Raw genomic sequence first — 288,358 nt, 5'->3', positions numbered from 1 at the left:
AAGACAGTGGTACAACTGTCTTTAAAGTACAGAATGTAAAAAACAAAATCAAACCAAACCCATTAATCTATAATTCTATACACAGTGAAAATATATTTAAAAACAAAGGTAAAATAAAGACTTTTTCCAAAATGAAAAAAACTGAAATAATTAATCACTAGCAGACCTGCACTATAAGAAATATTATAGGAAGCCCTGAGACAAAAGGAAATATGATACCAGAGTGAAATCTGGATCTTTTTTTTTCTTTCTTCTATATTTTATTGCATTTTATTTAATTTGATGTTTTTAATAGATATTACATTTACATAAAGAAGCAAAACAATATAAAAGTTATATACTGAGAGTATGGTTCCCACCCTCTTCTCTCCTCCCTTTTAAAACACTTTATTAGATTTTAAAATTTACCTTTCCAAGGTTTCTTTATGCAAATATGAATATTTTTGTTCCTCTTCATTTCTGCCACAGAGGTAACATCCCAGATACATTGTTCCATTTAAGGTCATGGGTTTAAATACACATTGTTCAGTCTTTACTTTGAAAAATTTCAAAACAATGGGAAACACAAAAGAATAAAGACCTCTGGAAATTGTAACGTTGTGGGAAAATACTTTTTTCTTATTTAAAATAATCTTTAAAAGATAATTTATTGGTTAAAACAAAAAAAGTATTTTGGGTTTATAACATATAATGTAAAATATGTGACAAAAAGAGCATAAAGGCTGGGAGGGGGAAAATGGAGGCATAGTGTTGTAAAGTTCTTATTCCAAACATGAAGTGATATAATACTACTTGAAGGTAGACTGGGATAAGTTAAAGATGTATACTATAAACCCTAAAGTAACTACTTAAAAATACAGCTAATTAAGCCAATAAGGGAGATAAAATGAAATTTAAAAAAAAATACTCAATCAGAAAAAGAGGGGAAAGGGATCAAAGAACACATGGGACAAATAGAAAACAAATAACAAGAAGATAGATTTAAACTCAATCATATCAAGAATGACACTAAATGTAAATGGTCTAAAAAACACAATTAAGAGGCCAAGATTGTCAGATTGTTTATTCAAAGCAAGATTCAACTACATATTGCCCGCAGAAACCCATTTGTAAATTTAAATAAAATATAAATTCTATCAAAAACTTATAGATTTGCAAGGATAAATAGGAAAATACACAATTATATTTGGAAATATTTTAATATCCTTTTCTCAATAATCAATAGAACAAGCAGGCAGAAAATCAGCAGGATATAGTAGACTAGAATAACCAATTTAGTTTAGCTGACATTTGTAAAACACTTCACCCAACAACAGTAGAGTACATGTTTTTAAAGTGCACAAAAAACATTTACCAAGATAGGCCACATTCTGACTATACAATAAATTTCAATAAATTTACTGTTAGTCAAAGTATGTCTTCTGACTACAATGGAATTAAATTAAAGATCAATAAACAAAAAGACACCTGGAAAACCCCCTCAAATATTTAGAAATTCAGTAAGATATTTCTAAATAACCCATGTTTCAAAGAAGAAATTAGAAGGGACATTAGTATATTGAACTAAATGAAAACGAAAATACAACATATCAGAATTTGTGGAATGACACTAAAACAGTAGTTAGAGGGAAATTTATAGGACTAAGTACCTATAATTAGAAAAAGAGAAAGATTTCAAATCAGTGTCATCAGCTTCTACCTTAAGAACCAGAAAAAGAAGAGTAAATTAACCCCAAATCAGCAGAAGAAAAGAAATAACAAGAACAGAGCATAAGTCAATGAAATAGAAAACAGAAAAATAATGGGGAAAATCTATACAATCAAAAGCTGGTGCTGTTGTTGTTGTTAGAAGATCATTTTTCCAAATGACTGTTGGAAAAATACCAAATGAATAGGATGCAACAGAGTACAAACTTTGGAGTCTGACAGTCCAAACTTCAGTTACAGCTTGGATATTATTAATTATGTGATTTTATATATGTTTCCTCATGTATAAAGTAGAGTTAATAGTACCTGTCTTGCACTTTCATATCCAAGTACACCTTGTTTCATTGTGCTCTGATTTATTTCATTTTTTTTACAAGTTGAGATTTGTGGCAATGCTGCATCGAGTGAGTCTACAGGCACCATTTTTCCAACAGCATTTGCTCGTTTCATGTTTCTGTGTCATATTTTGGTAATTCTCACAATACTTCAAAGCCTCCACCAACAAAAACTGTTATGACTTAATGAAGGCTCAGATAATGGTTAGCAATAAAGTATTTTTTAATTAAGGCATGTATATTGTTATTTTAGACATAATGTTATTGCACACTTCATAGACTACATTATAGTGTAAACATAACTTTTATATGCACTGGGAAACCAAAAAAATTCATGTGACTTGCTTTATTTCAATATTCACTTCACTGTGGTTATCTGTAACCAAACCTGCAATATCTCCAAGGTATGCCTGTATTGCTAGTGGTGGTGAAAATGTAATACAGTTGGCCCTTTGTATCCATGGGTTCCAATCCACAGATTAAACTAACTGCAGAGCATGTCTCATGTTTACAGTCTGTGGTTGGTTGAACGCACGAATGCAGAACCTATGGATAAGGAGGGTCGACTATAGGACTTGAGAATCATCGGATATTTGTATCTGAGGGGGTTCCTGGGGTCAATCCCCCACCTATACCAAGGAACGACTACAACCCCTTAGAGCCAAATTTGTCAATATTTATCAAAAATTTAAATGCATTTACCCTTTTGTCCAACAGTCCCAGTTCTGGGACTTTATTTTTTCAATAGCTCTTTTGAGATGTAATTCCCCTAATACACAATTCACCCATTTAACATGTAAAATTCAATGACTTTTAGTTTATTCACAGAGTTGTACAACCATTACCACAATCTATTTTGAGAGATTTCTATCCCCCCCCAAAAGGAAACTCCATGACTATTAGCAGTCACTCCCATTTCCTACCAATTCCCTCAGCCCTAGACAACCACTAATTTAATTTCTCTCTCTATAGATTTGCCTGTTCTGAACATTTCATATAAATGGAATCATACAATAGATAAGCATCTGTGACTGGCTTCTTTCACTTACCATAATGCTTTCAGTTTTCATCTATGCTATAACATGTATCGGTACTCTATTACTGTTTATTGCTGAATAATATTCCATGGTATGGATATATTACATATTTATCCATTATCAGTTGATGGACATTTGGATTGTTTCTAATTTAGGGCTATTAAAACAACACTGCTATGAACATTAATGTAACAAGTTTTTGTGTAGACATATGTTTTCATTTCTCTTTAGTATATGTGTAGCAGTAGAATTTCTGGGTCAAATGATAATTCCATTTCTAGCATTTTGAAGAGCTTCCAAACTGTTTTCCAAAGTGGCTGTACCATTTTACATTCCCACCAGCAATATATGAGAACTCCAATTTATCCACATTCTCACCAACTGTTAGGGATTGAATGTTTGTGTCCCACCCCCCTAAATTCATATGTTGAAGCCCTAACCCCCAGTATGGCTATATTTGGAGATAGGGCCTGTGAGGAGGCAAAAGGTTAAATGAGGTCATAAGGGTGGGGCACTAACTCTATAGGACTGGTACTCTTAGAAGAAGAAGAAGAGACACCAGAGCATCCTCTGTGTGTGTGTGTCTGCACAAAGAGTCCATGTGAGCACACATCAAGATGGCAGTGATCTACAAGCCAGGAAGAGAGGTCTCACCAGAAACCAAATGACCTGACACCTTGATCTTGGACTTCACAGCCTCTAGAACCCTGAGAAATAATTTCTATTGTTAAACCAACCAGTCTGCAGTATTCTGTTACAATAGCCTGAGCAGACTAAAACACCAACACTTGTTATTGTCTGTCTTTTTTATTATACTATCCTAGTGAATGTGAAGTGGTATCTCATTGTGGTTTTGATAGCTAGTGATGGTAAACATCTTTTCAGGTGCTTATCAGCCATTTGTATATCTTCTTTAGAGAAATGTCTGTTCAAATACTTTGCCCATTTTTTCAATTTGGTTGTCATTTTATTGTTAAACCTACAAATACTCTTATACTCATATAAAATGATGCATATGAAGTCTGTTTGTTGTAACAAATTGGAAATAACCTGGGTGTCCATCATTGGGAACTGTGTAGTTCGTCCACACTATGGAATATTATGCAGCTGTAGAAAAGAAAGAGAAGGTCACAGAGTAATTTATGAAAAGTACCCTAGGATATATTGTTAAATGAAAATAAACAAGATGTAGAAAATAAACAAAATGTAAAAATAAAAAATATATATTAAAATATGTATAGTATTCTTCCTTTTTTAAAGAAAGAGGGAGAAATAAGAATATATATATGTATATTATTAGCTTATATTGCAATAAAGAACCGTTGGAAGGATCCACAAGGAATTTTTTTAAGTGATTACTAATGTGGTAGAAGGTAGGTAATGAGGTTGACAACAACAGGGATAAAACTGAGACTTATTGTATAGTTTTATGTAGTATTTTGATTTTTGAAGCATTTAAATGTGTTACTTATCCCAAACACTCAAGATTGAAATACGAAGAGTTTAAAATTTCAGTGAAGTATAGCAGGTGTTTCCCCGAGATGTAGGCCTCATTCTGTTCCCTACAGATGGATGTCCATCATAAACGGGAGGAGGGTAGGGCATGGCCACACAAGGTTCCTGGCTTACATCATTCTGGATCCCAGAAGAAAAAGAAGCATTTTCTCACCCAGCATTTTTAGATAAAAATCTCAAGGAAGGACCCGGTTTGGTTCTGCTTGAGTCACATGCTCATCCCTGTGGCAAGAAGCAGGAACTGCAGTTTGATACCCCATCAGTACCACAAGGAGTGGAAGTGCAGTGAGAATGTCATTTCTTCAAAGTAAGAAAGATTCTATTAACAGAGGGGGCAAGGGACACTGTACAGATCAAAGCAGCAGGCATCTACCTGAGCAGGGGAGACAGGCAATATAAAAAGACAATTCTTAGAATGTGGTGCATGCCATGACATAGGTGGGTACAGTGTGCTGTGAGAGCCCAGAGGAGGCAGCAGTCTAGCCAGGAAGACTTCTCAGAGGCGGTGATGCTCTGGCTGAGTTTTAGATGAGGAGCAGGATGTCTTCAGGGAAGGGGAAGAAAGGAAGGGGAAGAAAGAATATGGACAGTGTTCCAGGCAGAGGGAAGGGCAACATGAGCAAAGACCAAAGAAGGAAGATGGTATTATGAGCTGAACTGTGTGCCCCCCAAATTTATATGTTGAAGCCCTAAACCTCAGTACCTCAGAATGTGGCTATATTTGGAGATAGGGCTTTAAAAGAGGTAATTAAGTTAAAATGAGGCCATTAGGATGGGCCCTAATCCAATCTGACTGGTTTCTTTAAAAGAAGAGGAAATTTGGACATACAAAGAGACACCAGGGATGGGTGCACAAACAGAGGAAAGACCATGTGAGGACACAACAAGAAGGCAGCTGTCTGCAAGCTAAGGAAAGAGGTCTCAGGAGAAACCAAATCTGCTAACACCTATTGCTTATCTTGGACTTCTAGCCTCTGGACTGTGAGAAAATTAATTTTCAATGTTAAGCCCCCAAGCCTGCAATCTTTGTTATGTCAGTATGAACTGATCAATGCAGGCAGCATGATGCATTTAGGAATTTCTGGCTGCTCTGCCTTCCTGGGCCACAAGGTGTGAGGCAGGAGTGACAGGTTCTTAAGCAGGACAGTTACAAGCACAACTCTGATCTGGGAAGCATGTAGATTAGTGGATATAAAAACAGCTTATGTTTCCTGAGTGTCTATTTTGCCAGACATTGTGCCCAGTTCTTTACATGCATTCACTGGTTGAATTCTCACTACAGTCCTCTAAGTGCTGCTATCACCCCTTGGTACAGTAAAGAAACTCAGGCACAGAGAGGTTAAGTGATTTGTCCAAGATCACACAGCCAACAAGTGATGAAGCTGGGATTAGAACCCAGGTTGATCTGACTCCAGCCCTAAGGAGGAAGGATACTTAGAATTTGGTGCCTGCCTGAAGTGGCGGGTAGTGGAGGAGGATGCAGACAATGATGGGTTTTGAGCCCAAGTGCCCAGTGGATGGTAGTGCCACGGGCTTCTGAGACCCGGGGGAGGGTGGGCTTGAGACTTGGGAGGTAGTGTAACATGAATAGGTCAGTACATGAGACTTGAAGCCAAAAACCTGGGTTCAAATCCCAGTGCTGCTTTTACATGTGGCCTTGGCCTTTCTGAACCTCGATTTCCTCATGTGGGAATAATAGTGTATCTATCTCAAAATACTCTATAAATGATATCTACCATTCGTGTTTTCTGAAAATTCTCAATAATCATAGCTACTGTTGCCATTATAATCACAGGGAGCATGTGGGAAGTGCTGTGCGCTCTTCGGCGGTGCATTTGACCTCCAGACATACTTGCTGCTTCCTGGAGCTCTCCCCACCCCACCCCACTGTGGCAACCCTTCTGTGCTTCAGGGCCCAGGCCCGCTTCCTCCTGGAAGCCCTCCCCACTGCTACTGCTCAGGGCCCTCTGACACTTCAATAACTTGTCTCCAAGTAACTGTTCTGCCCTGGTTCGTTGCTGAGGAAGGACTCCATCAATGTCCATGGTCTCCCTCCCTCCGTCCCTTCCTTCTCTCCTTCTTTGTCACTCTTCCTCTAGAAACCTGAGGCATCCTTGCCATCAGGCCCTGCAATGTGATCATCTGGGTGACAAGAAACCCCAGTCTCACTTTTAAACACCTTTGCTTTCCTAAAACCCAGTCACAAATTGGAGTGATGTAAAGCAAAGAGTGTCAGAGGTGGGCCTCTGAGACTTGGGTGGAGCACAGGAGCCCCACTCCCTCACAGGTAATGGCCCGGTTAGCTGTCTCAGCCTTAGCTCGGCCCCCTTCAGACACTGTATCCTTCATTTCTGGGGCCTGGCTTCTGACCCATAGGGGCTCTCATTTCCTCCATGTGAGCTTTACAGAGTAAGAATTGGCTGATCCAAAGCAGATCTCCTAGGGTCTGCCTTGCTCTCTGCTAAGGAACAGGGACTGATCAAGCACCTACGGAATGCTGGGCCCTGTACTAAGCACAGCCAAGAAAAAAGAAAAGAATCAGAGAAACAGCTCATCCCTGGGGGCTGAGGGCAGGGCAGGGAAATGGGCTGGAGAGCAGGGGAATAGCCCCCAACTCCCACACCCCCTACTTCCAACAGTCTCCACGGGGTAAGAGGCCCAGGGGGCCTTCTGTCGGGGTGGGTGAGGGTGAGGGAACACTCTTCCAGGCAGCAGCCTCCCAAACACTCACGCTTCTGCGCCCCTCCTCCCTCACCCTCTCCCATGCTGTCACACTTTTTTTTAATATAAATTTATTTATTATTTATTTTGGTTGCATTGGGTCTTTGTTGCTGCACGCAAGCTTTCTCTAGTTGCGGCGAACAGGGGCTATTCTTCGTTGCGGTGCGCAGGCTTCTCATTGCATTGGCTTCTCTTGCTGCAGAGCACGGGCTCTAGGTGCACGGGCTTCAGTAGTTGTGGCACACAGGCTCAGTAGTTGTGGCGCTCAGGCTTAGTTGCTCTGCGGCATGTGGGATCTTCCAGGACCAGGGATGGAGCACATGTTCCCTGCATTGGCAGGCAGATTCTTAAGCACTGCGCCACCAGGGAAGTCCCTGTCACACTTATTAAATGAGATAATCTGAGCAAAGCACTTAGCATCCTGCCTGGCTAACAGGGAGCTCTTGATAAATGCCTGTAGTCACACCCCGTTCCCCACATACTGTCACACTTTCAGGCGCTTGGACTCCCGCGTGCTGTTCGCTTTCCGATACACCTCTCATCCTCCAGCTACACACGCACACACACACACACACTCACACACAGGTGCACTCATGTCACACACATACACACCCTCCCACCCCACCCCATTTTCTCTCTGTCCTGAACTCCCCCTGGAGGCGCGTGGGCCAAGAGGCCAAGTGGCCAGCACAGGGCGGTGGGAACAAGCTCGCTCCCGTGGCCAGTCCCATCACAGAGACCTGAGTGTGGAGAAGCCTGGAGAAGGGGACCGGAGGCTGGCAGGAAGGGTGGGAAAGGAGGCGGGCGATGAGGAGGGCTGGGCCAGGCTCACCTCAGTCTTTTCAAGTGAGAAGTCTGAGCCTGAGACCAGCCTTTGAAAGCAACACTGGGGGTGGGGGACAGAGGACGTGGCACGAGGCATATTGAGCCTCCACAGGACAAACCTAAGCTGGGAGCTCGGGTTTGGAAGGGCCATCGCTGACCCACAAGGCCTCTCCTACCTCAGGTCAGCACCAGGACCCTGCGCCTGATGGGTCTCAAGGCTGACAAGGGCCTGGGAGGGTGAGAGGGGAGGAGATCAATGACTTTGCCCTCCTCCCAGCTCCACCCCCAAGTGTCACGTGCAAGAACCGTGATCCTTGGACAGAGTCAGAGACAGACAGGCCTGGGACAGACAGACAACCTATGGAAATAAACAGGAATGGCGACCTGGGTACCGGAAGAGCAGGAAGGGGAAGGGAGGGGCTGAGCTCCGGGCCCCAACACATACTCAATACCCTCCGTGGACACTCAACATGGACACCCGACACAGATATATAGACACACAGCACAGAGACATAACCCAGCTCAACAAACGCAACGGATACACCGCACTTAGCCACACTGTGCAGACACCTCTCACCCAGCTCACACACCCACATACACACAGTACACTCAGACACAGCAGTGCACTGAGCATCCCGAGATTCACTGGACACACACCCCAGCCAAAGCCCCACACAGCGAGCAGGGATGTTCCCTCCACCCACACTGACAACCAGGCGCACACTATTTAGGACACAAAGGCATAGGCACACAGACATATATCAGCTCAGGGACACACACACATGTCCAGACATGTCGACACTGCTCCCCCTGCTCCGCTAGTTCTGGGGTTCTCCTTCCTTTCTCCTCACTGCTTTTGCTGGTCTCTGTTTCCATCCTGTGTGTCTCTTCAAGACTTATTAGGCCAGAACCCTTCAGTCCTTAACACTTCCCCATTCCTGGCCTCCTTTCTGTGCCAAGGATTCATGGATGCGTGCACACCGTGAGGTCATGGGGTGCCCTGGGGAGCAGTCTCGGGCCAGAGGGCGTTCCCCTGTCACTTTCGTCATCTGCAAGGCTGAGGGTAGGGATTTCAGCAGGTGGCTGCCCCTCACCCCAGATCTTGGCCTCCTGGTTCCTTGATCAGCCCACTGGAAACCTCCCCCACCCCCCCATCTGCTCCTCTGGCCGCCTGCTTGCAGTTCCAGAACACACTGTGCTTTCCCCGCACCTTTGTCTTGGTACAAGCAGCTCGCTCCGCCTGGAGCGCCCTCCCGACTCCAGCTGCCAGTACGTCTCATATTTTTGAATTTCATGGACCAGTTAAAAACTTCAAAAGGAAGTTTGGGAAATGACAGAAGGTTGCCAAGTTTTCATTTCATTAGGAAGGATATTTAATATATAACTACCATCCTCGATCCACCATCGTTTCATAAAAAGAACGCTTTAATACCAACAAAGTAGGAAGGCCCTAATCTCAGAATAAAGGGTCATCCTTTACCTTGAACACATTAGCTTTACGTAAAACCCACAGCATTGTCCTTCTTCTTCTCATTTCGCCCACGAAGCACTGGAAACTTCATCACAGATCATGTTTGGAACCACCAAGTCCTCAGCTCACGGGGCACCTCCCCCAGGAGGCCTGCCCCACCCGACCCCTCTCCCACCCCTCCCCCAGAGTTGGTCTCACTGCCCAGCAGGCTCTCTTGTGTTCTGTCACTATAGCCACATTGTCATGGTTTCCCAAGGGCCGACACAGTTAAGCACTACCAGGTGCTTAACATGGATTATCTCATTTTATCCTCATAACCCTGCAAGGTGAATATTTCGTAAGCATCTTCCCCCAATCCTGCACACCGTGTTGGAGAAGCTGATAGGAGGTAGCAGTTCTTTCTTTGGAAAGAACCGCAAACACAGGTCTGGGCTGCAAATCCAGGCTCTCCGCTTCCTGGTTTTATGATTGGGGCAAGTCACTTCACCACTCTGAGTCTCAGTCCTTATCATCGATGAAAGAGAAGCAACAATCCCTACTTCACAATGTTGTCCTGAGGGAGTGCACGTGGAGCTCCTAAGACAGCACCTGGCACGTGGAAGACACCGGGCAATGTGAGTTACTCCCCTCCCACGTCCCCAGGCTCCCCCCACACCCCAATCCCGTGACTTTCCCTATACCTCATTCTCCCGACTGCCTTCCCACATTTCTTTCCAGGCTCCTGTGTTAGACTCTACTGCTTTTCTTCCCTCTAAAAGTAGGTCAGCTCCAGGGAACAGTCTTTGGCCCTCCTCCCTCTTCTGTCTCCTCTCCCTCGCTGGGTGATCTCATGCAGTCCCATGGCTTTATGTATCGTCTAGACACTGACTCCAAATTTTATATCTACAGTCCTCATCTCTCCCCAGACCTCCAAACCTGTATGTTCAACAGACACCTCCCCATATAGACCTCATGGGTCTCTTGGAGTTTATACATATAAAACAGAGACTTGATTCTTCTCATCCTAAACCATTCCTCCACCAATTTTCTCATCTCAGTAAGTCACACCATTATTACCCAGTTGCTCAAGCCAAAAGCACATTTGGTTCTTCTCTCTCACCCCTCACCTACAATCATCAGCAAATCTCACTGCCTCTTATCTCCAAAGTATAGCCCAAACTTTTCATTTCTCTCCAGCTCCACTACTCTCACTGGAGTCTGATTTCTCATCATCTCTCATCTGGTTCACACCAGTAACATCCTGACTGGTGTGTCTGCACTTACTTTCACTCCTTTAAAAGACTGCTTTTAAAGTACATCTTTAGATCAGTTAGGGTGAGCCCTTCAGCTTGGTTCTTTTTAAAAATTTCCTTGGCTATTCTAATTCCTTTGTATGTTCCCATAACTTTTGGAATGAGCTTGTCATTTTAAAAACAAACAAACAAAAACCTGCTGGAGCTCTGACTGAGATTACTTTGAATATATAGATCAATTTAGGCATAACAGACATCTTAACAATATTAAGTGTTCCAGTCCATGAATATATCCTATCAGTCCTTTGATTTAGGTCTTCTTTACTTAAATACTGGATAATAGTGTTCAGTACAGAGGTTTTGCATGTCTTTTTCTAAATCTATTTCTAAGTATTTTATGCTTTTTTACTATTATAAAAAGCTTTTAAAATTTCTCTCTTCCAGGTGCTTACTGGTAAGATACAGAAATACAACTGGTTTTTGTATATTGACTTTGTAACCTGCAGATATGTTAAATTCTCTTATTAGCTTTGGTAGTTGTTTTGAGAATCCCTTAGGATCTACAAATAAAAATAGTTTTACTTCTTCCTTTCCAGTCTTTATACCTTTTATTTCCTTTTCTTACCTTATTGCACTCACTAGGGTTTCCAGTACAATGCTGGATAGAAGTAATGAGAGCAAGCATCTTTGCCTTACTCCTGCAGAGGAGAAAAACATTAATTCTTTCACTGTTAGGTATAGTATTAACTGTAGGTTTATCATAGATGTCCTTTATCAGGCTGAGAAAGTTACCTTCTATTCCCAGTTTGCAGAGAGGTGTTTTTGCTTTTTAAATCATGAATGGGTGTTGAATTTTGTCAAATGATCTTTTTCCTGTATCTTTCAAGATAATGTTATGGTTTTTCTACTTTATTCTGTTAATGTGGTGAATTAAACTGATTGGTTTTTTAAATATTAAACTTTGCATTCCTAGAATAAACCTCACTTAGTAATGATGTATTCTCTTTTTTATGTGTTGCTAGGCTTGATTTGATAATATTTTGTTAAGGTTTTTTCATCTTTGTTTATGAGTGATATTGAACAATAATTTCCTGCTCTTGTAATGTCTTTGTCAGGTTTTTGCATCAGAGTTGTATCAGATAAGACTGCTACAAACTCTTTGCAACTTTCCTTTGAGAGGTAGAGTCTGATTCTCTTCTTTTTGAATATGGACTACCTTAATGACTTACTTGACCAAGAGACGTGCCTTCCAAAGCTAAGTCATAGAAGCTTTGCAGCTTCTTCCCAAGTCTCCTGAAATACTCACACTTAGAGCTTCAAGCTGCCATGTAGGAAATCCAACCACCCTGAGGCCACCATGCTGTGGCGAAACATAAGCTAACCAGGGGGCCACGTGGAGAGGGAGAGAAAGATGTCCAGCAATTTCCAGTTGTTACAGCCACCAGACATTTGAGTCACCTGAGCTGAGACCCCAGATATTGTGGAACATAGAATAAGCCAACCCACTGTGGCCTGTCCAAATTCCTCACCCTAGAATCATGAGATATAATAATAATAAATTATTGTTTGAAGCCACTACCTCTGGGATAGTTGTGCAGAAATAAATAACTAGCAGAATCATTTATGCTGGGCTCATAAATGAATGGGGGTATGTTCCCTTGTCTTCTAGTTTCTGAAAGAGTTTGTGTACAGTTGGTATTATTAATTCCTTAAATATTTGATAGAATTTATCAGTGAAACCATCTAGGTGGGAAATTTTTATATTATGAATTCAATTTCTTTACTAGATATAGAGCTATCCAGATTTTCTGGGTTTTCTTATAGAATGATCTTTTTAAATGCCAATAAATAACATCACTCCCCTTATGGAAACCTCCAATGGCTTCTCCTTGCACTAAGAATAAAATCCAAAGTCACTTTCATAATCTCTAAGGCTCTGTATTATCTGGCTCCTGCCTGCTTTACAGATCCCACCTGGATCCACATTCCTGCTATCTACCGGGCTGATTCCTTAATGCCGTTTAGATTTCAGCCCAGGTGTCACCTCCTTAGGGAGGTCTTTTTGAACAACAAATCAAAATAATCTCAATCATTCTATATCATATTATCCATTAAAAATGTATAGCATTCGTCACTATCTGACATTATTATTACTTATTATTACTTATTATTATTAATAATTACTTATTACTACTTATCATTATTTCTACATGGTCTCTACCATGTAGAATTTCAGGTTTTTGTGGCAGTGACCTTGTTGGACTTATTCACAGCTGTGTCCTTAGAGTCTAGGACACCTTGTCATAGAAGATGGTAAATACATACTTACGAAATTGTTGACTTGTTGCCCTGGAATCCCCAGTCCTGACCTGGGTGTATGGTGTTGAGAAGATGCTGGAAATGGGGGTTTGAAGAGTCTTGGCCTCTACCCTGATTGGTCCCTGGAAATGGCCAGCATCAGATGCAAGAACAAGCAGTTTTCAGGGGCCACACTTTGCCCACAGGCTTTTTTTTTTTTTCTCCTACCAGGGTCTGACTCCAACCTGGTTCCCTCTTCCATCACCAGCAGCTGGAAGGTAGCTTAGAGGCCATTTAGGAGAACGATCCAAGTACAGCACCTGGGCTCAAAGACGTGGCTACTAGTTCTAGTTTAGAAGCTCCTCAGTCCACGTGTCTTTGAAAAAAACACTTCCTCCCTCTGGCTTTCACCCGACACACTGTAGACACTCGATCATTTCTGAATAATGATCCACTTCATGCCTACATTTCTACAATCCCATCTTACCCCGTGCCCTTGTTACAGATGAGGAAACTGAGACATGGAGAGGTTAAATGGCCCTACCAGTGCCACAGAGTAAGTTCCTGGAGGTGCTGAAGCTCATAGATTTCCCCCTCGATTTATGATCTTACCAACAAGGGCATCAATTTCAGAGATTAACAGCTGCAAATGATGGCATCAAGTCAGCTGCCCCAGCAGCTCTCCGAAGTGCATCTCCAATTCAGGTTTATCTTCATTAAGCAAGTAATTCATTACCAGGCGGTAAGCATTCACATCAGAGTGAGAATATTAAAAAAGTAATTATATTTTTCACAGTGCGGCTTTCTGGGTAAATTGTATGCAAATTGCTGTCTAAATCAGGCTGGCAGCGCCTGGGCAGGTCTCGGCGCTCTTTGAGGGGATATTTTGGAGGCTGGACCAGTCACCTTCTGCTCACCTCAATGAGTGTCCAGCACAGGATCTTGCATTCAGTCAAGGAAAGCTCAAAAATAGTATTAATTATTACTTCTTAACTCCGTCAAGCCTCAGTTTCCTCATCGGTAAAATGGGGCTCCTAGGAGGACTAAACGAAAGAATGGAGAAGACAATCTCTAGCATAGTATCTGCCTGGCATGGACATGAGAGGCACACGACCTCAGGAAATGGCAAAACAGCTTCAGGGAGAGGGAGCTGTATCAATGAGGCACTGAAACCTACAGGCCCAGAGAGAGGGTGGGGGCAGCTGCTGGGGGGACGAGGGACACCGGTGAGGGGTCAGGAGGCCTACCTTCCTTCTCATCCTGGCTCTGCCACCAATTCACTGTGTGACCCCAAATTCACCGCTTCTCCTCTCTGGGCCGTACTCAATACACAGACATAATTAAACCCTGAGTAATCATCACCCAGCAGGTACCCACAATCCCCCAGATAGCACTGACCTCCAACCTCCGGGAGTGAGAAGGTTCATGCTGGAATAGGGTGCTTGAAGTGCAAAGACATCAATTCTCTCAGTTTACAGGTGAGAAAAAGAAGCCCAAAGAAGGGTGTGAATGACCCAAGGTCACACATCAGGTAAGTGATAAAGTCAGGACCAGGATCCCAGGCCAGGGCAGTTCTAATACGTACTGTTAGTACCCACCTGTCAAATGGGCACTTGAAGGCCTGCACTGGAAACTGTAAAATGTGGTGTGCACATAGGTATCATCAATTTTATCTCAGGGTTGGAATACAGTCCTGGGATGTGATCCAGGGCAGGTTACTTCCTGTCTGAACCTCAGTTTCTCCGTTTGTCAAATGAGGCTGTTGGAAGAGATATCACTATGGGCTCCTCCAATGAAACTCAGAAGGGAGGATTTTAATGACATCTTTTCTATTCCCTCCCTCTGAGAGAAGCTCTGGGTCTTCCCAGGGACTTAAAGGCAGAAGTGTCCGGGCCTACCCAAGGGGGTCTTGGGGCCAGTTCCCAGCCTCCCCTGCCCACACACTGGAAACCTGCTGGTGGTGATAGTTTGGGAAAATGCACTGTACCCTTGTGATGGGGGACCACCTGCTGAACAGCCCAGAAACCCAGAGCCCCAGGCCATAGGGCCAAGGCTACCCCAGAGACAGTCTCAAATTGGCCACACAATTCCATGCAAATGTGGCTACAATGGGGCACAGCGCTATGTTGGGGGCCAAGGCACTGCCTGGAGCTCAATTCACTAACACAGAGCTACACCCAGACACACACTCAGGCTGGCACACACAGCTACACGCACGGGTGCTCAGACAGGAAGATACAGCCAGATACGGCTACACCTGGTAACACCTTCACACACTGTTAGGGGCACCTAACAATAGCTAGCCACAACTAAGTCCTGGGTAGTGGTCACCCAGCAGTGACATCTAGACACAGACACTCTGGGAGAATGCATGGCTCCTTTCTGACCCAGCTCCTATTCACAAACCCTCACCTGTGCAGACCCTCAATCTCACACCCATGGGGCTACTGAAAAGTCTTATCGCCACCTGGAGACAGCAGGTTCCAGGAGGCACAGGTGAGCACCTGCCTCTGCCCATGCGCAGACACACATCGCTGCGGCTCCTGTATCTGTGAGGTCCTGCTGTTCTCACGTCTTCCTCAGGCATCACTTCAGAGATCCAGGATTTTCGAGAAAGGCCAAGCCATGGCTCCTGCCTCCTCGCCACCTTGACATCTCTGAGACACAGCCCAGGCAGCAGCCAAGCTCAGACTGAGCCAGTCAGGGATCCTATGTCCTTCACAGAGGCTGCGGTTGGGGGGGTTAAGGCCTGGCGTGGACTTTCAGAGCTTTCTCCGGGCTGTGAAAATCCTCCCTGGCTTTGGGCATTTCCTCTTTGGCTGGCCTTTCTTTTTTTTTTTTTTTTTTTTTTTTTTTGCAGTAAGCGGGCCTCTCACTGTTGTGGCCTCTCCCGTTGCAGAGCACAGGCTCCGGACGCGCAGGCTCAGCGACCATGGCTCACGGGCCCAGCCACTCTGCGGCACGTGAGATCTTCCCGGACCGGGGCACGAACCCACGTCCCCTGCATCTGCGGGTGGACTCTCAACCACTGCGCCACCAGGGAAGCCCTGGCTGGCCTTTCTTTAACTCATCTTTCTGGAAGAAACTCAAGTCTCCCCCAGAAACCTTTCATGACCGTGCTTGGCATCGTCAAGCCTTGCTTGACCCAGGAGTCAGGAGCCCAGGTTCACAGTCCTGGCTCCTGTGCTTACACACTGAATGACCCTGAGCCCATCTGTTGCCTCTAGGCCTCAGTTTCTCCTTCTGCACCAAGAGGGTGGATGGGGTGGGGTGGGATGAGGAGGACAGCATTGAATAGAGCTTCAAAGGCCCTCTCTCGTCTCAGATTTCTTGAGCTCTGCTTTCCCCAAGGGCCAGGGCTGGTGACTGAAGCAACCAGGACTGGACCCTAATCTCCTGCCACCTGCTCTAGTGTTCTCACCACACGGCAGGCTTCTGACCCCAGGCCCCTAGCAAAGGCAGAGCGGAAAGAGAATGAGAGAGAAAGCTGTGGGCACACACTGTGCCTGAGGGCAGGGATTTCCACTGGATCTGAAGTTTCCGCAGGGTGTGGTATACAGGACTCACTTAACAACGTTTGCTAAAACCAATCCAATCCACTCCTTCCTAGCTCTGTAGCCTTGGGCAGGCAACTTGGTGTCTCTGAGTTTTCTCTAAGTGTCTTCCACTATAAGATGGGGATAACCGCTCGCTCCTGGTTACAGGTAGTCATGAGGACACTGCAAGGCCCTGCACGAGAAGGGACAGCACCTGCCCTAGAGGGGCCCCACCAACAAGCATCCCCACCCCCTTCCCCTCCTAGCCTCTACCAGGAGTGAGCCTTCCTGGAGCCCTCCCGGCTTAGAGAGGAAGGCTCGCCACAGGAATGCGGTGGGGAGAGTGCTCAGAGGAGGGGCTGTGCTCGCCAGCATCCTGACAGAGCTTGGGCTGACCGGAGCATCTTACTTCTCAGCCTTGCCACACCGAGGGAGCAGCAAAGTCCTGAGCAGGCAGCTGGTCTGGGGGGAAACGGGAGGGAGATGCACACTCACTGGCTCACCCACAGATACAGGCATTCCAAGTCCCAGAGGTCATAAGCCGTAAAGCATCCATCAACGAAAGGGATGCCCTCCCTATCAGCCCTGGCAGGCTTCCCCCGGAACAGGTTGCTCACTGCCTCCCAGGGCTGCCCGTTCTGTGGCCTGGCACGTGCTGAGCTAAGCCTGCCTCCCTGGAGATTCCCTCTCTTGGTCCCAGCTCTGCCCTCCATGGCTGCATGAATGCATCCGCTCCTTCTGCCTCATGATAGTCCCAGGACCTGCAGACCAACCCGGTGCCCCACCACTGCCCTTCACCTCCCGGACCTTCTTCGCAGGCCAGACAGCAATTTGGCTGGTGCTTCTGTAGCAGGGGTCTGAATCCTCTCAGCTGCTCAGACATGTCCCTCTGTATCTAGGCACGTGCTCACGTGCAAACACACATATGTGCATCTCCACTGGGCCCCTTTCCCAGATACAGTCCAGCCCAGAAGGGCACGTCAACCGTCTCCTGCACAGAGCTGCTGTCCCTCCTCTCCCGAGTCCCCGCTGTGGCTGGAACTGCCCTGGAAGACGAGGGGCAGGGAGACACGGAAGCAGCCTGAGAGGACACATCTCCCACCGGGAGCCCTTCCTCTTCCCCCACCCCCTGCCTTCTGCCACTTCCCTATGTCAGGGCCATGCTGATGACACCAGAGAATCCATCAAACGCCACCCCCGTGTCAGGTCATGTCACAACATAATTAAAGCATTAGATCTTCGTGATGAAGCCGTTGCCATCAATTCTGAGAGTGACTGATCCAATCTACAGAAAGGGGAAATTTCTCTCCACCCGCCACAACTGCCACAGCTGCCTTCCCCCCCAAGAAGGGAGACAGAATTGCTGGTGTTATTTAGGGCTCTGGACCTCGGGCTGGGAGTCAGGAGCCGAGCTACGAGGGAGGACGGTCTGGCCTTGTGGTGTGTGCCCCTCCTGCCTGTGGGTCTGCTGGGGACAGCAGAGCCTGGAGACCTGGGGACTCCTCCGAGCTCAGTCACTGAGTCTGTCTGTGACCTTGGGAAAGACAGTGCCCACCTCTAGGTTTCAGTGCCCCCTTCTGTAAATGGGATGTGAGGGGTTGGGAGGGTTAGGGAGGAAGATGACTTGATCTCTAAGGATAGTGGAGGGAAAAGAAGCAGGAGCCCAGGAGTCAGAGGACTTAGGTTCAAATACTGACTAGTTGTGCAGCCGTGGTCAAGTAAGTTCTCTTTTCTCATTCTCCTCACCCCTAGGAAGGGGAAATTATTCATGCCTCACAGGATTACTGTGAAGATGAAATGAGAAGGGGAACGTAAGGGCCTAGCACAAAAGAAATGTTTCAGCTTCTCAGTGCACCCATCCCTATGCTCTTGGATTCAAGGTATTGGTCAAGGGACTGGATTTAGGACTGGTCTTTCTTTGCTCAGGACTGCTAAGTGGGGGCACAAGAAAGCTGGGACTGCAGCGCTGGAATGCAAACAGAAAAGACGGAGCAGGCGGGAACAGAAGAGTGGTCTCTGTCTCAGCTCAGATGATGTCACCATACAGAAGTTGGACACAGGAGGAAGAGGAGCCAGGCCAGTGCTAACGAGGGGTCGGGGATGACACAAGGGAGAGAGGGAGAGGCACTGATGGGTTAAGGCCATCACCCTATGGTTGGCATGTCAGGAGAGGAAGTAAGTAAGAACCAGGCAGATGGCCAGAGCCTTGGGAGGTGGTGGCAAAGGCAGAAGCAGTGAGACGAGTCTGAGGCCATTGCAGTGATCCAGGCAAGAGATGAGGGTGCTCGGTCTGCGTTTAAGCAGGAGTTGAGGGGTGACTCCAGGATCCTTGGTCTGAGCAACCAGAAGTGACCATTTATGGAGTTACCGTTTATCAAGTTTGAGTAACTGTCTGGGAAGAAGCTCGAAAGTGGTAATTAGGAGATTGTTTAAAGTTGAAGATGCCTAATAGATATCCAGGTGGAAACGTTGAGCAAAGTGGGTGGATACACAAGTCTGGAGTTCAGGGCAGAGATGTGGGCTGAAGAAATACACTTGAGACTTGAGAGTTATCAGCAGATAGATAGTACCTAAAGCCAGGAGCTTGGTGGAGATCCCCTGGGAAAGAGAAGAGGTACAAGGACTAACCTTGGAGAACTGCAATGTTAAGAAGTTGAGGAGATGCAGGGAACAAACACTGGAGACTGAGTAGGGGAGATCAGTCTGGGAAGAGGAAAGCCAGGCCAGCGTGGTACCCTGGAAGACGAATGAAGAAGGAAGGAGGAGGAAGTGATCACCTGCATTGAGGGTAAGATGAAGACTGAGAACTGGCCAATGACAATGTGGCGTAAATATTTTTGGGATGAATAAACTGGGGTGCTGGTTGGGTTCTGGGATGGAACCTGGCCTCATGGATAGTGAACGAGGTGATGATACCAATTGAGCAGTAGTCAAGGAGGCTTGGGGTCAAGCATACAAAAACCAGGTTGGAAGCCCTAAACTCTCCCAGCCTCAAGTCAGACAGGATTGGTCCTGCAAACCGGGAGGGGATCCACTGCAGGTAAATCAGGTGATGGCAGCTATCGGGGGAGGGAGGCCTCAGAGGCCAGCCAGGGCCTGAAGGTCAAGTGCAGACCACAGACTCAGTGGCAGAGGCAGAATTCAAATGCCACAAAAGCCTGCTGAGAATGTGTTACGTGCCAGGCACTGTGCAAAGCACAGTGGGGAGAACCCAAAGGCATAAAACATGGTCTTTCCTGGAGACATTTCCCAACTAATGGGGGAGAGAGACAAGTAGACAGATGACCCAGGTGCATGATAGATAGTGCCAACCTTTCATGACTCCTTTTAGGGCCCAGACAAGCTCCTGGAACTTAGATCTTACCAGACCCCATGAAAAGAACATCTCCTTTCTTCTGAAAGGCTCTTCTGAGCCATCTAGGTTTTGAGTTTCTGATTTCGGACATTACTTCTTCATTCTCTTGTTTTTGGCATCACCCTCTGGAGTTGACCTGTGGGGTCTGCTTAAGCCCTGATCCTTTAAGGCAGTCATTCATATAGGCACCTAAAGGTGGGCCGCAGACCCCGAAAGAGCTCCTGACCAGCCTCCTGGACACCCCTGGCTTGTTCTGAACCTGCCTGCACACCAGTCCCATTGCAGTCGTGCTCTCTTTATGTAGATGACTCAGGATTTTGACTTTCTGGGTCACATACAAGCTCCTTCACTTCAGGCAACTTCAGCTAATGGGCCCCACTCTAGCCAAGCCCCTTCAGGCCCAACTCCCAGGCCCCCAAATCATACCATGGTTGAGTCTGAGCATCGTTTTCCCAACTATGCCCTTGGCTCTGCTCACCAAGGAACTGATTCTCCTTCCTGGCTATGAGGTGTGTCCACTCAGCTCTGGGCCCTCCTGGCCTCCACCCCTTTGAGCAGCACACCCACTCTGCCGAACCCCGTCCCTCGGGTGGAAGGCAGGTGGTACAGGAGAAAAACAATGGCTGCGGGAGCACAGAAGGGGAGCAGACTTGATTCTAGCCCAGGGGTTCTGAGGCCTTTCCTGAATACGGCACACTGAGGCTGGCTGGGTGGGTTTTGGGCAGTGCAGTTATCGCTGTGGGGTCTGTGGGAAGGCATCCCGGATGGAGGGTTGAGCACGAGCAAAGCATGAGGTATGAGGGAATGGTCTTCTTGGGGAAAAGGTAGAGTGAGATACTGCCCTGGGTAGAGATGGGTGCCCAGGGAGAGGAGGCTGGAAGGTGGGTGGGCTACAGCCACCTTCTACAGCCTGGAGGCTGCCAAGTGCAGCGTAGGCAGAAAGTCCTCTGATTTTTCTAAAGCCTGCCCTGACACTGGTCAGCTGCCTAAGATCCTCCAAGCTGCCCAGACCTGCTGTTCCTGGCTCTGTGACCCAGCACCTTCCATCCAGGAGACACCCAAGTCAGGCTCCAAAGGCCCTGCCGGGTCCCTTGGGGTAAGATGGAGGCTGAGTCTCTGAATAACTCCCCAGCTTACTGTACCTGCATCTCCCCTGGAGCCTAGAGTCAGGGTGTCAGAGTTTTAAAGAAGGAGATTGAAATCATATCTCAGAAGAGAAATCATGTAAAGGGAGAGAAGCAGAAGGTCCTATTTGGAGAGCTGGGTAGAGGAAAGGAGTCACTGATGAGACAGGGGTTGGGGGAAGAAGACACGCAGAAACTCGGGGCACAGAATTAGGATTGGGATGGACCTTCAGAGCATCCTGTTCACCCCTGTGCAATGCAGGAGTCCCTCCTCATCATCCTGGCCTACGCCCACATGCACATCTCTACTGACAGAGCACTCACTACCTCCTGAAGTAGCCATTTTTTCCTTGGTCAGCTCTGAGTTTTCCTGAGTCTAAATCCTCAGTTCCACTCAAGGTCAGAGTTCTATGTCTTAGATGCCATGGAAATGATTCCATTTCTCCCTTCACGCTGCAGCCCTGCAGGGATGGGGGAAGGCAGAACCTGGCGACTGCCCCCTGCGAATTTTCTTTCTCATGAGGTTGCTGAACCAGCTTGGGAGGCAGCCTGTGGGCTTGTAGTCAAGTCTTGCATCTTAGGTCACTATCTGGAGTGTGCAGAACAGCATCTATGCCTGAGTGTGCGCCCGGATGTATATGTGACTAGTACTATGTGTACACTTATGGCTGGGGGTTTGCAAGGGTGCAAACCAGCTCTGCAACTGTGTGTAAGGAAAAGCATCCCTTCATACGTGCCTGGGCTAGGGTCGTGTGTGAGCACCTGACCACGTGTGAGTATTTATGACCGTGGCTGTATGTAGGTAGGAGGGCTCGTGGCCATCTGCCCATGAAGGGTTGGGTGTGTATGACTAACTGTGATCACAAGTGTGATTCTGCACACGGAGGACTCGCTAGCGCTCTATGTAGACATGTCCAGCCAGGTATTTGTGGGTCCATGGCTCTGGTTAGATTGTCTCTGACTGTCTGGTTGTGACTCTGTGTGTGCAGAGCATGTGTGCGACAAATTGGAATTTAATGCATATGTGAGACTATGTTCGTGACAGATTGTAATTTAATGTGTTTGAGAGACTGGCTGGGGCTGTGAGCATGTGAGACTGTTCCATGTGCGCCTGTGCACGAGGATGTGGTTGTGTGTGTACGTGCTTGGATGCCTCCATGTAGCTGTGTGTCAGCATCGGTGGCTGTGTGTGCAACTGTGGCTCAGTGTGTGTGTGTGATGCTGCAGTGTGTGTCTGTGAGTCTCTTCTGCGAGTCTGTGTGTCTCTGAATGGTGGTGGCTAAGTGCAAATGAAGGTGCCTATGCGTGAGGGTGAAGGTGGGAAGGGTGAGGACAGTGCAGGATAAAAAGGGGACTTGCTCAAAAAGGTCTCCCCAACCCCATTTTAATCAGAAATGGAGCAGCTGTTAGTCTGAATAGACACTGCACAACGGCAGACGTCTTAATCTCTTCTGCATTGTGATTCACTCGGAGAAGCCCTATTACTCAGCTTTTGATAGGAGCTTACTTGTCTCAAGTGTTTTCATTATTGCCCTAATACTATCTATTAACATACTGGAGGGAGCGCGCTGCTGTCTGGAGATGGCATCACTGGGCTTTTAAAGATTATGGGCCTTGCAAATACATAACATTTTACTGTCTTGCAGACGTAATTCACTGGGAAAAAAAAAAGTCTCACGTAAATAGATAGGTAAATAGATAACCAAGTGGGGAAGAGAGGGAGCTGGAGGGGGAAGGAGGATGTATGACCCAAAGGCACTGTCATCTCCAGCTCAAATAATCGCCTTTCTGAAGGGAGGAGCCAGACAGACATCTGTCTCATTTGGGGCACCTCTAGCCTCAAATCCTTCATCTTTGGGTATCCTGGGGTGGAGGGACCTCCTGGGCTTCTCTGAGGGGTGCAAGATTGGGGCAAGATGCAGGGAAGTGTGTGGTGGAAAGACTGTAGGATTAAGTGCCAGGGGGCCCAGGTTCAAACCCCCGTTCTGCTGCTGATCTGTGGGGTGAACTTTGGTCCCATCTCTGTGCTTTGTTTCCTTAACTGCAAAACAGGAGTCTGAACTAGATCATCTAGAAAGCCAGCTCCAAGGTCTCAGTTCGAGCCCCAGCAGGGGCTTGAATCACAGCAATCAGCATTAACTCATCAACCTGGATTCCTGAGGAAGAAAAGGCTGACGTATCTCCAACATCTCAGACCTGGCAAAAAGCAAAATGGTCATGTAATCCAACCACCACTTCTCTTCCTGTCGTGTGAGTGCACACCCATAGTGATAGGAATCTCACTACTTTCTTTTCCTTTTTTGCTTGTTCTTGTGGTCCAAGATGGTGTTTGAAGCACATGCAAACCTTCCCCTTCTTCTTCAAGTTTCATTGAAATAATAGAAAGATATGTAAAAAGAATACATCCCAACACAGCCCAAGAAAACTAGAAATTATGGCATCATAGGAGATCAACAAGTTTGAAGGCTTTCTGGAAGATAAAAAGCAGACAGAATCAGATTTATGGAGAAAAACAGAGTGGTTAAATCAGCACAGAAGGAACTGACTAAAGAGATGTAAACTATTCTTTCCAACAGAGCCTTGGAGAGACTCCAAGTAGAGGGGGCAGGGAGCAGACCACAGTGCAAACAAAAGGTAAAGAACTGTTGAATTAACAAGTGGCCAGACAGCCCCTTCCTCTCTCTCTATATACTGATAGAATGATTGGCTGTGGAATTTGCCTCTGATATGGAAGCCTGGTGGACTGCTTTCTAAACAACATGAAAGATCTACCTTAGGAGGTATGATAAACTGTTATACTGGTGGCAATGAGCCATCCATCTCAGTAGTCACATCCTTGTGGAGTTCCCTGTACATTGACTTTGGACTTGGCAAGGTAACTTGCCTCCATCAATGGGATATCAGCAAGCATGATGCAATTATTGGGGCTTGTCTGCTTGGAATACTCTCTCTTGGACTCTTGCCACCATTCTGTAAGGAAGTCCACCCTATCCTCCTGGAAAAAGAGGTTCTGGAGGATAAAAAAACACTTGGAGAAAGAGGCCACCTGCTGGAGAAACTAGGTGCTTCAGCAGACAACCAGCACAGCACCAAGGCCCCAGACATGAGAGGAAAGTCTTCTTAGTCTTAACCCAGCCCAGCTGCCGGCTGAATGCAGCAATATGAGTGGATCCAGTCAATGCCATGTGGAGTAGAAGAATGATCCCAAGCAACTCATAGAATCACGAGGAATAACAAATCGTTGTTGTTTTAAGGCACTAAGTTGTGGGATGTTTTGTTATGTGGCACTAGATAACTGATACAGGAGGGATGACTATGTTGGTGTTGAGGCCAGAGAAGCAGAACAGAGTTGAATCTCTGCAATGGACATGGGAAGGAGAAAAGAAAGAAAAGACAATGAGGCAGTCATGCTCAACAATAAAGTCTGTTAAAGTACTTCGCGCAGAGAATAAAGTCTTCCTTACTTCAGTAACCAGAGGGTCCCCAGCCTGTCTGTGCGTGGTCTCCTCACTCTTCCTAAAGGGAATCCAACAGCGTGCAAGCCTCTCCCACTCTCTCACATACACAGAGCTGCAGACAGTCTCCCTTTTAGGAAAGGCCCATCCTGGAAGCAAGACTACACAGCCAAAAGAAACTCACACTAGTCTCCTGAATATATATATATATATATATATATATATATATATATATATATATATATATATATACTTTTTTTGTGTGTGTGTGGTACGCGGACCTCTCACTGTTGTGGCCTCTCCCATGGCAGAGCACAGGCTCCGGACGCGCAGGCTCAGTGGCCATGGCTTACGGGCCCAGCCGCTCCACAGCATGTGGGATCTTCCCGGACTGGGGCACGAACCCGCGTCCCCTGCATCAGCAGGCAGACTCTCAACCACTGCGCCACCAGGGAAGCCCCTCCTGAATATATTAATCAACCTAATTTTAAATTTACAAATCTGAAATAACCATCATGAATCACCTTTGAGGCAAACCAAGAGCATGAGGAAGAACAAAATGAAAAACACAAATAATTCATCCTAGAGGAATTTGAGATAATGTAGGAGACAGAGGGGAACTTTAAAAGACTTCTAGGTTGTATCCTCAGAGAGATCCAAAAGAATTTGCATTTGTAAAATAAGACTAGATTTTGATAGAAAACAAGTAATCAAATAAAAAGAAATAATCCTTGAAAATTAAAAACATGAAGATAAAGTCAAGGAAATTTCCTGGAAGATAGAGTGAAAACACAAAGAGATAAAGAAAAATATGAGGAAAATAATAGATCTAATATTTATCTCATAAGAGTTTTAGACTGAGATAACAGAGAGATTAGAGATGATGTAATCACTAATGGTATAATTTTTAAATATTTTAGATTACAGAAAAATTGAGATCTGAGTCCTCAAACTATAAAAGACCCACCAAGTGGTAAGGAGAAAACACACATCCTGGTGACTTTTCTAAATTACAAAATAAAAAGAAAATTCTCTATGCTTCTATATTATTTTGAACCTGCAATTCTACACCAGCCAAATTATGAAGAATGAAAGCAAATCTAAGATATTTTCTGATAATAAAGGACAAAGGAAATTTACTATCCATTCACTCCTTCTGAAGAAATAATTATACACTACAGAAGAACAAAAAAAGGAACTCAAAAAAGAAAATGTTAGAAGTTTTTTTTTGTAATTTTAGAGAAGAGAAACCAGTAAATGTCTGAGTCTGAATAATAAATGAAAATGAATCTATAAAACTTCATACAATTTTTAAGAAATGATTTACTTTAAAAGTATAGAAATAAAATAAACTAATAACACTTGGAACTAAAATTTCAACAAAATATGAAAGATAGGCAGAGGTTTAAAATACTATTGGAAGAAAAAGTGCTTAAATAAATTTATTAAAAATTTAGAACACTAGAAAAACAGAAATAGTACTTATAACTTGCAAAGAACAGAGAAAAAATAGAAATAAAGGAAAGTTGATCAATCAAACAGAAAGCAGGGGAGAAATCCAAACATATCAAAACCACAATAAATATGAATAGGTTAAACTCCCCTGTTAAATGACAGAGACTCTCAAAATGGGTGAAAGAAATCTCAACAACATACACACATAAATGTATATACACACATGTTCACACATAATGCAGTTATTTTAAAGAGTCACATTTAAAAAATATAATACCAAAAAGATTAAAATAAAGTAATAGAAAATGAATATATGCTAATAAAACAAAACAAAAATGAAGGCACAGAAATATTAGTATCAGATTAATTCGAATTTAAAATAAAAGCACTCACAAAGGGTATACTCTACCAAGAAGGTATGACAATCAAGTAAATTTTGTACTAAATAATTGAGTATCAAAATATAAAAAGAAAAAATTCAATACTACACAGAGAAACTGTCAAACTTGTAATGATACTTGATTTTTACATGCCTCTTCAAAAATTGATAGATCAGGGCTTCCCTGGTGGCGCAGTGGTTGAGGGTCCACCTGCCGATGCAGGGGACACAGGTTCGTGTCCCGGTTCGGGAAGATCCCACATGCTGCGGAGTGGCTGGGCCCGTGAGCCATGGCCGCTGAGCCTGCACGTCCGGAGCCTGTGCTCCACAACAGGAGAGGCCACAGCAGTGAGAGGCCCACGTACCGCAAAAAAAAAAAAAAAAAATTGATAGATCAAGTAAAAATAAGTGAAGCTATAAGAGAATCTGAATAATGTAATTTAAATTTTGACTTGAGAGTTATTTAAGAAAATTTACTGAGCTGAGATTTTGATTTGAGAATTATATAAGAAAATTTTCTGAACTGAGAATACACATTTACACATTCGTTTTTTGGTACATTTTTTATGGTACATTTACAAAAATTGACCATTCATTAAAATTGGCTTAGAAGCAAAATCTTAATTCCAAAAAGTGGAAATCATTTGGGCTACATTTTCTGACTACAATGTCAAAAAAACAAGAGGCAAAGACAAAAGGGTAGCAAAACAATATAACAATAACTCAACAACTTGGAAATTTTAAAACACTGTTATATATAACTCCTGGATTAAAGAGAAACTCAAAATTGAAATGAGTGATTTGTTATAAATTAATGACACTGAGAGCATCATATAACGAAATGAATTCTCAAGGCCAATGCAGTATTTATAGAAAAATGTATAGCCTTGAAAACGTTTATTGGAAAACAAGAAAGAGAATTGAATCCAAGCAGCTGGGAAAAGGAAAACTAGGGGGGAAAAAAATAAAACCTCTATAGGAATAAGGAATTAATAGAGATAAAAGCAGAAATTAATGAAATGAGAAACAAATGTAGACTTGGTAAATAAAGCCAAATGCTGTGTCTTTCATTTATTTATTCCCTTAATGGCTCAAGAAGAGGTAAAAATGCTAATATTCATGGATGAAATCAGATCATCAAAGATATACTTCTAAAAATGGCATCAGGCCCAGAATGGATTTAACAATGAGATATATCAAACCTTCAAGGAACAAATAACTTCTGTTATTTAAATGATTATAAAGCATAAAACAAAGATGGAAAACTTCCCGATACATTTTGTTGCGCTAGCACGACAAATAGAGTAGGCATCTGTTGTTTTTACTCCTCAGAATTCATTCATCCTTCTAATAACCACATCCTGATTTTCCTCAGAGGGAGCCCTCTCCACTCTACTCTAAATCCATGTATTTCCAGGGAAGGTGACATCATCCCTAATTCCAGGGCTGGGCCCACAAGCCATCAAGCTTTGCTTTTCCCTAACTGCTGTGAACGACTCGGGGATAGCCACGTGACCCAGTCAAGGACAAGGAAACAACAAGAGATTTTTTCAGTGACTTCTGGGAAGAGGTTGTGTTTGGCACTAAGGCTATAGATCCTGGAGTGGACATATGCCTGCGATGCGGACCCTGAGATTAAAGCTGAGGCAAAGAGAAAGCAGAACCAAGAGATGGAGAGAAAAGGAGCATTGATTATAGCATTTAAGCCCTGAATGCAGCTGTGTCTTCAGGTACACCCTCCCCCTGTACCCTTCAGCTCTCTGGACCAATGTTTCAATCAGCTAGAGCTGAATTTTCTATCAATTTTAGCTGATCTTACGAACCCTGACATACCAAAACTGAATGAAGACAACACACACAAGAAAGTATAGCCCAATCACAATTACACAGATGTAAAACCCATACATTAAATGGTAGCAAATTTAATCTAGCTATATATTAAAGACCAGTATCTTATAAGAGCAATAAATCATGACCAAATAAGTTTTACCCCAAGAATCAAGCATAGATTTTAACATTGTAAACTAAACTTTAGTTTTTAATTCACTATAGTGGTACATTAAAGAAAGAAAATTAATGATCTTCTCCATAAGGTAATAAAAATTTGTAGTAAGCTGCCTTAACCAGATAAAGAATCCTGCAATGGTCAGTTTTATGGGTCTGATTGGCTAGGCTATGGTCCCCAGTTATTTCCAATACTAATCTAGGTGTTGCTGTGAAGGTATTTTGTAGGATGACTAAACACCATAATCAAGTGACTTTAAGGGAGATTGTCCTAGATAATCTGGGTGGGACTGATTCAACCACCTGAAAGGCTTTAAGAGCAGAACTGAGACTTTCCAGAAGAAATTCCACCTGTTCACTACAACTTTTGTTCATGTCCGGCAGTTCCAGCCTGCCCTTCCTGACAGCCTGCCCTATAGATTTTGGCCTTGCCTAGCCAGCTCCCACAATCACATAAGCCAATTCCTTGCAATAAATTTCTTAAAATTTATATGCCTCTTAGTAGTTCTGTTTCTCTGGTAGAACCCTGACTGATACAGGTTTCTAACTGAAGCAAACATCATACATACCTGTGGACCACAAGAAATATTCCTTCTCAAGGAGGGACAAGACAAGGTGCCCACTATGCACAACATTTTAAAAGGATGATCAGAGAAGGTCTTACTGGGAAGATGTTGTATGCAGAACAATGTCCCTTCCCCCTAAAGATATCCATGCCCTAACGCCAGAACCTGTGAGTATGGTATGTTACATGGCAAAAGGGACTTTGCTGGTATGATTATGTTAAGGGTCTTGAGAGAGGTGATGATTCTGGATTATCCAAGGGTGTCCGATGTAATCACAAGGCTGCTTATAAGGAAAAAGAAAGAGGCAGGAGATTCAGAGTCAGAGAAGGAGACGTGAGTGATGGAACCATGAGCCTCGGAATGTGGATGGCCTCTGGAAACTGTAGAAGCCCAGAAAATGAATTCTTCCCTAGAGCCTTCATAAGGAATGCAACCCTGCCTACCTGTTTCGGACTTTTGACCTCCAGAATAGTAAGATAATAAATCTGTGGTTTTTTTGTTTTTTGTTTTTTTTTTTTTTGCGGTACGTGGGCCTCTCACTGTTGTGGCCTCTCCCGCTGCGGAGCACAGGCTCCGGACGCGCAGGCTCAGCGGCCATGGCTCGCGGGCCCAGCCGCTCCGCGGCATGTGGGATTCTCCCGGACCGGGGCACGAACCCATGTCCCCTGCATCGGCAGGCGGCCTCTCAACCACTGCGCCACTAGGGAAGCCCTAAATCTGTGTTTTTTTAAGCCACTAAGTTTGCGGTCATTTGTTACAACCACAATAGGAAACTAATAGGAAGGTAATATTTGAACAAAGACCTGAGGGAAGAGAGGAGGTAAAACAAGCATGTATCTGGGAGAACTGAGTTGCAGTTAGAGGGAAGGCAAGAGCAGAGGCCCTGTGGTGGGAATGCTCGAGGAAATTAAAAAAAACCAGGATGCTCTGGGCAGCAGAAGCCACAGGGAGGGGGCCAGGAGACAGGGTCAGTGAGGAGTTGAGTTAGCGAGGATGGGGCCTTGGATTGTAAGGACTTCAGCTTTTACTCTGATTGACACGTAGAACCTCTTGAGTGCCTAGATCAGAGGGGTCCACGATTCAACTTACACTTTAAAATGACCAGTCTGTCTGCTATGGGTGACCAGGAATGTGGTCCAGGTGACCAGCTTTATCATAAAGCTAGTGAGCTCAAACTTCAGAACTCTACACTCTGTGCACGGGCCCCTTCCAAGACCCCAGCAATGCATCCCATGGTCATATGCTTTGTAAATTCACAAAAGTGAGATATTGTAACCACAATGGTGGTGGAGACCACTTGATCTCTTTCTTGATTTTTCTACCGTATCAATTCTCAGTGCTAGGATGGCCACGGGAATTTTGGGGAGCCAGCTAGGGAAAATTGAGTTGGGAATACCTTTAGTTTGAGTTTAGCGGAATATGTTTGTGTGTTTCACAGTTCTTTCCATGTTACTGGGAGTTATTGCCAGCTGTCCTGGAGTGACAATGGCTTCTAGGAATCAGATTACCACCCGCTGTGTTGACTTACCCAGATCGTGATGTGAGCACTTCAACTGAGTGTTGTCAGCTCACAGAATTTTTAAAAATTAGTTACTGCACAAGAAAACTTGAAAGACCCAGAAATCTTAGAGTTCATACATAAAAGACACTTGGTAGAGCTTTCTCTAATTTGACAATTCTAAAAATTTACTCTGTTTTACCAATAACAAGTTATGAAAAGTGGAGGAAGCTTTTCCAAACTACTGATAATAATTTTAAAAAATAATTAACTGTAGTAGAGAAGACTTTTGCAGTCTTTCTATGAAAAAATCTTGTCATATGAAAAGATATGACGAAGAATATGACGCCAAAACATATAGGGGAAAAGGTAATATAGAGGTATGCCAGGCAATTAATTAATAAAAAAGATTGTGTTATTTTTTCAGAATTATGTCAGATGTTTGTGGTATTTATCTGCCTTTTAAAAGTTTGTAATTTGATGTGATTTTTTCATTTCAATAAAGATTTACTTTCATTCCTCATTTAGAGTTTTTCATCTTTTAATTTTCTTCTTAATGAAGACCCCTCAGATTACGTATGCCTTAGCCCCCCCCCCCCCCCCCCCCCCCCCCGCAGGACCTGGATCTGCCCTGGGGGTGAGTAGGCCAAGGGGGCGGGGCTGTGCTAGTCCTTGGCATCTTTGTCTCAGATCCTTTTCTCCTCTCCGCCCTGCTATGCTCTGCAGGGAGTGACCCTGCAGACTGTCTCCAAGGATCCTGAGTCAGCTGCCTTGTGGCAGGATCCAGCCTAGGAAAGGTCTGGTGGGAGATGAGTGGGCTGGAAGAAGGGAGAAACCAAGTCTTCCTCCCGCCTTTGGAAGCATCACTAGCCTCTGCTTTGTACCTCTACCACCTGACAAACAAGCCTACATTGGTTGCAGCTTCTTTCAAGGTAACTCTTGACCCTGGGTGTGGATACCACCATTTCCTGTCTTCCCTAACAGTCTGCAGGTGGTCACAGCTTCCTGCCGTTGACGGTCTCAGGGCTGCCTCCCAATGCCCTATTTGCCTTCTCAGCTTTTTCTTCATAGAGCATGCTAACTTTTTGTTAAAGTATAGCATACGTTAAAAGTGGTGTACAAATCATGAGTGTAAAACTCAGTGGATAGTCACGAGTTTATTTATCCATAGATTAGGAAAGAGAACACTGCCAGCACCCCGAAGGCACCTCATGCCCTGTCATCACTCACTCCTTCCTCTCCAAGGTAACCACTATTCTAACCATAACTTTGTTCTGCTGTTTTTGAAATTTATACACTAGAATCACATAGTATGGCTTCTTTCACTCAACATTGTTGGCAAGACGTTGAATGTAGCAACAGCTGATTCATTTTCATTGACATAGAGTATGCCCTTGTATGACTAGTCCACAATTTCTGTATCTATTCTATTCTTGATGGGTGGGCATTTGGATTGTTTAATGTTACTGTGAACACGTTTGCGCATGTCTTTTGGTGCACAAGTGTAAGCATTTCTGTTTGCTATATACAGTAGGTGTGGAATTGCTGGATCATAGGGTAAGTGTATGCTCAGCTGTAGTAGCTATTGCCAAGTGGTTTTCCAAAGTGGTTGTACCAGTTTGCATTCCCACCAGCAGGGCAACCCTGTTGTCCCATATCCTTGTCAATGCCTAGTACTGTCATAGGTCTTTTTTTTTTTTTAATGTTTATTTATTTATTTTCTTATTAGTCATCCATTTTATACACATCAGTGTATACATGTCAATCCCAATCGCCCAATTCATCACACCACCACCACCCCCACCACCACTTTCCCCCCTTGATGTCCATACGTTTGTTCTCTACATCTGTGTCTCAATTTCTGCCCTGCAAACTGGTTCATCTGTACCATTTTCTAGGTTCCACATATATGCGTTAATATACAATATTTGTTTTTCTCTTTCTGACTTACTTCACTCTGTATGACAGTCTCTAGATGCATCCATGTCTCTACAAATGACCCAATTTCGTTCCTTTTTATGGTTGAGTAATATTCCATTGTATATATATATACCACATCTTCTTTATCCATTTGTCTGTCGATGGGCATTTAGGTTGCTTCCATGACCTGGCTATTGTAAATAGTGCTGCAATGAACACTGGGGCGTATGTGTCTTTTTGAATTATGGTTTTCTCTGGGTATATGCCCAGTAGTGGGATTGCTGGGTCATATGGTAATTCTATTTTTAGTTTTTTGAGGAGCCTACATACTGTTCTCCATAGTGGCTGTATCAATTTACATTCCCACCAACAGTGCAAGAGGGTTCCCTTTTCTCCACACCCTCTTCAGCATTTGTTGTTTGTAGATTTTCTGATGATGCCCATTCTAACTGGTGTGAGGTGATACCTCATTGTAGTTTTGATTTGCATTTCTCTAATAATTAGTGATGTTGAGCAGCTTTTCATGTGCTTCTTGGCCATCTGTATGTCTTCTTTGGAGAAATGTCTATTTAGGTCTTCTGCCCATTTTTGGATTGGGTTGTTTGTTTTTTTTAATATTGAGCTGCATGAGCTGTTTATATATTTTGGAGATTAACCCTTTGTCCGATGATTCATTTGCAAATATTTTCTCCCATTCTGAGGGTTGTCTTTCCATCTTGTTTATGGTGTCCTTTGCTGTGCAAAAGCTTTGAAGTTTAATTAGTTCCCATTTGTTTTTTTTGTTTGTTTGTTTTTATTTCCATTACTCTAGGAGATGGATCAAAAAAGATCTTGCTGTGATTTATGTCAAAGAGTGTTCTTCCTATGTTTTCCTCTAAGAGTTTTATAGTGCCTGGTCTTACATTTAGGTCTCTAATCCATTTTGAGTTTAGTTTTGTGTATGGTGTTAGGGAGTGTTCTAATTTCATTCTTTTACATGTAGCTGTCCAGTTTTCTCAGCACCACTTATTGAAGAGGCTGTTTTTTCTTCATTGTATATTCATGCCTCCTTTATGAAAGATAAGGTGACCATATGTGTGTGGGTTTATCTCTGGGCTTTCTATCCTGTTCCACTGATTTATATTTCTGTTTTTGTGCCAGTACCATATTGTCTTGATTACTGTAGCTTTGTAGTATAGTCTGAAGTCCAGGAGTCTGATTCCTCCAGCTCCGTTTTTTTCCCTCAAGACTGCTTTGGCTATTTGGGGTCTTTTGTGTCCCCATACAAATTTTAAGATTTTTTGTTCTAGCTCTGTAAAAAATGCCATTGGTGATAGGGATTGCATTGAATCTGTAGATTGCTTTGGGTAGTATAGTCATTTTCACAGTATTGATTCTTCCAATCCAAGAACATGGTATGTCTCTCCATCTGTTGGTATCATCTTTAATTTCTTTCATCAGTGTCTTATACTTTTCTGCATGCAGGTCTTTTGTCTCCTTAGGTAGGTTTATTCCTAGGTATTTTATTCTTTTTGTTGCAATGGTAAGTGGGAGTGTTTCCTTAATTTCTCTTTCAGATTTTTCATCATTAGCATATAGGAATGCAAGAGATTTCTGTGCATTAATTTTGTATCCTGCAACTTTACCATTTCATTGATTAGCTCTAGTAGTTTTCTGGTGACATCTTCAGGATTCTCTATGTATAGTATCATGGCATCTGCAAACAGTGACAGTTTTACTTCTTCTTTTCCAATTTGTATTCCTTTTATTTCTTATTCTTCTCTGATTGCCATGGCTAGGGCTTCCAAAACTATGTTGAATAATAGTGGTGAGAGTGGACATCCTTGTCCTGTTCCTGATCTTAGAGGAAATGCTTTCAGGTTTTCACCATTGAGAATGTTTGCTGTGGGTTTGTTGTATACAGCCTTTATTACGTTGAAGTAGGTTCGCTCTATGCCCACTTTCTGGAGAGTTTTTATCATAAATCGGTGTTGAATTTTGTCAAAAGCTTTTTCTGCATCTATTGAGATGATCATATGGTTTTTATTCTTCAATTTGTTAATATGGTGTATCACAGTGATTGATTTGCATATACTGAAGAAAGCTTGCATCTCTGGGATAAATCCCACTTGATCATGGTGTATGATCCTTTTAATGTGCTGTTGGATTCTATTTTCTAGTATTTTGTTGAGGATTTTTGCATCTATATTCATCGGTGATATTGGTCTGTAATTTTCTTTCTTTGTAGTATCTTTGTCTGGTTTTGGTATCAGGGTGATGGTGGCCTCCCAGAATGAGTTTAGGAGTGTTCCTTCCTCTTCAATTTTTTGGAAGAGTTTGAGAAGGATGGGTGTTAGCTCTTCTCTAAGTGAATTCACCTGTGAAGCCATCTGGTCCTGGACTTTTGTTTGTTGGAAGATTTTTAATCACAGTTTCAATTTCATTACTTGTGAATGGTCTGTTCACATTTTCTGTTTCTCCTAGTTCAGTCTTGGAAGGTTATACCTTTCTAAGAATTTGTCCATTTCTTCCAGGTTGTCCATTTTATTGGCATAGAGTTGCTTGTAGTAGTCTCTTAGGGTGCTTTGTATTTCTGCGGTGTCTGTTGTAACTTCTCCTTTTTCGTTTCTAATTTTACTGATTTGAGTCCTCTCCCTCTTTTTCTTGATGAGTCTGGCTAATGGTTTATCGGTTTTGTTTATCTTCTCAAAGAACCAGCTTTTAGTTTTATTGATGTTTGTTATTGTTTTCTTTGTTTCTATTTCATTTATTTCTGCTCTGATCTTTGTGATTTCTTTCCTTCTACTAACTTTGGGTTTTGTTTGTTCTTCTTTCTCTAGTTCCTTTAGGTGTAAGGTTAGATTGTTTATTTGAGATTTTTCTTGTTTCTTGAGGTAGACTTGTATAGCTATAAACTTCCCTCTTAGAACTGCTTTTGCTGCATCCCATAAGTTTTGGATCATTGTGTTTTCACTGTCATTTGTCTCTAGGTATTTTTTGATTTCCTCTTTGATTTTTTCAGTGATCTCTTGGTTATTTAGTAACGTATTGTTTAGCCTCCATGTGTTTGTGCTTTTACATTTTTTTCCCTGTAATTGATTTCTAATCTCACAGCGTTGTGGTCAGAAAAGATGCTTGATATGATTTCAGTTTTCTTAAATTTACTGAGGCTTGATTTGTGACCCAAGATGTGATATATCCTGGTGAATGTTCCATGTGCACTTGAGAAGAAAGTGTAATCTGCTGCTTTGGGATGGCATGTCCTATAAATATCAATTAAATCTATCTGGTTTATTGTGTCATTTAAAGCTTGTGTTTCCTTATTAATTTTCTGTTTGGATGATCTGTCCATTGGTGTAAGTGAGGTGTTAAAAATCCCCCACTATTATTGTGTTACTGTCGATTTCCTCTTTTAGAGCTGTTAGCAATTGCCTTATGTATTGAAGTGTTCCTATGTTGGGTGCATATATATTTATAATTTTTATATCTTCTTCTTGGATTGATCCCTTGATCATTACACAGTGTCCTTCCTTGTGTCTTGTAACATTCTGTATTTTAAAGTCTATTTTATCTGATATGAGTATTGCTACTCCAGCTTTCATTTGATTTCCATTTTCATGGAATATCTTTTTCCATCCCCTCGCTTTCAGTCTGTATGTGTCCCTAATCTGAAGTGGGTCTCTTGTAGATAGCATATATATGGGTCTTGTTTTTGTATCCATTCAGCAATCCCGTGTCTTTTGGTTGGAACATTTAATCCATTCACGTTTACGGTAATTATTGATATGTATGTTCCTATTACTATTTTCTCAATTTGGGGAGGGTTTGTTTTTGTAGGTCCTTTTCTTCTCTTGTGTTTCCCACTTAGAGAATTTCCTTTAGCATTTGCTGTAGAACTGGTTTGGTGGTGCTGAATTCTCTTAGCTTTTGTTTGTCTGTAAAGCTTTTGATTTTTCCATCAAATCTGAATGAGATCCTTGCTGGGTAGAGTAATCTTGGTTTTAGGTTCTTCCCTTTTCATCACTTTGTGTATATCATGTCACTCTCTTCTGGCTTGTAGAGTTTCTGATGAGAAATCAGCTGTTAACCTTATGGGAGTTCCCTTGTATGTTATTTGTCATTTTTCCCTTGCTGCTTTCTATAATTTTTCTTTGTCTTTAATTTTTGCCAATTTGATTACTATGTGTCTCGGCGTGTTCTCCTTGGGTTTATCCTGTATGGGACTCTGTGTGCTTCCTGGACTTGGGTGGCTATTTCCTTTCCCATTTTAGGGAAGTTTTCAACTATAATTTCTTCAAATATTTTCTCGGGTCCTTTCTCTCTCTCTTCTCCTTCTGGGACCCCTATCATGTGAATGTGGTTGCGTTTAATGTTGTCCCAGAGGTCTCTTAGGCTGTCTTCATTTCTTTTCATTCTTTTATCTTTATTCTGTTCTGCAGCAGTGAATTCCACCATTCTGTTTTCCAGGTCACTTCTCCATTCTTCTGCCTCAGTTATTCTGCTATTGATTCCTTCTAGTGTAGTTTTCATTTCAGTTATTGTATTGTTCATCTCTGTTTGTTTGTTCTTTAATTCTTCTAGGTCTTTTTTAAACATTTCTTGCATCTTCTCGATCTTTGCCTCCATTCTTTTTCCGAGGTCTTGGATCATCTTCACTATCATTATTCTGAATTCTTTTTTTGGAAGATTGCCTATCTCCATTTCATTTAGCTGTTTTTCTGGGGTTTTATCTTGTTCCTTCATCTGGTACATAGCCCTCTGGTTTTTCATCTTGTCTATCTTTCTGTGAATGTGGTTTTTGTTCCACAGGCTGCAGGATTGTAGTTCTTCTTGCTTCTGCTGTCTGCCCTCTCATAGGTCTTTTTTGTTTTGTTTTGTTTTGTTGTTGTTTTTTGCAGTATGTGGGCCTCTCACTGTTGTGGCCTCTCCTGTTGTGCAGCACAGGCTCCAGACATGCAGGCTCAGTGGCCATGGCTCACAGGTCCAGCCACTCCGCGGCATGTGGGATCTTCCCAGACCAGGGCACGAACCCGTGTCCCCTGCATCGGCAGGCGGACTCTCAACCACTGCGCCACCAGGGAAGCCCAGGTTTTTAAATTTTAGCTATTTTTATGTGTGTGTCATGGTGCCCCACCAATGTTTTAATTTTCATTCTCTTGATGACTAATATGACTGAGCACCTTTCCATACATTTAATGGTTATTTGGATACTTTCTTTTATGTTCAAGTCTTCTGAGGAGAAATGAGGTGTTAAATGGGATAGTAGGAGAGTGAATGGATTAGGACATTCACTTTTACCTGTAACACCAAGAGTCCACTTGAGCTTAGTGGCCATGAATTTAAAATGAGACTGGCCAGCATGTCTTATGTTTTTCTCCAGACTCATACATTGCACAGGGGAAAGAGGGAGCATATGCAGAACTGGAGTTAGTCAGGGTTGAGAGTTGCCCTAATGAGGGACAAGGGAGTTGACAGAGTTATGATGATGAACCATAGGCTCTAAGTTGAGTAGGGTGGAAAGTAAGGACAGTGAAAATATAGATGGACAATAGATTGTAGGTCCTGGTGAGCTGAAGAATTGTTAGAGTAGAAGAACATGAACAGTGAGTTGGAAAAGTTCCAAATGGTGATCAGAAAGGTTAATGGCTTCAGCTGGGTTATGGAGATGTCAGCGTTGTTGGTCATGATCAGGTGTATGGCATGACCACAGCCATGAGTGGATGAGGTAGGTGGAGGACCAGATCATAGTAGAAACCAAGGAATTGAGGGACCAATGTATTGGAAAAATGATTTATTTGAATGTTGAAGTCATCAAGTTGGGGAGAAGTTATTAGAATTTGCCAGTAGAAAGTATTAGCAGAGGAATAAACATATTAGCGCAGAAGGGCCTGATTAGAATTGAGAAACAGAACTGTTTGTACATGTGAATTTACTATTTAAGTCAGATGATAGTTCAAATTAGTGCAGAAAAGATGGGTTATGCTAAACAGTATTGGGTCAACTATCTATCCACTGGGGAAACAATAAAAATTTACCCCTGCCTACAAGAGTAACTTTTAAATGGATTAAAAGACTGAACATTAAAAACTATATAACCACTAGAAGACAATAAAGGAGAATATTCTTATAAAATTGGGATGGAGAGGGCTTTTCTAAGTAATATATGAGATCCCAAACAATGGTAATAATTAATATTTATTTCATGGTCTCCTATGATGGTTACCATTCTAAGAAACTTTAATGTGTATTAAATCATTTAATCCTCACAGCAACCCTGTGTAGTAGGTACCCTTAGCCTCATTTTATATATGAAAACTAAGGTACAGAAAGTTTAGGTAACTTACCTAAGTCACACAGCTAAGATAACTCCAGAACAGAATGTAAATAATTGACACATAAAACTTATATATGACCAAAAAAGTAAATAAAATTTAAAGAACAAGGACAACTTGAAGAAAATATATTACAAATTATATAACTTTCTTTTTTAAACAGCTTTATTGAAGTATGATTGACATACAATAAACTGCACATATTTAAAGTATACAATTTGATGAGTTTTGACATAAGTATACACCTGTGAAACCATCACCACAATCAAGAATGAACATATCCATCACCCTCAAAAGTTATTTATAACTTTCAAAACTGTTTATTTCCAAACATACATACACAAGGAGTTCCTACAAATCAATGAGACAAAAACATACAACCCCATAAAAATGGGCAAAGGACAAAACCAGGAATTCACAATACAAGACCTACAAATAGCTAGTGATTATATGAAAATATGCACAGCCTCAGTAATGATGCAGGAAATGTAAGTTTAAGTGATGAGATAGCATGTTAACCTGTGTCAACAGCAATAATCGATAAACAATCTATAATAAAAATAGAAAAGAGTTTTATTTGAGCTAAACTAGGACTATAGTCTGGAAGCCAGCTTCCCAAATTACTCTGTGAAACTGCTCTAGAGAAGCATGGTTTTCAGCACAGTTTTATATCTTGTCAGAACAAAGAACGTTAAACAAATCAGGGATATATTCCTTCAAGGTTTCAAAAAAAAGGACCAGCACGTACACAGTGAGTCACTATGGCCTTGGCACCCGGGAAGGGAGGCTTGTCATCAAGGGAATACCAGTATTGGCGTCCCAGGAAGGGAGACATCTAATCTTTATTTTTAACATGGACATTCTTTACTTCTGGTCAATGTGCTCTTTAATGGTTAAAGCAGATAGATGTATAATGCAAGTTAAAGCAGATAGGCCACAAACACACTGTTTTAGTTAGCATAAAATTCAAGTTAAGTTATATATAAGCCAGAATGACTTCCCCATACCTCTATATGTGAAAATTTTTTATCACCTTACTGGTGAAAATTGGCAAGGTTGATGCTATCCAGAGTTGTTGAGGGTGTAGACACATGGGCTCACTCATAGACTGTGATGACAATATGTGTTTGTATGCATACTTTTGGAACAGGGTAGATATTCTCTACATCTAAAATGCACACAACTTCTTTTCTAACAACTCAAACTTCTAGGAATCCATCCTTCAGTAATACTCACATGTATATATCACTGTATAATGCAGCACTTTAAATATGAAAACATTGAAACATGGGGAGGGAAAATCCTGAAAAGACCATTAATGATTAAATAATGTTTAAAATGGTATAACCACACTGTGGAATATTATATAGCTACTGAAAAGAATAAATGAGATTTATAGGTACCAATGGGAAAAAAAGCAGAACATTGTTTTTATTTTTAAAAACTCTGTGTATATGGAAGACTTCCATCTTTCAGTCTACGTACTTTTGAATTATATCATTTCTTAACAAGTAGTTTAAAAATACATGAAAATGGGGCTTCCCTGGTGGCACAGTGGTTAAGAATCCACCTGCCAATGCAGGGGACACGGGTTCGAGCCCTGGTCTGGGAAGATCCCACATGCCGCGGAGCAACTAGGCCCGTAAGCCACAACTACTGAGCCTGCGCGTCTGGAGCCTGTGCTCCGCAACAAGAGAGGCTGCGACAGTGAGAGGCCCGCGCACCGTGATGAAGAGTGGCCCCCACTTGCCGCAACTACAGAAAGCCCTCGCACAGAAATGAAGACCCAACACAGCCAAAACTAAATTAATTAATTAATTTAAAAAAAAGATGCCTCTCTTTAAAAAAAAAATACATGAAAATGAAAAAAGGAGTGCATGCTTTTGAAAAAACAAATTTGTGCAATACAGAACTACAGAAGATGTGAACATCCTCCCCACATTTATTAATTCTTGAAACAAGCTAATTATGCACCAAAGGAACAAAACATTGTCCCTGTCCTCATACAGTGTACCTTCTATTAAAGAAGGAAGAGCAAGTATATCATCTGCAGGTAAAAAGGACGCTTGATTTAGATGGGAGAGGGAGAAAAGGCCTCTTCGGGAAAGTGAGATTTAGCTGGAAGCTGCAAGGCTAAACAAGAGTCATCCAGGCAATGAGTAGGGAAAATAATGTTCGTGAAAAGGCATGGAAGTGGAGGATATGACTGGGGTGGAGTGCACAGGTGACTGGAAACCAGAAACAGGCTCAGGGAAGGGCTTGGGGACCGACTGGACGTGAGGGGACATGCAGGAGAAAGAAGAGTCTCTGCATTTTCAAACTGCTAGCCTCAGGGCCGCATGATTTATGTTCAGGAAAATTCACACTTTTTAGGTTGGCAGTTTGATGAATTTTGACAAATGTGTACAGTTGTGTAAGCACCACCACAATCAAGTCTTAGAATACTTCCACCACCCAACAAAGTTCCCTCGTGTCCCTTTGTACTCACCCCTTTTTCCCACCGCCAGCCCCCGGCAGCCGCTGATCCACTTTCTGTCACAATAGTTTTGCCTTTTCCAGATTATCACTGTGGAATCATAGAGTATGTAGCTTCTCTGGCTGGTTTCCTTTACTCAGCATAGTGCTTTTGAGATTCATCCACCAATTGTGTGTATAAGTAGTTCACTCTGTCTTGTCACATCCGTTGTACAGATGTACCACAATTAGTTTATTCAGTCACTCACTGATGGACACCTGGATTTGGGGTTTTTTTTTCCTGGTTTGAGGCCATTATGAATAAAGCTTCTGAGAAAATTCATGCACAGGTCTTTGTGTGGATATACTTTTTCATTTCTCCAGGGTAAATACCTCAAAGTAAAATGGCTGGATTCATAGCAACATCTTAACTTCATAAAAACACTACCAAACAGTTTTCCTAACTGTCCCATTTTGCTTTCCCACCAGCAATGTGTGTGAATTCCAGTTGGTCTCATTCTTGCAAGTACTTCATATTAACAGGTTTTTAAAAAAATATATATATATATATAATTATTACCTAAGCCATACTAATAGGTGTGTGGTAATATCTCATTGTGGTTTTATTGTGCATTTCCCTAATGATTGACGCTGCTCAGCGTATTTCCATAGGCTGATATACTATCTATATCTCTTCTTTGGCAAATGAGCCTCAAAGCTTTTAATTTACATTTAATTGTTTGCAAAAGTCCAAAATATTAAATAACAAATAAATATGAAATACTACAGTTAGGGGCCAGGAGTCCTAGTTGCTTAGTTTCCTTCACTGTTGCCCTCCTTGTCCCCCCTCCAAAGCCCTGACCTTTGAGAGTACTCCATGTTGCAATGTTCCAATCCGGACCAGGATCTTGCTAGCTAGTCTTCAAAGGTGGCTCCCCAACAAGCCACTCCCCCCAGTATCCAGGCCCTTGTGTGTGCCCCTCCCACACCCAATCTGGGCTGGCCCTGTAACCAGTTAAATGAAATAAAAGTGACGCTTCCTGACTTCTGTGGCTGGGTCAGAAGAAGCCATGAGCTCCGGTCTTGGTCCTTTAGAATGTTCACTCTGGGAGGAGCCAGCTGCCATGTGAAAAATCGAACTATGCCAAGACCACTCTGCTACGAGAAAGCCCAAGATAGCCAGGTAGAGAGCCCGCATGGAGGGAGAGATGCCTGTCCATCCCCCAGCTATTCCAGCCATTCCAGCCCAAGCACCAGACATGTTGAGTGAAGGAAGCCGTCTTGGATGTCCCATCTAGTCAGGCCTTGGGATGACTCCAGCCCCTCTGTAGTCAGCCCCTCTGCCTACAATCCTCCCAGAGTCCATAAGTTAGAGCTACCTATCCGAGTCAACCTTCGGAGCCATGAGATATAATCATAAACTGCTGTTTTAAGTCACTAAGTAGTGGCGTAGTTTGTTACACAGCAACAGCTAACTAAAACATGGATGATGCCCAGCTTGGGGTCTGGCTGACTTAGAAAGGCAGTGAGGTCATCCCCGAGTCAGGGAACGAGAAAGGGGGCTGCTGGTTGTTGTCACGTTCCTTCTTTTTCCTTCTACATTCAGACTCTCTGGATGTTGTCTTATATCCCTACACTGTCAGTGCCAGAATCGTGGGTGGCTACAAGAAAACGGAGACTGAGCAAGAAACAGGAACTGGGAAAGTCAGAGCAGATGCCAGGCCCAGGAATGAGCCCAACTGCAACAAAATAATAAGAACAGTAATTCCTTACATGCTCACAGTCCTTTACGGTTTCTAAAGCCCCCTAAAATGTGTTATTTATTTGACCTTCATGCCAGCTTGGTGAGGGACATTATTACTCCCATTTAAATGGAAGAAGACACAGAGGCTCAGGAAGCTTAAGCGTGGTAGAGAGCACAGCCCTGGTACATCTCATGCGGGAGCCCTTGTTGGGATGAGAAAGAGAACTAGGACTAAATCAGAACTGGTTTGGGATGGGGACTGGGGGCAATAAGTTATTTAAGAAGTTAGTAAAGGCAAAGTCAAGGCTTAACTATTTACTGAGCACCTACTGGCACTAGACTAAGTTCTTGACACATCTCATCTTATTTACTCTTTCTAATTAACCCATGAGGTGGATACAATTTCCCTCCTCATTTTGCGCAGGTCTCTGGCACCACCGTTCAGAGCTGTAACGCCCAACACTTACCACTCCAACCCATCTTGTCTCTATAATGTCATTACCAGATCTCTGAACGCTGATTCCGTGGCTAAAATCTTGTGCCTGGATGATGAGCACAGGGTCCTCGCTGGCCTCCTTACCCCTCCTGTGTACACCGGTATCCTCCCTGTCCTTGAGCTCATGGTGGTCATGCTGTTTCTGTGCTCAGAAACCATCAGGGGCTTCCAGTAGACCAGGCTCCTCATCAGTGCCCCACCCACCCACCCTGCCCATAGTTTAGGACAATACCTAGTTGGAGGGATTCATTTGTTCATACATTCAACAAATATTTATCAATTGCCCGCTGTGTGCCAAGCACTGTGCTGGGGAGGAGAACATAGGGTATAATAAGATAGACACCTTCCTGGACCACAAGGAGCCTGCAGTCTAGAAGTGTATATGGACAAGTTTCCTAAGGGCACAAAAGAGATTTATAGAGAGCTATGGGAGTATACAGAAGAGGGAATGACCTAACCTAAGAGTAAGGTGAAGGATGTAGGGGGATGAAAGGGGAAATGTTGAGGGACAGCAGCATGTGCAAAGGCCCTGAGGCAGAAAGGAGCACTGTAAATGCAAAAAGAGGACAGGAATTCCAGATGAGGCTTAAAAGGCAGAGACTAGATCACGTAGGGTTTTGCAGGCCTTATGAGGAATTTTGGTTTTGAAGCGGGTGTGGGACGCGCGGGAGCAGAAACGGTGATGAGGAGTTTTTGATTAGTAGCTTGAGCCGTCTGCTGATTCCACCTGGACACAAGGCATCATCTGAAATAACCAGTTCCTAGATTTGGCCTCTCATGTGGAACTTTTGCCTTGACAACTACTTGCAGCTCTCTCTGGCACCCATTATCCTCTGGAACTGGTGGAGGCCTGATGGAACCGAGATAATTGGTTGCCTACCCAACACCCAGCCCATTATTCCTAACAGAAGTCTTCTTGTGTTCAAGGAATCCTCCTTCCTATATGGGGCCTGTGCTTCAGAGCAGCTGGCCCCAGCCCCAGGGGAGAATCCTGGCTGCCATTAGTCAGTATTGGCAGTCCCGCTCCCCTGCTAGCGGTTGGCCTAGGCACAGGCATGGAAGGAGGAGTCTGATGGGAAAGGCTTCTCACTCAGAGACACCCAGGAGGAGCATGTCTCTTCTTCCACTGGACATTGTGGTGTCTGGATGAAGTGCCTGGATCTGAGGCAGCCTTTTTGTGACTATGAGGGGAGCCATCCTGAGGACAAAATCAACACACTCAGGGTAGCAGCAAAAGATAGAAAGAACCTGGGTCCTTGATGATATCATTGAGCCACTGTATAGGAGCTCATCCTCCCTCTCTGGAGGGAGTTCCTGTTATGTGAGATAATGCATTTTCTTATCATTGCTGAGTTTGAGGTGTTCTGTTACTAGTATCCAAAAGCATGCTGTACCTCGGGTCCCAGGCTCCCCTGCCTGTGTCTCTGAGGCTGACCTCTGTCCATATGCACCTGTGCAGTGCTCCTCTTACCTAGTAGGACACCCACTTTGTTGGCAATCTGGTTGTGGCACTGTAGCCCTCTTTCCCTCTAGCCCCCAGGAAGCCAGTTTTAGACCTTACACCATGTCTTAGACCTTGGATCCCTCAAACATAACTTGCACCCTTTTGCATTGCCTCCACATCTTTATAACTGAGTCTAAACAGGCTCTTCCTACATCCTGGGTGTTCTCTAGCTAAGCTGCCCTTTGTCTGGTCCCCTGGCCAATTTCAGCAAAAGATCAGGCAGAAGCTGTTACACATGTTGAGACTGGCAAGGCTGTAATCCGGAAACTGAGTCCAGGTCAGAGTTTGGGACCATGAGGAAGGGGAATGAAAGATGGTGGCTTAGGACCAAGAGCACAGGTGGCAGGTCATGGAGGAAGCAAGAGCTCAGAGGCCTGTTTGGATAAAAAACAGTGCAAAGTATGGAGGCAGGTCTGCCAGCTTGAAAGAGTTGGGCAGGGCTGGGCACCCCCTTTAGATACCTAGCATCCCCCTCCCCATCCCATCAGTCCTCACCCAGTGTCTTGTGTAGACGTCAAAGTTCCCCTGCAGTAAACTACCTGGACTCTCCCTAGTTATGGTGGTTCAGACTTTGACTCCAAGTCAACTCAACACCCTTACTCCTGCACTGGGTGCTGGAAATACCATGATGGATAAACGACAGCTCCTGCTTTCCAGGAGCTCATTGTCATCAAAATGGTCTGCAGTCCCCGCCCCTAGTCTTGCAGAATCTGTCCCTATCCCCCATCCCCAAAGCCAGAACAGCATCCTCTTCTGTCCGCATTCTCTTTTCCTTATGATTTCACTCAATATTCACCTCTGCCAGGATGTTTTCCCTCACTTTCACCTTTGGGCACATTCTATGCCATTCCAGCAACCCTTGGAAATTTCTTATTGAACTCTGTCCGGCTGGGATTAACACAGTAAGTGTCCTTTCAGCCTTGAGAGGTACGGGGATGTGTGTGTGTGTGTGTGTGTGTGTGTGTGTGTGTGTGTGTGTGTGTGTGTGTGTTTTCACCTCATTCTAGCCAAAAGCCACGTCCACCAGTACGTGGTCACCTGAACAAATTTGGAAGGCCTCCAGCCTGAGCCAAGGCCCTCCTGCCCTTTACTCTCCCCTGAGCCCCAGTCCTGCTTTTCTAGAGGTTTCTCCTTGATGTTCTGCCAAGACCTCAGACTCATCACACCCAAAGCCATCCTTCCCAACCTGCTTTCCTATTTCCCATTCTGGGCGTGTAACCACAGCAGCCACCCAGGCCCACAGACTCAAGACCCCTGATCTGTTCCCCAGCAGCACATGCAAGCTGTCCTACAGCCACAAACAAAACTCACAGACCCCACAGCTCGGCGAGAGCTGCCCCCTGTGAACAGCTGCTCAGTCACCTCACACAAAACACACTCCTATAAAACTCACGCAAAATTCAGAGGTGTGGTCAGTCACACAAAAATGAAATCAGAACACACAGTTATGCAGAAGCTCAAGCCTTCCTGCAAAGTGACATGAAGTCACGTGTAATGATAAAGACATGCCCACGCTACACAGACGTGGTCCTGGGTGACAAGCTCTTCACCGGGAGCATTCTGGAGAAATGAAACATCGTGAAGTCCAACCATCTTGAACCCAGACCGAGCCCATCAGTCCAGCTGGTGGAGGGGGCAGGGGTTGCCTTTCCCCTATGCCTGACAGCCTCGTGATTTGTGCCTGCTCCATGGGTCCTGGTGTCATTACTCGCCCTCAGTGCCCACAGCATGACTGCCTAGCCTGGCATGTTGCCTGATACACTCCAGGCCTGCCTCTGCCTGTCCTCCTGGCCCCAGAGCCAAGTTGCATCCATGAGATGTGGGGTGTGGAGGTCGCAGAAGGACTCAATCTCCCAGGAAAGAGGACCACAAGATGTTTCTATCACCCCTATGTCTTCCAGGATCCCCTATGCTGAGCACTTGGCCAGGGGCTCAAGGACAAATGCCTCTCTGCTCCCGGACCACAGCCAAATCCAAGCTGCCTTAAACAAATTGGAAAAGAGGGTCCCAGCAGCCTGAACCTGGGGTATAGGCACCGGTGGTTAGAATCCAGGCTTCTTGCTATACAGGCAACCTGGAGGCTACTGCCCCCATTACCTGCCTTCCCGTTCCTCCACTCCCAAACACACACACACACACACACACACACACACACACACACACACACAGAGAGAGAGAGAGAGAGAGAGAGAGAGAGAGACTGCCCCAGCTATGGTTCTGCCTTCCTGAGGATAGGCAGTTCCTAAGCCAGTCCTGGGGCTGATGCTCACTGCCAGGGCAGTGGCAGTGTGGATGAAGGAGACAAGATGAATTACTTACGTATTAATGAGGTAGTGTGGAGGACCTGGGTAGGTGGCTGGAGGTGATGATGAGGCCGAGGGAACCCAGGTTGATAAAGAGCTGAAGTTACAAGACAACTTCTATTAAGTTCAAAACAAGAAAGATTTTTTTTCTTAACTGCTGACAGCTGGGAACAAGGGTGTCTTGCACATGTAGAGCCTTCTGGAAGGAGTTCTTTCTAGTAATGCAGGCTCTGGCTCAATCCCTCTAACATCCTGCCTCTGCCCGTGAGGAGCAAGCAGGACCACAGTTAACTGGACTCCCTAGGGGTTAGCTGCTAGCAGATTCTGGAGAATCTTGTCAGAACTGCTCCTTTGACCTATGGACATCCCTTTCTGTCCTGGAACATTATTTACTCCTGTTCCCTCACTGGTCCATATACGGGGAAAGATCGAATAATCAAGTGCTGTTGGGATAGCTGACCAACCGTTTGTAAAACAACAGAGCTGGAGTCATCATACTTCACTCTTTACACACAAATAAATTTGAAGCGATAAAAACATAAAGTGTAAAAAGTGAAACAACACAACTACTAAAGCAAAGTGAATATTTTTATTATTTAAAGGAAAAGTGGCCTCTTTGTGCATGACATAAAATACAAAAGGAAATATAAAGGAAAAACCTGGTAGACTTAACCACATACAACTCAAGTACTTATGAAGGACAAAAAAATAAATAAGATTGAAAGTCACGATGGAGTAAAAAAAATTAGGAATATTATCTCTAATATATAAAAGAGTTCCTACAAATACAAAAGAAGATAACTAAAAAAAAGAGAAATAAGCAAAGAACACGATCAGACAACTCACAAAAGAAATATGAACGCCCATTAAGAATTAAGCATAAGTTCTAGTTTAATACTGATCAAAGACTTTCCAATGAAAAATAGCATGAACTGTCACCTATAAGGTGGACAAAAGTTGTTTTTTCTTTTTTAAACTGACAAGAGGGTCTATCGTTGGCAATGATGTAAGGAAAGAGGCTGTCTCCTACATTGTGTTCACGGATTGGAAGACAGTATTGTTAAAATGTCAATACTATTCAAAGTAATCTACAGATTCAAGGCAATGCCTATCAAAATCCAGATGAGATTTTTGAGGAAATAGAAAAAGCCATCCTAAAATTCATATGGAATCTCATGGGCCCCCAGGTAGCCAAAACAATCTTGAAAAAGAAGAACAAAGCTGGAGGACTGAGACTTCCTGAATTCAAAACGTACTACAAAGGTTTAGTAATCAAAACAATGTGGTACTGGCATAAAGATGTACATATGGACAAATGGAATAGAGTAGAAAGACCAGAAATAAACCCTCACATATATGGTCAAATAACCACACATATGGTCAAGGGTGCCAAGATGATTTAATGGGGAATGAACTGTCTTTTCAACAAATTGTGAAAACTGGATATCCACATGTAAAAGAACATCATATATAAAAATTCACTCAAAATGGGTCAAAGGCCTAAGTGTAAGACCTAAAACTCTTAGAAAACATAGGGCAACACTTCATGACATTGGATTTAACAATGATTTCTTGAATATGATACCAAAGGCACTGGCAAACAAAGGAAAAAATAGATAAGTTGGACTTCATGAAAATTTAAAAATTTTGTACATCAAAAGATAATGTCGGGCTTCCCTGGTGGCTCAGTGGTTGAGAGCCCGCCTGCCGATGCAGGGGACATGGATTCATGCCTCAGTCTGGGAAGATCCCACATGGCGCTCAGCGGCTGGGCCCGTGAGCCATGGCCACTGAGCCTGCGTGTCCGGAGCCTGTGCTCCGCAACGAGAGAGGCCACAACAGTGAGAGGCCCGCACACCACAAAAAAAAAAAAAAAAAAAAAGACAATGTCAACAGAGTAAAAAGGCAACCCACAGAATAGGACAAAATATTTGAAAATTGTATATCTGATGAGATTAATATCCAGAATATATAGAGAACTCCTAAAACTCAACAACAGAAAAACAAGCAACTCAATTCAAAAATGGACAAAGGACTTGAATAGACATTTTTCTAAAGAATGTATACAGATGGCCAATAAGCACATGGAAAGATACTCAGCCTCACTGATCATTAGGGAAATGCAAATCAAAACTACAATGAGATACCTCTTCACACCCTTTAGTATGGTTACTATCAAAAAAACAGAAAATGACAAGTGTCGACAAGGATGTAGATAAATTGGAACCCTTGTTCACGGTTGATGGGAACGTAAAATGGTATAGCCACTGTGGAAAACAGGAAGGTGGTTCCTCAAAAAATTAAAAGTAGAATTACCATATGATCCAGCAATTCCACTTCTGGGTATTTACTCAAAAGAATAGAAAGCAAGGTCTCAAAAAGACATTGGTACACTCATGTTCACAACAGCATCATTTACAACAGCTAAAATGTGCAAGCAACACAAGTGTTCATTTACCGATGAACGGATAAGCAAAAAGTTGTATATACATACAACAAAATATTATTCAGCCTTAAAAAGAGGGAAATTCTGACACATGCTACACCATGGATGAATCTTGAGGACATTATACTAAGTGAAATAAGCCAGTCACAAAAAGACAAATGTCATATGATTCCACTTATATGAGGTACTTAGAATAGTCAAAATTATGAAGACAGAAAGTAGAATGGTAGGGGAGGGATAAATTAGGAGTTTGGGATTAACATATACACACTACTGTATATAAAATAGATGATCAACAAGGACCTACTGTATAGCACAGGGAACTATACTCAATATTCTGTAATAACCTAAATGGGAAAAGAATCTGAAAAAGAAAAGATATACACACATGCATAACTGAATCACTTTGCTATACACCTAAAACTAACACAACATTGTGAATCAACTATACTCCAATACAAAATAAAATAAACTAAAAAGAAAAAGAAAGAAAGTAGAATGGTAGTTGCAGGAGCTGGGGGTAGGAGGGGATGGGGAGTTATTGTTTAATGGACGTAGAGTTTCAGTTTTACAAGATGAAAAGCGTTACGGAGATGGATGATGGTGATGGTTGCACGACAATGTGAATTACTTAATGCCACAGAAATGTACACTTAAAATGATTAAGATGCTCTATGTATTTTATCATAATTTAAAAATTGGGAAAAAATCTAAGAACAAAACTGACCAGGGTGTCTATCAGTGGCAATTGTGGAAGGAAAGGGGCTCCCTTTACACTGCTGGTGACAAAGATGTGAACAGGTTCAGAGTTTCTGGAGGCCAGAGAGCCAATGTACCCATAGCAGTAACTAATATACACAGCCCTTACTACCAGGCAACATTCTAAGCCCTTTGCATATAATAACTAATTTCACCCAGACAGTAATCCAGCAAAGTAAATCCTATTATTATGCCCATTTTACAGATGAGGAAACTGAAGCCCAGAGAGGTTAAATAATTTGCCCAACGTCCCTTTACTAGGAAAGGGCAAAACTGATATTGAATCCTAGACATCCAGCTCTACTATGTCATACTAGACCAAAAATGTTAATTGTGCAAACCCTTTGTCCTAGAAATTCCACACCTGGGAATCAGTCTTAAGGAGTTAATTAAGCAAGTGCACAGAGCTGTATACACAAGGATGTGGCTCTCTTTGTCAAATACATTAGAGAAAAAAATGGGATCAATATAAATGTCCATCAGTAGGAGATCTGTTGACTAGATGATGTTACTTCCATAAAAGAGAATGCTATGCAACCATTAAAAAGTATGATGTATATTTATATCCACTGATACAGAAAGATTTCAACAACATATTGTTGAGTGGAAGAGCAGGTTGCAAAACAGCATGCATAGTGGGATTCCATTTAGGTAAAATTATATATATATCACTCCAGATCTGAGAGGACGCTCACCAAAACGCTAAAGGTTATTATCTTGAGATGGTGGGGACTTCGGGGAATTTTTATTATCTCCTTTTTTCCTTTCTTGTGTTGTTTGGATTTTGTACAGTGAGCGTATATTATCTTTGTAAACAGAAAAGGCAATTTTCAAAAATAAGCCTCCTGGAATTGGCATATCCTTATTTGTACCTCTCCACACTTTGTTCAGCCAACCTGTAATGAGAACCTACTAGTCATTAGGCTCTGGATTGGGAGGAAAAAGAGAGAAATGGACACTTCGAAGGTATCAGGGGCAGAGACAAGGCCACAGTGGGAAAGATGGGGAGAGAGAGACGCATACATTCTGCTTGACTGAGACAGAAACTGGCCAGAAGCTGAAAGGCACCAAGAAGAGGAGCCGGTGAGCAGGGAAGCTGAGAAGGTGCAGACACAGGTACTTGGTATGGGCGCCATGTCTCGCTCCCAGGTTGGCTAATGCTGTCTGTCCTGTTAATGAAGTGAGTGATTAATAGCCAAGGGGATAGAGAGCTGGTATATGAGATTAATCCCAGTTAATGAATCCATTGTTAACGGCATTAAAGAGCAACGGGGTGGGGGGGGGGCGGTGGGGGGAGGCAGCCTCCTCTCAGCACATCCAGGCCTGGGCTGGCTTTGCAGCCACCAGAAAGGGAGGCTTTGGCACGAGGTGGGAGAGAGTGGAGAGAAGGACCGGCGATGAACATGCGAATCTGGTGCTTTCCCCGCGATCTTTTGTGCTAGTCCCCGTGCAGCCTTCGGCAGGCGGCATCAGCATCCCCGTTTCATTGGGCCGTGAGGATGACAGTTTGCCCGGCCCTGACTGCTGTGCGTTCATCTGACTCCAGGCCAGTCTCTGGCTTCCGGCCACACTGCCTTTCAGGAGAAGCTGAGTGACAAGGCCCAGGGAGCGGGGTGGAGGGTGAGGAGAAGTGGTCACTGTCACTGGAGACAGGGAAAGAGGAGCTCTCCAAGAAGCAGGGCAGGGAGGGCCCCTCAGTGGTAACCTGGAGGCTCAGAAAAAGTGGACAGTGGAAGGGCTTGAAGGACAGCAGAGTCTGGGGATGAAGTGGCCTTCAGTTCACTGCCTCACTTCCAAGGGACCCACGTCTCAGGGCTGTCCTTAGACAAAGCATCAAAGTGGAGAAGTCTGTCTGCCCAGGCTGCCTCTACACTGGTCCCAGCCCACCACCCAGAGCCATCTGAGTGAGGGAACCTGGCTCACTCGTGCCTGTCCCCGTGCCTCCCCAGCATAGAGATAACATTTCCTGAACCTCAGCTTGTCTAGGCTCGATGCTAGAAGCTGAGAATATGCTAATTTGTTTAACCTTCCCAATAACCCTGAGTAATAGGTATTCTTGTACCCATTTTACAGAAAAGGACATTGAGGCTCGGGGACAGACACTGTCTTGCCCAAGATCACACAGCAAGTTAGCGGAAGAGGCTGGATTTCAAATCAGTTGTGCCTGGCTCCAAAAACTATGCTCTCATTGTGAGCTGTAAGTCTGCTTCCGCTAGACCAGTAGAACCTCAAAGTGCAGTCTCTACACCAGCAACAGCAGCAGTGGCAGCGTCACCTGGCAATTTACTAGAAATGCAATGCTTGGGTGCCATCCCAGACCCACAGGAGGGTGGGGCAGTGACTCTGTTTTAACAAACTTGCATGGTTCTGAGACCCACTGCCCTATACAGCACTCCCGTCTTGGCCAAGGGAAAAGCTCGTCCAGGGTGATAATGCCAGCTGAGTCTTCTGGGTCGTCCTGCTCTTCCAGCCCTGAAAATGCTGAAGCACCCGAGAACCCTGCTCTCCTCCATTACACTCTCTCTGCATGATCTCATCCTATCCCCTGGCTTTAGACATCTCTACACTGACAACTTTCCAATTTGTATCTTCAGTCCTGACATCCTCCCTGAACCCCCATCTCGTACATCCCACTACCTACCTGACATCTCCATTTAGATGCTCATGACATCTCACAATTAAAGTGTATCATGATTGTCCCCAAACCTGCTCCTTCCCAGCTTCCCAATCTCAGTGAATGGCACCAACATTGACCCAGCTCCTCTGGCCCAAAGTCTTGGAGTCAACTTCTACTCCTCTCTTTATTTCATAGCCCACATCCAAACCAACAGGAAACCCAGTTGGTTCTATTTTTAAAATATATTCCATATCTGACTGCTGTTGACCACCTCCAAATCTGCCTCTGAGGTCCAAACCGGCTTTCTCTTCTCGCCTGGACTCATACAGTCATTCCCGCTTATGCTCCCTACAGTCTTATCCGCACTCAGCGGCCAGAGGGGTCCTTTTAAACATAAATCTGAGGTTATGTCACTTTCCGGGTCAAACCCGTCCAGTAGCTTTGCAACAATGTAGAATTAAATCTTAGTTCTTCCCTGACCCCCAAAGCTCCATACAATCTACGCTTTCACATCCCTCATTTTTCTCCAACCTCATCTACTCTCTCACTACACCTGCTAGTCACACCACAACCTCACCACCCTTATTGCCCCACCTTGATTACGGCAAGCATGCTCCCACCTCAGGGTCTTTGCACGGGCTGTTGCATCTGCTCAGAATGTTCATACAGTTGCTTCATTCAATTCTCTGCTTAAAAGCCAGAGCGACCTGATATTTACTCAGTTTTGTTTTCTGCACAGCATTCATTATGTCATAGATTTATTTGTTTTAATGTCTATCTCCCCTACCAGGCTGTAAGCTCCATGGGGACAGTGCCTTTGTGTGTGTGTGTGTGTGGTGTGTGGGCCTCTCACTGTTGTGGCCTCTCACGTTGCGGAGCACAGGCTCCGGACGCACAGGCTCAGTGGCCACAGCTCACGGGCCCAGCCGCTCTGCGGCATGTGGGATCTTCCCGGACCGGGGCACGAACCCGTGTCCCCTGCATCGGCAGGCAGGCTCTCAACCACTGCGCCACCAGGGAAGCTCGACAGTGCCTTGTTGTTTACTCAGCAACCTGAAAGGTGTCTGCCATGGGAGCTGCTCAAACTGTATTTGCTGAATGAATGAATGAACTTCTGGGAACTTCTGTTTCCCCACCTGTAAAAGTAGGTGTGCTCACCTTATAAAGTACCTGTGAAAATTGAATAAATATGTTAAAATACACAGGTCATGGTTGGCATAATGTGGAGCCTCAAGATTTGTGTTATTTTTGGAGCTCACCTTCCTTCCCTTGCTTACGAATCCATGATGGCTCCGTATTTCCTACCACTTTGAGTGTGAGCCTTGACCAGCCTAGCTTGGTCAAGGGTCGACTACAACCCAGTCTGCCTTCTCACTCTCCCCTGGAGGAAATCACAACAATAAACACCCATCTGTAGGGTACTTTACCGTTTCTCCTACACTGACATCAAACAGTCTTCTGAACCATCCAGCGAAGTTCGTACCAGTATGCCCATTTACAGATGAGGAGACTGACACCAACAGTGTGAGTGATTTACCCACCAAGGCAGCTTCAGGGTGTGGCCAAGATGGGATCGCCCCTCGTCCTATGAGGACAACTCCCCTGCTGTTCCTCCTGTTTCAGGATGCCTCTCCCCTGAACACACGTCCTCACTCCTGACCTTTCAGCTATGCCTGGACTGCCCTCTCCTCTGCTCCAAGTCTCAGTTCCACTCTTGCTCTGAAATCCAGCTTGCCTTCTTCTGGAAGCCCTCCTGGCTTTCTCCTTCTCCTCAGAGCTTCTCTAGTACTGGAGTCTGTGCTCTGATGGTCTCCTATGTGTTTTCTCTCTTCAATTCTAAGAGCAGTGACACATGATTTTTAAATTACGTTTGCCCTATCGGCAAAGAGATCAGAGAGATAAAGAAGAAAAAGTCGAAGTTCCCCTTTGCTGCCCCCTCCCCAATCCCACCCCTCTTCCAAGTAACCACTGCCAACAGTCTGGCCTGACCGCTGGAGCCCCTTCCAGGCATTTACACGCCAACACTAGCTCATACGCTAACAACAATGCTGAATAGATGGGATCATAGCCCACCTATTCTTCAAGTTGATTTTTTTTGACTTGGTGATGTGTCCCAGTGATTGTGCCACGTCAGCACTTACAGACTCCCTCCTAAAGAGCTGCAAGACGGTGGATGCCCCACTATTTATTTCACCACTTCTCTATTGAAGGACGTTGGGATTGTGGGCAATTTTTCCTAGTGGAGAGCGCCACCGCCCTCACCCTGCGCACCGGCAGCCGGTGTGTATGCACCTCCCAAAGCCCACGCACGTGTGTGCGTTTCTGCGGAGGGAGTACTAGAGTGGAGTTGCAGGGGGAATGCCGCCCCTTCGAAGAGGCTGGGCCCATCTGTACTCCACAGTGACCCACTCTGACCCCAGGCTCCGAATTCACAAAGCACTTCCACAAGCACTATTGCAAATGCTCCTCACAAGAAGCCTGAGAGGTAGTAACATTAGTACCATTTTACAGGCGAAGACTGGAATCCAGCCCCATCCTGTCGCCCTCCAGAGCTCATGCTCAGATCCAGTTCTGTGCAGACAAGACAGGTCCCCAGACCCTGGGAGCGGTGTGGGGGCAGGTGGGTGCTTCAGGAGTCCCAGCGGGGTCAGCACACCAGAGGAGCACCATGTTCGCAGGTGGGGGAATGTAGAGGTGAGGCACTTGGTGGGAGCTCAAAAGCCCGAGGAGGGGCTTTCTTCCCACTCCTTCCATGGTTCGGAGGAGCCTGGGCTCAGGCTGAGAAGCAGGGCTGCTATGTTGCCATGGAGACGGAGGGATCCTCTCTCCCTCACAGCAGGAATCTCAGTGATTGGGGGGTGGGGGTGGGAAGAGGATGTTTCCCTGGCAGCACCAAGGGTTGGGGCTAGGATGCCGGTCACTCCTCTCTTCCTCTCTCCCTTCCTTTCTCCTCCCACCCCACACCATGGAGGCCAGCAGCCAGCAGGAGGTGTGGTGGGGGTGCCGGGGGCGCCGGTATAGACCCGGAGGGAACACAAGCAGTTGTGGGGCTGGGATGAGCGCGGAGTTGGGAGCTCCCACGGGAAGCTACAGAAAGTCCCTCCTTTTAGACTTCCTGTGTGTCAGGGGCCCCGTCCTGCCCCGAGCCCTGCCCAGGTTCTCTTCCAGAACAGAGAAGACACCCACTCGGGAGGTCGTGCAGTCAACCCCACTCTCTGGCCCGGCCCACGCTGACCTGAGGCACACGTGCATGTGAACTACTTATACACACACACACACACACTGCCAGCCACTCCCACTCAGAGTCACACACTGATATGCTCATACCTTGACATGTCCACACACTCATTCAAACACAGTCACTCCCAGACACGCAGACCACATGCACCTGCTACCTGATGCACAAGCATGGTCGCGTATTCGTGCACGCGTGCAAGTGCACGTCCTCTCTCCGCCTCTGTGACTGATTACCAGTCCTGGAGGCTGCTCTCCGTCCCCTGCACATCTCCTCCTGCTCACTCTCCCTCTTCTCTGTCTCTCCCCTGCTCCCCCCAGCCCTCAGCCTGCCCTTGCCAGGAGCCCTGCCCTCTGGGCTCAGCCCTGGAAGGAGATGCTGTCATTTCCAAGGGAGCAGATTCTCAGACACAGACAACACTCAGCCTTGAAAAAGCAGGAAGGACTGAGGCGGGAGGCGATACCCCATCTCCCTCCCTCCCTTTCTAGATAACACTCCTGCCTGATCCTGGCTGGACTGAAGAGCAGCAAAAGCTACCCGCCTCCCCAGACGAAAAACCTCCAACAGTAAATAAAATTGTGAATATCCAGATAACAACGGTTAATAATTGGCAGCTAAGCGGCTAATTACTGAGGGCTGGAGTAGCGAGTACTAGGCTAAGTTCACGGTCCCACTTATTCCTCATATCAACCTCCAAGGCAGGGAATATTCCTTTCACAGAGAAGGAAACTGAAGCTTAGAGCACTCATGTAACTGCCAAGTGATGGAGCTAGGCCTCAAACTCAGGTCTGCCAGACTCCAGTGATCCCTAACCAGGGGACCCCTAACCTTCAGCTGCCAGAGTTCCATGAACTGAGCAAGGGCACTTTGATAGGAGATCTGGGGTATCAGCTGGACGACTGGCGCAAGAAAGCAGACAACTGCTGGTTGAAATCAATTACTAGACATCTCTCTCCTTACGGTCCTTTGGTCATTCTCTGCCTCCCATGTAGGGGGCTTTCACGAGTGGTCTCTGGAGCTCGAGTCCCCTGCTCTGTGTCTGGACTTCTCTGTTCAGCCTCTCCTCTTGGTGTCGCTAGTTTGCACATGCTTTCAACCCGCAATTGCAACCCAATTCTTTCGCAGAGAATTGTTCTTGCTTGTTTTCCCTTCCGACCTGCTCCAGCCAGGCCCAGAGAGCTAGTGGGTCCGACTCCAATGGCTCCTCAAGGAAGGTGTTATAAACACAACTTAGTTAATTCCTTAGAGGAATTCTGTTCTCAGTTACTATTTTTTTTTTCTCCCTGCTACACTGAGATTATACCTTCCTAGCTTTTTGAAGGTAAAATGTTCTTTTCTTTTTAGTGTCCTTACTTGACAAAATTTCAAGTTGCCAAATTCTATGAATTCCACCATTTTTTAAAACACAGAAGGGTCTGGAAACTACTGATTGCCTACTAATTTAATCCAATCCTTTACTTTCACAGACTGGAAAAATGAATCCAAGAGAAGAGGCTTGGCTTGTCAAAGGATCAGCTTTCTTTGTGAGTTGCACAAACTCTGGGGTCAAAGACCTGATTCAAAGCCAGCCTGGCCACTGTGTGACCACAACTGGGCAAGACCTATGTGAGCTTCAGTCCTCATCTCTACAATGGGCTGATGGAGAATCAAATAAGACACTGCATGGTTAACACTTGGAAACTATAAAATGCTATTAAGGTTAGCTGTCATGTAACCCTTCAACTGCAAAGCTGAAGCCAGAATCCAGGCTTCCTGACCTTGGCTCTGTCGTTCCTCAGTGTGTTCCAGTGGATGAGGGTGGCTTGTGGACTCAGAGACCTGGATCAGACCCCAGCTCCTCCATTCACTAACTGTGCAACTGTGGGGAACATAACTCAGGTCCACAATGGTTCTTCATCTGAAAACAGGGAATTATAATACTTAACTTGTGCTTGATGGAATTAAACAAGTAATATACGGGAAGGGGCCTGCACATGGCTGCCTGACAATAAATCAGTGTTTTCTCAACTTCCCCCTCAAACTCTTCCCTCCAGCTGTCATTCTCTGAATTTCTTCAGTGGTGACCAACCTCCTGCTTCCTTTGAAGGAAGATTTGGTTTAGAAAGAGCCCGAGGTCACTGAGAGCCTTGTCTGGCCAGAGAGGCAGATGGTTAGTAATCAAGCGCAGGAAGGAACACCCTTTGGATGTGCCGATGGGTTTCAGCTCTGCGAGGGGGAGGAAGACCTTCTCCCCCAGTGCCTCCAGAACCAGCTCTGAAGGAGGCTGGCCTTGCTGGGGGGCCCGCAGTCCCACTCTGCAGGGCCACTCCTAGAGGCCATCGAGGGAAGCAGGCCCACACCTCCCAGGATGGGGGTGGTCAGCATGTGTTGGCATCTCCGAGGGGGTGATTCTGGCCTCTGTGACGGCCTCTCTTCCTCGCCGCGCCAGATGTCAGAGCCAAGATGACACATCATTCAGTCCACTCCCCCGTGTTTTTTAAATGAGAGAACTGAAGCCCTTCCCTCCCCCACCTGTTCCCTGATGGACAGACGTGAAGCTTCCAGTGCGACTCAGAGACTGACCTTGGTGATATCCAACCCAACGTTCTCTCTCTTTCCCGCCCCACTTTACAGATAAGGGCACAGAAGACAGGCAGAGAAGAGCCATGTGTCCAAGGCAGCGACAGGACCGCTGCCCAAGACTCCTGCCCCTCGGCCAGTGTTCTTCTACTACTGAGGGACACAGTTCTTTATCAGAGGAGCAAATGACTGCTCTCCCAGTCTTTCCTGAGAACATCCACAGAGGCAGAGGAAGGAGGGCCAGCCCAGGAAGAAATGCTGGGAGGAGTAGAGGCCACCCAAGTGGGTAGCACTACATGCTCTCATCACAGGTCTTGCCCGGGAGCATTTCATCAGCAGAGGAGCCAGCTGGGCAGCAGCTCTGTCCCTGACCCCCAGGGTGACCCGACAAGCCCCCTCCTCTCTGGCCTTCAGCGTCCTCATCTGGAAAAGACAATGGGTGTTGCACTGCATACACCCCTGGCTCTTCATCCCATGACCCCAAGGGCTGCAGCCCCCAGGGTCCCGTAGCAGGACGGGACGGCCAGGGTGGCCGGGCTGCCCTGCCCCACTAACTCCCGTGGCGCCCTCTGGCGGAACAGCAGAGATCACCAGCTACAGAAATCCACCTCAGACTCCCACTTCACTAGTTTCCAGTATTATCTTTGTCCCTCGGTCCCCCCAAGATCTTCCGACCCCCTGTGGCAGCTGCTGCTGGGGCTCAGACAAGTTAAACTGCACCACCTAGGGGCACTCGGCCTCCACTGCAGCTTTGAAGGCTGGACGGGGGCTTCCCTGGCTGCCTACCAGAGCTGGCTCTTCATTTTACTTGTCTCCCTGTCCTCGCTGCTACCTTGAGGAGGGCAGGTCAGGGATTTTGAAGACCAGGAAACTGAGACGGTCAAGCAGCAACCATGTGGCAGAGTCCAAACCAGAGCTCAGGCCTCCTGATTCTAGCAAGCTTTTTTTGCCTTATTTTTTTTCTTTTTCATATTCCAAGGGCATTTCTGGGTGGAGTGACCGTTAACACGTAAGAGATGAGTACGTCTTCAACCACTGCTCTTCAGTGGGGCAGAAATAGCCTTAAATCGCTGTGACCCTTCTTTCGGTTGTTTTCAGAGTGATCTGGGGAGGAGCGGGGTCCGGGCCGTGAGGAGGCCTGGAGGAAACACTGGGGGCTCAGACAGACTAGGGGTCAAGCCCTGGCTCTATCAAGGACTCGGCTGGGCCATCCCGAGCCCACTTCTGGGAGAATCTCTGAACTACCTGCGAGGTGGAATTAACTTCCTTAACTGGGTTCTTGAGGGGATTAGCAACCAAGTATGAGAAACACCTGACACATGGCAGGTCTGGTCTCAGCAAGTCCGTCAGAGCCATCCTGTCTCTCCTCCACCAGAACCCGGCACTCCCTCCCGCCCAGAGGAAGAGCCAAAGTCCCCACGGCAGCCTTGAGGTCACTTGCTGCCTCTCCTTCCCTCCCCTCCCCTCCCCTCCCCCACCCATCCCCCGGCCTCCTTGCTGTTTTCCGAACCTCTGGGTGCGGGGCCACTGTCCCCTCTGTCTGGAACGATATCAGCATAACCTGCTCTCTCACTGCCTTTGGGTTTTTACTCAAATGTCACCTTCCAGGGGGGGGGGGTCTTCCCTACCTAAAATTTCAACATGCCCCCTCCCTGCCTTCCCTGCACAATTTCGTTTTTTCTCCTCTTGCATTTGTTACCATCTAGCATACTATCTAGACCTGACTTACCCCTCTAAGCCTTTACCCTATTCCATGTATCTGATGCTGAGTTCTTGGCATATAGTCGGGGCAAAATAAATATTTGTTAAATGTGTGGGTGACTGTTCAGATCATAATTTTTAAAAGAAAGAAACACCGGGGCACTGACCCCGCAATGCATCTTGGAAGCTCAGACAATAGTGAACGGATAAGACTTTTCTGTCTATAAAACCTTTTCCTAGGAAACAGTCAGTGTTGTCCCCAGGACACTGGGAGGAGCCTGGGGAGCGGTGGCCATGCTCACTTTATAGATGAGGAAGCAGAGGCTCTGCGGCACAAGGGCTTGTGTCTGGGTGGTCGCACAGCTGCTAAGGGGGGGAGCAGGGAGAGCCTAGTCTGCGGGCTCAAAGGCCGCAGAGCTTTCTCCTTACCACGTTGCAGCGGCTCCCATGGAGCCGGGGAGCTGGAAGTCCTTACACTGAAGCACTTGGTTGAAGGGTTGTTCTTAGCATAAGCACAGTACTTAAGTGGCCACCCAGTCAGCTTTCGGAGGGCTATCCCAGGGGACAAGCAGAGCCTTTCTTAACGTGTGTGAAAGATTATTGGGCACCAACTCTACAGCAAGACCATGAGACCAAGCAGGGGCAGAGAAAGCCAGACTGCTCAGACCAGTGTGGCTCCTTCCCAGAGCGGAAGCCACTTCTGTCAGAGGAGCCCAGGGGAGTGGATGGACGCAGAGAGTATCAGTGACGTGTCCGGGAGGGAGGCACAAAGCAGGACACAGGGATCTTGGGCACTTGCTGCACGACCTTGACCTTGCCACCGTGGGGCCCAGTTGCCCAGAAGTCTCTCCTGTCTTCTGGGCCACAAGGCATCTGTGCTCACCTCTGGCATGGCACCCAACATGCTGTCAAGATATTCAGCCTTGGGGCTTCCCTGGTGGCTCAGTGGTTGAGAGTCCGCCTGCCGATGCAGGGGACATGGGTTCATGCCCCGGTCTGGGAGGATCCCACATGCCGTGGAGTGGCTGGGCCCGTGAACCATGGCCGCTGGGCCTGCGCGTCCGGAGCCTGTGCTCCGCAACGAGAGAGGCCACAACAGTGAGAGGCCCACGTACCGCAGGAAAAAAAAAATGATATTCAGCCTTGGGAATTCCCTAGCGGTCCAGTGGTTAGGACTCTGCCCTTCCACTGCAGGGGTCACAGGTTCGATCCCTGGTGGAGGAACCAAGATCCCGCATCCCGCACGGCCAAACAAACAAAGGAAAGATATGTCAACCTCCCTCTCTCCTGAAGCCAGTGGTTCTCAACCAGTGGGGATTTGCCCCCAAGGGACACTTGGCAACGTCAAGATATTTTTGGTTGTCACAGTTGGAAGAATATTACTGGCACCTAGTGGGTAAAGGTCAGAGATGCCGCTATACATCATATAATGCGCGGCCTCCCACAAGAATTAACCGGCCCCAAGTGTCAAGAGCACCACTGTGGAGAAACCTTGCTCTAGACTGTGAGCTCTTGGAGGGGTAGGAAGTGTCAGATTCTCCTCTGCACAGCCAGTGCCCACCGTGGCACGTGTGAAGCCATCCAGAAGTGGTTGCTGTTGGGTGAAGGCCAGACCAGGAACCTCTGAGTCCCCCTGACTCTGGGAGTATATGATTTAAAACACCTGACTCTACCCTGCAGGCCCCACCCTGCTTCTCATTGGCTGGGCTAATGGGCCTGGGGTTGGAGGCCAGAAGCCCCCGGGAGAAGGGGCTCAAATCACCTTTGCCTGTGGTGCTACTTCTCCCTGAGGTTCACAGTCCCCCAGCTCTGTCCCCAAGTCACACCTGTCTCAGAGCCGGCGCTGGGCTTTAGAATCAGACCAACGTGTGTTCAAATCTTAGCTCTCTTCTCTCTCACTCTCTGTGCCCTTGGATGTGTCCCCTCTCCTCCCTCCCTCGACTGTAAACCAGGAGCACAATCCCTGACCTGTCCCTACTGGGCTTTTGTGAATATGTGTAAAGTACTGGACTGACGTGAAAAAATCTTCCTATTGAAGGTGAGAGGCTGGCTGCTTCCAGTTGGAGAATCCTAAGTTTCAGGGGCCCACCTGGAGAGGACGGCTTCTTGGAGAATCTCTGTGAACCACGGCCCCAGTTGGGCTATGGCCAGCGGGATGCTAGAGGAGCAGGATCTGACCCAGATCAGCAACAGCCATGGTGATTGGAGAAGACGTGCGGGGTAAAGAAGCAGCCCCTTGAGAGCAGGGAGGTGCCTGTGCTGTTTGCTGCACGCCCCTGGTGCTCACCCTAACATCTGGACCTGGAAGGCTGTCAGTGAACACTGGCAGAACAAGTGTATATTCACTGTTCCTCCTGAAGGAGCCCCTCTGTGTCTGTGCCGCATCCTAGCCTTGTACAGATCCCACTGAATCCCCATAACAGCCCCACGGGGAGGAGCTCTATTCACAAAGGAGCCGAGGCTCACAAGGTGAAGCCTCGTGCCCGGGGTCATCTAGCTCACGAGTGGCATCTCTGTGATTTGAGCTCAGATCCATCTCTTACAAAAGCCCACAGCCTCTCCCCCAAACACCCCACATACCCTCTATCCAGGGGTCAGAAGCTCTTTTGAGAAGCAGTTCTAGAAGTTCCCTCCAACCCAAAAGACTCCATGTTGCATTGTGGAGAGAAACCAGGAGCCAGCTGGGCTCTCACCTCTCCCCCTCCCCCATCCCAGCCCCCCACAAGCCTCATCCTCACCAGTGTCAGGGAGTTCCTGGAGCTGGGAGAGACTCTAGCCAGCACCCATCACCATTCCTGGCAGAACCTCTGGAATCGAGGTCCAGGAATCTGCCCTTCTCACCAGCAACCTCTGAACCCTATTCCAGAACCTCTGCAATGGTTTAACCCCCAGAGCTAAACATGCACATCACAGGGCGCTCAAGGCTGTGCACCTCCCCCCGCATTTCCTAGTCCAGCTCCTGCCGGTCTCTTCAAACATGCGATGTCCCACCTCACAGCACGGTGTGCCCTTGCTAGAACCTCCTGGCACCCTCACACCTCTGTGAGCACGTGCCTTTCCCTCTACTGGGTATGCCTTGGCTCGTCTTGTCAGCCTAGCAAATTTCTTCTCAACCTGGACCAGCCGATCCATTAGGCATGGCAGGCACGGCGCGTCGGGTTCGCAACACCTATAGGGACCCACGGAAATGTTTTCATTTCTTTTCAAATCAGAAGGAAACAAATTAACTTTTAGGTCAAAGAAAATGTTTTAATACTGTGTGTACTATTAATAACTTGTCTTTGTACCAGCGAGGTAGCAAAATATACTTTTTAATTGTATGTGTGTGGGTATCACTTGTGCATCATTTAATTTTAATAGTGTGTACTTGCACTTGTGCACGTGTGCACGCACACATGTGTGTGTATATGTGTGTGTGTGTGTGTGTGTGTGTGTGTGTGTGTGTAGGAAGAGGTCCGTGAAGGCAAAAGTGTCTAGGACCCACGAAAGTCATAATGCGGGCCTGTCCTCAACCTTTCAACACAGCTGTTGAGTCACTTCCTCTAAGAAGTTGCACCCCGGGCACACCCCCAACACAACTGTCTCTTCTCTGTGTCTCCACTATCCATTTTCATGCTCAGCATATGGTATTACAATCGTTTGCTACCTGACTTTCCGTAGGGTGGTGAAGTTTGTAAGGGAAGAAGTGTATCGTGTACATGCCAGTGTCCGCAGCACGTAGTTTTGGGTATATGGCAGGTACTCAGCAAACGCTACCAAATTCAGTTGAAGCTCCTCAATACCAATAAGGAATAAAGGCCTCACTTCCCCAGGTCACCCAGTAATATACATAGCAGAGCTGTTTCTGATCACCTATTCCCTCAGATATGCCCTTATATGCGGCCACTGTCCAAAGCAGCAAGAATCAGTCAGTAGTAAGGAAAGCAAACATGGTCCTGCCCTCAGAGAGCTTGTATCTGATGGCTGCACCTGCCAGCCTCTACCCCTCCTACTCCCCCCATCATTTTCCCATCCTGCCCCACTGATGCTCCCCCAGTGCAGGGATAAGGAAAGAAAACACTGGTAGGGCAACCTCCTTCCCCTACCTGCTCCAGCCCTGCAGGCTCCACCAGCTCTCCCGAAGGGACTGCATTCTACCTTCTTGCCCTCCTGGAAGGTGGCGACTCCAGTCCCACCTGCTTGTTAATTTCACGCTCAGTTTCCGGCTTGACTGACCTACTTTCTTCTCTTTCCCCACATGGCTGCCCAGCATCGCTGGGTCTCTCCCACCCCTGGGGCTTTCCTCAGCCTCTCGCTCTCCCTGCAGCCAAGTATCCCCTCTGAGACCTCAGTTCTCCCCACCCCCACCCCAGAGCAGAGGCTTCTTTGGCCTGGGGAAGGGCCAGCAGAGGTCCACAGAAACCGGCACAGCCCTGGATTCGAATATCAGCTCCCAGGCCCAGGGTCCTGAGCAAGTCATGGCCCAATGTGAGCCTTCTGTGTTTCCTCACCTATATGGGAATCTGCCCTGCAGGGTGGTATAAGAAGACAGCATCTGTAAATGGACGGGCATCGCAAGCACAGATTCAGAATTATCCTTTATCCCAGCCCCACCCGTGGACCCGCTGCCCTGGCTGGAATTTCACCATTTCTTTCTTTCTTTTTTTTTTTTTTTTTAACTTTTCATTTTATATTGGAATATAGCCAATTAACAATGTTGTGATAGTTTCAGGTGCACAGAAAAGGGACTCAGCCATACATATCCATGTATCCACTCTCCCTCAGACTCCCCTCCCATCCATGCTGCCACATAACATTGAGCAGAGTTTCCTGTCCTATACAGCAGGTCCTTGTTGGTTATCCGTTTTAAATATAGCAGTGTGTACATGTCAGTCCCAAACTCCCTAACTATCCCTTCCTTCCACCGTTGCCTCTGGTAACCATAAGTTCGTTCTTTAAGTCTGTGAGTCTGCTTCTGAGAATTTCACCATGTCTAGAGAAGGCTGGTCCATCCCCCTCTGCCCACAGGCGCGCCACTGTCCTTCCCGGACAAGCGCTTTTATCCACCTCCTGCCCTTCTCCAAGGCCAAGAGTAGGCTGTGCTCCTTGGCCTCAGCCCCTCTAACCACAGCGGCCTGTATTTCTTTATACCCACTCAGGATTAATTGGAGGCAGAGCTTCTAATTGGTAATCCTCATTTGCCATTCATCATAGAGACCTACATCTGGGCTTTCCTGGGAGAGCCCCAATGTCAAATATCCTGCCTTCCCATTCCCATGAACGCATGGCAGAATAATAATAGCTAACATTCACTGCGGCCTACTCTGAGGCAGGCACTGTTCTCGGGCTTTGATGAATCAACTTCTTAGCCTTTACCACGATTCTAGGAAGCAGGTGCTATTATTACTCCCGATTTTCAGTTGGGGAAACTGAGGCACAGAGGAGGGAAGAAACTTGCCCAAGGTGGTGGGGCTGAGATTGGAACCAAGGCAGACTGGCTCCCTGGCTCCAGCCCTAAGCCATTCCCGCTGGCAGCCAGGCTGCAGGCTACAGTCACTTGCACTCAGAACTGGCTCAAAAATCCCTTGGTCAAAAAAAAGGGTGGCACACAATGTATGTAAATTTCCATATGGCAAATGGGACTGATAGCCTTCTCTTGGATTCTCTTCTCTCGGGCAGGAGTTCATGGCAGAGTGGGGGGTTTCTAGAACTTTGTACTCTCTCCAGTACAATGGGCTGGAACTAGGGAGCTCTGGGTGGTGTGTATACATCTGGAAGGCTCGTGTCCCTGCCAGCTCCCAGCAGGTCAGACTGCATGGATGCTCTTCTGAAGGGTGTGTCTTGGGTACGCAGAGGGCACAATGATCATCTAATCCACTCTGAGGAGGACCAAGGACACTGCATCAAGGGAGTGGAGCAGCACCTGGCTTCGGAAGTGCAAGGCAGAGATGCAGAAACATGAAGCAGGACCTGTCCACGCTGCAAACTCCGTTTGTAACCACAGCCGGGGAGGGGGGACAGGGCAGCCACGTGGTTGCAGTGCAGAGTGGGCTTTCCAACCCCACCCCCCACCCCCACCCTGGCACAGCAGTGGGGTTCTGAGCTCAAGGAAAGGTGCCTGGATGGGGTCTGACCTCTCCGGGGAGTCAAGGGGAGGGGAGACGCTGAAGCCCTCCAACTCCTGAGTGGAGAACTGTGGAAATGACTTTTTATCCAGCAAAGTTCATGTAGTCTTAATAATGGATATTTGTTTCTGATTATAAAAACAAAACATGCTTATTGCAAACATTAAGAAAAATTTCAAAAGTCATCTATAACCTCACAATCCAGAAATAAAAACTGTTAACACTTCGGTGCCTTTTCTCAAAGCCATTTTTCCAGGCCTATGTATCTTTACATCATTTGGACTGTATCATGAGTATTTTCCCATTCTGAAAACTCTCCAAACTATGATTTTTAATGATTTTGCATTGTTTGTTCCTTCGGGACATCTTGCAACATACTGAGCTATTCTCTTCTTGTTGGATATTTAGGTTACTTTCTACCAACCCCGTTTCCAAACTGCAATGGCTATTGCAGCAAGAAGATATACTACCCAGTCTTTTTGACTGAAAGAATAAACGAACAGGTTCAGTCCAGAAGTTAAAGGCTCTGAACAAGCCAGAGAGGGGAGTTTGGATCTGATGCTGTGGTTGCCAGCAGGTGGAAGGTCTGGAACTGGCCGTCAGAATGCTCTTTGAACTCTCCCAAGGCAGGCTTCTCCAAAGCCTTGGCCTTCTCACATGCTGGGAAAGGAGCTCTCCCTCCCCCAGGACTGGCCTAAGGGACAAAGCCCTGCAGGAACCCCCGGGAATTTGCCAACCAATCTTCCCTGGTGGAGCAGGACTGAAAGAAGCACTCGCTCTACTTTTTACAGCATTCAAAGGCAGAACTGTCAAAAGCTGGCCCCCAAATGCTCATATTATGTGGGAGAAAGTCTTGGGGAGAAAATGAGGAAGGAGGGGAATTATGCAATTGAAAACATGTACAAATCCAGACAGAATAATGAAGCACAGACACAAGATTTTGCACTCAATGGAAACTGCATTTAGCCATATTTTGTGGTTTGAGAAAAAGAGATAGACTGACTCGAGACAGATGCAGATACATGGGGTGAGGAGAAAGAGGGGAAAAAAGAAAAGAGGCAGAGATGCAAGGAGAGAGCCAGCAGCAGCCAGGTGGAGTCCCACGGAGCAGAGGGGAGGGAGCAGCGGGGCTTGGTGTAAATGGCTTGTCTTCTCCCTGTCTCATCTTCCGTCTTGATGCCTGGGTCTGCAGAGGGTTGGCCCCATGGGTCCCAGGGCCTACACTAGTCCTGACCTGGGCAAGAAGGAAACCGAAAGACCTCCACCCCACACCCCCCCAGTCTGGGGGCTTGGGATTTTTTTTCTCTATATATGTTTATATACTTTCTGTATTTCCAAGTTTTTTTCAAGACTGACCACTGATGGAATACTACTTAACCATAAAAGGAACCAACTATTGCTACATGCAACAATGGATCTCAAAGTATTACACTGAGTGAAAAAAGTCAGCCTCGAAAGGTTACGTACTGCAAGATTCCATTTATATGACATCCCAGAAATGACAAAATTGTAGAAATGGGGAGAAGATTCGTGACTGCCAGGGGTGAGGGATCATGGGAGGAAAGTGGATGGGTGTGACTATACAGGTAGCTCAAGAGAGCTCTTTGTGGTACACTCTGTCTTGAGTGCAGTGGTGCTTACACAAATCTGTACCTGTGATAAAATGACACGAACTATACACACACAGTGTACCAATGTCAGTTTCCTGGTTTTGATATGGTACCCTGGGAGGAACTGGGTGAAGGGTCATGTGACCTCTCTGTACTATTTTTGCAACTTCCTGCGAATCTATAATTCTCCATTCTTCCTGTGAAAATAAAAAGTTACCCAAATAAAGTTAGCAAGAAACAGATCACATATTATTCTTAATCTTTTTTTTTTTTTTAGCAAATTTACTTATTTATTTATTTTTATTTTTGGCTGCATTGGGTCTTCATTGCTGCGCGTGGGCTTCCTCTAGTTGCGGCGAGCTGGGGCTGCTTTTCTTTGCGGTGCACGGGCTCCTCATTGCAGTGGCTTCTCTTGTTGTGGAGCACGGGCTTCAGTAGCTGTGGCACGTGGGCTCAGTAGTTGTGGCTCACGGGCTCTAGAGCACAGGCTCAGTAGTGGTGGCGCCCTGGCTTAATTGCTCCGCAGCATGTGGGATCTTCCTGGACCAGGGCTCGAGCCAGTGTCCCCCACATTGGCAGGCAGATTCCCAACCACTGCGCCGCCAGGGACGTCCCACATATTATTCTTACAATCAGAAAAGTTATCTCAAAATGTTAAGTGCCATGCAGATGAAAGCTAAAACAGTTATGACAATATGTAATTACCAAAATTCTTGTTTAAGCGGAAATCCTCCTGGAGAATAGAAGGCTGAACAGAAACCAATTGGAGGATTTGCAGAAAGCATGGCTAAGAGAGTAGTGTTGTCTGCCTCTTCTTGGCTGTGTGGCAGTGAGCAAGTCACTTCACCTCTCTGAGCCTAGATTCCTCATCTGTAAAATGGGTTCCCATACAGATTAAAAGAGACAGAACTCTGAAGCATATAGTGCTCCATAAATATGAAGTCCCTTCCTTTCTCGAAGCAGCCACAAGTACACTGGCCTGCAAGGACCTTGCCTTCAACTGCTGGGGCCAGCAAGGGAGATTAATGCTGAAAGGGCCATTAAGAAAATCCCTTAAATGCCACCAAGTATGCTATAAAATGTCTTATATGCTACCAATCATGTTATAAAAGTTTTTGAGCCCCACCACAATTTGGGGGAAAGATACCCATTTTTCTCCGAGAAAGTCTTTCTGGCCTTATATTTACCTTTTAGAGTAAATTTTAAGGGCATCACAAATGTGGTAGCATTGAGAAAAAATGCTGTGGCTTTAAAACACAGACAAAAACAGCAATCCCGTTAGTATTTCTAAATTATAAAAGAAGAAGGTAAATCTCACTGCTATGGTAACTGTAAAACACTAATATTAATTCAGATTTTGAAGTGCAATAGTATTGGTAGGTGGGGTCACCTGTTCCGAAGGGGTCTCAGAGGTGGATAAACATGCGTGCGGCGACCTTGAGGAGGAAGCCGAGGTCTCCGGAGCAGCGGGGAAGCCCCGCATCGCCGAGACGCCTGAGCTCTCTCTGCTGACGGAGATTCTGAGCGTTGCTAGGGTTGAATCTAGTCCTTTCCATTCACAGATGAGACCCCCCCAAAAGGGGGATAATGTACCCAATTCTCAGGGCCCACAAGTGGCAGTGGAGGATGTGCTTTTGGAAATACATCAGTATGAGGAGAGAGGCTGGCTTTCAGAGTAGCAGTGTAGCCTCTTGGAACAGTAAGGACATTTTAGTGACACTTTTCAAGGTACAGCATGCTTCTGTGGAGCTGTTGCCTTTGCTTCTCCCAGAATCCTCCCTCCTGCTCTAAGACTCCCTCCATCCAGGGCCCCGCTCGGTGCCCAGTGGAAGGTCAGCAGTCTCCCGCTTGACTTCCCTCAGTGACAGCAGCCCACTCCTTGCTGGACAGCTCCCGTCGTCGGAAAGCTCTCCCTGCCAGCCAGGTGTGATGTCTCTGACCCAGCCGATCGACCCCACACACAACCTGTCATTCCGCCATTTGAATTCCATTCCTGTACATTTCAAAGACGAAAACATCTTTATGAGTCCCTTGTTGAAATTCAAATATAGCTGTGAACACCTAAAGCCCCACGTCAGTGGAGACCTTTGAGGTGGAGTGTTGGCAGGAAGCCCCATGATGGAATGACTTGGGAGAGTCGGGGTGCAATGAACCAGGAGGCTGGGAGGCCAGGAGGCCCAATGTGCTTTATTCAGGGGGTTTTTGGGTCCTCCAGGGCCTGTGTCTCCTTGGAAGAGAAAACAGAAGCCTCTAGAAAGGCAGACTCCTTCCTTTCCGGTATCTACAAGTCTGGCTGCTGGAAACAGTCCTATCACAGGCAGACTGTCTCCACTCTACAGAGATTCAAAAGGTCCAGAAACTTCTTGTCAAGATGGTACTGTAGGTTCGTGTTTTGAATCCCATCTCCACGCACTAAACTCAGAACGATAATATAAAAAGATAAATTCAAGGCAGGAATAGCCACGTTCAAACCAGGATAAACATCTTCGTGGACCAGAAATGCAATAGGCACTCAAAGGGCTTTGTAGCATGGAAGCTAGGGGTCCCGGCACTGAAGCAGGGCGAGCAGTGAGGAGTTAGGAATTTGGCTCCCTCGGGTAGAAGAGGCTAAATGCGGCCTGTGTGAGGCCAGGGCCAAGCTTCACGCTGGTTCAGCGACTGGATGTAAACCACACCCCCGCCGCGGCCCCCCAGCATCAAGGATGAGAGCCTGAGTCATCGGCATGAAACCTGGTTCTGGAAGGGGTCCCAGCATGGAGTATGCACTCTGAATCTGAGCTCTCATATATTTCTTTTACTCTGGAAAATTCTCGGCCTTTATTCTTTCATCTTGCTTCTTTTGCATTCCCTCTGTTCTCCTGGAACTCCTGCATAGCAGTCTGTCAACTGATACTCCACGTCTCTTAACTGTTTGGGACATAGCACGCCAGTTATCTCTCAGGGTCTATTTTTCCCTTTTTCCTTAGTAATAGAATCTCTGGCTTTTAGTTAGGCACATGACCACTTGGAATAAAGACTACATTTCTCAGTCTTCCTTTTAGCTACAGGCTCTGTCCTGCTGTGGGACCTATGGGAAACTATGTGAAACAGGCTGTATAATTATCCAACCAAGGAACGAGGAAGCTGGAACATTTATCCATGAATTACTGTCCCCTTCTGGCTGAGGGTCTTTCCTGGGGCTAACTCCCCCAGTACTCTAACTGCCCCTGTGTAAGCTAAGCATGCTTCTGCAGCCAGAAAATGCACTCGGATGGAGACGCAGGAAGCTGTTACCCTGTACTCTGCTGGTGTCAGCTAAAGGAATGTGGGCCGGGCACCAACAATGCCTGCAACATATCTACTGCATTAGATTCCCTCTAACTTCTATACGAACCCGCGTCCCCTGCATCGGCAGGTGGACTCTCAACCACTGCGCCACCAGGGAAGCCCATCATTCATCTCTTTATCTCTTGCTACATCCTGGGTGAAATCCCCAGTTCTCTCTTCCGCATAATTAATCCTATCTTCTATCATGTCCAATCTAGACATAGTCTGTCTCTTTAGTTTATTTCAATAAATATATTTCTCATTTCCAGGGTTTCTAAGTGGTTTTGTTTCATTTCTGCTTGTTTTTAATTTGTAATTTATTATTCTCTTTTCATGGATGGATGTTATTCCTGACTTTATTCATTAATTTGCCTTGTGTGTTTCGGAATTTTAGTTTGTAGGCTTTTCTCAAGTGGGATCAATTTTGCTCTGACTACTCACCCTGCCTAGCGGACGGCTGGTTTTCCCCGGAATCCTGGGACCCCTTCCAGAACCAGTTTTATGCTCATAACTCAAGGTAGGAGTTTCACATGTCCCGTCACTGAACCTGTGCGAGGCTTGGCCTGGCTTCACAGGGGGCTCATTACATGTAGAGGAAAGGTAACTTCGCATTTACTAATCTAACAAATATTTTTTGAGTGCCTTCTTTGAGGCAGGCCTGTCCTAGGGGTGGGAATACAATGATGATCTAGACAAGTAAGTATTAATATAAATAAGTCTATCATTTATTATCAGATAATGATTTCTGACCTTAGAGAAAACTGAAGCAGAGTAAGGGAGTCAAAGTGATGGAAGGTGGGGGTCAGTGTATCTTAGGTAAGTCAATCAGGGAAGGCCTCTCTGTAACATTTGAGCAGAACACTGAATGAAGTGACGCAGCAAGTTATGCACAGATCTGGGAGAAGAGCATCTCAAACAGGGAAGAGCAGGTGCAAAGGCCCTGAGGTGGAAGAGCACTTGTTATGTTCAAGAAACAGAGAGAAGGCCAGGGATCCAGCAGAGTGAGCCAGGGGAGAGGGATAAACAATCTGTCTGGAGAAGTAGTCTGGGGCCAAATCCTCCATGGAGGGCCTTGGTGCAGTGGTGGGCTGGAGCCAACTCAGACTGGCTCTGGAGTGCTTGTTGTTCAGTGATGTCATGTTGTAGGCTTGAAGTTGGCCTTGGAGGGAGAACATACACCCCAATTAGCAAATGCTACAAATCAGCGCTCCCCATCCCTGAGAGCCCATTGCTAAGCATTTACCAGCACACCACTGCTTGTAGGTGTGGTGAGTAATTTGTTCTAATTGGAATAGGAAGCCATCAGAGGGTTTTGAACTGCGGAACAATGTGATATGGTTTCATTTAAACAAGGTCAGAACGGAGAACAGCCCCTAGGGGTGCAAGAAGGGAAGCAGGGAAATGGATTAGGAAGCAATTGCAGTGACCAGGTGAAAAAGGGATGGGAACGGGTCTACAGATCATGGGGAGGAAGCGGTTTTAGTTCCCTGTTCTGTTTCCTGGTGTGATATCCCTTAACATCCCGTTTAGCCTCTGTTGATAAAGTGATTCCACTGGCAGGGAGCAACAGATTTTCCTAGAAGGAGGGTGGGCTTTGGAATCAGTGGACCTGCATTTAAATCCTAGATCCACTTCTTAATAGTATTCCTTGGGGAAATTACTTAACCTCTCTGAGTCATAGTGCCTTGTGTGTAGAATAGAGATAATACCTGAAAGGGTGGCTGTGATGAGTAATGAGGCAAAGAGTATGAAATTCCTGTTTACCCTTCTTTCCGGAGCACAGCACCCTGGCCCTCAGTCCCCCAGGGTCCCTCTCTCTGTAGGACATGGGACTGAAGCAAAAAGAGTAAAACTACTGGTCATCCAGTTCCCCAGGCTGTCAGCTGGTCTTTCCTGGTTCCCAGGTGGGCCACCAGCGCCACCTAGTGTCTAGTCTGGTTCTTGCAGGCCAGCCTTTCCTGGATGGTGTCTTGATCATGAATCAATCACCGCAAGGTTAAAAACTCCTTTGCCAGACAGAGCCAACAGTACATTAATTGTCCTAACATTCATTGTCTGATCTACCAACAAAGCTTGCTCTCTGCTGTCCCTCAATCCCTCCTTGCATGACAGTCCTGACTCCATATTCAGATTGTAGAAGGCAGGCCCTAGGTCTTCAGAATCCATTCCTCTTTCTTGAGCAATTATTTTGTGCCAGGCACTCCGCTTTAACCCTTAAGGCAATTACATCCTTATTCTTCATCTGAAGAAACTGAGGCCAAGACATAAAAGGTGACTCACTTAAAGTCACTGGGTAAACCATCAAGGTAAGATTTGATTCCAGGACCTCTCTTTGCAAGTGCAAGCTTTTTCCACAAAAGCATCCAGCACAAGCTGGGCAGCCAGAAGATGCTCAGGTGGTCATTTTATTTATTAGGCCCTTTTAAAGTAGCGAAGCAAAGAGAACACTAAACAGGAGTCAGGCCCCACACTGGGGCTCAAGATTTGCCATGAAAAGTTTGCCAGGTCACCTTGGGCAGATCAATGCCCCTCTGTGGTCTTTGGCAACCCCATAATTAAAGACAAGGACGGGACTACGCGGTCCCGAAGCCTCCCTTAAGTCCTGATGTTCAACAGTGGCCAAGTTGAGAGGGGTCTAGATGAGGGTTCACAATCTGGGCTCTGAGGTCACTGTGCTGGTGAGCCCCAGCTTTGCCACTCAATAGCTGTGATGTCTTGGGTGAGCCACTTACCCTGGCCTCCATTTCCTTGTCTGTAAAGCGAGGATAATGAAAGTGCTCACCTCCCGAGCTCACGGGGTTGTTAGCTCTTAGACCCTCTCAAAACAGTGCTTGGTAGAGAATAGGTAATACTTTCATGTTACTTTTTAAAAATATCCATTCTATCCGCTACCTAATTCATTTTTGCTAAACCATTAAACCAGATCACATGAAAGTCTTGTGCATCACAAACAGGGTTTTCCACTGTTTTATTCCTGCAAGCTCCAAGACATGATCATACACATAGTCAGAGATAAGACAATGTCATTTGTCTGACATACAGGTTCCTCCTAGGATCATGTGGGCTACAACTTAAATAAAACCTGAAATGCTTCAGCCCAAAGACCACTACGGTACCACAAGTTCCATCACTCGAGATGTCCTAAACTGGGCTCCTCTGGACCTGTTTCCTCATGAGGGAATGGGGGTGGGGGTGGGAGTACACTATCTGATCATTTACAAAGGCCTCTGTTACAGGTCAGGCACTGTGATAGGTTTTCCTGTAGCTAAATCAGAAAATAGCATGCACTGAAAAAGGGACCAAAGACCCTGCCCTCTGCTGGGTCTCTGAGGCAGAAACCAGGGCTGGGCAGTGGAATGGTGTGTCCTCTCCATCCTCTTCTTAGGGATCTCCTCCTGAACAGGCAGGTGGGGAGGCTGGAGAGCTTGCTGTGTGATGGGATGGGATAATGCCCTTCCCCCATCAGAATCCCAGGCCGCTGGAGCAGCTCTGTCCAATAGAACTTCCTGAGATGATGGAAGTATTTGATATCTATGCTGCCCAACATGGAGGCCACTTCACCAGTAGCTTGTGGCTAGTGCAACTGAGGAACTGAATTTTACACCACATTTTATTTAAATTAATTAAAGTTTAAATAGTGTCTTGTGGCTAGTGGCTATCATATTAGATAGAGCAGCTCTACAGCTATAAGGCCTCATGGGCATCCTCCTGGCGAGATGAGGAGGTACTTGAGACACAAAGTGATGTGCTTAAAGGTATCCAGTGACTCCTTGGCAGGACTGAAACCAGAACCTAAATCCTTCTTATTCTAGGCCATTTTTTTCTCCCCACATCATGCTTGGAGACTTCGGCCATTGCTCTTCAACGGCTCCATGCCTTTCTTCAGGTTAGGTAGCTCCCCTTCTCCACACTCACCTGCTCTCTGCTTGGTAAACTTCTACCCATACTTCAAGACCCAACTCAAACATCATGACCTTATTTCCAACCCTGGCAGTTCCTTGTTTCCTCCCCCATCTTCCTGCAGCATCTTGTCTACTTAGCTACCAGAGCACTCATGACGTAGTTACCTATTTATTTGTCTCCCTGCTTGACTAGAATCCCCTGGAAGTACAGACAGTGTTTTATTCTTCTTCCTATCTCCAGAATCCAATACAGGAGACAGGTCAGCAAACGTGTGTGGGATCAACGTACTGAATGTACAACAATTTGCAAGTTTCAAATAAAAACAAACTTTCCCAGAAGACAAGGAGTTGTAACTAGCAATCAGGATGCCTGGGTTCTGTTTGGGCCTCAGGCTCAGCTGCTGTGTGACTATGGGTAAATTGTGCCCCCTCTCTGAGCCTGAGGAGGTTGGACTTGGTCAAATCTAAGGTGGGTCCCAGCCTCCTCTAAGGGCCTGACTCTGAGGGACCCCTGGCTCAGCAACTTGGGCAGGGCTGGAGGCGGTTGCAGGGAACGGTGGTTGGAGGTGGCCACAGACCATGGAAGGAACAGCTGGAAATGAGGCCTGAGGTCGCTGAGGCTAAGGTGCTGCTGGGAGATGCAGCCATGTCAGAAGCTGCTGGGCCACCAGGCCAGGAGTGTACAGGGGAGCCGTAGACACGGTGGAGGGAGGGCTGGGAGAGCAGCAGAGGTAGGAACCAAAGGGGAGGACAGGAAAAGGATGGAACCAACCAAACAAGACAAAGGAGAAAGATGGAGAAACACAACAAAATACTGACTGTAGAAAATCCAATCCATTTCTGGTTAGACTCTCATTCATTCATTCATTCATTCCACACATTCACTCAAAAACATGTATTCATAGATTTCCCGAACTCGGGGGCTCTTAGATCATTAGACAAAGAAACTGAGGACCAAAGTGGGGAAATTACTTATCCAGGTCACATGGGAAAGAGCCCAGGTGCCCACCTTCTCCACTCTGCCAAACCACTGTGCCCACTGAACGCCAATCATGTGCCTCCCTGGTGTGCCCAGCACTCGCTTTGAGTTGTCAAGGCCTTGGGCCAGTCCTGCAAGGAACGGCAGCCTCTTCCAGATAGCAAAGGAGGCCTTGGGGTGATCCTTGGCCTCCGCAGGGCCTCACTCCTGGTGGAGCAGCTTAATAGAACGAGCCCTGGTCTCAGAGCTGGACAGTTCTGGATTCAAGTCCCCAGAAACATCTGTGTGTGTGTTTTTAATGGGTGAATTTGGAAAGTCACTCAACCTTTCAGTTTTCTCACCTATAAAATGGAGATTATCCCTCACAGGATTATGCTGTAAGGTTTAAATGAGATAATATGTGTGACCATGCCTAAAAGACATCAGTAAATGTTTGTTAATAAATAAGAAAGTCAACAGCAGCCCTGTGAGGGGTCAGCTGGCCTGACCCTCACAGCTAGGCCACGGCGTTCTCCTGCAAACATAAACAAGTTCACAGAACACCGACGCCAGACAAGGTCGCTGTAATGGTGATGCAGCGAGAGAAAAAGTATACCACCACATCCAAATACAGACAAAAACAAAATCATAAGAGTGACCGACATCTCCCTCTCCCGGGCAACACGAGTGATGGTGGTCTCTGCACCAATCACAGCCTTTGCCCTCCTCCAGTCCCTCTCTCAGATAAAAATAAAGAGACCGAATCACCCCATTGCCTCTGCCTTCTGACAGCGCCTAACCCAGAGCAAACTCTTGTTTATAGCAAGCCCCTCCTACCAGTTTCTTTCTGAGATACCGCAGGCTTCTACAAGGAGCACCATGGCCTTCGTGCAGCAAGTGATAAACCCAACCCTGTTGACTACAGGTGTGTTCCTGGTGATCTTCTGCTGTGGGGCAGCGATCAAGATTTAAATGGTGGAAGTTCAGTCCCCATGATAGAATAGTGGAGGGACACACACACATACACACACATATGTATGTATAGATATATGCATATATATTATACATATAAATTCTTGTCTGAAGCATCTTTCCTTCAAGTATACAGCCTGGGTGACTTACTACTCTGCTTACGAACAAAATTGGCCCTTTGGTCTAACTGGGCTTCGGTAAAATTTGGGAAATAACTCTCGTGGGCAAAGGAAGAAATGGAGACAAGGAGGCAGATTAATATTTACATAAATCTAACCACAGGCCAGACTTTATCCCACTTAATCCTCATGACCATTCTATGGGGTAAGTACAGCATTATTTCCCCTAGTTGACAGATAGGGAAAGTGAGGGTCACAGACGTTTGGTAAATGTTTGGGCCATTACTTGAAGCAGTACCGGCTCCAAAGCCCATGCTCCTTACACCCAGCCCACGAGCTCCTTTACCCTCCTGGGAAAGAAGGGATGAGCAGTGCTGGGCCTGCTCTGCCCTCCATCCTTGAGTGTCTTGGCACCTGGCCACCTGAATGCAGCCTCTCTAGCCCCAGTGGCCCAGGTAAGGCCTAATAACTGGTTGTGAGCAAAGCATAATCCAACAGAGATCAGAAGCCCCTGATGAGTTACCACTTTATAAGTGGGGGAACTGAGGCTCTGTCCTATCTGGGCTTCCTCCAGTGGTTGCTGGAGCTGGCTCCTACCAGCTTACAAGGGCAATGGCATGTATCTCCTCCCAATTCAGTGTTCAGTGACGTCCCTTTGGTCCTTGATATCAGCCATGGTGTGACTATTTACACCATAAAAAATTGGCAAATGCTATAAATCAGAGATTTTTGTGTGTGTGTTCGTTGTTTTTTTCCCCAGAGAGCCAGTTGTTAAAACATTTACCAGAACACCACTGGCTTCCTCTCTGCTGTAAGGAAAAGGAATTATAAACGTCAGTGGGGAGATGGTCAGGAAAAGCTCCCATCAGGGTCCAGGCAAACAGATCCTCAACCTAGCTTGGCTGTGATTTTATGATCAACATCCTTGTGATCTGTGATGTGTTTGTGTCAGAATCACGAGGGTCTTGTTGAAAATATTTCCTGGGCGCCACTGAAGCAGAATCCCGGGGGGAAGGACCATAACCTGCATTTTACCAGGTCTCCTCAGATGATTCTTTTGGTTCCTGAGTTTGAGTATCACTGCTCTGCATCCTCGTCATTGTAAAATGACTCCTCAGACACAGAGGGCAAAGCTTAGGCCCTCATAGAAAATGCACTCCAGTCTCTATTTCTTGAATGCCCATTGTGTGTTTGCCGAGGGTGAGTGAAGACAAGCCCAGGTGTGCTGCCGTCCTCCTTCCCCATCCCTGAGCTGACGGTAGAGAGCTCACTGGTCTATCGACATTGGAATCAGACAAAATTCCACCCTGTCACCTCCCAGAGAGTTCTAGGTAAGCATGCCCACTAGATGTTCCAGTAGAATTTATTAACACGTAGGAAATGTATAGTTAATACTTAATTATCTAAACAATTTGAAGTCAGAAGAACTGGGTTAGAGTCCTGGATCTGATCCACACTAGGTTAGTGACCTAAGGCAAGTACCTTGACCTCTCTGGGGCTCAGTTGCCTCCTCTGTAAAACTAGCATCTACCTTAGAGGTTTACAAGACTCAAACGAGATAACGCTGGGAAGGCAAACTCATTTACACAGTGCTAGCTGCACGTTTATTTCCTTAGCTCTCTCACCCTTGCAGGTGGGCCCTCCTCAGCTCCAGAAGCATGGCCTGTCTCCCTAACCAGGCTGTGGGCACCTCAGAGCAGGCCCTGGGCTTACCCATCTCTGTGTGCTTCACACATAATAGGTATTTCCTAAAGGTCTGTGATTGAATATGAATGAATGATCTACATATAGATATAGACAGACAAGACCACCCACACACAGATACATGTAGATACTGGTATGGGATTATTCACAGACAGGTGGCATGGAGTTGTGAATAGAGCCCAGGACCTGGGGTCAGGAGTTTCAAGTGTTAGGATGGGGAACTGTATCTACTGCTGCATAGTAAACTACCACAAACTTACAGGCTTAAAACAACACATATTTATTACCCCACAGGTTCTATGGGTCAGGAATCCAAGCCCAGCTTAGCTGAGTCCTCTGTCTAGAGTCCCACAACACTGCAGTCAAGGTGTTGGCCAGGGCTGCAGTCTCATCTGAGGCTCACCTGGGGAAGGATCTGTTTCCACACTCACTCAGGTTGTTGGCAGAATTCAGTTCCTTGCAGTTGTAGGACTGTCACTTTCTTACTGGCTGTCAGTTGGAAGTTGCCCCCTCAGCTCCTAGAGTTGCCTGCAGTTCGTCACATGGGTCCCCCAAAATAGGCATCCCCCAACATGGCAGCTTGCTTCTTCAGAGCCAACCAGGGAGTGAGTATGAGAGAGACTCCAGCAAGATGGGTGCTATAATTTTGTCATGTAACTATGTAATCACTTATGTAATAACATGCCTGCCATCAGTCTGATCACCTTCGCCATGTTCTGTTGGTTAGAAGCAAGTCGCCGGCCCTGCCCGCACTCAAGGGGAGGGAATTACATGAAGTCATGAATGCCAGCAGGATGGTGGGTGACCTCTTCAAGAGTCTGTCCATCACAGGAGCTGAGACGAACCTCATGAAGGATCTTCCTTGTGAAGTCGGTAGACAGACTTGTGGGATAGTATAGTTCTGAAAAATCTTCTAGCCACTTCACTTAACATACGAGAAAACAGAAGCCCAGAGAGACAGAGTCACCAGTAAGAATACAGCAGAATCAGACTAGACTCCGAACCCTCTGACTCCTAATCTCCACCATACTCTACTGCTTCTCTCCTGCTTATTGTCAGAACTTTGGGGACAAAAGACAAAAATTAAGGTGACTCTGAAGATGTAGCTCAGTGACCACTGGAATGTCTTGGAATACCTACAGAATAAATCCAAGTCCTTAGCACAGCACTCAAGGCCCTTTGACGACCTAGCACAGTGGACCTTTTCTGTCTCACCCCTTGCCAACCCCACTCCCCTCACAAAGAACCATTTGCAACTACCTGGGGGTCCTTCAGTCCCTTTGCATATGCTCCATCAGGAAGGTCTTTCTCTTTCTATGTCTAGGAAATAAACAAACAAAACAAATCAACAAATAAATACAGCTACTTATCCTTTGAGTCCCAGCTCAGATGCCACCTTCTCTGTGACACCCTCCTTAATTCTTGTAGGCAGAATTAATCACTCCCTCCATTCTGCTCTCTCAGAATCTTGACCAGCCTCTCATCAGCCCTTTTTGCATGCCTTATAGTTGTTTTTGAATTCTGTTTCTCCTGTGACACTAGGACCTTAAAGCAGGGTTGTTGGAAAGATGTGAAACTTATTTGGTTTAAACAAGTCTATTCTGACAGCTGGCCTTGTCAAGAGACTGCCACAGCCTCTCCTGCTGAGCTGAGACACCACCAAGGCTAATGAGAGTATTTCTTTCAAAGCAGATGTCTCCAGAAGCTCATGGCAAGTCAAGGAAAGGCTAGCTCAATCCCCAGCCAATTACATTCTCCTCTGTAGCTCTCCCAGCACTTTGCTCCATTCAGTAAATAGTTACTGATTGATTGACCAGACTTGAATAGTCATTCGACAATTGCAATTGATGTACACCCAAGCCTGGTCCTCTACTCAGAGTTCAGGTTACAGTGATGAATAAGGCAAGGAAAGGGCATGACAAATCTAAAGCAACTGGGCTTTGGAGACAGAAAAGGCATGATTCAAAGCCAGCCTCGGTTACTTACTAGCTGTACGATCTTGAGCAACTTATTTAACTTCTCTGACCTCCATTTCCTCAGCTAAGGTGGGGATAACAGTGCCTACTCCGTAAATGTTCCTGTGTGGATTATGTGAGAGGCTATATATGCCTGGCACGTGCCCCGTCCCCATTCCTAGAGAACCATTGTTCATGCGGGCAACACTCACCATACACTGAGATGAGTGCCATCAGTGACAGACATGAGGTGCTGGGGGAGGGAGCAGTGAGTGGAGGGAACTGTTCTATTGAACAGAGAAGGAGGAAGGGGAGGCTTCAAACAGGATGAGCAGGGGTTGGCCAGGAGGATATGCCAGTCAGAGGGAACGGCACGTACAAAAGCAGGGCTGTCCTAGCGCCTGATCTACATTTTTGTCTGTTCCCAGGTAAGGCGGCATCTAAGCCCTGAAGGTAACACAGAGATCAAACAATCTCTTCCTTCTGTGACAGATGACTGATGTTTTTATTTCTGTTGCCATACTGGAGAAAGTGCCTTTTCTCTCAACCAGAAATATGAAATAATCCAATTTGCAACTAAGTTAATGCTGAGCATTAAAATGCACTGAATTCCAAAGTTCTGATTCTAAGGAGAATGTTACCTGAGTCTCACTCCCAGTGCATGTGACACATTTTTGAATAGACTTTATGGAGTTTGATGCTGTTAAAATGAGACATATGTATAACCTGTGAGTGATACTGCTGCTGTGGGAATCCTTGGAATCTCTTAATATTTTTACTTCCATGATTTTCATGGCCTTAATAACTTAGACTCCAAGAATCCTAGGATGTTAGTTATAGAAGACCCCTCAGAAGTTCAGCCTCCACACCTTCCTGATGAAGAAGCTGAGGCCAAGACATGGGGAATGAGCTGCAAAGACCATACAGCAAAATCCTTAATTTCTGACACTGGAACATAGACCTCTAAGCTTCAAATCCAGTGCTCCTTCTCCTGTACTACGGTTACTTACTCCTGCGGGACTGTTGTCAGTTGAGGGTGGGTCTTTTCAAATTGTACACTTCAGTTAATAGATGTTCATTTTAAAGATTCATTTCCTTTGGGTTCAATGGGTTGCTTTCCACAAGGTCAATACTAAAAGGTTATATCAAACCTCAGGTTCTTGACTGTGTCCTTAAGTACTTAGGCCCTGAAGGTGATAGAATCACAGAATCTTAGGACTTCCCTGGTGGTCCACTGGTTAAGACTCTGTGCTTCCAGTGCAGGGGGTGCAGGTTCGATCCCTGGTTGGGGAACTAAGATCCCACATGCCACGTGATGCGGCAAAAAAAAAAAAAAATTAAGAGTCACAGAATCTTAGAGTAGAAAGGGATTTTAGAGGTTTATCTGGTTCAACTCCCCTTCCACCAAAGAAATACCCTCTGAACATATTCAGTGAACATACCCGTTTCTCCTGAGGGAATTTATTCTGTTGTTTGGCCATGACTCCAAGGTTCATTGTACAGAATTCTGTTTCTCTACCTACTCTGTCCTTTAAGAGAAAGGGAAGGCAGGAAATGGTGCTCACTTATTTATGTGATCATCCCAATATAAGACTGGGAAAAAAAGTTTAAATAACGTGCCCAAGTTCACCCATGATAAGTGGAAGATTCAAGCCAGCGTGTACCTCTCCAGAATGCCGAGACTCTCCCATCTCCCAGCCTTCTGTCTCTCTTCCACAAAGCCCTTTCAGCACGCTACTCTGGAGCTTTCCTTTTAAAATAAAAATCCCCTGCTTAAATGCCTTTGATGGCTCTCCAATACCACTCGAGGTAAACAGTCCAAACTCTTTAGATTACTAACCAAGGCCCTTAACAATCTGGCTCCGAGTGGACTTTCCAGGTTCACTTCCCTCTACTCTCCCAGCGTATCCCAGCTTCTCCCTGAGGATGCCTTTCTGTCTCTGCACATGCTGTACTTGCTGCCTGCATGCCCTTCCCCTCTTTCTCTGCCTAAAGAATTCCTAGTTTCCTTTTAAGGTCCCTTCAAATGTCACCTCCTTGGCAAATCCTTCCCTAGTCTCTCTGAAGAATCAGAGACTTGCCTCTTTCCTGCTTTCTCCCAGCACATTGTACACCTCTTGTAACAGCCTCTTTTGCATTGTCATGGTGCTTTGTAGTCTAAGATCCTTGAGGACCGCGATGGTATTTCTTTGCATTCCCAGTTCCTGGCACATAATAGATGTTCCATAAATATTCAGGAAATAGAACTGAGGTGTAATCTGTTTCCAAATGTTAATCCTTCCATTATTTGAAGACCCATCTACAGCCTTGACCTATGACATTCTAGTCCTAGTTTTTTCTTTTCTAGGCTAAGTATTCCCAACTCCTTCAGCTGTTTCTTATAAAGTCTGTTTTCCAGAGTTTTATCATCTTGGTCATTTGCTTCTTTCTGGGTGACAACTTGTCAACATCACTCTTGTAAAATATAAGTCCCACCGACAAAACTTAACAGCCCAGATGAAGTCTGACCACAGCAGAACACAGTAAGAGGGCCACAACCTCTGACTTAGATGTAGCATTTCTTTAACCATTGCTGTGTGCCAGGAGCCTCTGTCTATCTTATTTTCTTTCACTCTTGCAATAATCTGGTAAGGTAGGTATTATTTCTCTCATCTTTTAGATGAGGATACCAGTCATCTGGTAAAGCACTTCAAGATTAAGTTTAAAGTCACAAGCCCAGAGCGCAAAGTGAGCTTGTGGCCAACTGATACCTTTAGATCATTTTTACAACAACTGCTGTCAAGTTAATTTTTTTTCCAGTTACCGGGTTTAAGGGCAACTGAGGACAAAAAGAATCAGTGCCTATAGAAGGGTGTGGAACCAAAGCACAGAGAAAAGGCAGGTTGGATTAATGACCAACTTCCTAAAAATAACAGCCTTTATCTAGGAGCTCAGACAGAGCCTGGTATTTCTCAGCCACATAGCTTCCTGGAACTATTTTTATTTGGTATTTTACAAGAGGAACAAGAGCAGAAGTGTCTTAGATAAACAGTGAGATTTGAGGCTCAGCATTCCTCTGCAAAGCCCTTGCACCATCAGAATCTGAGCAGCCAGTCTAGTTGGGGCCCTGTGAGTTACAGAGGAGATGATGAGGAGCCTGTCTCCAGTCTGGGGCCTGGGCCTGGAAGGGCCCCACTGTGCACATTCATTCCATAAAGATCTACTGAGCGCTGCTGTGTTCCAGGTATGGTATGGGGAGCTGGGTGTGTCCTAAAGCAGGGGTCCCCAACGCCCTGGTGTGCGGGCCGCACAGCAGGAGGTGAGCAGCGGGCAAGTGAGCGAAGCTTCATCTGCCGCTCCCCATCGCTCGCATTACCGCCTGAACCATCCCCTGTCCCTGTCCGTGGAAGAACTGTTCTTCCACGAAACCAGTCCCTGGTGCCAAAAAGGTTGGGGACCGTTGTACTAAAGAACACAGGGAGAGTTCCAACCTTCTGAGCTTATCATCCAGTGGCAGACACAGACACAAAGGATACATATGCAGTCGAGCAAGGGCAATGCTCTCCAGGCTGCTGGGAGGGCAAGGCGAGAGGCATTTAGCCCATTCTGCGGTGAGGATGGAAGAGAAGGGATCCGAGGAAGCTTCCTGCGCAGAGTGATCTTAATTGATGAGTAGGAGTTAACCTGGGGAAGGTGGGAAGAAGAGACAAAGGAAGAAGAAAAAGTAGAAGGTATAAGCAGAACCTCAAATGCAAGAAACAGCATAAAGTTCCCATAAAGGATGGGAAGAATTACAAGCAGTTTGGTGTTTGATTAAAGCTCTAGAGGCGGAGAGATAGACAAAAGTACTAACTGTCTGTTGTGTGGTAGGCCCCACACAACAAAAAACCTTCACATACATTGTTTCAGATCACTAACTCACTGTGCGACCTTGTACTGTACCTCTCTGGGCCTCACTAGTAAAATGAGGTCAACATGAATTCCAAGGTCCTGTCTAATCTCAGCCTCTGGCCTGAGTGGCGAGTTACAGTCTGAACACTCAAGAGGAAGTGAATTCTATCAGACTTAAAAACATTTACCAAGTATATAATGTGTGTAGGATACAAAAAAATACAGATTAGGGCTCCCCTAGTGGCGCAGTGGTTCAGAATCCGCCTGCCAATGCAGGGGACACGGGTTTGAGCCCTGGTCCGGGAAGATCCCACGTGCTGCGGAGCAACTAAGCCCGTGAGCCACAACTACTGAGCTATTGAGCCTGCGCTCTAGAGCCCGCAAGCCACAACTACTAAGCCCCCGTGCCACAACTACTGAAGCCCGCGCACCTAGAGCCCATGCTCTGCAACAAGAGAAGCCACCGCAATGAGAAGCCCGTGCACCACAACGAAGAGTAGCCCCTGCTCACCGCAACCAGAGAAAAGCTTGCGCACAGCAACAAAGACCCAATGCAGCCAAAAATAAAATAAATAATTTTTTTAAAAAAAACATCTTAAAAAAAATAAAAGATACAGATTAAAATAGCTGTCCGGCAGGGTGGGCTGTGACAAAGGTCTGTGGAAAGGGTCAGATGGTGAGCTGTGGGGAGCTCAGAGTTGGGAGAGATCACAGCCAGCTTGGAGGGTCAAAGCAAGGCTTACTGGAAGAGATGGCTTTGTGATGGGCCACAGGGCACACAGAATCTCAGAGGAGGCTGAGCAGAGGTATTCCAGGCAAAAGAAACAGCAAGAGCCTGACAAAGGCAACCAAAAACTGTACTTCTGCTGCCTCCACCTGCCCCCTCCCACACCATCCCCGCCACCCTCTGCCCTCTCCACCCCTCCGTCCCTGCACATCCTCTGCTCACCCTACCCAACCCACTCTCAGGATTCTTAGCTGATAGCTGAGACTCGCCATAGCTAACCCTCATTCCCTCTGTCCAGTTTATTGACTATATCTCCCCAATATGGACCCTTGGCTCCAGCCACACAAAACTACTTGCCGTTTCTTAAATGTGCCCTTCAGTCTTCTGTCCCTAGCTCATTATACCTTCTCCATACAATGCCCCATTCCCCTAATACTCCCTCTGCTGCCTCCAATTTTCCCTACCCATCATTGAAGTCCTCCTTCTCTATGAAACTGAATCTCTTCCAAACACTGCATCATTTTGATTGCATTTCCCTCAAGGCACTTATAACTTCCTGCCTTGTATTATAATACTCTTCCTCATGGGACTGTAAGCTCCTTGAGGGGAAGTGCTGTGCCATGTTGGGGTCGCTCCCAAGGGTCTTGCACAGGGAGCACTCAGTAGCTGGCCAGCCAGCCAGTAAACACATGGGCTGTGAGCAAAGCAATCAGAGGCATAGTCTAAATGAACCTGTCCTTAGACCATCATTTAAGGAGAACTGGGGTCCTTCTGTCATCCTTTGCTTCTCCAGCATTATTCCCCTACACTCAGGCATGTGCTTCAGTGGTATCAAGCCCACCTCTAGTTCCAGCAGTGGACCTTGTTATCCCATCCTCCTAATTGCTTCCAGAAGGTTCAGGACTCCCGATGAATCAGTCAGAAAATGTCCAACCGTTCTTCTGATCCCAAACTTAGCAACCAGATGAAATCTGTTTAAACTGCCCATTTAATGATCTTAGGCAGCCCTGAAGCAAAAAAGGAGTCACAAAAGGCCGACAACCAGGAGAAGATGTGAGAGGGAAAACATCCAAATCAAGGAGGAGGCTAAGAGCTCACTCATTTTTCAGTGCCTCCCCCCATTACCACCATCCCCACTTTCTTTAAGCACCAGAAGCCGTTTTTCCTCTTCACTCAACAACTCTCCCTCGGGGTCACTGTCCACCCAGCAACATGGTAAAAGCAGAGCACTGCTCCCCGATTGTCAATCCTGGAATAATTGCTCCTTCTTGCGCTCCTTTACGGAGGGCTCTGCAGGGTTATTCCTTAATGTGATATATAAAACAGCGGACCTGGGGTTTTCTAGTATCCCTTCTTAAAAAAATATTACATCCTGATTTGCCTGTTTTCTTCCCTGTCCATTGCCTCTGTACTTCTTGGCTTACCACCAGCTGTGACTCTTTTCCAAGGGTCTGGTCATAGCCCAAATCCACTCTCCATCTGCCTCTGGGTTTTTAAACCCCTTACATCTCCTTTTAAAAATTTCAAACATCAAGCAATTAATGAAATCTATGATGTGCTCTGGGATACTAAGTGGAATACAAGTGAGGTACTACCTTCAAGAAAACTACTGTCTAACTTAAGATACTTCAAGGTGACACACTTCATACAGAGATGTTACCAAGTGACAGCACAGAGGAGGAAGCTATTAATCCTTCTTGAGAAGTGTCAGAAGGAGTTTTGATCTGGCTCTAAAAAAGAAGCAGGGATCCAAAAGATAATATGTACACTTTTAATTTTTTCAGCAAACATGTAGGAATCTCTCCTTCATGCAAAGCCTCGTCTGAGGTATTAGAGCTACAGGTGTGAACAAGGTTTCTGATCTCAAGAAGTTTTCATCCTAGGAAAGGTGTTTTTAAATGTGTCCTAATAATGGTGATACAATACATATCTTGCTATGAAAGAGTTACAAACTGCCAGGGGAGTTCACAGAGAAACGTTTAAGAGAACATTTCTCACTGGGTATAGGAGGCAGAATTTTAAGATGGACCCTAAGATTCCTGGTCCCCTGGTGTATTCGTCCTGCTTAATCCCTGCGACCGTAAAGAGGATGAATTTTACTCCAGTGATTAGGTTATATGTCACAGTTGCCCTTAAGTAGGGAGATTTTCTGGATGGACCTGACCTAATTACAAATCGTTTAAAAGCTGAGAGTTTTCTCTGGTTGAAGAAGGAGAGATTTGAAGAATTCTCTTCTTCGATTAGATATGAGAGAGGCTCTCTGTCAATGAGATGGCAAGGACCTGAGAGTGGTCCCCAGTTAACAGCTAGCAAGACAGTGGGGATCTCAGCCCTGTGACCACAGAGAAACAAATTCTGCCAAGAAGCTGAAGGAGCTTAGAGAGGACCTTTCCCTAATCAAGCCTCTGGCTAAGAAGATGGCTGGCTGGCATTTTCATTTCAGCCATGAGATACCCTAAGCAGAGAACCCAGCCACACCATGCCAGACTTCTAACCTACAGAACTGTGAGCTAATCAATGACTGTTGTTTTAAATTGTTAAATTTGTGGTAACTCATTGTGAAGCAATAGGCACTTACAACACTCTCCTTTCATTCATTGTTTACAAACTAGTTTCCCCAACTGTGGGCTCCTTGGTTCAGGCTGCATCTAGTTACCCCTGTAGCCTGAAGGCTATTCACAAGACAGGTACTCCCTAAAATTCCATCAAATGAGTGTTTAAATGAGACACAGGGATGCAAATGAGCACCTGGATGTAGATCAGGATCTGGATACACTCTGTCCATTCTCTCCTCCCAAAGATGGGGAGACTGATACTGAGACCAATGCCCAGACAAAAAGAGGAGGCTCCCCTTCAGTCCAGCACTCCAAGGTCTGTTCCAGAGACAAAGCAAGCCACCTAGCCCTAGCTGCCCCAGCTGAGGCCCCAGCCTTGTGGGGATGGGACCTTCTCCCAGACTTGTCTTAGGTGGACTTCAAGGAGCATTGTTCCCAGAGGATCATTAATCAGGGATCTCTGTGTGACTTGAGAGTCAGTTCTAAATCATACCTATACTCACGCCACACCATCTCAACAGGGGTCTTCACATTTATACGTCACTGTAACACCTTAGCTATAGGTGAAAGCCAAACATATTTTCAACCAGCCAAAATAGAAGTTAAAAAGTCCTTGAGCCTCATTTATTCATTTCTTATGAAACATTTTTATGTTGTTGTTACGTTTATGTTATGTTTTAATGCTTTAACACAAGGAATGCTGTGTACTCTCCACCTTGCTTACAGACAGTTAAAATTCCCTGTGTACTCCTCCCGCAATGGCATGCCCACCCCAAACCCTAGAGATAACCTCTCCCCTGAATTTATTGTTTACTGTTTCCACGCATGTCTTTACACTTTTACTGCATGGGTATGTGTGTCCCTAAAAAAATGGTACTGTTTTGCTTATTTTTAAACTTTATATAAGTAACATCATACTGCTTATCCTTTTTTGGTTCAGTGCCGTTTTAAAGACATTTTCATGTTATTACATGTAGCTCTAGATCAGGGGTTGGCAATTTTTTCTAGAAATGGCCAGAGAGTAAATATTGCAGGCTTTACAGGTCAGGCCTACTGTGGCACAAAAGCAGCCACAGAAAGCCCGACTGGATTCCAGTAAACCTTCATTTTCATGTAAGTTTCACATGTCATGATATATTCTTCTTTTGATTTTTTTCAACCATGTAAAAAATGTCCAAAACAAAACAAAACAAATCATTCCTAGCTCTTGGCCTGAAGGAAGTCAGGCCAGATTTAGCCCAAGGACCATTGTTTGTCAATTCTGCTCTAGATCATTCATTTTTATTGCTATAGTGTTCTGTTGACTTCACATTCATAAAAAATGAATTTACTAAATATTTACCAGGTTCAAGAAATTCAGTAGATACTACTGTAGATCAGACACTGATCTACTCTCAAAAAATCTACTATGTAAGTAGACAAGATAAGGCGTGTTAACCAATAAGGAGGCAGAAAGTGACCAAGGTCCTAAGAGAGGTTTGCGTGGCCTACCGTGAGAGCCAATACGAGTGAGGCAGGAGAGCTCACTTCACATTGGCATAGTGTTGAGAAAGTGGGCTGTGGAGCCGGGCTGCCTGGATTCCCGTTCTGGCTCCACCATTTACTAGCTCTGTGACCTTAGACAAGTTGCTTTACCTCCCTGTTCCTCAGTTTTCTCATCTGTAAAATGCAGGTCATAATAATACTGCATAGGTTTGTTGTGGAAATTAACTTGTCATAAACATTAAATAAGATAGTGCCCATAAAGCACCCAGAAGAGTTCCTGGTTCTTACTTAGCATTACATAAATGTTGGTTTTTATTATTCAAGCTGGATGATCATATGAGGCTTTGGAAAGGCAGCATTAAATCAGAGTTTTAAAAGATTGTTACGGTTTAGACATACAGAAGTGGAGAGCAAGGCATTCTAGAACATAGAGCAGTATATAAAAAAGCCTAGAGTAGCAAAGGGCATATGTAGAAAAGGAAAGCAAAGGGCAAATGTAGAAAACTACACATGAATCAAAGGGTAAATAAAGAAGAGAGAGAAATAAATTTAGAAAGGAAGGCTGTGGCCAGATCATAAAGAGCCTTGAACACAAGGGTAACAAGTTTAGACTTTGTCCTGTAGGCACTAAGGACTTAGTAAGTTTTATGAACTGGGGACTGACAGGATGCTTCCAGGATCTGGCAGCTGTGGAAGACAAGTTGAGAGAAGAGAGTCAAGAGTTAGGTTACATCCCCAATAGCCTAGGAAATAGGACATTGACTAGGGAAAAGGCAGTGTGCTTTGGCAACTGACTGTATGTGGAGGACAGGGAGGAATTTTAAGAAGCACTACCATGATTTTAAGACTGGGTGACCGGAAGTATGGTGGCGCCATTGTTGAAATGGGGAACAGATAGAAAGAGAAGGTTTAGCATGGAGAATCATGATTTTGGTCTTTAACCCACAGAGTTTGAGGACTCCACAGGAATTGTCTAATGGAACCGGAGCTAAGAATAAATAGGTCTGTAGACAGAGCTGATGATATAGACTAAATGCTTTGGGTTAATCCTTTTAACAACTCAATATGATAGGTATGTGACTATCCCCATTTTATAGAGGAAGAAACTGAAACCAGGGGAATTTAGGCTAACTCCACAGCTCATCATCAACCACCCCTCTACTGACTTTGCAGCTGCCCTTTCCAGTGCTTCATCCCAGGACAGTCGCTCAGACCCTTGCTTAGAGGCTGACTATTTGATGCAACTCCAGTAAGCTTAGATTATGTACCTTCTCAGCTTTAGCAAATTAGAAGCAGGTATAAAAGGGATAGGCATAATGACAGCAGGAGAAGTGGCAGCTGAAAACCAGAACCTTTGTGGAAGCACCATGAGAGCCCCAAAAGCACAGCATTCTGGGGCCATTTGTTAAGGTGGAAGAGTCCTTAACTCAATAGTCCAAGAGGATTGCTTAATAATAAAGCCCGATTGCTACCAATTCATGTTTATAATAAATCAAGAAAATACTAAGTTTACTTCTGTTTCTTAAATAAGGATGGCTAGGAAGTTTATAAAATACCTTTAAAAGATTTTTATCTGATATGGATACTTTTTTTTTTAATGTTAAAGGAACAGACTCTCAGCACTCTGGGGAACTTCTCTTCAAAAGCGGCTTTCCTGACAGCAGAGGTTTGATACAATTGTTTTCCCTCTCACTTGTGAGCCCTAGAAGTATGCGAAGGATAACCCGGGCTGTGTAGCTCTGGAGAACCCTCTGCCAGGATTCCCACGCCTACTCACACCTAGCATTGGTAACCTCCTCTTTTCCTCTCATCTGCTTTCCTCACTGGACTGCTTCTCAGAAAATGGGCAATGAGGAGAGGTAGCAGTGTGCTGGGGTCAGAAAGGGTGCTAACGTCCACAGCAAATGCGAGCAAAAGCCTCACTACACAGCACCCAGTGGAAATGAAGGAATAAAACACTCATCCTGTCGCTTGTCAGGTGGTAAAGTGATACCAAATGAGGAATAAAAAGACCAGAGTCATCTGGGTCCTAGCTCTGTTGCTTACCAGCCCTGCACTTCCCTGTTTCTATCCTTCTGCCTAGAATGCCCATGCCTTGTGAACTTATCCCTCAAGGCTGGCCTTGGGTCTTGAAAACTCTTTCTGAAATGAAAGTCTGATTAAGTCACTCCCCTACTTAAAACTTCAATAGCTTCTTTCTGCCTATAGCAGGCATTCATAAACCTTTTGGGCTCAGGACCCCTTCCCACTCTTAAATATTACTGAGGACCTCGAAGAGTTTTTTAATGTGCCATTTGTTACTTCTAACAATACTTACCATATTAGGAATTAAAACTGAGAAATTTCTAAAATTTTATTAATTCATTTAAAATTACAAGAAATCCATTACCTGTTAATATAAACACATTTTTAGTGAAAAATGTCTACTATTTCTAAGACAAAATATTAATGAGAAAAGCGGTGTCTTACATTTGTACAAATCTCTTTAACACCTGGCTTAAAGAAGACAGCTGCATTTTCAAATCTGTACCCGCATTTAATGCGTTGAAATATCATTTGTCCTATAGTCTATGGAAAACTTCACTGTATGCTCATCAGAGTAAAAAAAAGCAAATCGCATTTAGCATTATTATGAAAATAATTTTGAGCTCTCTGACCCCTGAAAGGATCTCAGGGACACCCAGGAGTCCCAGAACCATACTATGAAAACCACTGGCCTACAAAATAAATTCTAAGGTAGACATACAAGGACATTAAATGTCATTCTAGGCACACAAAGACCTCCTTCCATGTTCTGGCTTCCTTTCCCTGTCTAGCTTCAGCACCGTCATCACCACATTCACACTGTCTCTCATACTCCCACCCTGCCAGTCACACCAACCAGCCATCTGCTATCATATGTCTTTATGCCCTTGCACACATCCGTCCCTCTGCCTGAAATGAGCTTCCTCCTTGCAGACTCTTTCAAGAGCCAACCTGAAAGTGTTTAACTCTCAGGGAGCCTCCTTTGACCCATCCAAACAGCTGATAACTCCCTGCTGGCAGAGCACAGGCTTTGAAGTCAGGTTGGAGATGAATCTCCACTCATTTACTGGCTGGGTGACCTTGGACAAGTAGCTTCACCTCCCTGAGCTTCAGTTTCCTCCCTGCTAAAATAGGGATGATCCAGGTGGACGCGGCGTTTAATCATAGGAGTGTAGCAAAGAGTGTTCACTACCAGAATGAGCCTGTCTCCAGGCACATGGAGGGGCTCAATGCGTAAGTAGTTGCTGAATGGATGGATGAACCAATGAAGGGACCGCGGGAGCTTCTATTTCCTACGCATTTACTTACTAGGTCTCCAGCACTGTTCCGTGGGCTTCACAAGCATTAACTTATTTATCCTCACACCAACCCTCTGGATTGAATGCTATCCCGTTAGAGGTGAGGGTCCTGGGGTAGAAATACAAGGTAACTCGCTCAAGGTCATCCATCACTCCTAGCAGGGCAGGGATTCGAGCCCCGGAGCGCCGCTCTTCGCCCGAGGCGGCGCCGCGCGTCAGCCAACCTGACCTGACACCTCTTGGGTCCGCCATCTCCCCCATCCGCCCACGCGCGGGCTCGGAGCGGCGACAGCGGGACTCGAACCCAAGTACCCGAGCCCTCTCCAGACCTCAGTTTACCCACCCGTGAGAAGCGGCGCATAGGGCCGGTGGGGACGCGGGTCTGGACCCCGGGGTCGAAGGCAGGAGGCGGGAGGCAGCGGAGGCTAGCGGGGCCTGGGCGCTCGGCGGCGCCCTCCCGGCACCGCCCCCCCGCGCGGGCCCAACTGCCGAGGCGCTCGCCACCCTGCGGCCTGAGGCCCGGGGGGCGGGGCCGGGAAGCCCGCGCCCCGCCCCCGCCTCAGCCAACGCCGCCGCCGCCTCGGTCGAGCCCCCAGCCGCGCGCCAGCCCGCCGGCCGGCCGGCAGCCGCTGCTCTCCGGAGCCGCCCCCGCCCGCCCCCTCCGCGCGTCCTCCCTAGCTCGCTGCGCAGCGGAAACATGGCGGCGGGCAGGGAGTGAGCTGCTCCGCGTCGTCGCTGCGCCCGCAGGTAAGCGCCTCGGCGGCCGCCTCCGCTCTCCCGGAAAGCCCGCGCCCTGAGGGGCTGGGCCGCCAGGGGCCGCCCCGGGTGAGAAGGAGGCGCCAGGACCGGCCCGGCCGCTGCCCCCGCCCCTCGGGCCCGACTGTCCGTCTGTGTGTCCCGGCCGGTCGGCCTGTCTGGGGTCCGAGCGCGGCCGTCCCCCGCCGTGTTCTTGGGCCCGGAGCTCCGGCGGCTCGTTCTGCTTCCGCGGCCGGGCCAGCGGGGCCCAGTGTCCGGCCCGCGGCCCTGACTCAGTAGAGGCGCCCCGGGGGCCCCGCGAGGGAAACTCAAGGACACGGGGACCTCTGGAGGGTCCGCATCGCGGGCGGTCCGAACGGCGGTCTCTCTGTTCTGGCCGGCGGGGCTGGGTCGGCCCGAGAGTGTTGGCTTTGGGCCGAGGGCCGGGAGTCGGAGGGGCTGTCAGTCGGCTCGGACAGGAGAGGTGAGAGATGCCTGTGGATCCTCGCCGGCCGGATCCGGTTCGGGGCGGGCGAGGACCGAGGTCGGCGGACAGCGTGGCTCATCTGAGGGTCGGGGGCGCGAAGGGCGGGGAGCTGTCAGCAGCGGTCCTCCGGGCTGGCTCCGGCGGCTGGAGCTGCGCCGAGACAACTCACGTGTGCCGCCGGAAACGGGCGCGGAAAGCAGGTTTCCAACCTCCGACGGGGGCGGGAGCCGCTGGGCACCGAGGTGAGCCAGCGGCCAGGAGGGCTGGACACGTGGGCACAGCTGTGGGCCAGCCCCGGAGGAATGAAAAGGGGTTTCCTGGAGATAAGTGAACCCCAAAACATCTCCAGACTGGAAGGGAATTTAAAAGTCATCCAGGGTCCCTTTCCCTCATCCCATACCAAAGTAGCTTTGAAAATCCCGAATTCTACCCTAATAATTTGACAAGTCTGAACATCGCCTCCAGTGATGGGAAACCGATCTCTTCCCAAGGAAACCCAAAACCTATTAAGTTTCTGCAAGAAGCTCTTTCGGCCCCAAGGATTGACCTGCTTAAATATAAAGTACTCTATTCCGTTTCTCACTTCTGTGCCGTGTTTTGAACTTAAAAAAAAAAAAAAAATCTAGTACTGTTTGTTTAAACCAACTAAAAGAGTTATTATTTTGTGGAAAATTTGGGGGTTTCCCTCATTTTTTAAAATGTCTATAAACACTTTATCAAGTGAGCAAATGTATATCGATTGGAATGCACCATGCAAATAGAAGAGCTTATTATTTTTTACACTGGGAAAGAATTGAGTCTGGCATCCCTAGTTTGATGCCAGACTGCAATTTAATATTTAGTTGGAGAGGGAAATGCTTTATTACATTGAACTCTTTGCTCTCTTTCTAACTGCCAACACAAGGCCCAAAATTACTATGAAAAGAACATTTTTTTGTTGTTGCTCATATACCAGCATTATTTTTTACTTGCCTTTTTATCACTGAGCCTTGGTTTGTGGGGTTAAGTTTTTAAGTAGTGTCTTTACCAACAACTTAAACCCCTGCCTAAGCAACCCTGCAGGTTAGTAATTTTTTAAGCTTAGCAGAGATGTGATGACCTTGTAGATAAAGTGCCAAGCTCTTGTATCCAGGACGCTGTTTATATTCTAAGCAAAATTTCACTGTTTTTATAACATAGACAAGCACATAACATAGACAACACAGCGGTCAGAATTAGTTCTTTATCTTTATTCTTATATCTTCATTTTTTTCACTTGGTCAGTGGTTTTGAAGTTTCTAGCACACGTCAAGTTTTGATTTCTGTTATGTTTGTTGGGTAAAACTTTGTATAGCATCATTCTTTACAGAACTGTGCAGACTCAGGAAAAGCTCTGGTTCCTTCCCTTCAAAGGACTTGGAGTTAATGGTAGGAAATACTAAAAAACTCTGTGAGAAAGCACTGGTGTGAATATCCCACTGAAAATGTAATCTCAACATCTTCTAACATTTACTCTATACTTAATGTGTCTATTATGTGTCAGGCACTATGCTATGTACTATGTTTAGCTGGGTAGACAGAGATGAATAAGATACATTTCCAGTCCTTGTGAAGTTGGTAAATTAGATGCTGAAATAGGTCATCTCAGAATAAAAGGTGAGAGCTATGCCTGTGATGCTGTGGTTGCATCAAGGCGAGGGTGCTTAGACTAGTCCGGGACTTGAGGGAAGGCTTGAGGAAGACATGACACCTGACCCAAGTCTTAAATGGTACGTAGAAGTAAGTCAGGCAAAGATGAGTAAAAAATGTGCTTCAAACAGAGAGAATAGCTTGAGTAAAGGCATCAGTGTGAGAAAAGGAATGGCTTGCCTAGAAAACCACAAGCAGTTTGGGACTGCTAAGAAATAACGATGAAGATGTAAGTGGTAAGTTGTGAGGCCAGAAATACAGTCCGAGGCCATGTCATGGTAGACCCTGTATGCATAAGTATCTTGAAATGAATTCAATAGGTGACTTTTTTTTATCACTGAAAGGTTTTTATAGATATGCTTAAATAACATTTTTTAAATGTGGTTATAGGGATGAGGAGAGAGGGATGAAGTTGAGAGAATCTGTGAGGCTTTATGATTGATTGCGTGTGTAGATCAGAGGGTGAGGAGTCCAGGGTGATGCTCATGTTTTTGGTTTGGGTGACTAGGGGGATGATGGTGACATTAACTGAGACAGGAAACACTGGATAATGATTTCAGTTTGGGACTTAGAGTTTCTGTGATTTCTTGAGTTAGGTCAATGAGCAAATGTAGAAGTAAGATAGAAAAAAAAGGTTGTGGTCAGAAAGTGGAATATTAGAGTTAAATTGTCTGATGTGGAGCTCTTCTAGGTGACAGCTAGGTCTCTGTGTGTGAGTTGCTGAAGTACAGCAGAGGTGAAGGTCGGGTGAAGCTGAGTATGACAAGGAGCTGTGAGGCTATTGTATTGAACGAGTCTTCTGCATGGATAGTGAAATGATTTAGGATGCTAGGATGCAGGGAAGAGAGGGATTGTGACCCAGGTGCAGTGAATATAGGGGATTAATCGGGAGGGTGGTAGATGACAGATGAGGAGGAGGGGTAAGGAGTGATACAGCCAGGTGGTGGAAACCTCAGAGGAGGAGGAATTTTTAAACACAAGAATGGAGAAGTAATGGTTTTTGACTTTTCCTTCCTAGAAGCAGGATTCTGATCTCTTCATCTTTATTCAGGTCTCATATTAGTCATTCTGTTGGCTCTGAAGAATCTATTCTAACTCTTGGAAAGTAGGAGGGCAGATATCCTATATCACATCCTTTCTGCTGATACTTAATGATGAAGTCCATGGAGGTTTTTTTTCCCTGATGGTCAGTGGATAGATAGGAAACAATCAGTAGTGAGGATATACTCATGGTTTCTGGGAAGAGTATAGTGGCAAGAGCCTAGGCTTTGGGTTAGAAAGATGGATTCAAATCTAGGCTATGTCACTTGCTAGCCTTAGGACTGTAAGCAAATTGTTTAACCTCTGTAACTTTCAGTGTCCTTATGTGTAAAAAATAGATTTCTACTTCATGCGGTGTCACAGAGGTTACATGAAATAATGTGTGTGTGTGTGTGTGTGTGTGTGTGTGTGTGTATACACACTAGAGAAGCAATTGGCACTTCAGAGATGCAAAGTAAATGTTAATTCTCTTCCAACTACCTTTAAGGGACTTAAGCTCTGATGGCAGAAATGAAATTTTTTCATGCTTACCTAAATTGTAAGGCAATAAGTACTCTAAGGGAGGTAAAGCAAAGTGATATAGGAGTTCAGAGGATGGAGCCATCATTTCTCAACAGTTGGAACAAGGTTAGGCTTTACACTCAAGATGAATTTTATTTGAGCCTTGGAGAACAAATTTAAATAGATTAAATAATTTAGGTGGAGCTCCAAAATGGGGAAATTATAGGATATGTTTTTAAAAATTGATAGTTGCCAGAGGTCAAGTATTGTATTTGTGTAAGTCAGTAAGCCCACTAGAGAGGTGGGCTGGGGCCATAGTATTAAAGACCTGAAACTTTGGAGTTTGGACTTGATTCTAGATATACGAGGGAGCCAAAGATTGTACATCCTCCCTTTCTACCTCAGTTTCCTATCTGTAAAATCTATAGGCATTAATTTAGACACTTTGGATTTGTGTTTGAAATAAACCAAGTAAATTCACATTTGAAAATAAGTTCCTATGTAGACCAGCTTTCAGTTAAAAAAATAACTACTAGGATTTATTTTGTAGCTGTAGCTTAATCTTTTGCAATAACCTTGTTTGGTAGATAGGCTTAGTGGAGTTAAAAAAACATACAAGATCTCACTGGTAGAAAGTGACTAAAGATGTTCTCATTTCAAATTCTTTCTTATACTGCCATACTGATTTTAGATTTGAAAAATAAGCCTGGGTCCTCAGTGTCACTGAATATTAATAATACAACCCAGGGCTGGTCACTTTGCTTCTGTGATCCTCAGTTCCCTCATTTATAAAATGAGGAAAGGTGTGGGTGTAGGGCTTAACACTTTACATAATGTGAATAAGTACATACTAGATACTCAGATGTTGCCCCCACCCCCTGCAATCTGTAAATGAGGGAATTTAACCAAACCATTGTCAAGGCCTTAGTGCTAACTCCCTAGCTATCAGGGAACTGCTAGAACTAATTATTTTGATAACCTTTGGCCATATAAACCCAGCAAGTCTTATCCTCTGTTACCTTTGTCCCAGCTCCTCCAATCATATGTCTTTCTTCTGTACTGTTATTCCTGTGCTGACTTGGCTTCCTCTTCCTCTCTCCCAATCCTGCTATTTTGCTCCCTTTCAAACCTTTCCACTTGTGCTCTGAAACTCCTGTTTTCTACACTGTTAACCATTTTATGGGATGTTTTAATGTGTGTTCTGGCCTTAAATGGAAGCCAGGAGAGTAAGATCGCTTAATCTAGCCCTTCTGAACGGGTGCAGCTCATTCTCCCAGACCACTCCTTGCAAAAGGAGAGAGATAATGATGACTGTAATTTTTTATGCACCACTTTTTCATACATTTCCAGACCGCTGCTTCTCTGCCTTCTTAAAATCCCTGTGCTCTCTGGCACAAGGGCTATACCACTCTTGTCTTCTTATATAATAGATCTTCTCTATCATTTAGGACTTAGCACACACAGTCTTCCTTTCCATCTCAATTTTTGGCCTTACCCTGAGTGGCTTCAGTACTCACATGGATGATCGTTTCTTCAACACATTGACCTCTTCAACTGAAGTGATCATCATTTTAGCTAATCAGCTCCCCTAGTCACACCATGAGCTTTGTTCTCATGCAAAGATGGCCCACCTCTGAAATTATGAATGAAGACATGCAGATTTGTTCAAAATTTCTTCTTCTGCCTGACCTTTGAGGATCTACTAGATCTTTTCTTTGACCCCACCAAGGCCTGTCTTCACTTCCTTCCCTATCCAGCTTAATTTTCTTAGTCTCTTGCTATTTCATTCACTCTCTTATCATTATCTTTTATTCCCTTGCTCTTTTGTCCTTCTGTCCCTGTCTGGGCAAAATCCCGAACTAATCTCTCTCTCCTTGCCTGTACTAGCTCTACTGAGCCCTGCTGGAAAAAACATCACAGTTATACAGATTGCTGCCATTGGGGAGATGGGAAGATGAAGAAGGATAGGTGATTACAATTGCATGTTATTGAAGTATGTCACACATTTTTCTACTTAATTTGAAACATACAATAACCCTGTTAGAGAGGATGCCAGATCATTATAAACTCTATTTACTGATAAGGAACTGAGGTGTAGGTGGATTAAATGATGTGCCCAATGCCAAATAGCTAGTAAATGTCAGAATGACAACTCAAAACCAGGTCTTCTTACTACAGATTCTGTGTTTTGTCCAGAATGACTCATTGCTTTCTATGACTTCCTTTTTAAGACTCTGGGCTGTCTGAACCTCCTGCTGGTTCTGTTGTAAGTTGTAATATATTAATTTCCTTCCATTTTAAATTATATAAAGGCTGATGCATTATTTTCCCCTCTGATTTACTATAGTTGTTACCATTGTTAGCTTTTAAAATTGAAGCATATACATATTGTATATTCATTTTAATCACTATGTCTATTGCTCATTGATGTATTATGGGCACATTTCTAAGTGTTTTCTTATTTAGTAGAATTGCTTTACACTCACTTTTGTAGACTTTCCTCTGGGGCATTCAAACATGGTGGAACTAGAGGCTGTTTTAGTCATTATGTTCTGCAAAGTATAATAGAAAACATGAGAGCCAGCATACTTGTTCTTGGAGATATTTAAGAAGAGAGCAGACAACTGTTTGTCTTAGGTGATTTAAAATTTTGGACTTCCAGTCCTGATTTTTTGGTGCTCTGTCTTATCTCCAGTTATCTCAAGGGACTGCCGGAAAGTCTCCAAGCTAAATTAAATTTATTTCTTTAAATATAAAAGTTTATAAAACCTAATAGGCGGGCTTCCCTGGTGGCGCAGTGGTTGAGAGTCCACCTAACAATGCGGGGGACGCGAGTTTGTGCCCCGGTCCGGGGGGATCCCGCGTGCCACGGAGCGGCTGGGCCCGTGGGCCGTGGCCGCAGGGCCTGCATGTCTGGGGCCTATGCTCCGCGGCGGGAGGGGCCGCAGCAGTGAGAGGCCCACGTACCGCAAAAAAAAAAAAAAAAAAAAAACCTAATAGGCATAGAGGGTCACAATTCCAAAATAAGAGCTTAAAACATTGTCTAATTTCTTTATGTGTGTTTTTTCAGTTTTTCATTTATTCATTCAACAAATATTTATTAATGTCTGCTAACTGACAGACACTGTGCTGTGTACAGTGACAAAGATGGAATTCACCTGTGAAGCCATCTGGTCCTGGACTTTTGTTTTTTGGGAGTTTTTAAATCACAGATTAAATTTCAATGCTTGTAACTGGTCTGTTCATATTTTCTATTTCTTACTGGTTCAGTCTTGGGAGATTGTATCTTTCTAAGAATTTGTCCATTTCTTCTAGGTTGTCCATTTTATTGACATATAGTTTCCTGTAGTAGTCTCTTATGGTCCTTTGTATTTCAGTGGTGTCATTTGTAACTTCTCCTTTTTCATTCCTAATTTTATTGTTTGGGCCCTCTCCCTGTTTTTCTTGATGAGTCTGGCTAAAGGTTTATCAATTTTGTTTATCATTTCAAAGAACCAGCTTTTTGTTTCATTGATCTTTTGTTTTCTTCATCTCTATTTCATCTATTTCTGCTCTGATTTTTATGATTTCTTTCCTTCTACTAACTTTGGGTTTTGTTCTTCTTTCTCTAGTTGCTTTAGGTGTAAGGTTAGGTTCTTTATTTGAGATTTTCCTATTTCCTGAGGTAAGCTTGTATCACTCTAAACTTCCCTGTTAGAACTGCTTTGGCCATGTCCCATAGGCTTTGGATTGTCGTGTTTTCATTTTCATGTGTCTCTAGGTATTTTTTGATTTCTTCTTTGGTTTCTTCAGTGATCCATTGGTTGTTTAGTAGCATATTGTTTAGCCTCCACATGTTTGTGTTTTTTGCATTTTTTTTCTTGTAGTTGATTTCTAATCTCATAGAGCTGTAGTTGTAAAAGATGCTTGATATGATTTCAGTTTTCTTAAATTTACGGAGACTTCCTTTATGGCCCAGCATGTGATCTATTCTGGAGAATGTTCCATGTGCACTTGAAAAGAATCTGTATTCTGCTGCTTTTGGATGGAATGCTCTATAAATATCCATTAAGTCCATCTGGTCTAATGTGTCATTTAAGTCCTGTGTTTCCTTATTGATTTTCTGTCTGGATGATCTGTCCATTGATGTAAGTGTAGTGTTAAAGTCCCCCACTGTTACTGTATTACTGTCAACTTTCCTTTTATGTCTGTTAACATTTGCTTATATAGTATATTGAGGTGCTCCTGTGTTGGGTGCATATATATTTACAATTGTTATATCTTCTTCTTGGATTGATCTGTTGATCATTATGTAGTGTTCTTCTTTGTCTCTTGTAGCAGTCTTTATATTAAAGTCTATTTGTCTGATATGAGTATTGCTACTCCAGCTTTCTTTTGATTTCCATTTACATGGAATATCTTTTTCCACCCCCTCACTTTGAGCCTGTTATGTGTCCCTAGGTCTGAAGTGGTTCTCTTGTAGACAGCATATATATGGGTCTTGTTTTTGTATCCATTTGGCCAGTCTATGTCTTTTGGTTGGAACATTTAATCTGTTTACATTTAAGGTAGTTATAGATGTGTATGTTCTTATTGCCATTTTCTTAATTGTTTTAGTTTGTTTTTTTAGGTTTTTTTCCTTCCTTTCCTCTTTTGTTCTCTTCTCTTGTGATTTGATGACTATCTTTAGCGTTGTGTTTGGATTCCTTTCTTTTTTGTGTGTATATCTATTACAGATTTTTCATTTGTGGTTACCATGAGGTTTTAATATAGCAGTCTATATGTATACATGATTGTTTTAAGTTGCTGATCTCTTAATTTCAAATGCATTTCAAATATCCTGCATTTTTACTCCCCTCCTGTCACAGTTACTGGTTTTGATATCATATTTGTGTGTGGACGACTTCCTACCTATCCTGTATGTTTACCTTTGCCGGTGAGCTTTCCCATTTTCATAATTTTATTGTTTCTAGTTGTGGCCTTTTCTGCTTAGAGAAGGTCCTTTAGTATTTGTTGTAATGCTGGTTTGGTGGTGCTGAAATTTTTTAGTTTTTATTTGTCTGTAAAGCTTCTGATTTCTCTGTCAAATCTGAATGAGAGCCTTGCTGAGTAGAGTACTCTTGGTTGTAGGTTTTTCCCTTTCATCACTTTAAATACACTGTGCCACTCCCTTCTGAACCACAGAGTTTCTGCTGAAAAATTAGCTGATAATCTTATGAGGATTGCCTTGTATGTTATTTGTTGCTTTTCTCTTGTTGGTTTTAGTATTTTCTCCTTGTCTTTAATTTTTGCTATTTGATTACTATGTGTCTCAGAGTGTTCCTCCTTGGGTTAATTCTGTATGGGACTCTGTGCTTCCTGGACTTGGGTGACTGTTTCCTTTCCCATGTTAGGGAAGTTTTCAGCTGTTATCACTTCAAATATTTTATCAGGCCCTTTCTCTCCCTTTTCTTCTCCTGGGACTCCTATAATGCTGGTGCAAATGTTGGTGCATTTGACGTTGTCCCAGAGGTCTCTTAAACTGTCCTCATTTCTTCATTCTTTTTTCTTTATTCTGTTCCATGGTAGTGATTTCCACCACTCTGTCTTCCAGCTCTGTACAGTGACCAAGGTGAATGCCATAATTTTAAAAATGCAGAGATAGGCCACAGAGTTAAAGAATATATTTATGGTAGATATAACAGCTAAATATTACTGTCTGTATTAACTAGGGATTCCTACAAATAGGTTAGAAAAAGACAAATCAATAGAAGAATGACAAGGTATAAAAGAGGCAACCTAAAAGTTTATTAGCCATTCGCTGGTAATTAGTTCCTGTAGGAAAATTAAAGTTCTAATGAGATGTCATTTCATACCTATTAGATTGGCAAAAATTAAGAAGTCTAATAATACCAAATAATGGTGGGAATGTAGAGTTAAGGGAGCTCTTGGACACTGTTGATGGAAATAGAAATTGCACAACCATAGTGAAGAAAAATTTAGCAATATCTGTTAAAACTAAAACACACATAACCTACAATCCAGCAATTCCACTGCTAGGCAGATACCATTTAGAAACTCTCCTATGCATGTATAAATAGTTATGCAACATTTTTATAGCAGAAAGTTCAAACTAGTCCAAATGTCTATTTATAAAAGAAAGAAAATATTGTAGTATATTTACCTAATGGAATCCCGTACAATAATGAAAATGAATGAACTAGATCTATATAGTAACTTGGGTGAATCTCACAAGTAAAAAGTTAAGTAAATAAAGCAGATGGCAGAACACATTTATATTGTATAAAGCCCAACATTCATGTATTATTTAGGGAAGCATACTTACATAGTAAATGTTTAAATAAATGCATGGTAATGATAAATATCAAAGTAAGGATAGTGGGGATCTCTGAAGGGTAAGGTGGGGAGAGAAGACCAGTAATACTGCTGGGAAGAGCATGCAGGAGCCTTAACTTGTATTGGTAAATATTTTTTCAACTAGGCTGTAGATATATGGGTGTCCATTCATTATTCTTTATATATCTGAAACATTGTATTATATATGTATTTTTAAAGAATAATAGCATGTAGTTTTTGTTATGAGTTTAATGCAGGGAGGGAAGGAGCAGCAGAAATATAAAGAGATGTTATTAGGATGAATCATGTAACTGTTTTCTACAGGTCTGAAATGGTCTAAAATAGGCAACTTCAAATGGCTCAACATCATTCAATCTAATGTAACATGGGCTCTCATTGAAACATATTCAAAGTAATATGGGAACACAAGGGCAGGAACAATTGACTACCAAGGCAGAAGGAGAGAGATGGTCTTTGGAAAAGCTTCAGAGAGAGAGAGAGAGAGAGAATGACATTTAAACTGGATCTTAAAGGTTAGGAAGGAATTCACTAGATAGAATGAAGAGAAGAAGGCCTTCCAGGTAGACAGAAGTAAAGACCCCTTTGCATGGATGGAATCCCCCAGGTGGAATATGTGGAGGTCACAGAAATGTAGCAGAGGAAGAGACTAAGGAGGAGAACAAAAACAGCAAATATCTGTATAGCATTTACTATGCATTTTATATACCTGTAAACTCATGTAATCCTCCCAGATGGGGAAACAGGCACATAACAGTTAAGTAACCTGTCCAAGGTCACAGGACTAGCAGATGGTGGAACCAGGATTTGAACTCCAGCGACCTAGGTCCAGAGTCTCTGCTCTTGGCCAGTAAGCTATTCTCTGAATCACTACATTATAAGCAAAATCAGGAGAAACCAGTGTTTTGAATGCCAAAGGAACAGCGGTAAGTTTCAAAAAGAAAGGAATAGTCAGCAGTGTGCAAGGCCCTATGGAGGTAAAGTAGGAATACTACAAAGAGACCATTGGATTAAAAAAAAAAATCATTGTGCTCTCAGTTACAGTAAGGGATACCAAGATAATAGAGATGTGGGTATCTCAGAATAGTAGTGATTCAGTCCACCAGTTCTGTGGACGAATGATTATAATTCCATTTAATAATGAAGAAGATGGAGTCAGGGAGACTATTTGGAATAGATCCCCTCTCTATTTAAGTATTTGATATATCAACACAGTTGAAAGGATTTTCATCCTCTGCTGTCTATATCATAGTTTCTCTAAAACTAGGATTAATACTGAAAATTTTGTTTATTCTTCTGTATCTTCTGGTTTTAATAAAGATAGAACTTAAGCTATGTTGATTAGTGGATTTTCAGAATTAGGTGATATTCTAAAGATCAGTAGTTCAATTTACAATATTTCATACACGAAAAGGTGAAAGAGACCTTATAAGTACCATGGTATGTGGAAAGAATTAAGGCTTGGTGGTTAGGAGTCCCCATTCAAGTCCTAGTCTGCCACTCACAGGCTTTATGATTTAGGCAAGGGGGTGACAGTAGGTGATCTCTAAGATTTCTTGCAACTCTCAAGCTCTGTCACTATTAGGTCAACTATTCAGTGAAGAAAATGATGCCTAAAGGAGGGACATGGTTTGTCCAGGGTCATGAAAACTGGAATTGATTCTCTTGACACTGGGTCCAAGAAATCTGATGGAAGAATCATCGAACATTTGAGTGGCTGCTGTATGTCAGGCAAGTGTTAACTACCTAAAAACATACTTGCACATGAATCGTTTCACAGTTTATTCATCCAGTGTAAAAGTAACAACCATCATCATCTGTGTTTGTTTGTTTATGGATATCCTGCCTTATTCCAGAATGTGTTTAAAGCATACCTATTCTGTGTAACAAACCATACTTAGAAAGGGATTAAACTTAAGTGTCTGTCAGACACACTGCAAAATGCAAACATGTGTTGATCTCACCCACCCTCATATAAATATTATTAGCTCCATTGTATATGTAAAGTAACTGAGACTCAAAGATATCTGGCCAACATTATACAATTTATTAGTGATAGGACTCGGTTTCAAACCCAGACCATCCTGACTTTAGCCCTAATGCATCTTTCCATTTTACCACGTATACTTCCCACAGGCAGTGTTATATATCTCTGAGGCTTCATCAGTACAAGAGGCAAGGTTTACCTGTAAGAATTAACTTGTTTTTTAGCTGAATATATCCTGTTCCACCACAATAGGTAAACTAGAAGGATCCCTGAATAGAAGAATGAAACACTTTAGTGAATCAGTCATTCTTATTTTTAGTTTGAGCAAACTTATGAACAATTTCCTTGTTAGGGTTAGTGCTCATATTTTAATAAATTGCAGGGACTTCCCTGGCGGTCCAGTGGTTAAGAATCCGCCTTCCAATGCAGGGGATGCGGGTTCAATTCCTGATCAGGGAACTAAGATCCCACATTCCGTGGGGCAACTAAGCCTGTGCACCACAACTGCTGAGCCCACATGCCGCAAATTACAGAGCCCACACACTCTGGAGCCCATGCACCGCAACTAGAGAGAAACCCATGCACCACAACGAAAGATCGCACATGCTGCAATGAAGATCCCACGTGCTGCAACCAAGACCCGATGCAGCCCCAAAAATTAAATAAATAAATAGCAAAGTTTCTGTACCCCCTCAACCCTTGGTGTATATCCACTGCCTCCTTAACCAACAGATATTTGCCAGCTATGTACTAAGGATACAAAGATGAGAATAAGATAAGATTCCTTCCCTCAGTGAGCTTACTATCCAGGTGATAGTTGGGATAAAAAGTTATTATAACTTTACCTCTGTGGTCTTCCTCCCCAAAACCTATAACTCTAGTCTAATCATGAGAAAAACATTAGACAAATCCCAATTGAGGGACATTCTGAAAAATACCTGAACAGTATTCCTCAAAACTATCAAGGTCATCAGGCAAGGAAAGTCAGCCAAAAAGAGCCTAAGAAGACATGACTACGAAATGTAATGTGTTATCCTTGGAAGGGTAATGGGATCCTGAAACAGAAAAAGGATATTAAGTGGAAACTAAGAAAGTCTAAATGAAGTGTGGACTTCAATTAATATTGTATCAGTATTGGTTCATTAATTATAACGAATGTACCATGCTAATGTAAGATGCTAATAATAGGGGAAACTGTGCAGAGTATACGGGAACTCTGAACTATCTTTGCAGGCTTCCTGTAAATCTAAAATTGTTCTAAAATAAAAGCTTATTTTTTTAAGTAATAATAAAGTTAAAATAATTTTATATGCTATTTCTTTGGAATTTAATTAAAACACATTTCTTCATAAAATGTTCCCAGTTTGGTTGACTCATTTGATGGGACCAACAAGTTGCAGTCTATTGATTGATGCATGTGCTACATGTGTATGCTAGGTGCGTGCCATATAAATTTTTTCTATCTCAGTGTCTTATACATACAGATGACAGAAATATGCCAAGTGCTAGTCAACAGAAAGGACTCACACAAATGTAAAAAAAATTCTTACTACATAATATTGCTTGTTAATTGAAAGCACAGAACACTTATTTGGAGGGATTGTGGCTAAGTACCTACCACGCTGGCTTGTAAGCAAAAATGATTCAGTTCACATAGGAATGTTATTTTATTTGATCTGTTTGTGTGACACTATAAAAAGGTGCTAATACCTATTATCACTGTATATGAGTGTGAGTTGGATAGTTATTTTTTCTAAAAATGCTTTATAAGATTAGTGTGATTCTTGGAGTGAGATCAATTTAAAAGTCCTGGACTTAGTTTTAAGAAAAAACTTCTTGAGAAATCGCTTAATCAGAGTTTACAGTTCTTTTACTAAGTGTATCTTCCTCCTCAGTTATAGTTGTGCCTACATGTAAAGGAAACCACTCACAGAAATTTATCTTCAAAGGATATATTCTGTAAATAATTATTTAATGAATTTAGATGTCCTGTCTCTATAGAAAGCTTAGAAAATAATACTAACAGATAACCAGTAGAGCTAGCAATTCTCTTGCTTCTTTATTGATCCAGAACTTACTCTCCAGACTCCCCAACTCTTAACGCTCTTATTTCCACAACACCTCCACTTAATTAATGCAACTTTACTTAATGAATAAGCAAGGATTGCTTGTTTTGGCTGAATTCTGTTAACTACCTTAACAATAAATAGATTTTTTTATGCTGACCTTGACAGTTAGGTGTCAAAGTTGCCTTCTTGAGAACAGCTAGTTGAATTTGGTAAAAAGTAATGTTTTTATTGACTTCTTTATTCTTTTAATATGTTAAGTTCCCTAATGATGGCATTTAAATTAATCATCTGAAAGAGAAATGTCAGTTCAGGCAATCAACTAATTTGTTTCTGATTATTAGTTATTAGTGAAAACCTATATTTAGGTGCTTAATACAGTAAATGTTTAAATAATAAGTGCTTAATACATATTAGTTATATCCAAATTTGAATTAATGGACTGTATTCATTATACCTAATTTTTTCTTTGCGTGCTCCTATACCTTATATTGAGAAGGAACTGTATTTTGCACTGAACACGTTTTGGAAATAGCTTTGTTGTCTGATGGATAGGGGTTTAAATCCCATGTCTGCCACCTCTAATCTACCGAAAAGATCCTTAGATCATTCTGTTGATCGGACAGGTTCAGCAGTCCCCGATGTATTTGTAGGTCTTGTCTTTTCTACAGATTAAAGAACACAAGATTCTGGAAGGCAAGGCAACACCTTAAACTTTTAGTGCCCCCAGTATACCATGGTGGATTCTGGTACAGTGGTGGGCTCATAGTATGTTCTAAATAAATATTGTTATAATAGCCTTCTTCTGTGTTACTGGGAAATAACAACTATTGTTTGATACAGGAGGAGACAACTAGACTTTTGTTGAGTGTTAAACTTTAGTCTAAGCTAGTATTTCCCCAATTTACCTGATCATCTGGAACACTTATTAAGAAATAACAGATACCCTGACCTGGAGATCGTTTCTGTAGATTTGGGGTAGTGCCCTGGTGATCCTTTTGAAAAAAGCAGTGCATTTTAAAATATTGGTAGTGTATTAACACTTTTTGATTGTAAAGGGCAGAAATCCAACATAAATGGATTACAGACAAAGGGGGAAAAAAGGAATTTATTGCCTCACTTATTTTGAAACAGGGCCTAGGGAAGGAAGGTATTAATCTGATCCTTGCTTCTGGATTGTATCCTAGCTTTATCAGTCAAGGAATGCATAACAGAGGTGCTTGGGGGGACCCTAGGGGATTCAAGGGAACTCTCTTATTTTTTCATAGCTGTAGGTCCTACCTTTCTGCCTTTGTTTGTACCATTTTTATTTTAGCCCCGGGTAGTTTCCGAACTCAGCAAGGCTCGTGTGCAGGCTCTAGGCAGAAGGAATCTTTTTCTTTTTTTTTTTTTTACAAAAGTGATATTTTCTTCCAAATACTTTCAGATTGACCAGTTTAACTCAAGACTGATACTCTCCATTATGCACTGGTATGATCTGACAGGTTATAAATATTTTTAATATCTCCCCTATTTCATATTAAGCAGTTTGTTTTTTATAGGAACTGATTGAAGTCTGTCTGCATAGCCAATACATCCTGTGTTTTCCCTACCACATCTTGTTTTTGCAGTGTGCCTCGGTAGTGGTGAGTCCTGGTAGAAGACCACAGTTTGATAAGCCGTCTCCTACTGCATAAGGATGGCCAACCTCAGCATGAGACAGAGGTCTGCACTGTGCTGTTCCCAACCTTGATCCAGTCAATTCTACATCTTAGGGACTCATTTATACCACCCCTCTTCCACGTACCAATTTCTGTCTCATAAGCGTCTTTGGATAGAAGCAATAGAAGCCGACTCTGGTTAACATAACATAAAATTTACGGTTTTAACCATGTTTAAGTGTACAATTTAGTGGCATTATGTACATTCACATTGTTGTGCAACCATCGGCACCATCCATCTCCACAACCTCTTTTCATCTTGCTAAACGGAAACCCTGTACCCATTAAACAGTAACTCCCCATTCCTCCCTCTCTTCAGCCCCTGCCCCACCGTTCTTTCTGTCTCTGATTTTGACTACTCCAAGTTTCTCAAATGAGTGGAATCACACAGTATTTTTCCTTTTGTGACTGGTTTATTTCACTGAGCATAACGTCCTCAAGATTCATCTGTGTTGTTGCTTATAGAACTTTTAATGAACTAGCCCATCTACCTTTTTGACCTCTTGTCACTTTTCTCCTTGCTTTCTGTGCATCAGTCATACTTGCTTTTTTTCTGTTTTGTGGGCTATTCATGCCCCATCCCCCTTACATGCCTGTTCTCTCTGCCTAGAATGTTCTTTCCCCTTCTTTGCCTGGTTACTTTCTGCTCATTCTTTGGATTTCAACTAAGACGTAACTTCTTCAGGGAATCCTTCCTTTATCTCCCAGAATCTATTTAATCTCTATGTTACATGATTTCATAATACTATGTGACTTTCCTTTGTAGTACTTATAATAGTTTTAAATGAAGCATCTATTTATGTTTTTTTGGCTGAGTAATGTCTGTCATGATGTTCATGACATTGAACACCCACAAACTGCTTAATCACCCACCATCAACACCATGTCCTATGTTCAACATTGTATCCCTGGCACCAAGTATGTAGTAGGTGTTTCAGTAAATAATGTTACATATATAATAATATTAAAATTTGTTGACTTAATGAATTTAGCTCTGGAGATTGATGGCTTAAGGTCTTTCTATAAAAATCTACTACTTATGCGAGCCTTACTTGACTTGAAGAAATGTCCCTTTTCTATGAACTTGAAAATCCTTATTCATTGTTTGCCAGATGCTTAACATTTACACAAGTAATCCTTATATCATCTTAAATCTTCTATTTTTTCATATTATTTATCCTTTGTATTTGCCAATTTGTCTTCCCCTTTTAAACAGCCACTAGTTATTTTTTTGACTTTCTAAATTACAAATCTGGTCTGTTGTGAAACCTTTAGGGCAGTGCTTCTTAAACTATGCATGTTGAAGGGGGAGTATTTTTCATTCATTTTAGACTAATAATCTTATAAATGTAATAAAAATGAATTGTTAGAAACCTGAAATTTAAAAAAAAATCTAAGTATAAACCACAACATTTTATTAGGTTTAACAATATAAAGGTATTCTTTTAAATTATAATACAGAGTTTCTAAGTGATTACTCTCAATTTCTGTACTTATTGCAAGCTGGTAACCATTTGCTGATGAGAACTGTACATAGAGTACTAAACTGCTTTAGATCTCTATGAAGGAACACCAGGGAGGGGGTCTCAAGGTGAGGCAGAATGTATAAACTCTGCTTCCTTACTGTCCTACCACATAAGCTCTGTAATTATTATTGTTATGTTTTGCATAAAAATGTGTTTGAAGATAGTTCTTTTTTTTTTTTTTGGCTGCGTTGGGTCTTTGTTGCTGCGCACGGGCTTTCTCTAATTGCGATGAGTTGCGGTGCGCGGGCTTCTCATTGCGTGGATTCTCTTGTTGCGGAGCATGGGCTCTAGGCACGTGGGCTTCAGTAGTTGTGGCTCGTGGGCTCTAGAGCGCAGGCTCAGTAGTTGTGGTGCACGGGCTTAGTTGCTCCGTGGCATGTGGGATCTTCCCAGACCAGGGCTCGAACCCGTGTCCCCTGCATTGGCAGATGGATTCTTAACCACTGCGCCACCAGGGAAGTCCCTGAAGATAGTTCTTTAAAAAAGGTTTGAAAACCTCTAATCCGCAGAATATGTTCGTTGATCTTTATCTGATTCTAACCTAGTTTTCTGTTTCAGTCACTGCTTCCTGATGTGTATTCCTATGCTTGAATCATTTATCGTTTTCCACAGAACATCACACAAGCCCTTTTACTACTTAGTATTATACTTTTATACTTCCCTCTACTTAATTAGAATTTCCTAAACTTCCTTCTCTGTCTGGAATAAGATGCGTGCCCTAAATTTTGCTTCAAAAATCACCTCCTCTGTGAAGCCTTTTCATTTCATTTAGACAGAATTGGTCTCCGCCTTTAACATACCTTTAATAACTACATATTACATTCTGTTATAATGTATTTGCTTATCTATCTCCATATAGATTAATATTGTTCAAGTCCTAGCCATCCTTATATCCCTAGCCCAGGGACCAGCACATAGTCAATAAATATTGACTGGGTAAATTGGGAAAGTCATCAATATTTGGTGCATATTTCTGACATAGAAGCTTCTTATTTGGTCTTGGACAAGCTGTGTGATTTTCTCTTCACTAGGGGACCTATCCTTGGGTGTTGAGTATGACATATATAATAAAAGTTTGAAATATTGGTCCTAGAAAAATACAAGTAATGATCCTTCTACATTGAAGCTCTGTGTGTATAGGGTATATAGAGAAGGAGGTTAAAACTGGATTAGCCTTGAAATTGGTTTGATTGAAAATTTAGAAATCTGATCCTTTAAATAGCACCCTTGTTTTGTTTTATCTAATTGACTTTGTCTGTTCTTGCAGTTTTATGAGTGACCTATAAGTGACCTCCTATGGTGAGACTGTTTGGCCTATGGAAAAAGTAAAAGATTTGGAGTCACATGACCTAGATATTCTAATCCTAGACCTAGTGATTACTAGCTTTGTAAACTTTATCAGTCATTTAAACTCTCTAAATCTTGTTTTCTTCATTTGTAATGAAGGGATACTAATATTAGCCCTTTGCACCTCACAAGATTGTGAGGGCCAAATGAGGTAAGAGTATATGAAAGTATATATGAGAGTATATGAAACCCCAGAAAGTGTACATTGACTGTTTGCTGTTTGACTTCAGAGAAGTTAAATTCTTTGTACCTTAGCTTATTTTCTTATAAAATGGGAGTAATAATACCCGTATCATAGGTTTATTGTGAGAATTAAGTTATTCATAAAAAAATGTCTAGCAGATTGACTTGGGTGTTTGACTAGCAGTCAATTTACATTTTCGTTAGCATACACCCTTTCTCATCCCCCACCCTGAATTAGGATTGGATAATAATAATGGTAAGAAATGACAGCAAGCAGAGATTAATTATTTATTTACTAAATGCTGGTCTATGCTTAATTCTGTGCTAGTTGCTGTGGGGAAAATGGAGATATAATAACAATGCCTTTCATTTCATTTTAGCTATTCAGTATTTATTTAGCACTCACTCACCATGTGCTAGATACAGAGGATAAAGAAATAAACATGAAGAACCCGCCCATCAAGGCTCATAATTTAGCAGACAAATAATATTAGACAAATAAATAAATTGTAATACAGTGTAGGGCTATAATATAAATGTGTACACTCCAAGGAAGAGAGAATGATTATGTATGAGAGTATGAGGAAGGCTTCTAAGAAGAGGTAATATATGAATTAGGTTTAAAGGATGCATGGAAGTTTATCAGGTGGACTGAAGCACTGGAGGAGAGGGCATTCCAGATGGAAGGTATCAGCATATGCAATGTTTGGGACTACGTATATAAGTTGAGTGCTACTATGGTATTAAGGTTGAGAAGGGGTGACTAAAGATGAAGTGAATCTGTTCACATTTGAGGTGGCAACCTGGGGTTTAGTGAAAAATTTTGAGGATAGGCAAGTACTAGAAGGAAAAAGAATATTAATAAAGATGAAGTAACTTTGAAAAAAACAAAAGATGAAGTGAGAGGGTAGGCAAGGATTGGATCATCCAAAAGATCTATACACCATCCTTAGGAGTTTAAATGTCACCCTGTAGACAAAGGGAATCTGTGAGAGTTTGGAGTAGACTACAAAGAGGATCTCTTAGACGTTATAGGAAAATCACTTTGATGATACTGTGGATGACCGGACCTGGGATTGTTACAGACTACCTAAATGCTTTCAGATTACACACTCATCTGATTCTTCCAACATGCCTTTGAAAGTTGGCAAAGCAAGAATTAATCCCATTTGACATATGAACCAGTGAGAATTAGAGATGACACTAGAAGTTAGTCAGGGTCAGTACTTATTGAACAAGGACTAAACCTAGGCCTTTTCCCAATCTAGTTTTAGTTTCACTACAATACATTGAAACTCACAATCCCTTCTCCCAAGTGAGATTGAAGACTTGTTGGGGATGTTAAAGGGTAATTTCTTTAAAAGAGTAAAGTCATTTATTCACAATAGCCGAGATATGGAAACAACCTAAGTGTGCATCGATAAAAAAATGTGTATATATACAGTGGAATATTATTCAGTTAACAAAGAAAGAAATCCTGCCATTTGTGACAACATGGATGAACCTGGAGGGCATTATGCTAGGTGAAATAAGTCAGACAGAGAAAGACAAATACTGCGTGGTGTATTTTAAGAGTATGTGGACTCTTAAAAAAAATTGAAGTCTTAGAAACAGAGTAAAATGGTGGTTGCTAGGGGCTGGAGGGTAGAAGAAATGGGGAGAGGTTGGTGAAAGGGTTGGGGGGGAGGTAAAATCACGACTCACACAAATACAAAATGAACAAAAATTTTATTTAACTCATTAGTTAATGTAGTGAACAGAAAGAGTACGAAAAATGGTTCAAAAGAGGACTCAAAGTACCACATATTTATAGTCAGGGTATTCTGAAATTAGTTTAAAACAAATGCAAAAGTGCTCCATATTCACAGAGCAACATCAAGTGAATTCCTTGTACACAGTTTGCATTTCAGTGGACAGGAATTATTTCCATTAATATCAATTTTCAGCAAAGCTATCAGTTTACAACAAACTTGTAAAATTGCCTAGTCAGAGATAGACCAAGTAACACATTTCTGTAGGATCAGAGAATCTGGAAGCCTCCATCCTTCTATTGATAGAACATGCCATTTCAAAACCTTTCACTGGGGCTTTCCTGGTGGCACAGTGGTTAAGAATCCGCCTGCCAATGCAGAGCACACTTCTATCCCTGGTCCAGGAAGAGCCCACATGCAGTGGAGCAGCTAAGCCTGTGTGCCACAACTACTGAGCCTGTGCTCTAGAGCCCGCGAGCCACAACTGCTGAGCCCACATGCCATAACTAATGAAGCCCACACACCTACAGCCCGTGCTCTGCAGCAAGAGAAGACATTGCAATGAGAAGCCTGTGTGCCACAACAAAGAGTAGACCCCACTCGCCACAACTAGAGAAAGCCAGCATGCAGCAACGAAGACCCAACGCAGCCAAAAATAAATAAAATTTTTAAAATTAAAAAAAAAGCCTTTCACTATTTTTCCTTATAGAATTTAAGACTAATTCTCAAAAAATTCAGATTGATAAAAGGCATTATAAAATTTAGGGATAAATTGTGTGATTGGACTAGATTTGCTGTAGATCAGGATCTTCTCTAGTTTTCTCTACTAGTCTGTTGTTATGAATAAGTGATTCTTCATCTCAACAGAAATGTCCTTTGGAAAATGGCTGAGTCATAAAGTCCCATTGTACAACCTTGGTCCCCATTCTCACTGTTTAGATTACCTGCCCAGTACACTTAAGTGTTTGAATTACCCCTTCCCAGAAATGACAACTCTGCCCCCAAACCCATCAGCCTAGATGTTTGGACCCTAATGCCCATGTTAAAAAAGCCTTCTAGGTGTCAGCTGTCTGGATTTTCTAAGCATTACCTCTGCAGTGTTCCTTGGCATAATGCTGTCTTCCCCATTAGCTCTGTGATGGGTTTTAGAAGAGTCTTTTGCTGTAATATAGTAGGTGCATTCCTAAGAAGCTTTATGTCACAGATAATTAGTATGACAATACTTGTTTAAGGGATTTTTTTTCCGATATGAAATTAAAGATGCTTATATACCTCTAACTATATGGCTATAAAATCTAAAATTTTGAGGAAATCCAGTATTTGTTTTTGTTTAACTTTTGCAAAAGAATCTTTCCTTGCCTGTCTCCTCTAGCATCACTTTATAATATTTATTGCCCATTGTTAGGACAAAGCACTAAGTCACTCAAAGCAGTTGTTTTACACTTAAACAATATCTTTGTCTTTTTCTTTCTTTCATTTCTTTATCCCCTCTTCCCTTCACTTTCCTTTCTTTCTTCCCTCTCTTTCCCCCTCCCTCCCTTCCTCCCATCCTTCTCTCCTTCCTTCTGTCATTCCCTCTCTCTCCCCTTCATATTTCCAAGTAAGGTATGTCCGGATGATGCAAATAATGTTTCCTAAAGCCATATATAGGTATATCTCTTTGATTTAATGCTGCCAGCTTAAGGTTATTCATCTATTCATATCATCTGTACTACCATCAGTGGGTTTAAGGGAACATGATCCCCAAAAGACTGCCCCCACTTCAGATGCCAGCCTCAAGTGTGGTCCTCAGACCACCTACACTTCCAACCAATTGGCTACAAATCTGGCAGGTTCCTGTGACCCCTCAGGTTCAGTGATTTACTAGAACAACTCACAGGACTCAGCAAAGTGCCATACTTAACGACTACAGGTTTATTGTAAAGGATGCAAATCAGGAACAGCCAAATTAAGAGACACATAGGGCAAGGTCTGAGTGAGTCCTGAACACAGAGCTTCCCTGTCCTCTCTCCATAGAATCAGGGCACATCACCCTCCTGGCACATTTATGTGTTTACTAATTAGCTCACTCCACCGAGCTTCAGTGTTCGATTTTGGCTGGGGTTTCATTATGCAGGCCTATGTGGTTGGTCTTTCTGGCAACCAGCCCCCATCTTGAGCGATCTCTTTAGCATAAACTCACATGTGTCCAAGGGGCTAATGTATAACAAAGATACTCCTATCACTTGGAAAATTCCAGGGATTTTAGAAGCTCTTTGCCAGGAACCTAGGACAAAGAGTAGACAAGTTCCTTATTATACAGCAGCTGGCATATAAAAGAAAGTTTAGCATAGTAGTTAGGAATAGTGTAGTAGAAGGTTATTTTATTAAGTTTTATTGGAGTGTAGTTGCTTTACAACGTTGTATTAGTTTCTACTGTACAGCAAAGTGAATCAGCTATATGTATACATATATCCTGTCTTTTTCTTTATTTCCTTCCCATTTAGGTCACCACAGAACATGGAATAGAGTTCGCTGTGCTATACAGTAGGTTCTCATTAGTTATCTATTTTATACATAGTGTCAATAGTGTATATATGTCAATCCCAATCTCCCAATTCATCCCCCTGCTGCCTTCCCCCTTGGTATCCATACGTTTGTTCTCTACGTCTTTGTCTCTGTTTCTGCTTTGCAAAGAAGATGATCTACACCAGTTTTCTAGATTCCACGTATATGCGTTAATATACGATATTTGTTTTTCTCTTTCTGACTTCACTCTGTATGACAGTCTCTAGGTCCATCCACATCTCTACAAATGACCCAATTTTGTTCCTTTTTATGGCTGAGTAATATTCCATTGTATATATGTACCACATCTTCTTTATCCATTCCTCTGTTGATGGACATCTAGGTTGCTTCCATGTCCTGGCTGTTGTAAATAGTGCTGCAATGAACATTGAGGTGCGTGAGTCTTTTTGAATTATGGTTTTCTCTGGGTATATGCCCAGTAGTGGGATTGCTGGATCGTATGGTAATTCTATTTTTAGTTTTTTAAGGAACCTCCATACTGTTCTCCATAGTGGCTGTATCAATTTACATACCCACCAACAGTGCAAGAGGGTTGCCTTTTCTCCACACCCTCTCCAACATTTATTGTTTGTAGATTTTTTGATGATGGCCATTCTGACCAGTGTGAGGTGATACCGCGTTGTAGTTTTGATTTGCGTTTCTCTAATGATTAGTGATGTCTAGCATCTTTTCATGTGTTTGTTGGCCATCTGTTTGTCTTCTTTGGAGAAATGTCTGTTTAGGTCTTCTGCCCAGTTTTTGATTGGGTTGTTTGTTTTTTTGTTATTGAGCTGCATGAGCTATTTGTATATTTTGGAGATTAATCCTTTGTCAGTTGCTTCATTTGCAAATAGTTTCTCCCATTCTGAGGGTTGTCTTTTTGTCTTGTTTATGGTTTCCTTTGCTGTGCAAAAGCTTTGAGGTTTCATTAGGTCCCATTTGTTTATTTTTGGTTTTATTTTCATTACTCTAAGAGGTGGGTCAAAAAAGATCCTGCTGCAGTTTATGCCAGAGTGTTCTGCACTCTTTCTTCGTTTCTATTTCATTCATTTCTGCTCTCATCTTTTTGATTACTTTTACTAACTTTGGGGATTTTTTTGTTCTTTCTCTAGTTGCTTTAGATGTAAGGTTAGGTTGTTTATTTGAGATGTTTCTTGTTTCTTGAGGTAGGATTGTATTGCTATAAACTTCCCTCTTAGAACTGTTTTTGCTGCATCGCATAGGTTTTGGGTCATCGTGTTTTCATTGTCATTTGTGTCTAGGTATTTTTTTTATTTCCTCTTTGATTTATTCAGTGATCTCTTGGTTATTTAGTAGCATATTGTTTAGCCTCCATGTGTTTGTGTTAACAGGTTTTTTTTTCCCTATAAATGATTTCTAATCTGACAGTATTGTGGTCAGAAAAGATGCTTGATATGATTTCAATTTTCTTAAATTCACCAAGGCTTGATTTGTGACCCAAGATGTGTTCTAACCTGGAGAATGTTTCGTGTGCACTTGAGAAGAAAGTGTATTTGGCTGCTTTCAGATGGAATGTCCTATAAATATCAATTAAGTCTATCTGGTCTAATGTGTCATTTAAGGCTTGTGTTTCCTTATTTATTTTCTGTCTGGATGATCTATCCATAGGTGTAAGTGGAGTGTTAAAAGTCCCCCACTATTATTGTGTTATTGTTGATTTCCCCTTTTACGGCTGTTAACATTTGCCTTATGTGTTGAGGTGCTCCTGTGTTGGGTGCATAATTGTTTATAACTGTTATATCTTCTTCTTGTATCGATCCCTTAATCATTATGTAGTGTCCTTCTTTGTCTCTTGTAACAATCCTTATTTTTGTATTTATTTTTTTGGCTGTGTTGGGTCTTTGTTGCTGCATGAGGGCTTTCTCTAGTTGTGGCAAACGGGCTCCTCTTCGTTGTGGTGCACGGGCTTCCCATTGCAGTGGCTTCTCTTGTTGTGGAGCATGGGCTCTAGGTGCGGGGGCTTCAGTACTTACAGCACATGGGTCCTAGAGCGCATGGGCTTCAGTAGTTGTAGCGCATGGACATGAGGGCTTCAGTAGTTGTGGCTTGTGGGGTCTAGAGTGCAGGCTCAGTAGTTGTGCCACATGGGCTCAGTTGCTCCACAGCACGTGGGATCTTCCCAGACCAGAGATCAAACCTGTGTCCCCTGCATTGGCAGGTGGATTCTTAACCACTGTGCCTCCGAGAAGTCCCGACAGTCTTTATTTTAAAGTCTATTTTGTCTGATATGAGTATTGCTACTCCAGCTTTCTTTTGATTTCCATTTGCATAGAATATCTTTTTGCATACCCTCACTTTCAGTCTGTATGTGTCCCTAGGTCTGAAGTGGGTCTCTTGTAGGCAGCATATATATTGGTCTTGTTTTTGTATCCATTCTGCCAGTCTGTGTCTTTTGGTTGGATCATTTAATCCATTTACATTTAAGATAATTATCAATATGTTCCTGTTATCATTTTCTTAATTGCTTTGGTTTTGTTTTTGTAGGTCTTTTTCTTCTCTTGCATTTCCCACTTAGAGAAGCTCCTTTAGCAGTTGTCGTAAAGCTGGTTTGGTGGTGCTGAATTCTCTTAGCTTTTGCTTGTCTGTAAAGCTTTTTATTTCTCCATTGAATCTGAATTCCTGGGTAGAGTAATCTTGGCTGCAGGTTTTTCGCTTTCATCGCTTTAAATATGTCCTGCCACTCCTTTCTAGCCTGCGGAGTTTCTGCTGAAAAATCAACTGATAACCTTATGGGGATTCCTTTGTACTGGGTTGGCCAAAAAGTTCGTTTGGATTTTTCCATAAGATCTTACAGAAAAACCTGAATGAACTTTCTGGCCACCCCAATATGTTAGTTTTTGCTTTCTCCTTGCTGCTTTTAATATTTTTTTCTTGGCATTTAATTTGTATTAGTTTGATTAATATGTGTCTTGGCATGTTTCTCCTTGGGTTTATCCTATATGGGACTCTCTGCGCTTCCTGGACTTGATTGACTATTTCCTTTACCATGTTAGGGAAGTTTTCAACTATAATCTCTTCAAATATTTTCTCAGGCCCTTTCCCTTTCCCTTCTTCTTCTGGGACCCCTATAATTCAAATGTTGGTGTGTTTAATGTTGTCCCAGAGGTCTCTGAGACTGTCCTCATTTCTTTTCATTCTTCTTTTTCTATTCTGCTCCACAGCAGTTATTTCCACCATTCTATCTTCTAGCTCACTTATCTGTTTTTCTGCCTCAGTTATGCTGCTATTGATTCCTTCTAGTGTATTTTTCATTTCGGTTGTTGTGTTGTTCATCACTGATTGTTTGTCTTTAGTTCTTCTAGGTCCTTGTTAAACATTTCTTGTGTCTTCTCGATCCGTGCCTCCATTCTGTTTCCGAGATCTTGGGTCATCTTTACTATCATTACTCTGAATTCTTTTTCAGGTAGATAGCCTATTTCCTCTTCATTTATTTGATCTTGTGGGTTTTACCTTGCCTGCAACATATTTCTCTGTCATCTCATTTTGTCTAATTTACTGCGTTTATGGTCTCCTTTCCATGGGCTGCAGGGTCATAGTTCCTTTTGCTTCCATTGTCTGCCCCTGGTAGGTGAGGTTGGTGCAGGGGCTTGTTTGGACTTCCTGGTGGGAGGGACTGGTGCCTGCGCTCTTGTGGGTGGAGCTGAGTCTTTTCCCTCTGATTGGACAGGGCTGTGTCAGGTGGTGTGTTTTGGGGTGTCTGTGAGCTTAGTACGGCTTTAGGCAGCATGTCTGCTGATGGGTGGGGCTGTGTTCCTGTCTTGCTGGTTGTTCGGCATGAGCTGTCCAGCACTGGAGCCTGCAGGCAGTTGGGTGGAGCCAGGTCTTGGTGTCAAGATGGATACCTCTGGGAGAGTACCCACCGATTAATATTTCCTGGGCCCAGGAATTCTCTGGCAGTCCAGCATCCATCTGGACAATCCATCTGGATGGATGCAATCCATCCAGCATGGATTTGGCGCTCCTACCCTGAAGGCCCAGGCCCAACCCCTGGCTAGGGAACCGAGAGCCCACAAGCCACACTGCATGGCCAGGGAAAAAAGAAAGAAAAGAAAAAGGAAAGAAAAAGAAAAGAAAACAAACAAAACCCAAGACAAATAGCAAAAACAAACAAACTACAACAACAACACAACACGCACAAAATGAAAAAAAGAAGAAAGAAAGCAGACACACCATATCCAAGACAAATGATAATAACAAAACCAAACTAACGGAAACAAATAAAGAAGCAGACAGGAAACAAACAAACAAACACAAGAGAACAAACAATGAAAAGAATTAAAAAATGAGAACAATCAATAAGGACTAAACTAACAAAAACAAAAAATGAAAAATAAAACAAAAACAGAAAGCAAACAAAGAAAACAAAATAAACACATGGAAACAATCAAAAAAAGAAAAAGGAAAATGAAATAAAAACAGAACAAAAACAAGAAGAAAAACACAAAACAGCAAAAAAGTAAAGTAAAAATAGAAAAACAAAAAATATATATATTAAAAAAATAATAAATAATAAAAACAACAATACCATCAACTGAACAAAACAAAACAGACATAAAAAGAATAAGAGTAATAAGAATATTTTCCTGGGGCCTCCTCTGTCAGTGTCCTTGCTCCCACAGTGAGCCACAGCCAATCCCCGCCTCCCTGGGAGGCCCTACAATACCTCTAGGCAGGTCTCTAGACCTGCTGTGGGCGGTGTGGGGCCAGCTCTGACTCCGACCTGGCCCAGCTCCCATGTGTTCTTGCCCCCAAAGTGCACTGCTGCTAAGGCTAGACCCGTCTCAGTTGTGGGAATGCTCTGTTGTCTATTCAGGTATTCCACAGGACTTACCAAGCCGATCACGATCGCAGGGATTTAGTCCATGGCTTGTGCAGCTGCACAGAAGTTCCTCTTCCTTAGTCGCACTGCCCCTGGGGCTTACTTTTGGTTTTCACCCCACCTCTGTGTGTGCGCCACTCTCAGGCCAGTTCCCCACCCGGGCGGGAGGAAGCAGTGGCTGATAGGGGCATGCTTACTCCCTCAGGCCGGAGAGGGGTATGGCAGCCACAACTGGGGTGTGCACAAATGGCCTGCAGGGCCCAGCAGGCAGTTGTAACAGACTGGGGCGTGCTCACTTTGGTGGGAGTCCCTCCCAGTGCCTGCAGAGGCAGGGGCTGGCGTGAGGGGGCAGTGGCGGCTCCGTCCCTTGCGCACCGCTCAACAATGGTTCTTTTCCTAGGCAGACCACGTTTCCTCTAGGGCCATTCCCAGCCACAGAGCCCCTCGCTCCCATTCCCTTTGTTGTATCCACGCAGCCAACAACGGTCCTGTCCAGGGATCCGCTGTTTTAACGTGCTTTAGCACTCAGCCCCCACCAGCATTGGCAGATTCCTAGCTCCAGAAGGTTATTTTATTTCTTTACCTCATGAGGTCATGGTAAAGATTAAATGTGATCATCAGTGTAAAGCACTTTACACAGTGCATAGTGAGTCTTGAATATATATTAGCTACTATTAAGGGGTGTTTTAGTTTCTTATGGCTGCTGTAACAAATTGTATCACAGACTAGGTGGCAATTTATTCTCTCACAGTCCAGAGGGAAGCACTCCAAAATCAAGGTGTTAACTGGGCCATGCTCCCTCTGAGGCTAGGTAGAATCCTTACTTGTCTCTTCCTAGTTTCTGGTAGTGGCTGTCAGTCCTTGGCTTGCAGCTGCATCACTCTGATCTCTGCCTTTTTTGCCACATGGTGTTCTCGCTGAGTATGTCTGTCTTCACACGGTGTTTTCTTTCTCTTATAGGGACCCCAGTCATATTGGATTAGGGCCCACCCTAATGACCTCATTTAAGTTGATTATATCTACAAAGACCCTATTTCCAAATAAGGTCACATTCACAGATACCAGGAGTATACAATTTGGAGAACATAACTCAACCCATAACTGTCTACCCTCTGGCCCCTCAAAATTCATGTCCTTTCCAAGTGCAAAATACATTCACCCCGTCCCAATATCCCCCAAAGTCTTAACCCACTCCAGCATCCAATCCAAGTCCAGAATCTGACCTAAATATAACCAACTCAAAAAGTCTCAAATCTCATCTTCTAAATCATCTAAATCAGGTATGGGTGAGACTCTGCTATGATTCATCCTGGGACAAAATTCCTCTCCATCTGTGGACCTGTGAAATCTAGAACACAAGTTATCTGCTTCCAAGATATAATGGTAGGACAGGCTTCGGAAAGACATTTCTATTACAAAAGTGAGAACGTGGAAGGAATAAAAGGATCACTAGTCTAAAGCAAATTCACAACCCAACAGGGCTAACTCCATTAGACTTCAAGGCCCGGGAATAATCCTCTGTGGCCCAGTGCTCTGTCCTCTGGCCTGCGTGGGCAGGCCCACCCTTTTAACCCAAGAGGGTCCCATTGGCCCAGGCATCTGCATCTGTGGCTCTGCCCTGTTGTTAGTCTTCATTTCATTCCATCTCTGTTCCTTTCAGTCCAGGCTGGCAGCACTTCTGCTGATATAAAATTCTCAAAAACCTTGTCAGTCTCCCATGCAATTTACTGGTGTCCGAACCATCTGACAAGAGGTTCCTCCACAGATCTTTCCTGGATAACCATGTCTCTGTTCCTAGCTTCTGAGGTGTTTGATTGTGTCCTAGAGTCAGGCAAATGATGATCCAGCCATACGCTTGGCCCTGTTTCCAGAGCATGCTGTTTGGATAGGCAGAGAATTTTCCAAATCATCAAGTGCTGGTTCCTTTTTGCTTAACAGTTCAATCCTCAATTTACCTCTTCTCATATTCATAAAAACCAAAGAGAAACTAGGCCACATTTCAACAGTTTGCTTAGAAATCTCCTCAGTTAAATATCCAAGTTCATCAGTTATAAGTTCACCCAATGGCTGAACACAATTCGGACAAATTTTCTGCCACTTTATAGCAAGAACAACCTTTCCTCCAGTGTCCAATAACATGTTCCTCATCTCCTTCTAAGGCCTCACTTAAAAGCACCTTTAATGTTCATATTTCCATCTCTTTAAGGCAATTTAGTTTTTTTTTCTGTCAAGCCTCTACTCATTATCCAATTCCAAAGCCACTTCATTTTTAAGTATTTGTTAGAGCAGCACCCCACTCTCATCAGTACCAAAATCTGTATTGGTTTCCTGGGGATACCAGAAGCTGGAAGAAGCGAGGAAGGATATTTCCCTGCAGGCTTCAGAGAGAGCATGACCCAGCCAACACCTTGATTTTGGACTTCTGCCCTCTAACTCAGTGAGAGAATAAATTTCTGTTGTTTATTACATTCAGCTTGTGGTTCTTTGTTATGGCAGTCCTAAGAAGTCAAAACCAAGGGTTTTATTTGGAGGTACTGTAGTCATTAGTGAAAGACAGTGAGCATGTGGTATCTCCCTGTATCCACAGGGTTTCTTACTATTTCTCTTTCTCTCTTTTAAACCATATTTGTGTCTAGCTGCACTATAAAGTTTACTTTCGTTATGTTAACAGCTTATGATTTGGCTCTGTTTTATCTCAGGAGAGCAGCCTTAAGTGGTTGGTAGGGATTCTTTGGTACCAAGAAGACTACACACTTTTGAAAGGAGAGGGGCTTTAGTTTTATAGACCTTCCTTCTGCCAGAATGCCTAGTTCTTGGTTTCCTCCTCATGAATACTGTTGTAACACCTGCCTCCATCAGGGTGAAACAAGAAGAGCTGCAATGGCACTTCAGTTATGCCTTGAAAAGGCAGTTGATGCATAAATGATGAATCACATAATAAGTCCTTTACCACTACTTCTAATGGACATCTGTGTTTTTCAGTTTTGAGTTATTTTTCAAGAACACATTCTTTTCCTATCCTAATGAAGACCTATACTTTCTTGAATTCCTCTTAGCCAATCACAGTGTTTGCAGGCCTCTTAGAAGATACCCCATAAATATTGTTTTGTCTTGAAGAAGGCTTATGCATCTCACTGCTAGTGAAAGACTAGCTCTAGTGATAAATAAAAGATGTTAGTTGCCAAAGCTGTCATTTCAATTTGTTTTGCTTGCACTGAGCTCGTTAATAAATTGCCACAGTCGTAATATGAAAGTAATGAACCTTCTGGAGGCCCAGCTGGGTCACAGAGCATTAACAGGGACCTTCAGGGCAACTGCCATTGTTATACACAGTTCAGTTAAAGGGTTTTAGCCTTTTTTTTTTTCTTTGAAACATATATATTTTGCAAAATCCAAATCCTGTTTTATCACTTGTGTACTTTCTAAGTGAGTATTTTTGAATTCAACCCAACAAGATGTATCTGATGCCTACTACTGTCAGGCAGTGTATTAGATCCCAGAGGCGAAGATGAATAAGGCATCCCTGAGGGCTTCACTATCAAATTGGGAGAAGTATGTAAACAAATAATTGTAATACAGTATTTAAATGCTGTAAGTATGAACCAGATATAAATAATAGCATAGAAGAGGAAATGATTATCTAGGGAAGAGAACTCAGAAGGCTGAGGAAGAAGAGATTCATTGATTTTTGAGTTAAATTTTGAAAGATGAGTTGTAAGTTGACAAGTAGAGTGTATAATGGGAAAAGGGATTTCATTGCAGATAAGTTGAGGGACTACAGATCATGTAGAATAACTTAGGGGAAGAAGGTAAAGAGGAGAAGATGGGTAGATGAGGCTGCAGAAGTAGTCAGGGGCCAAATCTTAAAGGATTTAGGTTTGAAGGGCTATGTATGCAATGCCAAGGACTTTGGTGGATTTCATTCTATAGGCTGCATGGATCCATTGAAGGATTTTAAGCAGAGATGAAACATAATTGAATTTCTATTTTAGAAGGATTACTCTGGTTGCCATACACACAATGGAATGGAAGTAGAGAGAGACTAATTAGAAGGCTATTGACTAGTTTTGTGGAAGCAAGTTACGCCTTGTGTACTACAAAGAGCATGACCCAGATTGTTTCAAGTCCCAGTTCAACCACCTACTGACTTTCTAAACTAACCCTGAAATTTACTCATCAGTGAAATGGGAATAATAGTAATCTCTCACTGGATATTATGAAAAATCATATGAAATAACATATATACGTAGAGTTGCTCCAAAGAGCTGAGTATAAATGTTAGCTGTGGACTTCCCTGGTGGCGCAGTTGTTAAGAATCCGCCTGCCAATGCAGGGGACACGGGTTCGATCCCTGGTCCGGGAAGATCCCACATACCGCAGAGCCACTAAGCCTATGTGCCACAACTACTGGGCCTGCACTCTAGAGCCCGTGAGCCACAACTACTGAGCCCAACATGCCACAACTACTGAAGCCTGTGTGCCTGGAGCCCGTGCTCCACAAGAGAAGCCACTGCAGTGAGAAGCTCGCGCACCACAGTGAAGAGTAGCCCCTGCACGCAGCAACGAAGATCCAACGCAGCCGTAAATAAATAAATAGATTTATTTTTTAAAAATAAATAAATGTTAGTTGTTATAGTTCAACTTCTGTTTTTGTTGAGTTTGGGGTAACTTATAACCTAGTTTAGGGTTTTTAAGAAGCATTTTCACTTTCCTTCTACCACTCTGTCCCAATAAAACAAAGAACTCAGAACGTTTACAAACATTTTATATCACATTAAGATCTACATTCCAGGATTTTCTAAACATTTAAAAAAACAACATAACTAAAGCTTTTGCCTTTGGATGCCCTGCCAGACTCTCAACTGGAGAACAGGCTTAGTGTCTTTGTTTAGTCAGTGGTGTAATCGGAAAAGACTGGAGCCCTGGCTCAATAAATGAGCTTTTTAGCTGAGAAGTAGCATCAGAGTTTACTCTGACTCTGTTTCTTCAAGTGTTATTAATAAGAATAATGTGAATAGGTGCCCTTGCTACCTTGCATCTCTATTGTGAGGATCACCTTCTTTCCTTAAGTAAATGCTCATTAAACTATTTCAGGTACTGTTATAAAGAATGTAGAAATGAATCAGATCTGGATCCTAATTTCAAGGGAATCACAGTGCTAAAAGAACTGTAAAAGATGTATACAGATAACTGTAATACAAATAGGATAATTGTGAGTCAGCTAACTTTGAAAATTAAGAAGGACTTTGAAGCTGGAAGTCATATTATACGAAGTATCGTGAGATTTCCCAGGTGGTACAGTGGTTAAGAGTCCGCCTGCCAATGCAGGGGACACGGGTTTGAGCCCTGGTCTGGGAAGATCCCACACGCCACAGAGTAACTAAACCTGTGCGCCACAACTACTGAGCCTGTGTTCTAGAGCCTGAGAGCCACAACTGCTGAAGGCCGCATGCTACAACTACTGAAGGCCGCGCACCTAGAGCCTGTGCTCCGCAGCCAGAGAAAACACCGCAAAGAGAAGCCCTCGCATCGCAACGAAGAGTAGCCCCCGCTCACAGCAACTAGAGAAAGCCCACGTGCAGCAACAAAGACCCAACACAGCCAAGGATAGAATAAATTAATTTAAAAAATATATTGTTCTGTTTTACAAAGTATATCTCACATGTTCTTATTATTTAAAGTGCTTTTCCAAGTAGAGCTGAGACAGTCACTTTCCAGTTACCTGTGGAAAATAAATGATAAAGGTAGATTCAGATTTTAGTTAGATATTTTTAAACCTGCATGCATATTTTGATCCCAGGCTTGGTCAGGCTTAATATTCACTATATCCAAGTAACTTGGTTACGGTACTCTCTGAGCCTCAGAGGCATGTGTGTGTGTTTGTGTGTGTGTGTGTAATAGAGATAATATCACCTACCTTTCAACTTTGTTGTGATGAAATGGCAATTATATGTAAAAGTGCAAAAAAAATTCATGTTCATTCATTCCTTCAGTCTCTGCTCTAATCTACCCACCTTTTCACTATTGCTCAATGTTGAGCTCTGAGCAGCTTCTTTGAGATGTTTTAAGGTTTCTTTTTTTAAAACTTATGAAAAATTTCAAACATATGATAAACTTGAAAGGATTTTGCCATGGAAAACCTTATGTCCACACCCTAAATTTTACCATTGCTTGTAAAGATCACATGTCAGTTTATCTGTCCCTCTACCACCCAGCTATATTAAATTTTCTCCAGTGATTCTTTAGGACTTTTCTGAAAGACGTTTTTTAAACTAGGTTGGAGGCCAGGAGTGCAAATGCATTTCAAATATTTGTAATTACATTACATTTCTCCTATTTACATTGTTCTATACCTGCAAAGAATGTTATTTACAAGTTTATTCATTACTTGGATATATCTGTGTTCCTACACTATCATTTCTAACCGTATCTCATCCCATTTGCATTGTCCTGAGAATGCCTTCAGTTAATTTTTTTTTAACATCTTTATTGGAGTATAATTGCTTTACAATGGTGTGTTAGTTTCTGCTTTATAACAAAGTAAATCAGTTATACATATACATATGTTCCCATATCTCTTCCCTCTTGCATCTTCCTCCCTCCCACCCTCCCTATCCCACCCCTCCAGGCAGTCACAAAGCACCGAGCTCATCTCCCTGTGCTATGCGGCTGCTTCCCACTAGCTATCTACCTTACGTTTGGTAGTGTATATATGTCCATGCCTCTCTCTCACTTTGTCACAGCTTACCCTTCCCCCTCCCCATATCCTCAAGTCCATTCTCTAGTAGGTCTGTGTCTTTATTCCTGTCTTACCCCTAGGTTCTTCATGACCTTTTTTTTCTTAAATTCCATATATATGTGTTAGCATACGGTATTTGTCTTTCTCTTTCTGACTTACTTCACTCTGTATGACAGACTCTAGGTCTATCTACCTCATTACAAATAGCTCAATTTCGTTTCTTTTTATGGCTGAGTAATATTCCATTGTATATATGTGCCACATCTTCTTTATCCATTCATCCGATGATGGACACTTAGGTTGTTTCCATCTCTGGGCTATTGTAAATAGAGCTGCAATGAACATTTTGGTACATGATTCTTTTTGAATTATGGTTTTCTCAGGGTATATGCCCAGTAGTGGGATTGCTGGGTCATATGGTAGTTCTATTTGTAGTTTTTTAAGGAACCTCCATACTGTTCTCCATAGTGGCTGTACCAATTCACATTCCCACCACCAGTGCAAGAGGGTTCCCTTTTCTCTGCACCCTCTCCAGCATTTATTGTTTCTAGATTTTTTGATGATGGCCATTCTGACTGGTGTGAGATGATATCTCATTGTAGTTTTGATTTGCATTTCTCTAATTAATGATGTTGAGCATTCTTTCATGTGTTTGTTGGCAGTCTGTATATCTTCTCTGGAGAAATATGTGCTTAGGGTTTCTGCCCATTTTTGGATTGGGTTGTTTGTTTTTTTGTTATAGAGCTGCATGAGCTGCTTATAAATTTTGGAGATTAATCATTTGTCAGTTGCTTCATTTGCAAATATTTTCTCCTATTCTGAGGGTTGTCTTTTGGTCTTGTTTATGGTTTCCTTTGCTGTGCAAAAGCTTTGAAGTTTCATTAGGTCCCATTTTCCATTGATTTTTATAATGATTACCAGCTGAAGTGATAATATTTCAATATATTGGGTTGAATAGAATGCATTATTAAAATTATTTTCATCTGTTCCTTTTTTTACTTTTTATAATGTGACTAATAGAAAACTTAAAATGACATGAATGGCTTCAATTATATTTCTGTTGGATGGCAGTGCTCTAGACCCTGGGTCAGGGGAAAGAGCAGTGGAATATAGACTGGGGGAAATGTTTTTTCTCATTACACAAATACCCCTGGAGATTCCAAAACACCTTCACCCAGTGGAGCCTTCCTCCCTGTCAAATTAATCCTACCTCCTACCTTTTGCTGAAAATCAGTGCCTTTAATGAGCCTGCCCTCACTGATAGGAGTGTTTTGTATTCTTCAGATATGTCGGTGGGGGGGGGGGGGCGGGGAAGTTATGAGTCACTGCTGTATGTTAAAGAGTATCGCACAGGTTCAACACCTATCAGTGATTTTGATGAAATAAATTTCTGGAGTTCTCTTAACTAATACTAGCGAATAAAATTGTTCTCTGAAATAACATACCACTAAATCCTGGTCTAGTGAACCCCAGAGACTTAAAATGAAGAAGAATTAAAATAGATTTTAATTAAGGGATGAGTGCTGGGTCAAAAGCTGAGGAAGTTGAGAAAGGCATCTTGTGTCCTAAAAGCTAAATTTCCGGGATTAAAAAAAAAAAAAAAAAAAACTCAGAAAGCTAAACAACCATAAATTTCTGTCTCTGAAGTGAAACTGGACATGTTTTTTTCTTCTCGTGCCTCTGGGTTCTTGCTGATTCTGTGGTTATATACAAACATTTTCTGACTTGCTTTAAAAGGTGTTATTCTCTGGAATTAGCATGAGGAAGGTTTCTAGTAAATGCTGAGTGACTGCTAGCAAGTGGTACCACTCTTCTGCCTTAGCTGTTTAGAATGCATATTATATATTCTTTCTGTATCATCCTCAAATAATTTTTTTAATCCGATATGCCTTAGCTTAATACCTATCTCAAAGATTATTCCATGCTCTCTCAGTCAAGTCAGTTTTCTAGAGAAGAGAGCCCTTTCCTGAGGTTGCTGTTTCAGATTCACATAAGACACATTTCCCTGGAAGCCCCTTTGTATTGTCTAGCCTTCCTATTACCATGAAGAAGTTGTCTCTGTTTCCCAACCAGAAATGGGTGTCAGGGCAATTGCCTGAGTAGCTCACAGGAAGACAGCTGATCTCATTTGATAAATTTCTGTTACTGTAATAGCAATAGGATTTTCTATGAAACCATAAAATCATAGAAGTGGTTGATGAAGAAACGGAGGCATGCAGCTAGTTTGTAGTAAACATGGGACCTGCCTGAGTTCTTATCTTTTGGTTTTAAAGTGAAGAATTTGAAGCCCTGACAAAGTGACTACTCAGTGACAGAATGAACCAGGCCAAGCTTAGGTCTAAGTTGCATCTCAGTTTCTTGGTACAGAGAAACCGTATTTGCCCCAAGTTTGTAATTCTATCAGATTCCTACAAGATCCTGGATAATGTCAAGGATTCATAACTCACTTTTTTAGGATAAGAACCTGAGACTTTGGCGGGAGTGGGGGGGGGGGCGACTTACAGAATGGTTTATAGATACTGCTCTGTTAATGAGCCCAAATTACTTTATGTACCTGTCTCTATGGCTTAAGCAGTGAGGATTTACTCTATTCTCAGGGCTGTACATCTCAGGAGTTAGTTTCCTGTGTAGGACTCTGTCCTATTACGCTCCAACAAAATAAAGTTGATCTTGAGATCTCTGGTACTGTGTAGCATAGACGTCTCTCAAAGGTCTGCTTGGGCAGTGTGAATAGATAAAAAATAATTAACAGTTTAGTAGTCTCTTATCGGTCCCCAAAGCCGTATGAGTCTGACTTCAGGTTTTAATTTTGTCGCTATGAAAAGCTTTTATTAAGTGGCTCCTGTCAGTAGATGGTGACATGTGTTCAAATCTTCACTCTAGAAAACCTTGGAGAATTAAGTCACTCTTAGAAGCTTAGTGTTCTGGATTGCTACAGGTTTGTTCCATTACACATTAAAACTTTATTTTTAAAAATCATTTTAGGGCTTCCCTGGTGGCGCAGTGGTTGAGAGTCCGCCTGCCGATGCAGGGGACATGGGTTCGTGCCCCGGACCGGGAAGATCCCACATGCCGCGGAGCGACTGGGCCCATGAACCATGGCTGCTGAGCCTGTGCGTCTGGAGCCTGTGCTCCGCAGCGGGAGAGGCCACAACAGTGAGAGGCCCACATACCGCAAAAAAAAAAAAAAAAAATCATTTTACTTAGAAATTATCCTAAAGTGGATTATACCCTTCTTCCTTCTGTTTAGTTTGTTGGGTCCAATTTAACTATTTCTTAGTGACTGAGATCCTTGTGGGGTATGTGTGTATTAGGATACAAATTTTCATGGGCTTCTAGTAGCATATTCCTAACTCTGTTTTAACCACAAGCCCATGTTTAGTGCATAATTTTGCAAGATGTAAGGTTTTTAGCAATGCATATTGTTGTAAAAACTCCTGTATTTAAGTCTGTGGGTCACAATCAGAAAGGTTTGAAAGCCACTGCCCTAGGAAACTCTTTTCTTGTGCTAATAATAATTTCTTACATTGCGTAGTACTTGACTGTTTGCCAAACTTCCCTCTATAATATGGCCTATGAAAAGTAAACTAGGGAAGGGATTGATTTCTTGTTGCTTTTGAACTATAGTAGGCAAGCATAATGGAACCAAAGAGAGGATGGACTTTGAAATTAGTCTTTAATTTTAGCCTTTCCATACAGTACTCGTATGCCCTTGGATGCTTTAATTAATCTTGTTTAACTTCAAAACCTCAGCTCTTTTTTTTTCCCCAACCTAAATGGGAAATGCCAGAATTGTTGGGTGTTTTAAATCAAGTAATGAAGACAAAAGTGCCTTAGTAGGGCACCGTGGATGAATCTCATAAACAAAATGTTGAGTGGAACAAAGTGGACATAAAAGAGGACATGAGATATAATTTCATTTCTATAAAGTTCAAAGCAGGCAAAACTAACCTAACAATAGTAGTCCACATAGTGCTTACTCTTGGGTGGAGTAATGATTGGGAGAGGGCTCAAAGGAGTACTTCTTTTGTGCTAGTAATGATCTCTTTCTTGGTTTGGAAACACATTGTAAAAGTTCATTGAGTTTCATACTTACGATTTATTTACTTTTTAAAAATAATGAGTTTCAGGTAGACAGCATAATAATTCAACAGTTATGTGTACTACAAAGTGATTACCACTACAAGTCTAGTTACCATTTGTCACCATACAGTTGGCCTCCTTCACCCATCTTGCACGCCCCCACCCCACCCCCCACAACTCGCTTCCCTTCTGGTAGCCACTGATCTGATCTCTGTATCTGTGAGTTTGTTTTTGTTTTATTTTGTTTGTTCATTTGTTTTTTTAGCTTCCACATATGAGTAAAATCACATGGTAACTGTCTTTCTCCATCTGACTTATTCAAACCTAGCATAATACTTTCCAGGTCCATTTATGTTGTCACAATGGCCAGTTTTCTTTTTTTATGGCTGAATAGTATTCCATTGTGTATATATACCACATCTTCTTTATCCATTCATCAACTTAGGTTGTTTCCATATCTTGGCTACTGTATGATGCGTGTGCTTCTCAGTATATTATATGTATATTATACTTTAACAAAAAGTTGTTTTTAAAGTATTCAGCACAGAACCTATCATATAGTTAGTTCCCTTCTCCTATGATGGTTGCATTTTTTTTCCTGACCGTTCAGTTGCTTTGTTCTGTTATGGTTCTGTCTCCTAATTCCAATTTTATACCTAGGCATGTTTAATAAATATCTACTGATGGCAGTTCTAAGTGGCATAGTTGAAGGAGTTTAGGTCATTCAGGCAAGGTGAAATTGAATGTCTGACCACTGTGGTCTAGAAGTAAGTCAGGAATATGAAGTTTGATTTGATGCTATTTTCTAATCTTTAGATGATTTGATATTTTGCTTTTAAGTGAAAATTAAATGGAGATTTTTCTGATTTGTGTAATATGATTTTATCTGGTAGATCAGCTTTATTATTGAATTTTTTCATGGTGGGATATTGAACTTATTCTGTTATTTCTGGCACTTTTAATATAAGCCCACCATAGTGTAGCAGGCTTTGAAATGGTCACTACCACACCCTGTAACACCTTATATATTTTGCTTAGGTTCTTATCACTGACAGAGAACCATACTTACTGTTTTTACCTTATTGTTTTTGTAATACAAGTATAGAAATAGAACTTGTGTATTTGGATATTTATGCAAGATCCTGTTATAAAAAACTTAGAATTGTTGAAAATTCAATTTTAAAAATTGATAAAGTTATTTTTTTCTGCTAGGTAATACGTGGGATATAAAGTAAGCCTACCTGCCCTCGGGGAGGGCAGACTCCTCTAGGAAAGGTTTGTGAGGTAGGCAGAAAAATTTGTCTACATTTGTTTTTGTTCTTTTGGATGTTGGCCTTTGAGAGAAGGTTTCTGATAGATATACCAGCAAGCCTCCAAGTTACAGAGAGTCGTGGTGATGATTGTATGGATGCCAGTGGAGCCCAGAGACAGAGAACTGACTATGATTTCATCAGTGATCAGTAATACTATGAAGAGTTAAGGAAGTGGGGAAGTAATTTCTGTCTGTCGACACTTATTTGTATTAATTCATTAACATAGAGAATGTCATTTAACCTTCACAAAGCCTTTGGGGTAGATACTACTATTTTTGCTTTAAAGATACAGAAATTGGGACTTCCCTGCTGGTCCAGTGGTTAAGAATCCTCCTTCCAGTGCAGAGGACACAGGTTCAATCCCTGGTTGGGGAACTAAGATCCCGCATACCACGGGGCAGCTAAGCCTGCACACGCTAGAGCCCACGTGCCACAACTAGAGAACCTGCATGCCACAACTACTGACCCATGTGCTCCGGAACCTGTGCACTACAACTAGAGAGAAGCCCGTGTGCCGCAAAAAAAGATCCCACGTGTGGCAATGAAGATCCCACGTGCCGCAACTAAGACCCAACACAGCCAAATAAATAAATAAATAAATTTTAAAATAAATTAAAAAATAAAGATACAGAAATTGAGGGCCAGAGACATTTAGTAACTTGTTCAAGTTTACATAGCTAGTGACAGAGTTGATATTCAAATCCAGAGCCCATCTGTACTGCATGCTATATATAGATAGTAACATTATCCAAATAAAAGGATGTGTTTATCAGAAGATAGTCTAGCTTGGAAACATGCTAAATGGGAGGTCATAAAGAAAATTGATAGCAGGTTCCATCTAGGACCACCCAGGAAAGGGAATGCTGTGACTCAAGGACTTAGTTTCTTGAAAGTCCCTGTGAAGCAATTTGTATTCCTGTTGTGAGATGGTTGAATGGAGCTGTCAAACCCTGATGCAGGTCCACCTGTTGCTTGTTTTTTTTAATTATAATTGTGTTAAAATATATATATATAACATAAAATTCATCATTTTAACCATTTTAAGGCATTAAGTACATTTACAGTGATGTATAGCCTTCACTGCTGTCCAACTCTAGAATTTTTTCATCATTTCAAACAGAAACTCTGTACACATTAAATCATCCCCCCCACCCTCTTCCCAGCCCCTGGTAACCTCTGTTCTACTTACTTTCTCTATGAATTTCCCTATTCTGGTTATCAAGTATAAGTGAAATCAGACAGTAGTTATACTTTTGTATTTGGCTTATTTCACTTAGCATAATATTTTCAAGATTGATCCATGTTGTAGCATGTATCAGAATTTTATTCCTTTTTATGGCTGAATAGTATTCCATTTTATGTATATGCCACATTTTGTTTATTTATTCATTTACTGGTGGACACTTGAATTTTTTCTACCCTTTCGCTATTGTGAATAATGCTGCTATGAACATTAGTATACAGGTATCTGTTTTAGTCCCTGTTTTCAATTCTTTTGGGTATATACCTAGGAGTAGAGTTACTGGGTCATATGGTAATTCTATTTTTTTTTTCTACTAATTACTGTCATTTTCTCACAAATAACAAACAATGAACAATTGTGCGATTCATGGCTAGTTAGTAGCCGGGAGTTTAGGTCTACTTGAAGCTTCATTGAAAGCACTGGGAAATACAAAATAGCACCACGGGCCAAAAGGAAATTGGATTGCACCACTTGTCCCTAAGATAGACCCTAATAATGTTGAGAGTAAAAGGATTCCATAATGTGAGGCACCACTGAAACACAGGCAAATTCTGGAATGCTTGAAAGGGCAGAAATCTTTGAAGGCAGACAAGTCCAGCCTACCAGGGAATATGGGCCTGGAGGATCAAGCCTCACGACTCCACGAGCAATGACGTGCAGACACTCTGCAGTAGAAGTGTTGATGGGTGGTAAAAAGTGTGGTGCCCGGGCATTACAGCAAGAGAATGGTCACCTTCAGAACCTTGAAAAGTACAGTAGTACAGCACAACAGCTGGCATACAGGGGCTGGCATCGAGTGAACAGGCAAGAAGTTACCGACTGGAGGAAGGAGAGGAGGTGGGAGATGGTAGAGCTGAAGGATCGTCAGCAATAGGAGACGGAGGGCAACCTGCAGTTTCACTCGTGCCTGACGTTGATGGCACAGGTTCTGGTTCCTTGCTGGATTCCATTCTGTCTACCCTCTTGAAAAAAACGATCCAGTGATGTCTGGGTAGTAGCTTGTTCGCAAGGTAATTCTATTTTTAACTTTTTAAAGTTTTCCACAGCAGCTGCACCATTTTTTAGTCCTACTAGCAATTCACAAGGGATCTAATTTCTCCACGTCCTTGCCGACACTTATGATTTTCCTTTTTTTTTCCCTTCATAATAACCATCCCAATCATCCCAATGGGTGTGAAGTGGTATCTTATTGGGACTTTCACTTGTACTTCCCTAATGATTAATGATGTTGAGTATCTTTTCATGTGCTTATTGGCCATCTATATAGATAAATGGAGAAGTATCTCTTCAGGTCCTTTGCCCATTTTTCAGCTGGGTTGTTTGAGGTATTTTTGTTATTGAATTGTAGGAGTTCTTTATAAATTCTAGATATTAGTCCCTTATCAGATAAACGATTTGCCAATATTTTCTCCCATTCTGTAGGTTTTCTTTTCATCCATGTGATAGTGCCCTTTGATGCACAGATTGTTTTTCATTTTGATGAAGTCTGATTTATCATTTTTCTTTTGTTGCCTGTAATTTAGATGTCACATTCCAGAATCATTGCCAAATCCAGTGTCACGAAGATTCTCCTCTATGTTTTCTTCTAAGAGGTTTATAATTTTAGCTCTTAAGTTTTGGTCTTTGATGCATTTTGAGTTAATTTTTGTATATGGTGTAAGATAAAGGTTCATCTTCATTCTTTGGCATGAGGGTATCCAGTTTTCCTAGCATCATTTGTTGAAGAGTATCCTTTTCCCATTGAATGGTGTTGGCACCTTTGTCAAAAATCATTTGATCATATATATTAGGGTTTATTTCAGAGCTCTCTATTCCGTCGGTCTGTATGCCTGTCCTTATGCCAGTACCACACTGTCTCAATTACTGTAGCTTTGTAGGAGGTTTTGAAACCAGGAAGTGTGAGTCTTCCAACATTGTTCTTCATTTTCAAGATTGTTTAAGCTGTTTGAGATAGCATGTGAATTTTAGGGTGGCTTTTTCTATTTCTACAGAAAAGGGATTTTGATAGGGATTGTCTTGAGTCCGTAGATCACCTTGGGTAGTATTGTCACCTTAACATTAGTCTTCTAATTCATGAACGTAAATGTCTTTCTACTTCTTTCTTTAATTCTTTCAGTGATGTTTGTAGTTTTCAGTGTGCAATACTTTAGTTTTGTGACTGTTAATCTTTCTCACAGTGAGTTAATAGAGTAACGTTCTGGTTTATCCATTCTTATTTCATGACCTGTTAATGCCCTGAAGAATCTGTTCTATTTTTAACAGAATTGGGGTTCTGAACTCGAAAAGCTGAGGGAAGGATCCTGGAAACTGGAAACCTAACTATATTACTGCCCTTGGGAAGCCCTTCTAGGTGTTCAGCCTGCTGGTTTCTTCTGATTAAAACCTAATTTCACTGCAGGTCTCCTTCAATCTACAGTAGTTCACATTTCTAATTTTTTTTTTTTAATCTTTTGCTTCTAGATGTCTCCATCTTGCTAAGGAGGAAATTCCTATTGGGTATAGCTGATGGTACCATGCAAAAATCAGATCCTCGAAAAGGTCAGAACCTGTTCTTATATGTAATAGAAATGGAGAGTTACCTTCTGTCAGGCTGTGTGTGAGTGTATGTGTCACAACAAGCTGTTTGAGTAAATAAAAAAATCTCACCCTTTCTTGCCAACTTACCCTGCAATTTTCACAAATCCTGCACATCATTTATACAACTCTTTTATAGTTTGCAAAGTACTCTTCATGTAATTATCTCAAATAGTCTTTACTGTAAGCTTTTGAAATAGGGACTGTTGCTATTCCTCTTTTATGGAAACAATGAAGGGTTAAGAGACTTATTCCGAATGTTGTTACTATAAACTGCAAGATTTAGTCCTGAATCTTTTGCTTCTAAATCTTACCCTTCTCACTACATCACAAGTTCATAATCATTATTTAGATTATTTAGTTCATATCATTAGTCAGAATTTAGTAGATATGTAAGTTTGGATGCTCTGTGAACATTGGAAATAATATATGTAAAAGTTAAAATAATATATGAAAAAGTTAAAACCCCTTTATGGGTGTAAAATATAATTAATAAATCAGATCTTGATATTGAATGTTTAAATATAATCTTTGGGATGATACCAGACTCCTTATTGTGTACATACCATTGTCTTATTATGGCAAATGAGGCTCTTCGTTTGCTGGTACTTACCTTTGTATTCTCATCTTCCTTAGTTCCTGTCATTTGTCTCTGTAGCTTACCCTACCACTTTCCTTCTACAGCAGCTGCTGGCTGTTGTCCAAACAGATGGGCCATTTCCATGTCTTAAGTACTATATTCCCTTTGCCTCAAATGCCTATTCATCTTTCTTCTGACAATCCTAGCTTAACTTCATGTCCTCTGTGAAGCTTTCCTCCTCTCCCCAAGCAAAGGCAATCATTCCTTTCTCTTTTCTCAGAGCACTTTGTGTAGCAAATCTCTCTTATAGCAAAAATCACATTGTATTATGATAGTGTATTTGAGTTGCTGTCTATCCTACTAATCTGTGAGTTCTTTGTGAGCATAGACTGGGACTTATTTGTCTTCATGTTCTTAACACTCAGTGTTACTCCTAGGCTTAGCTACGTTTTGTTTAATGAATGAAATAACAGCTTTCCTTAAAGGATCTGTACACTAATCTAAGTGGGAGACTGACCACGTAAAAAATACTCAGAAGTTTATAACTACTTGTAAATGAATATAGTACATACTTGAAGTAGAATAGTGGAATGATCACAGCCAGGCGGAGTTATTTAGGGAAGGATTCCTCTAGATCAGGGATCAGTAAACTATGGCCCATAGGCCAAATCCTGCTGGCTGCCTGTTTTTGTAAATAAAGGTTTACTGGAATATAGCCGTGTTCATTTGTTAATGTGTATGGCTACTTTCATGCTACAATGGCAGAGATGAGTAGTTGTAGCAGAAACCATATGTCCCATAAAACTGAAAATATTTACTATCTGGCTCTTTACAGAAAGTTTTCTACTCCCTGCTCTAGAAGATAGGTTTTGAATAGAGGTATGAAAAGAAGAGGAATGTGAATTGATGAAGCATGAGTGTGTATCATAATGCAACAAAAACAGCCATAGTAGTAGGAATGCCAAGTGGGAAAGTTTGACTGTAATCCAGTTTGTCAGAGAGAACTGCGTTGAAGAGATGAAATGTCAAGAATGCTTTGGATTGAGAAAGAGGAAACATAGAAATCTAATGAAAAGAAGTTGTCAAGTAAACACTCTGGGCCTATAGTAAGAAAGTTTCCTAAGTAGTAGTAGGGCATGATGATGATGCTGATGAAGGAGAAGGAAGCAGCAGTACAAATTAATATTGATTTGAGCATCCACTGTATGCCAGGTACTGTTCTATGTGCTTTTATATGTATCCTAGTTAAACTTCTGCAACTGTATAAGCTAATTGCTGCTGTTGTCTTTATTTTGCAGATGAGGAAACTGAGGCACAGGGGATTAAAGTTACTTAGCCAAGGTTATACAACTAGTAAATGAGAGAACCAAATCTGAACTCAAGCAGTCTGTCTGCAGAGTCTTCATAGTAGAGGAGGGAAATCTGGGGATATTTGGTAAAAAACAACCATAAGCTTGGAGTACGGTACCTAGTCTTAGTAATTAGGAAGTGTGCTCTCCCATCATGATAAAGAGAAAATGAACGGACTATAGAAGAATAATACTGGAAGGCAGAGGGTCCAAGTAGAAGAGTGTGCTATTGATTCAGCGGAATGGCAGGGAAAAAGAGGCAGATTCATTACACAGTGAGACACGTTATACTGTTAGTCATTGAGTTTAACTTTGGTGAGGCCAGAAGGCAGTTAACTTTCCTTGCACACATGAAAGCTGTCTTAAAATGCCTGAAGAGCTGGCTTACTCAGTTGAGATAGAGATTAGCAATGGTTTTCAAGGAGCTAGAGGGCATTCACCCTCCCCACAACAAGTATATTACAGTCAATTCAGTGCCCACTCTACACCTGAGTATATTAACAGCCGATGGAGGTGTCAAATCGTAACACCCCATTGCCTCTCATTCTGTGTTGTTCCTGTAGGGGAACTTGTTCCTGTCCAACCCCCATCACTACTGTGATAAAGATTTACCCCCTTGGACCACTTTTCAAAAACGTATGCATGTATGTATTAAAGTAATATATATGCAGTGTAAAAAAATTACCAACAGAAGTACACCAAAGAGAAAGTTTCCCTCCCATCACCATCTTGCTCTCTAGAGAGAACCTCTATTAAAATTTGGATGTATGTGAAACTACTGTTATGGATGGAAGTGCTCTGGGATTCCCTCATGGTTGCTGAGATAGAAAAAATATTGAGAATCACGTCCCTAAAGCCAAGGTCCACTGCCAAGAATGGAAGGAACTTCCGGGGGAGATGTGGGATCTTCATCACTAGAAGAGTAAGCAAAGACTTGGTAGGGATGTTAGAAAGAAGATTCAAGCATTGGCTAGGGTTAGTGGAGTTAGAGGCAGGGAGAGGAGAAGGCATTGAGCTAAATGACTTTTAATATTCCTTTCAAACCTATACTTCTGTGTTCATACCAACAGACTGATTACCCCAACAGACTGAGTGGAGGACAAAGTGATAAGAGAAAATCCAAAATATAAAATCCAAATTTATAGAACAAGTTACTTTGCAGCAAACATTGAACTTATTTTTTTAAAGATTTCTTTTAACTAACCATTTCGGTGTGTTCAAAATGTACTTAATTTTTTATTAAAAATTCTGTTTACACTTAACCTTTCACTACTATATTTACTGTGTAAAATGAAGGTGGCACACATTGTTCATTATTCCAAAGAAGGAAGATGTTTCATAGTATCTGCTAGGTTAAGCTGTGGTGCATAGGGAGGAAATAATTGAGCTGGGTCCCTAGTGCTACTTCCCCTTCAGACTCATAGTATAAAGGAAATTAAAGGGGACCTTAATGTTCCCTTTAATGAATAGCAAAGTTCAACCCCTTCCTTTTCCAAATGAGGAAAATAAAAACCAAAGACGATATCTTACCAGCTCAGAATCTCACAATAGCCTAGCTGGACTCTTAAAGATTAGCGATAAAGTATATAAAGTGCCTGCCACAGTGCCAAGTATATGGTAGATGAAGATGCAGAAGGGAAATAAGATCATGGTGATGGTACTGATATTGTTGTTATTTCTTCTGCCCCCCCATCACTCTTCTGTAAGCCTTCAGAGAGAAAGTTGGTAATGTAGATATGTACACTGTCTATGCTGCAAACCTAAAGTTGCACAGTGTTGTAATGATGAAAGCAGGAGCTCCATACCCCCATAAAATTATAGGCTGTCAGATTTGGGCAGGACCTTTAAAGGTTACCTAGTCCAGCCTCCCTCCTCCTTCTCATGATTTAGTATTTCCACCAAGAGATTATCTTACTTCTACTCCTATGCCCTCAATGATGGCAGATTCATACCTTCCCTTCCCAGAGAGTTCATTCCACTGTTGATTACCTCCGACTGCCAGCAAGTTCCTCCTAGTAATGAGCTGAAACCTGTCTACCTATAGGTTCCACCCACTGATCCTAGTTCTCTCCCTTGGGGTAATTGAGCAAGCAAAGCAAATCTCTTCTCTACATGAGAATGCTCCAGATATTTGCAAACAACTTTCCTGTTTCCCCTGAGTCTTCTCTTCTCCTAGTTAAACCTCCTCAGTTTCTTAAACCCTCAGTATCCTTGTTGCTTTCCTTTAAATGAGATTGTATGCCTGTATCTTATTCAGAGTCTAGGACCTCAGTTGGAACATAAAGCTCTACCTTCAAAGTGTTCTAACTGGCAGAGTAGGAGATCCCATACTGTCATCTGCTTCATTCCCAATATTGACTGGAATGACGATGGTGGTGATGATGGTGGCACATTCTTTATTTCATGATATCAGATCCATATATGTCTGCCAGGAGGTATGATGTGACACCGTTAGTACCACTAAACTTCTTCCCTGTTCAAGAAACATGAGCCAGAAGCATTCTAAAAACGTTAGCTTGTTCTGTGTCCTGGATCACACCCCCTGGAAAGGTTAACATTATACATAGTTGAAGTCTAGTAGGATTACCTGTAAGACAAAAGGGAGTTATGGCTTTTCTGCATTTTCATTAGCCATTCATTGCTAGCAGTTTTGCTTGTTAAAGGAATATTGATGTTCTCTGGGGTTCTTCTCTCTGTGTGCAAATGCAGAGATATATAATTGCTATAGAGGGAATGGGGGTAGGGATGATCACTAAGAAGAAATCTGTTCCATCTTCTTTGTTCACATCTGCTACATGCACAAGACAGGATTTATTGCTGTCTTTGAGAAAGGGATTGCCTGGCTTGCTTCCTTTCCCCCTTCTTCTGGCAGATCATCCCAGAGGAATATCACCATCTCAACACCGTTATCTCCGAATGGAGTAAAAGTAAATGAAGAAGAGCTGGAGGCAGAGAATCAGCTGAGAGGCACTAGGAATACTTTCTCATAAGAGGGCATGGCTAATCAGTGGCACAACCCAGACCAGTCCCTTTTCTGTCTCCTGCCTCCCCTGTAGCTTGTCCTCCGTGACCACAGTGGGACAGGTGTTCTGCTTCCAGCTTTTCTGTTTTGATCTCTGCTTCTCAGCATAGGATTATGGTTTATTAAAACCACAGTTGCTCTCTACCACTGATGCAGTTGTCTTGTCTTAGTGCATTTTCAGAAGTACGTTTGATTTTTCTGTTTTCCAGTTTTCATTTCTGAGGGAAACATTCCTCCTTCCCTGTTCCCTTCTTCCCTTCCTGCCTATCCCCACTGTCTCATTAGTATGTGCATGTAAGCCTGCATTAGTTCTTTTACATTTTCCAAGCTCTATGAATATTTGAAACATGGCACCTATGGACGTCCTCCACTTAATCTAGTTTCACCTCGTTAAATCCCAGATATGCCTCATATTATTCAGCATCCAGATCAAGCTCATAAGCATCAGTGCTTCAGTTTTGCTGTAGGAAAATGGGTAGACTGTCCAAGCTGGGCTATTTTATGTTAGAAGCATTTGTTAAGATTTATCTTTGTTAGTTTTTTTTGCTTTTGTTTTGTTTTGCTTTTGAGGAGAAGGCAGTGTAGTTAAGAACATAGTTCAGGTTCAAATCCTGGCCTTTCTACTGACTGTAACCTTTCAGAAAGTTATTCAACCTCTCTGAATATTATTTCCTCATTAGTAAAAAGGGGCAATGATACCATACTAAGTGGTATCATACTAGTGAGGATTCAACAAGATGGTGTTATTGAAATACTTAGCACGATATCTGGTACGTAGTAAACACTTAAAAATAATAGCTATATAATGTTAATAATTAGTATTATTACTGTTGTTAATATACAATGATAATTTACAACTAAGTTTTTTCTTAATATAATATATGAAGAATTTTTTTGACTTTTCCTTGCTTCGGGGGATGCTCTATTGTGCTTGTTTTATCACATTTTGAAAGGATGCTTCCATGGCCTTGTAGATTTTTCTACTACATGTTATCTTTCCGTCAAGTGTTTCCAGAAATACCGGAGTCTTTATGTTCTGTAGATTTGCAGTACCCAATACAGTAGCCACTGGCCCCATGTGTCTATTTAAGTTTAGGGAGCACTAAGTACAATTAAAAATGCAACTCTTTAGTCACACTAGCCATATTTCAAGTGCTGAATAGCCCCATGTGGCTAGTGGCTACCAATTGGATGACACAGATATAGAACACTTCCATCATCACAGAAAGTTCTATTGGACAGCATTACTTTAGATATTACTAGAATATGCTCTTGTACTCTTTTCTTAGAAATCAAAGAGGGTATATTTTCTAGAATTCCAGAGATTACTCTCTTAAATGTTTCAGTGCTCCAGACACATCCATTTTAAGGATTCAGGTTACTCTTCTTACTCTAGCCCCTTAGTGTCATTAACTGTCTTTTGGAATAAATACAGGCACTTTTACTTCTCCTGAGAAGAATGCATTACCAAAGTTTTTAAAGGTCCCAGTCTGCAGAAGAGGAGGCCAAAGGGAGAAAGGACAGAGCAGAAGTAATTCTAGCGAATTACTAGAGAATCCATATGTGAATATGAGAATCCATAGGGGCTAACTAGTAACAGGAGGTTCTAATGTCCTATGTCCTTTTTGTAAGTACATACATTGTATAAGTCAGGATCTGAGCTTTCCCTCTGAGAAAGGTAGTAAACAGCAAGTTTTCCTTTAATGATCCCTGTTATCTTTATTATGCACTTTTAAAGCCATTTTTTCATTTGCTCTTCACAGCAACCTAGTGAAGCAAGTAGCATTGGGATGAGCATCCCTACTTTACTGATTTAGAAAACACAGGTTCAATGCAATTAACAACTTGCCTAAAATCGTCAAGGGAAAATAGTCTTGCAATTCAAAACAGGATAAAATTTTAACTTCCAGTTTGGTTTTCTTTTGTTGTTTTTATTTTGTTATGCTCTATTTTACCACCAGTCAGACTGTAGTAAAAGGAAGAGTGAGGATTCTTTAGGACAACTTGAAAACTGAATAGTGTTATATGAGGTACTCTTAAAGAACTGCTATAGCTTCATTTGTCCTATGACCATGTGTATTAGTGTGTTTGGACTGCCATAACAAAATACCACAAGTGGGGTGGTTTAAACAACAGAAACTTATTGGCTCACAGCTCCTGAGGCTAGAAGTCCAAGATCAATATGCCAGCGGGGTTGGTTTCTGGTGAGACTTCCCTCCTCGGCTTATAGACAGAGCACCTTCTGGCTTTCTGGCTATGTCCTCACCTGACCATTTTCTCTGTATGTGTTGGTGGCAGGGGTGGTTGAGAGACAGAGACAGAGACCAGTCAATCTCTTGTACGCTTCCTTTTCATTAGCACACCAGTTCTATCAGATTAGGGCCCCACCCTTATGACCTCATTTTACCTTAGTTACCTCCTTAAAAGTCCTGTCTCCAAATACAGTCACACTGGGGGATTAGGACTTCAATATACAAATTTGCGGGGGTGGTATGTAATTCAGTTTATAACGCCGTGTTAATGTATTTTTAGTATCTTTTGATTTTTTGGCCTAACCTGGTTAGTTGGAAATTTGGTATTCGCCTGGGACCAAATGTGGCAAATATCTGTATTTTTTATTTCTTTTTTTTTTTTTTACATCTTTATTGGAGTATAATTGCTTTACAATGGTGTGTTAGTTTCTGCTTTATAGCAAAGTGAATCAGTTATACATATACATATGTTCCCATATCTCTTCCCTCTTGCGTCTCCCTCCCTCCCACCCTCCCTATCCCACCCCTCCAGGCGGTCACAAAGCACCAAGCAGATCTCCCTGTGCTATGCGGCTGCTTCCCACTAGCTATCTACCTTACATTTGGTAGTGTATATATGTCCATGCCTCTCTTGCGCTTTGTCACATCTTACCCTTCCCCCTCCCCATATCCTCAAGTCCATTCTCAAATATCTATATTTTTTATTTCTGTGAATATTGAGGCTTAGTTCAATTTAACCTGTGGTACTTAGCATAAAGTACTATCCAACCCTGAGATATTCTAATAAGCAAAAACATTATATCTAAATGTCCTACTTTTCTTATAATGTAGTCCAATTTGTTAGTACCAGTAAAGTCTCAGTCCTTTACAGGGTAATAAGTGTCCCCCTTCCTCCCACTCCCATTTTACAGATGGAGAAATTAACATACAGAGAAACTGACTTGTCAGAGGTCAGAGCAAGGTATTGGTGGATCCAGGGGTAAATCCCAAACCTCTTAACTCCCTGACCAGTTTTTAGTCCATTGACTATGCAACCTAGCGGTAAGTATATTTTTACCCCATCCTGGAGGTAAGAGGGGTTAAGAGACTTGGCAAGGAGTGAATTTAAGGAATTCCTCACTACTAATTATGTCACTCGTTATCTTTTTCTTTTAACCATGATGTCTTTTTTGTCATTAGCATCAGTTTTCAAGGTTGTGAGAGGAGGTTGGAAGTTTTGCTTTTTAAATACCTAAAAATATTTCTATAACAGTTCAGCCAGACTAGAGATTATTATTAAGAAAGGAAAGAAAGGAAAACTTATTATTTAATGAATTTGTTCTCTGTGTTAGGCACTGTGCTAGACATTTTGTATTATATTTCTTAAATGTCATTAAAACTTGTCATTTCTGGAAGGTATGCATTCTTGCCTTTTTTTATAGTCACTTTTTTACTAGTATTAGTTGAATTTAGTAGAAAACTACCTTACAAACGTCAGGGTTTAGATTCTAAATAAAATTTTAGTATTGTAGAAACTAAGAACCTTATCAGAAATCTTTAAAGATAAGATCTCTTTATGTTTAAGCACAGTTTTCTAGTTTGTTGTGTCTTAACCCTTACTTGGTTTTTACTTAGGTGGGATGACTTGTTTTGTCTGAGATTAAATCAAGCTTGCTCTTCCACTTGACACAAAATCATATTTTCTGTAAAGCCTTTTCTTCTACCTCTACATCTGAAATAGTTAGAATTCTTTTAATTACTAAGCAGGTTGAACAACCAAGCCATGTGGAAAACAACGGTTTAATGAGCCTCCAGAACCAAGATCCCATGAGCCATTAGTGTATTCTCTCCTCCATCCCTCACCTCTGCTTCTTGCCCATTGGCTTCTTGCTTGTAGATCTGCTTTCTCAGATATAGTAAAAATTATAGCCACTGACATTGACCACATTTCACTTTTCTTATCATACACTTGGCATGCCTTCAGCTGCAGCTACATTGAACTACAGTTGGACAACATGGCACTGTCCAATAGTAATACAATGTAAGTCACATATGTAATTTAGATTTTTCTAATAGCCACATTGCAAAAGGTGAAAAAATAAGGGGGGATTTAATTTTAGTAATATATTTTATTTAATCTACTATATCTAAAATACTATTTTGACATGTAACCAATATAAAAATACATAATGAGCTATTTTGTATTCCCTTTTTAATACTCAGTCTTCAGAATCTGGTATATGTTTTACAGTTACGGTAAATGTCAATTCAGACACTAAAGTTTTATCAGAAATACTTGATCTGTATTTAGATTTCAAAAAAATCTATCGTTGAAAAACTAGATTCTCATACCCAGTTTTGTTCCAAACACACTTAAAAAATTTTCCCAATAACTGCACCAAATGTCAATTTTTGAATTTAAGTTAATAAAAATTAAAGCAAAATTAAATTTACTTCCTTAATGACACTAGCCACATTTCAAGTGCTCAGCAGCTGCATATGGCGAGTGGCTACCATGTTGGACAGAGCAGGTCTGACATAGTGTTTCACGGCATCATTTCTTTCCTTACCTAAAATAATTATGAAAAATTTTGAACACAAATTCAGTTATGATACCCTAATATCTTTTGTCTCTGTCAGCAATTTTTAAGCCTGATCAAGTTTGTAATCTTTATTCATGATTTAGAGAAGAACAAACATTAACAGTTTACTAGAAAGACTGGCGACATCACACCAGGAGAAAATGCAAACACTTGGAGTGGGACACTGGCCAGTGTGACTAGAGTGTAGTGGAAAAGGGAAAAGTCATAACAGACAAGATCACAGAAATGGCAGTAGCCAGATCCTGCCTAGCTTTGTAAGGTACCCTTCACTCAGTGGGAAGTTATTTGAGGTCCTTAAGCAGATAAATGACATTATCTGTCGTGTGTTTTAAAATGCTCACTCTGACTTTTCTGTGGAGAATAGGTTGGAATAGGGCAAGAGTAGAAGCAGGAATACAAGTTAGCAGGCTGTTGTAACAGTCCAGATAAGAGATAATAGTGACTTAAACTAGAGTGTGAGTGGTGAAATTAAGAGCAGTGGATGGATTTGGGATATGGCCCGACAGAAACTACTGATGGATTGAATTTGAGTGTAGAGGAAATAGAGACATCAAGGATAATTTCAAGGATTTTTAGCTTGAGGAGCTAGGTGATGGAGATGCCATCTCCTGGTTTGGGGAAGACAAAAAGGAGAACAGCTTGGCAAGAGATAGGGTTCTGTTTCAGCCATGTTAAATTTGAAATATCTGATTGATAACCATGTAGAGGTGGCCTAAAGGTAGTTGTACATATATGTTAAGCGTAGAATTCCAAGAAGAGGCCAGTGCTGGAAATATGAATTTGGAAGAAATCACAGTGGAGTGGTGAGCAGTAAAACCCTATTTGAATGAAGACATAATGTGAGTAAGCGAGGAGGCAATAACTTATTGCCTTTAAGACGACTCTTAATTTCCCATGAAGGAGAGCAGAGAAATTGAAAGATATAGCAGGAAGCATATAAGTGGAATTAAGAGAATGTTGGGCGAGAGCATGTTTGTTTGGGGTTTTTGTGTGTTTGTTTTGATAGGAGATGATGGAGCAGTAAGAATACTGATGCAAACGCTCTATTAGAAGTGAAATACTTGCAAAGTCCTTAAGAGGATGAGAGGAAATGGGATCTGGAGAAAAATTGTAGGGTGGACTGTTGATTAAAAACAGAGACGCTTCATCCACAGCAGCAGAAGAAAAATCAGAAAGAATGATGAATAAGTAGATTCATTCCTTCACCAGATATTAACTGAGCACCTGCTTCTATACTATGCTTGGGGATATACCACTAAACAAGATCAAGTCTGAGTCTTCCTGAAATGAATGGCATATAGAAGGTTCATATTATTTTTGTTTTCTCAGTGAACGCTGAATTAACGTCATCCCCTAAGAGTGAAGGTGAAGGAGGGAATATTTGTAGCATGAGGAGAGAGAAAAATATATGAATTTATTTTTTTGGAAAGGAGAAAAGCAAACATAGTAGGGAAATGTGGCTTGATTTCTGGACAGTGTTAAGTAAGTAGCATTTGAGAATTGTAGCCATGAGTTTAAGGTGAGACCAGTAAGCTTGCACTTGTTTTTCTTTAGCACTCGTGAGCTATTGGACTAGGCATGATATAGGTGGATAAGTGGTTTTAACCAGAGATAGGGTTGAGGCTTTACTAGGCAAGTTTCACAAAAAAAAAAGAGGTGGGAAGGAGTTAAGAGTATTTGCCATGGAGTGATTTTAGTGAGGAACCATGGAAACTGAGCTGGGTAAGAAGAGAAGTGAAAACATGATGGGTAAATAATGGTGAGAAAGTGGTGGGGTCAGTAGGTGAATCTAAATTTTCAAACAAGGAAAAGGTATAGAAGTAATATATACTCTGTATAGAAAATTTGAAAATATTTGAGGTGAGAAAGAGGAGAAAAACAGTACCACCATCCAAAGATAACCATTTGTTTATATTTGCTGTGTTTACTTTTGTTTTTTTTTCCTGGCGATAACTTTTTAGGGTTGTGTTAAGTTTGCTAGACCTTCCATAACAAAGGCTACAGATTGGGTCATTTAAACAACAGAAATTTATTTTCTTAAAGTTCTGGAGGCTACACGTCCAAGATCAAAGTTCAGCAGGGTTGGTTTTTTCTCCTTGGCTTGTAAATGTCTGTCTTCTCCCTATGTCTTCACATAGTCTTTTCTCTATCATTGTCTCTGTCCAAATTTCCTCTTCTTATGAGGACACCAGTCATATTGGATTAGGGCCCACCCTAAATTTAGATCTCATTTTAACTTAATTACTTCTTTATAGACCCTACCTCCAAATACAGTCACGTTCTGAGGTACTGAGGAATGAGAACTTCAATATGAATTTTGGGGGGGACACAATTCAGTCCGTAACATAGGCGTTGTTTGGTTTTTCAGTTTTTTACATAATTGTGATTATTCCTTGAATATAATTTTTGATCCCATATTTTACCAGATAATGTTATAACTTAAACATTTTCCCATTTTATTGTTTAGGCTTTGTAAAAATGTAACAGCTGCAAAATACTTTGTCAAGTGACAAATGTATTGCAATATCCTAATCAGTCTTCTGTTTTGAACATTTAGGTGCCCCCTCCACCCCAATTTTTTTGTTATTATAAACAATATTAAAGCTTTTTAAATAAAACCTCTTTTTGTATTTTGGATTATTTCCTTAGACTAGAATCTCAGAAGTTGATTATTTTATCAAAAACTATTGCAACATACTGCTGAATTGGAGAAGTATTGAATCTTGTACTTTCTTTCTACATGACTGTTTTCTCTCTTCCTGCAGTAATAGACTGGAATGATGTTAGAAAACATAAATATGGTCACCTATCAGAGTCAGCATCCCAATATCAAGGTAAGAATAAATCTATTTAGCATGGAAAAATTTAATTTGACATCTCTTACCATAAAACCTTTGTTTTTAGAGGTCTGAGTGTACCAAGAACTCACTGGTTAAAGCAAATATAGTTTGTAGAGGTACCTGTCAAACGCAATATGCTTTGTGTTGAGCGTGAAATCAGGAAATTTAGATTCTGAGTCCAGGCAATCTCAAATTAGCTTCATAGCTTTAAGAACAGTTGTTTATCCTCTCTGGATTTCCATCGTTTTTAAGAGTAAGGCAGAATTGGGTGGTGTACTTCCATAACTACTAGTAATGAACTGAGTATCTTTTAAAATGAGAGGATTGAACTACACAAACTCTCAAGCCCTATTTTACCCCAGAACTTCACTGTTCTGTCATTTTGGTGTGTTTGTCATGATGACTTATGCTGTAACATTTTTTTCTTTAATAGAAGCTACTGACATCCTGGAGCTAGGTAAGATATTTTTTTGTGTGTTTCTGTTAAATATGGGGAATTACTAAGCCAGGGATTAGATTGTAACTAGGTAAAGAATTCCATGTGTCTCTGTCTCATGAACTAGTGAATCCTGTGCTCTTGTCTGCCTGATGAGCCCACATAATTCATCTTTGCTGTCATGACAAACTCTCCTTATCAGGAGGCCACAGGCCACGCTAACAAAAAGGGAGAGAGGTGGTTAATTACATGAGTACAAGAAGGAATGGGAACTGAACCAAACTGGAAGTTACTTCTTAATTCACTAAATCCAGAGCTAAAACAAACCCCCATTGTCCATAAATCAGAATTTGTTGGGATTTTCCCAAAAGAAATTATTCATGAGATATATTGAACTGAAATTAAACCTAAAGATTTTCTAAATTTTTTAACTACATAAAAACTGAAATATTAAAATATCAAACAACAGGAGTCAGACTGATACTGCATTTGGTTTTCATCCCTGAATAGTGTACTTCCGCACTAGGATTTTAGAAATGAAACTAATGTTAATATTTCTCAATCAGCTTTCAGGGTTCCTATATAAATGTCAGTCTTAACTTCTTAGAGTCCTTTAAAATTCTGCATGTTCCTTAAATATTAATATCCTGATACCTTCATTAACTTCTGTTGAAGTATTGTTATATATTTTGTTATTGCAACTTCCTGTGTTCAGCCCTATTATTATCATTTTCTGTTTGCTCCCTCTTTCCTTTTCTTCCAGTAACATATTACTTTCATTGCCCACTGACAAAGAAGGTAACGTAAAGTAGTAGAACACTAGACAAGGAAAGCCAACTTTGCCACTTAGTAACTTTGTGACACTAATCCTTGGTTTTCTGATTTGTAAATGGGGATAATAATCCCATTCTACCTACTTCACAGGGTTGTTAAGAAGATTACATGAGCTAATGGATGTGAAAACATCTTAAAAACTCTCAAATACTTTTCAACTTTGGAGGATTATTATTTTCATTTGTTCAGCGACTATCCTCAGACTTTAAGTCAAATCTTGTGACATTCTTTGAAGTGAAGCATTCTATGAATATGAGCTGAAGAAATGAATGAAATGAAATAATGCAGGTAAAGGGCCTGACACTTGATAAACAATAAATGATAGTCACTTTTTATAATTCCTTAAAACTTTCCTCAAGCTTTCTAAGGTACTGGTGTGTGGTAAAAAGCATGGACATAAGAATCAGACAGGCCTTGGTTCAAATTCCTTTTCCCCACTTACCAGTTTTGTGACTTCAGGAAAGATGCTTAATCTTTCTGAGCCTAAATAAAACCCATCTTACTTAAACCTACTTTTCAGGTTATACTTAACAGGGGAAATATTGAACATAGTATGGCATGGTGCAGGCAAACAGAAGGCACTCAGTGATAGCTGCTGCTGTTTTGGGGTTTGTTGCTAATGTGAACGATAATAACAATTCTAGTTCAGTGACATTTAAGGTATGTTGTGAACAACATATTCTGTTGACAGGGAATTGTGAAAAGTGGATACTCAATTCAACATGAAGTACATAAAGTGATACTAAAATTTGAAAGTATGTTTTTCCTTGTGAGAGTAGAGGTAGCACAGCCAGGCATAGCCTCTGGTAAATTAATCTTGCATATTTCATTTTGTCCATCAAGCATAGAGAGTAGTCCCAAATACCAAACTGAAAGAAAATTCAGTAGATTTTTAGAATCTCAGAGTTTGGAAGAGGCCTTAAAATAATCCAACTTGACTCAACATTTCAAAATCCAGCATTTTGTGTTTCTTGTAAAATATCTTGTCTTAAACTCCCCAAGCAACTCACTTCATATTTAGACAGATATTTATTGGGCCAAAATCTGTTTCTTTGTCAATTCTATTAGTCCTTCCTATAACTTTTAGAGCCTTACGGTATAGGTTTAGCTGGTTTTTCACTCACTGGCCTCTAGTTATTTGAAAGCAGCTCTAAGGACTGCTTTCTCACTGCCACTCTGTTACTTTTCCTAGTTCAAGCAACCATCACCTCATACCTAGATTATTAGAAAATCTTCCTAACTAGTCTTCTGCCTGCAGCCTTACCCTCCTCGAATCCGTTCTTCACACTGCAGACAGAGTGACTCCTCCCACAAACCCTTTTGTGCTTCCTCTTCTCAGTAGTGTAGTATGTGAGACTCTCCGAAACCTGAACACTGCTCTTATCGACAACCTCTTTTCTAAACTGTCTTTATCTACCCAGTAGCCATACCAAAAGATTCAGGTTTAGAACTGCTTTTTCTCACTTCGGGGCCTCCATACATGCTTTTCTCTCTGTCTGAAACAACAACAAAAGAATTCCCTCTCTCTTTGGCTGACTCCCCGCATATCCTTTTACACTTTAACCAGAAGCTTAGCGGTTACTTCCTGTGGGAATCCTTCCACAAACCCTCCTATAGCACACTCCATCTCCAAGGGTAGCACTTACCCCAGTTTATTACAGTCGGCTGTTTAATCTCTATCCCTCAATAGATTGAAGCTCTATGAGGGCAAGAACAGTATTTTGATCATGGTTGTATCTCCAGCACAGTGCTTTGATACACAATATAAATATTTGTTGGATGGATGGATGAGACTTTGCTTTCTTATTCACGCTAAATGTTCATTATTCCTTCAGCTGGTCCTCATGTGACATGGTTTTGTGTCTCTTCATCACTTAGGTCACCATTTAGGCTTTGCTTTGTTCTATCCCTCTCGAAGTATAGCTCCCAGAACATTTAATTTCCCAGGTGTGATGTGATGTTACTCGTCCAGAAAAGAGTAGGACTATTACTGGTTTGCTTCTTTTCATTCACTCACTTTTCAAACTTTTATGGCGCCTCTATTAAGTTTCAGGCACTGGGTTAAACAGTGAAGATTTTTTAAAGTTCATAAAAGATATCCTCAATCCATAAAGACCTTACATAAATAATTATGATAATATGATGTAGAGAGTATGGAAATAAAAGTGTGAATAGGATGTTATAAGAGATTGGGAATGGTGGGATTTGTTTTGGGAAGACAGGTAAAGTAAAAATTCTTTTTTTGGCTTGGTGTTTTATCTTTAGATGATCCATTAAAAAACGTCAGGCTATTGAACTAAAAGGCCTATGGACCGTGTTTTAAGGATGAACTACTGTATATCTTATAAACTTAGCTTTGGACATTTTAGGATAACTGGGTTTTGTTAGTGCTGGTTATGCCAAAACTAAGTAATCATTTGAAAGTGCCAAGAAAACCTAGGGTTGAGGGTTATGAAAAGGACTTGCTCTATTTAAATTGATTGTAAAATTATATGAAACAAAGTGCTCCTGGTGCTGGAAGAGAGTAACTGATGAGAGGAACAGAATACAGAGTCTAGAAATAGATCCAAGTGTATATAAGAAATTAATGTATAATCAAGGTGACATTTCAAATCCGTGGGGAGAAGATGATTTGTTCAATAAGTGAATTTGAAGCACATTTATTGAACAAAAGTGAAAAGGAAAGCTGTATCTTTGCCTCATTTGTCTCACAAAATAAATTCCAAATAGATCAAACATTTAAATGTAAAAAAAAGAAACTTTAGAAATCCTAGAAGAAAACATGGGTTACTATTTTTATAATACTGAAGTGAGGAAAGCATGATATGAAATCAAGAAGTCATAAAATAAAAGACTGAGAAATTTAAGGGCAAATCCTATCAGACTGAGACAAGTGTCTTCAACATATATGACAAAGGACTAATATATCTTCAATCTACAAAGAACTCTTAGAATCTGTGAGAAAACAAAAGAATACCTCAGTGAAAAATGGCAAAAACAATATAAACTAATAAGACTAAAAAGATCTTCAACTGTATTAGTAGTCAAAGAATTGCAAATATAAGTGTAACAGTGTTTTGTTTTTGCACTGATAAGATTATCAAAATTATAGAAATTGTTAAAACAGTTTTAGCAAGGATATAAGAAACATACTCTGATGCACTATTGGTAGGAATTCTGTTGTATCAAAACATAAAATATGCATACTCTTTGACCATTAATCCCACTCTTAGGAATTTGCCCTAAGGACATAATCTTAAAGATGTTAACGATATGTACACAAAGGTGCACATCAAAAATTAGAAAACAGTGGGGCTTCCCTGGTGGCGCAGTGGTTGAGAGTCCGCCTGCCGATGCAGGGGACACGGGTTCGTGCCCCGGTCTGGGAAGATCCCACATGCCGTGGAGCGGCTGGGCCCGTGAGCCATGGCCGCTGAGCCTGTGAGTCCGGAGCCTGTGCTCCGCAATGTACGGCAAAAAAAAAAAAAAAAAAAATTAGAAAACACTTAAATGACCATCAATAGTATTTAACAAATACTTTTGTTATGTAAATTATAGTGCACATAAACAATGGACCACTTTTCAGGCAGTAATCTTGGAGTCCAATTTCTGATCTAAAGACTATGATTGTCTTTACTGCTCTTAAGAATTTGGGTTCCACACTTTAGGTGGAACAAAGTAGAGTTCTTGTAGAGGAATGTGGACAGAACAATAGCCAGCATGAATGGAGGTGCCTGACATAACCATGTTAAATTAGGAGCAGTTGAGGGATTTGGGACATATTTAGGGGATTAGATATATTATGTCTAGGACCAGTGGGTAAAGGTTAGAAGATGGCAGACTTTGGCTGATTCTGACGGTTAAAAATCTATCCATTTGTGCTATTGAACCATAGCCAAATAATGAGTTTCTCATCATTGGAATTATTTAAGCAGAGGCTAGAGGGACCATTCACATCTCAGCTTTTATATCACCTCATCAAGATGCCTTTCTTGACCATCCTGCTTAAAACAGCACACACACTCTCTTTTTCCCTCTTACCTTGCTTTATTTTTTCTTTATTTGAAAAGGGCCAGAAACTGTACAGTTATTATCTGGTGTCCCTGTTACCTTCTGGACCAATTGAATTGTATTTATTTATTTATTTATTTATTTATTGTCTCTCTTCCCCTTTACAATGTAAGCTCCATGTGGGCAGAGATTTTGGCTGTTTTGTTCTTCACTGTATCACCTGTGCCTAGAACTGGGCTTGGCATATAGTAGTAGTTGCACAATAAATATGTGTTGAATGAGTGAATATTAGAGAAAGGGATTAATGCGTTCAGCTGCTGGATCTCTTGTGCTTTACATTTTAGGGGACTTCTAATTTTTTAAGGTACTTCTATGCAGCTTGTAAGTCTCCTCAGGCAGGGATCTTATTTCCTAATAATAAATGTAACTATCATGTGGTATGTTTGTTATAGTTTATAAAACACTTTCATAAGCATTATTCAGCCATACAAATGAGATGACTGGCTTTCTCTCATCTGTAAGGTGTCAGCTCAGATGTTTCCTGTGTAGAGCATCTGTCCATAACTTCACCACCTAAGAGGGTTCCCAGTCTCTATCTGTCACATCACATTATTTTATTTCCTTCAAGTACTTATCACTTATTACCTTATTTAGTTGTTTGTGTATTAATTGTGCCTCATCATGCACCAGAATGTAAATTCCATGAGGGTAGGGACCTCCTGCCTTATCCTAGCACTTAGAAAAAGTGTCTGGCACATAGAGGATACTCAAACATCAGTTGAATGAATAATTGAAATCACTCTGTAAATTATAAAATATCAGTTAATAATGTTAATCTTCACAATAATCCTTGACCCAAGTATGGATTAGATTTCCCTGTTCTGCATTCTCAGGGCAACCTGTACTACCTCATTAACTTAAATTTATCATAATTGTGCCAGATTCTTTGTGTTATTATTTATTTAATACTACTGTTTATCTCTAAACTGCAGGCTCCATGAATTTCGGAACCATGTCTATCTTGTTCCCCTAACATTTAACACAGTGCTTTTGCACTTAGAAGGAGTTTAATAAATATTTATTGAATGAATGAGTGTGTGTACAATCTTGTGGGATATTGTCTCTGTCTTTCAGATGAGTAAACTGATGCTTGGAAGGATTAAGTAATTTATTCAAGATGGTTAGTTATAGAAACAAGGCTTTAACCAGCATCTTCTGACTCTCAATATCATTCTTTCAATTACACTATTAGTTTCTAGGCATAGAAGTTAATCAGTACTACGTAGGGAGCCTTTGAAAATACAGATTCTCAGACCACACTCAGAGACTACTGAATGAGGACCTCTGAAGATGGGTCTCAGAACTGTATTTAAAGAAAAATTATTTAGGATATTTTGATGGTAAGTAGCATTTGAGAATCAATATTATATCTTAGGGGTTGGCAAACAACTATTTGGGGGCCAAATGCAACCCACTGCCAGTTTTTATAAATAAAGTTTTAGTGGAATGCAGTCATGCTCATTCAATTACATATTGTCTATGGCTGTTTTCATGCTGCAACGTACAGGTTGAGTATTTGTGACAGAGACTGAATGGCCCAAAAAGCATAAAATTTTTTCTGTCTGCCCTTTAAAGAAAATTTGCCAACCCCTGATCTATATTTTATTGCCTGTCCTATTTCTTTTGTGATATTTTAGTGCTTGGTGATGTGGTAGACATGTTTGGCTTCATTATGGGACACTATAATAGGTGCTCAGATATTCTTATTGAGTCAATAAAAATTATTTGGCAATTTACCTGATAATAAGGGACTAACCTATAAATAGCCTAAGAATCAAATTTAAGAAAAGTACTAATCTAGGTATGGTTCAAGCAAGTGAACCCTCAACAGGGGGTGAACTGCTTTTAACAAAGAGATTCCTTTTCATTCAGTTGGTAATAGGGTGCTCCCTAAATGGTAGAAGATGTGAGATTTCTTACCTATATAATAGGGATTGGTTTCCATAATTGATATGTGTAATAGAGAACTATAATTCATACCCTAATTATTTTGGTATCCCGATGCTGCTATAATTCCTAAAGCCAAAGTCTTTTGGATGCTTTTGGTCAGAACGCAAACTTATACAAGCAACCCAGGACTGACCAAACCTCTTCCTGCACTTTCCTTATACAGTAGCTGTTACCCACATGTAGGTATTTAAATTTAAATTAGTTAAAATTAAATAACATTTAAAATTTAATTCCTCACTCACACTAGCCACATTTCAAGTGTTCAGTAGTGACATGTGTCTAGTGGCTACCTTATTGGTCAGCACAGATACAGAACATTTCTATTATCACAGAAGGTTTTAGTGGGCAGTGCTGCTATAGATGCCAGAGTTCAAGAGCTGCAGTCTAGTCAAACCCAAGACTTACTATTTGACTTATTTATTTGTAAGAATGGAAAAATAATTTTTAATGTTTTCTTTTTCTAACAGCCAATAGTGATGAAAGTATTCAGTCTTTGCTTTAGAGCCATCTCAGCTAAGAGCAAACGCTTTATTAAATTCTGATAAGCTCTTTAATCTTGACTCCAGGAAATACCCATCTCATTTACCCTATGGGCTAACTGTCTATTCAAGATGATTAATCATTGGCGAGTGCATGAAATAGTTCAGAACTGACTGTGATTTCTGGCCAAATCTATTTGGCTTGGTTAGGATGGTGGGAAAGGAACCAGTTTTAAAACAGAAGCTATAAAGTCAATAGAGTATAAAGTCTTGGCATCATCTTTGCAGTGATTTAGATTTCATCATTCAGTGACTCGTTTTTATTCCCAGCATCTAGTGCTTTTTGCATGGCCCAAAGGGGCCCTGTGCTGCTCCACTGCAGAGGAAGCTTCAAGAAATGCTGGTTTGCTACAGTGTTTTAGCTTGTGAGAGTCTCTGGGACCTTCCCTGCTCCATCATGGGGTCACCTCTAGGTGGGTATTAGAGGGAGATTCGTAACTGATTTAACCTTTAATAAAGAACTTGGTAATCTTTTGTGGTCCAGTAAGATATGTCTTTAATACCCTATCCCTTAAAATGTTTTCCCTGACCCCAATAAGTGTCACCTTAAAGATTGTTTCTCTAGCACAGTGTTCCTCAAACTTTGAGAGGCCCTAAGGCCACTTCAAGAGGCTAAAAGATTCTGTAAATTTCCCAACCTATTCTTAGTTACTGTCATCAGAAATGCTTCTGAGTATCTACTTTTCTCTAAATTAACAGATCTTTGTCATTTTGCACCTCAGAGCAATGCGACAGTGGCAGGGATAGGAATGGGTTAGGGGTGGGTGAGAGAGAAACAGTTTTTAGAGTGAGGATTCAAGTATAATCTCACTCATTCTGGCTTTTCCTGCCCTCAACAACTCGTCTTACCCAATGTCTCAAGATAGTCTCTTCTTTATTCTTTCTGATCTGAGATGGTAGGATTCAACCACATTAGGTGTTAAAAGCAATCATTTGATGGCAATAAGGAACCTTGACAGGAGTCAGATTGTTCAGAAGGAATCTCCTCACCCACTTTCTGCCTCTCCTGTTCTGTTTTCCATGAGCTTCCTGGATACTTCTTTGAGACACTGGTATGACTTGCTCTAGCATTATGGATCACTTTAGGGACTAACATGAAAAACACCTCAGGTCATCTTAGACTGTGATTTAAAAACATTGATCTAAAATGATCCACTCAGGTCACCTTGATTCTTCCCCTTAATACTCCTTTGAGCCCAAACAGGGCAAAATAAGTTTTCTTATGCTCCAGACGAGTCTGAAAATAGCCTAATGTTTAGTGTAGGTTACAACCTGAAAGCATTTTTTAGGAGGTTGACTGTGATAGAGATTTCTATTTCCTTTACAGGTCATTTTACCTGGGACAAATACCTAAAAGAAACATGTTCAGTCCCAGCGCCTGTCCATTGCTTCAAGCAGGTAATTGATTCTCAACATCTTTAGTAGGTGGGAGGCAAGTAGTCTTTTCTGGTCCTTAAACACGCAAAACATGAGGTGGGAGCCCTTGGGCTTCTCACCTGAAGTCCCCAGAATAAAATCCTATGGGAAGAATACAACTCAAGACTCAAAACTCAGTGTGAGTTTTAGACATTCTCCCCAACTTCATCCCAAGTAACACCTTCTCCATCTCTTCACCTCCTTGAGGCTATTCTGTGTTACTGAAAACAGTCACTAATTTTTACTGCAGCTATTAGTTCAGGCAGATAGGAAACAGAGTTATGGCCCTTAGACAATTCTTGAAAGTGGAGCAGTATTCATATCTCTGTATTCAACTCCCCTGCCACAATCTTATCTTTCCATAAGGATACTGGCACTGAATCCCATGGGGGAGTGTGTTAGGACCTCATCAGAGGACATTCAGAGCTTCCTACATAGGATTAAGTGCCCCTTACAATGTACAGATGATGTTGACTATATCAGTACGTGATAGGCTAGTAAACAAAGAGGTGTACTGCTGCTAAATAGAGCTACGCATCAGGAAGTTGTTTATATCTCCCTCCCTTTAGTATTCAATCATTATTTCCACAAACTGTCAATGTTTCACTTTGAATTTTAATTTTGTCTATGCTCTAAATAAAATAAATAAAAGTACAAATTTAAGACTTTTGCTCATTTGAAATAACAGGGACTAAATTCATACTCCCACCTGAAATGATTTAAAAAGACAAAATATATTAAATAATGGTTTTCAAGTTACTGAAGATCAGGCAGCCAAGCACAGTGATCTCTGAGAGATGGAAAACAAATGAGTTGATCCCCCTTATATTTAGTGCCTTAAGATAGTTTTGAGACCATGGCCCAGGGAAGGGGAACCCACGTTGAGCCTGGGAGATTCCCTAAGTTTAGGAGATGGAACTGAGAGCCCAGGGAGACTAGAATTTTCAGAACAGAGTACCAGAGAGGAGAAAGCTGCACAGAAAGAAAACTGTGGAAACCCCCCTTCAAGTGTCCATCAAAGTACCGTTGTTCAGTATATGCATGTGAGCATCCAAGCCAAGGGAAAAACCGTCTGAAAGGATTAGAAGGATAGTAAAAGGATAGAGCCTGGTGTTCACACAGGACTGGGAATAGTACCTGATCCCACCAGCTAGACTGGAAAATCTCATAATTCATGTGACATTGGGTGGAATACTTGGGAAGATCCTGCTCAGTAGTGGGAAATGATTAACCTCAGGATTAGCATGCTCTGAACCTGCCTAACAAACTAAAAGCAAGACTCAAAATGATCAAATTATTTCCCAGTAACGTAACTGCATCTAGGAACACAGCACAAGAAGGGAATGCAAAAATATCCAGCACCTAACAGGTAAAAGTCACAGTGTCTGGCATCCAGTCAAAGATAATCAGGCATGTAAGGAGGCAGGAAAGCATAACTAATAATGAACAGAATAGTCAATCAATTGAAACAGAACCTATACAAATCTTAGAATAGCAGATAAAAACATTAAAACAATTAATTATTTTAATTGTCTTCCATATGGTTGAAAGTTAAGCAGAGAAACGGAAGATATAAAAAGACTCACATTGAACCACTATGTGCAAAATGAAAAATACACTAGATGGGAAACAGTTAATGGTAGAAAACAAGATTAATAAATGTGAAAACTTAGCAATAGAAGATATCCAAAATGAAACACAAAGAGAAAAAAGAATTTTAAAAAGATGAAAAAGAGATCAGTGAGGCATGGGATAACTTCATAGACCATGTAATTGGAGTGCCCAAAGGAGAGAAGAGATGGGGGACTGAAAAAGTACTTGAATATAAAAGGGCAAAAAATATTCCACAATTGAGGAAAACTGTAAATCCACAGATTCAAGAAGTTAAATGATCCCCTAAAAAAAAGAAACAAGAAGAAAACTATACTAAGGCATGTCATAAATTATCAAAACTAGGGATAGAGAACATCTTAAAAGCAGCCAGAGGAAAAAAGACACCTTATATACAGGGGAACCAAGATAAGAATGACATTATATTTTCTTGTCATAAACAATGCAAACAAGAAGAAAGTTGAGTAACATCTTCAAAGTGTCAGAAGAAAAACTGTCAACCCAGAATTCTATATCCAGCAAAAATATCTTCCAAAAATGAAAGCCAAATAGAGATACTTTCAGACACACAAAAACTGAAGGAATTCATCACTAGCAGACTCACTATAAGAAATGTTAAACGAAGTCCATCTTGCAGAAGGAAAATGTTACCAGATAGAATTACAGATCTACACAAAGGAATGAAAGTCACTAGAAATTGTAATTACAAGGGTAAATACTTAAGATGTTCTTATTAAGTCTCTGTAAAGATAATTGACTGTATAAACAATGATAATAACATTGTGTTGTAGAGGTGATAACATGTATTAGTAAAATGTATAATAACAATAGCATAAAAGCCAAGAGGGGAGAAATCTTAAGTATACTATTATAAAATTCTTATGCATGAAGTAGTATAAAATTACTTGAAGATAGACTGATAATTTAAATATGTTTAAACCCCAAAGCAACCACTAAAATAATAGAAAACAAATAGCAAGATGGTGGATTTTAAGTCCAGCCATATCAATAATCTATTGATAAATGGTCTAAATGGCCCAGTTAACAAGCTGAGGTTGTCACATTGGCTAAAAAGTAAGACCCAATTATATACTGCCTGCAAGAAATTATGCTTTAAATATAAAGACACAAATAGTTTAAAAGTAAAAGAATGGAAAATTTTACCATGCTGACATTAAGCCATAATAAGGCTGAAATGGCATGTTGATGTCAAAGTATATTCCAGAGGCAAAGGATATTATCAGGTATAAATACAATAATTTCATCATGAAAAGGGGTCACACAGTCCTTACACGAAGCAAAAAATGATAGAACTGTAAGGAGAGATAAATCTAAAATTTGTCTGTAGGGCTCTCTATAATTAAAGAACAAATAGAAAATCAGCAAGTATATAGTAGACTTGAGCAATGCTATCAACCAACTTAACCTAATTGATATATATAGAACACTCCCCAGTAACAGAATATACATTCTTTTCAAGTGCATACAGAGCATTTACCAAGTTAGACCATATTCTAGACCATAAAATAAGGCTTGATAAATTTAAAAGGATTTAAGTAATACAAAGTATGTTCTTTGATTACACTGGAATTAAATTAAAAATCAATAGCAGAAAGTTACCTAGAAAATCTCCAAATATTTGGAAACTAACACCTTTCTAAACATCTCATGGATATTTAGAAACACAAAAAGGGATATTAGAAAGTATTTTCAACTAAACGAAATGAAAGCAGAGCATTTCAGAATCTGGGACACTGCTAAAGCAGTACTTTGAGGGAAACTTATAGCACTAAATGCCTATATTAGAAGAGAAGTTTAATTTAGTGACCTCATCTTCCACTTTAAAAAACTAGGGGGAAAAAACAGAAAGTAATAAAAATAATTATTTTTTTAAAATATATATATATATATATATATTTGCGTTACACGTGCCTCTCACTGCTGTGGCCTCTCCCATTGCGGAGCACAGGCTCCAGACGTGCAGGCTCAGCGGCCATGGCTCACAGGCCCAGCCACTCCGCGGCATGTGGGATCTTCCTGGACTGGGGCACGAACCCGTTTCCCATGCATCGGCAGGCAGACTCTCAACCACTGCGCCACCAGGGAAGCCCTAAAAATAATTTTTAAAAAGAGCAAGAAAATAATAAAAATTAGAGCATAAGTCAATGAAATGAAAAACAGAAAAACAACAGAGAAAATTATTGAAACCAAAAGCTGGTTCTTTGCAATGATCAGTAAAAGTGATAAATCTCTAGATAGATTAATCAATAAAAGAAAACACAAATTACTAATACCAGAACTGAAAGAAATAACATCAGTATTAATTCTACGTATATTAGAAGGGTAGTAAAGGAATATTAGGAACAAATTTATGCCTTTAAAATTTGACAAGTTAGGGCTTCCCTGGTGGCACAGTGGTTGAGAGTCCGCCTGCCGATGCAGGGGACACGGGTTCGTGCCCCGGTCCGGGAAGATCCCACGTGCCGCAGAGTGGCTGGGCCCGTGAGCCATGGCAGCTGAGCCTGTGCGTCCAGAGCCTGTGCTCCGCAATGGGAGAGGCCACAACAGTGAGAGGCCTGCGTACTGGAAAAAAAAAAAAAAAAATTGACAAGTTAGATGAAACAGATAATTCTTATGAATGACACAAATTACCAAAGCTCACTCAAGAAGGTAGAAAATCTGAATAGCACTATTTCTGTTACAGAAGTTGAATTTGTAGTTAAAAACTTCCCCACAAAGAAAATTCCAGGCCTAGGTAACTTTGCTGGTGAGTTGTTCCAAACATTTAAGGAAAAAGTAATGCAAATTCTACACAGACTCTTCCAGAAAGGTTAAGAGAAAGGAATACCTCCCAGCTCATTCTATGTGATAAGCATTACTCTGATACCAAAACCAGGCAAAGACATTGAAAGGAAAGAAAACTACAAAGCAACATCCCATATGAAAATACATGTAAAAATTCTAAACAAAAATTTTTTTCAGTTTCAATTTTTATTCTCTCAGCATCAAACATCCTTACCTTTTTCTGCTATTATATCTTGATTTTTTTAAAAAATTTTATTGGCATATAGTTGATTTACAATGTTGTGTTGGTTTCAGGTGTATAGCAAAGGGAGTCAGTTATACAAAAGTTTAAGAAATTGAATCCAACGATATATAAAAATAATTCATGACCAAGTGGGTTTTAATTTCTATAATGCAAGATTGATTTAACATTCAAAAACCAATCAATATAATGCACCATATGAACACACTAATGAAGAAAAATTATGATCATCACAATAGATGCAGAAAAAGTATCTAAAAACATCCAGTGTCCATTACTAATAAAAACTCAACAAACAAGAAATAGAAGGGAATTTCCTAAATCCTAAACTTTAAAGGGTATCTGTGAAAAGTCTAGTAATAGCATACTTAATGGTGAAAGAGTAAATGTTTTCCCTTCAGGTCAGGAACAAGATAAGGATGTCTGCCCTTACCACTTCTATTCATTGCTGTAGTACCAATGTCACCAGGCCAAAAAAAGAAATAAAAGCAATGCAGATTGAAAGACCAGAACAAACACAAAAGAAAATAAATCAGTGGCAAATAAGTGAATTGATGGTCAATACTATTTCATTAGGGAAATACAAAGTAAAATCACAATGAGATATCTCTATACATTTGTTTAAATATCACTCAAAAAAAAAAAGACTGACCATACCTAATAGTGGCAAGGATGTGGAATAAATGGAACTTTCATAAAATACTGGTAAAAATGTAAAATGGATCAATTACTTCAGAAAATAATTTGACAGAAAAACTTCAACACACTATTGAGCAAAACAAACAAACCAAGAAAACACTAAATAAACTAGGAACTGAGTAATACATCCTTAACATGAAAAAATATGTATACCTCAGAACTAAAGCCGGCATTTTACTCAATGGTTAAAAGTAACTCAATAGAAGATATAATGGAAAAGAGACTCCCATTTACAAAAGCAACAAAAAATTAATATTTAGGAATAAACTAACAAATATACAAAAGACTTATATAAAGAAAACTTTAGAAAACACCTTAAAAGCATGATTCATTTAAAAAAATTTGTAAAGTAAATGTCAAAATTAATAGTTTCTGCTCTTCAAAAGACACTGGTAAGAGAAGGAAAATATAAGCCATAGACTTAGAGAAAATATTGATAAATCACACAACTGATAGTAATACTCTCCAAATCTATCTATTGATTTGATGTAATTCCTATCGAAGTCCCAGCTGGCTATTTTGCAGAAAATGACAAGTTGATCCTAAAATCATATAGAAATACAAAGAACCCAGAGTGGCCAGAACAATCTCAGAAAAGGGCAACAAAAGTAGAGGATTTCCTGATTTCAAAACTTACTACAGAGCTACAGTATTCAAGACAGTGTGGTACTGGCATAAAGATAGACATATAGATCAGTGGATTTGGTTTGACAGTCCAGAAATAAACTCCTACGTTTATGTTCAATTGATTTTGAACAAGGATGCCAAGACAGTTCAGTGGGATTTTCAACAACTAATGCAAGGACAAACTGGATGTCCACAAAGAAAAGAATGGCATTCGACCCTATCTCCACACCATATACAAAAATTAACTCCCAAGTGGATGATAGTCATAAGAGCTAAAACTATAAAACTCTTAGAAGAAAACACAGGAGTAATCTTCGTGACCTTGGATTAGGCAATGGTTTGATATGGCACTAAAAGCATAAAACAAAGAAAAAGTATTATAGATAGATTGAACTTCAAAATTTATCAAAATTAAAAGGTTTTATGCTTCCCAAGACACTATCAATAAAGTGAAAAGTCCCAGCTGCCTTTTGGGAGAAAATATTTCCAAATCATGGATCTGATGAGGGACTTGTATCCAGAAGATATGATGAACAACTCAACAGTTAAAACAATTTCATTTTTAAATTGGCAAAGAATTTGAATAGATATTTTCCAAATATATACAAATGGCCTATAAACACATAAATGATGCTTAATATCATTAGTCTTCAGGGGAATGTAAATCAAAACTGCAATGAGATATCACTTCACAAATACTAGAATAGCTGAAATCAAAAAGGCAGACAATACAAGTGTTCATGAGGATATCGAGAATTGGAACCCTCATATGTTGCTGGTGAGATTATAACATTCTGTGGCCACTTTAGAGAACAGTTTGGAAGTTATTCAGAATGTTAAACATAGAATTAGCATATGACCCAGCAATCTCCTAGGTGTATACCCAAGAGAAATAAAAACATATGATTACACAAAAATTGATACACAAGTGTTCATGGCATAATTATATATAAAAGCCAAAAAGAGGAAACAATCCAAATGTCCATGAACTGATGAATGGATAAGCAAAAAATGTAGTATATCCATTACAATGGAATGTTATTCAGCAATGAAAATAAATGAAGTACTGATAAACACTACAACATAGATTCAACCTGAAAACATTGTGCCAGGTGAAGAAAGGAGCCACTCACATATTGTGTAATTTCATTTATATTAAACCTCCAGAATAGGCAAATCCACAGAAACAGAAAGTAGATTAGTGGTTTCCAGGCATTGGGTTAAGGGGAGAATGGGGAGAGACTGCAACAGGTATGGGGTTCCTTTCGGGGGGGGATTGATGAAAGTGTTCCAAATTTAGATGGAGTGATATTTGCACAACTCTGTGGATATACTGAAACTCACTGAATTATACACTGTAAAAAGGTACATTTTCTGGTATATGAGTTAAATACCTACCATATGACCTATCCATTCTACCTTCAGATGTTTACCCAAGAGAAAAGAAAGTGTATTTCCGATGAAGATTTATAGATGGATGTTCATAGATTTATTTGTAATAGTTAAAAACTAGAAACACAACAAATGTTCATCAGCATGTTATACTACTCAGCAGTGAAAGGAAATGAATTATTGATACTTTCAGCAGTATGGATGAGTATTAGAGTAGTTACGCTGAGTGATCATATCTACAAAAAACCTAAAGCCAACATCATACTTAATGGTGAGAAACTAGAAGCTTTCCCACTAAATCAGGAACAGGAATATTCCCTCTCACCACACCTTTTCAGCATCATACTGGAAGTCCTAAATGTAGCAATAGGACAAGAAAAGGAAATAAAAGATATACAGATTGGGAAGGAAAAAATAAAACTGGCTTTGTTTGCAGGTGACATTATTGTCTGTAGAAAATCTGAAATAATCAACAACAACAACAACAGCTAAACACCTAGAAGTAATAAGCAGTTGTAAGAAGGTTGCAGGATACAAGGTTAATATACATAATACAAGCCTAAATCAAAATTCCAGCACATTATTTTATGGATATTGACAAACTGATTCTAAAGGTCACATGGAGAGGTAAAAGATGTAGAATAGCCAAAACGGTATTGAAGGAGAAGAACAAGGTCAGAGGACTGACACTACCCAGCTTCAAGACTTATTGATAAAGCTATAGTAATCAAGACGATGTGGTGCATATATATGGAATCTAAAAAAAAAAAAAGTGGTTCTGAAGAAAGGGGCAGGACAGGAATAAAGATGCAGACATAGAGAAGGAACTTAAGGACATGGGGAGGGGGAAAGGTAAGCTGGGACAAAGTGAGAGAGTGGCATGGACTTATATATACTACAAATGTAAAATAGATAGCTAGTGGGGAGCAGCCGCATAGCACAGGGAGATTAGCTCTGTGCTTTGTGACTACCTAGAGGGGTGGGATAGGGAGGGTGGGAGGGGGATGCAAGAGGGAGGGGATATGGGGATATAAGTATACATATAGCTGCTTCACTTTGTTATACAGCAGAAACTAACACACCATTGTAAAGCAATTATACTCCAATATAGATGTTAAAAAAAAAAGTAGAGCAGAATGCATGTTATATTTTAATTCATATTTTCTGTAGTACTTAGGAAGCTCAGTTTTATGCACTTTCTGAATGTCATCTATTTTAAATGGCTTTTCATAATGTCGTACTTTTCAGAAATGTAATGTTCATTTTATATCATAGGAAGGAAACGTTTTAATTTAAAAAAAATCTTAGTAACCCAGTTTACTGAAAATTGAGTTTATTTGACTTCTGGGTTTGAGAACTTGTCTTTAAAAGCCAAATATATTGGCCAGTGAAACAAAATGAAGCAGTTATCCCAATGGAAGATCTAATTAGTAGCTACATGTTTACCATTTCCTTAATGGGCTATTATCCCTGAAAGTTTAACTGAATTGGTTTTTTTTGAAAATTCATAGATTGACAGGAGACATTGGCCTTCTTGCATTTTCTTTTAAGAACATCAGTTCTTAACAATATAATTGAAGTAATAATTATTTATAAATACTTTTAATAATCCATAGTTTACTTAATTTTTTCCAGCTGTGGTTTCCTTAAGGGTACAGCAGGGACAATATAATTTTACCTTAAAGAGTTGTGAAGTTTATATAATCTAATGAATGGAAAACACTTCATAGACTATAAAATGCAGTACAAATATAAAGTATCAGCTATACTAACATAGGTTATTTGGATCTATTTTATTGTTGTTTTTCCTGTGTTGCGTTTTTCCCTTTGACACATGTTCCCTACCAAAGACTGTCCTATTCACATATCACAGATTTGATGGTTAGGGTAGAAAGGAGTACACATGTCCTTGCCTACAAATTTTAGTAGTTGTGTTTAAAGAAAAGCTCTTTGATAGAAATTAAGACCCCCTTAAATGATCAAATAGTTGTTGTATTTATTATGCATTTAAGTTTTCTAATGTTTTAATTAAAAGGCTTAAAATTCTCAAAAAAAAAAAAAGGGAATGTGGTGTTAGCAAAAGAAGAAACAGATAGGTAAACGGAACAGAATAGAGAGCCCAGAAATAGTCCCATAAAAATATAGTCAACCTATCTTTGACAAAGGAACAATGCCAATACAGTGGAGCAAAGTTTGTCCTTTCAACAAAGGTCTTAACAACTGGACAACTGCATGCAAATAAAAAAGGGAATTTATATACAGATCTTACACCCTTCACAAAAATTAATTCAAAATAGACCACACACTTAAGTGTAGAACACAAAACTATAAAGCTCCTAGAAGATAACATAGGAGAAAACCAAGATGACCTTTGCTATGGCAATGACTTTTTAGATACAACACCAAAGGCACAGTTCATGAAAGAAATAATTGATAAGCTGGACTTCATTAAAATAAAACCTTCTGCGCTATGAAAGACACTGTCAAGAGAATGAGGAGACAAGCCACAGACTGGGAGAAAATAATTGCAAAAGACATGTCTGACGAAGGACTGTTATCCAAAATATACAAAGAAAACTTAAAAACTCGAAATAAAAAAATAACTCAAAAAATGTGCCAAAGATGTTAACAGACACCTCACCAAAGAAGATTGGCAGATGACAAAAAAGCATAAAAAAGATGTTCTAAATCATATGTCATCAGAGAAATGCAAGTTAAAACAACAGTGAGATACCACTGCATACGTATTGTAATGCCAAAATCCAGAACACTGATAACACCAAGTTCTGGCAAGGATGTGGAGCAATAGGAATTCTCATTCATTGCTTGTGGGAATGCAAAATGTTGCAGACATTTTGTAAGACAGTTTGGTGATCTCTTATATAAACTAAACACACTCTTACCGTACAATCTGGCAATTGCATTTCTTGGTATTTACCCAAAGGAGTCGAATATTTATGTCCACACAAAAACCCGTATATATATATATATATATATATATGGATGTTTATTGCAGCTTTATTCATAATTGCCAAAACTTGGAAGCAACCAAGATGTTCTTCAGTAGGTGAATGGATAAATAAACTGTGGTATAGCCAGACAATGGAATATTATTCAGCCCTAAAAAGAAATGAGCTATCAAGCCATGAAAAGACATAGAGGAAGCTTAAATGCAGCTTACTAAGGGAAAGAAGCCAATCTGAAAAAGCTATGTACTGTATGATTCCAACCATATGACATTCTGGAAAAGGCAAAACTATGGAGACAGTAAAAAGATCAGTTGTTGCCAATGACTGAGTAGATGAGTAGGCAAAGTACAGAGGATTTTTAGTGCAGTTAAACTATTTTGTATGATCCTATAATGATGGATACATGTCTCCATTAGACCAAATTCATAGAATATACAACACCAAGAGAGAACCCTAATGTAAACTGTGGACTTTGGATGATTATGATGTGTCAGTATAGGTTCATCAGTTTTAACAAATGTGGTAGGGGATGTTGGTAATAGGGGAGACTCTGCACCTGTTACGGCAAGGTGTTTATGGGAAAGCTCTGTACCTTCCTCTCAATTTTGCTAAGTTTTGAACCTAAAACTGCTCTAAAAAAATGTGGTCTTAACAAAAAAGTAATGAATTATTGATACATTCAACAAATGGATGAATATCAGAATAGTTAATGCTGAGTGAAAGAAAGTAGACCCCCAAAAAGTATATTCTCTATGGTTCCATTTAAATCTAGAAATGCAAACCAGTCTACACTGATAGAAAGTAAAGCAATGTTTGCCTGGAAAGAGGGGTCTGGGAAGAGCTAGACAGAGAGATTATAAAAGGATATGCAAGACTTGAGAGTGCGTCCATGTTCCTTATCTTGATTGTGGTGATGTTTTCCAGGGCGTACGTGATGTATATGGTGTCATGAGTGTATACATATGTCGGTACTTACCAAAGTGTGTAGTTTATTGTATGTCAATTATAACTAAAAGTTGTTTTAAAAAATAGGAATTGATTTATAAGTTAATGTCAAAGTAAGAAAAAAAATCAACTGCCAATGGTTAGTCTTTGTGGTAGACATACAAACCAATACACTGAAATGCTCCATGAAGAGACACTAAGGATATGATAGTTTAATAGGATGATTTCTAAAAATAAAATGTTAAGAACACCTGGAGGGTTAAGGATTTGGAGACGATAGGATGAAAAACAGCATTTAAGCAAGGGCCACTTGAGACATTCTTGTCCTTTTCTTACTGGTGAGTCAATATTTGATGCTTCAGTGGAAAGTAATTTTTTCCCTTTCATTTTACATTTCAGTGTTTATTTTGTATGAAACACTTCCTAAGTATTAGGGAATAATTCAGGGGGGTTGTTCCTGACCCAGCTGTAACCAGTTTGAGTCCAAAGCATAAACTTTCAGGTTCCATCTCTTAATATCCTTACTGAAAATGCCATGTATTCTTAGTTCGTCTAATCCCCATGGCTTGTTCTCCTCAGTCCTACACACCTCCAAGCAACGAGTTCAAGATCAGTATGAAATTGGAAGCACAGGATCCCAGGAACACCACATCTACCTGTATTGCCACAGTAGTTGGACTGACAGGCGCTCGCCTCCGCCTTCGCCTTGATGGCAGCGACAACAAGAATGACTTCTGGCGTCTCGTTGACTCAGCTGAAATCCAGCCTATCGGGAATTGTGAGAAGAATGGGGGTATGCTGCAGCCTCCGCTGGGTGAGTAACTAGACCCAAGCTCTCCCTAGCCCATTAGTTATCTTCCCCAAATTGTACATCCTGTTAAAGGAAAACATAGGGTCCTCTGCCTATCCCTTCTTTTTCATATGGTCCAAAAGAAAAGGCCCACCTAAAATGAAATGACCTGAAAAATCTGGACCTATCCATTCTACATTAACTTATGATATCCAAGCTTCTCTCAAGCTCTTCTTTTTCTAACAAGAAACCACACATTTCATCCTTCTTTGTCACTTCCCCTTTACCCTGAGAAAAAGAATGGAGGGAGATCTTGACGTTTAACTTGCCTCAAAAAACCAGAGTTTTCACCAAATCCTACAGTGATAACAGGAAGTGAGAGAAAAGTCTCCCAGTAGAAAGGATGACTATTACAAAGATCCGTTATCTCCTTTCCCCTAAATTTTTACTTGGTCCTTGGAATTTTCTCACTTTGAGTCAATTATTAAGTAAAATGCATTATTTTACTTAAACTAATAACCCCACTGTATTTTTCTCCTCAAGATCAGATTCACCTTTTTTTGCCTCAATATACCTGAATGATTTAGCCCATCTCATCAGTTACTACTAATCACTATTGCAGTGAGTCTCAACAGAGGATAGAGAGAGATGGGTTATAGGCTATGTTCCCTTCAGGAGGCTGTGCTAAATTAAATGAACATTAGAGGACAGTATCATTTGAAAGACCTCCCCAGGTGGTTATTTAACATTTTCCTCCATTAAAAAAAATTATTTGTAATGTAAACTTTCAAATGTATACAAAAGTAGGAAAAATAGCACAATGAATGTCCATGTATCCCTTATCCTTGATAGTCGATCTTGTTTTCTTTGTACCTATACACGCTCCCTGCCTGCTCCTGCCCAATTGCCTAAACATAGTATTTTATTGTTAAATATTTAGTATGTATCTTTCATAGTTAATATTTTAAAAGCGTAATCATAATAACATTATCACATGTAAATAATGATAATTCCTTAATATCAATGAATATTTACTCAATGTTTAAATTTTCCCTACTGTCTATCTGTCTGTCTGTCTCCCTCTTTCTCTCTCTCTTTATTCCATTTTCTCTGAATCAGGATCCACATAAAATCAACATATTGCAGTTGGTTGATATGTCCCTTAAGTCTCTTTTAGTCTATGGGTTCTTCTTCTGTCTCTTATTTTTTCTTGCAATTTATTTGTTGAAAAACCTGAGTCATTTGTCTTTAAATTTTCCCACAATTAGATTTTGCTGATTGTATCTCTGTGGTATCATTTAACATGTTTCTCTGTCCTCTCTTTCTAGAAATTGGTAACTAGATCTAGAGGCTTGATCAGGTTAAGTTTCAATTTTTTCATAAGAATATTTCATAGGTGGTGGTCTTTATTAGGAAGCATATATTGTCTGGTTGTCTCTCATTTTATAATGTAGCAGCCATTACTGCTTGTGGTCTAGAGCAGGGGTTGACAGATTTTCTTAAAGAGTCAGATAGTAAATATTTCAGGCTTATGGGCCATACCTTCTCCGTTGTAACTAGTCAGCTTTGTCCTTGTAATGTGAAAGCAGCCATAGATGATACATAAACAAATGGGCAAGGATGTGCTCCAATAAAGCTTTATTTACAAAAACAGGTGGCCAGCCTTCTGGCTATAGTTTGCTGACCCCTGATTTAGGTCCATCACTTCATTATGGTTGCAAAATGGGAAATTTTAATATTATCATTCGGTCCACATAAATTAAATGGAACATGTCTATTAAAATAAACTTTCATCAACTATTTGGTTATCCTAAAGTACAGTTCATGCAGGAAAGACAGTTTAAATGCTTGACTCTTTTCTTTATTTACCAATTTTCAAAATAATAAATTGGATTACCATCATCCTCCAAAATTATTTATGGATAGTGTTATTGTTGTTGTTGTTGTTCAGTATCATAAACTCAAAGATTCATATATAGCTCATGTGTTTCACTCCATTACACTAACTGTCCTTATTGATTCTTGAATTATCCCATCTTTGGCATCATATATATATAAATCATTCTTAAAGTGAAATCTATAAAACAGTATATTCAGAGAAATCCCCTTCACCTTATCCCTGTCTTCTGCTTTAGGGTAACCACTTTCTTTTAATTTAATGGTTTATACTCCATTTTTTAAAAAATAAGCAAATATATCCGTGTGAGTGTGTGTGTGTACATACATACATATGTATTCCCTGTCTTCTTATGTAAATGACAGCATATTATACATACTTTCCTCAATCTTACTTTTTTCATTTAGCAATATATCCTAAAGATGACTTCTTAGTTGTATGAAGATGTTCCTCATTCCTTTTTGTAGCTGCATAGTACCGTAAGATTCTCAACCTGCTTTATGAATCACTGTTTAGAAGCATCTTGATAGGCTATTAAAAAATGTAAGTTCCCAGGGATAATGGTGACCATCTAAATCGAAATCTTTCCATAAATTCTCCAGAAACATACAGATCAAAAAGGAAAGAAAATCAAACCACCCATAACTCATGCCTAAACATAACCAGGAGTCAAGAATACCACAGATAGGAATGTAAATTGATATAGCCACTATGGAGAACAGTATGGAGGTTCCTTAAAAAACTAAAAATAGAACTACTATACAACCCAGCAATCCCACTACTGGGCATATACCCTGAGAAAACCATAATTCAAAATGAGTCATGTACCACAATGTTTATTGCAGTTGTATTTTCAATAGCCAGGACATGGAAGCAACCTAAGTGTCCATCGACAGATGAATGGATAAAGAAGATGTGGCACATATATACAATGAAATATTACTTCGCCATAAAAAGGGCTTTTTCCGTTTCATAAAAAGAAACGAAATTGAGTTATTTGCAGTGAGGTGGATAGACCTAGAGTCTGTCATACAGAGTGAAGTCAGAAAGAGAAAAACAAATACCATATGCTAACACATATATATGGAATCTAAAAGAAAAAAAATGGTCATGAAGAACCTAGGGGCAGGGTGGGAATAAAGACGCAGACCTACTAGAGAATGGACTTGAGGACACAGGGAGGGGAAAGGGTAAGCTGGGACGAAGTGAGAGAGTGGCATGGACATATATACACTACCAAATGTAAAACCGATAGGTAGTGGGAAGCAGCCGCATAGGACAGGGAGATCAGCTCGGTGCTTTGTGACCACCTAGAGGGGTGGGATAGGGAGGGTGAGAGGGAGGGAGACGCAAGAGGGAGGGGATATGGGGATATATATATATACGTATAGCTGATTCACTTTGTTACAAAGCAGAAACTAACACACCATTGTAAAGCAATTATATTCCAATAAAGATGTTAAAAAACAAAAAGAATACCACAGGTTTCAGTAACATGTTGTCTACATGTTCAGATATAAAGATGTGAAACCACTAGAGCTAGTACCCACCCCATACCAGAATGAAGAGTTTTATGTAGGTAGAAACTGCATTAAAAAGGGAGAGGGCAATGGGAGCCTGACACAGCCAAAATCACCCCCAGAAAAAGACAGTCCCATCCAGAGTGGGAAATACTGAAAGAGAGCTAAGAGCTACTTGATTAGAGCCTTGGCTACTGGAGAATCAGAAGAAAGAGAGTGAATTAAAAGAGTGAGGGACGAGAGATAGCAGTCTTGGGAAGACAACTACCTTTGTGGGAGAGGTAGCTATAATATTGAAGGAAAAGAAGGAAACCATGGGTAGTGATTTAGAGTTATGCAGGAACAAAAGAGAATCATAAAATCAAAAGACATACAAACCTTCCCATCCCATCCCAAATAGGCTCATCTACTAAAGAAACTGCATTTCACTATGCCAACAGAAAACTCATGACCCAAGATCCCTGCCAAAATGGAACATCCTGTTTTTTGTAAGCCCGGGAAAATATAAGACATTTCAAAGGATTAGGAAACAGCAGTCAACATCTATAAAAAGCTTCTACGTGAAGAAAAACAGAAATAGAGGATAAAACTATTTTAACTATTGAAAATTCTACAGCCAAAATCAGTGAGTAGCCAGAGGAAAACTGTTGTACAATAACCCATCTCAAATAAGTATTGACAGATATGAAAAAATACCTTGGATCAAAAATTGTAAGTCAGACTAGAAATGCACAATAGACAGGAAGATGTGAAAATAGAATTGTTCAAACTCAAGAAAAAAATTGAAAGAAAAATAATCTCAGTTGAAGACTCAATTCCAGGGTACCCACTGGGACAGTAGATTCAACTGGAAATATAATAAGGGACATTGAGAAGAGAAATAAAAATAAATATTAGAGAAGGTTTAAAAGTATCAGAAAGTAACTGTTAGATATAGAACATAACAAAGATCCAATGTGTATATGTATGTGTACATATATATTTGGAGTCCCTGAAGAAGATAAACAGAATTAATACTTAAAATTGTAATATAAGAAAAATTTCCAAAAATTAAGGAACACCTAAACCTTCATATTGAAAGGCCCTACCTTATTCCTGGAAAAATTGATCTAGATTGGTCAACTCTAAGACATATTCTAGTACAACTGTTATACTCTAAGAATAAAGAAAAATTCATCTAAGCCTCCAGCAACAAGGCCAAATTACTCACAAGGGAAAGAAAGTCAGGTTTGCATCATACTTCTCAACAGCAAAATACAAAGCAAGACTAAGTGGAGCAGCATTTTTAAGAAATTCAAGGAAAGAAAATGAAAAGACAGGTTTTATATCTAGACAAGCTGTTTTTTCAAGTCCTGAGATTATACTGAAAGAGTTTTCAGCATGCAAGAACTCAGGAAATACTGTGACCCCAAGCCCTTCCTAAGGAATCAATTATGGAAAGAGCTCCATCCAAACAACAGGTGATCAATCTAAGACAAAAACAAAGGTAGGGACAAGAGTAGAATAGTATGGTATCAGTCTGGGTCCAGTGAAGAAAGAGAACCCACACAGCAGTTTAAACACAGAAAGGTTAATATACATGTTAACTATAACAGAGGATTGGAGTGAGGGATTGGCTAGTCAAAAGGCAAGAGAACTCTAAAGAATATAAGAAGAGCAGATGTAAGGAGAAGCCACGACACTGGGGCAGAGATAGAGCTCCCAAGGAAGAGCCTCCCTTCCCCCATCTCAGGGCTGAGATGTAGACCTTGTTGGAGGGGGCACAGCTGTGGCTCACTGGATGAGAGAGATCACTGTGGTGCCACAGCAGTGGAACTTGCTAGAACTCTGTCCTCCAGGGTGCTGAGAAAGCTGTTCATGGAGAGGTGTGTCTCTGGAGAAACTCTTCTACAGAACCACTTAAGATGGGGAGGGTGGTGCTGCTACGGGCTGCCCTGTGCTCCCGGACCTGGGCCATAGGGAAGATGGGGTACTGCAGGAGCCTGCCCAGCCAACACGATGCAGCCAGAAAGCAAGCCCCTTTCCTCCTGTCGTATCTGTAGATGGGGTCCTGGGTATCACTTAAAACTGATAAACCAAATAGTAGAAGCCTAAGTGAGGAAATAAGGGAATTAAGGACATTATAACATATGTTAGTATAAAGGTAACTACTAAAACAAAATTCCAGAACTTCCTAAATACCAAAGGAACAAAAAGATCAAGAAACAGATGACACAAAGAGATGAACTAAATATGGAGAACGCAATAAATAAAGCATAATGTGACAGAGTTGAGACCAAATGTGTAATTTATATTAATAAATGTAAATGGTTTAAACTCACCTATTAAAAGAAAAATATTTCAGATTGGTGCTCAAAGTCAAACCCAGCTTTATACTCTGTACAGGAGACATACCTAAAGTAGAGTGAGTCAGAACAGCTAAAAATAAAAGGATGATCAAGGATATATGAAGGAACTTCAAACAATATAATAGCAGAGGTTACAATTCTGTTATTAGACGTAGTAGAATTAATAAAAATAGAAATTATGGTAGATGCAAGGAGACATAGACAAACACATTAATAGGAGAATTAACACACCTCTCTCAAGACAAGACAGGCCAAGAGGACAAAAAAAGTAAAGTGTTGAAGACTTTAATGAATAAGATAGATCATGTGTGTGTGTGTGTATATATGCATGCATATCAAACTTTATACCCTGGTAGATGCCCTTCCACCTTGAAATTTAAAACTCTTTAAACAACTTTTGTTTGAAAAATGGAAATATAAACCAAAATTTTAAAATTCCTAAAACATAATGATAATAAACATCACATCAGAATTTTGAGATATAATTAAAGCAGTGGTTGGAAGAAAATTTATAGCCTTAAATACCTGGCATAAAGAAAAATGAAAGGATAAATATTACAAATTTAAATTCCCAATTAAAACAGCTAGAAAAAGTTACACTCCAAAGCAAATACAAAGGAGAAATAAGTAGAGGAAAAAATAAAGATAGAAAGAGATTAATGTGGTAGAAAATAGAAAAGCAGTAAATCAAAATACTGTGTCTTTGGAGAAAACCTCAACAAAATAACAAACCACTAGTTAGCCTAATAAAGAAAAAAAAGAAGCAGCGCAGATATACAAAAGTAGAAATGACAAAGGCGGGGAATAGCCCTATGTAAACTAGGAAAGCTAGATGAAATAAGAAAATACTGTTTGTCAAAATTGACCCTAGGAGCATCACATATGTTTTCAAAGCACTTACATCAAAGTACTGCATGCAGATTATTTTAGAGGGAAATCCTACAAAACCTTGAAGACCAGATAATCTCAATGCTACTTAGGTGTTGTACGTCAGTGATACCCAACGGAACTTTCTGTGATGGTGGAAATGTTTTATGTCTTTGCTGTCCAGTATGGTAGTCACCAACCACATGTGTCTGTAGAGCACTTGAAATGTGTCTACCGCAACTAAAGAATTGAATATTTAATTTTATTTTAATTATAATTTAAAGTTGAAAATCTATGTGGTTGGTGGCTACCATACTAGACAGTGCACTTCTAGATCATAGAAAAAGGAAAATATCCAAATTCTTTTATGAAGCAGGTAGAACTTGGATACTTAAACCTGATTTAAACACACACACACGTGCACACACACACACACAGCCTCGTGTGAATATTATTACAAAACACCTAAATAAAATATTAGGAATTAGAGTTCAACATATTTACAACAATAATTCATCAAGACAAAGTAGTATTTTTTTTCTGGGAATGAAAAGAATATTTAACTTCAGAAATATCATTAATGGACTTCACCATATTAAAATAGCTAAGGAAGAAAGTCATATGAACTTCAGCAAAAATCAGCACACTACTGAGGACTCACATTTCTCGATTTCAAAACTTACTACAAAGCAACAGTACTCAAGACATTGTGGTACTGGCATAAATTGAACATAGACTTATAGATAAGAGGATTAGATTTGAGAGTCCAGAAATAAACCCATACATTTATGCTCGGTTGGTTTTCAACAAGGGTGCCAAGATAAGTCAGTAGGGGTTTTCAACAGCTGGCACAGGGACAACTGGATATCTACATACAAAAGAATGGAGTTGGACCCCACCTCCACGCCATATACAAAAATTGACTCCAAGTGGATAATAGACCTAAATGTAAGAGCTAAGACTATAAAACTCTTAGAAGGAAACATGGGAGTAAATCTTCATGACCTTGGATTAGGCAGTGGTTTCTTAGATATGGCACCAAAAGCACAAACAACAGAAGAAAAACTAGATAGATGGGCTTCAAAATTAAAAGCTTTTGTGCTTCCAAAGACACTATCAAGAAAGTGAAAAGACAGCCCACACGATGGGAGGAAATAGGCAAATCCAAAAGGGCAGAGAGTAGGTTAGTGGTTTCCAGGGATTGGGTTGAAGGGACAATGCGGGGTGGCAGCTAATAGATATGGGTTTTCTTTTTGGAGGAGTGATGAAAATGTTCTAAAATTAGATAGAATGATGTTTCATAACTCTAAAAACCACTGAATCGGATATTTAAAAGTATGAATTGAGTTACATCTCACTAAAGCTATTATTTTTTCAAAATCACATGTCCGATTCAACAAATAGTATTGGGAAAACTGGATATCCACATGCAAAAGAATGAAGTTGGACCTTTACCTTACACCATTATACAATAACTAACTTAAAATGGATCAACAACCTAAATGTAGGAGCTAAAACTGTAAAACTCTTAGAAGAAAACATAGGGGAAAAGCTTCATGATGTTGGAATTGGCAGTGATTTTTGGATACGACACCAAAAGCACAGGCAACAACAAAAAAAATAGTTAAATTTGACTGCATCAAAATTTAAAATTTTGTTTATCAAAGGACACTTTTAACGGAGTGAAAAGGGAACTCATGGAATGGGAGAAAATATTTGTGAATCATATATCTGGTAAGGGGTTAATATCCAAAATATAGTTTTTAAAACTCCTTCAGTTGAACAACAGCAAATAAACAACCTGATTAAAAAATAGGCAAAGGACTTGAATAGACATTTCTCTAAAGAAGATATACACGTGGCCAGTAAGCACATGAAAAAATGCTCAGCATCAGTAATCATTTAGGGAAATACAAATCAAAAACACAATGAGATAATACTTCACACCCATTAGGATGGCTATTATCAAATAAATAGAAAATAACAAGGGTTGGTGAGGATGTGGAGAAATTGGAACCATGTGTATTGTTTATTGGGAATGTAAAGTGGTACAGCCACTAAGGAAAACAATATGTTTCCTCAAAGAAGTTAAAAACAGAATTACATGTGATCTAGCAATTCCACTTCGGGGTAGATAGGCAAAAGAATAGAAAGCAGGGACTAAAGGAGATATTGGGATACCTATATTTAGCAGCATTATTCACAATATCCAGAAGGTCAAAACAACCCAAGTGTCCATTGACAGAAGAATGGATAAATAAAATGTGGTATATACACACAGTGGAATATTATTCAGCTTTAAAAAGTAAGGAGATTCTGACACATGCTACAATGTGGATGAATCTTAAAGATATTATGCTATTATAAATGAAATAAGCCAGTCACAAAATGACAAATGCTGTATGATTCCACTTATACAAGGTACCGAATATAGGCAAATTCATAGCGACAGAAAGTAGAATGGCGGTTGCAAGGAGCTGGGAAAGGGGAGAGGGGAATGGGGAGTTACTGTTTAATGGGCAGAGTTTCATTTGGGGAAGATGAAAAAGTTCTGGAGATGGATGGTGGTAATGGTTACACATTGATGTGAATGTACTTAATGCCATTTACTTTTGAGAAAGAAGGGGAAATATACGTGTATACACACACATGCACATATATATAATGTACATGAACTTACATATATTTTGTATACTTAGTTTTATAAAAAGAAACACAGGACTGTTAAAACCAGAAAATAATGGAAAGGTTCCCTATTGGGAGTGTCTGGGAATAGGGTGGAAAGCATAGAAACGAGAGTGAGACATCTCTAAAAATACTCTTTTATATTCTTTTGACTTTTGAATTATATAAATGTCTTACTTAATACATAAAATTAAACCAAAAACAAACAGATGAACAAGCCATATCCTAAAATTGACTATAAACAGAAACAAACTGAACTCTGTATCAAATGGATATCATAACCACATTGAAAAAAGAGTTCAAACAACTTGAACACAGAACCTTCACATTACACCCGCAATGGGACATATTTCAAAGGAAAATGGAACTGCAAAGAAATTCTGACTTTTTCTTAATGATGTTAGCGGTTTTGCCCTAATAATCTGAAACTATTTTGCATGTATTGAAGATAGAGCAAATGAGTAAATAAAATACAAGTATGGGATGGAAAAGATGAAGAAGAACCCTTGCAGTGTAGGATTTGAATTGGAGGTATGTTATGAACTCTTAACTTAAAATAGGTATATAAGTATATATTAATATGTATTAAAATATACGTAAATATATATTAATATAATACTTATTCACTTAGAATATATATGTATGTATATGTATATATTCTAAGGTAATACATGTATATGTATATGTATGTATATATATGTATATATTCCAAGCTCTATTGAAAAGGCCTGGAAACAATGACTCCTCAGTAGCAATGGGAGCATCTTGATTTGATTTCTCATTCTCCGCTAAATCCCATTCTCCGCTAAAAGGAATCATGGCTCCTTGGAGCAATGGCTGATTCCAAGACTGAGCAACAGAGAAAATGTAAGGTGAGTCTGGAAGATCTTATTATGCCAGAAAGCAAAGAAGTCTCAAAGATTGATGGGTACATATCAGAGGGATACAGGAGCCAGTTTAAAGGGACTCTGACTAGCCAACATTGGAAAAATATGACCATCAAAGAGAATAATAAAAATAGAAGAACAATAATAATAGCCTCATGGGTCCCTAGTGATACACAGGAAAAAAATTAAAGTTGCAGAGAAAGTTCTTCTTTACAGAATATCAGCTAACAAATATAAAGAATGATAGAAAATTATCATTTCGGCAACCACCATTTAAATGGATTCAGACCAAGATAATCAATGAATGCTAAAACAAAGAAAAGAAAAGCTTATTGGAGAATAGGATATTCACACAGTCTCAAAGTTTCTCCCCACTGATTATTAATTACAAGGGGAAATTACAATGAAGAAATCTGTCAGTCATTTCTTAATAAGTGATCAAATTCAGTATCATTAATAATTAGACACACTGACATTATTTACTGCTTGAAGCAATGAAATGAGAAGTACTCAATATCCCTTGTGTAGTATCTTTGTCAAAATTGTTTAGCATGAATGTAATCGTAAGGAAACAATCAGAAAACATCCAAATTGTGGGACGTTCTATAAAACAGGCCAAACTCTTCAAAAGTAACAATTTCATGAAAAACAAAAGGCAACTGGACTATCCTAGATGAAAGGAGACTAAAGAAACTTGACAACCAAATGCAATATGTCATCCGTGATGTATTTTAAAAATTAAACACCTATAAAGATTTGGGGACAGCTGAAGATGTTTTTAATTAAATGTATTGGATATGATAATATTGCAGTTCTAAAGGAGAATGTCCTTGTTCTGAGGACAAATATCTTGACGTATGTAGAGGTGGAGTCTATACCATGATGTCTCTAACTTTCACATAGTTCAGAGGAAAAAGTGTGTGTAGATACATGGAAAGCAATTGTGGTGAAGTGTTATTAGTTGCTGAATTTAGGTGAAGGGTACATAGTTTGCTCTTGTATTGTTTTTTGCTACTTTTCTCTGGGTTTAAAATTTTTCAAGATAAAAAGTTTAAAATAATTTATGTATATGATTATACATATATATGTGTGTGTGTTCATGTTCCCCAGGCCTCCTCTGGACTTCTCCCCAGAGTTGCTGAATCAGAATTTCTAGGTAATGGGGCTTGGGATTCTGCATGGTAAACTGGCTCTCCCGAGACTCTTAACACAGTTGGTCTGTATTTGGGAAGCATTGCTCCAAAGAGCATTCTTCTCCATTAAAATCTTGTGTGGTTTGTGTGTGTGTGTATGTGTGTGTGTTCTGTTCACACAGGAACATTGGTTACTACTTTGCAGAGTCCTCCAGAAAAAAGGTGAAAAGGTAGAATGATTCTCAGGTGATGTCAACCTTTTCCTCATATCCCCTTGTTTTACTGGTCCATTCTATACTTAGACTGAGGTTATTTCTTCTAAACAGGGCTATCTGGATCACTAATTCTCAAACATGGCTGACAGTTAGAATCACCTAGAGAGCTCTCAGAAATTTCAGTGCCTAGGCCTTACCTCAGATCAATTAAATCTGAATTTCTGCGAGTGGGATGATGTATTCTTTAATGCTCCCCAGGTGATTTCAGTGTCCAAGTTTGAGAGTCCCTAGGCTAGAGCAAAGCTGGCCTCTGGTGAGGCCTCTAGCCAAGTGTGTCAGGATCCCAGTATAAACTGCCTACTCAGCAAACTTAGTCACGTGCCCTAATGTCTATGTGGGACATTGACTTGAAAGGAACCCTCTTATGTTCCTGACACTGATCAGTCTTCTCTTATGCTAAATAGCTTCCAGGGCCTGTCAGTAAAAAGGGGGATTTTAAAAGATGCGTATCCCATTTATGGTTATGGAAATTTGAACTCTGTTTATAAAAATTTGGGAGGGGGGATGAAATTTTAGAGAGAAGTAACTTTAACTATGGTATCTTAAATACTCATTTTACACAGGTAATTTTAAAAATATTCGCCAAACTCTCTTCTCTGCAAGGCCCCTGACATTGAGTAATGCCAGACCCATCTATACGTACACCTATCTCAAGACTAGTCATAACCCCACCCCCAGTGAAATAAATCTGAATTAACTTGTGTTTGAGTGTGTATATAAGAGCAGAGCATTGAAGTGGTGACAGCATCCTGGCCGAAGCAAAAGGAATTCTAACAGTCCTTCCCAAATACAACCTGACTGAACATACACTTCTTCCTCAGGGAAGACAGTTTGTTCAGCACCTCTCTTCCAGTTCTCGTTTCTGTCCCTCTTGGGGTAAAATTTAGATAGCCCACCCAACCTCAGTTTGGAAGCACTGCTTTAGTTCAGTGTCATCATCTGACAAATACAGAAATAGGGAAAGGGAAGTTAGTTGTCCAAAGTTGTACAGTGAATTGGTGGCATGTTTCTGTACATGTATTTGTATGTGTACATGTATGTAAAGCTCCTCTGGGAGGAGAGAATGATTTGGGGATCATCTTGACAGCCATAGAGTCTAATAACTTCATAAAGCTTGGAATTACTATATAGGACAATGGCAGGGTAAGGAGTAGGGCACATTCATGTGCTTCCTCGTATGAGTGCTGTTCTGTTACCTGCCACCAGAGGGCATGAACTATGATTAGATTCTAGACCTGCTGATCTACATTGAAGTTCAGAGCTTGCTCAGACCACTGTTAGTTCAAACAAACGAACCCTAACCTATTCAGTAGTCCCACAGTCTTAGAAGCATATGAAAGATCTTTGTGACTGGTTGTTTATAAATATTTTAAAAAGAAATCTTAGCTAAGCACAGAACACTTGCAGCATGCCTGGGTTTAGAATTGGAGACCTGGTTTTATAATATTAGCCCAGGCACTTACTAGTTTAGTTGTGTGGCCAATGGTAAGTTGCTTTATCTTGACTTTTAACCGTGAATTTCAGTTGCCTCACCTGCCACATCATTAATAAACTTTGCCACACATGGTTGAGGATTAAATGGGGTAACATGATAAAGCATTTATCAATTCCTGGCACCCGTTTCATAAGTGGAGATTTTTCCTTTGTTCAGTAAAACTCTCATGGAGCTCATATTCTGGTTGGAAAAGACATACACATTACATGGAAAAAAGAAAGAAAATTTAGGCAGTGATAAAAGGTAAGGATAATAAGAAGGGAGCAGGATCTAGGAGGCTATTTTAGGTAGGGTAGTCTAGGCATGCCTCTCTGAGGAGGTGATATTTCAGCAAAGAACTATCAAAGATTTGAGAAAAGTGAAGGGTGTTTGAGGCAGAGGGACACAGCTTGGTGTGCTTGGGAAACAGAAAGACCAGTGAATGAAAGGCAGGGGGGTGGCAGGAGATGAGTTACAAGAAGTAAGCAAGTTCCGTATCATGTAAGTTTTGTTAAGTACATAAAGACTGCAGATTTATTTTGTGTTATAGGATGTAAGCATAAGAGTGATGTGATCTGATTAAAAACATAACCATATCATTCTGGTTGCTGTGTGGAGAATAGACAGTAGGGAGGCAAAAGTAGAAGCAGAGAGAAGGGTTAGAAGGCTGTTTTAGTAGTCTGGGCAAAGTTTGGCTGTCACTTAGGTTAGGGTGTTAGTGGGCAGAAATACAGAATGGTAAGGAACGGTTCGGTTTAGGGTATATTAGATGTAAGAACCATCAACACTTGCTGATTAATTGTATTTGAGAGACAATAGAAAGGGAGGAACCAAGAGTGACTTCTAGGCTTTTTGGTCTCAGCACTTGGGTTTAAATAAGTGGTTCCATTAATTGAGATGAGATGACTGGAGGAAAGGGGGTAGTAAAATCAATTGTTCTGTTTTAGATTTACTCATTTTGAGATCTCTTGGCATCCAAGTAGAGTTATAGAATAAGGCAGTTGAAAATATGAGCATGAAACTCAGGACAGAGGTTTGGGTTAGAGATATAAATTGGCAGTCATCGTTGATGGGAAAAAAGTGGGGACCAAGAAGAGAGAACCAGTGGCCAGACACTGAGGTACTCCCACTTTAGAGGTTAGGATTTCTTACCCACCTGGCCTTTTCCTTGCAAGCCATTGTTTAATTTGAGGAGACCCTCAAATTATTGTTTTTACTCTTCTCTTCCTTTTTGCACAAATTTACAACTCCAGTTCTTTTACCAAGAGAGACAGCATGGTAGAACTGAGTGATTAAATATTTGAAGACATTAATGTGCTGATTAATAATGAAGGCTCTGGAGACAGAGGAATTCGGTTTAAATCCTGCCTCTGCTATTTACTAGCTTAGCGACCTTGGATATTTTACTTAATTTCTCTAATCTCAGTCTTTTCATCTATAATAATCAAAATAAAAGCCAGCATTCATTTAACACTTGTCATATACCAGGCATCGTTTTAAGTGCTTCGCATGTATTAACCTATTTTAACCCTTAGAACAACCCATTGAAGTAGTTACTATTCTTACCCATTTTATTGTTGAGGAAATGAAAGCCAGAGAGAGGTCTTATAATTTGCCAAACATCACACACCAGGTAAGTAGCAGAGCTAGATTTGAATCTAGGGAGCCTGGCTCCAAAACCAGTGCTACTTTTCTCTTATCAAATTCACAGAGTTGTAGAAGTGATTAAATGAGATAACCCACTTAAAAGTGCTTAGCACATGGAGGCTGGCAAATAATATGAGCGTAATGAATGTTTTCTTATGGAGGCAGCATAGCATAGTGAAAGAGAATCAGATGGAAAGTCCTGGGGCTCCAGCCTGACTACAGGAACAACTTACGTGATCATGAACAAGTTTCTTAGCCTCTCTGGACTTCAGTTTTGTCATCTACAATATAAAACCTTCATACTATATGGCCTCTGAAATCCCTTTCAGTGTTTAAACATTCTATCTATGACTCCCCAGGACAGATTGTGAATACATCTGAATTTGGTAGGGGAATAAGGTACTCAGTAATTCCTTGGGTTGACAACATTTCTACTTTGCCCTTCTACTCTTGAAGAAACTTGCTAGGAGACAGTGAAACGTAGTTAAGAACCATACGGTTTGGAGTAAGACTGTCATGTAGTGGAATCTGTTTCTACCACTTACTACCTTGGACAAGCTACTTCTCCTGAGTTTCTCTTTCATCATCTGCAAACTAGGGGTAATGATAGTGCACACCTCATGGCATTATTTGAAATATCCTGTGAGAAAGCGCCTGTAAAGTATTTAATACATGATAAGCATTGAATACATATTAACTATTATAATATTATTATAAGGGTTTCCAGAGCTGAGAGGATTTCTTTTTCCCTCAAGTACCAGATGAGATAGAAGCCTCTCAGTAACCCACTTCTAAAGAATTGAATTGGGAATTACATGGTGAGGCACTCTCGTTGTTGGGAACTGAGGGCATGAATCAGAATTTTCTAACTGTGCAGTCATTCCTCCCCGCTCCCCTCTTATACGAAGGTGTAGGGAGCATTTCTCTAGAGCAGCTTTGCCTTATCTGTAGGTGTAGTGAATCATTCATGGCAAATCTGCACTAGGTTTGGCTTGCTTCAACCCTTCCCTGACCTAAAGAGAGTTGTTTTACTCACACACAAACCAGACCTGAATTTCTGGAGAAATTTGTCTGTCTGTTTGTTTGTACCGTGGTCAAAGGAAGAGTAGTAGTCAAGACTCTTTTGGAGTGTAAAACCCCAACCCAGACCAGGTTAGAGGAGGGCAATAGGAGGAGGCAGGAATTAGTGACTCATGTAACTGCGAAGCCCAAGACCTGGTGCTGAGTGTGTCTGGACACAGGGTTTTAAACACTCTCATGTCTCCATCTCCTGCTCTACATTGGCCTTATTCTCAGTTATGTTCTCCATTTTAGCAGTGCCAAATCTACAAACTTACTTATAATCATGATCTCAGAGAAAGAAAAGCTCTCTCCAACATGCACATCATATCAGAAAACAGTTGATCCAACTTGGGACATACATATACACTTTTGGTCTAGGGGAATCTGATGCTTTTAAATAGCATTATTTTGCATTCCATGGCCAGGTAGGTAGAGCCCAGTGTAGACATCCCCACCAAATCACATAAAATTAGAGTTTTTTTGTCTTTTGGGGGTTTTTTTTTACAGAAGGAAAAAGAGCTAGGCAAGCAAAAAAGAAGTGGTAGCAGTTTGACAGGACTGTGTGAATTGCTATCCCCATTGTTTATGAATGAGCTATCCCAAGAAGTCTCCTGACCCTGGGAAACCTCACTTGGTAGCCTAGCCAGCTTTGAGACTAAAAGTTTAAATCATGTGGGGGTGGTACCTCTCTTATTTACATTTTCTTCTCTCTTCTCACATCCTCCCCTTTAATTTAATTATAGTTCTTAACTAATACTTTATCCCAAAAGCTGATTCTTCCTTTTTCATTTCACATGCACATTGATAATTTAGTGTAGTAAAGAGTGTGGGCTCAACAGTCAGATTGCCTGGATTTCAATCCTGTCTTTGTCATTTGCTCACTTTGAAATCTCAAGCAGTTTACTTTATACTTCTTTCCTCATCTATAAAATGAAGATAATTTCTACCCTACTGGGTTGTCTTGAGGATTAAATTAGATAGTCGGTAGAAGGTGCCTGGCACAGTATCTAGCACACAGTGAAGTACTCAGTAATATCAGATACTGTTGTTGTTGCTGTTTCTCTGCAGCTTTGGTTCAGCCTATCTGTTCTTTGTCAGGAATGGGAAAGCTGAGGTAGATTGGGAGACTATCAGAAAGCACTAGATTGTGGTATCTCAGGACAGAGGGTTGAAGCCAAATTGAAGGAAGCACTTGCAGCTCTAATTGGAAGACTTAACTATGATAATGATCTTATTTTTACAGTTTGTTAATTAAATGGTGTATTTTTATTGACTTGTCATTGCAGAATGACAATGGACAATTAACATCCCTAGGCTTCTTTTCACTCTTTTGGAAAATGAGGGTTTTTTTGATAAGATGATCCCTTCCGTTTTCATCAATGCCTGATCCTTCGTTAAGTAAAAATGAATATCAAAAAGTGTTTTGTATTCTGTGTATGTGTGTATGTGTGTGAGAGAGAGGGAAAGAGAGACAGAGAGCGAGAAAGTGAGAGCAAAAGTGAGAGTGTGTTTACATTGAGATAAACCAAAAAGATTTACTTGTATATTGGATTTATCAGACATATCTGGTTTCTTCTTAAGAGATTATTATATCCCTGTTCACACTCTATGATCTAGATCATTTCTAAGTGTTTGTTATTCCTATCACAAATCTATTTTGTATTTTTCAAGGAAGCTTTTTAGGCATGATATTTGTTGTGTAATACTTGTTTTGGCTTCAGGAAACTTGGTTGGGGACTTTACTCCACTACTTACTTTGCAACATTACCTTGGGCAAGTTACATTCCCTCTTATATGCCTCATTTCCTCATCTGTCTAATGAGGTATTTCTTCTACTTAACCTTTAAGTCCTTCCCTAACCATCTGTGATTCTATAACTATCACAGCATAGGTTGTGGCAGGCGTAGCTGGATTCCAAAGGGAAAACTTGATATAGCAATTCCCTTTGAGACATATTTTTTATCTGTTGCCCATTATGTTTGCTGCAGGATTTCGGCTGAACGCTTCCTCTTGGCCCATGTTCCTTTTGAAGACGCTAAATGGAGCAGAGATGGCTCCCATCAGGATTTTCCACAAGGTACAGTGTCCCTCAGCTATCACCAGCTCCAAATTGCTTAAGGTCAAATGCTTACATTCTTTCAATTACTGAGCCTCTGATGTCTACATTATATATGTGGCCTGAGGATGCCTTCTCAGAAACTAGTTCAGCAGAAGGATTTTTTAAGTACCTTAAAAAGCCGCAATTATCCCCAGAGAAATATTAGACTGATAAATTAGGATTTCTGCGTTTTGGGTCCTAGCTCTGCCAATAGTAAGTTTTGACCTCATCTGTTAAGTGGGATTCTGTCTACCTCATAGGGTTTTAAGAAGTTAAACATTTTTTTTATTAGTAAAACATATAAAGTGTAGTATAAATCTAAAGGAGCTATTCTTACTATAGATCATGCAGTTCCATAAGGTCCATATTCTAAACAGAGAGAAAGGAAGGAGACTATTTTTTGAGTGCCTACAGTATGTTTGGAGTTTATCCACACTCTCTCATTTAAATACCCACAGTTAACTTTATGAAGCAAGGGTTATTATTTTGATTTAGTAGTTAAGGAAACAAATACTTTTGAATAAGGAGCTTGCCCAAGGTCGCATGACTAGTAAGTGGTGGAACAGGGATCCAAAACCTGTATTCAGTCTTGCTGATTTCTCGAGGGATGAAGCAATCAGTCTGCTCTTAGTTGATCTTTAATGAAGTTAAAGTTACTGTAAAGGTGACTGAATTGGGGTTGCCTATGTTGCCATTTAAGTCTAAACCCTGAGAGTACCCTGGTTCCCAGAATACAGTATACTGGACAACTTGAAACCCTTCCACTGCAGAATACCTAAAAATCAAGGGGGGTAAGGGGCCAACAAGTATTCTTTTAAAGGCTTTGCTGACCTTACTAGAAAGTAAGATAACTCCAAGGCCAAAATGAGGAAGGAAAAGCAGAGTGTTAGGTGTACTGAACCTGCAGGTGCCGTAAGGGGCTTTGCGAGTCTTACTTTCCAAGGACCTTGTCTTTTAACAACCACAGTAGGATAGAAGTTGAGGCCTTGGGCCCATGCAAAGCAGAAAAATGTACCTGGGACTGCCACATAAAAAATCAGATTGGATCCCTCAAATGTTTACTCCTTAGTGAAAAGGCTATTGCATTGATGAGGAAGAGTCTCTGCCTGGGCCATGGGTAGGGATAGGAAGTGAGTCATCTCTTCTGATAAGACAGTCTTTCCCCATGGAAGTCCAGGATTCAGATATAGTGCCTGTGTTGTTTCAGAACTCCAGAATTGTATGGGATATTTCTGAGTGCCTGGCAGAAGCAAACCCAAAACCTCTCTAGAGGGTTTGGTTGTTTTCAACCCAGATGTCATAGAAGTCCCAAAAATGAAGTACCACTGAAGATCAGTTCAGTTCAGTTCATAATTACAGAGCCCGCAAAACTCACAAAGCAAATCCTGCATGATGAGACTTCAGTAGACAACAAACAGTAAGACTCTAACCTCAAGCACTTTCAGATAATAGAAATATCAGATAGAGATCATAAATTAAGTATTTGAAAATGAGTAAGGAATGAAAAGAAGGAATTTAAAGACGAGAAAAGTACAAACCTCTATTTTTTTAAAGACAAAGTTGAAAAAACAACAAATTGACTATCTAGAAATGAAACTTAACCATTAAAAGTTTTAAATCTTAGGTAGGTGTATAAGCAATTTAGACCTAGATAGAGAAGAAAGAATTGAAAGACACATGTAAGGACTTTCCCTAGAGTGCAGTACAGAGAGATAAAGAGATGGAAAATACATTAAAGAGAAAAGACAAAGAGAATACTATTAGAAGGTCCAGTATATGCTGAACATGAACTCTAGAGAGATTAATTAGAAAGAATAAAGAAAAGTCAGTATTTGAAAAGATAATGACAGAATTTTCCAGAGTGTGTAATAAAGACAAATATATACCTTAAAACATCATGGTATAACTAAAGTCAAAAGAAAAGATCTGAGCAAAGTAATCACACAGAATACAGTCATCCTCTGTGAGGGATGGTTCTGCACCTGTGGGGGACTGGTTCGAGGACCCCCTGAATATGAAAATCCACACATACGCAACTCCCTTATATAAAATGGCATAGTACAGTCAGCCCTCCATGTCCACAGCTTCCATGCCCATGTGGACTGAACCTTCAAAAGGATTACAGTTAGGCTGACAGCACATTTCTTGACAGCAGCAGTACAAGCCAAAAGGTAACAGAATAATGTCTTCAAAGAACTAAGAAAAAATAGTTGTCCACCTAGAATTTTATATCTACTTATACTATTATTTCAGAATGAATGTAAAATCAAGACATTTTCAGCAAACTAATACAAACAGATACTAATATATCTGCTGAAAGAACAATTGAACAGTATATTTCAGGAAGAAGATAACTGGGGACTTCAATCCACCTGCCAGTGCAGGGGACATGGGTTCAATCCCTGGTCCAGGAAGATCCCACATGCTGGGGAGCAACTAAGCCCGTGTGCCACAACTACTGAGCCCACGTGCCACAACTAATGAAGCCCACACACCTAGAGCCCATGCTTCGCAACAAGAGAAGCCACCACAATGAGAAGCCCATGCATCACAACGAAGAGTAGCCCCCACTCGACTCAACTAGAGAAAGCCCGCACGCAGCAACGAAGACCCAGCGCAGCCATAAATAAATAAATAAAAGATAATTGAACTGGAAAGTAAGAATGAGATGCAAAGAGTACTGCTGAAGAAAGATGGTTTAACATGTGAGTAAAACTAATCAACCATTGCCTATAACTGTATAAACCAGTTATACTAGCAGAAGTGATCAGTTGGCAGTATAACAATGTGGAACTAAATTGTCAAACACCTATTAACTCAGGAGTAGTTTAAATATTCTGAGGTTCTTGTATTGTTTAAAGATGAGCTTTAGACTTAATTATGTCAACTATACAGTTATGATCTGAAGGGGATCCACCAAAAGACTAAATATAGAATGGTTAACGTATGAATTGGGGACTTCCCTGGTGGCACAGTGGTTAAGAATCTGCCTGCCAGGGGAGCTTCAAAAAGGCAAAAGAGTAAGACGTGGAGATCACCTTCCTCCCCACAAATACATCAGAAATACATGTACATGTGAAACAACTCCTACAGAGCACCTACTGAACGCTGGCAGAAGACCTCAGACCTCCCAAAAGGCAAGAAACTCCCCCACATACCTGGGTAGGGCAAAAGAAAAAAGAAGAAACAGAAACAAAAGAATAGGGACGGGACCTGCACCAGTGGGAGGGAGCTGTGAAGGAGGAAAGGTTTCCACACACTAGAAGCCCCTTCATGGGCGGAGACTGTGGGTGGCGGAGGGGGGAAGCTTCGGAGCCACGGAGGAGAGCGCAGCAACAGGGGTGCAGAGGGCAAAGGGGAGAGGTTCCCGCACAGAGGATTGGTGCCGACCAACACTCACCATCCCGAGAGGCTTGTCAGCTGACCCGCCGGGACAGGCGGGGGCTGGGAGCTGAGGCTCCAGCTTCAGTGGATCCCAGGGAGAGGACTGGGATTGGTTGCGTGAACACAGCCTGAAGGGGCTAGTGCGCCACAGCTAGCCGGTAGGGAGTCTGGGAAAAAGTCTGGAGCTGCCGAAGAGGCAAGAGACTTTTTCTTGCCTCTTTGTTTCCTGATGCGCGAGGAGAGGGGATTAAGAACGCTGCTTAAAGGAGCTCCAGAGACGGGTGTGAGCCGTGGCTGTCAGCGCGGACCCCAGAGACGGGCATGAGACGCTAAGGCTGCTGCTGCCGCCACCAAGAAGCCTGTGTGCGAGCACAGGTCACTATCCACCTCTTCCCTCCCGGGAACCTGTGCAGCCCACCACTGCCAGGGTCCTGTGATCCAGGGACAACTTCCCTGGGAGAACACACGGCTGGTGTGTTCTCATGCTGGTGCAATGTCATGCCGGCCTCTGCTGCCGCAGGCTCACCCCATGTTCTATACCTCTCCCTCCCCCCGGCCTGAGTGAGCCAGAGCCCCCAGATCAGCTGCTCCTTTAACCCTGTCCTGTCTGAGCGAAGAACAGACACCCTCAGGCAACTTACACACAGAGGCGGGTTCAGATCCAAAGCTGAGCCCCAGGAGCTGTGTGAACAAAGAAGAGAAAGGGAAATCTCTCCCAGCAGCCTCAGGAGCAGCAGATTAAATCTCCACAATCAACTTGATGTACCCTGCAACTGTGGAATACTTGAATAGACAACGAATCATCCCAAATTGAGGAGGTGAACTTTGGGAGCAACAATATGTATATATTTTTTCCCTTTTTCTCATTTTGTGAGTGTGTATGGGTATGCTTCTGTGTGTGATTTTGTATAGCTTTGCTTTTACCATTTGTCCTAGGGTTCTGTCTGTCCATTTTTGTTTGTTTGGTTTTAGTATAGTTTTTAGCACTTGTTATCATTGGTGGATTTGTTTTTTGGTTCGGTTGCTCTCTTCTTTGTTTCTTTTTTTTAAATACTTTTCTCAAAAATTTTTAAAATTATTTTTTATTTTAATAACTTTATTTTATTTTACTTTATTTTATTTTATCTTCTTCTTTCTTTGTTTTCTGCCTTTTATTCTGAGCTGTGTGGATGACAGGCTCTTGGTGCTCCAGCCAGGCGTCAGGGCTGTGCCTCTGAGGTGGGAGAGCCAAGTTCAGGACACTGGTCCACAAGAGACCTCCCAGCTCCACATAATATCATTCGGTGAGAGCTCTCCCAGAGGTCTCTATCTCAACACCAAGACCCAGCTCCACTCAATGACCAGCAAGCTACAATGCTGGACACCCTATGCCAGACAACTGGCAAGACAGGATCACAGCCCCACCCATTAGCAGAGAGGCTGCCTAAAATCATAATAAGGCCACAGACACCCCAGGACACACCACCAGATGTGGACCTGCCCACCAGAAAGAACATCCAGCCTCATCCACCAGAACACAGGCACTAGTCCCCTCCACCAGGAAGCCTACACAACCCACTGAACCAACCTTAGCCACTGGGGGACAGACACAAAAAACAACGGGAACTACGAACCTGCAGCCTGCGAAAAGGAGACCCCAAACACAGTAAGTTAAGCAAAATGAGAAGACAGAGAAACACACAGCAGATGAAGGAGCAAGGCAAAAACCCACCAGAGCTAACAAATGAAGAGAAAATAGGCAGTCTACCTGAAAAAGAATTCAGAAAAATGATAGTAAAGATGATCCAAAATCTTGGAAGTAGAATGGAGAGAATACACGAAATGTTTAACAAGGACCTAGAAGAACTAAAGAGCAAACAGACAGTGATGAACAACACAATAAATGAAATTGAAAATTCTCTAGAAGGGATCAATAACAGAATAACTGAGGCAGAAGAATGGATAAGTGACCTGGAAGATAAAATAGTGGAAATAACTACTGCAGAGCAGAATAAAGATAAAGAAAGAAAAGAATTGAGGACAGTCTCAGACACCTCTGGGACAACATTAAACGCACCAACATTCGAATCATAGGGGTCCAAGAAGAAGGAGAGAAAAAGAAAGGGACTGAGAAAATATTTGAAGAGATTATACTTGAAAAATTCCCTAATATGGGAAAGGAAATAGTTAATCAAGTCCAGGAAGCACAGAGTCCCATACAGGATAAATCCAAGGAGAAACACGTCAAGACACGTATTAATCAAACTGTCAAAAATTAAATACAAAGAAAACATATTAAAAGCAGCAAGGGAAAAACAACAAGTAACACACAAGGGAATCCCCGTAAGGTTAACAGCTGATCTTTCAGCAGAAACTCTGCAGGCCAGAAGGGAATGACAGGACATATTTAAAGTGATGAAGGGGAAAAACCTACAACCAAGATTACTCTACCCAGCAAGGATCTCAGTCAGATTTGACAGAGAAATTAAAACCTTTACAGACAAGCAAAAGCTAAGAGAATTCAGTCCTACCAAACCAGCTTTACAGCAAATGCTAAAGGACTTCTCTAGGCAGGAAACACAAGAGAAGGAAAGGACCTACAATAACAAACCCAAAACAATTAAGAAAATGGTAATAGGAACATACATATCAATAATTACCTTAAATGTAAATGGATTAAATGCTCCAACCAAAAGACATAGACTGGCTTGAATGGATACAAAAGCAACACCCATATATATGCTGTCTACAAGAGACCCACTTCAGACGTAGGGACACATACAGACTGAAAGTGAGGGGATGGAAAAAGATATTCCATGCAAATGGAAAGCAAAGGGAAGCTGGAGTAGCGATTCTCATATCAGACAAAATAGACTTTAAAACAAAGACTATTACAAGAGAAACAGATGGACACTACATAATGATCAAGGGATCAATCCAAGAAGAAGTATAACAATTGTAAATATGCACCCAACATAGGAGCACCACAATACATAAGGCAAATATTAGCAGCCATAAAAGGGGAAATTGACAGTAACACAATCATAGTAGGGGACTTTAACACCCGACTTTCACCAATGGACAGATCATCCAAAATGAAAATAAATAAGGAAACACAAGCTTTAAATGATACATTAATTAAACAAGATGGACTTAATTGATATTTATAGGACATTCCATCCAAAAACAACAGAATACACATTTTTCTCAAGTGCTCATGGAACATTCTCCAGGATAGATCATATCTTGGATCACAAATCTACCTTGGTAAATTTAAGAAAATTGAAATCATATCAAGTATCTTTTACAACCACAACGCTATGAGACTACGTATCAATTACAGGAAAAGATCTGTAAAAAATACAAACACATGGAGACTAAACAATACACTACTTAATAACTAAGCGATCACTGAAGAAATCAAAGAGGAAATCCAAAAATACCTAGAAAAAAATGACAATGGAGACATGACACCCCAAAACCAATGATATGCAGCAAAAGCAGTTCTAAGAGGGAGTTTATAGCAATACAATCCTACCTTAAGAAACAGGAAACATTTCAAATAAACAACCTAACCTTGCACCTAAAGCAATTAGAGAAAGAAGAACAAAAATCCCCCAGATTTAGCAGAAGGAAAGAAATCATAAAGATCAGATGAGAAATAAATGAAAATGAAATGAAGGAAACTATAGCAAAGAACAATAAAACTAAAAGCTGGTTCTTTGAGAAGATAAACAAAATTGACAAACCATCAGCCAGACTCATCAAGAAAAAAAAGAAGACTAAAATCGTTAGAATTAGAAATGAAAAAGGAGAAGTAACAACTGACACTGTAGAAGTACAAAAGGTCATGAGAGATTACTACAAGCAACTCTATGCCAATAAAATGGACAACCTGGAAGAAACGGACAAATTCTTAGAAATGCACAACCTGCCAACACTGAACCAGGAAGAAATAGAAAATATGAACAGACCAATCACAAGCACTGAATTTGAAACTGTGATTAAAAAATCTTGCAACAAACAAAAACCCAGGACCAGATGGCTTCACAGGCGAATTCTATTAAACATATAGAGAAGAGCTAACACCTATACTTCTCAAACTCTTCCAAAATATAGCAGAGGGAGGAACACTCCCAAACTCATTCTATGAGGCCACCATCATCCTGATACCAAAACCAGACAAAGATGTCACAAAAAAAGGAAACTACAGGCCAGTATCACTGAGGAAGATAGATGCAGAAATCCTCAACAAAATACTAGCAAACAGAATCCAACAGCACATTAAAAGGATCATACACCATGATCAAGTGGGATTGATCCCAGGAATGCAAGGATTCTTCAATATACACAAATCAATCAATGTGACACACCATATTAACAAATTGAAGGAGAAAAACCATATGATCATCTCAATAGATGCAGAGAAAGCTTTCGACAAAATTCAACACCCATTTATGATAAAAACCCTGCAGAAAGTAGGCATAGAGGGAACTTTCTTCAACATAATAAAGGCCATATATGACAAACCCACAGCCAACATCGTCCTCAATGGTGAAAAACTGAAAGCATTTCCACTAAGATCAGTAACAGGACAAGGTTGCCCACTCTCACCACTCTTATTCAACATAGTTTTGGAAGTTCTAGTCAAAGCAATCAGAGAAGAAAAGCAAATAAAAGGAATCCAAATTGGAAAAGAAGAAGTAAAGCTGTCACTGTTTGCAGATGACATGATATTATACATAGAGAATCCTAAAGATGCTACCAGAAAACTACTAGAGCTAATCAATGAATTTGGTAAAGTAACAGGATACAAAATTAATGCACAGAAATCTCTTGCATTCCTATACACTAATGATGAAAAATCTGCAAGTGAAATTAAGAAAACACCCCCATTTACCATTGCAACAAAAAGAATAAAATATCTAGGAATAAACCTACCTAAGGAGACAAAAGTTCTGTTTGCAGGAAATTATAAGACACTGATGAAAGACATTAAGGATGATATAAACAGATGGAGAGGTATACCATGTTCTTGAATTGGAAGAATCAACATTGTGAAAATGACTCTACTACCCAAAGCAATCTACAGATTCAGTGCAATCCCTATCAAACTACCACTGGCATTTTTCACAGAACTAGAACAAAGAATTTCACAATTTGTATGGAAACACAAAAGACCCCGAATAGCCAAAGCAATCTTGAGAACGAAAAGCGGAGCTGGAGGAATCAGGCTCCCTGACTTCAGATTATACTACAAAGCTACAGTAATCAAGACAGTATGGTACTGGCACAAAAACAGAAATATAGATCAGCAGAACAGGATAGAAAGCCCAGAGATAAACCCATGCACATATGGTCACCTTATCTTTGATAAAGGAGGCAAGAATATACAGTGGAGAAAAGATAGCCTCTTTAATAAGTGGTGCTGGGAAAACTGGACAGGTACATGTAGAAGTATGAAATTAGAACACTACCTAACACCATACACAAAAATAAACTCAAAATGGATTAAAGACCTAAATGTAAGGCCAGACACTATCAAACTCTTAGAGGAAAACATAGGCAGAACACTCTATGACATAAATCTCAGCAAGATTCTTCTTGACCCACCTCCTAGAGAAATGGAAATAAAAACAAAAATAAACAAATGGGACTTAATGAAACTTCAAAGCTTTTGCACAGCAAAGGAAACCATAAACAAAACCAAAAGACAACCCTCAGAATGGGAGAAAATATTTGCAAATGAAGCAACTGACAAAGGATTAATCTCCAATATTTACAAGCAGCTCATGCAGCTCAATAACAATAAAACAAACAACCCAGTCCAAACGTGGGCAGAAGACCTAAATAGACATTTCTCCAAAGAAGATATAGATTGCCAACAAACACATGAAAGAATGGTCAACATCATTAATCATTAGAGAAATGCAAATCAAAACTACAATGAGATATCATCTCACACCAGTCAGAATGGCCATCAAAAAATTTAGAAACAATAAATGCTGGAGAGGGTGTGGAGAAAAGGGAACCGTCTTGCACTGTTGGTGGGAATGTAAATTGATACAGCCACTATGGAGAACAGTATGGAGGTTCCTTAAAACACTACAAATAGAACTACCATACCACCCAGCAATCCCACTACCGGGCATATACCCTGGGAAAATCATAATTCAAACAGAGTCATGTACCAAAATGTACATTGCAGCTGTATTTACAATAGCCAGGACATGGAAGCAACCTAAGTGTCCATCAACAGATTAATGGATAGAAAGAAATGAAATTTAGTTATTTGCAGTGAGGTGGATGGAAATAGAGTCTGTCATACAGAGTGAAGTAAGTCAGAAAGAGAGAAACAAATACCGTATGCTAAAATATATATGGAATCTAAGAAAAAAAAAAAGTTCATGAAGATCCTAGGTGTAAGACGGGAATAAAGACACAGACCAGGCTTCCCTGGTGGCGCAGTGGTTGAGGGTCCGCCTGCCAATGCAGGGGTCACGGGTTCATGCCTCAGTCTGGGAAGATCCCACATGGTGCTCAGCGGCTGGGCCTGTGAGCCATGGCCGCTGAGCCTGCACGTCCGGAGCCTGTGCTCCACAACAGGAGAGGCCACAGCAGTGAGAGGCCCGCATACTGCAAAAAAAAAAAAAAAAAAAAAAAAAAGACAGAAACCTACTAGAACATGGACTTGAGGATATGGGGAGGGGGAAGGGTAAGCTGTGACAAAGTGAGAGAGTGGCATGGACATATATACACTACCAAATGTAAAATAGATAGCTAGTGGGAAGTAGCCGCATAGCACAGGGAGATCAGCTAGGTGGTTTGTGACCACCTAGAGGGGTGGAATAGGAAGGGTGGGAGGGAAGGAGACGCAAGAGGGAAGAGATATGGGAACATATGTATATGTATAACTGATTCACTTTGTTGTAAAGTGGAAACTAACACACCACTGTTAAGCAATTATACTCCAATAAAGATGTTAAAAAATAATGATAATAAATTAAAAATAAATAAAATAAAAATTGAAAAAAGACACATGCACCCCAGTGTTCCTTGCCGCACTATTTACAATAGCTTGGTCATGGAAGCAACCTAAATGCCCATTGACAGATGCATGGATAAAGAAGATGTGGTACATATATACAATGGAATATTACTCAGCCATAAAAAGGAACGAAATTGGGTCATTTGTTGAGGCGTGGATGAGCTAGAGACTGTCATACAGAGTGAAGTAAGTCAGAAAGAGAGAAACAAATATCGTATACTAACACATATATGTGGAACCTAGAAAAATGGTACAGGTGAACCGGTTTGAAGGGCAGAAATTGAAACACAGATGTGGAGCACAAACGTATGGACACCAAGCAGGGAATGGGGCAGGGTGGTGGGAGTGGTTGTATGATGAATTGGGCGATTGAGATTGAAATTTATACACTGATGTGTATAAAATTGATGACTAATAACAACCTGCTGTATAAAAAATTAAATAAAATTCTAAAATTAAAAAAAAATAAGGAAACACAAGCTTTAAATGATACATTAAACAAGATGGACTTAATTGATGTTTATAGGACATTCCATCCAAAAACAACAGAATACACATTCTTCTCAAGTGTTCATGGAACATTCTCCAGGATAGATCATATCTTGGGTCACAAATCAAGCGTTGGTAAATTTAAGAAGATTGAAATCATATCAAGTATCTTTTCCAACCACAATGCTATGAGACTAGATATCAAATAAAGGAAAAAAATCTGTAAAAAATACAAACACCTGGAGGCTAAACAATACACTACTTCATAACCAAGAAATCACTGAATAAATCAAAGAGGAAATTAAAAAGAACCTAGAAACAAATGACAGTGAAAACACGATGACCGAAAACCTATGGGATGCAGCAAAAGCAGTTCTAAGAGGGAAGTTTATAGCAATACAATCCTACCTTAAGACACAAGAAACATCTCAAATAAACAACCTAACCTTACACCTAAAGCAGTTAGAGAAAGAAGAACAACAAAACCCCAGAGTTAGCAGAAGGAAAGAAATCATAAATATCAGATCAGAAATTAATGAAAAAGAAATGAAGGAAACGATAGCAAGGATCAATAAAACTAAAAGCTGCTTCTTTGAGAAGATAAACAAAATTGATAAACCATTAGCCAGACTCATCAAGAAAAAGAGGGAGAGGACTCAAATCAAAATTAGAAAGGAAAAAGGAAAAGTTACAACAGACACCACAGAAATACAAAGCATCCTAAGAGACTACTACAAGCAACTCTATGCCAATAAAATGGACAACCTGGAAGAAATGGACAAATTCTTAGAAATGCACAACCTGCCAACACTGAATCAGGAAGAAATAGAAAATATGAACAGACCAATCACAAGCACTGAAATTGAAACTGTGATTAAAAATCTTCCAACAAACAAAAGCCCAGGACCAGGTGGCTTCACAGGCGAATTCTATTAAACATATAGAGAAGAGCTAACACCTATACTTCTCAAACTCTTCCAAAATATAGCAGAGGGAGGAACACCCCCAAACTCATTCTATCAGGCCACCATCACCCTGATACCAAAACCAGACAAAGATGTCACAAGAAAGAACACTACAGGCCAATATCACTGATGAAGATAGATGCAAAAATCCTCAACAAAATACTAGCAGACACAATCCAACAGCACATTAAAAGGATCATACACCATGATCAAGTGGGGTTGATCCCAGGAATGCAAGGATTCTTCAATATACACAAATCAATCAATGTGACACACCATATTAACAAATTGAAGGAGAAAAACTATATGATCATCTCAATAGATGCAGAGAAAGCTTTTGACAAAATTCAACACCCATTTATGATAAAAAACCCTGCAGAAAGTAGGCATAGAGGGAACTTTCCTCAACATAATAAAGGCCATATATGACAAACCCACAGCCAACATCGTCCTCAATGGTGAAAAACTGAAAGCATTTCCACTAAGATCAGGAACAAGACAAGGTTGCCCACTCTCACCACTCTTATTCAACGTAGTTTTGGAAGTTTTAGCCACAGCAATCAGAGAAGAAAAGCAAATAAAAGGAATCCAAATTGGAAAAGAAGAAGTAAAGCTGTCACTGTTTGCAGATGACATGATATTATACATAGAGAATCCTAAAGATGCTACCAGAAAACTACTAGAGCTAATCAATGAATTTGGTAAAGTAGCAGGATACAAAATTAATGCACAGAAATCTCTTGCATTCCTATACACTAATGATGAAAAATCTGAAAGTGAAATCAAGAAAATACTCCCATTTACCATTGCAGCAAAAAGAATAAAATATCTAGGAATAAACCTACCTAAGGAGACAAAAGACCTGTATGCAGAAAATTATAAGACACTGATGAAAGAAATTAAAGATGATACAAATAGATGGAGAGATATACAATGTTCTTAGATTGGAAGAATCAACATTGTGAAAATGACTCTACTACCCAAAGCAATCTACAGATTCAGTGCAATCCCTATCAAACTACCACTGGCATTTTTCACAGAACTAGAACAAAAAATTTCACAATTTGTATGGAAACACAAAAGACCCCAAATAGCCAAAGCAATCTTGAGAACGAAAAACGGAGCTGGAGGAATCAGGCTCCCTGACTTCAGACTATACTACAAAGCTACAGTAATCAAGACAGTATGGTACTGGCACAAAATCAGAAATATAGATCAACGGAACAGGATAGAAAGCCCAGAGATAAACCCACGCACATATGGTCACCTTATCTTTGGTAAAGGAGGCAGGAATGTACAGTGGAGAAAAGGTAGCCTCCTCAGTAAGTGGTGCTGGGAAAACTGGACAGGTACATGTAAAAGAATGAAATTAGAACACTCCCTTACACCATACACAAAAATAAACTCAAAATGGATTAAAGACCTAAATGTAAAGCCAGACACTATCAAACTTTTAGAGGAAAACATAGGTAGAACACTCTATGACATAAATCTCAGCAAGATCCTTCTTGACCCACCTCCTAGAGAAATGGAAATAAAAACAAAAATAAACAAATGGGACTTAATGAAACTTCAAAGCTTTTGCACAGCAAAGGAAACCATAAATAAGACCAAAATACAACCCTTAGAATGGGAGAAAGTATTAGCAAATGAAGCAACTGACAAAGGATTAATCTCCAAAATTTACAAGTAGCTCATGCAGCTCAATAGCAAAAAAAAACAATCCAATCCAAAAATGGGCAGAAGACCTAAATAGACATTGCTCCAAAGAAGATATACAGATTGCCAGCAAACACATGAAAGAATGGTCAACATCATTAATCATTAGAAAAATATAAATCAAAACTACAATGCGATATCATCTCACACCAGTCAGAATGGCCATCACCAAAAAATCTAGAAACAATAAATGCTGGAGAGGGTGTGGAGAAAAGGGAACCGTCTTGCACTGTTGGTGGGAATGTAAATTGATACAGCCACTATGGAGAACAGTATGGAGGTTCCTTAAACAACTAAAAATAGAACTACCATACCACCCAGCAATCCCACTACTAGGCATATACCCTGAGAAAACCATAGTTCAGAATGAGTCATGTACCACAATGTTTATTGCAGCTGTATTTACAATAGCCAGGACATGGAAGCAACCTAAGTGTCCATCGACAGATGAATGGATAAAGAAGATGTGGCACATATATTCAATGAAATGTTACTCAGCCATAAAAAGAAACGAAATTGAGTTATTTGTAGTGAGGTGGATGGACCTAGAGTCTGTCATACTGAGTGAAGTTAAGTCAGAAAGAGAAAAAGAAATACCATATGCTAAAACATGTATATGGAATTTAAGAAAAAACAAAGGTCATGAAGAACCTAGGGGCAAGACAGGAATAAAGACACAGACCAGCTAGAGAATGAACTTGAGCATATGGGGAGGGGGAAGTGTAAGCTGTGACAAAGCAAGAGAGAGGTATGGACATATACACTACCAAACATAAGGTAGATAGCTAGTGGGAAGCAGCCGCATAGCACAGGGAGATCAGCTCAGTGCTTTGGACCACCTAGAGGGGTGGAGTAGGGAGGGTGAGAGGGAGGGAGACACAAGAGGGAAGAGATATGGGAACATATGTATATGTATAACTGATTCAGTTTGTTAAAAAGCAGAAAGTAACACACCAATTTAAAGCAATTATACTACAATAAAGATGTTTAAAAAAAAAGTACAAATGTTACTACCTAAAAAGCCATTCTTACAGAAAAAAAAGATCTGTAAACTCCTGTTTGAGACAAAAGAGACGGATCATTCAACTTTTTTATATACCTGTACCTAAAAAGGAAAGCAAATTGCTATTGTATGTTTAGATGCACTTATATAACGTCATGATATTTGAAAAAAAAAAAAAAGGAGAATCTGCCTGCCAGTGACTTCCCTCCTGGTGCAGTGGTTAAGAATCCGCCTGCCAATGCAGGGGACACAGGTTTGAGCCCTGGTCCTGGAAGATCCCACATGACAGAGCAACTAAGCACATGCGCCACAACTACTGAGCCTGCGCTCTAAAGCCAGTGAGCCACAGCCACTGAAGCCCACGCACCTAAAGCCTGTGATCCGCAAGAAGAGAAGCCACCACAGTGAGAAGCCCACGCACCGCAATGAAGAGTACCCCCCGCTCGCTGCAACTAGAGAAAGCCCACGTGCAGCAGCGAAGACCCAACGCAGCCAAAATAAATAAAGGGAGGAGGGAGGGGAGGAGGGAGAATCCACCTGCCAGTGCGGGAGACACGGGTTCAAGCCCTGGTCCAGGAAGATCCCACATGCCACAGAGCAATTAAGCTCGTGCGCCACAATTACTGAGCCTACGTTCTAGAGCCCGCTCACCGCAACTAGAGAATGCCCGCGCACAGCCAGAAAGACCCAACGCAGCCAAAAATAAATAAATTTATTTTTTAAAAAAATCTGAATCAATGGAGAGGGAAAAAGGGAAGAAAATTCAGTTGATTTTTAAGGAGAAAAAAGAAGTTAAAGGTACAACTTGAAAAATCAAGTTAAATAGAAATGTAGACAGTATGATAATTGTAATAAATTTATATATATATCAGTTATCACAAGAAATTAGCTTAAACTCATCAGTTTAGTCAGACATAGATTAGATTGTTTTTAAATCTAGCTACATGCTGTTTACAAGAGACACTGCTGAAATATGACAGAAAGGTGTTGAAAGTTAAAGAATATAAAATGTATACCGTGCAAACCTTTATCAAAATAAAGCTGGTGTTAACTATACTGAAATTAGACAAAGAAGACTTGGTGCTAAAAAGCTTTAAAGAGGTTAGTATCTAATGATAAAAAATATATACTTCACCAAGAAGATAAAAGTTATAAATATACATGCTCCTCAAAAACATAGCCTCAAAGTAGGAAAAGCAAAATTTGACAGAATTATGTGGAAAATTTGGAACATCCACAATCATTAGGAAATATTTTAATACACATCTCTCAATAATTGATAAATCAAACAGACAAGAAAAAATGGTATATCAATCAGCATAAGCTAATCAGTATTAAATGTTGATCAATTTTTGAAAATCAGTTGCATTCCTATTTAACAGCAGCAAGTGGTTTGAAAATAAAATTTTTAAAGGTACTCTTTAAGATAGCAAAAGAATTACAATACGGCCAGAAAAAAATATTACAATATGGTTTGTAAAAAGCATGAGACATTTGTAAAGGAATTTTTAAACTTATACTGAAGAAGAAATCTATGTTAAAGAATACTTAACAGATGGAAAATACTATCATGTTCCTGGATGGAAAGGCTCAATATCATACATACAAAGGTTATTTCTTCCCAAATTATAAGTTCACTGGGATTCCCGTCAAAATACAAGTAGGGTTTTTCTGTGGAACTTGAAAAGCTGATCCTAAAATTCATATGAAAGGTCAAGGAGAAAGAATAGCCAAAACAATACTGAAGAATAACAAGGTAGGGAGACTTTTTCTGCCAGATACCCGTTTAATAAGACGTTATTGGTACACGATCAGACAGTAAGACGAAGGGAAACAGAATAGAGTATACAACACTTTTTTGGAAACTTTATCTATGCAACTGCATTGCAGATCAGCACCCAAGAACTAGCTACACTACTGGAGAGACTGTACAATGTTACAACTGCTTTGGAGGGCAATTTAACAATATTTAATAAAGTGGAAGATGTATATATCTATCCTATAACCCACCAATTCTACTCCTAGGTATACACCCTGAAGAAATCCTGCCACATGTGAACAAAGGAACAAGTGCAAGAAGGGCCATTAAAACTCTTTTGAAATAGTAAACAATTCATAACAACCTTAAATGTCTGTCAAAAGAGAATGAATAAATTATGATATATACGTGTAATGGAGTACTATTAGCAGTTAAACTAGAGCTAAATTTATCAACATGGATACGTTTCAAAAACAATGTTGAACAAAAAAAGCAAGATGTAGAATGATATGTTCAGTATAATACTATTTATATAAAATTTAAAAGTATGCAAATGGTTTGTACATATAAAGTATGAAACATGCATGGGGAAGGGCACAAAAGGGGATTCAGCCTTATCTGTTACCCTTTATTTCTTGAAAAAAAAAAAAGGATCTGAAGCAAAGATGTCAAAATAACAGGATTAGCAAAGTAATACTTTGGTATACTTTGAAATTCATTTAAAAGAAAGACTAAAGCTCCATTATAAATCCTATATAGCAGTCATTTTTTAATCATCCAGATGAAATAGTCTTTTGGCATACATAGCCTCTCTCTTTGTGTCTAGGTCTGTGTATTTTTGTCTCTCATTTAGGAACCACCATCACCTTCTCACAACTTCTTCAAAATGGGAATGAAGCTGGAAGCTGTGGACAGGAAGAACCCTCATTTCATTTGCCCAGCCACTATTGGGGAGGTGCGAGGCTCAGAGGTGCTTGTCACTTTTGATGGGTGGCGAGGGGCCTTTGACTACTGGTGCCGCTTCGACTCCCGGGACATCTTCCCTGTGGGCTGGTGTTCCTTGACTGGAGACAACCTGCAGCCGCCTGGCACTAAAGGTAAACGCTCTTAAAATTGGAACCCAAGTTGGTAAGGGAGCCTACCTACGTCTCTCATGGTCAGCATACCTTCACCAATAAACCTCACTCGTAGGCAAAGGAGGAGCAAGGACCAGCAACTTAGGTAAAAACCAATGTCTACTGAAGAGTAATCAGAAACAGTAAGAATTTAAATGTCACGTGAAGCTAGACATGGAGTTTGGCATAAAGTAAAAATTCCTTGCTCTAAATATCTTGGCTTATTTTCAGGCAACTAGCTTCTCATCTCTCTTACTCTTACTACTAGCCTGTTTCAGAGTTTGAGTAGTATCATTCTTGAGGTGCACATTCTGGGTTTGTAGATGAGCTGGAGTAACATTGTATTATATAAAAATACTTAACAAGCACTGTAGCATAATGGAAAAAGCATGTGCTTTGAAGTCAGATAGACTTAGATTTGAGGTCCAGCTCTGCCTTTTGCCAGTTGTGTGGCTTTGGTCAGTTAGTTCACCTCTCTAAACTTCAAAATTCCTTGTCTGTAAAAGAATACCTACTTCATAAAGTTACTGTGAAGAATAAATGAGATTACATGGGTAAAATGCTTACATAATATCTGACAAATACCAAATGCTAAACAAATGTTTTTACTGTATTACTGCTGCTATTATTATAGTTATTATATATTTATTATAACTACTATATAATATGCTATATTATCATTATAATACTATTATTAAAATAACCACTACCTATGGGAGAGTATATATAAAGTACTAGAATAGTACCACAGAGTAGTTGAACAGTCAGTGATATTTCTAACGATCACGATGTTGGAGATCATCCAGAATAGAGTTTGAGGTAGCTCTTTTTTTTTTTTTTTTTTTTTGGCTGCATTGGGTCTTCATTGCTGAGTGCGGGCTTTCTCTAGTTGTGGCGAGCGGGGGCTACTCTTCGTTGTGGTACGTTGGCTTCTCATTGCAGCGGCTTCTCTTGTTGCGGACCACGGGCTCTAGGCACGTGGACTTCAGTGGTTGTGGCTCGCGAGCTCAGTAGTTGTGGCGAACGGGCTTTAGAGCGCAGGCTCAGTAGTTGTGGTGCAAGGGCTTGGTTGCTCCACAGCATGTGGGATCTTCCCAGACCAGGGCTCGAATCCATGTTCCCTGCATCGGCAGGTGGATTCTTAACCACTGCGCCACCAGGGAAGCCCAAGGTAGCTCTTAATAAAGAAAATAAATAATAAGAATTTCATCCCCTCAAGTACTTGTGAGTCTGAGGGAATGGAAAGTCACCCTTCCTATTGTCTTTGGGTTTCTTTTCTAAACCTCTATCAAATTCACTCATTCAATTAGCCAGATATTTATGTAGCACCCAACTGTGAGCCAAGCTGAGGATACAGCAGTTACAAGATGAAAAACATTCATGAAGTGCTCTCATGACACTTCCATTCTAGAGGGATGAGATAGTCAATAAACATTTAAGTCAAGAAGTAAACAAGATGATTTCAGGTAGACAGTTTCTCCTAAGGAAATAAAGTATGATAAGAGTGTGACAGTAAAGGTGTGATTATGAAAAGAGTTACTTGTTTAACAGCTTTATTGAATATAATTGAAGTAAAATAAATGGCACATAAAGTATATAGTTTAAAAAGTTTTGACATATGTATATATCCATGAAACCGTTACCATAATCAAGGTAATGAACATATCCATCATCCCCAAAAGTTCCCTTGTTCCTCTTTGTGGAGGGGAAGCTTTTTTAGATACAATTTTTTTTTAGGAAAAATTGTCTGAAAAGAGATATTTGAATTCAATGACAAGAAGAAGCCATCCAAGGAAAGAGAATTCCAAGCAGGCAGTTGTGACAAACCTACAAGGGTGTTGAGACACGAATGAGTTTATTATGTTTCAAGGGCAGAAAGAACACTGCTCTGACTACAGTGCACTGTGTGAGGGGCAAAGTGGCAAAATCGTGTAGGACCTTGTAAGCCAGAGTGAGAATTTGGATTTTATTCTAAACATAGTGGGGAATCATTAGAGGGTACTATGTAAGGGAGTAACAAAATCTGATTTACTTTTTTAAAAAATCACTTGTACTTGTATCCAAGAATACAAAAGAAACTTACGACTCAACAATAAAAAAGATAAATAATGCAGTTGAAAAGATGGGCAGAGGACTTGAATATTTCTCCAAAGAAAATATACAAAAGGCCAATAAGGACTTGAAAAGATGCTCAGCATCTTTAGTCATTAGGGAAATGCAAATCAAAGCCACAATGAGATACCACTTAACACCCATGGGTATGGATATAATCAAAAGACAGACAATAACAAGTGTTGGCGAGAATGTGGAGTAATTGGAACTCTCATACATTGCCGGTGAGATTGTAAAATGCTGCAGCCACTTTGAAAGCAGTTTGGAAGTTACTCAAAATGTTAAACATAGAGTTACCTGTGACCCAGCAAGTCCACTTGTGGGTATATACCCAAGAGAATATAAATCATATGCCCACACAAACATGTACCATGAACTTCATGGCAGCATTATTCATAACAGCCAAAAAGTTGAAATAGCCCAAGAGTTCATCTGATAAAAAGGTAAATAAAATGTGTTACATCCATATGAAATATTTGGCAATAAAAAAGAGTGAAGTACTGATACATGCTATAACATAGATGTACCTTAAAAACATTATGCTAAGTGAAAAAGCCAGTCACAAAAGACCACACATTTGCAGTTATATGAAATGTCCAGAATAGGCAAAAACATAGAGACAAAATACACTAGTGGTTTCTAGGGGCTTGTGGGGCGGAGGGAGGAAATGGTAAGTGGCTGCTAATGGGTATGGGGTTTCCTTGGGTGATGATGAATGTGTTCTGAGGTCAGATGGGGATGACGTTTGCACAACTCTGTGAATCTACTAAAAACACTGAACTGTGCACTTTAAAAGGGTGAATTTTATGGTATGTGAATTACGTGTCAATAAAGCTGTTACGTGAAACATCACTTGCGCTGCTTTATGGAGAATGGGTTGTGCCATGGTAACTGCAGAGGAGGAAAAGATAGGGTTGCTTGGATTAGGTTGGTGGCACCGAATGGAGAGAACTTGAGATGGAGGCAGTGTAGGGGAGAGAAGACAGACTTCCTGCCTCAGGAAAGTGCTACTCCTCTATATGCTTCCAGAAACAAGTGCCCTGGGGTCAGTGTGAGAAATCCATTGCCCTCTCTCTGCAGACTCTGTGAGATAATCTCTCTGTGGAAGTAGCAGGAAGAGAAGTGCCTTAAAAGTGATAATGGAGTCATTTTTGCTTTCTTGAGACTAAAACAGGATAAGCCTTGGTGCTCCGGGGTATATTCAGTTAGCAGGTTAATTTTCTTACTTTCTTGCTTAAAGAACTCTATTTTAACTGGTAAATCTCCTAGGGCAATTGGGCAGTTCTCAAAAGCCAGAGGAGCTTGAGAATCTTTGTGTTCAGAAATTACTGGACACGTATTTTCTTCTGACTGCACGCTATGCTGATAAGAAATACGGCACACCATGTGGCTGACGATTGCAGAGGTGTTTGCTGGCTCTTTCCTTCTCTTCAGTGTATCTCTGGAGATCTTAGATTTTTAACAGAAGGACCAGGCTTAGAAGGTAGGAGGTTCTTCCAGTTGGCATTTCCAGACCAGGTCCTTCGGTCATCATTCCAGCAGCTGGGTTGTTTCCTGCAACAACTCCCTCCTCCCACACCTCATACCCTCAGTAGAGCTTATAATGTAGCTTTCAGTAATAGAACTTGGGCCATCTCAGTGTCCTGGCTAAGAAGCAAGTGATACAACGTGGAAAAAATGTGATTACTCAATTCATTTCACAAAACAAGATGTTCTCTATGTGTAAGCCTGTTCTCTTTCTAATCATACTATCTCTTTCCTTTCTACCTTCTGGTCATTAGTGTGCAAATGTTAAAAAATTCAAGTCTTACACGATTGTTTCTTGCCCACAGTAAGTAGGAAAAATTCCAATATTCATTTGATGTTCTTTTACACACATTATTTCTTTTTATCTTCTGCTAAATCTGAACTAGGTATTATTTTCAGATACATTTTATTTATGAGAAAAGCAAAGTTCAAAAGATTAAGTGACTTGGTTCTATGGATAGCTGAGTCTAGAGGGAGAGGCCATGGAGATCTTTTAGTAGGGCCATCACTTTGAGCCATATTACCTTCACACATCTTCCTGTATACTCTCCCCATTCTCCTTTGGGCTCTCTTCAAAGCTTCATTTGAGACCCTGGGTTTTGGCGTCCAGATCCTGATATGAAATAGGAAAGAAGCAGTGTAGCGTAACATCAGAGAATTGAAATGAAGCCTAGCCCCAGCTAGGGCACAAGCTTGTTTTATGTCTTTGAGCCAGTCATTCCTTGTCTTTGAGCAAGTCATCTAGTTTGAACTAGATGATCCTTGAGGGTCCTTCCACCCCTGCATAGTGTACAGGTTCATGACCTTGAGGATAGGTAACAGGTGACTCCTATGACTGTCTTCTACTTGATTCCAGATCATCAGCTCACCTCCCACCTAACTCTGCACTCCACCCACACAGGGCTCTGCCTCTCTAAGGGGACTCTGCATGCTAGCTGTTTCTCCTTTGTTAAGCCAGTAGGAATCCTTTTTTAGGTCCTAAACTCCTGGGCCAAGCCACTTCTGATGAGCAGCAAACGCCAAGCTTGCAACTAATCCAGGGTACTGGTTATAAAAGGCTGAAGGTTTTTTTTTAGCTGATCACTTTTTTTGTGTGTGACTTAAAATAAAACTAAAACAGAGGCAAGCTTTACTTTTTAAAATTAAAAAACCAAATAAAGAGTTCAGTCCACTTGGCATGACTATAATGTTAATTAGGCATTTAATAATCTACTAAACTGCCCCCTCCTTTGCTCTGAGTTCAGGTGGGCAAGACAGTTTCAGATTATAGCTTAGCTTCCTGTGTAATGAGATCCAAGCTATTTCATTTTTTTTTAATACGTATTTATGTATTGGTTGTGCTGGGTCTTAGCTGGGGCACGTGGGATCTTCCTTGTGGCATGCAAACTCTTAGTTGCAGCATGCACCTGGGATCTGGTTCCCCAACCAGTGATCGAACCCTGCATTGGGAACGTGGAGTCTTACCCACTGGACCACCAGGGAAGTCCCTGTATTTTTATCATGTGTTAATATATTATTATTCTGGATTATACATCAGTCTCTTTTGTCTTCACGTAGTGTGAATTTGGTCTGGCTGCTCTCTATGCTGTTGCAAATATGATGGTCCAGTAGAGGTGCAGCCCTTGAGCACGCCTGTTGGAGTAAATGGTCAGCCAGGCTTCCTTTACCCTTTCAGTCTACCCTTTCTACCTGCAGTATCATACGAAGAGAAAATTTTCAAAATCTGACTTACTGCTGTGGCTGAAATGCTGGAGAGTACTCTCTCTAACCTGGAGAGTAAGAATTTGATACTTAAAAACAAAACTCAGAATATCTCTTCCATTTTTTTTTTTCTGTGGAACTTTTTTTTTTTTTTTTTTTTTTTTTTGTGATACGCAGACCTCTCACTGCTGTGGCCTCCTCCGTTGCGGAGCACAGGTTCCGGACGTGCAGGCTCTGGACGCGCAGGCTCAGTGGCCATGGCTCACGGGCACAGCCGCTCCGCGGCATGTGGGATCTTCCCGGACCGGAGCACGAACCTGCGTCCCCTGCATCGGCAGGTGGACTCTCAACCACTGCGCCACCAGGGAAGCCCCTTCTGTGAAACATTTTTAAAAGTGTGTCCCATACTTTATGGATGGATGGTCTCTTTCTGTTAGAAAACTACATAGGAAACTATACTGTAATCACTTTGGAATTCTGGGTCAGAAAGAGGGTTGGTTAAATTGTAATCCTAAACTATGCAAGGAAAAACTAGGTAGAGGCAAGAATAACACAACTAAGGCTGTCACGAGGTCAACTAATGGGCTGATTTTCTTCAGCCAGCCATCAGTTCATTCAAGTTCTAAATATAAAGTCATGACTAAGTGCTAGTCATTGGATCGATTGATAGGAATTTTGCCTTTAGAGTTTATAGTTTTGTGAGCATATAGACCAATGGAGAATTATGACTTTGCAGTAATAAAGTACAGAAGGGCCCCTAACCTAGATTGGAGGATTAGAAGTTGAAGGTCAGGGAAGGCTTTCAAATGAAGTGACATCTAAGCTGAAATATGAAGGATGGGGAGGTTGAGAAAAGAGTTGTAGCTAGCAGTGGGGAAGATGAGTGGAAGCCCAAGATTTTTTATAAACTCTGATTGAGGACCTCAAAAATGTTTAAATGACTAGATTGTAGGGTGTAAGGAGAGGAGTAGAAAGAAATAAAGCTGGAAAGGAAGGCACAGGAAATATACAGCTTCCCTTATAGACCATTTTAAGGATCTGAGTCTTTTCCTTAAGAGCAGTAAGAGCCATTGAATGGGACTTAATCAGTAGAGTTACAGGTTAGATTTGTGTTTTAGAAGAACCATTCTGATAGCAATAAAAGGCTGGGTGGCTTCCTGAAGCTGGAGTCAGAGGTGTCAGTTAATAAGCTGTTATTATATTTCAGGTGAGAGGGAGAATTGAGGCAGAGACATTGTGGTGAAAAGATAAGATGGGGGGCATGGAGTATTCTTTGAATAAAGAAGCTAAAATGTGAGTTCTTAAAGTTTATTTTAACACCTATCACAACTATTTTATTTATTTAACAAAGCTACCACTGCAACCTGTAAAATAATACTGGTTTTTCAGTATAAGGATTAATGAGGGAGCTAAAATTCTTCTTTCTACCATGTCTAGAAAGTTAGGATTCACTTCTGCTTGGAGTCCTCGTTAAGTGGAACTAATTTATTAACTTCATCTTTATATCCCCAGCACTTGGTACATAGGTATTTATTCAATAATATCTGTTGAGTAAAATAGATCATGCTGTATTTTCTGATTCCATTTCTGTTCATCATCATCTAAAGCCATTATTCACTCAGGTACAAAAGTGAGAGTGCTACTACAATTTTAACAGCAGACTGAAATTTATTTAAACTAATGTTTCTGTTTCTTAAATCTTGGAAACCTTGTGGCCAAAAATAAAAGTGTCAGAGGGCTCCCATCGCCAGAAAGGTATATCTTCGAACCCATATTCACTCACGTCTCTGTCACAAAACACATGTACACCTGGACTACCCCCTGCTCTTCCACCCAACTTCTTTTTCTGCTAAGCCACACAAGCAGGAGAATGTCCTCTCTGCAGGAAGCTTCTGGTGGCCAGTATACCCTCTCCTCTCCTGAGAAGCTGTGTACTAACCATGTCAGAAAAGGCGGGGGTGGGGCGGTGTTTGTTAATAAGTGAAACAAATTCTTTGGTGCCCTTCATGAGGACAGCCACTTGGCTATTTGACAATTTTTCCTTTTACCCTCTCAGACATACTAGTTCCAGGCCTTGCCTTCATTTAATATACCATTCCCTCCCTACACACATACACACACACACACACACACACACACACACACACACACACACACTCTCTCTCTCTCTCTCTCTCTCTCTCTCTCTCTCTCTCTCTCTCTCTCTCTCTCTCTCTCCCCCTCTGTCATTATTCTAGCTTCGGCCTTGTATTCTAATCACATTTAGAAACTCTGGCCTGTATTCATCCATCTACCCAACAATTGTAGAGCAGCCCCATATTAGCAGTGCTAGGTTCAGTGGAGATTTTAGAGAAGTACCTACTTCCCAGGTTGATTGAGTGACTGAAATGCGAAAGTGGGTGTGCAAATGCATAGAACCATATAGCGCAGAGTAGATGCCCCCTTTCTGTTAGTTCTGTCTGAATTTAGATGTCTAGACATCCCAAGAAAAGGGAACTGCACAGAGAGACACTTAAGTGCTCTATTTTGGTCAGGAAAAATATTTATGAGATGAAGTTTGTATGGTGAACTAGTACTCCCATGACTGCTTTTCTCTTGATTGTATGCTGATGGTACATAGCTAGAAATGGGAATATGAAGAAATGAAATGAGTGGCACTACATTATGAAGCAGGCGATCTGGGTTCTCTCACTGATTCTAATTATATCTGCTTAAGGGACAGTAAAACCCCATGTCTCTCTTCCAGCTTCCTTAAGCTGCCCCTTGGCTCTGCCCAGTTCTCTCTCCTGCCTTCACCAACCACAGATGCCTGAGAGTGGTAGCAATTTTCTGGCACATATAATGAAACAACTGGCATCTCTCAAACTCCTGGAAATAGTGAGATGTGATGTAGGCAGTTCATAAATTTGACCACACCTGCTGTTTTCTTGGGAATACTTAGACCCATGTAGTTTTCTTTGGCAAAAAGCTTTTATTAACACCTGCTGTGTGCCAGCATCAATATATATCAACTTGCAAAATGCCCTATTTTAAATAAGTGTAGGTGGTTCTCAATAAAGTCACATTGGAAACCAGTAATGGAAACTCCTTGTGTAACATTTTCCCCCTTAATTTGCTAGATGGTTTTTTAAGGAGATACTACAGTTATAAATAAGAATTTCTGAATCTCGATTATGACTTCCTAGGAGACAAACAAAACGTAAACATTCATGTATATCAGGAAGATGAGGGGAACTGGGCAAACTCGTAGAGCAGAGAAGAACAGAAGATTATGCGGTGATATGGCAAGAAGGCAGGAGTTTAACTGTAAGCTTTTTAGATAGACAGTCTTATGCTGAGGAAGGCTGGAGTGTATTCATTTGACTGTATGGCTGACCGGCAGGTGCTTCATCACAATGTGCTTTTATGCCACCTATCCAAGTGGCCTAGACTTGACCAGACACGTTAGCAGACCATCTTCTGAGAATGTGTAGCCCTCCACTTGCTGAAATTGTTCCTGAATCCTCTTACCTATTGCCCCAGCCACTCCCTTGAGTTTTAGTAATACGAGGTTTTTGAAGGTGGCTCTGGTCCTATCATGCATGATTTTCTTATCCTTCTGTTTTTCCCACTCTCTACAGATTTATCAGCCTGAGAAGTCCCCAGGAAAACATGAGATGTCTTTATAGTTGCAGAGGTCCTCTATCCATGTTGTGGGAGTAAGAGTCAGGAGGGAAAGAAGGAGCTAGATATGGGGAACTGAATGTGTTAACTCAGCTAGATAGGAGCAGGAGGCAACCCATGCTTTATTACGTGAACTGGAATTTAGAGCAGTGGAGTTTCAGCCTGGGCATCGGCCCAGCTGGCAATACATAGCTGAACCCAGCCAAGTTGAGCAAAGCTAATAAGGAACACATCCTCTAAATTACTATGCCAAGACCAAGGATACACTGCTGTGAATGGAAACAAGATCCCAGTCCAGGAAACTGATAAACCAAATGGATTTCCCCCTGTTCTTTTTTTCTTTTCCATTGTTCATGTTCTATGTCATGTAGACACACACACACACACACAAGCTGGACTTATATTTTATGAATCAGTTTCTAACTCCATATGCTGTGTTGTTGCTGCAGAGAGGAAAGATCTGATAATGAATTCTTTGGGGGCAGTTAAGACTCCTAACTAAGGATTACTGGGGACATAGAAGTCCTCAGTTCCCTGATGCCCTTCATTATTATAACTAGGCATGTTTAGTTCTTTATCTTTTCCTTTATTTGGGGATACTCTCTTGTTTATTGGTTTCAGAGTAACATAGTGGAAAAAGCATGGACTTTGTAGACTGAAAAATCTAGATTCAAATCCTAGCTTTAGCTGTGTGTCCTTTTGCAAGTCTTTTAACCTCTATGAGTTCAGTTTCTCCATCCTTAAAATAACCAAATATAATGGTTGTCTTAGGAAGAGATGAGGCACTTTTGTGATTCTTTGAGTTGCAAACTGAAGTAGCCACGTTTTTCATGGCCACGTTCATCATCTTTACTTCAAAGAACAACTGACACCAATATTTGGCAGACACTCTCTCCAAAATTAAGTGAGACAGTCACTTCAAGAAAGACAGCCTGGGACTTCCCTGGTGGTCCAATGGTTGAGAATCCGTCTTGCAATTCAGGGATGCCGGTTCAATCCCTGGTCGGGGAACTAATCCCACATGCCATGGGGCAACTAAGCCCACACGCCACAACTATTGAGTTCGCGCACCTAAGCTAGAGAGCCCACACGCTCTGGAGCCCATGCGCCACAACTAGGGAGAGGCCCAAACACTGCAACAAAGAGCCTGCATGCCGCAACTAAGACCTGACACAGCCAGAAAATACATATATATATAAAAGACAACATATAAGCATTTGCTGTAAATGATAAATTTAAACTTACAAGTGAGTACTGGAATTTTGGAAAACTTGTATCCACCAACATGAGCTTAACATCTTCCCAATATGTAAAGAATTCAGAGTCATTCTTTACCATGTCCTCTCCCATCTAGAAGTGACTTTGGTTAAGATTCAGCTAGTTGCCTTAGTGTTAAATATGAGATGTCAGGAAAGTAAAAAGTCATAGGATCCTAGAATCTCAGGGTTAGAGGAAACCTCAGAAGTCCTCAAATTCAACCTCCCACCTAATTCCCTGAGAGCATCCCCTGTAAATACTCATCTATCCCTTACTTGAATTCTTCCAGAGACAGGGAGACTATGTACCCTCCCAAAGGAGCATATTCCTTCCATTTGCGATAGCTCTAATGGCTAAAAGTGTTCTTTTTTTTTTTTTTATTTTGAGGTGAAATCTGCTTTCCCCCAGTATCTATCTGTTGGCTCTAATTCTGTTTCTTGTTTCACTTGAAACCTTTTCAGAGGACTCTTGATACTCTTGTTCCTCCAGGTCTTTTTTCTTCAGGTATTTCTGAGATTGTATAGTTTCTAAGGTCCTCATCATCTTGGACTCTCTTCTTGATCCACTTTGGTTGACAGTGTTGTTCCTAGAGCGAGCTCCACACGTTGGGAATGGTCCAGCTAGTGCAGAATACAGTGGCACTCTCGCTTCCCTTAAAAGGAAACTATACTGTGACCTAACTTGTTAAAGATAAGGGATTGCATTTTTTTTTATTTTTATATTCTCACATGGTCACAGTAGATGTTTAATGTTACCCCTTACCTAGTCTCAGCACAAATTGAACCAAACTTCAGGACATAATGGCCATGTTAGGTAAGGGGATTTTCTAGTAAATCTTTTTTTTTTTTTTTGTACTGAGGGGTAAGGTGGTAATTCAAAAGATTTAGAAAGTGCTTTTACAATTATCTTTTATGACAGTACCCAAGTTGTGATAAACCAAGTATTTCCCTCAGTAAAAGTTTTCATCAGATAGGAGGATTCCTCTTTCATCTCCATGATAATTTTTCTGCATTCAAATCAGTAAGGGACTTTACTGGCGGTCCAGAGGCTGGGACTCCATGCTTCCACTTGCAGGGACCATGGGTTCAGTCCCCCTGGTCGGGGAACTAAGATCCTGCATGCCATGCAGCACAGCCAAAAAATTAAATTAAATTAAATTAAATTAAGTTTTAAAAAAATCAGTAAGAATCATATAGTATCTGCTCTGTAGAAACATGGAAGCCTGCCTTAGAGCTGAATTCACTCATGTACATGTGGTCAATATTCACAGTATACTGTATAGCCAGAATTATTTAGAACTTTCCATGGAAAAGAATGTAGGTCACACCTACTGTATAGCACAGGGAACTCTACTCAATATTCTTTAATAACCTAAATGGGGAAAGAATCTGAAAAAGAATGGATATGTGTCTGTGTATGGCTGAATTGCTTTGCTGTACACCTGAAACTAACACAGCATTGTAAATCAACTATACTCCAATATAAAATTTTTAAAGATTGGATTTAAATCGTAATCTCAATTGTAAATTTTCTACAAAAAAAAAGGAATATAGGTCACAAAAATATATAACCTTTTTTGAATCTGCTATTTAGTAATATGTTAAACTAATTACTTTTTATAATGTTTTTTAGAAGGATGTTTAATGAGCACCATCTTAATAAGGAAGGAAGTTAGGGACTTCCCTGGTGGTCCAGTGGTTAAGAATCCGTCTTCCAATGCAGGAGATGTGGGTTCGATCCCTGGTCAGGGAACTAATATCCCATGTGCTGAGGGGCAACTAAGTCCACGCGCTGCAACTACAGAGCTCACGCGCTCTAGAGCCCGCGCACCACAGCTAGAGAGAAGCCCACGCACTGCAAGGAAAGAGCCAGCATGTGGCAACTAAGACCAAACACAAACAAAAATAAATAAATATTTTTGAACAAAAGAGAAAGGAAACCATACAAGGTCTCAAATACAGCAGACACTTTGATACATTATCTTAGTAAATCTCGCAAACCCACTGTGGGGTTTATAGTATTTAACTTTGTTTTACATATGAAGAGACTGAGGTTCAGGAAGTTTCCCAGGAGGAATAAGAACTAAAATTTGTTCAGTCCCTAGGTCATATCAGACCAGTGCTTATCACATCGATATCCTCAAACTTTATCTCAGTTAAACCTCACAATAACTCATAGCTCAAGAGAGGTTGAGTGATTTGCAAGGTTTTGAACCTAATGGTTTCTGACTTCAAAGTCCTTTTCTTTCTATTATACCACACTTCACTTCTCTATGCCTCAAAGGACGTTTAGAGATAACCAGTAGGTAAATAAGTCTGAGATAATTGTGAATAAGATTGAATGAGTTAATGAATGTTAAGGTACTTTGAGAATTTTAAAGTGAGATTCTCAGGTGAAGGGTTTCCATCAGTGATTTTGGAAAAGCATAATGAAATCTACCTGAAACTCCAGGGTGCTTTACCCCAGCAACTGGGGATTTGGATGAGTTTGAAATGTGTGTTGGGAGTAGAATGAGAAAGATCAAGAGTGGGAAATAGATCCTTTAAAGCACCAATAACTAGTTACTGTACATCTGGACAAGAAAAGTCAGTTTTCTAGTCTAGTCACTGCCAGCTGTTCAGTCATAGAAAATGAAATACAATAGTTCTCACAGGAGAAGTCATTCATAATTGAGTGGAACCACCTGTATATATAGTTGTTCAGTCAACTGTGCCAGTTGAGGTATTCCTAGGAAATTTAACCTTCATGGAAATAAAAGGGATTGGAAAAGTCATCTAAGGGCACTGGTAGGACCCCTCCCCCCACCACCACCAAGGATAGTTGGAGTACCTGCAGTTTCTCTGTCCTTTCTTTCTACTGCTGGTATAGTGACTGCTAGTCTGGCTTTCTGCTTTATACGGGCCTGGAAGCCTATTTGGATGGGGGCTTGTGGTGCCTGTCTGGTCACTTGTGCTTTTTAGTGACAATGTATCACCACATCTTTTTTTTTTCTTTTTTCTCATATTTATGTGTGTTTTTGTTTTCAAAATTATGTTAACATATCTCAAATAAAATAACATTCTTTACTAACTTGGCGGAAGCTAATCCCCAACCCCATCAAAACAAATAAAAACTGTTGATTTTATTTTCCACATTAACATAATTGGATTTTTTTTTAATCTTTCCCAGTAATATCTGTTGGCCTACACCTGGCTTTCCGTGAAATATATGATGCCAAAAGTTGAGAATTCAGTAAGTTCATTCAAAAATACTTACTGAGTTTCTAATGTGTGGTTGGCCAGTATGCTAGGTACAACAGGGAGTATAATTTTATTAGAGGAGATGAGATATAGATAAATAAAATATAAGGTAGAAGCAGTTGCTCATTTGACTTTCTTCTACATCCTGCTTATTTTTTAGAACCATAGAATTCTCATAAAACTTTCAAAATGGAAGGACCTTTTTAGAGATCTGCTAGCTGTGTGACTTAGAACAAGTTATTTAACCTCTCTTAGCCTTAGTTTCTTCATCTGTGCGTTGGAGGCAATAATAATTCCTACACACATGGTTGTTGTAAGGAGTTAAATGAGTTTGTATATTAGAACAACAGCTAGCACATACTAAGCTCTCAAGAAATGTACGTCATTTTATAGTCTAAAGCTGTTATTTTATAAATTAAGACATTGAGACCCAGGAAGAGTAAGTCACTTCATCAAGTTTTATTTGGGTTAGCTATCAGATATATTATTTGTATGATGATAAGTAAGGTGAATTTTTCATTGGTAATATTTAAAAGTTTTAAGTTTTTGTGTATTATAAAAACAGATGCTTATAAAATTGTTGTCAAAAATAGAATGAAATATTTAAGAGTTACCCAGAAGTAAAGTTCAAAATAATACCATACAAATTGAATAGGGGAAAAAGAGGGAAGACTGGGGAAGGCTTCTTGGGATTTGTGTCATTTGCTGAAGGATGCCTAGAATTGTTAGCCTACTAGAGATGCAATAGAAAAGGGCATTCCAGGTGGACTAACATGTACAAGGCACAAGCTAAGAAAAAAAAATTCTGAAAATTGAAACACAGGACGTATGGTGGAAAACTAAAATCAGATGACGTAAGTTAATAAGCAGGGCCTGTTCAGAGGGACTTAACCCAGAAAGTTAGAAGAGACCATTGAAGGGTTTTAACCAAAGGAGTGACCTGATCGTATTTGTGTTTTAGACAGACCTTTATGACCTGTTAGATAAGGGATAGAGATAATGGTGGGTGGGGGTATATTAGAGGCAAGGAGACCAGTTAGTTGGCCATTTCAGTGATCAAGGCAAGAGATGATGAGGATCTGACTTAAGGTAGTGGCAGGTGGGGCTGGAGTGAAAGAAATGAATTTGAGACATTCAGAGGACAATTCTCTGGGAAAAGGCATTTTCTTTTCTGAGCTACAGTCCTTTATGCTTTTAGTGTTAGAGAATCTTAGAACTGCAAACAGACTAAAATGCTCGGGGGATGCTAAGGAAACCATGAATTTGATGTCAAACTAGAATAAACTAAATGGAATAAATGCAGAGTTGGAGATAGACTGTATTGTCAGCAGAATGTGCCATATCTAAGCATAGGCAGGTATAAAAACCAGGAAACTAAATCTGAAATCAGTCAACACAGTTGCAAATCAAGAAGACCAGTTGTCCAGATGAATTTGTGAAGAAAGATACACTTTCTCCTAACCTTAAACGGCACAGTACCCTGAGCCAGATTCTGACAGGCTAACTTGATTTCTAGATCAAGCACTGTTTATTTCAAGGGCTGAAATAACTACTGCACATCCATTATTTTAATTAATATATACTTACCTTTTGTATACTTAGGCATATTGCACGTTGCCAATTTTGGAGCAGAATTGAAGGTTCTCAGAGTGATTAAAAACTAGCAAGTGAAGAAATAGGCATTTCTTTTTTTTAAATGTTGCTCAAATTTTTCTTTAATAAAGAAAAATCAAAGGAATTATTTAACAAATATGATCAAATGGCAAAGATGATTTGTTTAGGAACCCTAAGGGTAGCAGAGATGTATGTTAAGAGAGTACCACCATAAATATATATATATATATATATATATATATATTCTATGACTAGAAAATGTTTCAAGAGAAAAATATTAATTCTAATTCAGTAAGAAAAGTTTCATATTTCTTTTATCACAGAGACTGTAAACTAGGTTAAAAGGCTAGAAATTGCTACTCACGTGTGGAACCCCTATCACAGCTGGTCCCAGATACTGCCCACATTACCCCCTGTGAAATGGAAAGCATCAGAGTAGTTTCATACTAATTATTAGCATGAGAGGGATGAGCAAAATGTGGGGAGGGGGAGACAGGACACTGACCTGTCCACACTCTTTAGCGACTCAAGTGGGCTCATTTTGGTCTTAGGACAGGATTCCCATTGGCTGTATCTTCTACTAGAACAGTGATTTAGGGTCCACAACAAACAGGATCAGAAACATCGTTCTGCCTTAGGTACCCCTTGGCACTTTCCTCTTCCCCTTTCTCTTTCTAACCCTCCTCAATCTATTCTGCACTTCTGCCTCCCACAGAGCAGCAGAAAGGGGAAAAGGCTCTAATGTTTGTTGGCCACTATGTGGCCAGCACCATAGTGGTCCCACCATATTGTTATTTCGTATAATCTTGACAGTAACACATTAGGTAAGTACTATTATCTGTTTTACAAATGAAGAAACTACACTGCAAAGAAATGAAGTAACTTCCTCAGACTCACACATTATGTTCAAATGTCCATGGTTCCAGCTCTAGCTTAGCCATTAACTTCCTGAAAGATCATAAGCAAGTATTTTTTCCCTATAATCTTTAGTTTCTCCATCTGTCCAAAAAAGGAGATTAAACTAGATGATATGTAAGCTCCCTTCCAGCTCTTAATATATTAAGATTCTGTTTGGGGCAAATTATCCAGTTAGTTACTGGAAAAGGCATAAGAGGTTAGTGTCTATTTGTTCATAAAATTGCTATTGTTACTGGACCTAGTCAGTTAATCTGAATTTCCCACCTTCCCCGTTTCCTTTGCCATTGTTAGTAATTTGTATATTTTATTCTGATTTTCATTCTTTACAAATAATTCTTTGAAATACAGTTTAATTACACTATATGTTAAATTTTATATTGTTTGTCACTTAACATTATATCATCTGCCCTGTTCCACAGTCTTATGGCCATCATTTTTAGTGATTACATAATTTGGTTGAATGGATACACAGTTGTTTGCCTAATTATTCCCCTAGTTTGATAGTCCAAAATTCTCTTACAGTAGTGCTATGAAAAAAATATTTAAGCATTTTTCAATTCTGAAGAACATATCCTTAAGATAGGTTCCCAGAAATACAAGTCAAAGAAATTGAATACTTCTAAGGATCTTGGCTGCACAGAGCCAAATCTGCTCATTTTTAAAATATACATTTGTGTGTTCAACCAAGAACCTTCTGCTTAAAACCAACCAGAAAACAGCATCAGAATGACTTTTTTTTTCTTCCAGCATGTATTTGGATAGGAAACCCAGAGCCAAGGAGCTAAGAGATCATCATTTTTATATACCAATTACAATGTTCCTACAATAGAAGTTGTTGCAAACCAGAAAAAAGTAGGTAAAATATTTTGCCACTTTTCTACCATTCCACGTGTGTGCTGCCTTTTGGAAATAGGCTTTACTCAGAGTTGACTACGGAACTTGAAGTATTCCCTGGGGAAGGGAATGCACATAGTAGTCCAAAGCCTGTGCCAGAAACTTTGGGGACTATGTGGAATGTAGATTAGCCTGTTCTTGGAGTTTTTAACCCTGCTATGGAATTTAGACATGAACCACTAAAAAAGCAATCTAAGCAAACCAAAATTCTAGAATCAAATGCCAGATTATGGGTTACATTCATTCACTCAGTTAAGATTTATTGAGCACCTACCATGTATAAAGGAAAATTCTAGGAGGTGGAGATAACAGCATTGTCATTTTACGCTAGTTGGGAGAGACAGAAAATAATCAGGTAAGCAGTGATAATTGCTCTGTGGAAAAAGAGGGAAATGGAAAGTGCCAGGGGTTGGGGCATGGGAGGCAGGGGATAAGTGGAGGTATTATTTTATACAGAGTGATCAGGAAAAGCATTGCTGAAAGGTACCATGGTACCATATGGATATCTGAGAAAAAGAAGTTCTTTCCTAGCAAAGGGAGATGCAAGTTTAAGTGCACAAAACCAATAGAGTGTTTAGTGCGGCAGTTCTGCAACTGTGGTCCTTGGATCGCATCCCCAAGACACTTTCACAGGATCTGAGGTCAAACAGTTTTCATAGTAATAATACTGATTCTATTTGTCTTTTTCCCTGGGTGTTTGTTTACATTGGTGGTATAAAACCAATGGTGTGTAAAACTGCTGGCAACTTGGTACAAATCAAAGCAATGACACTAAACTGTAGTAACAGTAATATCTTTCACTGGCATACATTGCCGGGGAAAAAAAGAAGCCAGGTTCGCTTAAGATGTCCTTGATAGGGCTTCCCTGGTGGCGCAGTGGTTGAGAGTCCGCCTGCAGATGCAGGGGACGCGGGTTGGTGCCCCGGTCCGGGAGGATCCCACATGCCGCGGAGCGGCTAGGCCCGTGAGCCGTGGCCACTGGGCCTGCGCGTCCAGAGCCTGTGCTTTGCAACGGGAGAGGCCACAGCAGTGAGAGGCCCGCGTACCGCAAAAAAAAAAAAAAAAAGATGTCCTTGATAAAGCAGCAAAATTTGTTTATATCATATTCCAACCTTTGGGGAGACTCAAAGGTTGGAATTTGATCAGTTTTATCAAGTTTGATTCATTTTGTCAAATTTCAATCTTTTTAATATTCTATGTGAGGAAATGAGAAGTATGGATAAAACAGTTCTGCTGCATACTGAAGTACTGTGGCTGCCTTGAGGAAAAGCACTTGTAGGGCTTCCCTGGTGGTGCAGTGGTTGAGAGTCCACCTGCCGATGCAGGGGACATGGGTTCGTGCCCCGGTCCGGGAGGATCCCACATGCCAGGGAGCGGTTGGGCCCATGAGCCATGGCCGCTGAGCCTGCGCGTCCGGAGCCTGTGCTCCACAACGGGAGAGGCACGCGCACCGCAAAAAAAAAAAAAAAAAAAAAAAGATGTTGGCTTTAGGATTTAGGTATATGTATTTTATCTTGTTAAGGAAGTACCAGCTCTTCTTAATTTTCTTGAGTGTTAAATTTTGTCAAAAGCTTTTTCAGTATTTATGGGGATATCATCATATGATTTTTCTCGTAAGACCTATTACCAATATAACTAATCACTATGGGGGAGGGTACAGAAATATTTATAGCTTAGTATGACAGGTTTATTATGGTTATATAGAATAGTATCCTTATTATTTTGAAGAGATACATGTTGAAGGAATGGCAGACCATAAAAATGGAGCACAGAGAAATTTGCCAAAATGATATAAGAGTTTCGTTTCAGAAACAGAATTGTTTGCTATATCCTGGGCCACTGTTCTTTTTACTGTACCACAGTTCATTGGGATGTGAATGTTAGGGGTTTATTTTATTCTTTCCTTCCCTGATTTCTTCTCATCTTTTGGTTTGGGAATCTTCCAGAAGACTGGCTTTATGTATAATTTTTCCTAAGACCCCAAGTCTCTTGGTCTTTTCCTCAAATATACTTGGCTGTATTTAATTTGTTGCTGGTTATTTAGTGCCAGAGAGAGCTGTCATATGTTTCCATGGAAACAGCTATAAGCTTTCATTCCTTATGTCTTATTCCTCAGGAAAGTATTTGTGATTAGCTTCCCTGTTTCCAGACCACCTTTGGGCTGACTTCACACATTGACTTTACACATTTTAACACACACACCTTCTCTTCTTCCTTCCCACCACCACCAATTTGATATGTTTTCATGAACTACTAATACGTGCTTGGCAGAACTTTGGTGCTGAGATATATGCTGTGTAACTTTGGGCATAGGGTCCCTTTGGGATATCAAGATAGACAAAAGAGTGGTATAGCTGAAAGCAAAATACAAGCCGAGATCAGATCCTAGGAACCCTAGGCTGCTCACCAAAGCCAAGTGTTGGAGAGTAGATCACAGAGCAAGCCAGGTACAGGAATCAGGCATCAGCAAAGCCTAGAACCCAAAGTCAGTTAGAAATGAGAACCACCAAGGGCTAATGACAAATTGCAAGGAACATATAAAACACATGGAGGAAGCCCAGAAAATGTTTTCCAGACATTGCTCTACTAGTATGGGTCCAGCAGACCTGCTATGGCAGGTTTGAAATGGATATGGTACTCCTAGCACTAAAAAAGTATGCTCTGGTTAAATTATATAGCTAGTTGGAAAGACAAGACTTCAGAGTAGTGAAGGTAATTAGAGAATGAACAGCTTCCCCTCCTAGTCCCCCAAGATGTAAAGTTATGTTAGTGTAGTATATAGCCAAAATACTAATAGCTTTATGAGGCCATCCTGCAAATTAAACTTGGAATAGCTAAGAGTTTGAAAAGAAACAGGCAGAACTGAGAGGTCAAACAATAAGCAGTAGAGTAGATGTAGACCCAATATACTGATGGAAAGAGTGTGTTTGTCTGAGTGAGAATGCTCCTGCATGAGTGGGGAAAGAGTATTGGACAAGGGATCAAGAGACCTGAATTCTTTATCTACCTCTGCTGTCACTTTTCTTCTAGAGGAAATGCTTGCAATTTTTTTAAAAAACAACTTTATTTCATCAAAAGTCCAAGACCTCAAGAGAAATTTAATGAGAACATGTGTATGTTTGTCTAATTGCTCTGAGGGTTAAGAGAACTGAAGGAAATAAACACTGGTTGTGGAGCTCATATGTCTTGGGCACTTTACTATAACTTCCCATGTAATTTTCAGAAAACACTGTGAATGAAATTACCTCCATTTTCCAGGAGACAGTAGGCTCAGAAATGTTAAATGATTTATACAAAATCATACCACTTGCAGGTGGCAGACTGAAGATGGAAAACAGGTTGTTCTGATTCCAAAGCCCACGAACTTTTCACTAAGTCTGACTTTTGAATCATGCCAGTCTTTTACTAGACTCTATCCATCAATATTGTTTGCCAATATTTTTGCACCATAAAAGAGAACTGCTAACATATAAAAGAACAGGCTGAGTAGGAGAATAATTATGGTAGTTACCATTTACTGAGCATCTACTATGTGATAGGCACTGTGCAAGATAGTTTACATTATTCTGCTTCTTACAGTGTTGGGGTAAATATTATTAATCCCAATTTTTTTTTAATGCCCAGAGAGTTTGTGACTTTCCCAGTGTCATGCAAGTAGTATATGGTAGAGCTGAGATTTAAATCCAAGTCTTTATGACTCCAAAGCACAAGCATTAGCCATCGACCCAGGTTAAATTGGAATGATTAACTGTGAGGAAAGCTCTAAACAAATATCAGGTGCACACCCACATCCATGTTCCAAACAGGTCTTTGGATTTGAATGGATTGCACTTAAGGGGCCAACAGAACACATTCAAAGGGAAGGGTCCAGTATCGCCATTGATTGCCCAGAGGCAGGTTCTGGAGAACAGCATAGAGAGGCTATGGCACAGTTTATGGTGCCGGCCTTGTTATTATAGTAGATGAAAAGTCCCTGCTCCTATCAAAGGCCAGCCCCTCCACATTTTCTCTTGATTTCATCCTCTCTTGCCTCTCTTTCATCTGTCTCACTAGTTTCCTCCTCAAACCTCTCCTTTCTGAAACATCCTCATCAGCATACAAACATGTTCTATCTCCAGTCTTTTAAAATTCTCCCTTGATGGGCTTCCCTGGTGGTGCAGTGGTTGAGAGTCCGCCTGCCGATGCAGGGGACACGGGTTCGTGCCCCGGTCCGGGAGGATCCAACATGCCGCAGAGCGGCTGGGCCCGTGAGCCAAGGCCGCTGAGCCTGCGCGTCCGGAGCCTGTGCTCCGCGACGGGGAGGCCACAACAGTGAGAGGCCCGCGTACCGCAAATAAATAAATAAATAAATAAAAAATAAGATAAAATTCTCCCTTGACTTTGCATCTCTCTTCCAGCTAATGCCCCATGTCTCTGGAATTTCATAGTGTATTAATTTCCTGTTGTTGCTGTAGCAAGTGACAACAAACCTAGTGGCTTAAAACAACACAGACTTATCAGTTCTGTAGCTCAGAAGTCTGAGTGAGATCATTCGTTTCTCTGTTCTAGTTTTACAGGGACAAAATCAAGGTGTTAGCCAGCCTGAGCTTTTATCTGGAGGCTCTGAGGAAGAATCACTTTCAGGCTCACTCAGGTTGGTGGAGGATTCAGTTCCATGCCATTGTAGGCTTGGGTCTCCATGTTCTTGCTGGCTGTTCGCCAGGGGATACTCAACTTCTAGAGGCTGCTCACATTCCCTGGCTTGTGGCCTCTTTCATCTGCAAAGCCAGTAAGAGTAGGTTGAGTCCTTCTCACACTTTGAATCTCTCTGCTCTCCTGCTTCTGCTTCTCTCAGGCTTCCAGCTAGAGAAGGTTCTTGGTTTGTAAAGATTCACGCGTGATTAGACTGAGCCTACTTGAATAATCTATGATAATCTCCCTATTTTAAGAGTTCAACCTTAATTACATCTGTAAAATCCCTTTTGCCATGTAAGTAACGTATTTACAAGCTCCAGAGATTAGTGTGTGGACATCGTTGGAGGGCCATTCCATGCAGTAAAACTTAAAAAAAAAAAAAACCTGACCTATAGTCACTATTTCTATTTCCATCTTCCATTCACTCCTTAGCACTCTCCAATTGCTCTTCAGGCCCCACTGTTCCAGAGAAACTGCCCTTAGGAAGAACACGGCGACCTCCATGTTGACAAAGCCTGCTCTGCCCTCATTTTGCCCAGTCTCTCCGTAACTTCCAGCACAGTTGATCAGTCTCTCCTTCCTGAAACACTACCTTCTCTTCGTTTCTGGGATGTTACACTCTGTATATTTTCAACTCCTGTCTCACTAAGTATGCCTTCTCAGTCTCCTTTGGCTTGGGTTCCCCCACTTTTTAGCCCCTAGTTGTTGGAGTGTTCCAGGGCTCAGTCCTAGGCCCTCTCCTGTACTCCTCTATATGCTCTGTCTCCTCCCAAATGATTTCAGTCAGTCCCATGTCTTTATATTACTGTCTATATGCTAATTACTACCAAAATTATATCTCTACCCTTGACCTTTCTGTCGAATTCTAGACTCGTTTATTTGGCTACCTACATATCTCCAGATATCTACAAGTCATTTAGCACATAATAGGGCCAAAGCAGATTCTTTTTTTTTGGCGGTACACGGGCCTCTCACTGTTGTGGCCTCTCCCGTTGCAGAGCACAGGCTCCGGATGCACAGACTTAGCGGCCATGGCTCACGGGCCCAGCCGCTCCGCGGCATGTGGGATCCTCCCGGCCCGGGACACGAACCCATGTCCCCTGCAGTGGCAGGCGGACTCTCAACCACTGCGCCACCAGGGAAGCCCCCAAAGCAGATTCTTGATTCCCAACCTACCTCCTCCCAAACCTCCTGTTCCTCTAGTCTTCCCCATCTTGGTAAATGATCAAAAACCTAAAATTCATCCTGAATTGCTCTTTCCCTTCCCTCTGCCATCTAGTTTAGTGGTGCTGTCAGCTCTGCTTACAAAATGTATCTTGTATTTATTAACCTCTTTTACCCTCATGGCTATCACATTAATCTTAGACACCATCATCTCTTGCATGGACTTCTATAGTCAGCATCCTAACTGATGTCTCTGCTTCCATTATTGTCCTCCTATAGTCCATTCTCCACAGAGCATCCAGGGTGATCATTTTCAAAAGTAAATTAGATCATGTTCTTTCTGTGATTCAGAAGGCCCTACATGATCTGACCCCACCTATTTTTATGACTTCATCTTATGCCATTATTTCCTCTCTTCACCCTGCTTCAGTCTCTCTGGTCTCTTTGTTTCTTAAACAAGTCAATTTCATTATTTTCTTGGGACCTTTACACCTGCTGTCTCCTCTGCCTGGAGCACTCTGCCCTAGATCCTCACATGCCCAATGCCTTTTTGTCGTGCCAGTCAGTTCAAATGTCACCTCTCAAAGAGCCTTTCTTGACCATCCCTCAGTCACTGGCTATCACACTGCTGTTTTACTTTCTTCATAGCACTTATCATTCATTGAAATTACCTTTTTATTTATTTATATTCCTGGATTATACTACAGAGCCTACCACATAATGTATTCTCAATTTAGAATGTTTGTTGGAGTAATGAATGAACAAGTAAGTGAAAGAATGGATCTTGAGTTAGTAAAAGGGAATCTTAATATGATGAAAAGAGCAAGGACTTTAGAGTTAGACATTCTGGATTTAAGTTTTAGACCTGCCTCATTACTTATGGGACCTTGGCCAAGTTACTCAGTTGAAGTTGCCTCATCAGTTAAGTAAAGATAATATATGCTTCATAGGAAAGACTTCAAAGCTCATTGTTTGGGCTTCCCTGGTGGCGCAGTGGTTGAGAGTCCGCCTGCCACTGCAGGGGACACGGGTTCGTGCCCCGGTCCGGGAAGATCCCACATGCCGTGGAGCAGCTGGGCCCGTGAGCCATGGCCACTGAGCCTGCGCGTCCGGAGCCTGTGCTCCGCAACGGGAGAGGCCACAACAGGGAGAGGCCCGCGTACCGCAAAAAAAAAAAAAGCTCATTGTTTTTACTGCCAGTATATACTACTATTTATGCACCCGAGTAAATTTTATTAGCGATAATTATTGTCCATACTGCCATTGCAGATAGTATGGCACCACTTTCATAGTAGGTGCTCAATAAATGTTGGAGTAATTTTGCTTAAAGGAACTATCATCAAGGGACACCCATTTGTACACTACTTCCTTTCTCCATTCTCAGTCTTAACAGTTTCTGTCTGCCTTTTAGTGACATTATTGATCATTATAATGTCCAAGGAAATAAGATTAGAGATACACATATGCTCATGTATCAGAACAAGTTTATCAAGGAGGGGAGATCAGTTATACACATCTTTATGTGCTACTACCCTAACTTAGATGAGCTTCTGCCTTTAGAGTGAACCTCATCATTACCTTTGCCACATGTAGAGTCATGGTACCTACCGTTTGTCTGTTGGCAGAGTCTTTATGTATTAGAGCTGGAAAGTTCCTTAAATGTCACGTGGACTCTTCTCAAGCTGGCTCCAGCATCTGTTTCACTTCTGTGGACTTAAGGCACATAGAAGTACCCACAAGTCCTCATATAACCATGCTTTTTTAGTTCCATGCCTTTCTACATACTGTCTCCTCTGTCTGAAGTACCCTACTCACCCTCCACCCTTGCCCTTTCCTAATGCAAGAACCATTCATTCTTCAAAGATTAGTTAAGGGAGTTCGCTGGTGGCCTAGTGTTAGGATTCCAGGCTTCCACTGCCATGGCCCAGGTTCAGTCCCTCCTCGGGGAACTGAGACTTTACAAGCCACATGGCGCAGCCGAAAAAAAAAAAAAGTTAAAATGTCACTTAATTTGAAATCATACCTGACAAGTCTCTCTTGCCTGTCTCCTTTGCTCCCTGTCCTTCCCTGGCAGTTAGCCACTCCCTCCTTCAGGTTCTTATAACCCTATGTGTGTATACATTTTGAATCTTTTCTGGAATTTTTTAATTTGACATGATTTCAGCTTTACAGAAAAATTGCAGCAGTGGTACAAAGAATTGCCATATACCCTTCACCAAGATTCTCCAATTATTAACATTTTATCACATTTGCATTATTAGTCTCTCTCAATACATAATACATATTTTTTCTGAACCATTTGGCAATGACTTGCATACATAATGTCCCTTTACTATTAAAGACTTTAGTGTATGTTTTCTGAAAACAAGGGCATACTTTTCTCTAGACATAGTGCTAGTGTTAAAATCAGAAAATTAATATTGATATAGTATTAAGAGCTAATCTACAGCCCTTCTAGTTATTAAAACCAGAAAATTAAAGTCAGTATAGTACCAGTAGCTAATCAATAAACCTTATTCATATTTTGCCAATTGTCCCAATAATATCCTTTCAGGAAAAGAAAATTCTGGATCATGAGTTGTACTTGTCATGTCTCTTTAGTCTCCATTCATCTGGAACTGTTTTCTGTCATTCTTCCTTGTCTTTCATGACCTTAATATTTCTTTATAAATATTTGTCCAGTTATTCTATAGACTGGTTCTCAATTTGGGTTTGTCTGATGTTACCTCATGATTAGATTCAGGATATACATTTTTGACAGGAAGGCTCTACAAGTGATAGTGTTCTGAAAGCATTGTATTTGGAGATACATATCATTTATCCTAACTGCAGATAGTAACTTTGATTACTTGGTTCACATAGTATCTACCAAGTTTCTTCACTTCATTCCTTTGTAATTAGTTACAAAGGAAAATACTCTCAGGTAAATACTCTGAGACTATAAATATCCTGTTTCTCCTCAGACTTTCACCTAATAGTTTTAGCATCCATTGATGGGTGTTGCTTGAATCAGTTATTGCCCAAATGGCTATTTTATAATTCCCTCATTTCTTCTACATTTGTTAGTTGGGGTTCTACTGTAAGCAAGAGTTTTTCCTTCTCTATTTTTTTAATTTATTCATTTAGTTACATAATTATGGACTCTTGATTCTTATTTTATTCAGTAACAATTTCTTACTGTCATTATTTGTTTTGATGCTCAAATTGCCCCAGATGTAGCCAGTGGAAGCCCCTTGAAGTTGTCTCATGTGTCCTTTTGACATGGCCCCATCATTGTTTTCTGACCAGTGTGTTCCAGGTTCATCTTCCCTATCCCCGTCCATACCCAATGAATTGTGATTAATTGTGTAAAGATCTACTCCTAACCATCTCAAGATTGTGCTCCTCCAGGACAAGAATCATGTTGGGTTTTTTCACCTTAGATAATTGGCAAGCCTTGACACTTAGCATTTTCTAAATTTTCAATGAAAAATTTAGCTGAAATTTACTGATGTGGTCAAATTAATTAATATAATTTGAATTGCCACTTCCTGGGCTCCGGAAGGAAGAGAGATTGCTTCCTTCCTCCTCAGCTACATGAGAGAATGTGTGCAGAGAAGACCCCTAAGACTAGAATCATGCCTGGCTCTGCCACTCTTAACTTCTCTGAGGCTTGCTTTCCTTACTTGTCAAAGGAGAGGATAATGTCTGCCTTCACAAGATTATGAAGGCCACATGAAATTACAAGTGTACGAGAATTTTGTCTAAGTATTGTTGGTTAAGAGAGTAATTCCGTCAACCTTAGTAGCATCAAAATGTGTTGGAGAATATTCCCATCTCTCATCTTTCTCTGAAGTAGGACAGACATTAAATTACTTAATTATTTGTATGTGGAAAAATAAGAAAAGATTGTGTTTAAATGACAAACTCAATGTCACACCATAAGGGACAGAACTAGAATTAGATCCCTGGTCCCCTGACATCAACTCAATTTTTTTCCAACTAGGATAATTAAGTTAGAATGTGGCAGGACAGGGCTTCCTGATAGGGAAAACTTCAAAATCCTGGAATCCCTCAGGATAGCTTAAGAAATCCATTATTAAGAAGCTTTTAAATTAGTATGAAGCTTAATCTCGCTGCTGGCTACTCATACATGAACAGCATGCCCTGATTTTTCAGAACTGTTAAATATAATTGGTTCATTTCTTCTGTCTGTATCTTTCAGGCCAGAGAGAGCAACCCCTTTGCCAGTTGGTGTCATGGACTTTTATTTCTAGCCTTAAGGGAAAAAAGAAGAAAAACTGTTTTCTGACACTCAGAAAGCCAATTAAAGCCCTGTTCAGTTCTTCTTTTACATCTGTTGACTTTCTTATTATACAGACATGTGCTGGGTACCAACTAAGATCTCAGCACCTTACCATGTGACGCTAGGAATTCCAAAGTAAATCACTTTCCTCACTGCTCAGCTCAGATTCCGTGTTTGTTACTGGAGGTATATGGGGCAGTCTTGGGGTTTATACTAATCAGGTTAAACATTTGGCATGTTCAGTTACTCAGTCCTAAGTGTGGAACAGGTAGAGAGTTGGATTGGAGTTTTTTCTAGGCAAATGTGTTGGAAAAAGAAGGGCAAGGAAGTGATATAATATAATTATAGATCAGTGGTTCTCAAACCTTTTGGTATCAGGAAACCTTTATATCCTTAACCCAAAAGAGCTTTCATTTTGTGGGTTATCTATATCACTATATTATAAATTAAAACTTAGAACTTTTTAAGACATAAGAATATACAGGCACGCATTCCATTAGCTGTCAGAGTGATATCACACTTGTAGCATCCTGAAAACTCTACTGTGAGAGAATGAGAATGAAAAATGCAAATAATGTTTTAGCATCATGAAAATAATTTTCATCTCATAGACCTTCAAAAGGATTTCAAGAACCCCCAGAGATTCCCAGACTGTAGTTGGAAAACTACTAACCATATAACATTTTATTGATAAAAATGTGTCCTATATGTGTCGATTACATTGGTTGGTTAATTTGTTATTTGGTTATCTATGTTAATTAGTTATTTATGTTATTAGTTGTTTAATTGTGTTATCAAATATTTTCTATCCTTCTTGATTGTTTTTCACATACTTGACTTATCAATTACTGAGAGAAATGTGTTAAAATATCCACTGCATAATTATGGATTTTTCTGTTTCTGCTTTTACTTATTTAAACTTTTGCTTTTATATTTTGTATTATTAGGTACATATAAATTTAAGGTTATTATAGCTTCCTTTTGAATTGACTATTTTTTGCTATAATTATCATTTATTTATAAGTAATTTTAATTCATTTCATTTCCACTTTAACTGGAGTTTTTTTTAATTGAAATATAGTTGATGTATAATATTATGTTAATTTCAGGTGAACTACGTGGTGATTTAACATTTGCAGACATTAGGAAACAATGACCATGATAAGTCTAGCCACCATCTTTCCCCATACAAAGTTATTACAGCATTATTGACCATATTTCTTATGCGTGCGTGACATCCCCGTGGCTTATTTTATAACTGAGGTTTTGTGCCTCTTAAGCCCCTTCACCTGTTTTGCCACACCCTCCGCTGCCCTCCCATCTCTCAGTCACTAGTTTGCTGTCTGCATCTATGAGTCTGTTTTTGTTTTCTTTTGTTTGTTTTGTTTAAATTCCATATATAAGTGAGATCGTACAGTATTTGTCTTTCTCTGATTTATTTCACTTAGCATAATACCTTCTAGATTCATCCATGTTGTCACACATGGCAAGATTTCATTTTTTTTTTTATGGCTGAGTAAATATTCCATTGCACGTATATACCACATTTTCTTAAGCCATTCATCTGTCAGAGGACTTAGGTTGCTTCCATATTGTGTCTACTGTAAACAATAATACAGTGAACATTGGTGTGCACATGCCTTTAGAATTAGTGTTGTTGTTTTCTTTGGGTAAATACCCAGAAGTGAAATTACTGGATCATATGGCAGTTCTATTTTTAATTTTTTGAAGAACCTCCATGCTGTTTTCCATAATGGCTGCACCAATTTACATTCCCACCAACAGTGAATGAGGGTTCTCTTTTCTCCACATCCTTGCCAACACCTGTTACTTGTTCTCTTATGGGTAATAGCCATTCTGACAAATGTGGGTGGTATCTCATTGTGGTTTTGATTTGCATTGCCCTGATGATTAGTGATGTTGAGCATCTTTCCATGTGATATTTCTTTGGAAAAATATCTATTCAGGTCCTCTACCCATTTGTTAATTGGGTTATTTTTTGTTATTTTTTAATTTTTATTTATTTATTTATTTATGGCTGTGTTGGGTCTTCGTTTCTGTGCGAGGGCTTTCTCTACTTGCGGCAAGTGGGGGCCACTCTTCATCGCGGTGCGCGGGCCTCTCACTATCGCGGCCTCTCTTGTTGCGGAGCGCAGGCTCCAGATGCGCAGGCTCAGTAATTGTGGCTCAGGCCTAGTTGCTCCGCGGCGTGTGGGATCTTCGCAGACCAGGGCTCGAACCCATGTCCCCTGTATTGGCAGGCAGATTCTCAACCACTGCACCACCAGGGAAGCCCCGGTTGTTTTTTTGATGTTGAGTTGTATGAGTTATTTGTATATTTTGGATGTTAACCCCTTATTGGATATATCATTTGCAAATATCTTCTCCCATTCAGTAGACTGCCTTTTCATTTTGGTGATATGAATTGACTGTTTTCTCTTGAGGAAATGTCCCTTTTAGTCTAGTCATACTTCTTGTATTAGGACTGTCTTGTCTGATATTAATATAGCCACTTGCACTTTCTTTGGTTAATGTTCACAGGGTGTATATTTTTCCATCTGTTCGTTTTTATCTTCCTGTGTCATCATATTTTAAGTTTTCTTATTTCAATGCCATCTTATAAACAGATATAATTGGGTTCGGTGAGGGGTGGGGCTTTGGTCTTGTATGTTAATTTTTTCTTATTGTTTTATTCAAACCATTTGTATTTAATGTAATTATTTATTTGGGTTTAAGTCTACCATTTTGCATTTTGCTTTTTGTTTTCTCTTTGCCTAAGTTCTCCCTCATTTCTTTGTTCCTCCTTTCTTGCCTTCTTTTGGATTAATCGAGTGTGTTTTATTATTCCATTCCTCTCTCCCTAGCTTTTAGTGATACATTCTTGTTATAATTTTTTAACTAGTTAGAATTATACATCCTGGACTTATTAAAGTTAATCTTAAATAAGCACTCTAGCCACTCCCCAAATAATGCAAAGTTCTTAGCAAATTTTGGCTCCATTTACCCTCCCACTTCCATCCTTTCTGCTATTGCTTTCATATAATTTACTAATACAGTTGACCTTTGAACGATGCGCAGATTAGGGGCACCACCCCCTTGTACAGTCAAATCTGTATGTAACTTCACAGTCAGCCCTGCTTATCCGTGGTTCCACATCTATGGATTTAACCAACGGTGGATCATGCAGTACTGTAGTACCTGTTCGTTGAAAAAAGTCTGCATACAAATGGATACACACAGTTCAAACCCTTGTTTTTCAGGGGTCAACTATACGTATATTATAAACCCTACAAGCCATTTTTAAAATTCTTTTTCTAAATTGTCAATATTCTCTTGTATCTATCCACATATTTACCCTTTCTTATGCTCTTCCTTCCTTCCTGCAGTTGTATTTTTTCCATCTGTGATTACTTTCCTTCATCCTGAAGAACTTCATTTTTATTTCCTGTAGTTTAGGTCTGTTAGTGACAAATTCTCTCAGCTTTGATTTTTCTGAAACAGTTATTTCACCTTCATTTTATTAAAAAATTTTAATTGAATGAAAGATTCTTTAAATTCTGTAGTGCTTTACAATTTTCAAAAGTTTCACACAGATGATTTTTTATAATTGCATTGTAACCCTGTTTCTTCCCCCTACCCCTATATTGCCCCTCCCCTCCCTTACTGGTAATCACTAGTTTGTTCTCTATATCTGTGAGTCTGCTTCTTTTTTTGTTTCATTCACTAGGTTGTTGTATTTTTTAGATTCCACATATAAGTGATATCATACAGTATTTGTCTTTCTCTGTCTGACTTATTTCACGTAGCATAATGCTCTCCAGGTCTATCCATGTTGCTGCAAATGGCAAAAATTTCACTTTTTTATGGCTGAGTAGTATTCTTTTCTATATATATATGGAATATATATATATCTATCAATATATATCAATATATATATACCACATATATATACCACATATATATATACCACATATATATATATATACACCACATCTTCTTTATCTGTTCATCTGTTGACAGACACTTAGATTGTTTCCATACTATTTCACCTTCATTTTTGAAGGATATTTTCACTAAGCATAGAACTCTAGGTTGGCAATTTATATATTTTGTCCCTTGAAAACTATCATTTAAAACTATCACTTCTGGGCTTCCCTGGTGGCGCAGTGGTTGAGAGTCCACCTGCCGATGCAGGGGACACGGGTTGATGCCCCGGTCCAGGAAGATCCCACATGCTGTGGAGTGGCTAGGCCTGTGAGCCATGGCCACTGAGCCTGCGCATCCGGAGCCTGTGCTCTGCAACGGGAGAGGCCACAACAGTGAGAGGCCTGCGTATCTCAAAAAAAAAAAAACAAAAAACTCTTGCTGCTTACTTTCATAGTTTCTATTAAAAAGTCAATTGCTTCTGTAAGAATAATCCTTTTCTCTCTAACTGCTTTTAAAAATTTATCTTTGTCTTTCATTTCACTTGTATTTTATGTATTTTATTTTCAGCCATTTAACAGTGATGTGTTTTGGTATATTTTGGGGTGTTTTTTTTTTTGTATTTTTGCTGCTTGTGGATTGCTGAGCTCTTTTTTCATTAGTCTTCAAATATTGCTTTTACCTCATTCTCTCTGTCTTCTCTCACTGGGATTATAGTTACTCATATTTTGGATCTACTGACTGTGTCCACGTGTCTCTATTGCTCTAACCTGTTTTTTCCATATTTTTGCTTCATTTTGCATGTTTTCTATTGATTTTTCTTCAAATTCAGTAATTCTTCTGCTGGGTCTTGTCTGCCCTTAAATCTATCCAATGAGTTCTTAATTTTTAATATTGTATCTTTTATTCTAGTGTGTCCATTTAATTTTTTATATAGGTTCCAGTTTTCTGTGAGTATTACTTATCTTTTCTTACATTTTGTTCATCTTTTCCTCTACTTTTTAAAACCATATTAATTATGGTTATCTTAAAGTCTGCTTCATTATCTGGATCATACATGAGTCTTCTATTGTCTGTATTTTTCTTGATTACCAGTCACATTGTTCTGCCTCTTTTTATGTCATGTGTATATACATACACGCATGCACACGCATGCACACACACTGGATATTTTATATAAAAGAACTGTTGAGACTCCAGCTGATATTTTCCATCAGAAAGAATTCTTCCTTTCCTCTTTCCTTTAGGCTAATAGGATAAGGGCCTGATCCCCTCAGTCTAATCATGGATTGAGCTAGTTCAGATCTGAATTGTACCTATGGTTCATATCCGTGTTCCTTGCACCTGATCCCTCTTGGGCTCTCGACTGAGAACCTAATGGGTCTCCATCTTCATAGTCCTGAAAAACTGCAAGAGATTGTCCTACCCTTGAGAGGTTTGGGGCTTGGTTCTTTGACCCTTCAGTCCTTACAATTTCAAAATATGGCATTTATCTTGAAGAGGAGATCAGCTGTGCTGGAGGTAGACCTCCTCCTTCTAGTGGAACCTTGTCTCCTGAAATCACAAGATTATAGCAGTTTTCACTCTGCCTTTTTAGAAGCTCTCAGCCTAGCTTTGCAACTCCAGTGTGCAGGCTCAGAACTCAGCAAATGTCCCTTGGGAAAAACTGGCCACACAGATGGAACTCCTCAAGTTCCAATCTGTCACAGAGCCTCTCTGATTTTTCTTTCCTCCAGTGGAGCTCCTCTGCACAGGCCAAGCCTGACTGTCGGTTCATGCCCAAATTTGGCAGATGTCCTCAGGAAAGTAAACAGTGTCAGCTACTCCAGGAGCCCTCTCCACCCAGGTCTGGAATTCCAGTTCATCTAATCCTCACGATTTTTACAACAATGCAATGTCTTTTAAAGATAATTTATCTGACTTTTTCTAGTTGCTGCATCAGCAATGTTACACTGTCATGATCTATAACATCCTACCTGGAAGCACAAGAAATACCATCTTCTACCTACCCACTGTAATTAGTTTATTAACTTGTCTCCCTAGTTCTATTCTTGTCCCCTCCCAGAACAGCCAGAGTGCTCCTTTTAAGTACACCCAGTCACACCCTGCTCAGAACCCTCCAGTGGCTTCCCTTTAGACTTAAAATAAGTTTGGATTCGTTTTCATGGCCTACAAAATCCCACACAATCTTATTACTACTCCCTTTCTAACCTTATCTCCCACCACTCTCCCCTTCGCTCACTCAATTCCAGCTATACTGACCTCCTTTCCATTTCTCAAACACGTTAACATGTTTCCATCTCAGAATCTTTGCATTTGTTATATACCCTCTACTTGGATCTTCCTCAGATCTTCATAAGGCTTTGCCTTTATTTCATTTGGGAGCTCTGTGCAAACGTCACCTCCTCAAAGAGGACTTTCCTCACCCCTCTGTCTCCTTACCTTGCTTTAGTTTTAATCATAGCACTTACCTAACATTATACTGTATACTTACTTGCCTATTTTCTGTCTCCCCCGACTAGGAGGTAAGTTCCATGAGAATGGAAACTATGTTATGTTCACTGTTCTACCCCAGTGCTTAGATTAGTGCATAGCCTGTAGTAAGCGCTTAATAACTTTGTGGAATGAATTAGATACCCCTTACCATGAAAAATTCTCAATTAAGGAGAAGAAGAATGATTGGAGTAAAACTGAAAGTACTCTAACATAGGTGTCTACAGAATGTTTTGGAGTAAGTGGAATACTGATGGAGTTGGGACATAGTCAGACAAGGCCTCAGTAAGGAGGTGGCCCTGGAGCTGAGTGTTGAAAACTGAGTACTAATGTATGTCTGACCAGGAAGAATAGAGAACTCAACATATATGAACGAATTGGTGTTCAGAAAACAGAGGAGCTAGAACATGGGGGTGGGTGATAGGAAATGACATCAGACATAACTGGAGAGCAAGGCAGGGGCAGAGTCACAAAAGTCTTTGGATATCAGAATAAAGAATTTGGACTTTACCTTAAAGGTAATATGGAGCAAAGATTTTTAAGGTAAGGAAATATGCAATCAAATGTATATATTTCCATGTGTTTCACTACTCCTCGCTGCAATAATCACACTAAAACTTTAAGTAGATTGATATAGAAAATCCCTGATTTGGTTGTCAGGGCCCAGTTTCAAAACATAAGTCCTTATCCCAACTCACTGTATAACCTAGGGAAGGCATCATTTCCTCTTCTGGGCCTCAGATCTTCATTCTTAGCAGGAGAAGATTGTAGGTGAGATCCATTCCATCTCTGAGCCTGTGTTTATATGCTTTAACTAGATTCCTTGGGGAGAACAGTTTAATTTTTTCTGCATCTGCCAGAAATAATTAAAACTTCCAATTCTGGCCGATCAAAATTCAGTTCTCCTCTGAGATTTTCTACCATTTAGGTCAGATGCCAAGAAACTAGCTTCCTGGGATAAAACTATCCAAGCAGAAGTAGCAAGTCTTTTTTTCTCTCTGGCTGGGATGGGAATGCAAGTGGGAAGAGGGGGTGTTAGAATGAGTCTTTTTCTTGCAGTTGTGATTCCAAAGAATCCCTATCCTGCATCCGAGGCGAACACTGAGAAGCCTGGCATCCACAGCAACACCAAAACTGCCTTGGAGCCTCAACCAGGGCAGAGGGGGCGTAAACCAGGAAAGAAGCGGGGCCGGACACCCAAGCCCCTAATTCCCCATCCCATCTCTACCCCATCCAAGTCAGCCGAACCTTTGAAATTCCCAAAGAAGAGGGGTCCCAAACCTGGCAGTAAGGTAGGTAAAAATGTGGGTTTGCCAGCACGGGATAAATGGTTATGAAGGGGTAACTCATCCATATCCATCCATCTTAGAAAGGGATGTGTCTGGCCCTGTTCTCCCCCTTGTATATGCTTTTAAGAAGAATCTCCTATATTGTCATCCCTACGTTAGCTACTTACCTGGGAGTTGGTAATGTTGCAGATAAGATCGTATGGATAAGAAACAAATTTTTACTTTGTAAGTTACATTCATGGGAATTCTGGTCTAATATCTTCCATAGATGGAAGGCCCTGCTCCTAATTGTTTTTAACCTACCCAGAGTGGATGCCCAGGTATGTGAACAGAAAGAGAAAAGTGACTCTGTAAATGTATTTATTTTTCTGTCCCTGTACCTTCTTTTAAAAAAAAAAAAAGAAAAGAAGAAGAAAGAAAGAAAATTATTGAATATTTACTAAGTATCAGGCTCTGCACCTGACACCACTATATATCACATGATCTTCACAAAACCCTTGGAGATGAGTAGTGTTAATGTTATTAAATAGTCAAATAAGTTGAGACTTAAAGATGTGAAATGACTTCGCTATGGTCACATAGCTAATAAGTGGCAAAGGCTACAGAGATGGGTCTCCAGATCTTCTAGTTCTAAGGTCACTGCTGCCCTACCACACATTCACTCTCTCACATTTCCTGAGGGAGGTTAACACTTACCTCTGGTGTAGGAAAAGACTGCTTGGTCGAGCTTCACTGAGCACTGTTACTGAAAGTATCACCTTTCAGTCATGACCAGTTCTCCATGTGTATCTTCCCTAGGGAAACCATTGATATGAAACCTACTCAGCTGCTTCTCTAGGGCTTCCTTTGGCATCACCTTCTTTCTCCACTCACTTCTTAGCTATCAGGGAATGTCTCTGCAACTCCCTCCCAAACTAGACTACCTGAGTTCCAGTTTAGAAATGATACCCAGTTCTCCCTAGGCATTCCTTTCTAATTTCATAAGTTCCTCCCTAGGTTTGGTTGGGTGGGTGGGTTTGTTTTGTTTATTAGCTCCAGCTGACCTCAGTCCTTCTCGAATATAAGCTCTTCAAGGTCAGGAATCTAGTCTTTTTTTCTCTTTTTCTTCTGCAGTGCCCTATATCCCAATCTCTTGGGAAATGTTCGGTATATGCAAGATGGATGGATGTATGCATGCATGGATGGATGGATGGATGGATTTTAGCGATGATGTTCCAGTTGAGATTATCTCTTATTTATTGGTTTTGAATTCTTGATGTCACATCCTAATCCTTCTATGTAACACATAATGCTCCTGATCTATTACCACTAACCCCAAACCCAGGGGTTCAATTTTGTGTCCATTACGGTCTTCTCATTCTCATGTTGTGGAGGAGAGGCTGAAGGCTCTAAAGATTCCAAGGCCAGGGAAGTCATGCTTTTGACGATGTGAAGGCACCTTGACAGATTAAAAACAGAGAAAACTTGTCTCTGAGGTTCCAAAGACAGAAACACAACCAATGAGCAGAAACTCAAGCAGACAGACTTTGTCTCAACATAAAAGGAACAGTTAAATCTATTTCAAAATGCAAGTAGTGATCTCCCATCACTAGAGGTATTTCATCAGGTACCAGGTGACTACTGGGAGGGATGTTTTCAAGGAGTGGAAAGTAGAAGTGTTAGATGGATAGTTGGATTAAGTAACCTTTAAGATCCTTCAAAACCTAAGAACTATGATTCTCTGATTGCCTCAGCTCTGCTTTCTCAGGAAGTCCTAACATAGTAGCCCAAGTCCTCTTTCTTTCCAGTCCTCCTGGTAGCAGTAATTCTCATCTAATACTGTACTTCATGGCATGGCATTTGACTCCCTAATTCCCTTTCCTGTCCTTTTGCCTATTCCTGTAAGTGTATATGCCTTTACTTAACCCATGATATAACCCTCATGTTCATTTTTGAAGCAAAGTGGTCTTGTGACAAGAGCATAGACTTTGAGGCCAGACAAACTTAGATTTATATCTCATCTCCAATTGTTACCACCTGTGTGACTTTGGGAAAGCTTTGAGTACGGCCATGAGCCCCAGTTTTCTCACCAGTAAAATGGAGTTGCGTTAATATATGAATAGATATAATACATGTAAATGCACCTATCTCAAATAGTAATAAAGCTTTACATCTTTCTGCTTTTTTCTACAATATTTGGGAACCTAACTCACCAGGTTTGTTTCTTCAGGGACCCCGTGAAGTCCTACCACCAACTCAATGAAGTTGAACTGGTATTTCCTTTCTTCCCTGACTCATTGCTTATTTGGATTTTTACTTGTGGCAATATCAAAAAATGAGAGGAAACATCCATATCCTGTGTGTGTGTTGAATGTTCTGTAAGAGTTTGCATGATTGCTTTCACAAGCAGGGCCATCCTAGAAGTCAGTCAGGTTTATACAGCTCCCACAGTGGACCCTCCATGTGACATTCAGTAGGAAGGGATTTCTGGATCTCAGAAATGGTTATGTTTTCCTTGCATTCAGAAAGGCTTTTAGAAAACTGTTTCTTGGAAAAATCCTTCTGAGATCTCTCTCCCCCAGAGACTGCCTGGACCAGCATAGAGGAGATACTAGATTCTTCTCAAATCATTTTTATTACTTCCCCCATTATTGGTATTCTATACTGTATGCTTCATTGAAAGACATTTATTGACACTTATCATATGCCGAGTACCATGTAGGAATGGTAAACAGAATCAGACCCTCAAGGAGCGCCAGGCTAATAGGGGACACCAGTATGTAAATATATATTGACAATACACTGTGATAAATGCAACAATACAAAGTACAGAAATAGCACAAAAGAGACAGTAAAGCTTATCCAGAAAAGCTTCCTGGATAAACAGATATTTATAAGGAAAAAAAAAAAAAGAAAGGGTATTCCAGGCAAAAGGGATGGTTTATTATTGTCAAGGCAAGGACCAGGTAAAACTGCAGGTTTTGAGAGAACTACTATAGTTAGAGATTACTGGAGTATAAGGTTTAAGATAAGAAATGACAGGTAATAAGCTGAAGAGGTAGGCAGGGGAAAGTAGTTTGTGGAGTTAGGGGAAGGGAGGTTTCCATTTTTCAACAGAGGGAAACAAACTAATATCAAAGTTGACTTAAGCCACAGCATTTTTTTTCCTTTTTTTTTGCTTTTTTTCTGTCTAACTAATAAAGAACCTGGACTTCAGATGATAATATTGAATACAGTAGAAAAGATAGTGAATTAAGCTGTGGCTATACAGAAACCCAGAATCTTATACATATTTATTAAACATCTACTGTATTTGCAGCTTTGGGCAAGACGCTGTGTGGAAAAAAATATATATCATATGATATCACTTATAGGTGGAATCTGAAAAAATGTTACAAATGAACTTAGTTGTAACACTTTTAGGAAACAGACACACAGACATAGAAAACAAACTTATGGTTACCAAAGGGGGAAGTGCAGGGAGAGGTAAATTAGAAGCTTGAGATTACCAGATACACACGACTATATATAAGATAGGTAAACAACAGGGTCCTACTGTATAGCACAGGGAACTATATTCAATATCTTGTAATAACCTGTAATGGAAAAGAAACTGAAAAAGAATACACATATATAAGTATATAACTGAATCACTTTGCTGTACACCAGAAACTAACACAACATTGTAAATCAACTATATATCAACTGTAAAAAAAAAAAAAGATTAAAACAGTCCCATCCACAAATGTATTTCAGTTTCATGCGTGAATTAAGTACTAAGAATAGAGGAATGAGAAGACAAGTTACCTATCATGGGTAGAAACTTTTCCCCATCCATTTTGACAGAGGAAACCTCGGACTTTGCTGAACCCACCACCCACCTCACCAACAACCAGCACCCCTGAACCGGATACCAGCACTGTACCCCAAGATGCTGCCACCATCCCCAGCTCAGCCATGCAGGCCCCCACAGGTAAGAGCAGATCACAGTATTAGCTGCAACAAGCCCCAGGCCCCAGTGTCTATATTTTCTCTTTTACTGTACCGATAATTAGCCCCCTATCCATTTATAAATCTAAACAGAATCTTAAAAAGAAATTTTTTTAACTTTGAAATAACTTCAGAGAAACCTCCATTCTGTCAAAACAATCAAAGAAACTTGGGTAGATGTTCTGTGAACTCAGCGTTGGGGATCTGGGGCACGGGGGTGGGGTGGACATGGGGCCAGCACCAGGAGCTTCCTGGCTCAGTTTATAATTATACCCATCCTTTCCAGTTTGGGGTGCTCCCTCTTTAGTGATCCCTTCCAGAACCCTTCCAGCACAATAATAATTCTGCCACCACTCATATATGTATGACACTGCTCTGTTTTTTTTTTTTAATGTCATTGATGGTGGCAACTCTTGGTGCTGTGAAAGTATTTCAGTGCTCGTTTGATTCAAAGCAAAATCTGGTAACTAAAGTGGGTGCGTAACCACCTGGTTGTGCGTATCTGTTCCCATTTCGTAAACTATATATGGAGGTAACTCTAAAAGAGCTACCCCTTTAGAATAGATAAACATAGATATACAGCCTCCCTGTGGGGTAACTAAAAAGAACAATACTCATTTTTTATGTCTAAATTAAGATACATATGTGAAACCTTACTTTTGTTACTCTCCAGATACTCCATCTTCTTAGGGAAATCTAAGCAATTGGAATGATCCCCATGGAAGTTAGGGTAGTCTTTTTCTTAGGAGTTGAATTTGTCTCCACCCAAATCCTAGAATGTTAGCACTTGAAGGGAAGGCCAGCTATAGTTTCCTCCCCAGATAACCTTTGGAAAACAACAGAGCCTGCAGTGGCATTTATGTCCAGCTCTAGTCAGGGTACTATCATGTGATTTCTCCAAATGTATCTTATGCATCTAGCCCCAGCTAGTTACTGGGTTTGCTTAGTCCAAAAGTGGCATTAGATTAGTGAACAAAGCTTAGGAGCTTTGACCCTAAGCTCCATGGAAGAGGAAGTAAAGATAGATGAACACCTTGGTGAAGATACTGATTACATTTTTCAGCCTCATGACACGCCCCCTAGGTGCCTGCATACCTGCTTGGTTTACTCCATATCCTTCTAAATATCACTTAGGTGCCTGGATGCCTTTTTAACAAAATCTAGAAGATTCATAGCAGTGGGAGCTTCATGACTGTGCCTCACTTTTCGGTTTAAATGATGTAGACCATCTCTTCTGGCAGTCTCGAAGCTGACAATCCCTCCCTTGGTCTGAATCTCATAGCCTAGGAAAAGTGGCAGCTTGACTTTGTATCCCTGTTTCCTGTTCTTGGCCAGGCTATCGCAGTCCTGACTGATCGCTGTTTCACCACCCCAGTTGGACCTTTGCTCTTTCTGTGTGACCTTGATGTCACTTCCTTTTCTGAGCCTCAGTTTCCACACCTATACAACGATACGATTAGTCCAAGTTACCTTTATAGACCCTTCAAATGTTAACAATAAAAGCTATTATAGGGACTTCCCTGGTGGCGCAGTGGTTAAGAATCTGCCTGCAAAGGCAGGGGACATGGGTTCGAGCCCTGGTCCGGGAAGATCCCACATGCTGGGGAGCAACTAATCCCGTGCCTGCGCGCCTAGAACCCATTGCTCCGCAGCAAGAAAAGCCACTGCAATGAGAAGCCCATGCACTGCAATGAAAAGTAGTCCCTGCTCACCGCAACTAGAGAAAGCCCACGTGCAGCCACAAAGACCCAATGCAGCCAAAAATTAATTAATTTTTTTTAAAAGCATCATAGATTGAAAGCTGTGTGCTACACTATATCCTTTATTACCAACCTTTTGGGGTTCTTTTAACTGCACAACACTTTTTAAGAGTTATTTTGATCAGAGCTATATACATGCTAATAGCCTAAAGGAACAATAGGCCTACAAGAATTATTACAAAAACAAGACGAACAGTCCCCTCTATACCCCTGTCATTTACTTCTCACCAAAGGCAATCACTTTTAATTTAGCTGATTCTTTTATTTATCTCCATATATGTAAGTGGAATGTTTATATTGCTTTTTTTTTCTTTTTTTTAGCTTGAGGCATTTTCAACTGACAACACACTTTAACTCTTCCTTTTCATTTTTTTTTTTGGCAACCCAGGATTTAACTCTTCATCTCCTTACCCGTTAACCCACCCACACATGCTTGTGTATCTTAATACTATGATATTATAATTGTGATTAGATTGAAATTCATTCATTTGTATTGTAACTTGTTATAGGCTATTCTCAGTTGAACTGTAGAGTACTATGATTACTTTTCCTTTATTGTACAAAATTTTGTTTTAGAGTAAATCTTGATTTCTTTGTTATGTGTTTATTTTGCTATATACTTATTAACTCAGCCTTAAACTCTCTTACTGCCATATACATCTCTCTTTATGTTCAAGCACGTTTTATATTCTATCCATTTCAAACTCTAAAAGAAATCTCTGCTGGAGCCTTCTGAGTTCCTTGACAACCTCTTCACCTCTCTTTTGTGTTATCCCCAGTTTGCTCCTTCCCGCATCTTTATTTTCCCATGTAATCTTTCTTAAATTTATATCTTTCGTTTTGTGTGAAACCTGTTTATTCCCTTTGAAGCTTCTCTTCATCCCCATTATTCTGAAATTTCACCTAGGATGTATTTTTACCTACCATGTGGACACATAGTGTGCCTATTCCATTATTTGATTTCTTGAAACTTTCTTAAGTTCATCAATGATTTTCTCCCACTTTTTCTCTATTCACTGTTCCTGGCATACATGTTATTCAGATGTTGAACCTCCTGAAGTCGTCCTCTATATTCTTGACCCTCTTTATTCTTATTCCTATTCTCTTTGTCTTTTTGCTCAACTTTCTTCAAGCTTTCCTCAACTCTGTCCTCTAAACTTTGTATTGAGTTTCTTGTTCCTGGCATTTTGCTTGTAAAAGTGTCATTATTTATTACTCTAGTGGCATTTTCCAAAGGGTATTTGGTAGAAAACCAGTCCTGCAAAATGCTCTGCATAAAGGGATTTTATATACATTTAGGAATTTGGTCACATACATTTAGGAAAACCTTACACTCTGCTTACCCACTCTTGGATGTTTGCATCGGCTATGAAGAACTCTTTTTTGTTTTCTGAACTTTTTACTAGACTGTTTTTTTTAAGTACAGGAGGTACAGAGCTTTCCCGTATACCCCCTGCTCCCACACATGCATGGCCTTCTCCATTACCAACATCCCCCACCAGAGCAGTATGTTTGTTTCAATTGATGAACCTGCACTGACACATCATTATCACCCAAGGTCCATAGTTTACCTTAGAGTTCTCTCTTGGTGTTATACTTTCTATGGATTTTGACAAATATATAATGACATGTATCCACCATGATAGGATCCTACAAAATAATTTAACTGCCCTAAAAATCCTTTTTGCTCTGCCTATTCATTCTTTCCTCCCCACTAATCTCTGGCAACTAGTGACCTTTTTACTGTCTTTATAATTTTGCCTTTTCCAGAATGTCATAAAGTTGAAATCATTCAGTATGTAGTCTTTTCAGATTGGCCTTTTCACTTAGCAATATACATTTAAATTTCCTCTGTGCCTTTTCATGGCTTGATAGTTCTTTTTTTTTTTTTTTTTTTAGTGCTAAATAACAACATACCATTGTCTGGCTATACCAATAGTTTATCCGTTCACCTACTGAAGGACATCTTGGTTGTTTCCAAGTTTTGGCAACTATGAATTACGCTGCTATAAACATTCATGTGCAGGTTTTAGTGAAAACATAAGTTTTCACTTCCTTTGGGTAAATACCAAGGAACGCGATTTCTGGATCACATAGTAAGAGTATATTTGGTTATGTAAGAAATTGTCAAACTGCCTTCAAAGTGGCTATATCATTTTGCGTTCCAACCAGCAGTGAATGAGCGTTCATTTGTTGCTCCACATTCTCGCCAGCATTTGATGGTGTCAGTGTTCTGGATTTGGGCCAGAACAAATAGGTGTATAGTAGTATTTCATTGTTGTTTTAATTTGCATATCTCTAATGACATGTAGAGTAGAGCATCTTTTCATATACTTATTTTCCAGTTGTGTATCTTCTTTGGTGAGGTGTCTATTAACAACTTTGGCACATATTTTAATCAGGTTGTTTGTTTTCTTATTGCTGAGTTTTAAGAGTTCTTTGTGTATTTGGATAACAGTCCTTTATCAGATCTGTCTTTTGCAAATAATTTCTCCCAATCTGTAGCTTATCTTCTCACTCTCTTGACATTGGCTTTCACAGAGCAGAAGGTTTTAATTTTAATGAGTCCAGCCTATCAATTATTTCTTTCAGGGATCCTGCCTTTGGTGTTATATCTGAAGTCACTGGCATACCCAAGGTCATCTTGGTTTTCTCCTATATTATCTTCTAGGAGTTTTATAGTTTTGAATTTTACATTTAGGTCTGTGATCTATTTTGAGTTAATTTTTGTGAGGGGTGCAAAGTCTATGTCTAGGTTCCTTTTTTTGCACGTGGCTATCCAGTTGTTTCAGTACTATTTGTTGAAAAGACTGTCTTTGCTCCATTGTATTGCCTTTGCTCCTTTGTCAAAGATCAGTTGACTGTATTTGTGTGGGACTATTTCTGCGCTCTCTATTCTGTTCCATTGATTTAGCTATTCTTTTACCAATACCGTACTCTCTTGAAGTTGGGTAGTGTCAGTCCTCCAACTTTGTTCTTTCCCTTCAATATTGTGTTGGCTCTTCAGGGTTTTTCCCTCTCCATATAAACATTAGAATCAGTTTGTTGATAGCCACAAAATAACTTGCTGGGATTTTGATTGGGATTGCCTTGAATCTATAGATAAAGTTGGGAAGAATGGACATCTTGGCAGTATTTTCTTATCCATGAACATGGGGATATCTCTCCATTTATTTAGTTCTTTCTTGATTTCGTTTATCAGAGTTTTGTAGTTTTGTAGTTTCCTTCATATAAATCTTGTACGTATTTTGTTAGATTTATACCTAAGTATTTTATTTTTGAAGGTGCTAAGGTAAATGGTATTGTTTTTAATTTCAATTTCCACCTATTCATTGCTGTTATATATGAAAGTGATTGACTTTTGTGTATTAACCTTATACTCTGCAGTCTTACTGTAACTGCTTATTAGTTCCAGGAATTTTCTTTTGTCAGTGCTTTTGCATTCTCTACATAGACAATCATGTCTTCTAACAGATAAAGGGGGTTTTATTTCTTCCTTCCCAAACTGTACACCTTTCATTTCCTTTTCTTGTCTTATTACATTAGTTAGGACTTCTAGTACAATGTGGAAAACTCGTGGTAAGAGAGAACATCCTTACCTTGTTCCTGATCTTAGTGGGAAAGCTTCTAGTTTCTCACCATTAAGTATGATGTTAGCTGTAGGGTTTTTGTTGATGTTATTTATGAAGTTGAGGAAGTTTCCCTCTCTTCCTAGTTTTCTGAGAGTTTCCATCATGAGTGGGTCTTTGATTCTGTCAAATGTTTTTTTCTGCATCTATTGGTATCATGTGATATTTCTTCTTTAGTTTGTTGATGTGATGGATTACATTGATTTTCAAATGTTGAATCAGTTTTACATACCTGGGTTAAACTCCATTTGGTTGTAGTGTATAATTCTTTTTATATATTGTCAAATTCAATTTGCTCGTATTTTGTTAAGGATTTTTGCATGTATGTTCATGAGAGATATTGGTCTCTAATTTTCTTTTCTTGTGAAGTCATTGTCTGGTTTTGGTATTAGGGTAATGCTGGCCTCATAAAATGAGTTAAGAAGTATTTTCTCTGCTTCTGTTTTCTGAAAGAGATTAGAGAGAATTGGTAAAATGCATTTTTAAATGTTTGGTAGAATTCTAGTGAATCCATCTGAGCCAGATGCTTTCTGTTTTGGAAGGTGATTAATTACTGATTCAGGTTCTTTAATAAATATAGGTCTATTCAGATTGTCTTTTTCTTTTTGTGTGAGTTTTGGTAGATTGTGTCTTTCACCAAATTGGTCCATTTCATCTAGATTATCAAATTTGTCAGCATAGAATTATTCATAGTATTCTTTATATTACCCTTTTAATGACCATGGACCTGTAGTGATCCATGTAGTGATCCATCTCTTTCATGTCTGATATTAGTAATTTGTGTCATCTCTCTTTTTTCTTATTAGCATGTCTAAAGGCTGATCAATTTTATTGATCTTTTCAAGGAAGCAGCTTTCCTTGATTTTTCTCTGTTGACTTCCTGTTTTCAATTTCATTGATTTGTGCTCTAATTTTTATTATTTCTTTTATTATGCTTACTTTGGATTTAATTTGCTCTTCTTTTTCAAATTTCCTGAAGTGGAAGCTTAGATTATTGACTTTAGATCTTTCTTCTTTTTTTTTTTTTTTTTTATTTATTTTTATTTTTGCTGTGCTGGGTCTTCGTTTCTGTGCGAGGGCTTTCTCTAGTTGTGGCAAGCGAGGGCCACTCTTCATCGCGGTGCACGGGCCTCTCACTATCGCGGCCTCTCTTGTTGCGGAGCACAGGCTCCAGACGCGCAGGCTCAGTAGTTGTGGCTCACGGGCCCAGCTGCTCCGCGGCATGTGGGATCCTCCCAGACCAGGGCTCGAACCCGTGTCCCCTGCATTAGCAGGCAGATTCTCAACCGCTGCGCCACCAGGGAAGCCCGATCTTTCTTCTTTTATAGCGTATGCATTCAATGCTATAAATTTCCCTCGATTCACTGCTTTGGCTGTATCCCACAAATTTTGATAAGTTATAGTTTCATTTTCATTTAGTTCAAAATATTTTTAAATTTCTCTTGAGATTTCTTCTTTGACCCATGTGTTATTTAGAAATGTGTTATTTAAGCTCCAAGTATTTAGGGATTTTTCACTTATCTTTCTGTTACTGATTTCTGGTTTTATTCCATTGTGGTCTAAGAACAGACATATTATATGATTTCTGCTCTTTTAAATTTGTTAAGGTGTATTTTATGGCCCAGAATGTGGTCCATCTTGGTGTATGTTCCATGTGAGCTTGAGAAGAATGTGTGTTCTGCTGTTGTTGGGTTAAGTAGCCTCTAATACCAATTATATCCAGTTTATTGATGGTGCTATTGAGTTTAACAGTGTCCTTACTGCCTGCTGAATCTGTCCATTTCTGATAGAGGGATGTTGAAGTGTCCACCTGTAATAGTGGATTCACCTGTTTCTCCTTGCAGTTCTATCAATTTTTGCCTCCTGTATTTTGATACTCTGTTGTTAGGTGCATACACATGTCTTCTTAGATATTTGACCTTTATATCATGTAATGCCCCTCTTTATCTGTGATAACTTTCCTTGCTCTGAAATCTGCTCTGTCTGAAATTAATACAGCTACTCCCACTTTCCTGTGATTAGTGTTAGCATGGCATATCTTTCTCCATCCCTTTACTTTTAATCTATATGTGTCTTTATATTTAAAGTGGGTTTCTTATAAACAACATAGAGTTGGGTCTTGTTTTTTGATCCAGTTTGAAAATCTCTTTCTTTTAACTAGTTTATTTAGACCATTGACATCTAAAATGATTATTGATGTAGTTGGATAAATATCTACCATAATTGTTACAGTTTTCTATTTTTTTGCCTTTGTAATTTGTTCCTATTTTTGTCTTCCACTCTTTTTCTGCCTTTTGTGGTTTTAACTGAGCATTTTATATGATTCCACTTTTTCTCCTTTCTTAGCATATCAGTTATATTTCTTCTTTTACTTTTTTAAATGATTACCCTTGAGTTTGCAAATAACATTATAACTAATCCAAGTCTGTTTTCAAATAACACTATACCACTTCACAGATATAATAAGAGTCCTAATTCCTCCTGTCCATCCTTTGTATGATTAGTGTCATTCATTGCACTTAGACATGAGTATGTATAAGCATGTACATATATATATACATAAGCATACACAAATACATCATTCCTATTTTTATTTTGAACAAACTGTCATCTGTTAGATCAGTTAAGAATGAGGGGACTTCCCTGGCGGTCCAGTGGTTAAGACTTCACCTTCCAGTGCAGAGGGTGCAGGTTCAATACCTGGTTGGGGGTCTAAGATCCCACATGCCTTGTGGCCAAAAAACCAAAACATAAAACAGAAGCAATATTGTAACAAATTCAATAAAAACTTTAAAAATGGTCCATGTCAAAAAAAAAATTTTTTTTTAAAATAATAAGTTCTTATTTTGCCTTCACCTATTCTGTCTCTGATGCTCTTTTCTTTGTGTAGAGCCAAGTTTCTGACCTATGTTATTTTCCTTCTCTCTAAGGAATTCCTTTAACATTTCTTGCAGGGCAGATCTACAAGCAACAAACTCCATCAGTTTTTCTTTGTCTGAGAAAGTTGTTTTGTTTTGTTTATAAATTTATTTATTTATTTGTTTTTGGCTGTGTTGGGTCTTCGTTGCCATGCACGGGCTTTCTGTAGTTGCGGTGAGCAAGGGCTACTCTTCGTTGCGTTGTGAGGGCTTCTCATTGCGGTGGCTTCTCTTGTTGCAGAGCATGGGCTCTAGGCGCATCACTGTGCCACCAGGGAAGTCCCTGAGAAAGTTTGTGTTTCTCCTTCACTTTAATTTTTCGAGGGATAGAATTCTAAGTGGGTGGGTATTTTCTCTCAACACTTTAAATATTTCACTCCCTTCTCTTCTTGCTCACATGGTTTCTAAGGATGTAATTTTTTATTGTTGCTCCTCTATAGGTAAGTTGTTTTTTTCCTCTGAAATCGTTCAAGATTTTTTAGCTTTGATTTTCTGCATTTTTGAATGTAATATGCCTACATGTAGTTTTTTTGTGTCATTTATCCTGTTTGGTGTTCTCTGACCTTCCTAATCTGTGCTTTGGTGTTTGACATTAATTTGGGGAAATTCTCTGTCATTATTGCTTCAAATATTTCTTCTATTCCTTTATTTCTTCTCCTTCTGGTATTCCCATTATGTGTATGTTACTCCTTTTGTAGTTGTCCCACAGTTCTTGGACACCCAGTCTATTCTGGGTGGAGGCTTTTTTTTCAGTCTTTTTTCTTTGCTGTTCAGTTTTGGAAGTTTCTATTGAGATGTCCTCAAGTTCAGTGATTCTTCCCTTGGCTGTGTCCAGTCCACTAATTAGCCCATCAAAGGCATTCTTCATTTCTGTTACAGTGTTTTTGATCTCTAGCATTGATTTTTTATTTTCTTAGAATTTCCATCTTTCTGCATACATTGTCCATCTGTTTTGCATGCTGTCTGCTTTATCTATTAGAACACTTAGCATATTAATCATAGTTGTTTTAAATTTTTAATCTAATAATTCCAGGGACTTCCCTGGTGGCGCAGTGGTTAAGAATCCGCCTGCCAATGCAGGGGACACGGGTTTGAGCCCTGATCTGGGAAGATCCCACATGCCGCGGAGCAGCTAAGCCTGTGTGCCACAATTACTGAGCCTGCGCTCTAGAGCCCATGAGCCACAACTACTGAGCCTGAGAGCCACAACTACTAAAGCCCGCGCGCCTAGAGCCCGTGCTCCACAACAAGAGAAGCCACTGCAATGAGAAGACCACACGCCGCAACTAGAGAAATCCCGTGCGCAGCAACGAAGACCCAACATAGCCATAAATAAATAAATAAATAAAAATTTTAAAAATAATAATAATTCCAACATCCCTGCCATGGCTGAGTCTGGTTCTGATGCTTGCTCTGTCTCTTCAAACTTCATTTTTTTGCCTTTTAGTTTACCTTATAAATAGGCCTTTAGTAATAATGGTAAGGTTTGAGGGGAGGAGAAGTATTCTATAGTCCTATGATTAGGTCTCAGTCTTTCGGTGAGACTGTGCTCTTGGACTGTGAACTTTACCAGTGCTTCTTAGTCCCCCTCATGCCCCTTAGATGGGGCAGGATGGCTGGAGGGGGCTGCAGTTGGTTATTTCCCTTCCCCCAGGTAGATTAAGCTCTGATCAAATCCCAGCAGATTAAGTTCTGGTAAAATAATTTCTCCTGAGGGTAGGCCTTGTTAAGAAGGACAGAATGCTCTGGCATATTTTTAAATGGCTCCTTTTCCCCCCTCCCACTGCTGGAAGCATGAGGGCATTTTTCTCCGATATTCACTGTGAGAACCTGGTCGAGCTTCTGGAGGTAAAACTCACAAAAGTGTGGGACCACCAGCACCCCATGAGTGGATCCCCCCTGGAGTTTTTAACTCTTAGACTTGTTCACACAGAGCTTCCAGTAGGAACTCTATAGTTTAGATTTTCCTACCTCTGCACGAGTTCCTGTGGCGGTTTCTTTTTAGTAAATTGTGAGTCTCTGTGTTCACTGGTCTGTCTCTTGGTGGGGAGCAGCAGTTTGCCCTGTGACCTCAGTTCTCTGATGGATCTAAAAAGGATAGTTGATTTTGCAGGTTGTTCAGCTTTTTACTTGTTGTCAGGATGAAGTGGCTACTTCCAAGTTCCTTCCACGCTGACCCTTCTCTGAATCTTTTCTTCAGCCTCTAATTCTGATATCATGGATGCAGTAGAAAACCAAAACATGACAATATACAAAAATATCTTTATGACCTTAAGATTGGGAAGGATTTTTAAAATAAGACAATAAGCATAAGTTAGAGAAAGTATGTAACCTTTATATTCCTGGAAAAGGTAATATCAGTATATTCGACTGTACTGTAATTAAAGCAGAGGCAGCTCATCTCTCTTCCACATTGCATCAGTTGAGGTGGTTCAACTGGGGCTGTTGGGTCCACTTCCAAGATGATCCATCCATGCGGCTAACAAAATTGGTGCTGGCCATTGGTTCTTCTCTCCACGGATGCCTCCAAAAGGTATCTTGGGCTTCCTCATCCCAGGGTGACTGGATTCCAAGAGCAAGTGTCTCAAGAAACAGGAAGTGGAGGCTACCATTTTCTTAAGGCTTGAGCCCCCAAATCAACAGAGCATCATTCCCATATCATATTCTATGGATCAAGCGGTCACAGAGCCCAGATTCAAGAGAAGGGGAGTAGACCCCACATCTTGCTGGGAGGAGGGTCAAAGAATTATGGACCATATTTTAAAACCACATCAGTCCACTTTCTGGACATAAGTTATTTACATTTTTACCACTTGGAAGATTTATTCTTCCCCTTGCAAGATTCCCCATTAAAGGTCTCATCCCTTACAACATTGGGCTCCAGATCTGGCATCTCATCATCTAAGTCAGATCCAGGTGCAAATGAGACCTCACAGGTGCAGTTTCTCAGATATAGCTCCTTGAGTGTATGTAGTTCTTCTCAGACCGAAGACCTGTGACCTAAAGAAACATGTTGTCTACTCCCCACATGCCCAGCATACGGTGATGGGGTAGGCATAGGATAACTTATAGATACATTCATTCAAAGGGGAAAAAACCCAGAGGCACATAACAGTCACTGGTTTATAGAAATTCTGAAATCCAGCTGGGCATATGTTGCCAATTCCTTAATTAGATCCAATACTACTTTCTGGGAGTTGTTTCCATGGCTCTTTGGTTTTGTCCTCTGAATCATCCTTCCTTTTCCATAGGAAATCTGAGATTGCCTTCTCAGTCTTCCTCCTGATTGTAAAAGGTTGGGGGTTCAAAGAATTCTTTCCATTTTGTACCATCTCTGCCCCTTTTAATCTGAGCTAGCAATGCTTCTGCCAGAATGATTCTCTTAGAAACTTGAGAATAGAAGCCTAAAAGGTCTTAAGAAGGCTGTCAGTGAGGGCTTAAAGGAAAGTGAGGAAAATCTTATTGGAAGATGGCGGACAGGAGACACCTGCTAGGTAGTGATGGAAAGTCTGGTAACACTGTCACCTGCAGTAACATGGAACTAGGAAATGTACCTGATGAACTCAGTGAAGTATAAGGAGATTTCCAGACAAAGTAATGAAGTGCCACCTGGCTTCTCACTGCCTATGATAAAAGTGTAAGATGAGAGAGATGAGCTTCAAAAACAAACATAGCAAATAAAAAAGTCCAGGACTCACAGTCTGGAAATGCTTCTCATTTCCAGTCTCTCCAGAAGGCAAATAGTTCTAAATTAAGAAAGGGTCAAATCCAGAATGGGACAATAAAAATCTTTCATTAAGATGTCAGAATGATTTAAGACTATGCTTCATAGTCTCTTTCAGACCAAAAGGCCCTCTAAAAATCGTAAGGGCAAGTCTCACAGATACTCTTCCTTAAATAGTAAGATTTTTACGGATCTTAAGGGCATTGTCTCACAGCAGCTATACAGGAAGCCCAAAGTAGAGAAGGTCTTATCTTCCAGAGATTTGTGATTGCGGCTTTTAGCTGATGAAGTAAATTTCAATAGTGTTCATAGAAAACCCCCCAAGTTTCATTCTGGTGGAAGCATTGCCACCTCAGACTAATAGCGCCAGAGATAGTGCAAAATAGACTAGTACAGAATCCTTTAGACCCCAACGTTTTACCGGCTTCTATTCAAGGCCCTTTCAGCTTCACTCATTCTTTTTGTGGGCTTTTATGCTTCTTTCTGCTTCCAAGTCCCAAAGCCAATGTCATGTGTGTTGGACTTCTGTTACTGTAGCACCCTATATCTGATACCACATTCTGTTCCAGTAATCTTTTGCTACATAACAAACCACTACGAAACTTCATGGCTTAAAACAACAATGTGGGCAGTGCTGGGTGGCGACAGCTGGTCTCTCTTCCCTGCAGTGTCAGCAGTGGTGGCTTGACCCCGACTGGAGGATCCACTTCCACCACAGAGCTGACAGGTTGGCTCTGGCTGTTGGTTTCTCTCCATATGGACCTCGCCACATGTGGCTTTGCCTCCTCACATATGCCAGTTGGGTTCCAAGAGTGAACGTCCCAAGAAAGAAGAAGTGGAAACTGCCAGTTTCTTAAGGCCTGGGTCCAGAAACTGGCACAGTGTCATTTCCACCATAGTTTATTGGTCAGGTATCACAGAGATCAGTGGAAGGAATGTCAAGGAATCTGGGAACCACAGTCTTTGGAAGGTTTTATCCTTTGGCTTTTGTATTTCACCCTTTTAATCCATATAGAATTTTTTTTTAAATCATCACTGAACTGGTTATATTTTTTCCTTTTTATGTGCTTTAATTAAGTAAAATTTACATACAGTGAAATGTACATATCTTAATATACAATTTGATGAGTTTTAATTAATGTAAGCAGCCATGTAGCCACAGCCCCAGTCAAGATAAGAGTCATTTCCGCCACCCTGGACGTTGCCTCATGCTTCCTTACGGTCAGCCTTCACTCTCGCCTTTATTCTGATTTCTGTCACCATAGGTTGGACTTTACTGTTCCTGAAATTCATGTATAAATGGAATCAGATTGTGTGTACTATTTTGTATTTGGTTTCTTTCACTCAAAATAATGTTTTGAGAAGCATTCGTCAATAGTTCATTCTTTTTTAATGCCAAGTGGTATTCCAGTAAATAAATATACCACAATTTGTATATCTGTTCTCTTGTTGATGGACATTTGGGTTGGTTCTAGTTTGGGGCTATTATGACTAACCTGCTGTGAACATTTTAATAAGTGTCTTTTCACAGACATAATGTTTTCACTTATTTTCATTACTCTTTTCTCTTTGAGTTCCTCATTTTTATTTGTTTTGTTTTCAGTGAAAGAGTCATATTATGACATGGAAATTCTAACCATTTCTTAACAGGCTTCAGCCAGTTCTTCTTTTATTAAGTCTACCTTCACACCGACCTGCAGGGGCCCCTGCCCATTCTTGAGCCTTGTGTGAATTATAAAGACGGAGCAGCTTGGCTCTCATCATTCCCCACTCTTGGTTAAGGATTCAGCATTCTTGGGTCTACTGAGTCAGTTGCTACTTTGTCACTCTGCTTTCCAGCTTCCAGAGTTTTAAGTTGTCTCCTTTCTTGTTATCTGGCTCATTGTAGTGGGTTTTAAGAGAAAAAAGAGTTAAATATATATTTCAATGCATCTTGTTTACCCTTTTCTTTTTTTTCCTTTCTTTCTTTTTCAGCCATCACCTTCCACATCCTGCCTCTCTCTTTTTGTTTTCTTCCCTCCATCTTGCTTCCCCTTAGATTTAGAATGACGACGGTGGAAGAATCCTCAGGCAGCATCTGGCTCAGCCCCTCCATTTTGTGGATGGCAAACCTGAGGCCCAAAGAGGACAGCAGTCCGTCCACAGCCCACACAGCTGCTGCTCTTACCTTTTTGCCTTTAATAACAAAAGAGACTTTTTGCCCTCCTGCCCTTCAGTTAGTGAGCCAGGACAGTGTGAAGAAGCAGAGTACCCCCTACTCAAGTGGAAGCCTAGAAGTCAGGTCAGCAGAAGGAATGCCGTAGCTGGCCAGGCAGCTGTGGGTCCTCTCTGGAGACCAAGAAGCAAGTCTGGGTAGGACTGCCTCTTTCTTCCGTGCTCGCCCTGCCTCTGCCCTAGCACAGTGGCAGGTGGGAGGTTGCAATTAGGAGAGTGCCCAGCTGTCTTGACAGGAGAAAGTACTGAAACAGAGAAATACATAGGTGGGACCCTCAGGTCCTTTGCATGTTTTACTTTATTCCAGTTTTCTCCTATTTTCACTACTTTCTTTGAGCCTGAGTGTTGATGTAGAAGATAACAAAAGGACTCTAAGGCCCAGAACAGAAGGCAAGGAAAGTGACTGCTGGATTGACCACTCTAAGTCCAAAGCCAAACACACACAAGCACTAATATTGCCAGCGCCCCCAGCTCCATACACAGAGCATGTAAGAGGTACCAAGAGTAGATAAGGCAACCAAGGACCGAAAGTGAAAGTACATACATCTGGAAAGTTGCTTAGATCTTCTTTTCAGCGTACAGAAGACAAAGCGCGAGTTCTGTGCCTTGGCTGGTCTGGGCTGTTCTCCCAGCAGGCTGCGTTCCCAGAGCTTTGGTCATGCAGTTTGGGCTGGCAGCAGCTGGGTACAGCCACCCTCTACCCCCTCCCACGGTGTTTCACAGCTTAGCAGCTGGGAATCCTGTAGAGACCAGAGCCAGGGTATGAAAGACGAGGAGAGCACTGTTGTCTGACTTCTCTACCCTGGATACTCTATAAGCTGCTTTGATTCTTTGTCTCCTGCAGTTTGTATTTACTTGAACAAGAATGGCAGCACAGGCCCCCACTTAGATAAGAAGAAGGTCCAGCAGCTCCCTGACCATTTTGGGCCAGCCCAAGCCTCCGTGGTGTTGCAGCAGGCTGTGCAGGCTTGCATCGACTGTGCTTATCACCAGAAAACCGTCTTCGGCTTCCTCAAACAGGGTCACGGTGGTGCAGTTATCTCAGGTAAGCGCCCCTGGGCCGGTATGGCTCCTAGTCAGAGGAGCGGGCCTTTTCAACTGGCTAATTTCTAGCAAGGCATCCTGGTTTCTACTCCACACCTGGAGGCTCTGGAGAAATACGAAAGTATTCCATTTCTCAGAGAGTCCTCATTTTCAACTCCCAGAGCCCCTCCAGGTCTTCTGCATGTCGCTGCCAAGTAGAATACCCACGCAGACTCTGTCTCCTTGCCTAGCCTCTCCCATACAGAAAATACATGACTGCGTTGCTTTAAAGATGATCACAAGAAAAAATCCAGAGGAGGCTGTATTGTGGAAACAGTAGAGTTTCTCCAGACTGCCATAGCCTCCTAGCTGGCTTCAGGGAACCACAGAACTCTTCACTCATTCTTTTGACTCCTTAACTTCCCAGTCCTAAGCCAGCCCTGATACAGGGGAATTGAATCTCAGGGCAGAGTGGGAAGAATCATCCCTGTCTTTCCTGCTATGAGAGTTTGAGTCAGTTGCACAGAGTATGGTTTTTTGGTTTGTTTTTTTTCACTGAGAATAGTCACTTTTTCTGCTGTGCCCTGCTCTGTTTCAGTTTTCCTAAGTCCAAAACCCCATTCTTACCCACCAGACCTGTGAAGACTTGATCTAGAGCCTTTCAATCTTTATTTTTTTAAATAAATTTATTTATTTTATTTATTTATTTTTGGCTGCGTTGGGTCTTCATTGCTGCATGTGGGCTTTCTCTAGTTGCGGCGAGCGGGGGCTACTCTTCACTGCGGTGCACGGGCTTCTCACTGCAGTGGCTTCTCTTGTTGCGGAGCACGGGCTCTAGGCATGCGGGCTTCAGTAGCTGTGGCTCTCAGGCTCTAGAGCACAGGCTCAGTAGTTGTGGCGCACGGGCTTAGTTGCTCCGCGGCATGTGGGATCTTCCCGGACCAGGGCTCTCACCCATGAGAGAGTGAGATTGGCAGGCAGATTCTTAATTGGCAGGCAGATTCTTAACCACTGCGCCACCAGGGAAGCCCCAGCCTTTCGGTCTTAATTGTACACTACTCCGTAATCTCCTGCCCCTGCCCTCTAACTAGTTGCAGTATCCAGCCTCAGGAAACCCAGCTGACATGGAAGACCCCATAAATACCACCTTTTAGCAGACATTCATTGAGTCCTTACTCTGTGTTAGAGGTTATTGCCAGACACTGGCCAGGGGAAGGGAAGAAAAGAAGATGACATGTTCAGGCTCTGCCCTGATGGAAAAGAAAGACTAGCTCACAGCTAACTGTGGGAGGTGTTATATAATATGTGAGAAATGCATGCAGGGTGGTGTGGGAGCCCGGACGAGGGAGTAATTGGCTGCATGGAGGATGGGGGCAGGCAGGGAAGGAATTGCTATAAAAGGCTGAAAACTGCATGGGAAATCAAGCCTCCCTTTCCTTCTGAGGCCGAGGCCTCTGCCTGGCCTCTCCTTTGCTTCTGTGCAGCAGTCTACAGGGACCCGGCTTTCTTTACCACTTTTCTTTAGCAGCTCTCACCCACACCTTCTCTAGGGTTCTTCCTCTGCCCCAAAATTCGTTCCTGAGAATGACCTATCTCCCCATTTCCTTCCTGCCCTCAGAGACAGATGTAGAGGCCTTTTGCTTGTTAAGGATTATACAGATACATTTTGAACAGAAATAGGTGGGGACTTTAAAAGAAAATCAGGCATGGAATAGTTCCAAATGTTGCCGAAATTCTAGTTGCCCTTATCCAGATCAGATTGAACGCCTCAGCCACTGCTGGCAATAGCTGTATTCTCCTCTTCGGCCCAGCTTCTCTGTTCTTGGGCAATTCTTATGGAAATGGAACCCCAAATGAACAGATTTCCTGGGGGAGGCCCAGCCAACTGATGGAGCAGATAGAATTACGTTCACAGTTGTTTCACAGGCTAAGTAAAATCATTCCAGAGCCCCAGGTGCAACAGACCTGCCCTGGCCACTCCCATCATTGCAAGCCCTGGAGTTGGAGGCAAAAATCAAACCCTCAAGGGAGGGAGGGGAGGGGAAGGAGGGAGGAAACCTGGGCACCGATACCGATTGCCTCTGTGTAACCAGGGAAGCCTGAGGCAAGCAGTGGGCTGGACTCCTCCTGCCCTGCCTGCGCTGCTGAGCTGAGGAACTGACGGCTCAGCCCTGTTCGCTTAACTCCACAGCCGTGTTTGACCGTGAGCAGCACACCCTCAACCTCCCAGCCGTCAACAGCATCACCTACGTCCTCCGCTTCCTGGAGAAACTCTGCCACAACCTTCGCAGTGACAATCTGTTTGGCAACCAGCCCTTTACACAGACTCACTTGTCACTCACCACCACAGAGTACAGCCACAGCCACGACAGGTACCTACCAGGTAGGAGCTGGGACGGGGTCTGGGCTGAGAAAGGGGGGCAGGGTAGTAGCTGTAGCAGCAGCAGCGAGGGCCCAGGGCCAGCCCTCAGACCTGCTAGCCTGGCACCTACTACCCCAAGATCTGGTTTTCTGTGCCTTAACTTTGCCGTGTCTGGCACTTTTTGGTCTCCTCTCATCTGTACTGTCTCTTCAGGATCTCGTCTGCTATCTTTAGGATTAGCCCTCTTTCCTCTGGATTTTTATCCCTAAAAAAATGGTGGTTCATGGTTCTCCTGAATCTGCATGTGGAGCCACCGTGAAGTCACAGGACATCTCCCCGCGTGAGTCTGGCAGCAAAGGCCTAACGCAGAACTCCCTCGCCAGCGGGAAGGGTTAGTCTCAGGCTGCAGATTGAGAAATTTGCTCCCGGTGATTGGCCATCCACTCTTTCCTTTGGCACGCGGCCATAACTCCTCCAGCGCCGCCAGTCGAGCAAGTCAATTCAAGTTCCTGCTGTTTCTAACTAGGCTGGAAAATAACTTTCTTAGTTAACATACCAGACCCACAACGGGAAAGCGGATGCCACGTGGCCGGATCAGTGACTAAGCACTTCTGAGAGAGGTTTGAGTGAATGGAACTCAGCATCTCTAATCTGGAGCACAGGACACAGAACAACAGGGAGGGAAGGGAAGCTTGGCCTTAAACGTAGCAAGGTAGGTCATTATGGGAGAGGGAGGAAAGGCTCTTTAAAAGAGTCCTGTGGACCTTGTCCTGGCCAGAGGAATAGAGAGGCAGTGCTGTCAGCGCTGGGGCTGTGCTGCCTGGTGATGGGGGAGCGGAACTCCAAAAGGTGGTCCCTTCTGACCTGCAGAAGTCTTGTTCCCACACTGTCTTCCCTGTTGTCTTTTCATCATTGTCAGAATCACTCCTGATAAAAGTGCCACTTGTGGAAGAATGTGCTGGGGAAGTGACTGCTCACCCGTCACCCCCCATCCATCGCCTCTATCTGTACTGCTGCACCCAAAGGAGAATTGCTTATATGACTTGCAGGCAGGGCAGAAAGATGCCTGAATTTCAGACGCTCCTTCTGGGGTCCCCACCATCTGGCCCTTGCAGACATATCTGTGACCCTCTCACTGACCCTTTTCTTCAGAGGGAACTTCTCATCTGACCTACTCTAGATTGCTTTCTTTCAGCGTCACACTCTCTGAGAACAGAAAAGGGCATTCTTACTTGTAGTTAGGATATTGCCCTGGGAGTCTGGGCTGGGCACGGTGGAGTTGGTGCACACAAAGGCAGGTTGTTACATATCCCCTGCTGCTGGCATTCAGGAACTCTGAGCTGCACTTCAATAATTAAAATTAGCCCTACCTGAGATTCTGGAAGAATGGATACACGAGAGAGGGTAGCATGTCCATGAGTGTAGCTGCTAGTCTAAAGAGAGATTTCTCAAAGAAATAGGAACTCAGAATTCTTTTTTTTTTTTAAGCATTTCTTTTTCTTTTTTTTTTTTAAGTAATTTATTTATTTATTTTATTTTTGGCTGCGTTGGGTCTTCGTTGCTGCGCACAGGCTTTCTCTAGTTGTGGTAAGCGGGAGCTACTGTTCGTTGCAGTGCGCGGGCTTCTCATTGCGGTGGCTTCTCTTGTTGTGGAGCACTGGCTCTGGGCACGTGGGCTTCAGTAGTTATGGCATGCGGGCTCAGTAGTTGGGGCTTGCGGGCTCTACAGCGCAGGCTCAGTAATTGTGGCGCATGGGCTTAGTTGCTCCGCAGCATGTGGGATCTTCCCAGACCAGGGCTCGAACCTGTGTCCCCTGAGTTGGCAGGTGGATTCTTAACCACTGCGCCACCAGGGAAGCCCCAGAATTCTTAAATGCAATAACACCGCTAACAACCAAGAGAAACGCACTGGTAGCAGCATGCAGAGGCTGGTCGGGGTGTACATCATGGGCCTGCAGTCGTGATGATAGTTTGGGATTGGGGCGTGTGACCTTTCCTGGGAATTCTGTTCCAGTTTGCATCTCTCTGATTCAACTACCAGACAAGAGGAAGCAGGCTTTAGCCACTCTTCCTTCTTGCCTCACCAGCTAAGAAGAGACAAAGACCAGGGTTATCACCTTCCGCATTGGCTGCCCCCCTTCTCTTCCCTCTTTTTCAGACAGATTCAGCCAGCTCTCTGTGCTCTCCTATGATCTCTAACCTCTGTTTCTCATAGTGGGTGCTCAGCAGCTTGGCTGCTCTCACCCTAGTTTCTGTTTGCTTCCCTGAGATGTTTTAACTCTGCCCAGACAAACTAGACCTTTGCCTAGATTTCTAACTCTTCTGTGCTCCCTCGCTTATCTTTTCTGCCTGCCTCCCTCCCTTCCTCCCTGCCTTACTGACCCTTTGCTCCACCTCTGATCATTTTTCATTTCCTACAGTTTTCCGATTAGTTACTTAGACCTCTGCCAAAGAGCTTGATGTGCATAAGGGCTTTCTTTCGCTTTGCCCTTTGGATCTGGTGTTTATTACTCCCACCCTTCTGCCTGGCTACACGCTTCTGCTCGTTCCACATCTGAAGATACCACCTCTCTTATCCAGGAGCTTACCAGCCCCCTCTTTCTTCCCTACAGCCTTGTCTCCACACTACCCTACCCATTTCTGAATACGGTAACTGACTACACATTTCCAATATAGTAAATAGTCACCAAGTGTACATCCCATTAGGCTTCCTTACCTAAGCTGAGACTTAGTTTTTTCCTCCAGTGTTTTATTTTGAAAAATTTCAAACTTATAGAAAAGTTGTACAGTAGTACAGTGAGCAGCCATGTACTACTCTTCACCTAGATTTGCCACTTAGCTTTTTGCAGTATTTACTTTATCTCTTTCTCTAAGTGTATATACATGTATGCGTTTCTGTGTATTTTTTGTTTACTGAACCATTTGAGAGTTAAGTGCAGATGAGAGACTTGATCCTTAAACACTTTTGTATGTATCTCCTAAGAACAAGGATACACAATACTATTATCATTCTTGAGAAGTTTAACATTAATAAAATCTACTAGCTGATATATATAGTCCATATTCAGATTTCCCCAGTTGTCCCAGTAATGTCCTTTGTAGCTTTTTTTTTTTTTTCCTAATCCAAGATCCAGTGAAGGGTAATCCACTGTCTCTTTAGTTTTCTTTTATCTAGAGCAGTTTTCCAGCCTTTTTTATCTACCTTCCATGATATGACATTGGCATTTTGAAGAATTCAGGCCAGTTGTTTTGGTTCAGATCATCAAACATTTATCAAATACTTACTCTGTGCTAGATCCTATACTGGGCTCTGGGGAGACAGAGAGAGAAAACAGACTCAATCCCTGCTCTCAAAGAGTTCCCAGCTCAGAGAGGAGATACCGGTAAACATGTATGTGGTAAGAGCATGGAACCAAAGGTACTCTGGCCCAGCCAGGAGTGACGAGCTGGGAGTATGGTGAAAGAAGAGGTCAGGGAAGGATCCCTCAGGGAGGCAATGGCAGCTCAGAGTCCCTTCTTAAGAACTACACACGTGGCTGTATCAAGTACGAGGCCTATAAAGATTCAGTGAGAAGGAGCTCTTTCTGGTCCTCTAAAAACTAATGGTATTAAACAGGAGATTGTATTAATTTAGCTGATCCCAGTGACTATTAATGTTAGCTGTAGTTGAAATCCACCGAGCATTCACCTCTGGGCCTGCTGGTTCCTCTCTGCTGCAGGAAGTAGTTCATTTGTCCCATGACAGTGAGTTCCTCGTGCCTGTCTTTCCAGTTCCATCCAGGTCTTCTAAGCTGGTTATAAAGTGGTTCTCCTGACGAAACCCCAAAAATCACAGAATAAAAGCCAGATAAGAACTCATAATTTCTTAGGATGCGCCTTCATTCCCACACAAGGTTTCCTCATAGAACTGTCAGAGTTTTAAGAACACTCAAATGTTTATAATTAATTGAAACTGTAGTGATTCCATTATTCGGTCAGTCAGTCAACCCAGTATTTATTGACAGCTCTGATTTAGGTATAGAGGGTTCCATTGTAAACTAGGAGTCAAGGTCGTTACACCCACAGAGTTTACAGCCTGGTAAAGAATATGAACAAATAAGCAAACAAATTAATTCATGGTGATGAGTGCTTTAATGGAACAAGTTCAGAGTTCAAGAGTTCAAACCCGGTGTGTCAGGGAAGACCGTCCAGAAGAAATGATATATACACTTGGACCTGAAAGAGTAGGATAATGAGGTAAAGGTGCCACAGACCCCAAGAGATGGAAGAGGGGATGATGAAGAATGTTCTTGTTGACTGAGCGTGTGAGACTGTGAGGGGCAAGAGGAAACCTGACTTGTTTCAGAAATACAGTGTAGAAAAGAAGAATGTGAGCAGTGAGGCTGGAGTGGTAGCAAAGGCCCAGGCAGAAAAGGTCTAATTGACCAGGTTACAGACTTTATGTCATTGAGCAGTGAGGACCCATTGAAGTATTTAAAGCCATGACTGTGTTATGGAAATAACACAATCAGATTTGTGTTTTCAAAAGCTCACTCAGGGTACTTACTGTGTGGGAGAATAGTTGGAGTAGAGCAAGAGGTAGGCCGCGGGACCAGTTGGAGGTTTTTGAATTCTGCAAGGCCTCCTAGATTTGGGGATTGTCCTTTCCTTTGATATCCAAATCTAACTAAAATTAAATGACCCCCCCGCCCCGCCCATCCCACATAACCCAGGATGAGGTTACATTTTCCTCGTAGTAGTGCATACTTCTAGCTCAGGATTCCTGCTTCTGAGTCGGTTCTTAATCCCTTTTTCCCCTGTCAGTTCCTGTAGTTGATGGTCTCTCCTGCAGTGCTTTTTGCCCCAGCAGTTTGATCCAGCTCCTCATCCTTCATTTCCCTAAGGAAAAACCAACACAAGTCTGTTAGGTGTGCTAGACTTGTACTGAAGTCGTGGGTAGAAAGAAGGATACTTACCACAAAGGAAAGGAAGCAATTTAACATTTCTGTTTTAGTATTTATCAGATGCTACAGCAAATATCTTACTGGCCTCTTTCACCTTAGGCCTCCGCCTATTGCCATTTTCTGCGACCCATTCTAGATTTGGAGGAATTCCCTTTGCCCTCTGATTTCTCTGTTCCCTCCATCCCATACCTCCTCCCTTCCAAGCTATCAGCAGGCAACTCCAAATTAATATGGTGCAAAATAATTTTGTTTGCTTTTGTCTCAACTTTCCCCTTCTACACAATGCCCAGACCTTGCCTTTCATACCAAAAGAACCATTAGTGTAATTATCTAAAAGAAAGTACCAGCTAGCCCAGATCTATACTTTCAGCAACTCAAAGAACAAAGGGAAGAGCTGTGGGTGGAGAGATTTGTTCCATCTGTTTTATGTTCCCTTTTTCCTTTTTTCTGCCTTCCCGTGGATTAATCCAGTTTTTTAATGATTCTATTCTATTTCTTTTGTTGGCTTGTCAGCTATAATTCTTTGTTTTGTTATTTTAGTGGCTGCTTTAGTTTGTATTATACATTTGTTTTAACATATCACCATCTACTTTAAAGTAATAAGCAGATCCTTTCCCATGATCTACCCAGACGCATAAAATTCTCTGCATGTGGGGAGTATCCTGAGTCCTGGACCCACATTCTTATCCTTTGTAGTTTTTCTTAGAAATCAACTGTTTAGCTAATGCTTTGGGATTCATTTAGGGCCTCCATTGAACCCTAAAACCAAGCACACTGTCTGGCACACCTCCACTTGGACTCTTCTTCAGAGCACAACTTGTCAAGTTGTCAGGGAGGCCTCTCAGGGTCTCCTCATCTAAAAAGGTCCCTCTGTTATTTTCTGCCTTAATTCCCTATTCCTTTCTTAGGAATATTTACAACAGTTTCTGTTTTTTATGAGCTTGTATTTTGTCATCCTCCCCACTAAATTAAATATTCCATGAGGGGAAGGGTGAAATCTATCTTTTTCACCATTCTCAGTATCCATCACCCTAACTGTCACATAGTAAGTATTTAATAGTATTTGTTGAATGAAAGGATACTTAGTAGAGGATGTGGGACACGTGGTTCAGAGAAGGATATTTTTTTAACATGGGACAGACTTAAGTCTGTCTTAAGCATGCGTAAGAACTGTGCTAGCCTCTGAGTCCTATGTTGGTGTAAGAAGTTTCTTAGATCCACAACTGTAGTTGTTTTTTGATCATTCAGTTTACCCCCATGAAGGGGAAAGCATGCTTCTGAGTGTAGAGTCCTTGAATCTCAGAAGCAGAAATGGCTCTAGAGATGATCTAGTATCTAGCCCAGCAGACAGTTGTGTTCATCTGACTTCTGCTTAAATACCCCTAATGATATGTTGCTCACAGTCACCTTTGGCAATCAGTTTTATTGTTCGATACTTTTGATTACCAAATGCCTTGCTTTTTGAGCTGAAGTCTACCTTCTTATAACTCCTACCCCTGCTCTACTCTCTGCCTTCCAAAAAACAAATCTACTTCCAGCCCTCTTCTCTACCCATGACTGCCCTTGGTGTCTTTGTCTCCTCTGACTTTTCTCCAGCCTGTATATGCCCATCCTCTTTCTCCTTTGCCATGAATTCTAGGCCTCTCACCACCGTTCTGGTCATCCTCCACTGGGAACTCTAGTTTTTAAGGTCAGCCTTGCAATGTGATACTCAGAAGATCTGCTTCTCACTGAAAATAGCTGTGTAAGGGCAAGGTCCTTGTCTGTGTTTACCTCTGCATACCCCATGCCTAGCACAGTGGCTGGCACACGAAGGGTGCTCAACAAATGATTGTTGAATGAATGAACGAGCTCCCTCTCATGCTGATTGTTCTCATGTCTCCAGCATTCACTGGTGAATTTAATTCAAGTTGATCCTGTGAGGTTAAGGGATTTCATCTCCATTTTATAGATGCACAAGCTGAATCCCAGAAAAAAGGTGGTGATCATTGACTAATCATCATGCCAGTAATAGAACTCAAGTGTTCCAGCCCCAACTTCTGACCCCTGGGCCAGTGGTTTCAAAGTTTGTTTTGTTTTAGCAGTAGAACTCCTTTTTTGCAAAGGTAAGATTATATGAAACTCTGGTATATAAAAGCTAGAACCAGAGCTGTTTTGATAGAAGCTGGGATGAGGCCGAGGCTCTAGCGAGGAGCTGGGAATTCTGCAGGGCTCTGTGGAGCACAGCTGGAGAGCACTGCAGTCTTCTGCCCTGGCATCATCCTGCTGAAGGCAGCCAGGGCCTCATCTGATCAGCCTTAAGCTGACTAGGACCTCTCAGAGCCTTGGGCGTGATGCTTCATTTTTCCTCTTCATCTCATTTGGATAAGATTTAATGACCTTGCCTAGTCCAGGTGCCACCAGCCCAGCTTTTCAGACCTCTCAACCAGAATCCAGATTTCTTTTACCATTCTTAGCATTGCCAAGAGAAGAGACACTTACTGATTTTGCATCAGCATCTGGTGAACCCCTGGCATTGTCATCATGATTATTCTTCACATCTGTTAGCTCATGTGAAGTAGGTCTTTGCTGAGTAAAATGAGTACCAGAAAGGTGAGGTCATTACTGTGCTGATAAATACAGAAACCCGAGTTCATTTTTCTCTTGAGCTCTTGCGGAGAACTTCGGTTTACACTCTAACTCTGAGTGAAGAATAAAATACAACTCCCCACCTTTGTAAAGTCCATCCCATTCTGTTTTCTCATTCGATGTTCTCAGCATGACAAAGGGTGAGTTTCCCCCATTTTACAGATGAGGAAACTAGTACTCAGAAAAGACAAATATCTTGCCTTGAATCACATACCTAGTGAGAGGCAGGAGCCCAGAAGTAGAACCCAGGCATCCTGTTTCCTGGATTGGATTCCTGTCCTTGTCTCAAAGTGGGACATTGCTATAATCATCTCTCCTGGAACATAGGAATCTGAAACCTCACCTGCAGAAATGGGGTGGGATATGGTGTAGGTATCCTAGAGCGCCTCAGAGACTTCTCTTTTTCAGAACCGTTTCTAGGAAAGGGCTTCATCAGTTAAATTTCCTGAGATGTGGATGAATAGCTGTCTCATGCTAGATTTGACTGTAATCCCATGGTTTACCAAGCAATTTTAGGCGAGAATTAGAAAGTAGTCCTAAAATCCTAAACCATCTTGCCAAAGAGGTCTTATTGTATACCAGACAGTTTCCTTGAATTTAGCGTTCATCAGAGGCCCTGTATGAATCCCAAGCATTACCTAAACCCCTAATCTCTAAGAAAAACCACAAAGGACAGTGTGATATGGTCCAGGACCCAAGACATCCCCCATAAGCAGAGAAGGCAGTGGCCAGAGGATCTGACTTGGTATGGGTAGAACCCAACCATGAGAGGGAGTCTGCCTCAGGTTCTATAGTGCAAGGATTAGGGGCTGCTGCGTGGGGTTGGGCCGTGGCCTGGGTGTAGAAATGTCAGGATGAGGTTCCCTTTACGAAGGCTTTCCTAGCCATTCTCTTTTGATGTTCACAAACCCCTTGGGAAAAAGGGGCCTCCCATGCTATAGGTTAGGAGACTGAGGTCCTGAGGGAAGTACCTTGTCTGCTGAGCGGCAGAGTCAAATTCTAACCCAGATTCTGTGCTCCATGCCCATGCTCTCACTACTGTACAACCCCAGCTTCCTTGGAATGTTTCCATAAAACAAGGCAAATATGAAAGGAGGGAGGAAGCATAGGAGCAGATCCTTTGCAGACAGGCCTTTAGCCAGGCATCCAGAAGCATTTCTGAGGTGTCCTGCTGGCTAAGAGGCTCAGCTTCTGAAGTGCCCTCCTCTAAGCAAGTGTGTCTCTTCAGCACCTCTATTCCCTGCTCTAGCATCTTGTGTTAGGGCAGACTCTTTCCAGAATCTCTTCAGCACCCCTATTCCCTGCTCTAGCATCTTGTGTTAGGGCAGACTCTTCCCAGAATCTCTTCAGCACCTCTATTCCCTGCTCTAGCATCTTGTGTTAGGGCAGACTCTTTCCAGAATCTCTTCAGCACCTCTATTCCCTGCTCTAGCATCTTGTGTTAGGGCAGACTCTTCCCAGAATCTCTTCAGCACCTCTATTCCCTGCTCTAGCATCTTGTGTTAGGGCAGACTCTTTCCAGAATCTCTTCAGCACCCCTATTCCCTGCTCTAGCATCTTGTGTTAGGGCAGACTCTTCCCAGAATCTCTTCAGCACCTCTATTCCCTGCTCTAGCATCTTGTGTTAGGGCAGACTCTTTCCAGAATCTCTTCAGCACCCCTATTCCCTGCTCTAGCATCTTGTATTAGGGCAGACTCTTCCCAGAATAGCTTTCTTTTTTTTTTTAAGGTTCTCCTTGTCAGAAAAAGCCTAAGACATCCAAACCAGAAGAAAACTCAGAGACCATCTAGTCTAAAAGGAAGTCTCTGAGGAGATCCATGTCCAGAGAGTGGCATTGGGCTTGACTAAGGCCACCTAGTGAGAGCCAGAGCCATGACTGGTACACAGGCACCCTGTGACTCAGCCCGGGGCTCTCTGCTTTGCTGCCTCTTACTGCACCCAAACAGATTCCTGGGAGCCAGCGCCCTGGCAGTCCTTTCAGGCTAGTCCCTGCTGTAACTCTGGTTTTACTGTTTTCCAGGTGAGACCTTTGCCCTGGGAAATAGTCTGGCCCGGTCCTTGGAGCCACACTCAGACTCAATGGACTCCACCTTGAATCCCACCAACCTTGTCAGCACCTCCCAAAATCTTCGAAACCCTGGGTACCGGCCTTTGCTTCCATCCTGTGGCCTCCCACTGAGCACTGCCTCGGCTGTGCGCAGGTTCTGCTCCAGGGGTAAGCTTTTCAGAGTTCTGGCTCTCCTACCCTCTCTCATCCTTTCCTTCTTCCCTTCCTGAACCCTGGGAGGCCAGAAAGGACTTAACTCTGTTGCCTGCTGCCTGGAGGTTGGACTGCCATCTGGGCTACCATTGTGCCTGACTAGGCCCCTGGGGAGCAATTGAAGCTCTGGGATTAGCTTGAGAATAACAGAAACTAAGAGCCAGCGACCTAGAGCCAAAGGGACAGGGAAGGAGTCCTTCATTCATTCATGAGCCATTTATTTGAACACCGTCTGTGTTTGTCATGGGGACGCAAAAATCAATCACTTCTTGTCCTTAAAGAGCTCAAAGTCTTGTGGGAGAGACAAACACTTAAATAGGTAACTTGAAAACAACATCTTGAGTGTGGCTAAAGAGATACACTTTGAGTTGCATGAAAGCTGCAAGAAGGAACACCTAACCCAAGCTTGGTATCCAGGGGAAGCTTCCTTGAGAAAGTGTCTGACATTTTAAATGTTGACTATATTAATGTATTAGGAGTGGTAGGCGGGGGAGAGCTTTCCAGGGAAGAGAGTACAGTATGGACAAGGGCAAAGGGATAAGAACTAACACAGATTGTACCAGCAACTACACGCAGTTTGGTATTGCTGAAAAACAAAATGTAATTCTGGGACTTCAAAGGGAAAAGCCTGCAAGCATCAGGGGTTGTATCATAGAGGACCTTAAATGCCACGTTAAAGAGTTTGGAGTTAATCTTGTAGGTAATGCGAAGCTCTGGAGACTTTTACTTAGAGGCAAGACCTAAACAGGTTTGTGTTTCCAGTAGATCATTGACTACTGTGTTGTGGATGGAGCTGAGGCAGGACAAGAGTAGAGAGACCGCTTAGGAGGTTACTTAGGTTTCTGGCCAGACCAGAAATGATAAAAGGCCTAGATTAGGGCAGTGGTAGAAGGTTTGTAGAAGAGAGAATAGATTTGAAAACTCTTCATGAGGTAAATTGAGTCAGATTCAAGGGTTGTAAGGAAGGAGTGGGAATGTCTCCCAGGTTTCTAGAAGGGGTGACTGGATAGATGGCAGTGCCATTACACTGAGAGAGGGAACCAACCATAGAAGAGAAAGAAGGGGAGGGAGCCCGTGGGTCATCTAGGTGATACCCAGCAGGCAGTGGCTGTGCAGGTCTGATCCTCAGGGAGGAAAACTGAGCTGAAGTTAAATATTTTGGAGTCATCAGCAAATAGATGGAAGTTGAAGTTGTAGGGTGAATGACCCCCAACTCCCAGGAGTATGTCTAGAATGAAAAGAACAGTTGACCAAAGAAGGAGTTCTGGGGACCAACAAAGTTCAGGAGGAGGGAGCAGGAAGAGGATCCCACCAAGGGGACAAAGGAGTAGTCACATGTGAGGAGAAACATAAGAATTTGATACTGTGGTGGCCGGGAGTACAGAGAGTGTTTGAAGACGAGTACAACCCAAAAAGGTTCGGTAAAATAGGACTGAGAAATATCTTCTGGATATGGTGATTAGTGAGTAACTGGTGATCTTAGTAAGAGCAGCTTCAGTGGTGCTGGAGGGTGGCGAGGGCAGATTGCCGTGGGTGGGGATAGCAAGGAGAGTTTGATGAGAAAAAAGGAGGTGACCTTCAAAAGAAGGTCTTCTAGAGTGGGTGCACGCTGGGCATGTGTATCAGCAGACAACTTGAGCCTTCCAAGAAGAAGAAATTCAGAATATAGGAAAGAGGAGAAAGTAAGGCCTTGTGGGTGGTAGAAAGGATTAGGGACCAGTCTTAAGACAGAAGGAGGCACACCTTGCTCCCTGAGACTGGAGGGAAAATTGGCTGTGGCCATGAGGGAATGGAGAGAGGGCTGAGTAGGGAAGGGCTCCAGAGTGCCAGGAGATTGGACCAGCCATAAAGAAGACAGGAGGAAATGGGTCAAGGAGGAGGGGATGGTTTGCAGGAAACATGAAGGTCCAGCGATGCTTGGAGCTTGGAGGCTAGTTTGCCAGTTTACAAGAGCTATGGTTTTCTGGTGTGGTTCTTAGAAACCTAGATGTGGGGTGAAAAAAGACAGTTTGAGAGGTAAGTTTTTATGTTGAGCTAGCAGAGCAGGAGGGGGCGGGGAGCGGGGGAGCAGGTACTCAGTGGAGAAGAGGAGTTTAGTTTAGATCATCAACACTGGATCTGGGCAGGGTGGGGAAGAAGCAAGGCTGAGAGAAGGCTGAAGGATGGGGAGACTATAAGTTTGATGTGCTAAAAGGGTCTTTGTGACATAATGGTTATGGGGACATAGGTCCCAAGAGAGCTGAAAAGGTGGGATGTTAGGGTCAGAGAGGGGGATGTTTAAAATTCCTAAGTGGATTTGTTCCAAGAGATGCAAGAACCAGATAGTAACCTTGGCAGTAAGCATTTGAAGTATAGTAGAGATGAAAGTCTCTGGAAGCAAGGCAGCAGTTGAATGGATTGCCTCTGAGGATTATGGCAGGAATTGGGGTGGAACAGAAGGTAGTGAGTTAAGTACCCAAAAGTCTTCATTTAACAAAGAGCAGAAACCCAGAGATCTACAGATGAAAGTGATCCGGAAGGGCAGACGGTCGGTACATGTCTGGCTTGTGAAGAACACGAGCTTCCGTCGGAAGATGGTCTAAAAGCAGCAGTGGGGAGACAGGAGAATGCCATTTCCACACCCACTGTGGCCTCCCCCAGTCCAGGGATGGATGAGGTGTGAAAGAATAAGACGACTCCAGTAAGCAAGGCCTGCAGTGGCAGAGGGGGTTCTCAGGAAGGCCGAGACAGGGAGAGAAGCCTGGGATGCCCCTCCCGACCCTAACCCCAGCAAGGCCCCACATGGAGCAGCGTAAGGAGCTCTGAAGTAGAGGCAGGACGGAGGGTTGGTGCCCTGCCTTGAGACTTAAGTCACCTCAGCTCTCAGGTCTTCGTGCTCCCCATACACAAAGTGGAGGTGGTGATACTGACCTGCTCTTTTCTCAGGCGTGTTAAATGGATCAAATGGAAGCAGGGATATGGGGTCATTTTGGAAACTAAATCATTCCCGAGGTATGAGGGGGTTACTATTAGTGTTCTCTTCCCCAAAGCCCTGTTTCTGTTAGGAGTGCTTCCTTTTTTTTTAACTTTATTATTTTTTTTATTGAAGTGCAGTTGATTTACAATGTAGTGCCGGTCTCTGCTGCACAGCAGAGTGACTCAGTTATACACATATGGGCATTCTTTTTTAATATACTCTTTCCCGTTATGGTTTATCCCAGGATATTGAATAGAGTTCCCTGTGCTCTACAGTAGGACCTTGTTGTTTATCCAACCCTACTGACATATATAATAGTTGGCGTCTGCTAGTCCCAAACTCCCAGTCCTTCCCTCCCCCGCCCCCTCCCCTCGCAACCACAAGTGTGATCTCTATGTGTGTGAGTCTGTTTCTGTTTTGTAGACGGGCTCATCTGTGCCATATTTTAGATTCCACACATACGTGACATCACACTGATAGGCTGCCTCGCACGGCACTGGCCTCAGATGCCACTGTTGTCTCCCAGGCATCTCCGCTCTTCCCTTGGGATACACTGGGAGTCTGTTGGCCAAGTCACAGTCTGAATCTCTCTTGACCCTGAAGATCCTCATAAAGCTATGAGAGGATTCTCTTTGGTTGGCCCTAGAATTGTTTCTCTCGAAGAATTTAGATGACAAGTCTGTGCCCTCCCTTATTTCATTGATCCATATGGTCGGGCCTCAGTTTGTCAGTCTGGCCTCTTGTGGATGCGCCCCACCTTCCTTAGTCATCCTCAGACTGAGACACTCTGCCTTGCATGAAGAGTGACCACCAGCTGTACCCATTGGGTGGAGAGAGAGACCCCTGGTATAGTCTGTCTGCAGGAACGGGCATAGGAAAAGACAGAGACAGGGCACTAACTTCTCTCCTTCCTAGCTGTGTGGTCCTGGGCAAGTCACTTCACTTCTCTGGGCCTCAGTTGCCTCATCGCTAAACTAAAGATGATGATACTTCCTTCAAAAGCTGTTTTAGGGCTTCCCTCGTGGCACAGTGGTTGAGAGTCCACCTGCCGATGCAGGGGACACGAGTTTGTGCCCCGGTCCGGGAAGATCCCACATGCAGCGGAGCGGCTAGGCCCGTGAGCCATGGCCGCTGAGCCTGCGTGTCCAGAGCCTGTGCTCCACAACGGGAGAGGCCACAGCAGTGAGAGGCCCGCGTACCGCAAAAAAAAAAAAAAAACTGTTTTAAGGGTCAAATGAGCTGACGATGCTGGGAGTTGTGGATGTATCAGGCCACTCTCCGCCACATTCGGTGCATCCCAGTCGTCTCTTGCCTGGACTATTATATCAGCCTCCTTTTCAACTGGTCTCCCTTGCTTCTGTCCTTGCCCCCCTAACGACTGTTATCAACACAGGCTCAGAGTATAAGTTGGTTCGTGTTACTCCTCTGCTCAAAACCAGCCTTCAGAAAAGCCAGTGGTTTGTCAGTGGCTTACAAGGTCCTCTGTGATGTGCCCTGCCACTCGTCCCGCCCCACCACATACATACATACTCTCAGATGTTATTTCCTGCCATGTTCTCTTCACTCACTCTGCTCCAGCACACTGGCCTCCATGCTAACCCTTAAACATGGCAATCAGTCTTCTGCTCAAGGTCTCTGCTCAAATGTCATCTCAGAGATGCTCTCCTGACCACTGTATAAATTAGCAACTTCCTGCCTCTGCCCTCATGGAGTGTATGTTCTAATGGAGTAGGCTAACAGACAAACATGTAAATATATATAATAGTATTATATATGAGTAAATATGTGTGTGTATTTATAATATCAGTGTGTGTGTGTGTGTGTGTGTGTGTGTGTGTGTGTGTGTGAGTGTGAGTGATTCCTAGCTCCCCTGGGTAGAGGAATTAGCTAAGATGGTCCAAGAAGCTAGGATGGACATATTCATGTGTAGTATCTGCTCCCTGCTCTCCATCATCTGTGCAGTTGGTTTCTGTCTCAGCATCGCAGTGGACTTTCAGGGCAGGGAGAAGTGGCTGGCTCACACAGCCCTCTCCAGCTCCCTGTCTACCACCCCTCTAAAAAGCCTTTGGAATTTCTATGGCGCTAATCACCCTGCTTGCTCCAGCACACTTCTCTCCGGTCTGGTCAGTGCCCAGCTACAAGCTTGAGAGGTAATATGTTCCAGTCTCTTCCCCAGGGAGCAGGAGGGGCGCCAAGCCAAGTGTGCTTCGACTTTCAGACCTGGGACCCGGAATGAAGGGATATGAGAGAAGATCTTTAGCCTTTGCAAGACATGGTTGAAGAGTAGGGCCTTTCTACTTTCACTGGTGTTTCACCTCTGACAGTTGGCTGCTGACTGGGCATCTCCTGGGTGGTGAGGATACTGACACGAGCAAGGCAGGGTCCCTGCCTCAAGACAGACCTAGGCTGGCGGGGAGACAGAAAAATATACATGGAACTATGACGTAGGATCATTCATTCATTTAGCAAACGTGCTTGAACGTCTGCTGTGGCAGAGCAGGCACTCTTTTATGTGCTGTGAAAGGGAAACACTCTCCTCCTGCCTGTCTCCCTACGTTCAGTACTCTGCTCAGCACTCTGTTCAGCACTCTGTTCAGCACTGCTTCACTTCCCCCGCAGACGTTTGGGTTTCCACACACCAAGCAATTCTGCGATGCCAGCTGGGCCTCCTGCAGTTTTACTCAGTTCTGACACGAGCTTCCTGGAGGAAGCGTCAGATCCCACAGGATAAGGGCTCCGTCCCACAAGACTGACCCCCCCACACACAGACTTCAGCTGCCAGTTCAAAGTCTACATTGTTACCTGTGCTTCTGACTGACTGGCTCTAAATTCGAGGTTCCTGTGATCCCTTCCATGGGTTTGATTAACCTGCTAGAGCATCTCACAGAGCTCAGGAAAACTGTTTACTTGCTAGATTACCAGTTTTTTATTAAAAGGATGCAATCCAGGAACAGCCCAATGGAAGAGATGCGCAGAGGAAGGTGTGGGGGAAGGGGTGTGGAGCTTCCGTGCCCTTCCTGGGTACACTGCTTGCCCAGGACCTCCACACGTTCACCAACCCAGAAGCTCTCTGAAGCCCTGTCCTTTGGGCTTTTATGGGCTTTTATGGCGACTTCATTATATAGGCAAGGTTGCTTATTTCGTTGGCCGTTGGTGATTGAACTCAATCTCTAGCCCCTCTCCCTTCCCCAGAGGTTGGGGGGAAAGTTCCCACCCTCTAGTCACCTGGTTGGTCCCTCTGGCAACCGGCCCCCATCCTTAGGGGCTTTCTAAAAGTCACCTCATTAACATACCCAGGTGTGGATAAAAGGGACTTGCTATGATTAGCAAAAGACACCTTTATTTCTCGGACCACTTAGGAAATTCCTAGAGTTTTAGGAGTTCTGTGCCAGAAAAGGGGATGAAGACAAATACATACGTTTCTTCTTATTAATCAGAGTATCACAAGGACATAGCAGGGAATAGGAGAAGACAGATAAACATAAATGCATGGAATACTGTAGGTTGTGGTATGTGCTGGGGGTGGAGGAAACTAGAGTAACTGGATTGAGAGTGATTATGTGGGGACTGAGTACTTTTATTAGGATATCAGGGAAGGCCTCTCAGAGGAATCAATATTTGAGATGAAACCCAAATGTTGAGAAGGAATCAGGTGTGCAAAGATGTGGGGAAAAGACAATTTTAGACAGAGGAAATTGTGTGTCTGGGTCAAAGAATAAAAGCATGGCTTATTCAGGAGGCAGAAAGAAAGCCAGAGTGTCTGGAGCTTGGTGAGTAAAGGATGGGGGGAAGGGGGAGAGGAGATAGAAAGGGCCAGATGATGGGATACCTTCTAGACCATGGTAAGGGGTTCGAATTTATTTCAGGTACGCATTTTGAGGCCATTGCATTTATTGACATGATCCAATTACTTTTTTTTTTTTTTTTTTTTGCGGTACACGGGCCTCTTACTGTTGTGGCCTCTCCCGTTGCGGAGCACAGGCTCCAGACGCGCAGGCTCAGCAGCCATGGCTCATGGGCCCAGTCGCTCCGCGGCATGTGGGATCCTCCCGGACCGGGGCACGAACCCGTGTCCCCTGCATCGGCAGGCAGACTCTCAACCACTGCGCCACCAGGGAAGCCCAATCCAATTACTTTTTAAAGGTTGTTTTGACTGCCTTACGGAGAAAAGATTATTAGAGTGATGTGATGGGGGAAAGTGTCTAGAGATTGAGCTGTAACCAAGAGATCCATGAAATGCTTTGTGAGACCAATTATTTCAGGATTAGACAGGAAAAGTTTCATAAAGGAGCTGATCCTTGAAGGCGACCCTTGCTTAGCTAAGTCAGAGTTTGCCAGAAAAAAAAAAAGGAGAAATTGAAGGGAGAGAAGGGGGCACATTCCAGGCAGAGGGGATGAAGCATGCCAGAGATCTGTGCCGGTGATGATCATACAGAGAGCTCAGATCCCACAGGGGAAATGGGAGGGGCTGTTTTTGAGCCAAGATTGAGATAAAAGCTCTAAGCAGACCAGTAAATTAACATTGAGATTCCTGGCAGCCAAGGCAAAACTGTTCTGCCTCCAAGTGTTTGGCTGACTTTGCTACAGCCTTGGAGGAGGCACTGGGTATTACCATCCATCACTTTTTTTCCCTTCCTGGGCCCCAAGGACTTGGCTATAATCTAACCCAGCTCCCGAGGTCTCTCTAGAAATGGTCCCCAGAGCCAAAGCAAAAGCAGCCTCACCTGCCAGCTCCTCCACGCCCGCCCCCAATCCAGGTCATCCCCTTACTTCACTGCTACCCCTGATTCAGGTCCAGGCAGAATCACAACCTCAGTTTAAAAACCATTTCCAGAATCAGACCTACCCTTAAGATTTGAGTGAAGAGGGTCTCAGGCCTTTGGTCCCTTTGTTGAAAACCCTTCCCTCCCCCGGTTGCCTCTGGTTCCCCTGCTCTGGCACTGCTGAGCCTCAGTGGTCACACAGGGCCATTGGGACAGGCCAAGGAGCGTGCTGGGGAGTTACAGACCAGTCCCCGCCCGTTATGCAGGTGTCCTCCTGTCCTGCAGGGTCGGATCGCCGGGATGCCTCTCGACAGAGTGGCCGGGACCCCTCCTCGTGGACAGTCGAGGACGTGATGCAGTTTGTCCGGGAAGCTGATCCTCAGCTTGGACCCCACGCTGACCTCTTTCGCAAACACGTAGGTGCCCCTGCCTGACCTCTCCTGTGTCCGCTGGGAGTCCTGCTTCTACAACTTATAGACTCTTAAAGGGGCACGAGCTATATACTTGTTCTAGGTTCCTTGAAACTGAGCACAGGTGACACCATACAAACTTAGAGACAGAATCTTGGGTCCCAAACAGCCCTCCCTGGGCACTGAATTCAGCTCACTCCTTTAGTGTAGGATCTGATTCAGCCACACTCCTACTGGGTCCCAGGGACAGGACTGTCCTCTCCTAGGAGCACTTGCTCTCCTAGCTACCTGCTGTGGCCTAAGGCCAAGTTAAAGAGTCTCTTGCCAGGTGGCCCCCAACTCTCCTACCTCATCAGAACCCCGTTCTCTACTTTCTCCACTCTGAGCCTCCTCCACCTCTTCAAGTGGCCATTTGGCCCTGTGGCCAGGGGCCGCTGCTGACCCCCCTGCAGTGACCATACTCCTCATCTGGGGCTCAAGCCCACTTCCCTGTAGCCCCTGCCGCCTGGTGCTGTCCTGTGCTTGGGGCACTCTCACTGGTCACTCCTTCAGGCCAGGTGGGTTTGGAGGGTGCTCTTAGGTCAGGCCTGAAGGTCTCACAGCTGCTCAGCGAGTGCCTGCTCTGTGCCTGGCTCACACGGAGGGGTCCCTGCTGCTCAGGAAGGAAGGTGACTCACCCGATAGCCCTTGAGGGGCGATACAGAAATAGTCCGTGATGAGTGACAAGTACACTGACTGGGGAGGCCGCCTGGGAGGAGACAGAATTGAGCTGACCTCAGAGGTTTGGGATCCGGGGAGACTGCCTCTCGGGCAGCAGAGAAAGGAGATTCCTATAAACGTGTGTGAAGAGCTTAACCTGGCGGGGGGTGGGGGTGGTCAGTAGTAGACGCTGGGGAGGGGTGGCTGGAGACAGAAGCTGGGGAGAACAGGTAGGCTGTAGCATCGCAGCAGGTTCACTGCCACGTGGCTGGCATCTCCCCGGGTGGCCTTTAATCAGGACCTGGGGTGGTCAGACCACCCAGGTCTGATGACGCCTCCCTCTATCCCCGCAGGAGATCGATGGCAAGGCCCTGCTTCTGCTGCGCAGTGACATGATGATGAAGTACATGGGTCTGAAGCTGGGGCCTGCACTCAAGCTCTCCTACCACATTGACCGGCTGAAGCAGGGCAAGTTCTGAACAGGGAGACGCAGCCTAGACAACCGAGGGATCGAGCAGAGGGGCCATCCTTCTCCCAGGAAGGAGGGCCATCGGCCCCCTCCTGGGTACCTCAGTGGGGTCCGAGGCTGCCTCAGGACTCCAGGAGGCTGTGTGGAGCTGCCAGCACTGCCCCTCCTGCCATGGTATGTCCTTCCATGAAGGGCCGAGACGGGCATGGGGCCCAGGGTTGCCACTGCTCTTCCCCTCAGCCCTGCCTCGGCTCTGAGTTCTCCTGTATTTATTGCTCAGGCCTGGCCGGCCTCTCCCCAGGAATTTAGACTGAACGCCTTCCAAGTGATGGAGGAAGGGGCTGACCCCTGAGGCCTCGGAAGACGGGGCCCTGAAGTGACACTCGTGCCCGGTCCCCTCACCACCCGCTGGGCCTGGTGTGGCTCCCCATTACCCCATGGCTCCTGCCTTCTTCTCACGAGATCCGCGGACTCCAAACTCATGGTGCAGACCTCTACCTTTTTTAAGAAAAGATCTTTTCTTATTAATTTATTGTTTCTGGCACTTGGGCAAGCCCTCCAGTTCATACCCCTCTCGCTCCAGACACTGGGTTTCAGGAGGAGGGAGACTGCCCTGCCCCGGCCCCAGACAGGCCCTCTCCAGAGCGGTGTGGCCCCTTTTCAGAGGACATTACCTAGGGTCCCTGTCCCCTTGCCTCTCTTCCTCCGCTGGGCCCTCTGCAGCCTCGGCCTCATCTGTGGGAATGGGAGTCCCTGCCCTGCACTGTCCCCACCGCAGCTCCCTTGCCCCGGCCAGAATTTCTGCTGAAGAAGGTTGGGCCCAATGATTTTAAGCCAAGAAGGCCCTGAGATGGATGGGAGAAAGGGGTCTCTAGGCTGGAGTCTGGTTGTACCCACTCCACTGTCCACATGCTTCCTTTGTAAGCAAGTCAGCAGCACAGCTGCCCCCGCTGCCATCTGGACTTATTTTATGTCAATTTGTTTATAAATAAAAAATATAGATGCCAGTGTCTTTGTAATCAGTCAACATAATCAGCGTGCCTCCGAAGGGCAGGCCACTCCCCTTGTCTTGGTCTTTGCTCCTCGTTTTTATCTATGAGGAAACTTGGACAAGATGCTCCCTGAGTTCTCGTGACTCCAGCAATCCCTAGAGAACAGGCTGTCTGCCACGTGCCCACTGGGGCCCCAGCATGGCGTAGCCCCTGGGGAGACGGTATGAGGTCCATTCTCTGCCCTCAAAGGGCTTTGTGCTCTGGTGCAGCCAGACAGCAGTGTGGAGGAAGCAGCCACAGGAAGGCCGAGCAGGAAGGGCAGTATTCGGGTCAACAGCTCCAAGGAGCCTCAGCGGCAGGGGTGAGGAGAGATGCAGGCCAGCCTGCAGGGCACCTCCTGCGCCATCCAGGGGCCAGTGCTCCAGTCCAGAACCTCACTTGCCTGTTTATAAAGGGCCCCAGGAGGAGAAGGTGTGGGGCAGCAGCACAGTGCAGTGTAACCTGATGATGACTAACACATCGCTGTGTGCCCCAGCAGCTGCGCCATCTGAATTAGAATGATCTCATATAATCTTCACAACAGACCCACTTTATAGATGAGGAAACTTAAGCTCTGATCGAATAGCCAGGAACTGCCAAAGTAGGCATTTAAAGCCCAGGAATCGGACTCCAAGGCTAGGGCCGAGGTTCCAGCCAGCGCAGCTACTGTATGTGATGCTTCAGGTGGGTCAGTTCCCTCCTGTGGGCCCGTCTGGCTATGAGGGGGTTCGACGAGGAGACCGCTGAGGATCCTACCAGCCCTCACCAGCGACTAGTTCCAACGTGGTGTTTTCCACTCGGCCACTGTGAGGTTCTAATCATGGGCCCCGTGAAGCAGTCAGGGTCGGGGCTGCCGAACTAGAAGCAGCCCATTTTCCACAGACTCCTGGACCTGTGTCCCGTGAGCTGTGCTGTTTATTCAGGGTACTCCCAAAGGGGGCCTTATTGGACCCTGGCGACAAACTTCTGGATGTGAAGGTGACACCAGCGTATGCAGGCAGGCCAGGTGTGCTGCCCGGCCGGGCTTGTGGAGCAAAATGGCTCCCACCCACCCTGTCCCTCGTCAGCAGGCACGCTCACCTTTCCAGGGAACACTCAAGGGCTTCTTGGTGCTAAGTCGTTTGTGGACGTTAGCTCGCTTAAACCTCACTTACAGCTCTCAGAGATAACCACCATGTTCCCCCATTTTAAAGATGAGGAAACTAAAGCTTAGAGAGGTGAAGTTATAATACTTGCCCCAAACTCCACAGCTAATGAGGGGTGCGAGACAGCATACTGCCTGCCACACCCACCAGGCAGCCTTTGTCTTGGGTCCTGCTAACCATGCAGACTCGACTCCCACAGGCTACACTGGGGGTGGCGCTCACGCTGCAGACAGACCAGACACCCTGCCAGCATGAAGCAGGCCTTTCCGGTGGAGCAGTCCTTGCAGAGCCCACAGTCATCCACGACCATTCCTTGTTGCCCAGGTGACAGCTCAGGTGCAAGGGGATAAGACATGTTAGGGAGAAGTGGGGTTCACCCTGGTTTAGAAGCATCGTGCCACAGGGCAGCCAGTAACTCCCTAGTGCCATAGGCACAGCTTCCAGGTCCCCGTCAGGGACGTGCCTACTGGGTCCCTGTGCTCGGGAAGCCCTGCAGGAAGGGCTATTTACAGTCCATGCACAGCACTCCTAGACCAGGTGATTTACAGTTAGGGGTCATTTTTATCATAAGCACTGTTGCCTTGAAATGGTTGACATTCCATTTTTATCTGGTTTCCAAGGGAACAGAACTAGAAGGGTAACCAGATGTCAAATTCTGCAGAAGGGGAAAGGATTTGTTACCGTTTCACTCATGCTGCCCTAACCTCTGGGGTCAGAACTGAACGTCATTTAAGAGAACAAGCAAAAAAAAAACCCAAAACCTCGACTTCTGAAACTGTTTCACAAAGCCAAGCCTTCTAATAGTGACCCGAGTCATCCAAAGAAGCTGAAATGGTGTCCGGTGGGTGAGACCACACCACTGATCCCGACAGGGCAGCCACCCACAAAGCGGGAAGGCGTGTGGGGAAGTGGGACTGGGGGACAGAGGCCTCCGGCAGCAGCTTCCTGGGCCCACCCTCATCGCCAAGGAGAGACATTGACTCCAGTGCTGAGGAACATCAGGAAGGAAAAACCCAGGCACTTCAGGAGAGAAGAGCGCAGGCTCCGCTCAGGGCTGAATCCTTGGGGAACCTCTCTGCCCTGTCCCCACCTGTGGTCCCTCCCCACCTGCCGGCTGTGTGGCCCGTGTCCCCGGGCTCCGCTCTGTCTCTGTTGCCCAGGCTGTTAGTCCTAAGCGGAAGTGTCCACAGCACCCTCTTCAGCATCTTTGTGGAACAACCCAGAGACCCTTCTCTGGGCTGTGTCACCGGTGGGCCAAGTGGACACAGTTTCTGCCCTCGTGCCCGATGCCACGACCCCTCCTCAGAAGAGCCACAGGTGACTTGCCCCTTGTCTTACAAATAAAGTTGAAAGCGCGGAAAACTGTCTTGCCTAGGAGACTCCAGACGCTCCCTCCTGCCCCTGTCTTCCCTCAGCTTTTTTGCAGCCTCCTTACCTTAATGCCCCGTCACCCCATCCCATCAGGGAAACTCCCCAGCTGGAAACGTCCAGGCCAAGCGTGAGAACTGTGTGTGTGTGTGCTTGTCCTCCAACACCAAAGCCACCGAGGATGCTGCCAGGGGCCAGCGGCCAGCAGGTCCCAGGGTACAGACACCAGGCCCGAGATATCTGTGGGCAGCTGGGCTGGTCCTGTCAAAGGATGGGCAGGAATCAACAGGCAGCCGCTGGTAGGCAAGGGGAGGAGTCAAGACTGAGGCTGGAGCGTCCCGGGGCCCGGATGGCAAAGGCTGCGTCCACACCACTCTTCCCCTGAGTTCCAGTCTGTTCTCCTGACAGCCTGTCCTCTCCCACTTAACGGCTGAGCTCAGCCCTCGCCCCTGCCCCGTCCCCTGCCCCTCAGCTGGGGTCCCTGGTTGGTTCGCGCAGACACCCATGCTTGCTACGGTGTGGAGGATCGCAGCCACAGGCGCCACCAAGTGGACACTCCAGGTAACGTGAGAAGAGTCCTATCCCAGCCTCCCTCTGCCCCTCATCTTCGGGCCCGCCTTGCATTCTTTTTTTTTCTCATTCTTTTACTTTATATATTTGTTTACATCCTTATTGGAGTATAATTGCTTTACAATGGTGTGTTAGTGTCTACTGTATAACAAAGTGAATCAGCTATACGTATACATATATCCCCATATCTGCTCCCTCTTGCGTCTCCCTCCCTATCCCACCCCTCTAGGTGGTCACAAACCACCACCGAGCTGATCTCCCTGTGCTGTGCAGCAGTTCTCACCCACCTTTCATTCTTAACTTTAAATTCAAGAGGTTTTCTTCCTCCAGTGCCAAGTAGGGGTCGTCAGTAAGGTCACAGACATCCAGTGAGAGGACTAAAAGGGGCTGCTGTTCCACAACGCTGAACTCGTGTCCGCCATCACCCAGCTGTTAGCCTGAGATGCTGTAAATAACCCAGTTTACACTGCGGTGCGTTTCAGTATGTGAAATATCATTTTGTAAATGCTTACAATGAAAGACAATTTTTACCCCCGCCAGTAAAGAAGTGGAACTGATGTTCAGCTTACGTAAGGCTGTTAACAGAGCCCAGGGAAATATGTAATACAATCGTTTAAAGAGATTTCCAGCAAGAATGGGGAAAGATTTGGCACTCAAATCAGTTTGGGAAATTTCATGCCAAACAGCTGCCTGATAGCGAGGCCCCTAGAGAAGTATGTTATGTTCACGTGTTCGTTATGTTCTCTGGTACAGCCACGTGTGTGCTCATCTGTCAGGGTGCCTCTCCCGGCCAGCTGTCTGTCTCTGCATAACTCATCATGACTCGAGTTAACCGTCCAAGACAGCCACAGCCCCCACTTGTTACTGTGAGAGCAGCTCGTGATGGCAGAGTCCAGAGAGGCCTGAAAGAAAGGGGGAAGCCTGGAGAGCTTAGAGCCGTTATTCCGTAACTCTCGGCCGTGGATGCAGAGGCGGGTCAGCCCTGGCTGCTGGGTCCCTCCCCCGAGCCTCAGTGCCACCACCTGGGGCCTCGGGCCTCCTCCTTTCCTCCACGCCACAGTGTCCTTTCTCAAGTTCCCCACCCAAGCTTCTGCCTCAGTCTCTCAGGGAAACAAATTCATCGGCATCTTCAGAACGGCTGCTCAGAGAAAGAGGCAGCCTTCTCTCCATGATGTCAAGCAGCTTCCCCAGTCTGCAGTATCCGCTTCTGGACACCACCACCCCGTCCCCTCACCCCATCGAGACTTCCAGAAGCAGTGTGGGAAAGTGCTACCTACATTTGCATCACGAAAAGCACTTTCAAAGCCCCCACCCACCCAAGAACAGATTTCTGCATTAACAAAGGCTGTGCATTACCCGAGTCCTGGTCCCCGGTCAAACAGCAGGTGACAACCCTGTCCTTCAAAAGACATGGCTGCGCCTGACCTATTTCTCAGGGCTCTTCTGGACAGCAACCTCCATCTCTGGCAAAGAGAAGAGCCTGGTGTCAGGGGAGCCGTGGAACCGGCTGCGTTCTGATCCATTCTGGGAGCAGCTGGGCCCTGTCCGTGCTCAGGGGAGCCTGGGATTGGTGACTGAGGTGGGGACCTGCGTGGGCAGGAGGGCCCGGAGAGACCTGACAGAAGGAGGAAGTATGTCTTTA

At 41.8% G+C, this 288,358-nt stretch overlaps 1 protein-coding gene and 1 long non-coding RNA gene across 13 annotated transcripts; one reads left to right on the top strand and one right to left on the bottom strand.

The window, feature by feature from the left end:
- Window positions 1-79,334: 79,334 nt before the first annotated feature.
- LOC307195146 lies at window positions 79,335-93,618 on the bottom strand. 3 transcript variants are annotated; one of them, XR_013830730.1, is made up of 4 exons: window positions 93,496-93,618; window positions 93,163-93,261; window positions 80,498-80,557; window positions 79,335-80,162 (listed from the first exon to the last, which is right to left on the bottom strand). It is a non-coding gene; the product is annotated as an uncharacterized lncRNA (long non-coding RNA). The 3 variants fall into 3 exon arrangements; XR_013830731.1 differs by lacking the exon at window positions 93,163-93,261 and having other exon boundaries at window positions 93,496-93,609; XR_013830732.1 differs by having other exon boundaries at window positions 93,163-93,583.
- A 133-nt stretch (window positions 93,619-93,751) lies between these two features.
- SCMH1 (Scm polycomb group protein homolog 1) lies at window positions 93,752-283,602 on the top strand. 10 transcript variants are annotated; one of them, XM_079938921.1, is made up of 16 exons: window positions 93,821-93,899; window positions 137,703-137,780; window positions 145,931-146,060; window positions 150,367-150,435; window positions 150,875-150,898; window positions 159,599-159,669; window positions 171,556-171,790; window positions 189,550-189,638; window positions 206,859-207,102; window positions 241,645-241,877; window positions 245,700-245,826; window positions 260,933-261,133; window positions 263,303-263,494; window positions 273,066-273,260; window positions 281,310-281,440; window positions 282,487-283,602. In XM_079938921.1, exons 3-16 carry the CDS (start codon window positions 146,048-146,050, stop codon window positions 282,610-282,612), a joined length of 1,950 nt encoding a protein of 649 aa, XP_079795047.1. In that variant the 5' UTR covers window positions 93,821-93,899; window positions 137,703-137,780; window positions 145,931-146,047; the 3' UTR covers window positions 282,613-283,602. The 10 variants fall into 10 exon arrangements, with proteins under 10 accessions (XP_079795054.1, XP_079795045.1, XP_079795046.1 ...); XM_079938919.1 differs by lacking the exon at window positions 145,931-146,060 and having other exon boundaries at window positions 93,755-93,899; XM_079938920.1 differs by lacking the exons at window positions 145,931-146,060; window positions 273,066-273,260 and having other exon boundaries at window positions 93,757-93,899; window positions 263,303-263,483.
- The last annotated feature ends 4,756 nt before the right edge of the window (window positions 283,603-288,358 follow it).

Source organism: Stenella coeruleoalba (genome assembly GCF_951394435.1).
Source record: "Stenella coeruleoalba genome assembly, chromosome: 1".
NCBI classification, from domain to species: domain Eukaryota; kingdom Metazoa; phylum Chordata; class Mammalia; order Artiodactyla; family Delphinidae; genus Stenella; species Stenella coeruleoalba.
This window is presented reverse-complemented; position numbering and strand designations above follow the sequence as displayed.

What these genes read in the sequence shown, in the direction of transcription:
- SCMH1 (XM_079938919.1), top strand. Translation starts at nt 137,756, where the DNA reads ATGCAAAAATCAGATCCTCGAAAAG. An exon ending in GCAGCCGCCTGGCACTAAAG is followed by an intron (nt 207,103 to 241,644) that starts GTAAACGCTCTT and finishes TTTTTCTTGCAG; the next exon opens with TTGTGATTCCAAAGAATCCC. An exon ending in CCACGACAGGTACCTACCAG is followed by an intron (nt 263,495 to 273,065) that starts GTAGGAGCTGGG and finishes ACTGTTTTCCAG; the next exon opens with GTGAGACCTTTGCCCTGGGA.